Source organism: Martes martes (genome assembly GCF_963455335.1).
Source record: "Martes martes genome assembly, chromosome: 14".
NCBI lineage: Eukaryota > Metazoa > Chordata > Mammalia > Carnivora > Mustelidae > Martes > Martes martes.
The window spans coordinates 57,463,080-57,751,437 of NC_137902.1; the positions used below are offsets into that span (position 1 = coordinate 57,463,080).

The following is a 288,358-nucleotide window of genomic DNA, read 5'->3' on the forward strand; positions in this document are numbered from 1 at the left end:
TGACTAAACAAATTAACAAAAAGAAGAGAAAATATAGAAGGAAAAAAGCAAATGCTTTCAGATACACTACCTGCAATATTTTAGCTGAGAACATGAATTGTTATGTAGAAAGAAGCATTGGGTAGTAATGCTGAAAGACTGGAAGACAGTCTGAATGTTTTGAGAGACCTATTTTTTAAGATTTCTATTTATGATAGTCATTTTGCTGAGACAATTTTAGAGCTTTGCTCCTTGGGAAGTAAATTTAAATGCTCTGGTGTTACTTTTCAGCTCATCAATATGGGTCAATAAATATTTTGCAAGTTAGGGATAGGAAAACAACAGTTGAAATAACTTTCTCTTGATAACGTTAGCACTGAATATCTTAAATGCCAGTATGCCAGGCTCTGGGTGATTCCACTCAGATTCTATTTTTGGGTAGCACCGACATCTCAGAAAGCCAAAAACAAAGTTCAGTATTCTTACCCATGACCCAAATAATTGCATTAACACTAATGATGTGAAGGAAAGGAAATGGGAATTAACATTTCTTCCAAGTGTACTCTAAGCCAGGAGTAGCCTAAGTTACTTCTTATTTAATACTCAGAGCAACTCTACAGGGTATTGCTACTTGCAAGTTACAAGGAGGAAACTAAGTCTTAAAGTTTAGTTTTCCCAAAGTTACCTAACCAGTGAGCTGCACAGCTGGGCAAATTCAAATCTAGGCATTTTCGTTTAAGACAAATTCTCTTTTAAAGACAAATACCATATGATTTCACTCTTGTGTGAAATTTAAAAAACAAAATGGATGAACACAGGGGAAGGGGGAAGAAAAGAGAGGGAAGCAAACCATAAGCAACTTTTTTTTTTTTTTTTTTTAAGAAAGAGAGAAAAAGAGTGCACATGAGTAGGGGCAGGGTAGGGATGAGTGAGAGAGAATCTCAAGCAGATTTCCCCATTGAGTGGGGACCTGACCCAGGGCTCGATATCACAACCCTGAGATCATGACCTGAGCTGGGATCAAGAGTCAGATGCTCAACTAACTGAGCTACTCAAGCGCCCCAACTCTTACCTATAGAGAACAGACTAAGCGTTGATGGAGGGAGGTGGTGGGAGATGGGTTAAATGGGTGATGGATAGTCAGGAGGGCACTTGTTTTGATGAGCACTGGGTGTTATACGTAAGTGTTGAATCACTAAATTCTGCTCCTGAAACTAATATTACACTATATGTTAACTAATTAGAATGTAAATAAAAATTTGAAGAAAAAAAAATTCTCTTTTTATTGGCCCCCACTGCCTTCTCATGAAGAGTAATTGTGCAGATGATTTAAAAAATCAGAAATCGGGGCGCCTGTGTGGCTCAGTGGGTTGAAGCCTCTGCCTTCGGCTCGGGTCGTGGTCTCAGGGTCCTGGTATCGAGCCCCGCATCGGGCTCTCTGCTCAGCAGGGAGCCTGCTCCCCCCCACATCTCTCTGCCTGCCTCTCTGCCTACTTGTGATCTCTGTCTGTCAAATGAATAAAATCTTTAAAAAAAAATCAGAAATCACCCAAAGGAAGAAATTCACATTATTTTTATATGTATCGGTGGGCAAAGGGTTATTAAAGCTATGACTTTGATTTTGGGACTATGACGTTTCTTTAACAGAAGCAAGAGGAGAACAGAAAAATCACATGTGACTATATCCAGGGCTACTTTCTCAAAAAGATTCAGTAAAATTGGTTGACTGAAATAGCAAGGGCTGATACATATTTCTGAGAAGTTATCTTCTTATTACATGAAATTAGCAAATGTTGAATGGAAGCAACTTGTTGGCAAGTAGAAAACAGTACAGCATAAGAGCTTGGAAAATACAAACCATGAAAAACTCAGAAGGAATTTGTATTTTACATACTTAACCAAGTTTACATTTTTATCTGAATATGGATCTATCCATTTGGTGTTTCTTGCTTTAGTAAACTTTCTGTCAAATAAAGGCAGTATACCTGGGAAATCTTTTTTTTGTTTTGCCTTTTTATTCATTTCTGCTCACCACCCAATTGTTCTTCATTCCAAACTGAGAATGGATTGTTAAAACCTAGTCTGTTCATGTCTTAGACATACTTTCCTTTTTATTTCTGGCTTAGACAATAAGCTTTAATTCAAAATATGGGTTATAATGTCAATAAAAAGGATAAGTACACATATAATGTCATAGAGAAATTAAACAAGAAAAATTTACCACTGTGTAAACTGAGCTGGGGATAGATCTATTTGTAGATAGTCTACTTGCCTCACAATTTTGTACAAATTTCAGCCAAGGAAAGTATAAACAGAAATGTGATCATTTTAATCCTATGAAATACATGCCCCTTTTCTACAAGAATCCTGTCTCCAAAAAGTTTCACCAATATTTCCTTGCCTTTTCTTTTCCTCCCTGCCTTTGTTCACTGTTTCTTCACGTTACTATATAATTAACTAGTGGTCCAACATTTCTCATATTGCTGAATTAAACTAATTTTGCATGTATGTATTTATGCTTTTTCTATTTAACTAGGTCAACTCCTTGAGAATTGGAGCCATAAAATTTTTTCTCTATAGGCAAATCGATTTTAATCTCATGGCATGGCACAGAGTAGGTACTTAACAAATATCTGTCCGTAGCCGGATGATGCATTAATTGTTGAGTTGTCCTAAATTACGCACTCAATTCTGCAAATATTTACTGAACGTTTATTGTGTTCCAGGAATGATTAAATGACCTAAACTCTCAGCAGCATTAACTGACTTGTCATTGGTGGTTATGACATTAGTTTAACATAGAAATACTATTAAGAATCAATTCTATATGTTGGCTAATTGAATTTAAAAAATTCAAAAAAATTTAAAATCAAAATTAAAAAATTTTTAAATTTAAAATTAAATTAATTAATTTAAAAAATTTTTTTAAAAAGAATCAATTCAATTGAGGAAGGGAGCTAAAAATGATTGGATGCTCATTGTGCACCAGTCATCAAGTAAGGAGCTACGTGCTTTGGCTCAGCGGATGCTCACAATTCCTGAGTTAGTTGATATGGGGTACTCTTGCTTTCGGAAAAGGCTTGGAGCTTGCCCAATCTTGCCTGAGAGTTTTTCCGTAGGTGCTTCCTGGAGGCACTTTCATACCCTCGCATCTTCTTGAACTGGCTTACTACTATTTTTGCTGCCCCTTCCCCCCTTTTAACCTTTACATAACCTTTGCTTTCTATCAGGTCCTTGCTTTCTGTTCACCCCATAAAATCAAACTCGCTTTTTGCTGGCATAGACTGCTTCTTTGAGTTTGGGTTTTCAGGACCCAACTGCCCATCACTGTCCACCCTCATGCCCTGGTCTTTGGGATTCCAGCTAAAGTCACAGACTGAGCTCCCTATTTTCACAGAAATAAACCATACACTTAAAATACATATAATAATCTCTAATTTAGATTAAGATTTCATCTATTTGTGACTGACTCCAAATTGGACTTCTGAAAGACAGATAAGCCAGAATGAATTATTTAGCTCTCTGAGGGATCTTAGCTGACCCAGCCCAGTGTCCACATCAACCAAACTTTGTTGTTCATATTCAATACATAATTTAATTTAATAGAACAACCCAGGAAGTATGGGTCATTACCCCCACTTTATGGAGGATGAAACTGAAAAAATTATATGGTACTGTGTTTTTGCAAATTCAGGGATCTGAAAAAGTCTCAGGAAGTATACCTTGAGATTGTCTAAGGTGTACTATATTATTATCCTAATTTTATAGAGGAGGAAACTAAAGATCAGAGAAAAAATTTGCATAAGACCACTCAGAGCTGTGATTCACACCCAGGTCTACATGACGCCAAAGCCCAAGCTCTTCTCCATTATATCACACTACCTTTCAGAGGAATCCACGCTGTTACTAATGCCTTTAGGAATCAATCTGGGAAAAAGAAAAAACAACAACAACAACAACTCAGAAGATGCAGAGTAACAAGAAGGAGGCCGCCAGTGATTTGGAGGTTATGGTGATTTACTGATTTGCTCCAAAGTCCTTCCAAGTCGTTAGAAATTTGGATGAATCACTATCTCTAACCAGTCACAGGAAAAACTTAAAGGAATTGAAGCAACAATAAATAAGGACAATCCCCTCTGTGCATCTCGATCTGCCAATTACTAGACATGGTGAAATCAGGCATGAGAGACCATATGTTTACTATATTTTAAGTAGACGTTTACTTAGCATTTCATCTTTTTTGAAGTTATTTGCAATCACATGCTGGTTATTAGGCTTTAATAAAAACAACAACGAAAACAAAACAACAGTACTGTACTTGAAGTCTTTATTATTATTATTTTGTACAGAGGAACATTACACACTGGAAGACCCATACTACATGTAGATATATATTAGCAGTAAAACCCCGATTGCCAAGTTTCCATTATTAATTTAGTTCAATAACAGCTATTTTGGGGGATACCCCAAGCTTTATCTGTTAGCAAAATTGGGACAGTAAGTATGTGCCAAATGAGACAACATGCTTTGAGTAACTGACTGTAGATGACAACTCAAAGAAACATAAAAAGTGATTATAGATTCTTTTTTATTTCTACCTGGTAGTTATAGCAAATAATATTTCATTAAGTCCTAAGAAAACTAGTTGTGAGAACAATGAATTTATTTTGTTCATTAAAGTGATCTAATTGCTTATGAATTTTATTTTAATGGTCATTCATTTCAAGGTACTAAAATCTTTCTCCCTAACTACTTGGAAATCTCATAAAACAGAGACCCAGATTTTCTTTCTTTCTTTTTTTTTTTTTTAAGATTTTATTTACTTATTTATTTGAGAGAGAGAGTGAGTAGGGTGTAGGGGTAGAGGGAGAAGCAGGCTCCCCAGTGAGCAGGGGCCCTGATGCAGGACTCAATCCCAGGACATGGGGATCATGACCTGAGCTGAAAACAGATGCTTAACCGACTGAGCCATCCAGGCACCTGAGATCCAGCTTTTCAAAAAAATTCTTATCTGCCTTCTTATTTTGTGTGAATAGTAAGTGGGAGATTTGGATGATCATTTACTACATTTGCAATTGAGATGGAGTGGTTGGCAGAGTTTTATTTTATTTGATTATCTCTTCGCTATTAATTTAGAAAGATAAGGTGAGAGAATGTTTCCAAGTTCAGGTAATATTTAGCTCAAACAGTGAAAAAATAGATGGGCAGAAAAGCCATTGTAAAATCAAGATTTTCCCCCTTAAACTCTGAATAATGATGCACATGGATTGAATTTAAGAAAGATTCATCACCTCTTTCAGAAATAAACAATAATAATAATAACTAGTTCAGAAAGATGAACAATTTTAAAGTTGAGACATTAATATATGTTGGTTGGTTTAAACACAGAATTTAAAAAAATATATCAGTGGTATAGTAATATGGTAAAAAAATCAAATAAGTGCTATAATTAAGCACTATAATAATTGTATGGAGAGTTGGCTTCCAACTCCACCATTTCCTATGTGAGAAGCCTCAGGCAAGTTATTTAATCTGAGTTTCCTCATCTCTGAAAAATACGGAAAATAGTAGTATCTATCATAGGACTGCTGCGAGAATGAAGGGAATTAATACTCTTAGAATACATTTGATCTTAGCCAAAAGGCCGAGAAGCGATTAATACTCTTAGAATAATGCCTGGCTTCTAGCAACTGGCCCATAAATGTTAGCCATCATTATTACCATCTTTATTATCAAAAGATTATTTTAAGTATTTATCTGTTAATCTAGCTTTGTGAAGTCCTAGGGAGTGAAGGAGACACAGTTGCACTAAGCTGTAAACCCTAAGGAAAGGCCAAGGGCTGAATGGGCCACCTAGACTGATGACTCAGACACAGTGCAGTTCAGGTTTCCAGACTGATTCAGTCCTTGGCTTGTCTCCTGACGCTGACAACAAGAATGCTAATTAGTGCCAAGAGTGATGAGTTTTTGTAACACGGGGTGTTGTTCATTAGAGATTCAAATCAGATCACTTACCTCTTGTGTGGAACACCAATAGTGATCAACCAAGTTCAGATTCAAACCAATGACATAGAGGTAAAAAGCTTCAGATCTAGTTACCACGTTCCTGAGCCATCTGCTTCTGAATTCTAAATTCTCAACTCACCCACTGCCAAGGGGCTAAACATAGCTAAAGGACTTAAATTATAATTTGATCTGACAACCCAGGTATCAAACGAAACTTCTTTAGCCAAATAAGTAGAGTGGTGACAAATATCAGAGCCGTATAGCCACTCTATGGTATGTGCTTTATGACAAGAAAATAGTCATTGAGGGTATCTTATTTCTCATCTGATCTAAAAGAGGAGGTCAGCACAAGACTGGTATTCAACTTAGATAACAAAAGAATTGTTAAGGTTAAGTGATTTAGACAAGAGAAAGCTAGGGAAGTGAGGAATATCTTAATCTTTCCATGATTCTAAATTATCTAATAGACGAATGTTGAATGCATAGAAAGACCATGCAGAATAAGATAAAAGAGATTTAGAGCTATTAAGTAAATGCTGGAATGGAAATGATGATGAACAGGGTCAGCTGTCAAATATAAAGAAAAGTGATGTTTTAAATCTTATTATTTAAATGCTCTATGTATTAACACTGTATTTGAAGTGTGTTTTATTGTTTTTTATTAGTTATTTCTCATCAGAGTCCTGTCAGCAAATGTTTTAATACTCTTGTTTTCCATATGAGGAAACTGATATGCAGAAAGAATAATTACCTTAGTTGCACGACCACCCAATACTGGAAAAAAAATCTGAGTGTTGAGTTATTATTGGTATAGATCACTATTATTTTATTTATCTTCAAGTTTTCATGAACTGTGTCCACATACGTAGGATTTAGGAATTATTAGAAGTCAACATCTTGGGGTGCCTGGGTGGTGCAGTCAGTTGGGCATCTGACTTGGTTTCAGCTCAGGTCCCCATCTCAGGGTCATGAGATTGAGCCCCATGTCAGGGTCTGCGCTTGGCGCAGGGTCTGCTTGAGATTTTCTCCCTCTCCCTCTGCCCCTCCCACTCATGCTCACTCTCTCTCTCTCTCAAATAAAGTTTAAAAAAAGTGTCAGCATCTTTTGCCCATCTCTGAATCAAATTCATACAAAAAGAAATAACATGTCTAATTCTGTTCTGTTTTCGTATTTTGAGAAAAGGTCATCATCAAAAATCTATTTAGAAATCTCATCTCCAGGTAACATATTCTTCTTTTAAAAATGTATTTATTTTAAAAATATAGATTAATTAAATTAAAACTGTATTTTTAATTGTGGTAAAATATACGTCAGATAAAATTGACTGTTTTAATCATTTTTAAGTGTATAGCTTTGTGGCATTAAGTACATTTATATTGCGTGATCATCACCACCTTCCATCTTCAGAACCTTTTTCATCTTGCAAAACTGAAACTCTGGACCCATTAAATAATAAGTACCATTCCCATCTACACCTAGGCCCTGGCAACCTCTTTACTTTCTTTTCTTATAAATTTAACCACTTGGAGTTCCAGGTAATCCATTATGAACATTCAAAAAAAATTTTTGTGTGTTTTTAAAGAAAGCTTAGAGGGGAATTCCTTAAATTGCTCTTTCTGATCAGATTCTGAAATGTAAGGGTTCTCCTTTGAGGGTCTACAGAAGAGAAAGGGTTCTCTTTTGGGGGTCTTCCTTTGAGGATGTTCTAGATACTCAGAGTTTGTAGAGTTGTGAAATGGCTCATATTTCAGAATGGAGGCGGGACCTCCATCTGTGATGTGGTTTATGGTTGGAACTTCTGCCCTGCCAGTGCCCAGGACACTTCTGAGAACAATGGCAAGAATGAGTTACTGGCATGCCTTTCATGTCTCACCTCCTTTCATGTCTTACATCTTTACACGGTTACCAGCCACTTATATTTTTATTTACTTTGAATGTGCTAAAGAACAAGCCCCAGTAAGATTATCTTAGGACAGCACAATTTACATATCACAAGGGAAATTTTATTTGTGATAAAATACTGCTGGCTATATTTTTATAGCATGGTTTTGCCAAGAGTTTAAGCCATTTTATAATACTTGAAAGAAAATACAGTGAACTACAGCAAGGCTGAAAGCAGTTTCCTAATTCTTTAAAGGACAAGGACACATTAAAAAAATGTTGTGGATCTCTTGGGGCATCTGGGTGGCTCCATTGGTTAAGCATCTGCCTTCCACTTGGGTCATGATCTCAGGGTCCTGGGATCGAGCCCTGTATGGGTCTCACTACTCAGCCTGGAGTCTGCTTCTGCCCCTACCTCTCCCTCCACTTTCCCCTCCTTCCCCTGCTCATGCTCTCTCTCTATCATATAAATGAATAAATAATCTTTAAAAAAATGTTGTAGATCTCTTAAGTGATGATAAATATAATTTTTAACCCATTGATTCAAAAATTTTAAGGACAAAAGCAACCATTAATTTAATACTTATTTTTAACAAATTTATATTCTATTACTTATAATACTATACTGTAAATAAAATATTTATTCTGTTTTCAGACAAGGCTTGATGTACACATGGATTTGTGGACCCTTTACAATTGCTTCATGACTGTTCAGGGTTCTTACTCACAAGTTGGAAATCACTGACCTAAGGAAAAAAATCAAGTTCTAGCTCCAGCTCTCTCTCTAGCTATATGACCTTGAGCAAATCATTCTATATGATTCAGCTAACTTATCTTTTCAGTTACTGAAAAATGAGGAAAATGTTTTAAGAGATTATGAATATAATATATAAAGTATTTAAAATCTAAATGTGGGGACGCCTGGGTGGCTCAGCGGCTGCTCGGGTCATGATCCCAGTGTCCTGGGATCGAGTCCCACATCGGGCTCCTTGCTCGGCAGGGAGCCTGCTTCTCCCTCTGCCTCTGCCTACCACTCTGTCTGCCTGTGCTCGCTCGCTCTCTCTCTCTAACAAATAAATAAATTAAAAAAAAATTTTTTTAATCTAAATGTGAGGGGCACCTGGGTGGCTCAGTTGGTTAAGCGACTGCCTTCAGCTGGGGTCATGATCTTGGAGTCCTGGGATTCAGTCCCTCATCGGGTTCTCTGCTTGGCTGGAAGTCTACTTCTCCCGCTGACCTCTCTCCTCTCATGCTCTCTCTCTCTCTAATTCTCTCTCACCCCCCCCAATAAATAAATAAAATCTTTAAAAAAAATCTAAATGTGATAATAAAAAAATCCTTAAAAGTGATATATTGGGCACATGGGTGGCTCAGTCGGTTAAGCATCTGCCTTCCACTGGGGTCATGATCCTGGAGTCCCAGGACTGGGGCCCACATTGGGCTCCCTTCTCAGCAGAGAGTCTGCTTCTCCCTCTGCCCCTCACCCCACTCTTGTGCTCTCTCTCTCAAATAAATAAATAAATAATCTTTAAAAAATAAATAAAAAATAAAAGTGACATATAAATATGATAGAATTTTATATTGGGACACTGGTGTGGCTCATTCGGTTAAGCGGTGACTCTCAGTTTCGACTCAGGTCATGATCTCTGGATTGTGAGATAGAACCTGTGTGGGGCTCCACACTCAGCACGGAGTCTGCTTGTCTTTCTCCCTCCCACTTTCTCCTCTTCCCTCTCTCACTCTCAAATAAATAAGTAAAATCTGTAAAAAAAAAAAAAGGGCTAAAAAAGAATCTTCTATCATAAAAAACACACGGAGGCATCAGCCAAACACCTCTAACACTCTGAAAATTAAAATAGAAAATCAACATACAATGACTAATGTATGTAAATTTAGGCACCTTAAGAAAAGAACTGTCATTCCAATATATTTATGAGGATGTTCATAACCGTTTGTAATAGCAAAAAATTAAAAACAGCATACTTTTTTTTAAAGATTTTTATTTATTTACTTGACAGGCAGAGATCACAAGCAGACAGAGAGTCAGACAGAGAGAGAGAGAGAGAGAGGTGGAAGCAGGCTCCCTGCTGAACAGAGAGCCTGATGCGGGGCTCGATCCCAGGACCCTGGGATCATGACCTGAGCCGAAAGCAGAGGCTTTAACCCACTGAGCCACACAGGCGCCCCAGCATACATTTTTTAACATGGAAAGATAATTGTGATATGTAAAATTAAAAAAAAAAAGCAGTCTCCAAAACAGTGTTTATAATATGCCTCTCTTTTGTTTTTTAAAGTTCTGGAGTAAAATATTCCTAGATGTTAAATGGTTATATCTAGGTAGTGGAATTATGGGGGATTTTTCTCTCACATTTTTTCTTAGCTGTATTTTTAAAATACGTCTGTTAAGCACGTATTTTATTTTATTTTATTTTTTTAAAGATTTTATTTATTTGTCAGAGAGAGCGAGCACAGGCAGACAGAGAGGCAGGCAGAGGCAGAGGGAGAAGCAGGCTCCCTGCTGAGCAAGGAGCCCGATGTGGGACTCGATCCCAGGACCCTGGGATCATGACCCGAGCCGAAAGCAGCCGCTTAACCAACTGAGCCACCCAGGCTCCCTGCACGTATTTTTTATACATATATATATATATATATATATATATGTATAAAAAACACATATAAATATATTTAAGCATATATATAATAAAATACATATAATATAAAATATATTTATAAAGAGTAAAACAATCTAAAATTTCCCCTCAAGGCAAGAAGAAAAAAATGCTCCAAGGACACAAGAAGGGGGAAAAAAAAGAGCAAAATTTTGCTATTGCCTAATTGGTGTTATCTGTCGAATATACGTGTGTTTATAAATATAAATATGTCTCTACATTTTATCTGCATTTACATCTACATCTTTATCTGAGGAAGTAATCAGAATGACAGGTCGGAAAAGGAAATCAAAGAAGAAAGAATCAGCGGTGTTCATCCAAGAGAGCCCTATCTGCTCCTAATGGTGGTGCTGGGAGCCCCCAGGTCAACTTTTCCAAATGCCATGGCCAGTTCCTGCCTTGCTCCAATCCGTGCTCATGCAGCAGCATTCTGATTTCTATTTATTTTTTTATTTATGATTTTATTTATTTATTTGACAGAGAGAGACACAGGAAAAGGGAACACAAGCAGGCAGAGTGGAAGAGGGAGAAGCAGGCTCCCTGCTGAGCAGGGAGCCCGATGTTGCACTTGATCCCAGGACCCTGGGATCATAACCTGAGCTGAAGGCAGACAGATGCTTAATGACTGAGCCACCCAGACGCTGCTTTAGTTTTTGTTGTTTTTTTTAATAGATTTCCTTATAGACGAAAAAAGAAGTCGAGAGGAGAAAATGACATTTGATTTGCTATAAACCCGTTTTTGTCGTTGTAAATTAACAAACTGAAACTGTGGAGTCTGTATTACTTTTGTGGGAATTTGGTTAATATAAGTACTATGCTAAAGGACTGGATCACTATAAGAAATTTTGAAAAACAAATTACATTTCAGAGCTTGGACTGCTAAAGATCAGGTGATATAACCTGGCGATTTTATTAAGGTGATTACAAGCTGCAAGATCTTAGGACAAACATCTGGACTTCCCTAAGAAGCAATCCTATAATTCAGTGTGTGACCTTTAGTGTGAAATAAATATGGGGCAGGAGTGTCTTGGAGACCTTGCCATAAGATATTTCTACAGAATGAACAATGGGGATGGCATTTCAGCTGTGATCCAGCATATCTTTCTCAGTCTGGAGTTACAGATAAATTGAGGATCAGAGAAAGCAAGTCAGCTATCCAAGATTGCAGTTGATGTCAGCCTGAACTCGGAATTACAATTGGTTCCTCCTAGCCCAGCACATGAAATTGTTTTCACAGCCTGTATGAAATAATATTATAGTTGTAAAATGCTCCCTTCCCTATTTTAATAAGCATTTATTGAGTAACAAGTATGCTTAAAGCACTCTGCTAGGGTAAGAGTTTCTTCCAATCTGCTATGTTTAATGAGTAAATGTTCAAGTGGGGGAGAGGAAAATACAGCTATTTTCTAAGAATCTAATACCTGCCAGGCAGTGTTCTAGACATGCTGTATCTCACTCCATTTATTGTTTACTAAGCCTTAAGATATACCATCTAATGATATTGTGAATGGATGTGCTTTATCCCATCAGGTTACATCCAAGATTATTATTAAATAAGAATGATATATTACTGACAAACATTTATTAATCACATAATTATATATAGCACTGAAGTGCCACTATAACTGAATAATCTTAGAGTGATGGATTAGAAAAGCTCAACTAAATGGTGACTGGTGTCAATGACAACTCTCTTTCAGGATGAACTAACGGTTAACACTCCCAGTGAGAGAGGGTTCTTTCCTTTGCAGCTACACATTTAAACATTACTTCCCCCCACCAAAAAAAGAGCTTACAGAAGACTGCATATTGTATGATTGCATAATGAAATCATATGCAATAAATGAAATGTTCAGAACAGGCAGGTCTATAGAAACAGAAAGTAGATCCGTGGTTGCCTAGGGCTGTTGGGGAGGGAAGTGTTGGATGAAAAGAGGAGTGACTGCTTTTGGTTATGGGTTGGGTTTTGTTTTGGTTTTGGTTTTTTGGGGTTTTTTGGTGTGGGGAGGTGACAAAATATTCTAAAATTGATTGTGGCAATGGTTGCAAAACTCTGTAAGTATACTAAAAACCACTGAATTGTACACTTCAAATAAGCTTATTGTGTGGTACATGAGTTATATCTCAATACAGCTGTAACTTTTTAAGTAGTTCTGAATTTCTGCTGTCTGATTGCACAATCCCTTCAGATCAACTCTGTGAGACACCTTTTTTTTTTAAAGATTTTATTTATTTATTTGACAGACAGAGATCTCAAGTAGGCAGAGAGACAGGAGGAAGCAGGCCCCCTGCTGAGCAGAGCGCCAGCCGAGGTGGGGCTTGAACCCAAGACCCTGGGATCATGACCTGAGCTGAAGGCAGAGGCTTTAAACCACTGAGCCACCCAGGCGCCCCTGTGAGACACCTCTTAATAGCACTGGAGGTTTTTTTTTTGTTTTTTTGTTTTTTTTACCATTAATGAGTTGTAACTTCAAAAAGCCATAGATAATAAATCTACAGATAATACGAAATCTACAGAAACCAGGAATTTACAGAAACTGTGAAGAGTGACAGATGAATACCTTTACTGGGAATAACATATGTGCATCATAAAATAAGTCACCGACCTCTCGTTATGAAATAACAACACTGAGAAAATCCTGGCCCCCTCCAGAATTCTGTTGTCTGTCCTCAGCCAGCTCAGCTACTCTGTACTTCATCTGTGAAAATGCACACTGTTGCCCACTGAATCCTATTTGTGTTATCTCTAATCTTTCTTTTTTGGCTCTACAGTATCACACCCATTTTTTTTTTTTTTTATGCCACTCGGAGGTTTCCTCTTCCATGTGGTTTTACAAAATTTTTAGGACAGCCTCCTTCCTTTACTCCAACACTTAAACAACAACAACAACAACAACAACAAACCCGGCATCTACATATGCCAGAGAACCTCAATTCAACAAGGTAAAAAGGGGTAGTTCACTTGTATACCTTATGTGAAGATGGGTATAATGAATACTTTTATTGCTGTCTTAATTATTAGATTCCTAGAGGCACCTCATTACTAAGCAATGGTAAACCTTTCATTTGTCTGGACATCCCCATAGGAAATCTCTTGCCTCACCTCCCAAGGTGAGTTCCAAGGGAGGGCCTTACCTGGCACGAAGTGCAGTGGAGCTCCACAGGCTAAGGAGGGTTCCCCCAGGGCTCGGGGCCCTTCACCTCACTTATTGAGGGCAGGGAAAACTGCTTCGGCTTTCCCTTCCTGGGCTTGCCCATTCTGCTAATTTTAGGCTGCTTCCTCATGCGGCTGCCATGGGTATTGGAGCATGTGGCTCCCCTCGGGGGAGCTATTTTCTCCTTCTGAGTCTCACTTGTTTGTTTCCAACTTCTCTCTCTTCTCCACCTCCCCACCTCTGTGGGGTTGAGCTATTTCATAGTAAGAAATAAAATATCTTTCAGAATTATGGTTATTCTAATCTGAATTTATTCCTGGACCCAAGGGAACAAGGAAAACATTTTTTTAAAAAATTTTTATTTATGTGAGAGAGAGAGAGAGCAGGAGCAGGGGGGAGAGGCGAGGGAGAAGCAGACTCCCCACTGAGCAGGGAGCGGAGAATCCCAGGATCCTAGGATAATGACCTGAGTCAAAGGCAGATGTTTAACCGACTGAGCCACCCAGGAGCCCCGAAAACTTTTTTATGTTAGATTTTAATTGTACCTTCCAATAGCCAGATTCCAAACATATTTATCTAAATAATATTTACTGGGTTTTTACTGTGGATAAGATGTTGCTTTAGGGATGGGTTGAAATAGATGAAGGTGATTAAGAGTACACTTACCTTGATGAGCACAGAGTAATATATAGAATTATTATACACTATATTGTAATAATATGCTGTATGTTGTAATGGAATTAAAATTTTAAAAATAAAATTATTTAGAAAGAGGTGTTGCCTTAGGTCACGGGGATACAATAATCAGCGAAGCAGATGTGTATTTCATTAATGTAATCTTGATAACAGATTTATCAAACTTCTCTTGCATTCTGTGCTCTTGCTTAAGACCGAGGAGCATAGAAATCAATAAAGTAGAGCCCCTGTCTTCAAAGAACTTACAAGGTATTTCAATAGGCACAGAGATTCAAACAGGCAGGGCTTACAAATTTCTGTTGAGATTTAGTTTGATGTAACAAATGGATTCACTCATTTGGTTAACCAGTAAAAACAGATTTCAAATTATTCTATGAACATAGTACTCTGCCAGGCATTGGAAGAAATAATAATAAAAAAGAGCATACTACAGTTTCCTCCCTTAGAAAGACTATAATCTAAACAAAGAACTGCTCAATTAACAAATATTTAATGTATATTAATTATATACATATTCCATTCTCTCCATTGAGGCCTTCTTAATTATTGTTTTCCCCTGGAGACACTGTTTTGAAAGATTTTGTACAATAAATAACATTTTCTAACCATTTATTTCTCATGGTTTATTATTCAAAGATAAAAATTGTGCCACCTAAAGCTTTTAATATGAAACAATGTATATTTTTTTGTTTTTAGGAATACAAGGGTGTAAAGATCCAAGTTCCTCACCTTGAGCCAGCAGTCTAGTGAGGGAGAAGATAGACAATTGATTATATTATAAAGTGTCAAGTTCTACAACAGAGGGTGGGGTTTTCCCAATTGTGACAGAGAGGGAAAGTCTTCACAAGGAGAGTACTGCTTGAGCTGAATCTTGAAAAATGATAATTTTACTAGGTTAAAGAAACAACATGAAATGTTTCTTTCAACATGAAAATGTGGGAAGGTATGAGAGAGAATTTTTCATAGCTCATAAAATAGAGATAAGGTATGATTTGGAGGATGTGGTAGGGATGAGGTTGCAGAAGGGGTAAAGACTTGGTTATAGAGGATACTAAATGTCTAGATGACAAAACATTTTAAGGAGAGGGGCTCCTGGGTGGCTCAGTGGGTTAAGCATCTGCCTTCGTCTCAGGGTTCTGGGATTGAGCCCCGCAATGGGCTCTCTGCTCAGTAGGGAGCCTGCTTCCCCCTCTCTCTCTGTCTGCCTCTCTGCCTACTTGTGATCTCTCTCTGAAATAAATAAATAAAATCTTTAAAAAAATTTAAGGCGATATGATCAAATCTGCATTTTAGAAATACCACCCCAGTGGTTGGGGACCAAAGAGCCAAGATGATAGGTAGTCCACAGGCTATGGCAGAAGTCCAGGCTGGATAATTGGAACAGAGGTTGTGGTAGGAGGGGTAAAGTTTGAATAATTATGGCCACAGAGCAAAGCAACTACATCTTCATATGTTATTGGTATAATCAAACACATTGCTTATCAACTTAAAGGATAGAAATATACAAGTATAGTTGACAGGATGAATATAGGCTAAGTAGCAACTCAAGGCTCTCCTTTATATTCCCATAAACATTTTGCTATTCTATGGAGCCAGAGTAGTTGAAGAACCTGAAGAAGCCAATTCTAGATTGTGAAAACATGGATGGTGACTATCAGTGCAACAAGACACATCTGGATATATTCAAGTTAATAAGATTTTCTTGAGGTAAAGGAGGCATTAATTTTATTGTGGTAAGAATTTCATAATACATATGTATATTAAATCACTACATTGTACACCTTAAACTTACACAATGTTATATGCCAATTCTATTTCAATAACACTGGAAAAAAAGATTTTTTTCAACTTAAACAAAAAAATACTGAACATATCTATTATTTATTTATATCTGTAGATAACCGGCCCTGAAGTTTCATGGTCTGAGAATGTCTTCTACATGAACTTTAAGTCTCTCAACACTTGGAAAAAGGTCCTTAACACCCTATTGAATAAAAAGTAGGCTACAAAGCTCCAAGATCCATGAGGGAAACTTACATTGACCTCTATGTAACTACAGTACACTTTGGAGTAGGGAAAAAATATCAGAATGATGTTCAATAAAATGTTAGCCATGTGTATCTCCTAAGGTGGTATTTCTGATGGTTATTTCTTCATTCTTACTAAATTGTTTGAATTCTTAACAATAAGCATTAATATTTTAAAATGAAACCCATTTTAATTTTTAAATGAGAATTTCCCATAAACAAATTTAAATTTTAAACAGAAGAGTTTTTATATTAAATAAACCATCTTACCCAGTCTATTTGTAACCAAGTTAGAGAAGGATATTTTACCTTACCATAGATTAATTTAGTGTGTAATCAGATTCTCTGATCATGCAGTACCTTAAGTTCTAAAAAGATGTTTTCCACACTAAGAACAAGTTTAACATTCACCATTCCACAGGATTCCTAATTTTATTGTCAACACTATCAGAACTTGCCAATGGGAACAGTTGATTGAAACTGATTGAACAGATGAGGTTATTGTTTGCTGAAAGTGAACAGCACAACACTTCCACTTTTCAAATCCCTATGTTTACAAAGAGTAATTTCTCTCTCCCTTTTTAAAAAGTAAAACAGAGGCTTGAACTGCATGACATTCTTCTTGGACAAACATTTCTGTCATTTTAATGTGGTTAAACTGTATTTAGGCAATGTGGAGGTGGCAACTATAATTTGTCTTCTAAGAACACTCTGTCCTTCCTAGTCACTAGGCTCAACTGTTCCTTCAGGATATAAGATTTTACATTGAGACCATACGAATACATTTTTTAAACTCTATTGAAAATCTGTCCATAAAAATGTGTTTTATTTATTTTTGGATCCCAGTTATTATATCTTTTTTATTTTAAAAAAAATCCATGAGTAGCAGTATACGTTTTTTAAAAATTTGTAGTCAATAAGCATAAAATTTATCTGTATGCTGAAGGCAACTAATAGTTGGTTCTAGATTACATGAGTTGTTATGCGTGTGTTGAGGGGGAGTTTATTTCTATATTTATTTTTGTTTTTTTGAGGGAGAGTTTAAAAAGCTTTTCCATTTCTTTAATTCTGCAGTCCTCTGTGCTGCCTTCATAAGATTTTTTTTTCTTTTTTTACAAAGTAGACCAAAGGGTGTGATTTTTTTTTAAAGATTTTATTTGTTTATTTGACAGAGAGGGATCAAAGTAGGCAGAGAGTCAGGCAGGTGGCGGGGAGAAGCAGGCTCCTCACTGAGCAGAGAGCCTGATGCGGGGCTTGACCCCAGGACCCTGGGATCATGACCTGAGCCAAAGGCAGAGGCTTTAACCCACTGAGCCACCCAGGCGCCCCCGTAAGATTTTTTAATATTTAAGTAAGAATCTGAGATATGTTGTCAGTTCCCCTTGTAAAAAGTGGTAATTGATTAGGATACACAGCAAGGCTGTTTCTTTTATACCATTATTTTGGAAGTTATTAATAAAGGATTCAATAGATGAAGATATTCATGCTGTAGCTAATTTCTGTTCAAAGAAGTAGTACTGTTAATTTGACAAAGACCTGTAGTTATAGTTTTAGTCCTGATCCTGTTTGAGGGCAGTGAGACATGTCACTTAAAAATTTACATTTATTACAAATATATATGTATGTATATATGTTTACATATGTGTGTTTCTGTATACATATATACAATCTCATCATTTGACTTGGTGAATATATTAATGATTTAGCTTGGTGTGGGAGCTGGGACGAGGGACAAAATAAACCAAATTTCCCAGATTTCATATTTCTAACAGCTAAATTGGAAATTTCCAACCTCAAACATCTTTATAAGACTATGAAATCAGTAGCAACAAAATAATTCAATTTGCTACCTAGAAGTTTGATTGTTAAGCTCTAACAGGAGATTCTTCCTCTTTATTGCTATTTTAATAGTTTTTTTAAAAATGAAAACACACACTTAAAAGATTCATAGAAGTACAGATCCTTTACTTCACACTTTATTGCTTTGGTGATGTTCATTATTAACTAGACTCACAGAATCCTCATCTTATGATTGTTGTGGGATAAAATTAATTTTAAAGTATAGTTTATCACACAGTTACGACTTGGTTTAACAATTTTTATTCTTTGCTGCCACAGACACACAAAAAACTCCAGAGTGTTTTGAGAACTTTCTTTGTTTAGACAGTGTAGTGACTAGAGTAATTGCACTATAATTTCAAAGGCATGGACACATCCCCACATACTGGTCAAGGACCACATTACATGTGATTTTTCAGGCTTATGCCTATTTGAATGCCTGTTGAATTCCTGTAATTAGGGGATGAAAAGCAAATACAAAGAAATTATAGAGAGTTATAAAAAGAGAGCATTTAAAAATGTTTCCGGGTATTCATAATAGGAACATTGACTACTGTTTCACACTAGCATACTGAGAAAGAAATTGAAGCCAGAATGTACACTTGGAGCAGTAAAGGAGGTTAGCATAATTGCAAGAATGGCGCTGAGAAAGATTGTATAATAAAGATTCAGAATTACTACTCTTTATGTTGAGATTAAAAGGTATATATCGTAACACATAATATTATTAATAAAATTGTTTTGCTTGCATCTATTAAAAAGAAGGGACAACATTTTCTTCTGTGATTTTTCATTTATGTGGAAAAGAGAGTTTTTCTCCCATTTCACCCACTTTGGGCTAGGTCCATACACCCCTAGAATAAGAGAAGAAAGACTTTTTATAATGCAATTCAAAAGAAAAAAAACTGTTATGGGCTGGTGTCCTCCCAAATTCATATGCTGAAATACTAATCCCTAGTACCTCAGAGTATGACCATATTTGGAGATAGGGCTTTAACGAAGTAATTAAAGTAAACTGAGGGTAAATGGGTAAGCACCAACCCAATATGACCAGTGTCTTTATAAGGAGATTAGGACACAGAGAACACATGGCCCAAGGAATGGCCATGTGATCACCCAGGGAAAAGGAGACCATGTGCAAACCAAGGAGAGGCCTCAGAAGAAACGAAACTTGCCAACACCTTGATGTCTGACTTCTAGCCTCCAGAATTTAGAGAAAATAATTCTCTGTGGTTTATGCCACCTAGTCTGTGAAATTTTGTTATGGCCGCCCCACAAAATGAATACAGAAACACATACTTGATTTTTCAAACTTAAGGTTAAAACAAAACACAATTTCTCCCAGTGAAAATGTGTCATCCCTCTTCCCTCATCGGCCATCTTCAACCTTGTAAATGTCCTCAAGTCAGAAAACTACCAGTGATCACCTAGCATTCCTCCCATTCTCTGATCCCCTGCACACCACCCATCACAACCCTGTTAGTCCTATCCCAAAGTATATTTTGAATCTATCTACTTCATTTTACATCCCATCATAACCAACTTAGTCCCCACCACTATTAATCCACTTGGATTATTGCAAAAGCCTCTTAAATAACTTTCTCCATTTCACCCGCCTTTACTTCAGCATCTTATTTAGTTCAGCAGCGAAAGTAATCTTTTTAATACTTATAATTGTTGCCCCCTCTCTTTGCTTAAACTCCTTGAGGAGTAATTGAAATAAAATCCCTTAATATGACCTATTTGCTCTAGCCTCTGGCTATCTACCACCAAATATATCTAGTGCCCCTGAACTCCATCTACACTAATTTTCTTTCCATTCCTGGAAAATGCCAAGTTCTTTCCTGGATCAAAGGCTTCGCTTTGCTCCCTCCACTTAGAATGTTTTCTCATACCTCTCTTCCTACAGCTTGACCCTTCCCTTTGTGTTCAGTTTTGTTTTGTTTTTTTAAATTTATTTGACAGACAGAGATCACAAGTAGGCAGAAAGACAGGCAGAGAGAGGGGAGAAAGCAGGCTCCCCGCTGAGCTGAGAGCCTGATGTGGGACTCGATCCCAGGACCCTGAGATCATGACCTGAGCCAAAGGCAGAGGCTTAACCCACTGAGCCACCCAGGCGCCCCTTTGTGTTCAGTTTTAATAGCAACTCCTCCATTGAGGCCTTCACTGTCCATCTGTCTACTAAGAACTTACTCTTTTCTCCATTTCCACCTCTTTTTTATTTCCTTAGTATTTATTACAGTATGAAGTACTTTTACTTGGTGCCTACTTGTTATTTATATATAGATATGGAGATATATGTATACATATAGGTATTATTAGAAGTGGGAAGACAGCGTTGAGTGGGTGTTCAGTAAAGATTTATTGAGGAATCTTATAGAAGATCTGCTTGGGGCACCTGGGTGGCTCAGTCCATTAAGGATCTGTCTATGGCTCAGGTCATGATCCCAGGGTCCTGGGATTGAGCCCCACATTGGGTTTCCAGTTCAGCGGGGAGCCTTCTTCTCCCTCTCCCTCTGCTGCTCCTCCTGCTTGTTATCTCTTTCTCTCTCTCACTCTCTCTCTGTCAAATACATAAATAAATAAAATCTTTAAAAAAAAAAAAAAAAGAAGATCTGCCTGCCTTATGTTCATTTCAGGCTAAGGCTGTAATGCTAGGTCAAAGATCAAGGAGATGAGATAACCATTGGGCCTATAAGGCTGGATGAAAAGAGCAGAACTCTCCAGATGGAGGGACTCACTGAGGGACTGAAGTAAATGTGGGCATGTACCTGCTTGACTGAAGACTCTAAACTTGGAAAGCAGGAGTGGGGAAAATAACTAGAGGAGGCTTTTCCAGTTGTCCCCTTGAGGTAGAGTCTATGATTTGGTGGCAGTTGGTGACAAATTCTATCAAAGTTAACAATAAAAAGATTAATCTTGCCATGCATCCCATTTCTCCATTTTTGGAATTTAGGTTGTTTTTAATTTTTGCTATGAGAAATCACAACAATAAAATTCTTTGTTCATGATTTTATTTGCTGCCTCTTTGTTTTTTATCCGTTTCTCCTATTATAATTGGGATCATTGCACATAGTAGGTGCTCAAAATAAAGACTTGTTGACTGCATCTTGTATTTTCTTAGGACAGAGTTCAGGTGTGATATAATACAGGTAAATAGGTTAGTACAATGTCTCATAAGGAGGGGCACCTGGGTGGCTCAGTGGGTTAAGCCTCTGCCTTTGGCTCAGGTCGCGATCTCAGGGTCCTGGGATGGAGCCCCACATCGGGTTCTTTGCTCGTGGGGAGCCCGCTTCCTTCTCTCTCTCTGCCTGCCTCTCTGCCTACTTGTGATCTCTCTCTCTCTCTCTCTCTCTGTCAAATAAATAAATAAATAAATCTTTAAAAAAAGAAATTATAAAAAACAATGTCTCATAAGAAATATTGTTAACTATTGCTGACAAAAATGTATTGGCTCTTGAAACATGACAGCCAAATTTGTTTATAAAAAGGTTGTGATAATTTACAATGCTGCCAGCACTATTAATAAATTAATTCAATAATTTTTTTGAGCACATGCTATAGGCCAAGAACTGTTCAAGATATATGGGATAGAGCACTGAGTAAAACAGATAAAACTTTTTCCTTTATGGAGTTTTCATTGTAGTAGAGAAGACAAAAGTTATGTATCTATCTATATAATACAGCTGACCCTTGAACAATGCAGGGGTTGGGGGCTGATCACCTGCAGAGTTGAAAATCCGTGTATAACTTTTGACCCCCCAAAAACTTAATTACTAATAGTCTACTGTTGACCAGAAGCCTTACCAATAACATCAACAGTTGATTAACACATATTTTGTATGTTATAAGTTTTATATACTGTATTGTTACAGTAAAGTAAGCTAGTGAAAAGAAAATGCTATGTAAAAAGTCATAGGAAAATACATTTACAGTACTTTACTATAAAAAATTCATGTAAGTGGACCCATGGACCTGCGCTGTTCAAGGTCAGCTGTACATATAGATTGTATATAATTGATACTCTATTTTAAAAGTTATCAGTATATGACATGCAATATAATAGTATCCATTTGTGTATTATACAACAAAATATCAGGTAGTGATAATGGATATGAAAGAAAATAAAGCAAGATAAGATTCTAGAGGCAGGGTAGTATTATGGACAGAGTGGTCAAGGAAGACTGGAAGGGTAAGAGATAGAGACACAAAGGAAGGCGGTGAGGTGAGATCCAGCACAAGCAGTATGGCTGGATGGAAAGTAGCAAGGGGTAGAGTGGGACAGGATGAATACCTATTTTAGTGGTCTTTCAACAGTGTGGGCACTATTTTTTCTTTTAGTGAAAATAACCCCATAGGTAAAAGTTATTTTACATATCTTCTAATTTAAAATTATATCATTATTGGTGAGATGAAGTGCTTTCCCATATGTTTTATACTTTGCAGTTCAGGATAATATTAATAATAATAAAAGCTAATATTTTCTAAACACTTGCCAGGTACAAGGTACTCTACGTGTTACCTCATTAAATCCTCACAACCCAGTAAAATAGGGATTATTAACATTCCCCATCTATAGAAATTGTGACTGAGAAGTAATTTTCTGTAAAACAGACCATTAACAAATGTCTGTAGGTGTCTTTGGGAGTATAGGACAGAAGTCTGAGATGGTCTATAGCCTCAGGCTCTGAATCCAGAGAAATGAGCACTAGGGACCACACACATCCATCTAATGCTGCTTTTATACAACAAATTTACATTATCCTAATAGCCTTCTGCACCTATACTTGTCTTAAAGATAATCACAGGTTATTTTCTAAGATCTCGCACCACAGTTTCATAGATTTATAAGGTTAAAACAAACATCTAGAAATGTTCTTTCTACTTTTTAATAAGCCTTAAAAATATTCCAGATAGCGATGCATTCATGTGGCAGAGATAGCTATCCACTAATTCATGCTTTCTCTTCCATAAAGAAGTATCTGGGAACTGAGACAGGTAGTATGTTTCCCAGTCCCCCACACCTAAGTGTGTAGTTCTTGCAAATGTTATTGGTGTCAAAGTGTTATGTGGCACCTCCCTAACAAGGATTTTAAGAGGCTCCCTGTGCCTTCATCACATAAGGTTCCTGGAAATCAGTTTCATCACTTAGTGTGAACACTCAATTGCACTGTTAAAATATAAAAGAAAATATACTTTCATTATGATAAGTAACTCAAATTTTGGTATTTATTTCTTGCAATATCATGTATGTATCTTAAAGATCCCAGATCCCATAACTTTCCCTTTAATGATGCATTGAAACATCAAGTCCTTAAGGTTAAAAGACAACAAAAGTCCAGGGCAAGGAAGCGATCAAAATAAGAATAAAGTCTGTTTTGTTAGTATCCCCACCACTCCCAAAATTGAAATTGTGCTTTCATTGCTTAAGTATCTTGTCATTTTTATGCTTGTTTCTGTAACACACTGCTGTGAGTTGAATTGGATCCCCCAAAGAACTATGCCTAACTCTAAATTCTAGTACCTAAAAATGTGACCTTATTTGGAAAGAGGGTCTTTGCAGATGTAACTCAGTTAAAAAGAGGTCATAATGGATCAGGGTGGGCCTTAATCCAATGAATGGTGTCCTTATAAGAGGCAAATTTGGACACAGACACACCAGGAAGAACACAATATAGAGATGGAGGCAGAGATTACAGTGATGCATCTACAAACCAAGAAATACCAAGGATTGTCAGCAATCCCAGAAGTTAAAAAGGTATGGAGGAGATTCTCTTTTGAGACCTCAAGAGAGAACCAATCCTGCTGCCACACTGATTTCCAATTTCTGGCCTCCATAACTGTGAGACAATAAATTTGTTTTAAGTTATCCAATTAATGATATTTTGTTATGGCAGCCCTAAGAAAATAATACACATACATATTTTAGCACAGGCATTTCCTAATCTGAGATAGATTTTTCAATGAGATAAAGAAACTTGGCTTATTAAGGAATTCTTCCCGAGTTCTCAATATTCACTCTGGAGTCACAGTTTCCAGCAAAGTCTAGCAAAATTTCAAGAGTGCCTCGTTTCAAGTTTTCCTCCTTTTAAAGAGACTGCTATGAAGATTAGTCTAGGAATGCCAGACTTCATTTTTATGAAGCGGGGACTCCAGTCCTATGCACTGCTTAATTTTCCCTGAATGAAGGATGCCCTACACTAAGTTTATCCTTCAGGCAGAGCGCAGTGTGATGGCCGCCATCACGACAGGAGCCTGAACTGGTGGTGCTGATATATTTCATGCCAGTAGATTCAGTCATTGATACGAACGTACATCCTCAGATTAGCTCCAGTTGAGGCTAAGGGTAAAATAAAAGGCTTCACCCGCCTTTATATTCGTATTTGTAATGTTTATCTGCCACTTCAAATTCTCCTCGGGAAAAGGCAGAAGGAAATAATAGAGACTGAAACCTATGAGTAGAAAGACAACCAAACCAGAAAACGAAGGAGTCTTCTTCACTAAAATGCCAATCAGCGCGCTGAAACTTTGTTGCAAGACACGCCAAACACCTCTCCTTGGCTTTCGCAAACTTCTGCTTTTGGCGTTTTCCTCTCAAAGTAACACAGAGCCAACACTGCGCACGCGCGCGAGTCGAGATGCCCTGGGAGGATTCCAGCGCAGGCGCACGGGCCGGGAAGTGGGCGGGCTCGCGCGCGTGCTCTGTGGTTCACTTCCGGCCTGCCCCTCCCCCTCCCCGCGTAGCTACCTTCCACCTTCCCCCTTCTCCCTTCTCCTCCCCAGTCTCTTCCCCAACTCTCCCCACCCCTCGCGCTCTCCGCCCCGCTTGCCTCCTGTCCTTCCCCGCCCGCTCCATCCGGGTCGCTGACGGCTGTCTCTAAACTGGACAGCGGTGGCTGCTGCTTTCCTCTGGGTACCCGGTAAAGTTTCACAGGAGCCGGGATAGGGAGCTGCGGAGCAGCGGCACCGACGCCGGAGGAGCCCTGGTGTTCGCCGCCACTGGCTGGAGAAGGAGGGTCCAGGAGCTGGAGACCTGCCTCAGCTGCCGCGCTGCCTCGCTCTCTGGGGAGGCGCCGCCCCCCGTCGCCCTGGGCTGCTTCTGCCTTGAGGGGCTGGGTGAGTCGTTGCCCCCGGTGGGTTCGGGTGCGTGTGACGGCGTTAGGGAGGGGGCAGGCCGGGCTGGGCGGATTCAGGCCGGCCTGGCGCTGGGTGCTTTCTCAGCGCTTCCTCGGGGTGGGGGGCGGGGGACGAGGACTTTGTCGGTGCTCTCTGGCCGGGGGGCTGAAATGTCGCACCTCCTTGGGGAAGGGCCTCCCTGGGACTGAGGCCCGCCGAAGTGAGGAGTCTTGTCGCCTGGCCTCTTCGGCTGCTGCGAGCGGGCGGCTGCCGTAGTTGACTGATCGGCCCGCGGGGTTGGGTGTGTGCAGACGATTTCACTCCCCTGGTTCCCCTGGGCTGATCTGAGTGCACGTTCAGGGGATGATGGGAATAAAGTGCTTCTCATTCCCCTACCTGTTGCTGGTGAGAGGACGCCTTTCTCATACCTCTGACTTTTTAAAGAAAAGGATGATAAACGATGGTTAAACCTCATGCGCTGAAATCAGAGGTATTTTTCTGTCCTCTGTTCTTTAAAAAAAAAAAAAAAAGTACGGCTAGACAATGCAGAACTCTCGGGAACCACCGAGTTCTGATGTCCCCAAAGAATAAAATCAAACTTCTCTGAGTGGGTAGGTCATGGAATGGACAGCTTTGGTAATTGCTAGCCCGAACGTAGGAAAGTTGGATTTTGAAACTTCTCAGGTTCTGTGTAAGGAATGTGGGTGACTGCAACGGGAATAAGGCTGACTTCCTGTAATTGTTATTTAGTAACGTGATGTATTTAAAAGTCTGTGTGGGTTTACAAGAAGAGAACTCGTTGATACGTGTCTTTACAAGGGAAGAAATACTCAGTCTACTGGAAAGTTCTACAGATTTCGCCACCGAACGATCAATGTCCCATCCCCCATTCCTGTTCTTGAGAAATCGGCAGTGCTAGGGTTGTTTGCAGTTTTTTTCTCATTTTCAAATACTTGTCATAGAGGTAGAGATAGATAGAGATTGCTCAGGGGAACTATTTTTCTGTCACGGTTGCCATTCGTAATAGAAAAATGTTGAATTTGGGGGAACATCTTGATACTGAAACTCCATATTTTGTGAGTATATAATTATGTACATTGAGTTAGTTTTAAAGTTAAGTAAGTGGTGAGGTCGGAGTGTTACTGTTTTGATACATAAAATACATTTTTATAAATAAAAATATTTATAAAAATAAATAATTTTTTATAAATAAAAATGTATTTTATTAAAAAAATTAGCCGATTGTCTTAAGATTTGGCGAGAACTATACTTTTCTCTAGGGCCTATTAGTGTGAATGATTGGAAGATCATTTAAATTGTGGGAAATTTAAAGTTTCCATTATTGGTTTTATTTCTGTTAGAAATAAGAGCTTCAGTTGTTTGCTGATACAGAGGTAGGTATTAAAAGGTTTAATTATGTTGTGACTTGAAGGAGATTGCAAGGTTTTATGTTTGCGTAGTTGGCAAAATTTTTCATTATGTGTATACTTGATTTTGGGGTTAGTGGATGGATGTTTTATTTCTTGCTCAATAAAATGATTTAAAGTGAAGCAAAAATTAATTTCATCAAAGTACTTACTATTTTCATTAGATTAGTCACAAGATAGCAAAAAGTCAAAACTGGTCAATATGTTCTAAATTTTACAAAGAATTATAGAGTGAAATTTTCTGTAAATGTTTCTGTATATTTTTAAAAATTCAACTGCTTGGTTTTTGAAACTGCTATTATAAAATAGATTTCATGTTTACTGTGTAGTAATTATTGTAGCATAGCACTTGAAAGAACAATTATACATCATGTTTCCTTTGAAGTCATATTAACCTTTTTGTATCTCCTCAGACATAGGTATACCTCCAACTTTCCAGTGTTTCAGAAGGAAGTTTTTTAATTGAAACTGGAAGACCAAAAGAATTACAAACATGTTGTGCTGGGGAAATGCATCTTTTGGACAGCTAGGTTTGGGTGGAATTGATGAAGAAATTGTGCTAGAGCCCCGAAAAAGTGACTTTTTTGTAAATAAAAAGGTCCGAGATGTGGGATGTGGACTCAGACATACTGTATTTGTTCTGGATGATGGAACAGTATACACATGTGGATGTAATGATCTAGGACAGCTAGGTCATGAAAAATCCAGAAAGAAACCAGGTAAGTTGAAAATTTTCTTGTCTGCTTTTTCTAATAATTATATCATGTAAGTTTGCAATGTCAAGTAATTTCTCTAGCCCTAAACCCATATTTTTTTTATTCGAGCTTTAAAAGCATACTAGGAGTTAAATATATCCTTTACATTTGCATGTTTCTAAATGCTTCATTATCTTGTGGTTTTATTATTTTAAACTACTGTTGTTGTAAACCCTTATTGTATGAAGCTTTGGTTTCAGAATATAATTATGGGTGATGTAAAGCAATAGAGAAAACCAGCATGCCAAGTGGATACCTTTTCTCTTGGACAGAGTATATAGGTATAGAGCATATAGAATGTAGGTCCTGTGTAATAAGTACTAGTCAGCTACTTTGGCAGATTTTAAATGCATAATTTATTGTGTTGTTTTCCATACATCAGAAAGAAAAGTAAATAAGATGGAAGCTTGCCTAAAATATATTCTAATTTTTCTGTTGTTCTCCCTATGGTGTATGAAATACATAGTTTTATTTGATTTAGTTTGAAATATCTTTTATTCCCCTAATTTCCAACTTTCAGGTAGCAGCACTAGCTATTAAAAGTTTTGTGATTCTGATTATGTACTGATTTTGTAGTAGCGGTATAAGCCAAATGTAAAATAATTTTTATTGTAATGAGAATTTTGAGGAATTTGTTCACGTCATGTTCTCTTTTCCTATATATAGACTTTAAAATAAGATATTATCACACTTAGAAATATTGTTATGTGAATTTTGCTCTCAATTATGATTACTAAAAGTTAATTCTTAAGATGGTAAATTCAGATAAGATCGCAGCCGTACTGATTTATAGTTTCTTCTTTTAACTAACAATAATGGCGCTTAAGTATTTTCTATGGGATTATTTTTCTTTACCACTGTATTATTTAAGTGGTTTCTATTGTTAATCTACTTTTGCGAGAATAATGTAGATATAAAATAGTAAGATATTAAATTAAAACGTGTTATTCATCTTTTATATCATCTCACCACCATGCCAAACCTCACCTTTCTAACTTGTAAAAACTGTGTAGTTTTCATCCTTTCTTTGTTGGTAGGGTCTTAGTCTTTTTCCTTCTGTCTTAATTTGTAATTTAAGTCTTTCGGATGAATGGTAGCAATCCTTAATACAATAGGTTTAATTATTGCAGAACTCAAGGTAAAGGGGCAGCTGTCTTGTACTCTACCTCACTAAGAATATTTTATGGAATCTTATCAGAATTTCATAATCTCAGTGATTGAGGTTGTCATGAGTAGACACGAATCGTAATTTATTGATATGTATTTACTGTCACTGCTTCAGAGACAGATGGATCCTTTACCTTTTTTGCTTAGCTTGGAATGCTGCCTTACGTTGAAATTTTCATGGTTTGGGGCTTTTTTTTTTTTTTTTAAATACTTAACATGCACCACAGCAATAATTGAACAAATCTGTGTATTGCTTTAGTAGTTTCTGAGAGGCTACAGGACAAGTAAAAAGTACGAAGCCAGCATGTATAAATTGCCAGTATAGTTACTGAAATTTACTAAAGTTTAAATCTTTTACATCTTACCAAGTATCTGTTTTGTGTCCAGGACAAGGATAGATATTGTGCATTAATAGTACGTATGTTTAACAGCTTTTAACTCAGCGGGTAAGATTCTGAGAAACATAACTAGCCATGAGGTTTTTTTGTGGTCATATTGACATTGTGATGATTGCACTGTGACATTTATATCACTGTATTGATTCATCTTGGAAGCATTATTTGGTAATATAAAGTTGGAAGGGTGGGTTTACCTAATTTACAACACTTCTTCAGGATTGCCTTATTGTTCAGGGTAAACTTACAGACTAGAAAAATGAAAAAGGCATAAACTTTGTCTTTGAAAAATTTGGAGCATGGGTTGGGAGTTGAGGCATACATAAATGAAATAACTAGAGAGGATTGAAGGTTGACATGACATGATACGTCCCTTGAAACTGGGAAGAAGTGTCATTGTGGGGTAGATTAAAGATTTCTGGGAGAAGATGAAGTCTTAATTTTAATTCAGCCCTTCATCACATAAATAGCCAGAAAATAAATCTGGAGCTGAAATAGTTTAGTTTTAAAGGAGAAGAGCCTGATCTTGAGAAAAGCTTTTTACTGGAAGTCCAGGTTCAATGACACATTGAAGTCTATCTGAGAGGTAGGAGAAAGTAAAAGTTCGAGGGGAGGTAGTTACTCTGATAGGGACTTTTCTTTTAAACTCAGTTTTGATTTAAGGTTTTTGAGTGGAAACTTTTAATGTTTTTAACTAAAATTATTTCCCTTGAGAAGAATTCTTTAATGATTTAAATGTATTCCTTCCTCAACTTTTTTTTTTTTTTTAAATTTGTGAGTTTGAGGACTGAATTAGAAGGTAAGGAGTTCTTATTTAATTGGTTTTAAAGTTTCCTGTTAACTGAATGAGTCTAATTGAATTTCTAGGACTATGTAATAAACATAATTCATTTTATCAGGCTTTAAACTGACAGCATCCAGAAAGGAGGGAGTTAGGAATTATTTCCTTGTTGATAATGGCTTTATAAGCATACTAAATATTCTGTAATGAGGAGTGGAAGAGAAACAGGTGGCTTCATTCATTAAGGATAAGCTATTCTTGAGAGTTATCATAACGTATGGGAGGACTCAGGCTTACTGTGTAGTAAATAGATTCAGCCTATGGCCTATTGGGAGAGGTTTCTATTCTGAAAATTTTAGGAACCACATGGGAAAGATTCACTGATACCCTTTATTGTACACCAAGAGTACAGATTGTGTCCATGTTCATCTCCGTTCTCTGTATATGTATACCCCTTGCTATCACTACTAGCTCTTTCTGATTATTTCTAGAGGAGTGAATATCTGTTTCACTTCCATGTATGTATTTTTCCTTCATAAGAATTTTTCAAAACTTTTTTAGCTAGTGGCTCTTAGTTTCTTTATTCGTAGCTAAAGGTAAATATATTTGATCTTTAATACACTAGACCAGTCCATCTAAATAGTTTTATTTTTGTATTTCCTTCCAAATTCACTTCTGAATATTTTAAGATAATGTATAGGTGGTGTAGGTGGTGTACTTTTTTTTTTTAAAACAAGATCATTTATTCACTGTATATTCAATCATAGGTATTACTTGGTAGCCATGGTCCTAATGTTTTGCACATCTATTTCCACTTATTTCCTGTTAGAAATACTACTAAATATTTTATGGCCATAAATTTGTAAAATAAAATAATGTGATATAGTCCTCTTAAAAATGATTGTTTTGATGGTCTTTTGTGGTTTACAGAGTTCTTTCAATTAGATTATCTCATTTAATCCTCACAAGTTTTATGTGGTAGCTAGGGCAGGTGTTATAGTCCCCATTTTATAAATGAGGAAAACTGAAGTAAAATAAGATTAAAAGACTAACAATTAGTAGGCTAGCAAATGTTAAGGGAACACTGTATATCCTGTGGTTTTACGTTTATCCCATGAAGGTTTTCCCATGCCATATTTAGTAGAGAATAGAATATTTATTCACCTAGGAGGAAACTAGTTTCCGTCAGTATTTTAATGTAATTCCAAGGGTTAAAAAAAACTCTTAAAATTTTACTCTTTTATAACTAATGTTATACAAGGAGGATGTATTTTATTATCTCTTCCCTTTTGATGTATAAATTCAGAAGAAAATCATTTTAGGAACTGTATAAGAAGGTTGAGAGTCCCATTTTCAAGATGTAATATGCCAACATAATCTAAAAATTCAAATATATGTATTTCATTCCTGAACTGAAGACTAACTTGATTAGCAAAGTCAGCAGCAGAACACGTTTTTAATGTATGATAAAATTAGTTGTAGCTTATGCTCAACTCTTCTACAGAAGTTGTAAAAATCATGAGCATTGATTTTTTTTCCTGTATCCCAAAGTGGTGATTTCTGCTGTTGGGTCAATCCAATGAAAGCATTTTGGTCACATAGCAATAATTACTTGCTTGCCTTTTTCTACATCATTTTCTGACTTGCTCTCTCTGTTCATAAAACATAAATCTATAAATGAACTTAAAATAAAGTTGAAATTTAAAAATAACATAGGAAAATAAATGTATAAGTACGTGAAATAAAATTGTTCACGTAGATTAAAATTACCAAATTATCCCACATGTTTTCTTACTGAACCAAAGCATATAATATCAAAGAAGCTTATTATGTTTTATAACTCCCTAGTTTTCTTAATACTTTCTAAGGATGAGAAAGATGTGGATGATATGAAGACTTGAAAAAAGTAATTACTTGGGTCAGGAGTGGAGACTTGCTTTGGACACTTTACTTTGAGGAAAGTTAGTACCCAAGAATCACAGTGTCAAGGGTAGGGAAAAAAAAATCATAATGCAAACAGATGACTACTGTTAGAGAGATGTATAATAATACTTTACTTTGTGTAGGACCCTACATCTGAGGAATTTCAAGAGCATTACACAATAACTCATGGTTCCTTTCAAAATGCTTGTGACACAATTTGCAAGAATTATCCTCATCTTAGGGGATAAATTTACGGAGAAATGGCAGCACAAGTTGGTAAGTAACTTGTCAAAACAGCAGGTGACTGGTGAACATCTATAAATTGAATCTGAAAATATAAGTCTACCAGTCTCCTACCTTATTCACTAAATTGTTCGTATGTTTAGAATTATTTACAGTAATATCTTCTATTTGAGGCAGATCAAATACTAATTTGTTTCTTTGCCATTTTATGTGATGGCCTATTGAAATAAATCATTATTTTACAAAGATGCTTGCTTGTGTTACCACTTTGGTGTACTTCGTTGTAACCTTGTGTGGTATGAGGAATACTTAAACAACTATTGTAACACCCAGTCTTTTCTCTTTCTTCTGTTATATATCATATTCTACTTCCCTTTGTTGTCTAATGCTTTGCAGTGCTTCTATCCAAGATCCATAGTAACTACCAGATGCGATTGATTTGGTGTCAGCATTGGAACTTGGATTAGTTGTATTAAGTGCCATGTAGCTCTTTATAGGATGCATTGGTTTGATTAATGCTTTATAAAACCTTTAATCCACGAAGAAGACAGTGAAAGAAGTAGATGTCTAACCTGAGCAGTCTGACAAATAGAGGCTTCTTTAGGAGATTTAGAACCAATGATTTTTTGGTTTTTGTTTGGTATATTGGTGGTTTTTTGTTTTTGTTTTTGTTTTTTTTATCTGATTCATAGTGAACCACTTTCCTTGAAAGAAAAGGAGTGTGGTAGATTTCAATTTCCCAGCTTGGGGAGTTACAGGGAATCCTTGTTGCGGGTGAAAGTTTAGGTGGTCTGGTTTCCATCATCTCCTTAGTAAGTGTTGTTAGAGTTCTGTGTTCCCAATATGTCATACAAATGTGTAGTACTATTAAAGCTCATTTCTTACAGACCCCATGTACTTTTAAAATTGCTTTGAAGAAATAAGTCTTACTTCATAGATACTTAGTTTTCCTAGGCTTCTAGAAAGCATATCAGGTACTTGGGTATTTATCAGGTACAGGTACATACATATTAAAGAAAACCTAATAGAGGACATGTGTTCATGTATTGTTGCAAGGGCCTTTTGTGCTAGGATTGTGTTAGTGAATAGAAAAGTGGGAAGCATTAATGAAGAAACCATATTAAAGGGCCCATGATTTATCCCCATTCAGCTTCTGTGGATCTTTTTCATGCTGATGGAATTAAGAAGACAGTAATTATAAAGATATATTATTATCTTAATGAATTGTGATGGTTACTTTACATGCAAGAAAAACCTGTGCTGTGTATAAATGTGTTTTTGGAATTACTATTAATAAGGGAAGTTTCTTGAATATTGGTGGCTCAGTCTTCAAACTAATATTTGCATGGAATTAATGCTTTTTTCTTCAGTTCCAGGATGGCAGAAGTTTAGTTGAGCTTTTGTTGGCCTTATAGAAAATGTTCTAGAGTCCTTTAATGTGTTTTTGACATTATTTTAAAATATCCTAATTATTTTTCTATTAATACCTGAATTTAGTTTCATTTTTTTTTCTTTTGTTAGGTGTCCTGCTATTCTGAAATAACACATTTTTATTTTATTTATTTATTTATTTTTAAAATATTTTATTTATTTATTTGACAGAGAGAGATGTCAAGAGAGGGAACACAAGTAGACAGAGAGGCAGGCAGAGAGAGAGGGAGAAGCAGGCTCCCCGCTGAGCAGAGAGCCCGATGCGGGGCTCGATCCCAGGACCCTGGGATCATGACCTGAGCCGAAGGCAGAGGCTTTAACCCACTGAGCCACCCAGGTGCCCCTGAAATAACACATTTTTAGTTGTTCATAGTTTTTTCTAATTATAAAAGTATTTCATGTTCTTGGTAGAGAATTTGAAAAATACAGATAAGAAAAAAATCAACCATAATACCATCATATATAGAGAAATACTATTGTCATTTAACACTTTTTCTGTACTCATACATGTTTGTGATCACAGACTGAGAGTATATTTTTATATTTCAATTTTTTGTTTCAGTAATAATTATTTCCCCATGTTTTAAAATATTGTTTAGGGATATTATTAATGATAGTTTAGCACTTCATTTAAACGTTCCAAAATTTGCCTTCTCCTGTTTTTTGGAATTTATTTCCAGATTTTTGTTATAAATTATACCATGTGTTTATTTCAGTTCAGTCTTTATTTGCTTCTCTCTTAATTTCTTTAGGAAAAAGAATACCTTTAATTTTAGCAAATCTAGAAGAAACAATAACTCAATTTATTTAAACAAAATTAAGCATAGTTGTGCCTCATCCTGCAAAGTTGATAAAGCTAAGAAGATATTTGTAAATGAAAATTTTGAAAATGTATTCATTTGGCAGGCTTTTGAGTATAATGTGATGAATATCATTTAAAGAACCAGAAAGGAAGATGAAACAAGTGCAGAAATAAATAGAAATGCATATAAAATGTGCTAAGTGTTATAAGATGCATGAACAGATTACTGTGTACAGAGGAATATTGTAACCATTTGGAATGGAGTGGGTTGTCTATAGAGAAGATAGTATAGGAACTAGAAGGATACATAGTATTTCAAGGAGGAAAGAATGAAGAGCAATGCTTTATAGGTAAAGCAGCTCAAATGGCAGTTGGCAAATTGGAGGCCTATTAAGGGATGAGTAGTCCAGTTAACTAAAATGTCTGAGAATGTGAGCAAGAAGGTTAGAAAGGTAAAATTGAACTCAGATTATAGAATTAATCAAATTAGGGAGCTTGAGTTTAATTTGGTGGATATCCACTGATGGTTTCCAATAAGAATTAACAGGTTTTATAAAGGAGGGGAGAGAATTTAGAGGTAAAGAAATCAGGCTGTAATGAAATCAGGCTGTAATGATGGCCCTTTAATACATGGGAGCAGCTATATCAAGGAGAGATTAGGGAGGCAGAAAGAACTGACAGGCTTTGATAACCACTTACTTTGGTAACAATAAGGTAAAGGGGGATCCAGGTGTGATCCAAGGTTGAATTAGTAATTAATAGAAATGTGGATTCCAGGGAGAGAAGGAATGTTAGAGACAAGATACGATGAGGTGAATTTTGTTTTGAACTTGGTAACAATATTCAGTGATCAACAAATTCAGTACTGTAAGTTGGGAGAAAGATCAGTGCTGAAGGCATGAGATGTTGTATTTCCAGTTTTTTTTTTCCTTCTCTTCAGTACAAAGTAGGCTAGCATTTCAACTCTAAATTTCTCCCTGATTGCAGCCTATTTACTTGAGTAATTAACAATCTGTCAACAGTACTTAATTTTGTGTTTTGTGGGGACTATTTAAAGTACCTTGTGATGTAACACCTTTGTAAAATTGAAATATTTGTTTGCCAGGTACCATCTGATAGCCCACTCATTTGAATTTTATTGAGAGGTTCATTTGCTTATTTTTGCTTAACTGACATAGACTCGTTAATTAATTATGCGTGACTTGATTCCTTCCAGGTTTTACTGGAAACAAGTTTTTTTTAAATCACAGGATGCAATCACTAGAAGTTATTTTTGATTCCAAGGAGAGCTGAAATAATTGTTAATATATATTGTATAAGCACTGGCATGTAGGCAAGAGCTGCTAGGAAATGTGTCCTCAGATATGCTGTTGCTTCTGTGAAAGGGATAAGGGAATGGGGAAGGAACAGCATAAGGCTATAAGAGGAGCAGAATTAGGAGCATCTGAAAACAAATGCATGAAAGTTTAGCTGCTTTACCTGTTTTGAAGAAGCTTGTGATTTTCTTTTTAAGTATGGTATGATGAAAGTAGAGCTTAGATTGCTTCCCACAGTTGGTCCCAAGTATTTATTAATTAATTAGCACATGTAAACTTTCTGATTTTTGATCGGGGTATTGCTTACCTATAGATTTCATAGCTAGGCATTCTAACAGAAACAGACATAATAGACCTAAACTTATCTTCTGGAGAGCAATTAGGTAAAAGCCTGACAGGTTGGTGTTACGAACACCAACATAGTTTAGTGAACATAGGTCTATTTCTACACTGAGTTGGGGAGTTGAGTAAGCCTCTGCAACTGGAAATATAGAGGAAAGAAGGGAACATATTAGAAGTTGGTATGACAGTGTAAAGGGAGAGGAAAGATAACAAACCTCATTAACTAGAGAGAAATTTAACAAATATTTTTGGAATATATTATTTAGATACTGGAATGCTGATATTTAAAAATAATAATGGCAACCACCATTATGTGCCAGGCACTGAACTAAATCCTTCATACATTATCCCAGAATCATAAAACCACCCTGCAAAGTACATATTAGCTCAATCTTGCTAGTGAGGGAAATAAAACTTCAAGAGGCTAAAAATTTGCCCCAAATCAAAATTTAAATGTAATGAAAACAAGAACCAACTAGATGTTACCAGTGAAAGAAAAGACACCATTTATAATAGTAAGAGAAAGATAAAATGACCCCGGAGTAACCTAAGAAGTGTGCAAGACCTATATGAAGAAGACTTGAAAGCATTTCTGAGGGACACAAAAATCTTAGACAAATGGGAACCATGTTTGTTGAGTAGGAATGCTAATCTAAGTAAATCTGTCGACATTTTCTCTAAAATTAATTTGTCAAATTAAGGTGATCCTAATAAAAATACCAAAGTGGTGGTGGTGTTTTTTTTTTTTTTGAAGGCCCTAGATGAATGGATTCTCAGTTCTTATAGAAAAATAACCAGGAAAACTCTGAAAAATAAGAGCAGAAATATGTAACATACTTTATTTCATTTTTTAAAGATTTTATTTATTTATTTGAGAGAGACAAAGTAAGAGAGAGCATGAGATTATGGTAAAGGGCAGAGGGAGAACCAGACTCCCCACTGAGCAGAGAGCCCAATGCAGGGCTTGATCCTGGGACTCTAGGATCATGACTTGAGCCAAAGACAGGCACTTAACTGACTAAGGCACCCAAGTGCCCCAATATGTAAAATATTTTAAAGTCTTAATAGTTAAAACTGCCTCACAAATAGATGTATTAAACAGAATATAAAGTCCAGTCATAGACCTAAATCACCTCAAATCAGTGGAGAAAAATTCAGTGGGGCTGTTAATAAATGATCTTGGAAAAAGGTAGGAGCATCATCTAGGGAACAAAGAAAATTTGGATTATTCCCTCACGCCATGTATATATTTGGATAAATTCCAGATGAATCAAATATTTAAATGTAAAGACTAATGATAAATCTGCTCAAAGAAAACATGGACAAATTTGTTTATTAACTTGGAGTCGGGAAAGCCTTTCTGACAGTTGTGGAAGAGGCATAGCAAAGCAAATTACATGAAAAAAGTTGGTTAGGTAGAAATCACTATAAACAAGTTAAAAGACAAATGGGAAAATATTTGACCCAATCAAAATGCTAATTTCTTGTATAGAAAGCACTCTTAGAGATTGACAAGATGAAAAGAAAATAGTCTAGGGGTGCCTGGGTGGCTCAGTGGGTTAAGCCTCTGCCTTCCGCTTAGGTCATGGTCTCAGGGTCCTGGAATCGAGCCCCACATTGGGCTCTCTGCTCAGTACGGAGTCTGCTTCCCCCCCTCTCTGCCTGCTGCTCTGCCCACTTGTGATCTCTCTGTCAAATAAATAAAATCTTTAAAGAAAAAAAGAAAAGAAGAAAGAAAGTAGTCCAGTAGCAACATGGTCACAGGATATGAACAGGCAGTTCACAAAAAGGGAAATACAAATGACTCTTAAATGAACACTCTTCAGCTTCATTCATATTAAGAGAAATGCAGAAGACTACACTGAGGTACCTTTTTTTTTTTTTTTTTTTTACTTAACAGGTTAGCAAAAATCTTTAGCTTTGATAATAGAATAGCTCCTTCAGCCCCAAACCAGGGTTTTAGTTTCTGAGGTTTTATTACTCATGGTCATCTGCAGGTCCAGGAGCAGATGGTCCTCCTGATATTGTCAGGAGGTCAGCAGTCATCTAATGTTATGTTACAGTGCCTACATCATTCACCTCACTTCATCTCATTGGTAGGCATTTTATCATCCTACATCCTCACAGAAGGGTGAGTACATTACAATAAGATGTTTTGAGAGAGGATGAGATCCCATAACTTTTATGGCAGTACGTTATAATTGTTCTATTTTATTATTGTTAGTCTCTTACTGTGCCTAATTTATAAATTAAATGTTATATATGTATAGAGAAAACAGTATATACAGTATTGATTACTATCCATGTTTTAAAATGGAACCCACTGGGCCTCAGGATATATCCCTTGGGAATAAGGGGAGGGGACTGCAGTATCCTCTGTGGTGAGGCTGTCAGTGAAGAAATGTTCATAGATTGTTAGTGTAAATTGGTAAACACTAGGAGGGTATTTTGCGAACATATGTTAGAATTGAAATGCACATGTCCTTTCTTCAAGAAGCACAAGAATATAGCTTTTGCTCTGATGGCTCCATTTGTACTTGTACAGGATGGCTCATTGACATATTAAATTGCAGCATTGTTTATAATTGCAAAACAATAAAAACAACCTTGTGATTGTCTGTTGGGAACTGGTGAAATAAATTGTCATTTCTTCAGTCAGTGTGATGTAATGCTATGTAATTGAGAAAAGAATAAAGGAGTTTTTTGTTTACTAATATGTAAAGATCTCTAAGATATTAAAAAGAGCGAGGCATATAACGTTTTATAGAAAACTATGTTTTAAATAAAATATGAAAAAAATATTTTTATTTGCCTATACATACATTTAAAACACCTTGGAGGAATACATATATCTAATAATAGTGGTTACCTTGGTATAGACGTAAGATAAGGGATGAGAACTAGGTTGAGAGAGGATAATGATTGGTAGACCTAGATTTTCACTGCATACTTTTTTTTAATTTTAATAATGTAAATATACTATCATTATTTTTAAATAGGCTCTGGAATTAGAGTGCTTAGATCCAGACTGACTTCTTAGCTGTGTTTTCTTGGGCACATTGTTTAGCCTGTCTGTGCCTAAGTATTTATTTCTGTTAGGATAATCATGCCACATTCTTAGTATGGTTGTAATGATTAAGTAAGATAACACAGTGAAAAGAATAGTGCCTGCCATGTGGTGAGTGTTCTCAGTGTTTCTTAAAAGAAAACTGCCATTACGCCTGGGTGGCTCAGTTGGTTAATGACTGTCTTTGGCTCTGGTCATGATTCTGGAATGCCAGGATCCAGTCCCACATCGGGCTCCCCACTCAGTGGGGAGTCTGCTTCTCCCTCTAACCCTCCACCTTTCCATGCTCTCTCTCTCGCTTTTTCTCTCTCAAATAAATAAAATAAAAAAAAGAAAAGAAAACTGCCAGTAATATTAGAGTGGGAATTTAATTTTAGGTCTGCCTTACACTAAAAGTGGGCTATATGCTGTTTCTGTTTTTGTCTTTAGACAGACAATGCACATCTTTTATTTTAAAACTGAACTTCAGGCATTTATTCCACAAACATGTCTTCCTAGTATGCCCCAGATATTGCATTAAGCATGAAAATACTTCTGTCTTCTGTTACCTTGTTAGAGCTCATATTATGACAAATTTTCAAAAGTATGCCAGAATTTTTTTAAAAATTATGTTTGTGATGTTCAGAAGAAATGTTGTATGGGAACAAGATATAAAATGAATTGGATTCCTTTACCATCAGACTTTAGAGATATAATGGATACAGAAAAATAAAAGAAGTAAAGATCCCTTTTTATTTTCTGTAAGAAGCACATAAATGTTAGAAGTTAGATTTATCATTATCTTCAAAAGTTTATTCAATGATGAATAATTAGAAGATATCTTAGTCCATTCAGACTGCTGTAAATTACTATGGTCTGGGTGGCTTAAATAGCAGATGTACATGTCTCTGGTTCTTCAGGCTGGGGAGTCCAAGATCAGGGTGCTAGCAGATCTGGTGTCTGGTAAAGCCCTGCTTCTTGGTTCATAGAGGGCCACTCTCTCCCTGTATCTTCACGTGGCATGAGTGAGCTCTCTGGGAAAGGGTGCTAATCTCATTTATGAGGGTACCACCTTCATAAATGCCTAATCACCTACCAAAATCCCTGCCTCCTAATACCATGGCATTGTGGGTTAGGATTTCAGTATATGAAGTTTGGGGAGGTGCAAACATTCGGTGTATAACAGAAGGTGTAGTTTGTGTACTTACATTTTGAGGAACATAGACACTTGAATAAATTCTGCTTATTCACACTTTTAAATTCTGCTCCTCCTAGAAGGATAGGCTGTTTAAAATAAATGCATTTGGTTACACCTTTCTATTCTTACTTTGCATTTATAGTTATTTAACACCAGTGTGCCTAAATAGGGTATCCATAGTTTATATGGTGTTTGACTATAGGAAGGAGAAAATCAGGAAAGACAAATATACATATTTATGAAATTATAAAACTCATAAAATGTGGAGAAAAAGGAACATTTTAAATGGAAATGGTTATACTGTAAGTTAGCTATGTCCGTCTCTCCAAAACAAACTACAGAACAACTCTTCCTTGTTTATTAATGTTTCTTGAACTCACTTAGGTTCAAACCTTAGATTCACTTTGGGGTCTGCTTCCTAGCCCATAACACCGACATTGACTGAGTTGTCAAATCTTACTGACTGTTTTTTAAATAACTCTCCCGTCTTTTCATTTTTTTGGTAACTGGCTAAATATTTGATGTTGAGCTAGTTATTTTAAACTCTCAGGCCCTTAGGTTCCTCTTATCTCAAGCTAAAATTCTTCTGTTTTCATTCTAGTTAGACTGTTACCGTCTATGCAGACTGTGGCAACAGCTTTCCTACTGATCTCCCTGCTCTAGTTCATCCTTGTAATTCTGGATTATTCTTTCTACGGCATATTCTGTTTCTGTCTCTTGAATACTGCCCAGCTGAAGGACTATCCTACATCTTTATGATCACTCTTATAAGGACTCAAGTCAAATATTTTGTGTGGTATCAAGCACAGTTACCTAGCATTCAGTAAATTGATAAGTTGCATTTCTGTCTTCCTATTGTATGGAATTATTTGGGTAAAGATCTTCTCTACCATGTCAGTTCCTGAAGGGTAGAAGCCTTTATATATCTTCATTACTATAGTGACAACACTGGTATATACAGAAGGGACCCAGGAGTTTGTTGAATAAACACATGATCAGTGTATTTTATTGGATGTACCATAGGAAGAGAAGAAAACTATAGATTTTTTTTTTTTAAGGAGTTTATTTCTATATTTGACAGAGAAAGCACAAGCAGCGGGGGGGCAGCAGAGGGAGAGAGAGAAGCAGGCTCTCCACTGAGCAGGGAGCCTTATGCAGGCCTTGATTCCAGGACCGTGGGATCATGATCTGAGCTGAAGGCAAATGCTTAACCACCTGAGCCACCCAGGCACCCCGAAAATCATAGACTCTTAATGAACTTGATGGCCATGAGTGATGTTATAAACAAAATTGTAAAATTTTAAATTGTGAGAATGTACATGTTGGGTATAGTATGGTTAAAGTCAATGTGGCCATAAGAGGAAACAAGAATGAAGTTGGAAGAAGTTTATTATATTCAGATCCAAGAGAAGGGGAGTCACATGCTGCACAGCCATAGGGGAAAACACTAGGGTAGTTAAGAGGCAGAAGACAAGAGCACAGGGGAGATCTTAGATCATGGCCTTCATTGGGGTTTCCTTGGTAAAGGTGTCCTGGGCAGAATAAACAGTTTGGATGGGCTTATTTGGTGAATTCCTACAGGTTTGGGCTGTAGGGTTGGTTTTTAGTTTCCCGCTACCTGGTCCTGGGGTGATTTAGGGTAAAGGAAATACTGGCTTGGTGTGTGAGAGTTAGATAAGGAGATAGGGACTGGTTGGTATGCATATAAAAGGCATGCTTGTGGGCCAGTTGTTATCTTCAGGAATTAGCTAGCCTTGGGAAGGGCCATCTCTTCTGGGGTCTCTAAGCCTCCTGCTCCCCAAATGTCAGCCTCAGGAGTACAGAAAACAAGAAAATATAGTTAATGTGATTGGCCTTTTGATGAATGGATGTCAGATATACAAGAATCTAAAAAAATAGTAAAAATTCTGATAGTGTATTCTGAGGATTCATTCTTGCTGGTCTTGAAAGCAAAGCAGCTATTTGACTGAGACTATATTTATATTGGGGTCTTTATATATGAACTTCTTTTCTCCTCAAAGCAGTTAATTTCAGTGGTTGCCAGACATCCAGAAAGGACTTTTAATTTTTTTAAGATTTTATTTATTTATTTTTTTAGTTAGTTAGTTAGTGCAGGTTGGGGAGGGAAGGGCAGAGGGGGAGGGAGAATCTCAAGCACACTCTAAGCTGAGCACCGAGCCCGTCAGGGGGACTTGATCTCAAGACCCTGAAACCATGATCTGAGCCAAAATCAAGAGTTGGACACTCAACTGGCTGATCCACCCAGGTGCCCCCAGAAAGTACTTTTCTAAAGAAAAAAATGTTTAAAAACCCTAGATATAAAATTTTAAGTGTATTTTGAAAATAAGTTCTTGAAACATAACCTTGTTATTTAATATTTAAATATTAACAAAGGGATGGCAGTTCAATAAATAGGGAAATGTTTGTATCTTAGTGCCTTTATCTGTGAAGTAGGGGTGATGATACACCTGTCTTATGGTATTATGAGGATTAAATGAGAGTAAATAAAGTGCTTAACACATTGCCAGGCACATAAACTATGTATGCTATCTGTACACCTGTATGTAATAGAGTGTATAAAAGGGGTACAAATTTGTGAATATCTGTTACAACGAATTTTATAATTTAATTAGTTCTGTCTCATGTGCTCACTTTGGCAGCACATATACTAATTAGTTCTGTCTCCACAAGAACATTATTTTATTGTGAGCTGTCAACTAAGGCATGTAAATTACTTTAGCTTTTATCAGGGAACTCATTAAGATGTTTTGGTGACTGTGGGTTTTATACCATTCCAGATTCCTGTTAGTGGTAGTTTTAGAGAATAAACATTTTCATGTACTTTTTGTTTTCGTTTTTATTTCGTTTAGATGTTTAGTTTTATTAATTTGTCTTATTATCATTATATGCATTGTGTTACAGGTCCTTTAAAAAGTGTCAGTGAATGGTAATTTCACTGTAGGAGTAGAGAAGTACATGCCTTGAGTGAAGTAGCCTTTTGGTTATTATCTCTGTAATAAAATTAGCACTATGGTTATTTAAAGGGGGAAAAAAACACTCTGAATTATTTATCGGTGCCATTCCCTAATTCCAAGTAATTAATGTCTTCATCTTTAAAAAGTCAAATCATAAAATGCATCAACTACACATATGGTTCTTTAAACAATTAAAGAATAAAAGAAGAAAAAGCCACTTGTAGATAACCAGTATTGACAATTTAGTATTTATTTTTTCAGTATTTTCTCTGCATATATATATTGGGGCTGTGTGTGACATATTTTTAAATAAGAATGAGGTTATACAAATTTCATACTAATGGTATTGCATAAACTTTAAATTTTTAGAGATGGATTTTAAGTGTACTTTGCATTGCTCTAGTTAAAAGTTTTGAGAAATTCGGGGAGAAGGGAAAGGAAACCCATATTTATAGCAACTAATGAGGATTAGTAGGACAGGATTTGGAAACTTAAGCTCTGGCAGAACTAAACTTTTAGTAAGAAGTTGAAATGGTGTTTTTTTAAAAATTTGCTGTTTAATAAAGTTTATTCTTTGAGACCTCAGTTTTTAATTGTTATGTATTACTGTGCTTGTTGCTGTCCATAACAGTATTGTTTTTTATTTTTTATTTTATTTCTTTTAAAAGATTTTATTTATTCATTTGAGAGAGAGAGAGAGCACAAGCAGGGGGAGAGGCAGAGTGAGAGGGAGAAGCAGACTCTGAGCTGAGCAGGGAGCCAGACGCAGGGCTTGATGCCAGGACCCTCAGCCTGAGCCAAAGGCAGACACTTAACCATCTGAGCCACCCAGGCACTCCTAACAGTATTGTTTTTTAGACGTTGATAAACCTGAACTACATCGGCAAAGATTTTTATTCTCTGTATGAAACATTGATAGTTGTTCAGCCTTTGTTAGAATCCATTTTTTTTTAAATTAAAAATATGTGTAGAACTTCATTAAAACTTGTTGACGACATTAAGAATTAAGGTTAATTGTGGACTGGGATCTTGGTTGGTAATTGTACTTTCATATCAACTAGTCCCTGATTTATGAATGAATTATGTAGGGCCTTCTCCTAGCTTTTGGTGGTTTGTTGTCAGTCTTAGGATTTCTTCATATGGTATTCTTCCTGTGTGACTGTGACCAAAATTCCCCTTTTGAGGATTAGAGGCCTACCCTACTCCCATATGACCTCATCTTGACTAATTATATCCTCAGTGACCTTGTTTCTGAGTAAGGTTGCATTCTGATGTACTGAGGATTAGGACTTAAACATACACATTTTGGGAGAACACATATCCTATAGCAAGATTTTGAGATCTGTAGGTGAAAGAGGATACAGAGTAACATGATCGTGTTCAAATTTTCTTCAAATCAGCTGTTTTAGAATTTTGAATAAGCAGCTTTTAAGAGATGATAGTTATGAATGTTACTAATGTTGTTTCTGTAGTATGTATTACCTTTAGATCCAGGAGGCAATACATTCCTTTTTGTTTTTTTGAGAAGACAGTGCATTCTTTACTATTAGTATTTTTTGTTTATAAGATTCTCAGAGCATATTATTGATTATATATATATATTTTTAAACATTCATTTATTTGAGAGAGAAAGCTTGCACATGCAAGTGGGGTGGGGGCAGAGGGAGAGAATCTTGAACCTGACTTCCTGCTGAGCATGGAGCTCACCCCTCAGGGCTTGATCTCAAGACCCATGAGATCATGACTTGAGCTGAAACCAAGAGTCAGATACTTAATGGACTGAGCCACCCAGGTGCCCCTTGCTGGTTATATCCTAGTATCAGGTTTAAACCCTGGTTAGCAAAAAGACTACTAATAGACCATCTTGTATATTTTGTGACTGGTTGTCTAAGGTGAAGTGTGTATGTTTACTGTTACTAAATCAGCCTTGGTCAGTCAGTAAATATTCACAGGGATTTTATGGTCATTCCTGGACACATATATATGCTGAGCTGCATAATAATTGAGTCTCCTGATGTCTACACTCCCAGCTGAGGTTCAGCAAAACAGTGCTCTGCTTTCTTGTTTCAGCTCTCATACTGTAAACAAGTATCCTTTTTGCAGTATATTTAGTCCCACATATTTTACATTTTTATACTTTTGTTGGTGATTTCACTGTTTAAAATGACCTCTTGAGTGTAGTACTGAAGCTCTATCTGGCATTCTAAGCACAAGAAGGCTGTGATATGCCCTACTAGATAAATACATTGAAGCATGAGTTACAGTGCTGTTGGCTGTGAATTTAATGTTAGTGAATCAATATGTATTAATTATGTCTTTAAGCAGAAACACACATTAAACAGGTTATGTGTTGATCAGTTCATGAAAATGTGATCAGAGGCTTGCAGGAGCCTAACCCTGTATTTTCCCTGGGGGTAGTGTTTCAGTATTTGGTAAATAACTATCTGTAGTGAGTTTATAAACATAACTTTTGCCCTATAGTGAAAATTGATTATATTCTCAGGTAGACTAAAATAAACAGATTAAAATTGTAAGTGGAACAGTGATGGGGTTTCGTAGAAGGGTGGTGACATGAAATAAATCATCAACATTTAACACTGTTTTCTTCATACATTGTGCAGAGTTTTATACTAGCTTTTAAGAAAATGAAAGAAGTCTCAAGTCACTGTCTTTGTAGCTTTTATTCCTCTTTTTATAGCTTTCATTGAGTACAAATGCAAAATTGAGAATGCAAGATTTTTTATTTCTGTCCATAAGACAAAATTGACAGAGGAAGATGTTTCACAATTACTGGACAAATCACAAGGTGAATGTAGACCATCACTGTATGATAATATGAAATTGATCATTTAAGTGAACTCTTAAACAGTGAGTCTGGAGATAGTATGCTACATGAACTCTTTTCACAAATTCAAGAATTGATGAATATATTTCTTAGGTCCTAAAGGAAATGGGATGTTTTTATCCGATTAGTTATTCAATAGGAAGGATTTTATCATGTAACATTTTGCAACAAGAACCTAGATCTATCCTGTATTGCTAAAGGGATGTGTAGCTGTATTCTTCTTTTACAATATTTGTGCCACAAAATTTATTTGACACAATTTGTTTATGAACAAATGCTGAAGTCATATATATATCCAGAGGTAATTGGGAGGAAATAGAGGATGTTGAAAAACTGTCATTAGGTTGAACATTTTAATTGGTTTTTATAAGTCTAAAAGTGGCTGTATTTACATTTATGTAGTAAAGATGATGGCTTTTTCCTCCTTACTAAAATGATGCACCATTACTTTTCAAAAATACTGCATTTTTACAATGTTAAATATAAGGACAACCAGAAGTAATGATGACCTAGGACTTATTAGAGATGTATTTGGAATATATGTGCTATCAGTATTTACAAGATAGATATGTTACATCTCTCTTGTTCTTTATATTTTCTGTTTTTGCTCCTGTCTCTGAATAACATTTTTTCTTTCTCAAGGTAATCTCCACCACTGGTTTTCTTTGCCCTTTAGTGCCTCCCCAAACTAAATGTTCTTGTGAGCCATAAATACTGATATGAACACAGTGTTACTCTTCTCAAACTTTATATGAACATTTGAAGCATAAAAAAGGTGAAAAGAATAACACAATGACCAACAGTTAACACTTACCACATATTTTATGTTTTATATTTTTTAGAGGGATAACTTCTTTTCTGAACTATAGTTGACTGTAGTAATCATGTGCCATTATTAAAACTTTAGCATGAATTTTAGCATCATACATTCATAATTCCAACATTTTCTTGTAGCCTCTTTTTATCAAGGGAAGCAACTGTTTAATGGGCTTGCTTGGCAAGTTTTTCTTTTGCTTTCTGTCCTCTAACTTATATATTCATACTAATTCTAATTGAAGTGAATTTAATTCCCACTTATTCCTCCTTTTTCTCTATTAATTTTGCTTTGAAAATCAAATGTAGCTTAATGATTAAAATTTGGTAGCATAGTATCTGGTACATAGCAAATAATGTTAGCTATTGGGTTTGGTGTGAATTCTGTTTTCTTTCTCACAGATGGCATCACTGAGTTGGGCTTAGTGAATTTTTTTTTGTTTGTTTTACTGGGTTCATTTATTCTTCCTTTATTCTTGCTTATCATTGACTCTCGTTTCAGGCAGTCTTCTTTTAAGCATTCAACTGTGTAATTTCATTAGGTTCGAAGTGTCTCAGTATACCACTGATCTGACTTTCTAGTATACTAGGAATGGGGATATTGAGGATATTCGTTTTGATGAGCCATTGGGAAAAACAGTAGTTTTAAAGATTTGTACAGGGATGTTTTGAGTTTTGTGTGTTTGTTGTCTGAGAAGCCTATATTAAATGCAATTTCTGGGACATATAACAGTTATTATGTTTCTTTAATCGTGTGTTTCTGAAGTAGCTATCCATTCTCAGAATAGGCATCTCAGTAATTTGATGGGACAAAAATTCTGAAAGAACCAAGATATTTGTCTTGAATTTTTAGTATGTAGAAAAAAATTAGAGTTCATGTTGGTTTCAAAATGAAAACATTTGGTTTTAGTACATGGCTTTAACTATTTTCTCTAATGTTGTATTTAATTAAGTTTTATTTTTTGTTTGGAATAGACACGTATGTACATGGTTCAAAAATCAAGGAAATATAAATGCACATTTGGAAGTTTTGCTTTTACATTTGACTACTGTATTTCCCCCTCTACCTGCATCACCTGTAAATAAGTTTATTAGTTTTTTTGTATATCTTTTCAAAATTTCTTTATGTAGATCTAAGTAAGTATAAAAATACTTATTCTTACCTCTTACACAAAAAGTAGCAAATCATTTAGTATTCCAAATCTTGATATTTTTTTCTCTTTGCTTATATACTCTTGAGGTCTTTCTGTATCCCTATGTAGAGTTTCCTCATTATTATTATTATCTTGTTTGTGGAGCATAGTATTCCAGTGGGTAAATGGAATCTTTTACTAATGGATATTTGGAATATTTCGAGTCTTTTCTTATTATATACAGTGCTGCAAATATAATACACATTTTCACACATACAAACAGAAACACATGCACACATATGTATTTGTACTCTACCTTCCTGGATTCTCTAGCTGGGGCCTGTCTAGACAAAAGGCAGATTAACAAGAGAAAAATAAACAAGTTTATTAACACATGCGTTGAACTTACACATGGGATGCCAACACATGTGTTAATAAACTTGTGACAAGTAACTCAAGTGATAGAGCATGGGCTTACACAGAACAAAAGAACAGGAAATTTTTAGAGAAGTAACAGCAAAAAGGATTGAGTTTCTGGGGTGGCAATTGTGGGAAGGTAAATAGGTGGGGAAACTAAGATAAGCGCTAGTTAAGAAAGTTTGTAACGTAGGTTTTCCTGGTGCCATCTCTGAGCTGATAAGAGTTTGGAGTTGTCTCTGGTGATTAACTTCTGTTCTTTCTAGTAGAGAGGGAAGTGGTGGATACCTTCACATATTTATGTCATGCTTTTAGGCAGTAAGGAGAAGGCAGAGAGCTTTTCTTGTATCTATTTGTATGTAATGTCTTTGAGCTCAGAACGATCCTATGCCAACGTGGCATATTCTGCTACCCTTTAGTATGTAGGTGTATCTGTAGGATATTTTCGTGGAAATGGAATTCATAGGTCCAGAAGGTAAATGGATATGTTTTGTTAGGCATTGCCACATTCCTTTCCATAAAGATTGTTCTGTTTCGTACTTCTGTTATCAGTATATAAGCGTGCTTTTTTCTCCAACAGGTTGTTAACAAGCTTTTGAATTTTTTTGAAAAATAGTATCTTGGTGTGATTTTTATTATAATCATAAACTTTGTAAATTAATGAACTATTTTTAGAGTGGTTTTAGGTTCACAGCAAAATTAAGCAGAAAATAGAGTTCCCATATACCTCATCCCCATATATACACAATCTCCCCCACTGTCCACAGCCTATCCACAGTGGTACATTTACCACCATTAACAGACCTACATTGATGTCATCCGAAGTCCATGGGTTCCTTAGGGTTCACTCTTTGTGTTGTACAATCTATGGGTTTTGACAAATGCATAATAACATGTAGTATTGTACAGAATAGTATTGGTATCATACAGAATAGTTTTATTTACTACCCTAAAAAAGACTCTGTGCTTTGTTCATCCCTCTCTTTCCCCTAACTTCTAGCAAACATTAAACTTTTTACTGTCTTCAAAGTTTTGCTTTTTCCAGAATGTCATGTATTGGAATCATACAGAATGTAGACTTTTCAGATTGGCTTCTTTTACTTAGGAATGTGCATTTAAGCGTTCTCTGTGTCTCTTTTCATGGCTTGATAGCCTATTCCTTCTTATTGCTGAATAATGCTCTATCATCTGGATGTACCACAGTTTATTCACTATTAAAGGATATCTTGGTTGCTTCCAAGTTTGAGCAATTATGAATAAAGTTGCTGCAAACATCTTTGTGTAGATTTTTGTGTTGACATAAATTTTCAGCTCTTTTTGGGTGAATATCAAGGAATGTGATTGCTTGATCATAAGATAAGAGTAAGTTTAGTTTTGTAAGAAACTACCACCCTGTCTTCAAAAGTGGTTGTACCCTTTTGCATGCTCACCAGCAGCGAATAAAGAGTTTCTGTTGCTCTCTATCCTTTCCAGCAATTTGAGCCATTTTAATAAGGTGTGTAGTGGTATCTCATTTTAATTTGAAATTCCCTGATCTATAATGTAGGACATCCTTTCATAGGCTTACTTGCCATCTGTGTATCTTGCCATCTGTGTATCTTCCTTGGTGAGGTGTCTGTTCAGTTCTTTTGCCTATTTTTTCATTGGGCTCTTTATTTTTTTATTGAGTTTTTAGAGTTTTTGTATGTTTTTGAATAATAGTCCTTTATTAGATCTATCTTTTACAGATATTTTCTCCAATTTGGTGGCTTTTCTTCTCATCTCCTGATAAATGTAAAAGTTGATGCTTAAAGGTTAACCCATGTGGAAAAGTATAAAATTATAAGTGTATGGTTTTATAAATTTTCTAAGTCAACATATTGGCTTCTAAATGTATTTTGGATTTGCAGTTTTCTCATCAATGAGGTTGAACATCTTTTCATATGATTAAGGGCCATTTCTGTTTCTTATTCTCTGAACTACCAGTTGACATCTTTTGTCCATTTTTCATTGAATTAATTGTCTTTTTTTTCCAACTGTGTCTGTAAAAATTGGGAAGATTATTTCTTCGAGGTATGACTAACATTTTTTCCCCTGTTTTTCTGTTAGTCTTTTCACTTTGTTTTTAGTTTGTTTTGCTATAAGAATTTTCTCAAATGGCTACATGGAATCTCTTCCTCTTTCCTTAGCTCAGGATTTAGTGTTAAGTGTTACTGTCTTCCAGAATTCTTTTATCTTAAGGTTTTAGTAAGTATCTCATGTTCCCTTGGGGCCTTTTGTGTATCTTTATTTTAGCATTTAATCCCAGTTCTTACCTCACCTGTTTTTCTGTAGACTGGAAACTCTTTGAGGACTAGAAATGTTTTATTCTCATTGTGTCTCCAGTGTTTGGAGTGTAAGGGTATACAGTAAATACTGGTGTTTGGTATGAATGATTATTGTTTCTTTGTTTCTTGGATTTTGGTGCCTTTGATTGTATAGCCATTGCTATCTAATTTAAGTACTCTTCATTTGCTGTTGAACTGAAGTCTTATTCATTTGTCTTGTCATCTTGTCATTTTCTGCTCTTTACTATATTTTCTTTGAAGATAGTCTTGGAGATATATTGACTTAGTTCTGGGGCCTCTGTGAAAGAGAACAGATCTTTTGAGTGTTTTACTTCTTTCTTCATAATTAAGATTTATGGTACTGTTTTGATGTAGATAAGTGATGTTATACTTGTAAATGCTTTTTCTTGATTTTTTTTTTGGGGGGGGAACAATGTGTTATATCTTGTTCTCTTTGCTTGTTTCGTATGTTCCTACAATATAATTTCATTTAAAAACATATGTACAAAATATCTGCAAATAGTAAAAGATTAGCATAATGAACTTCCACCTACTGTTCACCAGCTTCACGAGTTGGTAACTCATAGTACTTTAAGGTGAGTACTTCAAATAATATCATTGAAGTTGTATAGATTCTTAGAGGCTATCTAGGGCTAACCTCCCACCCCAAAAGGCAGGGCAGTAATCCAGATAGAATGGGAGTTTCTCTAACCATAGGGATTTAAACTTTTCTGATGCAGTTGGTTTCTTTACTGAACAGCTGCATTTCTACATTGAGCTTAAGTGTGCTTCAGAAGAAATCCTGATTGATTTCAGTTTAACAACTCTTTAGCATGAGGCTTTCAGTTTATTGAAGACAGAAATTACAGTTTTCTTAGGCTAAAAAAAAAGGTTCATTTTAAATGACATGTTAAAAAAAAACTTAGTAGTAGTAGTACTAAAAAATTGATAGACATTACACATTTTAAGGAGACTAAGGAAACAATTTCACTTTCTTTTCTGGTTTGTCAGTAGCTACTGATAATCTTATGAAGGACTGGTATTTTAAATTATTTTCTGATTTAAAACTTGAATGTATTTTAACTACATATGGGGTTTTTATTTCTTTCATGTTAAAATGGCAGTTCATAAACTAAAACCTGTTTGTTATGGTTACATTGCCTTTCAGTTCCCTCAGCATATCTAGTAGATATATGCTTTATTTATGAGATCTGTAAATAATATGCTTTTCTGTCAGAAGTTGCTAATTCAGATTATTTCATTAATTTCAGAATCATTCCATAGTAGTATATGTCAGTTATTTCATTATTAAATAATTTGGTCCAGAATATTTAAATGATTCCCTTTTCAGCTGGATTCTTCTGTTACTGGTTATGGCTTTGAATGAAGAGCCTTTCTGAGAGCAACTTTATAAACCTTTAACTTCTTCCCCAAAATGTTCAAGTCACTTAATACTTTGAGTTGCTTATGCCCTAGGATGTATATCTGTATTTACCACAATGAGAATTTTATATGGCACATACTTGTTAAATTTTCATAGTAACTACTGTTATAATTATACTTAGTCTGTATTTTATCGTTTTCTTAAACTTTTTTTTTTTGTACAAGATGAAGACTTTTATTCTCATTGGTAGTTCAAAACTAGAATATAATGTCTCTCTTCTTGATTTCTGTAGAGCAGGTTGTTGCCCTGGATGCCCAAAATATCGTAGCTGTTTCATGTGGAGAAGCTCATACATTAGCACTAAATGACAAGGGCCAGGTGTATGCGTGGGGTCTCGATTCTGATGGACAGCTTGGCCTGCTAGGATCAGAGGAATGTATCAGAGTACCCAGGTAACAAAGGTGACCAAAAAGAGGTCTTTAACAATCTTTTATAATAAATTTGTTATCTAAATTATTCTGCTTACTGTGGGCAAGTAAGAGTTGACATCTAATTACTTCTCTCTTTTGAGTCCTTAAAGGAATTACTAGGTAGGTTCTGGCCTTTAATTTGGGCTGAGTGCTATTTTTTATGTATTACATATTTTCCCCTAAATTATTTATGTTTGTAAAGAAATGGGATGGGGAATATATACTTTACTATAACTATTTTATTACTAAAATTTTTAAGCGGTTTAGGCTAATTTAAACTACTGGTTCTATCTTGAGTATCCCAGCTGTTAAAATATTTATTAAATATTGGTTGGTTGCATATTTCTCTATCTCATTTTGTATTGTTTTTATTGAATATAGAAGTCCCACATGCTTAATGTAAAAAGAATTCAGTCACTTTCCAATTTTTTACAAAGCAGTGGCCACAATTTAATTTGTTACTCACTAATTCATCATAGAATTATTTCAAAATTAAATAAATGCCTAGTCAATGTTGCGTAGTCTTAGAGATACACATAGGGCATAGCCATTGTTTTAATACTGAAAATTTTAAGAGCATGAACATGTTTAGGTAAAAATATACAGATTTAAAGAAAAGTATCCAATTTGTTTTAAATACATAAATCATACAGTAACTCACGCTTTGTTTTTTAAATTATACAAATTCTTGCTTCCTTAAACTCTTGTTCTTTCTTTCTAGTAATAGTTATAGGGACAAAAGAAAACTCTCCAGAGAAACAAAGGTATTAAACTAATTTTAGATATAAATCTAGGTAGCATTATTTTTACACACATTTAGATATTTTGTTTTTAACTTAACATTGATTAATGTTTGTTTTGGTTTAAGAAATAGGATGTAACTTACTAGGATAAGGAAACGGAACACAGGAACTAATAATATTTCAGAACAGAAACTCTTATTGTTAGAAATGAGTCTTTTTTATTTTTTATTTATTTATTTTTTTTTTAAGATTTTATTTATTTGACAGAGATCAGAAGCAGGCAGAGAGAGAGAGGAAGGGAAGCAGGCTCCCCACTGAGCAGAGAGCCCGATGCAGGGCTCGATCCCAGGACCCTGCAGTCATGACCTGAGCCAAAGGCAGAGGCTTTAACCCACTGAGCCACTCAGGCGCCCCAGAAATGAGTCTTTTTAAGCTAGGAAGGGTAGCTAGCTAGTTCCTTTAGTAAGCCTATGACCTTTCCTTGTATATGTTTATTGAGAACTTAAATGTATTCATTTAAGTATTTGTTTTAATTTATGAAAAGGTTTTTTTGGTCTTTAACATTTTATATTTGTGTTAGTAAAAATTGTCAGTTGGACTTTTGGATATATCATATTCACATGTTTCCTTGATTGATCTTGTAATTAAATTCCATAGAACTCCCCAAATTTCTTCCCCTTTATTTTTGTTTATAACAATTAAATAACAAACACAACTCCCATTATGCTTTTAGTATCTCCTATTTATTTATTTATTTATTTATTTATTTGACAGAGAGAGAGAGAGAGAGAGATCACAAGTAGGCAGAGAGGCAGGCAGAGAGAGTGAGAGGGAAGCAGGCTCTCTGCCGAGGAGAGAGCCCGATGCGGGACTCAATCCCGGGACCCTGAGATCATGACCCGAGCTGAAGGCAGCATCCTAAACCACTGAGCCACCCAGGTGCCCCGCTTTTAGTATCTCTTAATGATGGTGTTCTTGGGAGAAAATCTTTTTTCCTTAAGCTAAGTAAATTGAATTTTTTAGTCATTTCAATTTTGATTTATTTCCGAAAATGGTAACTTGCAACCATATAGCTATGAGTAGGTAATAATACAAAGCATTCATAGAAACATAGTGACCTCACATTTGTCATATCTTCTACTGCTTTTATTTCCTCCCACAAATAGCTGTTGTAGAATGGGATTTTTTATATAAAATTCTTAAAATTTTGTATTGTAGAATGGGATTTTTTAATATAAAATTCTTAAAATTTTGTGTTTTTACAATTGAAATTGTGAGATTTTTAAATCACCAATTCAGAACCGTGATTTATGTCAAAACTTTCTAATTTCTTTTATATTTATTCCATTGGTTTCTTAAAATCATACTGACATTTTTGTTGTTCTTATACTTCTGACATTTTGTTGCTCCTTATACCTCTAGTATAAGGGATTTCAGTCAGTAACCCATAGATATTTAGTAAATGGAAAGAAAGGTAACTATAAGAGAATTTTATTATATGACAGTTTATTTGAACAGTGCCCTTTAATAAATTACGCATTTGTGACTTTGCTGTTTCATAAACCTGGATGGGGACCTGAAAAGAGATCTTATTTGAGTCATTCGGTTTAAACTTGGAAGGTTTTTATTTGCTAAATGTGTATTAACTTTTAAGCTCTGTGTTAAGGCATTTCTCCTGTTCAACCTACTCAGTTTTCAGTAGACTGATCTGATTTCTTATGACATATACATAGTTTTTACTGATACTTTCATGTGTTAAAGGGCAATTTAGTATTTCAGTATATTTTGTTTGGGGCAAATCATGCTCAGAGACTGAGTTTGTCTTTGCCTGAACTCTATTTAACACAGGTTTTCTGAAGGAATTTCACAAGCCAGTAACATATGGGATAAATAACATACTTCAAACGAGTGATAGATAAATCATACTCTTGTTTCAAGCAAGAGGTGATAGTAATAAAAATCAAATTTAGTTTAGGTATACTTTTATATGACTTGATACTAGGGAGAAATGGCTTAGCCAACTAAGAACTGATTTTCTCCTGTCAGCACAAAAGTAAAAGTCCCCTGTTCTAGAGCACGTTGCTAAGGAAAGATACATCTATCAAGTATTGATGGGCAAGAGGATCTTTTCCCTAGGACTGTTGCTTGGTTTTTACCCCTGAAGGTTAAAGTCTCCTCTCCTGTGGCTGGCACTGATTACCCTGTCTTTGGAGAGCTATTTAGATTAGCTAAGACCTAAGAGTCTGGGATAGTCCTCACAAACTCTCAGTATTTATAATCTAAATGTCCTCTAGCTAGAGTTTTTCTTCATGTGTTTTTATTGGTAAGCCCCCAGTAGAGCCCCACAACAGCTGAGCCACTGAGTACATCCAAAACATGAGATTATGACATCCTGACGCAACTTATATCCAAACAGTTTAACTCCTAAGAACAGTTCCATTTTGTCATAAACAAGTGTGTTTGAAATCAAATTGATATGCGAAACAGAAATATATTTTTATGAAACACTGCCAGTGATTTTTTTTCTTTTTAAATTGTAGTACCAAACTATTTTTATTTTATTTTATTTTAAGATTTTATTTATTTGACAGAGGGAGAGATCACAAGTAGGCAAGAGGCAGGCGGGGTGGGGGGAGCAGGCTCCCTGCTGAGCAGAGAGCCCAATGCGGGGCTCAATCCCAGGACCAAAGGCAAAGGCACCCCCCCCCAAACTATTTTTAGATGCAAGGCTTTTTCTATATGCTTAGAGATGTCAGCCAGCTTTGAAATTTTTTTTTTTTTAAAGATTTTATTTATTTATTTTCCAGACAGAGATCACAAGGAGGCAGAAAAGGCAGGCAAAGAGAGAGGAAGGGAAGCAGGCTCCCTGCCAAGCAGAGAGCCCGATGAGGGGCTCGATCCCAGGACTCTGAGATCATGCCATGAGCCAAAGGCAGAGGCTTTAACCCACTGAGCCACCCAGGCGCCCCAACTTTGAAATTTTTGCATTCATTTTGAATAAACCATGTAGAAGACAGGAGGAAGCTCAACTATATGTAAATAGATATTTAAAAAATTAGTGTTTTTGGGCGTCTGGGTGGCTCAGTTGGTTAAGCAACTGCCTTCGGCTCAGGTCATGACCCCGGAGTCCTGGGATTGAGTCCTGCATCTGGCTTCCAGCTCCATGGGGAGTCTGCTTCTCCCTCTGACCTTCTCCCCTCTCAAGCTCTCTCACTGTCTCTCTCTCTCAAATCTTTTAAAAAAATTAGTGTTTATAATTTTTGTAAGAATGATCAGAAAACTGAAGAGTCACGTTAGGCTGTACTTTCTTGAAAACAAAATTCATTTTTATGCCAGTAGATAAGGCTATTGAAATTAAGTAACACTTGAAAATGAAAGAAGAATGTAAAATTAATAATAGGTTATATTTGAAACTGTTACTACTTTGTTAATCTTTTCCAGTTTCTAATTTTATTATTTTGAAATCACTACCCCCTGGGGAAAGACAGATTATTCAATACCAATGCTAGTCTCTGTAGACATACTGCATTTCTTTCTTTTTTGTTTTAAAACTATTTAAATTCAAGTTCACATATAGTGTAGTATTAGTTTCAGGGGTAGAATTTAGTGATTCATCAGTTGCATATAATACCCAGTGCTTATTACATCAAGTGCCCTCCTTTAATGCCCATCACCCAGTTACCCTATCTCCCCCCACTCCCAATTCCCCTCCAGGAACCCTCAACTTGTTCCTTATATATAAACTTTCTCCTATGGTTTGCCTGTAGACCTGCATTTCTGCCTATTTATTTCTTTTTATGTAGGATATATATTACACCTTTACTTAAAAAAAAGTTAAAGCTAATTCTACTATCTTTTAGTTTGATATAAGTGGAAATACATACTTTCCCATGCAAACTTTAGAAAACCAGTTATTGGTAATAAAATTGTAGTTTTTTTTTTTAGTTCTGTTTCTTGGACCTATGCAATAAAAACTATGAGAGGGTGGTATAACATTATCCTTGTGAGAACAGCTATTTCTCGATTATAGAAACTAATTATGTTTGACTTGTCAGCTTGGTCAAAAGTAAAATTTATTTTCTTGACTTCCTCAATTTTGAACGTATATTAAAATTTTAGATTAAAAAGAAAATGTATTTCTTAATGGTAGTGACTAGATTGTTAGCGTAAATCTTTCAAAATTAAAAGAAGAGTTGGTGCTAAGACTTTTTAGATCACTAAGGAAGTTGTGGCTTCACTGGGAAATAGAAAATTGTTATTTATGTTTAATTGGTAAAATATATTTTTAAAACCACTTTACTGAGGTATAATTGACATACAAAAAGCTGTACTTAATGTAAATGCCTTGTTGAATTTGAATTTGGCAAAATAATGTTTTAGTTCTGAAATTTTTTATTATGTAATGTAAACTTTTTACTAGTCTTTGTTAGCAGCTGTTGGAATTTTACCTTCACAAACAACTGGAAGTGCCTGGTTTATGCCTTTAATGCCCCTGTACATTAAATTGTAGGGGCACCTGGGTGGCTCAGTGGGTTAAGGCCTCTGCCTTCGGCTCAGGTCGTGATCCCAGGGTTCCGGGATCGAGCCCCATGTAGTGCTCTCTGCTCAGCGGGGAGCCTGCTTCTCCCTCTCTCTCTCTGCCTGCCTCTCTTCCTACTTGTGATCTCTGCCTGTCAAAATAATTAAATAAAATTTAAAAAAAAATTGTAAAGTATAACAGTACAGTAACACACATATTCAACAATTAATATATTTTGGCAGACTTCCCAGCAGAGGGGAGTACAAATCTTATTTCCAAGTTTATTAATACTGTTTTCTTACAAATTTCAAACATCTTTCAAAATACAGTAAAGAAGTGATCCAGTTCTTTACAGTGACTCATTTAGTGATATCATAGCCATTTAAAATGTTTGACATACTTTAAACTTTAGCGAGTTGTTTCAAATTTATAAGCATTTAGAAAATGTTGACCCTAGATGTCTGAATTCTGATTTTCTCTTCATAGTTCTGATTAATTAGGAATCCTCATGTTGTGTATATGCATAAGTATATATTTTTATTTACAAAATTTATTCTGGCTTATTTTTACTTCTTGATTTCATTTGAATAATTTAAAAAGTTAGAGAATAATTAAATATTTACTTTTGATGAATTAAAAAAATTCTATTTCATTAAGAATTGTCTAATTTGTTGTCCTTTAAGAAAAATGGAACATGGGGAACTAATATGGTAACTTATTACCGTTCAGTATTTTTCTTTTTTTTATTCCTGAAAGCTAAAAAAAAAAAAAAAAGGAAAGAAGAAAAACATCCTCCTTCATCTCCCCAAACCTTCTGTATATTAATTTACATGGAGATGAAGGGAGATTTTTTTAAAACAGTAATGCCATAGAAGAATACATTTCCTTGTCACTGTAGCAGACATGGCTAAAGAAATCAGTATTTATGTTGTATTCCAAGCCTTATGATAATTTTGGAAATGTGGAAGTCAAGTATTAATTGCTATGCAAATTTAGAAGTTTTAGGGGCAGATTTTATGAACAGTTTAATATTAAAGCTTCAAAGACTTTTTATAAACTCATCCTTTAACAGTGTATTCATCACATAATTTTTTACCAGGCACTGTGGTAAGTGCTGGGGAGCCTATGAATGTAAGACACATAGTCTGCATTTATAGAGCTTATTGTTGAGCAGAGTACAGTAGAAGTTAACAGTGATAAATTCTATGAAGGAAAAACGTAAGGTGCTATGAGAGTTTAGTATTTGAAATGTCTTATTTGGACTTGATACCTGGAACAAGTTTTTAAAAATAGTTAATATAGTTAAAAAATATTTAACATAATTCAGTGGTCAGTGTGTCATGTGCCTAATATGCATAAACAGTAACAGTAAATGTTCAGTAACTTCAGCATAGTTGCACATATCCATGTATTTTTTATTCCTGTTTTTGCATTGCTAGAGTTTGATTTTGCTAATTACAGAAAAAATGGCATTTTGCTACATTTGAAAATCTGAAGGTGCATTGGATCCTGTTAACTTGTTGGATTCTACGAAATTATAACAGTGCAACTCTCAGGTTTTGTAGTTAAGAACATAAATCCACTAAATAAAAATATTTTTAATACGACAATATGGAATTAGAGTAACTCTCCTCTCTCCTACTCAAAATTTGATTTGCTGAAGCTGCCTCCCGAAAATCATGGGTATCGACACTCTGGTCAGAACTTGCTCCGGACTCTCATATGGCAGAATCAGGTCAGGTGGCAGTATCAGGTAAAGGGAAATAAGAAACATATGTTCCCCCCCCCCCACCTTCTTACCTTGAAAACACTCATTCAGGAAAAACAAAATGACCAGGAGAAGGGGAACTGCATAAGAAACACCTGGGATGATTGATGCAGAAAGATACTTGATTTTTGTAATGTTTTAAAAATTAGCCTTCAGAATTGTATTACAGTTAAGGAAAAATCAGAAAGGGGGGAAGAAACTATAAAAATATAAGGAAAAAAATGCAAGGTGGCAGAAATATGACTGACTATATCAGTGATCATAGTACATATGAATTGATTAAATTTTTCTAGCAAAGAATTAAGTTTAATATCACTGATTTAGATGTAAAGGAAAAGGATAGCTCAGAAGGAATAGGTTTCATAATGTGAATTGGTAGCACCACATGATAAGAATCCCTATAGGTTCTAAAGGAACCGGATAGAGAACATGTATTAAACTAGGCCAAACACCAATTTTAGACAAATTAGATAATGTACATTTGTTTTACAAATACATTGCCAGGTTTCACACTTTGAGCTAAAGATTTCTTTCGATAAAAGGAAATATCTGAATTATAAAAGCACTGTGAGGAATACTTGAGGTGTGAACATAGTTTGCTTAAATTCTTTTTTCAAAGTACTTTCTCATTACACCTCTTAATTTTTTTCACATTCAATTTTGTTTACTGATGTTAGCATAAATAGTTGGGTAAAATGGACTTATATAAAAAAGCATGTACTTCTAGGTCAGTAGGAAACTATTTGCACATAATAGGTAGTCAATAAATGGCATTAATAAATATTATTCAGGATCTGTTTATTAAATGGAATTAACTGATTTTGATTTCTTTTCTTATTTTCTAGAAATATTAAAAGTTTGTCAGATATCCAGGTAGTACAGGTTGCTTGCGGTTACTATCATTCACTTGCACTTTCTAAAGGTAAGCATTTTTTATTTTCTTACCCCTTTTCAGTTTTATTACTGGATACTTGAACAGAAAGTCCTCTAACTTTGTTCTTGAAATTCAAGATTGTCCTGGTTCTTTTTGATCCTTTTCTTTTTTGTTTTTGTTTTAAGATTTTATTTATTTATTTGACAGAGAGAGATCACAAGTAGGCAGAGAGGCAGGCAGAGAGAGAGAGAGGGAAGCAGGCTCCCCGCTGAGCAGAGCCCGATGTGGGGCTGGATTTCAGAACCCCAGGATCATGACCCGAGCCAAAGGCAGAGGCTTTAACCCACTGAGCCATCCAGGCACCCGCTTTTGATTGTTATTCAGCTTCACCTGCCTGCTGAGGATTGTAGCATGGGTTACTGTGTTGGTTTTTTACCATATAAAAAATAAGCTCCAGGAGCACCTGGGTGGGTCAGTTAAGCGTCTGCCTTCAGCTCAGGTCATGATCCCAGAGTCCTGGGATCGAGCCCTGAGTTGGGCTTCCCTGCTCAGTGGGAAGCCTGCTTCTCCCTCTCCCACTCTCTCTGCTTGTGTTCCCTCTCTTGCTATCTCTATCAAATAAATAAATACAGTCTTAAATAATAATAATAAAAAATAAGCTCCAGGGGCGCCTGGATGGCTCCGCCAGTTAAGTGTCTGCCTTCGGCTCAAGTCATGGTCTCAGGGTCTTGGGATCGAGCCCTGCATGGGGCTCTCTGCTCAGCGGGGAGCCTGCTTCTCCCTCTCCCTCGACCTGCTGCTCTGCCTACTTGTGATCTCTCTCTCTGTGTCAAATAAATAAAATCTTAAAAAATAAATAAATAAATAAAAAATAAGCTCCAGTGGCTTCATTATTGCTATTATTTAATTCATTCAATGTCTAGGCCTACTGTGAATACAGCACTAGGGTCTAGCTGTAGGGAAATACATGTAAGATAATAGAATAATTTTAGGGCCTATACCATCTAGGTGAGGGGGCAGATACACAAATAACTGGTTTGAGACAAAAATACTGTTTTGGTCAAGGTCAAAGTAAAGTACAATGTGAATGAAGAAATAAGTGTAATTAGCTCAGATCAATAAAGTTATTAGTAATAAAGAGGGACTTGGTATTTGATGCAGTTTTTTTTTTTGATGCAGTTTTAAAAGATGAATAAAGTATATTCAGAGTTAGAGAAATGTTGAGAAGTAGCTAGAGGAAGTGTTGAAGATTGGCTAAGGTGATAGTACTAGTTAAGTCATAGAATTAGGAAAAGTATTTTGTGTATTTGAATGTTAGCATGTAGTTTTATGTAGATATTGTGAGCGTGGGAGACATAGTGATACTTCAGTTGAAGTAATATGTTACAAAGGCTTTAAATGCCTGATTAAGGCATTTGAATTTCTGTAGGCATTGGGGAGGCTGGCATCCCTGTATTCTTTGTTGTTACTTGGTCAGCTCTTCTTTTGATATTTGGTAGGTAGATCCAAGATCAATTTAAACCCAGACGTTTTACTGATGAGGAGGGCAATTTTCTGTCTGGACTTACAGGGATTTTTTTGCCTTGTTTGGCGTCATTCACATAATATATAGTGGTAAGCAGTATGCTGCTAGCCCTTATGTTATAGTCATATTCATTCAAATAACAATATAATTACATACTATGAAAAAGGACTGTAAAGAAAAAATTAGGATATTTGGAATATATAACAGGGAGACTGGACTTAAACTAGACCACCAGGGAAAGCTTGCTGCTGGGAAAGAGTAGAAGTGAACTAGACAAAGATGGGGGGAAGGTCTACACGAAGGGAACTGCAAGTGTGTGAGAAATGGACACTGGAGAATGTAAAGGAGGACAAGTATCACTAGAGTAAGGGAAGAGACGGGTATGAAATGAGCTCGGAAACATAGATTATGTAGAACATTAACAGGCTTTGTTAAAAGTGCTTATCCCAAATGTCAGTGGGAAGGCTCTGATATCTTTTTTTCAGGTGAGCCACATTATCACATCTACATTTTAATAATACCTCTCTCTATATATACAGATGTCTGCTAGTATATGCATAAAATATTTTTGGAAGTACATACCAGTAATTGGTAAGAGTGGTTGTCTCTTGGGAGAGGACCCAACATCTAATTTTAGAGGGAAACTTACTTTATGTGTGTCCTATTTTATAGTATGAATTTTAAAAACAATTATTAGTGTGTCAGTTATTAGTGCCATTTAATAAAATAAAAAAATGTCTAAAGTTGCAAGACGTGGTGATAGTTGGGGGAGCAAAAGTGACAAGCAGAGATGGTGAAGACAGGATCTATTTGCCGTATTTTTCTTTACACTTGATCTTAGCCAAAAGGCCGAGAAGTGATGCCATATTTTTCTTTAGAAGGAAAACTGTATATTATGTGTTGATATATAATAGAGTGATACCAGTCTGTGTATAACGTAAGAGAAGAGAGAAGAGTATGTCTTCTTTAAGCATGTCTCTCTGTGTTTATGGCTCATGCTACTGAATCAGTTATAGAATCATTTATTGAGATGGAGAACACTGAGCATAGGTCCAGATATGGGAGGTAAAGTGGGGGTCATAAATTGTTTGGAACACACTGAGCTGGAGGTGCCTTTGTAATATCCAAGTATAGAGGTCAGGTAAACAATTAGATACATGGGATTATTGCTAATAAGAGAGGTCTGGTCTAGTGATAAAATTTTGAATGTGATCAGTATATAATAACTGAGGTCTTGAGCCTGGTTGAGTGCCTTTTGAGATAAATCACAGAATAAAAGTGAGACTTGAGGAATAGTTCTATCTTAAGAAACATAAGGAAATGAGTTATGTGCCTTACCCATTCATTAATAAAGTGAGTCATACTTAAAGTGTACTAATACAGAATGTTGTTCTTGATGTTTCTTTGAATGTTCTTCCATTATGTTTCCAGATAAGAAATAAACTTAATAAAGGTAAATATGTACTTCCATTTGATGAGAAGGAGAATGTCCCAAAGTAACTGATGATCTTCAAATGAAATTTTTGGGTGTGTGAGGAAAATAGTTAATTTTATAATTTCTGTTTTACAGCAAGTGAAGTCTTCTGTTGGGGACAAAATAAATATGGCCAGTTGGGTTTAGGCATTGACTGTAAAAAGCAAGCTTCACCACAGCTGATTAAGTCTTTGCTTGGAATCCCTTTCATGCAAGTTGCAGCAGGAGGAGCCCATAGTTTTGTACTCACCCTTTCTGGAGCTATTTTTGGATGGGGACGCAACAAATTTGGTCAACTAGGTCTTAATGATGAAAATGGTAGGTTCTCATTATTTATAGATAAATGTACATTAAAAGAAATGATCTTTTGAGATGGATCAGTGATTCTTAATGTCAGAAAGAAATGTACTCAAGTCTTCCCCCATATGGAGAAGGGGATGAGAAGTTTATTTAAAAATTCCATTTAATAATATTTTGAAGGGATGGTGGGAGTGCAAATGAATACCACTTTATCGCAAAATAAACTCTAAGAAGTATATCTGGAAAAATCTTTATTGTTAGATGTTCATTAAAAGAAAGTTGTGAAAAACATTACTTCAATTGGTAATCACATTATTGGCCACCATTGGTGGAAAGAGGTTGTAAAATTACTGTGGAAAGTAACATGAAGTGTTAATGTATTTGAGTTTTTCAAGGAAATATTAAAATAATCTGAGTCATTAAATCTTTATTTTGAAGCTTCACTTTTAACATTGATTTTAGAGTTGAAAATAAACAATTTGAATTTTAAGAATTATAATTACTTGAAACAAGTCAGGATCTTGAACTGATTTTTCATAACTACATTAATTCAGATGCCAGTATCTGAAATACAGGAACTAATTTCATAAAATTCAACATAATTGTCATGACTTTAGACAAAAGTGAGTTGTTGGTCTAGTAACAACTGGTAATGATAAATAAATAATACTCAGAATTTTAAAATATTTTCTTCTGCATAAGAAAAATGTCAGAGTAGGACATACTTCTTTTAAACTGCTACAAAATAGCAGAAAGTATAATTTTCAAGTATTTAAATAGAATCCTGTGAGCTTAATTATCATGAGGTGAATATAAAGAATGATACTAGAAGCAAATAGCTTTGTAATTTCTTGATTTCTAGTTCTGTAAAGATTGGCGTTAAGGGAGTTTAACACTTACATTACTTTTTAAAACCCTCCTTTCTTATAGCAGCATGAATAGAAAGACCTGGGAACCCAATTAAGTAGGCTTGTACTACTAAATCATTGAATCACAGTTAAAATTATTTATCACTGTCTACTGAGCTTGGGAAGCTGTAGAGGAAACACATTTTAGAAGAGTTTTAACTTAAAAAATACCGTTAACATCTCTTGTTGGAATTTTCAGATAGGTATGTTCCTAATTTACTAAAGTCACTAAGAACTCAGAAAATAGTTTATATTTGTTGTGGAGAAGATCATACTGCTGCACTAACCAAGGTATTGTATTCCTATAAAACTTCTTTATTATTACTCATGGTAGTAATTTATAATTAGTGAATGTTTTCATGATATTTACATTAAAATTCGAGTGTTATTGATGTCTAAAAAGTAATTTATCTTGAAGACAAGAACTAGATTATTACTTGTCAAAAACAATTTACCTTTATTTTCAACTGTTTATTGTTATGAAATGTGAGTTATGATCTACTATTAAATGTGATAGTATGTATTAATGAATTTCTCAGCTTTATGTGAAATACTGTTTAATATTTTGAATGAAAAAATTCCTTTTTAGTTTGTCAGACTTGCCATCCTCTGTGTATCAATCCCATTTATATTGCATAACTGCCTAATTTTAACTCCCATTTGGCTTATAAATACTGTACAACAAGTAATGGAAAAGAATGAATCTGCCTGTTAACCATAGACTAAGTATTACGCAAGTAGTTATAATGAACTTTCATCACAGTCTTGTTAATGGTTTTAACTCTGTCCTGTAACTTTCTTGGGTATGTGCCATTTCATTATCAGGACTGTGTAGTCCTCTAGTGATTAGTGGTAGAATGAAAATAAACACATTAAACTAACCTTTGCCAGGAATATTATTTATAGTCATGTTAACTAAAGGAACTGGCACATTTTTTATTAGCTGAATTAGAAGTGAAATTTTTTGCTGCTTTATCTTTCTTCTGCATAGTAGATAATATTAGCAAGAAAAAGTTAACTTCTAGTCAGACTTCTTTCTGCATACACAAAATTGTACACACTCCCACATTGGGAATTTTTTTATAAGAATTATTCTTAGTCATTATCAAGTATAATGTACTCAGAGTACTTTTACAAATATGAATAATTATAAAAGTTGGTTTTTAAAAATTTATATTACTTGCCTTTTAGTAAGGAAGTTTTATTTGCTAATCTTGTATTGATTTTTATCATTCAAATTACAAATTAGTCACTATAGTTTTAATAACTCATGTTGGCAAGTTATAAATCGTCATTCTCTTCTGTCATGGGTGGTTAGAAGAAACAAGGCTATATTGAAATAATAGTAAAAAATATTTTATATATTATTCCTTAGGGTTATAATATATAATATATTATTCCTTTTATATATTATTCCTTAGCTTTGTGGTAGAAAGACTCACAGTGCTAATGCTTATCAAATTCAGCCCTTCAAATAACCACTTAATCTTATTTTCCCAGGATATGTAACTACTTATATCTGTTGTTTTTTTTTTCAATTTTAATATTCTGTATTCCTCTTAAGATAGTAGCTGTTGGTACTTGTTCACTGGAATTTTTGGTATATATTATTTCTAAAAAAATAAGATAGTTTTAAATATCCTAATAGAAAAATATTTTATTTTCCCTTGATTTAAGTTAGAATACAGCTCCATATCCATATATCTTTTGTTTTTCTGGAAGAACTTTTTGCAAATAAATTAGGATTGCTTTATGAAGCAGTTTCCTTGTGCAAAACCTACCTTAGCAATTTAAAAACAGACTTTAAAAAAACAATAAATGTAAAGACATGCATGTTAATGGGTGTGAACACACTATCATAAAGATGTCAGGTTTTTTTCAAGTTCATTTACAAATTCATTATGCATATCACATATACATACATATTTTAACTTAGCAACCCTCCTTTTAAGAATCTGTCCCAAAGATAGGAAATTATATGTGCACAAAGCAGTTTAATTGCAGCATTGTTTTAATAGCAAAAGAATGAAAGAATGCAGATGTCTTTTCCATAGCACTCTAGTTAAATAAACTGTAATAACCACCCAGGACTTGTAAATCAGTATTTACAAGTCTTGTAAAATAGAATGAAGAAGATCTCTATATTATGCTGTGGAATATCTTTAGGATATATTGTTAAGTAAAAAGGTACAGAATAATTGACTTCTGTATAAGCAGGGATAAAAGATGAACATGTTACATGGTATTTGTATTTTTAAAAATTTAATAGCTAGATCAAATGTACTTTGGTTTACAGTTTCGTTTTTAGAACCTAGAACCTGTTACACATAATTAAAAAGCAAACATACATTTTTTTTTTAAGATTTTATTTATTTGACAGATAGAGATCACAAGTAGGCAGAGAGGCAGACAGAGAGAGAGGAGGAAGCAGGCTCCCTGCTGAGCAGAGAGTCCTATGTGGGGCTCAATCCCAGGACCCAGGAAACATAACCCAAGCTGAAGGCAGAGGCTTTAACCCACTGACCCACCCAGGCGCCCCTAACATACATGTTTTTAAGCACTTGTTAAAAAGTTGAAAATAAATACTAGTGGCACAACTACAAAAGGAGAATTCTTTTAATTAAGTCCTTTTAAAATATAGTATTTTGTTGTATATCACTAGTAGGAAGTAGCCTAAAGGTAAATTGAATTCACCCAAAAATTTTAAACTGCCTTCTGTAGTCTTAATTGTTAGTAATAAAATTGATAGTCTTATTCTCAATATATTACATACAGGATAGGATAAAGCAAATAAGTACTTTACTATTATTAGAAACTATGACCTTCAGCTTAAAACAGATATGAAACAATAGGAATTAAGTTAAAATCCTGTGACCTTTGCTCTTAATCACCTCTAAGAGTATCATTACAAACTCCTACTGTTTTCCTTCTAAAAATTTTTTTTGCCGTGATCACTGAATGGTCCTAGAAGTAATTAGCCATGTACAATCTGGAAACAGTGGGCATCCCATGATTGTTGTAGACTCTATATGAAAAATAACCACAGCTTCTTAGAGAAGAGTCTGATTTCATATCTCGAGGTGGGGGTGGGGGAACGTCTAAGAATAGCCTTGGCTATTATGTGTTACAAAAAAGGACTAAGGTCATGTCAGAGGGAGTTTTCACAAAAAGAAATAATAATGGCAATAAATGGAAATACAACAAACATATAAAAATCCATGATTTCATTATGATACTTTTCTTCCTCAAGTCAATACAAAGCAAACTTCATTGCTTATCTTTGAAGTTGCTAGGACAACAACTCATTTTTTAAAAAATTAGTAAATGAGAAAGATGCATTTCCCCTGCCTCCTATTTGCAGATTGTATTTCAGAGTAATTTTAGTAGTTGATGAGTTAAGTTCTTTGTAGAATTCCAACTAATAAATCTAGAAGAAATAATAAGATTAGAAAAATCTCTACTTTATACTCCCTAATAGTGGATAAAGACAAAGATTGAAACATTAAGCTTAACGTGGATAGATTAAGCTATGAAACTTGTTAACCTACTTATTTTTAACATTACCAAGCAGACATGTACTTTGGTGTGATTTAATAAAGTAATCAGGAAAATTTTAAACATGGCCTCAGTATCCGATATTAAGAAATTAAAATTAAAGGGGCCAGTTCATGAAGAGAATATAACAACTACACTTATATATGCACCCAACATGAGAGCATCTAAAATTAAACAAATAATAACAGAGCTGGAGACAGAAACAGACAGCAGTAATTGTAGGAGACTCCAGTACCCCCACTTTAAACAACACATAGGTCATCCATGTGGAAAGTCTATAAGGAAATAAAGGACTTGAACTACACTTTATATCAAATGGACTTAACAGATATACAGAGCACTCCATCCAACAGCAGCACATACACATTCTCCTCAAGGACACAACAGAATATTCTGCAGGAGAGATTATATGTTAGGTCATAAAACAAGTCTTAACAAATTTAAGAAGATTGAAATCATATCAGGTATCTTTTTTCCAATGACAGTGGTATGAATCAATAATAGGAGAGCCAGAAAATTTGCAGATATGTGGATATTTAAAAGCACACTCCTGAACAATCAGTGGGTCAAAAAATAAGTAAAAGAGAAATTAAATATATTGAGACAAGTGAAAATGGAAACACAACATACCAAAACTTACGGGATGCCACAAAAACAACTCTAAGGGGGATAGATAGTGATAATACTGTCACTGCATATCCAGTAAAGTACCTATAGCAATAAATAGCTACATTAAGAAAGAAGAAAAAGAAAGCTCTCAAAGAGACAGACTTTATACTTCCAGGAACTAGGGAAAAAGAAAACCAAACTGAGCCCAGAGTTAGCAGAACGAAGAATATTAAAAAGGTCAGAGTAAAAATAGACAAAAAGTACATTAGAAAAGATAACAAAACCAAGAACTGTTTTCCTGAAAAGAGGAAAAAAAAAATCGACAGATCTTTAGGGAAACTAAGAAAAAAACACTCAAAGTCAAAAATGGAGAAGGGACATTACAACTGATACTGTACAAATAAAAGATTTTAAGAACCTACTGTGAACAATTATATGCCAACAAATTGGATAACAGATGAAATGGATAAATTCCTGGAAACATCCAAGCTACCAAGAGTGAATTATGAAGAAATAGCAAATCTAAACAGAGCTTTAACTAGTAAGGAAATTGGATCTGGGGAGAGAAACCCCAGGACCAGATGGCTTCACTGGTGAATTCTGCCATTTAATAATAATGCCAGTCGATCTCAAACTTTTCAAAAAAAAAAATAGGAAACACTTTTAAATGTATTTTATGAGGCCACAATTATGCTCATATCAAAGCCAAACAAAGACAGTACAAACAAAATAAAATTACAGGCCAATATCCCTGATGGGCATAGATGCAAAACTCCTTAAAAAATACCAGCAAACCAAATTTAATCACATACCATGATCAAGTGAGATTTATCCCTGGGATGTAAGAATGGTTCAACATCTGCAAATCAGTCGACACACATTAGTTGTCATAAAAATCATATGATCATCCTAGTAGATGGAGGAAAAGCATTTGGTGAAATTCAGCATCCTTTCATGATAAAAATTCTCAGTAAAGTAGAGGAGGAATATGTAACATTGGCCATAAATGATAGGCCCACAGCTAATATATTCAATGGTGAAAAGCTGAAAGTTCTTCCTGTAAGATCAAGAATAAGATGAAGATGCCCACCCTCATCACCTCTGTTCAGTGTAGTACTGAATGTCTTAGCCAGAGTTATTTTAGTAGAGAAAAAGAAGTAAAAGGCATCCAAATTAGAAAGGAAAAACTAAAATTGTCTGTTTGCAGATGACATAATATTATATATACAAAACCGTATATATAGGACTCTCCCAAAACTGTTTGAACCAAAAAATGAGTTCAGTAAAGTTGCAGGATACAAAGTCAACATACAAAAATCAGTTGTATCTATACACTAAGCAAACTCTGGAAGAGAAATTAAGAAAGTAGTCCCATCTACAGTATCATCAAAAACAATAAACTACTGAGGAATAAATTTAACCAAGGAGTGAAAGACCTCTACACTGAAAACTATGTAAGGCATCAGTGAGAGAAATTGGAGAAGATACAAATCTAAAGATAGTACATGTTCTTGGATTAGAAGAATTAATTTTGTTAATATGTCCGTATTACTGAAAGTGATCCACAGATTCAGTGTAACCCCTATCAAAATTCCAGTGGCATTTTTCACAGAAATAGAAAATCCTGAAATTCATATGGAACCACAAAAGACCAGGAATAGCCAAGCAATCTTGAGAAAGAACAGCAAAGCTGGAGCATCAAGCTCCTGATTTCAAACTATATTACAAAGCTGTAGTAACCAAAACAGTATAGTACTGGCATAAACAGACACATAGACCAGTCAAACCATGGATAGCCCAGAAATAAACCCACATCTATACAGTTAACTAATCAGTGGTAAGGCACCAACAACACACAGTGGGAAAGTTTGTTCTCTTCAATAACTGGTGTTGGGAAAACTGGATATCCATATGCAAAAGAAAGAAATTGAACCCCTGTTTTTGCCATTAACAAAATATAACTCAAAGTGAACTAAAGACCTACTGTAAGACTTGAAACTAAAACTCCTAGATGAAAACATGGGGTGAAAAACATTGGTCTTGGTCATCATTTTTGGGTATGACTCTAAAAGCACAAGTAACCAGAGCAAAAATAAATGGAACTACAAATGAAGGTTTTGCACCGCAGAGGGCACAGTCAATGAAATGAAAAGGCAGCCCTATGGAATGAGAAAATACTAGCAGACCGTTTATCTGATAAGGGGTTAATATCCAAAATATAAAAGGAACTCCTATAACTCAATGGCTAAACAAATGAAGAATTTAGTTTAAAAATGGGCAAAGGACCTTGAGTAGGTACTTTTCCAAAGAATATAACAAATGGCCAACAGGTTCGTGAAAAGATGCTTAATATTAACCTCACAGTCATCAGGGAAACACAAATCAAAACCACAGTGAGGTAACACCCCGCATCTGTTAGGATGATTATTACAAAAAAAACCAAAGGGTAGATGCTGGTGAGGATGTGAAGAAAAGGGGAACCCTTGTTCCCACTGCTGGTGGGAATGTAAACTGGTGCAAATAGAAAACAATATGGAGGGAGGTTCCTCGAAAAATTACAAATGGAGCTATATGGCCCAGCAAATTCCACTTCTGAGTATATACCTGAAGGAAATAAAAACAGGTTGTTGAAGAGTTAACTGCACTCCCATGTTCACTGTAGCGGTTTTTTTTTTTTTTTTTGAAGATTTTATTCATTTATTTGACAGGGACAGTGAGAGAGGAACACAAGTAGGGGGAGTGGGAGAGGGAGAAGCAGGCTTCCCACCAAGTAGGGAGCCCGATGTGGGGCTGGATCCCAGGGGACGCTGGGATCATGACCTGAGCTGAAGGCAGATGCCCAACGACTGAGCCACCCAGGTGACCCTGTAGCATTTTTCACAATAGCCAAGAAAAAACCTAAGTGTCCATTACCAGATGAATGGATAAAGAAAATCTGTGATGTATATGCACACACACACACACACACACACAGAAGAATAATATTAAACCACAAAAAAGAGAGAAATACTTGTATTTGCAACAACATGGATGAACCTGGAGGACATTATTCTAAGTGAAATAAGCCAGAGAAAGAGAAATACCATTATCATGTCATTTATGTGGGGAATCTTAAAAAAAGAAAAGTCAAATTTGTAGAAATGGAGAATAGAATGTTGTTTTCCCAGGGTCTTGGGTTGGGGTAGTGGAAATGGGGGGAAGTTGGTCAGGGGTACAAACGTTCTGTTATAAGATGTACAGCATAGTGACTAGTTAACAATACTGTATTCTATGCCTGGAATTTGCCAGGAGAGTAGATCTGAAGCATTCTTTAAAAAAAATTAAAAAAAAAAATGTGAGATGATGAGTGTGTTTAACAACTTCTTTGTGGTAGTTATTTAACAATGTATTCGTATGTGAAATCACATTGTATACTTCAAATATATACAGTTTTATTCATGAATTCATCATACCAAAATAAAACTGGGAAAAAAAGATACCAGTTACAAAAACCATAAATAAAAAAATAAACGCTTTGCCGTTTCTGTCAAAAAAAGGAAATTAATATTAATTTTGTAAATATAATACTGTGTTATGTATTTATATATGTGCGAGGTATATGTCATTAAAGATATATACACATTCATAAGTGAAAGGATTTGATGTCCACGGTTTGCTTTAAAGTACTCTAGCACTTCTTCTTCTTCTTTTTTTTTTTTTTTTGGCTTAAAAGTACCCTGAAGAAGAAAAATGGGAGGGGCATTGATGAAACAAGGTTATTTAACTTTTGCTGCTTGTTAAAGCCAAGTGATGGTTATATGATGGTGTGTGTATATATATATTTATTTATATATACATGTCTGAACTTGTGTGTAGTTTGAAATTTTCCATGATAAAAAGTTTTAAAAAGAAAAATCAATTTCCTTACATAGTCATATATACACTTACACTACTAAATGCTAAAAGCAGAATATAAAATTGTGTATACAGCTACAATTCTGAAGAAAAGTAGTTAAATTGAAAAACCAGTTGTGCTTGTGTTAAGCTGTTATGACAAATTACTTTTTTATATACTTAACCTAATCCAGTTGTATATTTTACCATAAATTTTTTAAAGACTATATGTAGTCGACCCTTGAATAACACAGGTTTGAACTGAATGGGTCCACTTATACACAGATCTTTTTGAACAAATATATTGGTAAAGTTTTTGGAGATTACAACAATTTGAAAAAACTCATAGGTAAACTGTGTAGCCTAGAAATACCAAAAAAGTTAAGTTAGGTATTGTTCATGTTATCAGTAAGGTTTTCAGTCAGAAGTGTAGGCTATTAGTAAAGCTTTGTGGAGGCAAAAGTTGTATGTGGATTTTTGACTGCACAAGGGGTTGACGCCCCAACCCCTGCATTGCAGCAACTGTGTGTTAAAAAGAGCTATATTTGTGCACTCTGGTTTAATTGCACTCTTTCTGCAGAGGCTTTGTATAAAAGCATAACTAGTTTGAAAACTGAAGACGATAACCAGTTTTAGGTTTTGTGATATATTATAGGTTATGTACTTGGGATTCAACAAGATCGTGAATGTAATGACCATGAAAGGCAAAGCAAAAAATGATTAGTATCTCTTTAATGATGGCTTCAACTAAATATAATAATAAGAACATAGGTGCTTTTAAAATATGTGAAAATAGCCTGCACTTCTCTTAGGTTTAAGGGATTCTACCCTGAAAAGTCAGCTGTTGTCTGTTAAATTGCAAAGGCAATAGAAGAGAAAAATTGACTGCATGTATTAAAGATTAACCTGTTTTCTTAAAGATTATTCTTTTATCAGGTCTTCTAGTGATAAAGAGTTTTGTCTTTTTTTTCTTTTCTTTTTTTTAGGAAGGTGGAGTGTTTACTTTTGGAGCTGGAGGGTATGGTCAATTGGGTCATAACTCTACCAGTCATGAAATAAACCCAAGGAAAGTTTTTGAACTTATGGGAAGCATTGTCACTCAGATTGCTTGTGGAAGGTAAGCTGTTATATAAGAGAGTATCTTAGCCTCCGTAACACAATTATTTAGGATTTTTTTTTAACAGTCCAGAGGTCTTTTATTTTTTTTACACCTACCTAGTCATAAATTTATAGGGAGCAGGTTCTAGTACCTGAAGCTTCTTTCCATTGGTTCTCACAAAGTGTACTTCTCTGGGTGGAACAGGCTGGTACTTCAGTTGAATTCAGGTACTTTTTTCTTTGGCTTCCTTTTTGTCTGATCGTTTTCCTTTACATGTTTCAGGAAGCTCTGTCTTGGCTCTCAGAGCGTTTAATGTTTTCAGCATGCACAGAAATTTTCTAGACAAAAAGAATCTTGCCCTAGTTAATTTACAGCAATGGCAGCAGCATGCTTGGTAACGTTGTAGACTTCATTTTGCCATGGTAACATTTGCGGGGCATTCCTATTTGAATAGTGCCTGTCCCCTTGATGTCTACAGTATATAGTTCTTGAGGATTTGCATGTATAGGGCCAAAGGAATAATTCCTTGTTTTCTAGAAAGCCTGAAGAACTTAATGGGGTGTCTTTCCTTTTTCCCTTTCTGTCGGTCATTTTGCAGATTACTGGAAGATACCAGTTCCTAGCTGGAAGTAGGGATTTTTTTTTTTTTTATTGTTAAGCAATTTAGGAATCTAAGATATAAACTTTCTTCCCTAAATGCCTAATTTGCTGCTGAGGAATAATAGTTAAGGGGAGAAATACCTTTTCTACTGATTATTTCACCTTTCTCTATTTGAAACAAATTTAACTGGGTGGGACAAGATATGAATAATGAATATGTAATACATTGTAAATAGCATCACACTTGAAGAGAAAGTACAAATCATCTTTTTTTTCTTTTTTCTTTTCCATTTCTTTCTTTTCTTTTTTTTTTTTTAAGATTTTATTTATTGGACAAGAGTGAGAGAGACAGCCAGAGAGGGAGCACAAGCAGGGGGAGTGGGAGATGGAGAAGCAGGCTTCTTGCAGAGCAGGGACCCCAACGGGGCTCGATCCCAGGACACTGGGATCATGACCTGAGCTGAAGGCAGACACTTAATCACTGAGCCACCCAAGTGTTCCATCCACCTATTTTTAGTTTAAAGAATGAGAAAATTGATCAGTTAATTATTTAACACATAAAATTAGTTATTGGTAAAAATTGAATTGGAATACTGGTTCCCAGTTCTTGGGAGTAAATAGAAGAGTCACAACGTTGAACTTGAGCTTCACCTTTGGTGGACTAAATTAGGTAGACTTCTAAAAAACAAAATGTACTTTATTTGACTAAGTTTTGACCACTTAATTTTTTTCTATGTAGTTGATATCCCTATACAATATGGTCCCAAAAAAAATCATATATATATATATATATGGTTCAGTTTTGCCAGCTCTTAACTTCAGATACTTCAGATACTTGAAATCACACTGTAGGTAGTCTTTGGTGACTTCTTTATAACATGTTAACTTGTTTGATTCATTATCTGTATGTTGGAAGCTGGTTTGCCTTCATTAGATCTCATTGCTGTGTTTTATTCAGTTATGTGCGTATATAATTATTTACTCATCCTATTACTGCCAGGTTTTTGGGTACTGATCTTCTGGGTATATAGTGTTACTTAATCATGATTTGAATTTATATTTCCATGATTTGAGACAGATTGAATTGAATCTGTAGATCACTTTGGGAAGTATTGACATCTTAACAATATTAAGTCTTCCAAGCCATGAATAGGAGCTGTCTTTTCATTTATGTCTTTAATTTGTTCCAGTAATTTTTTTGTAGTTTTCATCATATGTCTTTTAAATTTCTTTTTGGATTATTCATTATTAGTATATAGATAACCAACTCCCTTAGCTTTTGTTTATATATAAATCTTAATTATAACTCTTAATTATAATAAAATCTTAATTCCTCCCTCACTTTGAAAGGACAGTTTGCCAGACATTAGATTCTTGGTTGGTAGTTTATTTCTTTAAGCACTTTGATTGTGTTAGCTTAGTCCGTTCTGACCTCCAGTTTCTGGTGAGAAATCTCATAATCTTATTAAGGATCCTTTAGGTGTGACAAGTCACTTCTGTCTTGATGCTGTCAGATTTCTTTCTTTATCTTTGGACAGAGTGTAATATATCTAAGTGCAGGTCTCTTTAGTTCATCCTGTTGAAATTCATTGAGTTTCTTGGATGCTTATGTCTTTCTTCAAATTTGGGAAGTTTTGGGCCATTATATCTTTGATCTTTCCCTTTATTTTTTTTTTACATTTTGGAATTCCCACAGTACCTATATTGGTCCATTTGATATCCCGTAGGTCCCTTAGGTTCTCTTCAACTTTTCTTCAGTCTTTTTTCTTTCTGTTTCGGAGACTTCTTTCTAATTCCCTAATTTCTTTTTCTGCCTGCTCAAATCTGCTTTTAGAATGTCTCTAGTGAGTTTTTCATTTTAATTATTGTACTTTTCATCTCCACAGTTTCTCTTTGTTTTTAGGCTTTCTGTTCCTTTTTATTGATATTTCCATTTTGTTCATATATGGTTTTCTTGACTTTCTTGTGTTCCTTTAGTTATTTGAACATTTTTAAGATAATTATTTTAGTTTTTATCTGTTAAGATTTTCCCTCTGGTCTTTCTTGGGGATAGTTTCTGTTGGTTTTTTGTTTTTGTTTTTCAAAGATTTTATTTATTTGAGAGAGAGAGTGGGAGCAGTGGCAGAGGGAGAGAGAGAATCTCAAGCAGACTCCCAGCCGAGCACAGAGCCCAACATGGCATTGATCTCACGACCCTGAGATCATAACCTGAGCTAAAACTGAGAGTTGGATGCTTAACCGACTGAGCCACCCAGGTGCCCCAGTTTGGGGTTTGTTTTTTTAAAAATAGACTTTATTTTTTATGGAAGTTTTAGGTTCACAACAAAATTAAGTAGAAGGTACAGAGATTTCCATTGTACTTGTACCTACATATGCATAGGCTCTTCCATTATCAACATTCTCCACGAAAGTAGTGTATTTGTTCCAATTAATGAATTTACATTGCCAAATCATTATCAGATAAACATAGTTTACATTAGGGTTCACTCTTGGTGTTGTACATTCTGTGGGTTCAGAGAAATGTATAATGACATGTATCTACCATCATAGTATTACATAGAGTAATTTCACTGCTATAAAATTCCTCTGTGATCCACCTATTCATCCTTTCCACCTACCTAACCTGTGGCCATCACTGATCTTTTTACTCTTAGTTTTGCCTTCTCCAGAATACTATGAAATTGGAATCATGTAGTATGTAGCCTTCTCTGATTGGCTTCTTTGGCTTAGTAATTTGCATTTATGGTCCCTCCATTTTTGATGGCTTGATCACTGATTTCTTTTTAGCACTGAATAGTATTTTATTGTCTGGATGTAAGCATTTCCCTTCTGAAGAACATGTTATTTGTTTCCTAGGTTTGGCAATTATGAATAAAGCAGCTAAAAATGTCTCTGTGCAGATTTTCGTGGGTCACAACTTTTTGACGACTTTGGATAAATAACGAGGAGCATGATTTGTAGATCTTATTGTAATAGTATGTTTAGATTTGTAAGAAACTATCAAACTGCCTTTTAGGTGGCTGTATCATTTTGTTTACCTGTGTTAGTTAATTTTGTTTTCCTTTAAATAAGCCACACATCCCAATTTCTTTGTAAGTCCTATGGTTTGTTTTTTTTTTAAACTGGACATTTGAATCTAATAATGTGTAGCTCTGGACATCAGATCCCTTTTCCAGGGTTGCTGATTTTTTTTTCCTGATTGTCATAGGTTATCTCTGTGGCAGGGACACATAAGCCTTGAGGTGTAAACATAAGGTCTTCTCGGGTCCTTTCTTTTCTTTTCTTCCTTCCTTTCTTTTTAAAGATTATTTATTTGATAAGGAGAAAGAGAGCATACACGAGCAGGGGGAGCAGGAAAGGGAGCCCAATGAGGGGCTTGATTCCAGGACCCTGGGATCATGACCTGAGCCAAAGGCAAGACACTTAAACAGCTGAGCCACACAGGCACCCATCTTTTCTGAGCCCGCACCTCTTCCTGGGTATGCACAGTCACTTTTTAAATTCCTTTGTATATAGAATTACTTTTGAATGTTCTCGATCTTAAATGTCTGACTCTCAGAAGGGGAAAAAAGACATTAAAAGGGGAGAAAGCATCAGCCCTTTAACCTCTAGAGGGGACTTGGGACAGTTCTTAGATTCTACTTAGATTTTCAGTAATATGGCAGACTAGATAACTTTGAATCAAAACCCCTTTTAAATAACAGGTTAGTTTGGAAGGAACTGAAGGGAATGCCACAGGGAAAAGCAAAGAAATCTGAAAACTATTTGTTTTCAAAACTATTTGTATTTGAACTGACTTTGAAGGTGCCCTGAAGGAATTTGCCAGTGTAGGTAATGTATTATCAAACCACCCTAAAACTTAGTGGCTTTAAACAGTTTCTTTAGAAAAAAGGAAACATTGTTTTATTTTATATATGTATGCATTGTTTTATTAGACACACACACACCCCTCAATCTTCTGATTGGTACTGGATTACTTGCCCACTTCTTACTATAAAACTTCTGATTGGTGTCCAGAGGTGGATCCTTATAGATGCTTTAGGCTAGAATTTTATAGGGAAGGAAAGGAGAGAACTTGGACAATATAGTTAGATGCTACCCCTTGTGCTGAATTATCTCTTATTAGGAATTCCACTATAGGTCTGAGGCTTTTTAAATTTGGACAGTTGTAGAAATTTTCGGGGTCATGCTTATGCAGCCTACCTTTGTAGTAGAAAATTTACTCAGTGTAGAGTAAGACTTTTAATAACAAGTTTATACAGAAAATTTTAGAACTGTAAAGGTTTTGTTAATGTATTTTTGAAGAGAAAAATTACATCAGTTAATTATTGTGTGCTTTTCTAAATGTAAATTGTTTGGAAGGTAACATTAAGTCTGAGATTTTCTATCATTTTACTCTAGGCAGCACACTTCTGCTTTTGTTCCTTCATCAGGACGAATTTATTCTTTTGGACTTGGTGGTAATGGGCAGCTAGGAACTGGTTCAACAAGCAACAGGAAAAGTCCTTTCACTGTGAAAGGAAATTGGTTCCCTTATAATGGGCAGTGTCCACCAGATACTGGTAAGTTTTGTTATATTAAAGCTTTGCCATACAAGTTAAAGTTAGTAAAATGTTGCTCTTAAATGATGAAGTTTTCTGTGTTTGACATGAAACAGTTCCAAACTACATTGTTTAATGAAAATACCAAGATACAGAATAGTGTATGCATTTGCTTCATTTGTCTATACTTGCTTTTTTATGCATAAGAAAACTCATGATAAAGTAGTAAAAGTGGTTTCAGAGGGTTGGGCACATGGGAACTGGACTGTGGCTAGATGCCATTGGGCAAGAGTATTTTTGTTTTGTGTAGCATACACATAACATAAAATTTATGAACTTAACCATTTAAGGTGTATAGTTCAGTAGTGTTCAGAACATTCACATTGTTGTACAACCAGTCTCCAGAGCTCTTTTCATCTTACAAAACTAGAACTTTGTATTCATTAAACAGCAACTCTGCATTCACTCCCCCCACTGGCAGGCAAATACCATTCTACATTTGGTGTCTGTGTCTTTGACTTGGCTCTAGGTACCTCATGTAAGTGGAATCATACAGTATTTGTCTTTTTGTGACTGACTTCATAAATTTAGCATAATGTCCTTAAGGTTTATCCCTTCTGTAGAATGTGTCAGGATTTCCTTTCTCTTTAAAAAAGGCTGCATAACATTTTATTGTACATATATACCATATTTTGTTCATCTCCTCACTTGTGGACGTTGGATTGTTTCCACCTTTTTGACTGTTGTGAATCGTGTAAACACGGGTGTACACATATCCCTTGAAGACCCTGCTTTCAATTTATTTGAGTACATACAGGACTTTAAAATACATGACAGTTTCTATTTTTTTTGAAATTTGAATCATGTAAATATATTCCCTACTTAAAGTATTTAATTTTTAAAATTTGTTTTCATATCCCTACTGCTTTAGCCCTATCTGTGATTTATTTATTTTTATTTTCTATTTTTTTCAGTAGATCTGGTTATTTTTTCATTGGTATTAATTTCCTAAAGAGTTTGAAACATTTGAATGCAGTTTTCTCATTTACTTTTTTAACATGCTGCAATATGCTTTTTAGGGGTAAGGGTGCCTGGGCGGTTCGGTCAGTTAAATGTCTGCCTTTGGCTCAGGTCAGGATCCTGGAGTCCCAGGATTGAGCCCTGCAACGGACTCCCTGCTTAGCAGAGAGCCTGCTTCTCCCTCTGCCCCTCACCCCGCTCGTGCTCTCTCTCTCGCTCTCTGTCAAATAAATATTAAAAAAAATAAAATAAAATATGCTTTTAAAAAATATGTATATTTCCAAATACGTATATTTCCTTTATCATCCTAAACTAATCCTCAGAATTTTCTTCCTGTTCATTTTACTATGTCTGATTTCCTTAGGGATTTTTCTTTGAATTGTGTGTTCTGTCAAGATTTTATTCAGTGATGAGCGTACAGTGAAGATTGATATTTGAAAAGGTCCATAACTTTTTATGAATGACCTTGAAGATTTTTTTTTTATTTTTTTGGTAACTAAAAGGCTATTTCACTTATGCTTTTATATAGCAAAGGTCAGCCTGGGATACTATTTTGTCTTGTTTTTGTTTCATTTTGTATTTAGTATATGCCTTCATTTTCTTCCACTCTTAGCTTTAGAACATGCATTTATTTTAGTAATACTGTTCTTGTGTCCTTAGTGGCATGTTGGTGATTTATTATATTAGTTTCTTCCATATAGTTTCTTCCACATAACAGAGATTTTATAGTTCAAAGGAGCATGAATATTGTAGGGAATCATGTATTTCTGTTTGTAAAGTTTGGTCACGTAGGGGTGCATTTTGTTACCCTTGAAACTGTACCTTGAGATTATTTGCATTCAAATGAGAAAGGAAATGGAATTTTTTAATTAACATATAGTGTGTTATTTGTTTCAGGAGTATAGGTCTGTGATTCAAAAGTCTTACACAGTATACAGCGTTCACAACATATACCCTCCCCAGTGTTCATCACCCAGCCGCCCCAGCCCTCCCACCATCCTCCACTCCAGGAACCCTCAGTTTGTTTCCTGACATTATTCCTCTCTTATGGTTTGTCTCCCTCTCTGGTTTCCTCTTGTTTCATTTAGGAAATGGAATTTTAAAATTAGTTGTTTTGCTGAAGTTTAGTTTTACAGTAGCCAAAAAGTGTGAACAACTCAAGTGTCCATCAACAGATGAGTAGATGGAAGAAAAATGTGGTATGTGCATGTAGTTGAAAATTAGCCATAAAAAGGAGTAAAATTTTGATATGTGATACAACATGGATGAACCTTGCAAATAATATGGTAAGGCAAAAGAGCTACTCAGAAAAGGACAGTATATCATATGACTGGTCTTATGTGAGGTACCTGGGACAGTCAAATGTATAGAGACAGAAAGTAGAATAGTGGTTACCAGGGCCTTGGGGGAGGGGACAACAGAGGAGTTGTTTAATGGGTACAGAATTTCTGATTGCATCGTTAGGTCTAAATGAGTCTCTTATAGGGCAGCATATAGATGGGTGTTGGTTTTTTTAATCCATTCTGATACCCTGTGTCTTCTGATTAGAGCATTTAGTTATTTACATTCAGAGTCATTATTGAAAAATACGAATGTTATGCCATTGTGTTACCTGTAATGTTGGTGTTTCTGATGATGTTCTGTGTTCCTTTCTTTTTTTGTTGCTTTTGGTGGTTTTTTCCCCTGAAGAGACCCCCTTAATATTTCTTGCATGGCTGGTTAAGTAGTCATGAATTCCTTTAGTTTTTGTTTGTCTGGGAAGCTCTTCATCTTTCTTTCTTTTCAGAATGATAGCCTTGCAGGGTAAAATATTCTTGGCTGCACTTTTTTTTCCCTTTCAGCACTTTAAATATATCCTGTCGGCTACCTGTGTGGCTCATTGGTTGAGCCTTTGCCTTTGGCTCAGGTCATGATCCCAGGGTCCAAGTATGGAGTCCCACATGGGTCTCCCTGCTCAGCAGGGAGTCTGCTTCTCCCTCTCACCCTCTCCCCTCTCACGTTCTCTCTCACTCACTCTCTCTCTCAAATAAATAAATAAAATTTTAAAAATAAATAAATAAATATATATATATCCTGTCATTCTCTTCTGGCCTACCAAGTTACTGTGACAGATCTGTGATCCTGATCTGTCTTCCCTTGCAGGTTAAGGACTTTTTTTTTCCCTAGCTGCTTTCAGAATTCTTTCCTTGTTTGTGTATTTTGTGAATTTGATTATGGTACCCCTGGCGATGGCTGGCTTTTATTGAATTTAATGGGAGTTCTCCATGCTTCTTGGATTTTGACGTCTGTGTCCTTCACCAGATTACTTAAGGGGAAGTGTTTAGCTATAATTTGCTGAAATAAACTTTCTGCCCCTTCTATCTTTTCATCATTCTGGGACTCCTATGATATGAATGTTACTGTGTTTTAATAAGTCAGAGTTCCCTAAGTCTACCTTTGTGATCCATCATCTTTGTTTCCCTTCTCAGCTTCATTATTTTCTGTAATTTTATCTTCAGCATCACTGATTCATTCCTTTGCTTTATATATCTTCATTGTTATGGCATCCATTTGGGTTGCTGTCAGCTATAGCATTTTTAATTTCAGCTTGACTAGGTTTTAGCTCTTTTATCTCTGTAGTAAGGGATTCTCTAGTGTCTTCTATCCTTTTTTCAAGTCCAGCTAGTATCCTTATAATTGTTTTAAATTCTAGTTCAGACATCTTACTTCTCTCTGTATTGCTTAAATCCCTGGCTATCACTTCTTCCTGTTCTTTCTTTTGGGATAAATAAATAAAATAAATAAAAATAGGGGCTCCTGGGTGGCTCAGTGGGTTGGGCCTCTGCCTTCGGCTCGGGTCATGATCTCGGGGTCCTGGATCAAGCCCCGCATCGGGCTCTCTGCTCGGTGGGGAGCCTGCTTCCCCCTCTCTCTCTGCCTGCCTCTCTGCCTACTTGTGATCTCTCTCTCTCTGTCAAATAGATAAATAAAATCTTTTAAAATAATAATAATAAATAAATAAATATAAATAAATAAAGCAAAATAAAATAAAAATTTTTTAAGTTAAAAAATAAAGGAAGGGGCACCTGGGTGGCTCAGTGGGTTAAAGCCTCTGCCTTCGGCTTGGGTCATGATCCCCCGGGGTCTTGGGATTGAGTCCCGCATCGGGCTCCGCTCGGCGGGGAGCCTGCTTCCTCCTCTCTCTCTGCCTGCTTCTCTGCCTACTTGTGATCTCTGTCTGTCAAATAAATAAATAAAATCTTAAAAAAAAAAAACAAAACACAACAACTGACAGTATTGAAACCCTTTCCTTTTTTCCAGTCAGTGGTTTTGGGGAACAGTTTTCTTATACAGTCCTATGTGTGTGTGTTCACTGATCCCTCCTCCGCCCCCAGCAAACTCCTTCTCTCTCCCCTTTTCTCTCACTACCCACTCCACCACTAGGGCTCCCTCCCCTGTGCAGTGCTGGTGACTTTTTTCTCCCATGAATCAACTCTCCACAGTTCTTACCTTCCATCGGTCATTTTTTCTGTTTATAGATGTGTAGCTTTGTACTCTAAGGCTTCTCATTGATTTCTTGGGTGTTTGGGATGATTTGATACTTATCTAGCTGTATTTGAGGAAGGAGACAAACTTACCATCGCCCTACCCCTCCACCATCTTAACCCCTCCCCAGAGTTTCTGACTGTGTCAGCGAAAACTTTCTGGAGATCAATAATTGGTAGATGGACATTTTGAATGTACTTAATGCCACTGAATTATACAATTTAAATGGTTAAAATGGGAAATTTTGTGTTTATTTCACCACAAATTACATATATGTGTATCATATATATAAGGGTTGATAATTATTTTGCACTATACTAAGGCTGTGTAGGATAAAAACTAGCTAAATGTGAATTTATATTTTTTTAAGATTTATTTCAGAGAGAGAGTGTGAGTGAGTGGGGTGGGAGGCAGAGGGAAAGAGTCTTCAAGCAGACTGCCCACTGAGCACAGAGCCTGACATGGGGCTCAATCTCAGGACTCATGAGATCATGACCTGAGCCGAAACCTAGAGTCAGACGTTCAGCTGACTGAACCACCCAGGCACCCCATTAAATAAGAATTTCCTTGGTCCCTTCGGAGGTGAAGCCCATGGCCCCCACCATAAATCACATTATTAGCATAAACTGTCTGTTGTGGCCTCAAGATCACAGGTGAGCAAAAACATTCTTATTCCAGACTTTGGAATTATGCCCTTTGAGCTTAGCACAGAGCAGACCTTTCTTTAGAAGGTATAATGTTTGGACAACTGTGTTAGTGTTCTAGGGCTGCTGTAACAAAATACCACAGACTTGGTAACTTGAACAACACAAATTTATTGACTCAGTTTGGAGTCTAGAAATCCAAGAAAAAGCAGGGTTTCTTCTTCCTCTTTTTAAAGATTTTATTTACTTATTTGAGATAGAGCATGCAGGAGCAGGGTTGGGAGGGGCGAAGGGCAGAGGGAGAGGGAGAAGCAGAGAGCCTGACATGAGATCATGATCTGAGCCAAAAACACTTAGGCACCTGAGACACCCAGGCACCCCAGGGTTACTTTGTTGTGAGGGCTATAAGGGAGCCTCTGTTCCATGTGTTTCTCCTAGCCTCTGGTGGTTTGCTAGCAGTCTTTGGCATTTCCTGGCAAGTAGATCACTGCCTTCATCTTCACATGGCATTCTCTTTCTGTGTGGATCTGTGTCCAGATGTATACCTTTTGACCCCCTACACCCATCTTGTCCACCCTACCACCTGCCTTACCTCTGGCAACCACTGATTTGTTCCCTATATCTATGAGCTTTTTTCACCCTTAAGATTCCACATAGAAGGAAGTGAGATCATACAGTATTTGCCTTTCTCTGAGTTATTTCACTTAAGCTAATACTCTCGAGGCTCATACATATTGTAACAAGTGGCAAGATATCGTTCTTTTTTATGACTAAATAATATTCCTCTCTCTGTATGTGTATGTATCATATTTTCTTTAACCATTCATCTATCAGTGGATACTTAGGTTGCTTCCATGCCCTGGGTATTGCAAATAATGCTGCAGGAAATGTGGGAGTGCATATAGTCTCAAGTTTGGGTTTTTTTTGTTTTGTTTTTTTTTGTTTGTTTTTTTCATTTTCTTTGGATAAATACACAGAAGTAGAATTGCTGGATCACATGGTAGTTCTATTTTTAACTTTTTAAGGAATCTTCATACCATTTTCTGTTGTTGGCTATACTTATTTACATCCTCACCAACAGTGCACAAAGGTTCCCTTTACTCCACATTTTCACCAGCGCTTGTTATTTCTTGTGTTTTTAATAGTAGCCAGTCTTACGGGTGATATCTCTGTGTGGTTTTGATTTGCTTTTCTCTAATGATGAGTGATGCTGAGCACTTTTTCATATACCTGTTGGTCATCTGTATATCTTCCTTGGAGAAAAGTTTATTCTGATCTTCTGTCCATTTTTAATCAGGTTATTTGCCTTTTGCTATTGTTTTATGCATTCTGTATTTATTTTGGATATTCAACCCCTTATCACATACATCATTTGTAAATACTTTCTTCCATCCCGCAGGTTGCCTTTTAATTTTGTTGATGGTGTCCTTTGCTATGCAGAAGAGTTTTAGTTTTTCTTGTCTTTGCTTTTGGTGTCAAACCCAAAAAATAATCTCTAAGACTGATGTCATCTACTGCCTTTGTTTTCTTCCAGGAGTTTTATGATTCAGGTCTTAATATTCGAGTCTTTAATCCATTTTGAGTTAGTTTGTGTTTCCAGTTTCATTCTTTTGCATGTGGCCTTCCAGTTTTCCAACACCATCTATTAAGAGGTTGTCCTTTTCCCATTATATATTCGTGGCTCCTTTGTTATAAATTGGCCATATATTTGTGGGTTTATTTCTGGTTTCTCTATTCTGTTTCATTGATCTAAGTGTCTGTTTTTATGCCAATACTATACTGTTTTGATTATTATAGCTTTGTAATATAGTTTAACTGCCCTAGGTTTTGGTTGTCTCTCAAACCTTTGTGATTGTCCAAGCAGTCTTTTATTTTTTGTGGCTCCCGGTAATTGAGGGTGTGCCAAGGCCTGTGGGTGTCCCAAATGGGAGGATCTCAGACAGCACTTAGATTCAGGTTGATTGGAAGCCAGACACTCAGGTAGCAGCTTTTAAGGTATGCAAATATATACGGTACTGTAGGACCACAAGTGAAAGTCCCACTAGCCACCAGAGAGACTAGAGGGGTCCCCTGGGCAGTAGTCATGAAAATCAGGACATCAAATAATGGTCCAAGCTCCATTCCAGGAGATAACAGTGACTTGTAGTAATGCAGAGGGACAGGGCAAAGATGTCATCTGTTTGCCTTAGTCCCTAGAGATCACCTTAGTAAGTTGATAGATGTATGCTAAACCAGAATCCTGTCCCTAAGGTTGAAGCTCCAGGACATGCAAGTAGACCTTTTTCACAGAAAGAATGGGGGTGTAATTCAGTCTGCTGTTTGTGCTGTGACTGGGGGGTGGTAGCCAGTCAAGAACTCTCTTTAATTGTTACAACCCATGAGACCCCCGTCCCAGGAATGCAAATCCTGCAGTCCATCAGAACCTGGCACTCAAGGGGTATCCACTGCTTGGCAGCCACAAAAACCAGGACACCAGATGTGTATACAGTTCCTCTGTGGGAGGTAATTGTGCTCTGGATTGTGGCAGAGGGAGAGCACAGAGATAAGGCCCTCCCTCTGAGGTCTCTGGGGAGGATTACAGTAGGCCCTTAGCCCTGTGTTCAATTAGAAGCCTGCTTCTCAGACCAGAGCTACAGAAATAAGCTAATGGGACTTTTACAGAAAGATTGGACATCTTTATCGGTTGTCTCTTGCTATACCCTAGGGGTGGTAGCTGTTTAAGAACTTTTTCTGTTGAATAAAGTCCTGTGAGACCTGTGAGCATAAACCCCACTGGGTCCCAGAGCCAGGTGACCTTAGAGGGTGACCTAGAGGTGTTCCCTGGGCAGCAGCCACAAAAACTGGGATGCCAGACCAGGATACAAGCTCCTCTCCAGGAGATAACTGACAAGCTGAAGTGAGGCAGAGGAAAGTTCCTATATAAAATGTTTCATTTCAGCTTAACAAAGCAGAATTACAAAACTGTTGTGAATTAGATATCTTTAGAAGAAGAACCGATAGCTCCCTTATATATCCGAAAAACAGAACATTAAAACAAAGTTAAACATTATTCTAAAGAAATAACCACAATAAATTTTTCTTCATCAGTTCATCCATTCCAGTGTGAGGTGTTCTTTATCTGAGTTATGTTTCCTCAGAGGCCTGTGCCTGAGTGTCTATTCTGTGAAGCATAAGTGGTTTCATATACACAGTACAGTCCTTTTTGCATGCCTCTGGGATGTCCTTCTTTTTTGAAAATGCAAACTCTGGCTTCTACCAGAGTTTATAGGAGAGATTTCAGATAAGCATTAGTGTAAAATCAATAGATGACAGAGGCTTAAAATGACTGTGACTAGTTTATTGCTGATAATTGTCAAATGGAAAGATCTAAAGAGGAGGGTTCATTATAAGAATAATATGGCTGACAGGGATATTTGGTTATGTCTGTGGCATGCAAAACACATTTCTAAAAATGATGATTAAGCTTGTTTTCATAGAAGACAGTGACTCTTAACATCTGACTCATAAATATAGAGGCCCGTAACTCTTTTTTTTTTTGTAACTCTTTATAGATGAAAAAATGTTAAGATATAACATGATAATCCTGAGACCTAATGTACCAGGAATAACACTAAGAATATCAAGTAAAGAGATTTCACTTGATAAAAAATCAGTATTTTTTATGACTTCATAGTAAGTCTGAAATACATCCCATTTGCAAACCAAGAAGATACTAGATATGAATTAAAGCAGTAAGAATATACCACAAAACATTTAAAATAGTAGTTAAATAACAACTGAAATTAGAACCAATTAGACTTTGATAAATATAGGAAAATAAAAACAATTTCATAAGAGTACTGAATAGTGCTTTACTTCACATTTAAAAATATGTAAAACAAGGATATTGACAAATCTCCGGGGACTTATCTTAAGACAAACAATTTTTGAAATGTTTGTATTAATTACATTGTACCATATACATTTAACTTAGGGAAGATTAAGTGTCTCTTCTGATTTGACAATTCTTCCCGTGCAACTCTTGAAATAGTAACACATCAAACAGAGCTAATTATTTCTAGCATCTCTTACATATTAAAAGAATAACTTTTATAATTACCCAAGCCTTTCTGGAAAATCTCAAAGATATTTTCACAGATGTGTAAAAGGTATTTTAGAAGTTTCGTTTTCCTATATTTAGGATATGATTTTGCGAATCATGTTCATTTGCTAGAGCTGCCATAAAAAAATACCACAGACTGACTGCCTTTATACAACAGAAATTTATTTTCTCACCGTTGTAGAGGCTAGAAGTCCATGATCAAGGTGTCATGTTAGGAGTTTGGGTTTCTTCTGAGGCCTCTCTCTTTGGCTAGCAATGGTTGCCTTTTTCTCTGTTCTCACATAGCCTTTTCTCTGTGTGTTTGCATTGCTGATGTCTTTTCCTCTTACAATAAGGACACCAAGTACCCTAACAACTTCATTCTACCTTCATCTCCTCTTTAAAGCCTGTCTCTAAATACAGTTACATTCTGAGTTACTGGGGGTTAAGACTTCAACATGTGAATTTTGGGGAAACAATTGAACCCATAACAGGAAGGCAAAAATCAAAGAAATCGTGAGAGGAGATTTGAACACTTTATTAAGATAACAACTATTGATGTTAGAAACAATACTTGGTTACTTATTTTATCAAAGTGACAGTAAGAGATTTCAGAATAAATGTGGAGGGTAATAAGATTGAAAATAACTTTTAGTTCTTCCAAAACTGAGGACCATTTGTTTTTTTTCCCTCCTTAAATAATGAAAAACAAAGTCAACATAAAGCATTAAAGATTATTCTAGTAAGACACAGAATTTTCTCTATCAGATTACACAAAAAAGTAAAGAATAATATTTTATATCATAGGTAAAGGCATTAATCATTAAACCATGGGAGCACACCCTTCAAAATTGAATGAACTTTGCTAAGATGTTAACACATTTTATAGCTTCTTTCAGAATAAAATATAAACCAAGGCAAATAAAATTCACTTGCTACATTGTCTTCATTTATATTCTTTCATGTTCTAAAACAAACAGACTTCCATCAGGATAGTGGTATTGTCTCAGAGGGTCCATGAAATCAAAATGACTTTCGTATTATTACTAAGATGTTCTCTTTGTTAACATGTAGTATGTTCATTATTGCTCATCTTTAAATTGAATCAGTATTTAAAATTTTCATAGTTTTAGGGGTCCTGGGTGGCTCAGTTGATCAAGCATCCAACTCTTGATTTTGGCTCAGGTCATGAAGTCATGATCTCAGGGTCCTGGAATTGAGCCCTGCAATGGGCTCCATGATTAGAGGGGAATCTGCTTGAAGATTCACTCCTCTGCTTCTCCCTCAGCTCTGTGTGCTTCCTCTCTCTCTCAAATAAATAAATCTTTTTAAAAAAGGGGGGGGTGTTGGGAGACACCTGGGTGGCTCAGTTGGTTAAGTGTCTGCCTTCAGCTCAGGTCATGATGCCAGGGTCCTGGGATCAAGTCTCACATCAGGCTCCTTGCTCAGCAGAGAACCTGCTTTTTCCTCTGCCTGCTGCTACCCCTGCTTGCATGCCCATAGTCTCTCTTGGCAGATAAAACCTTTAAAAAGAAAAAAAGGAAGCTTTTTTTTTTCCCCTTAACTTTAAATTCTAATACAGTATTGGTGCTTTTTAACCTCTTAAACTCTGTTTAAGAAGCTGTTTGGGGTCCTGAATGTCCTAAAAGTATAAAAGAATTCAGAGACCATCAAAAAGTACTCATTTTTCCTCGTAAATCAAAAGCACATTCACGGGCAACTGGGTGGCTTAGTTGATTAAGTGTCTGCCTTCTAAGCCCAGCATGATCCCAGGGTCCTGGGATTGAATGTGTGTTGGGCTCCCTGCTCAGTGGGGAGCCTCCCTCCCTCTGCCATTCCCCCTGCTTGTATTCACACTTTCTCTCAGATAAGTAAATAAAATCTTAAAAAAAAAAAAAAAAGCACGTACATAGTTGTATCTCTCTGTTAGTACTGCTCCTAAATAGAAGTACAATTTACAGAATAGTAAATAGCTCAGTAATACCTTTCAGGTGGAGAGATTCCGAAAGGGTGCTCTAATCAGGGCTTAGTATTGGTGGGCAGGGAGCCCTGTTTCAAAGTCTTCACAATTTTTTCTGACAATGTAAAAAGTATTTTGTAAAGAGCAAAGAAGAATGTGAAATAGCCCTTCTAGATAGGACAATATGTACTACATAAAACTAACAAATCAGATCATTGGTATATACATAGATATTCAGATCATTCGAATTTAATGGAAAGTCCAGGGAGAGGGGAATTCTATGTAGGTATTGTATGTAAGTTTTATTTCAGGTACAAACTCTAGTTGGTTGGTAATGGTTCTTGGAGATATATATTGAGAAGGACTTTGAGAGAACACGTTGTTGGAGAAGATTGTCAGGATTTTTAGCATTGTGGTTATAGGTGGAAGAAGTAGTGCCTTTTCATAACTTTTTAAAACAAGGCATCACTAATCTGAGAAGGGAGGAGAATTACTCAACACATGAAAATTGGGGAGAAAAAGTCAGTTTAGATCGTAACCTAATAGTGTACACTAAGTTATAAAGGGATTAAAGAATTAAATGTTAAAAAGTTCTGGGGCACCTGGGTGGCTCAGTCGTTAAGCATTTGCCTTGGGCTCACCTCATGATCTCTGGGTCCTGGGATCCAGCCCCACATGAGGCTCCCTGCTTGGCAGGAAGCCTGCCTCTCCTTCTCCTCCTGCTTGCATTCCCTCTCTTGCTGTGTCTCCTCTGTCAAATAAATAAATAAAATCTTTAAAAAAATTTTAGAAAGTTCTTAAGAAAATGATTCTCTGATTCAAACATAGGAAAAGCCTTGGGGTTCCTGGCTACCTCAGTCAAAAGAGCATGTGACTCTTGATATCGGGGCTGTGAATTAGAGCCCCACGTTGGGTGTAGTGGATCAAAATTAAGTAATTATTTAAGAAAAATGGTTGTAGGGGCGCCTGGGTGGCTCAGTGGGTTAAAACCTCCGCCTTTGGCTCAGGTCATGATCCCTGGGTCCTGGAATCAAGCGCCGCATCAGGCTCTCTGCTCGGCAGGGAGCCTGCTTCCCTTCATCTCTCTCTGCCTGCCTCTCTGCCTACTTGTGATCTCTGTCAAATAAATAAATAAAATCTTAAAGAAAAAAGAAAAAAAAAGAAAAATGGTTGTAGCAAATACAGACTAAGATTAATTAGCCTGAATATCCAAAGTGCTCATGCATATTGGTGAGAAAAACAGTGAGACACTTAATAAATAAATAAGACAAACATTAACACACTCAATAGATAAAGGAAATTAATGGAAATGCCCAAAGAGGAAATTCATGTTACTAAAACCCATGCAAAAATTATTACCCTCTTGGAGTACCTGGGTGGCTCAGTCAGTTTAGTCTTGACTTTGGCTCAGGTCATGATCTCAGGGTTGTGAGATCCAGCCCCATGTGGTGCTCCACACTCAGCAGGGAGTCTGCTTGAGATTCCCTCCCCCTCCCCCTGCTCATGCACTCCTCTTCTCTAAAATAAATAAATCGTCAAGAAAAATTACTCTCAGGGTGCCTGGGTGGCTCAGTCGGTTAAGTGTCTGCCTTTGGCTCACGTCACTATCCCAGGGTCCTGCGGCGATTGAGCTCTGCATGGGGCTCCCTGCTCAGCGGAGAGCCTGCTTTTCCCTCTCCCTCTGCCTGCCGCTTTGCCTACTTGTGCTCTCTCTGTCAAATAAATAAATAAAATCCTTTAAAAAGAACGTTATCCTCCTTAGTGTCAAAGAAATACAAGTTTAAAAAGCAAGAGATGAATAAATAAATGGAAAAGATCAAGAGTTAATTTTTTTCTGTTACAGGGTAACAAACTATGTAGGTAAGGAAGCTAATGGGCCAGCTACAAGAGGAGGAAGTAATGTTAGCATATCATCATTTTTCAACACACAGTGAATTAATGGTCTAAGCACGGAGCATCAGTGGTTCCTAACATTGCAGAAAGGAACCCAGCCACACATTGTGTGCTTCCTGATGGAAGAACAGCTCCTGCTACCACCTTGTAATAGTTTTGTTGAAACATTCAGACTTTAATTAAAGCCTTTCTAGGTCCAGCCACCAATTTACAGGAGGTACAGAAGACCAAGAGAAATGTGAGGGGAAACCTTGAGGATACAGTTAGCAAAATTCACTCTGCAAAAGCTGTATAAGACAGATGACTAGATTTTATAAACTTTTTGGAGGAGTGATTACAAGGAAATTAAGAAAAGTAATTTTTGGTACCTCCCTCATATCCCCAAGAAACTTATTCATGTACTGTACTCATCTTTCTTCTTGACAAGAGAGCAGAATCACTATCCCTAAATTATTTTAGGGATAAATGAATAACATCCTGCTAAATCTTTTAAGGAAGCTAACAGTTTCAAGTAGATTTGTGAAAATGATATAGAGAAAAGATTTTAAGTTGAATCATTGGTTTATTTAATATTTTAGATTTACCCTTTTAATCTGTTCTTAGAAGTTATTTTTGCCATAGAGCATTCTTGGTACTTGTGGAAAATTTAGTCATGTTGATGTTTTGAACTCTGAAGTTCTCAGTATGTTCTGAGCTAGGTAAATATTTCTTTGTATTATATATTGATGTTAAATATTTAGTGAGTTCTTTTACAAATCAAACATTGTGCTTGGTAGTAGGGAATAATCAAGGAAATTAAGCTGTGGTCCTTAAGAATTTATAATTCCGTAGCAGCCATGGTTACAAATAATACAAGGTAAAGAACTAGCAAACTAAAGGGTGGTGGGGGTCAGGAGTAGGATGACAGAAATGTATTATATTTGGAAATAATGAGACTTAATTGGCCCAGTATTGGGCTTGATGTTTTGGTATGTGATACCGCTAAGTGCTTAGCCCAGCAGTCCTTTTTTTTCCTCCCCCACAGTACTTTTGATAATAGATGCTCTTTCCATTTTGAGAAGCAAAAAAGAAGAAAGGATGAGGCATTGAATATCTTTTTGAAAAAGAACTTTATTGTCTTAATTTTACTGCTGCTAAATTTGCTTATTATTTTGGACTGCATTTGGTTTGTTGGTTTTTTGTTTTTTTTTTAAGATTTATATATTTTTTTTTGAGAGAGAGAGAAAGACACTGCAGGTGGGGAAGGTGCAGAAGGGGGAGTCATAAGGAGACTCCCACTGAGAGCAGCACACAGCCTAACATAGGGCTGGATCTCACAGCCCTGAGATCTCAACCTGAATGGAAACAAAGAGAGCTTAACCGACTGTGCCACCCAGGTGGTTGATTTGGGTTTTATTGATATAAAGTTGCCAATGAAGAGCTGTGTGTGTCATCTTACTTTTGTACAGCTATAGTAAAAGAAAATTTTGCATTATCAAGTATTTTACTCAAGAAGTTTTAACATTTACTTGTTTGTTGTCATTCTTTTTTAAAAATTAATATTATTTCTTCTGAGCTTTTACACCCTTCGTTCAATTTTTACATCATCTTCAGTTTAAACTAAAATATGTTGAGATAAAAAGCGCATAGACTAGAAACACCGCTTTATTGTGCAAGCTGGAAGAAAGACTTGCAGACTTACCAAGTGCTCGTTATGCTTGTAGAATCATTCAGTGTGTGTCACTCGGTCAGTCTCTTTTCCACAGTAATCAAAATATTCCAAGTCATTTTATACTGTTGAATGCTGAATGGGATGTCTAATTGAGTTAGATTATTAAGAGAAAAATCCAATAGCATATTTGATAGCCTGAAAATGTCATATAAATCTTGAATTTCCTTACATCTTATTTTTATTACAGATTCTGAAGAATATTTCTGTGTGAAAAGAATTTTCTCCGGGGGCGATCAAAGCTTTTCACATTACTCTAATCGCCAGGTAATAGTAGTCATACAAATAATTACTGAGCTCAGATAATTTTGAATAATTTTTAAAGCCCATGTTAATGTTCTTTGTATGTTACAAAGTAATTGCCTTAAACTTTTTTGCCCCCAAGTCTGCAGAATTTTTCTGATCCAGTTGATAAGTACTGTTTCAGGTATTTAGTAGAGATATACTCTGTTAAAAAAAAACGAAATACATAGTGGAAACTTGTCTTGGTTTAAGTTATATATATATATATATCTGCTCTCTGGCTAATCTACTTACTTTAAATTTAGAACTGTGGGCCACCAGATGACTTTAGATGTCCTGATCCTTCAAAACAGATCTGGACTGTGAATGAAGCTCTAATTCAAAAATGGCTGAGCTACCCCTCTGGAAGGTTGCCTGTGGAGATAGCCAAGTAAGAAAAACATTTTGCCTACCCAACACAAACACAACCTCTTACCTCCATGGTAGTGCTATCTTGTACTTAGAAGTTTTTGTTTAAATAAGTATTTTATTAATATCACTCACTAAAAAAAAAAATCACTCACCAAATAGTTTACATAAGTTTAAATGTCTGGAATTTCTATAATGATACTTTAAGAGCTCTCATTTGAATATATTTATATGTTTTAATTCTTTCATATATATAATATTAAATGATAACTTGAAATAGTAAATACAACCACTAGGATTAGATTTGAAATAATGTTACTTCTAGCTTTTTAGTGTTCAATGTCTTTTAACTTTTATGCTTCTTAAAAGATTTAAGTATTAAATCTTTCTTGAATATTCTGCTTATAGATGAACTTGTTTAGTATTTAGAGTTTTCTGTTGTTGCAGGTGGCGTTGGTTTTGGGGATGAGGGACTATATCTGATAAGCTGTTTTTACTTACTTTTTATTTCTTTAAAGATTTTATTTATTTATTCATGAGAGACAGAGAGAAAGAGAGAGGGGCAGAGGGAGAAGTAGGCTTCCCAATGAGCAGGGAGCCCGATGGGGGACTCAATCCCAGGACCCCAGGATCATGACCTGAGCCGAAGGCAGATGCTTAACCATCCGAGCCACCCAGGAGCCCCGATAAGCGGTTTTTTAAAATTATAGATTGTTTTCCTAAATTAAAATTTTTCTTAAAAGCCCCAAAAAGTTGGGATGCCTGGGTGGCTCGGTTGGGCGGCTGCCTTCGGTTCAGGTCATGATCCCAGCGTCCTGGGATCGAGTCCCGCATTGGGCTCCTTGCTCCGCAGGGAGCCTGCTTCTCCCTCTGCCACTCTGCCTGTGCTCGCTCGCTCTCTCTCTGACAAATAAATAAATAAAATGTTTAAAAAAAAAAAAAGCCCCAAAAAGTGGATTTCAGAAAAAATAATAACATCTGATATTAGATTTACCATCCTGTATAATTAAGAGAATTAAATGTATATGTTTATGTAAAAAAAATATTTTTTTTCACAGCATTGGATTTGTGTCTGTGATCATACCACCCTGAATGCACCTAATCTCATTTGATTTTGGAAGCTAAGCAGGGTTGGGCCTGGTTAGTACTTGGATGGTAGACTGCCTTGGGAGTAGTGGGTGCTGCAGGCTTTAAAAAGAAAGAAAGAATGAATGAATATCAGATCAGTTTGATGAATTTTAGAAAGTCTAGGATAAGCGGTATTACTTTAACCTTTAGTAATTTAGTAATTTATAAAATTCTGGTTTATACTAGTTGAATATTGGTTAGAGGAGTGCTCTGTGGCATTAAATAGTATATTAAATATTTTGATTAAAAAATGTGGACACTGGATTTCTCATTTTGTGATTTGGGGATTTTTAACTTTCTTTTTAGTGAAATAGATGGAACATTTTCTTCCTCTGGTTGCCTAAATGGAAGTTTTCTAGCTGTGAGGTAAGTGGTAATTCTTTGGTATGCACAATTTTTAAAATTTATTATATTAAGTAATATATTAAATTAATGAAATAACTTTAAGGGTTTATTATTTTTTTTCTCTTTCTCTTCTTTTTTTTGTTTCTCTTTTATAGCAATGATGATCATTATAGAACAGGCACCAAATTTTCGGGGGTTGATATGAATGCTGCTAGGCTTTTATTCCACAAACTTATACAACCTGATCATCCTCAGATATCTCAGCAGGTTTGTTCTTGAAGTTTAATTTTATATTTTGTTATGTAGCATGTTGAGCTTTATATTATTTTGTATATTTATAGCCTAACCAACTTTATAGTTTTAGATACTTCATTGTGATGTGCTGTTTATGATTCTATTATATAAGCCCAGTATAAGAATTAAATAAGGTTTTATTAAAAAAAAAAAAGAAAAAAATTAAATTTTAAAGCATTTACAGCTTAGCTATCAAATATCTGTAAACCTCTCCAGATGTTTAAGTAGACCTTTAATACTTAACATTACCATGTTGGTTAAGTTTCTATATAGGTATAGCTATAGAGAGTTTAAATTGAAATTTATACACCAGAGTTTTAAAATGCTCTTAGTAATGCTTAGGCATTAATTTTCCCTGTGTTTCAAAGTACATTCAGTGATTCATTGTAAGATAATTTTTTTTTACCATTTTATGTTTGCTGTGTTTATGATTTTTCTCCTTCTTTTTGGAAAGTACATTCATTTTAAATAAAGTAGGTTTTACTTTTTGTCAAAATATAGGTGGCAGCTAGTTTGGAAAAGAATCTTATTCCTAAACTGACTAGCTCCTTACCTGATGTTGAAGCATTGAGGTTTTATCTTACTCTACCAGAATGCCCCCTGATGAGTGATTCCAACAATTTCACAACAATAGCAATTCCCTTTGGTACAGCTCTTGTGAACCTAGAAAAGGCACCACTGAAAGTACTTGGTAAGAATTCTGGTCTTTTTTTTTCTTTTGTAATTTTTTCTCTTTAAATAAAGGTGCTAATAAGTTTTTAATTTTTTTTGCTGTCTGAAATTTTACTACCCTGCTTACTTGACACTGTCTTACAGAAAAATAAACCTGTTTTTCCTTTCACTGCTTTTTTCTAGTCATGCTGGTTCTTAGAGGCAAAGCCTGTTAAATATTAAAATTTTAATCAAACAACAGCAGAGACAGTATCAGGGAAGAGAACCAACTGCTTTCTGTATTTCCCCTCCCTTGTACCCCTTGGTCTTGCCATTAAAGAAGTAAAGGTGGAGGAACAATTAAAACTGAACAAAGATGGGTATTAAATCCTTCTTGGGGGTGCCTGGGTGGCTCAGTGGGTTAAGCCTCTGCCTTCGGCTCAGGTCATGGTCTCAGGGTCCTGGGCTCAAGCCCTGCGTCAGGCTCCCCACTCAGCGGGGAGCCTGCTTCCCGCCCCACTGCCTGCCTCTCTGCCTACTTGTGATCTCTTGTCTCTCTGTCAAATAAATAAATAAATAAATAAATAAATAAATAAATAAATAAATCTTTTTAAAAAAAAATCCTTCTTGAACTCTATTATAAACTCTTTGCCTTATATATCTCTCACCTGCTAATTTCCCCATGTTTTATTTTATTTCTCTGAATGTAGATGAGATTCTACCACTAATCTGATCTTGTTGTTCTGTCTCTATCTACTGTAATTTTTTGGCCTAAACTTTTCTCAGCTTAATTTCTCAATTTGTATAGATTTCATCTCTGTCTCCTGGCCATTATAGTTTGCTTGCTACATTTAACCTAGTACTTTCTTTGCTGATAGAATTTATTGATTTATGAAGCTAAGATATATAGAAGTCATAAAATCAGTACAGAAAGTTTTAGGCTGAGAGTGAGCAGAGGAAGTAGTTAAGCAAAGTGTAGAATCCTCAGTAAGTGAAGCAGGGACTCACAAGAGTATTTCCTTCCATGTTGTCAAAAGTTTTTGTATTTCTGTCTGCCTCATAAGATTATGGTATTTGTAATTAACAACTACAAACAAATATGTGGGGAAGAACAGACATGTTAATACTTTACATAGTTCTCAATATCCAATTTTCAGGATTACCTTGCATTTTAAAGGTGTGGTACTTCACAATATTTCAACTTTATGTTAGATTGAAAGATAAAACTTGAAAATATCCCTAAATATTGGGACTTTAGCATGTTTAAAAATTAACATTCTGATTTTCAAAGCACTTTTTTTTAAAGGTGTGGTGTGGGGTTTTTTTTAAGTTTATTATTTTTAGTGATCTGTACATCCAAAATGGGTCTCAAACTCCTGACCCTGAGATCAAGAGTCCCATGCTCCTCCTGTTGAGCTAGCCAGGTGCCCACCCTGAAAGCACTTTTTAATAACTGATTTTAATATTAGGTATAGTATTGAGTTTTTAATATAATTTAGGAAGCCACGAAATGAATTCAGAAGACCTTTCGTACTTTGTTTTTGCTTCTGAGAGCTTTCAGAACAGTATTCTTTGAGAGTAGGATGATGTCTGTAAACTTTAGAAATGTTACATAAAATACTGTGTTATATGGATCTTCCTGGGATTTTGAGAGGGTTAAGAGTACTGCTTTTAGAAGAAAAGTCTTGTATGATTTTGAAAATTGTGATTCTTTTTTTAAAAATTCATTTTCTTTGTATGTTCACCCTTTAACAACAGAAAACTGGTGGTCAGTACTTGAACCTCCGCTATTCCTCAAGATTGTAGAACTTTTTAAGGAAGTCGTGGTACATCTTTTGAAACTCTACAAGATCGGCATCCCCCCTTCTGAAAGAAGAATTTTCAATAATTTTCTTCATACTGCGTTAAAGGTTTTAGAAATATTGCATAGGGTATGTCCAGTAGTTCTTTTATTTTCCTCTTTCCTCATTGCTGCCTAATAGATTGATGATGTTTATTTTAACATTAATATTATTAGATTTAAGCTTAAGAGATATAGATTATAGATATTTAGAAAAGTTAACTAAGTTTTTCTTTTAAAAAATAATACATACTTTGGAGCTTTGGTCTTACTTGACTTCGTTAGGCATTTGTAGATAACTTGTCTGTAGTTGGGCAGAACAATAGCATACTAATGAATTAGAAATCTCCTTACATTTCTTTGTGAAGAACATAATTAGTTTAAATATGATTTTTGTCATTTATAAGTGGTGATTATATGAGAGATTGCATCCTGGTTGTGATGATGAATATTTAAACTCAAGTTCTTTTGTTAATGGGTACTAATGGTTTCAATCAAAGTAGAATATTCCATTTGAAACAAATGACTAACTTGAAATTGGAACCATATATAATTCATTAATTTGCCTATTGTTCTTTCCTGCCCTTCTTCCCAGTGTAAGAAATAGTACCCTTTACACTTGTAGCAGTTCAAAGTTACATGAAGAAGTAGAGTCTCAGCTGTTTGATTAAAGATGGATTTGAGACATCCCTGACAGCTGGTAGGTATATCTCTGTTATGCCATTTGGTATTCTCGAGAAGCTATTTTGGGAGACATGACCTAAGGGAGAAGCATATGTTTCTTATCTCTAGAATGACTAAAAAACCCACTGGAACCTTTTAATCTTTAGTTTCCTCTCCTTAATAGCTTCTTTAGCATTTTCAGACCCTTCTTGCCTAGTACTAAGGTAAATATTAAGGGATAAAAGAGATAGTCCTTCTTACTCTTTTAGTGAAGTTCCTGGGTATTTCCTCAGTTAAACTTCTTAAATTTACTTTTTCTTTGGTACTGAGTATGTTCAGGATTCCTAGTAATTCTCTTATTATAATTGAAGAGATGATTGCCTCTTCTTTCCATGGGAAAACAAGTCATTCTTTCTTTTGCCTTTCCCAGAATAAGGCTTTCTTGCAGCATTTTAGGGTTAATTGAATTCTGCAGTAAACTTCTATTAAAATCCTCTGTCTTCATAGGATGAGTTTCTGCTTTTCTGTGTGCCTTTTGTCTAGGATTCAAGAGATTAATTAGATTTTTTTTTCTTTCCTTTGGACTCTGTTTTACTGTTACTTCAGTGAATCATCCTTTGTCAGCTGGACCCTATTGCCAAATAATTATTCACTCTCTTCTTTATCTGTTTATCTTTATTACTCCTTTAAAAAAAAAAAAATTGGTTTCCTTAGCTGTGTCTTTACCACAAGTTAAAGGGAAGGTGGGAGAAGGAGGAGAAATTGAACTTTTTTTTAATAAGTGAAGACTGAACTTGAGCAAGTAACTTAAGTTCTTTGCCTAGTTTAGAAGCCTCAACTTGTACTGAGGTAGAACCCTATGGGACTCCATCTCCAGAGACTTTTTTGATGGAGCCATGCTAGAAACTAGGATCCTATGTTCTTGCTGGCTAAGATTAGAACCTCCCTTCTACATTAATTCATGTGAGCACTTTACATATATTCTTCATTTAACTTTTTAAACTCTGTAGTTTATAAAACCCCTTAATCTAAATGTCAAAGGTCATAAACCAATAAATAAGAGAGTCGAAATACAAATACAAATCTGCTTCCAAAGTCCCTGCCGTTTCTAATGTACTTCTCTATTAGCGGGTATGGTAATAGAACATGTTTAGAAAGGGGTCTGCTTTTATTTTATGCCCCTACATCTAGAGGTTCATACTTACATAATTGCAGGTAGCATTTTATTGTTAAAAGACTGTTTTTGCTGCTTCCTATCGGTGTGGTTTTGAACAAGCCTTTTCCTTTATCATATATGTAAATGGAGAATTATCTATAAAATAAGGATTAAAATACTGGCCTTGAAAGTTTCCCACGATTAACGTATTATTCAAATTATATAATATATGTAATTATTCTACTTTCATAAGGCACTGATTTTGTTACACCACCACCATTTGGGAAACAGCTACTTTCTTTTTTTTTTTTTTTTTAAAGATTTTATTTATTTGACAGGCAGAGATCACAAGTAGGCAGAGAGGCAGGCAGAGAGAGAGAGGGAGAAGCAGGCTCCCCGCTGAGCAGAGAGCCCAACTCGGGGCTCCATCCCAGGACCCTGAGATCATGACCCGAGCTGAAGGCAGAGGCTTTAACTCACTGAGCCACCCAGGCGCCCCGAAACGGCTACTTTCAATTTGATTTATTGGGTTATGAGGAAACTGGGTTGTTGTTTGAAGTTGTTACACTCAAAAGCAGAATGATAATGGTATTAGTGTCTGAAGCATTAATGTTTGAAGCATCTCTTACTGGGAGTCCTTAAGGCAGTCACTTACCTTTCTCCTCCTCCTTACTTTGAAGAAAACTTTCCTTGGTCCTAATCTACCACAAATAGATAGTTGTGGATATTATCATCAAGGATGATTCATTTTCATTTTTAGTGAAACCCAAGTTGCTTATCAGAAACTTGTATTTTCAAAAACACCTTCTGTCTGACAACGGTGTTTATATTCCTTCTCTTTGCTCAATGGTTGAAAATTAGAAATTTCCTCAAGTAGTTGCCTTCTTGACCTACTGGTCAAGGATTAAGAACTAGATCAGGAACTAGAGAATTGGACTGTGTTTACTAATCATTTCAGGATATGTGGATGACTGGTTCCTCCCTTATGTCATGTCCTTTCAAAAGCTTTTAAGTTAAAAATCATTCCCAGTGTTCCAAATGGTATTATAAGAAAGATAGCTCTGGTACTTGCTGTCAGGAATGGATATATTACCAGATAAATGAGTTTATTGGCAAGTCGTTCAATTATTTAGTAGTTTTTGAGTTTTGACACAGTACATTGTAGAGATACTGATATACCTAAAGAGAAGACTGACTTGGCATCTCTAGCCTAATTGCTACATATCATGGTAATCTTCTAAATCAGTGATTTTCAAATTTTAATTTTTTTGTTAAGGAACACTTAAATAAACCAAACAGATAAGGCACACATATATACTTAACATATACCACCTCTGAACTGAGGTTAATGAACCAGAATACTAAACAGTAATGAAAAGTGAAATAGAAGTGTTATGATAAACATACATAGATTTTATTTTGTATATTTTAGACCATAATACTACTGTATAGGTTATTTTAAACTTGGGATTTCTTCTTTTTTATTCATTTCACAAATGTTTATTGAGAGCCTACTATGTTATCATTGTATTAGACATTAGGGATGTAGTTATAAAGAAAAGATGTGATTTCTGCCCTTGTCGAGATTATAAATATAGAACAGTATAGACATGTAAATAAATAAACATTTGTTATAAAGCATGGTAAGTGCTAGATTGAGGAATATAAAGGGTGCTATGAAAACACATAAGAGGGCTCATAACTGAAGAATAAAGGAAGGCTTCCTGGAGAAAATAATGTCAGTGTTATCTGCCATACAAATGTGTGTGTGGTGTGTGTATATATTTATGTATGTGTGTGTATGTGTATATATATATACACACACATGTATATACACACACATGTGTATATATATATGTATATACATATATATTTTTTTTAGACTGTTGGTTTTATACGTAAATATATGCAGGTCTTTTAGATCAGTCTTCTTGTTTAATTTCCCTGTTTTTATTAAAAGCAGTATTAACTGGTTTTCTCTTTAGTTAAATCATTGTGACTGAATTAAGTATCAGCCATAATTTCCCCCAGTGTAAATTTGATAATTGTCTGTTTTGAGCCAAAACTGGTTTCTGAATTGTTTTTTATTCTAGCATAGCACTTCTTTTCAAAAACATCTATCTGCAGGATATACAAACTGCAAACATTGGTTGCTATTGGTGAAGGAAACTACAGTTTACCTTCTAAAATCTAAAATATTTAAGATAAAATTATATATTGGTCAGTGAGATGTGAGTCATCTTGTATAGGACACACTAAATTTTAGGGTCCAATGTGATTAAAAGTTGGTGTGTATGTTTATAAACATAAATATTGGAGAGGGAAAAGGCAGAGAGTTTTTTGTGTAATTATTGTGTATGTTTTATTTTTTAGTAGAAAGAGTTTCACTAAATATGCTAGGACGAGGGCCTGCAGATTTTACCTGTAAAGATAGTAGTATTTTATGCCTTGCAAGCCATACGGTTTCTCTTGAAATTACTCAGCTCTCAAAAAAAAAAAAAAGTTCTCAACTCTGCTGCAGATAGTATGTAAATGGAGGGACATGGCTCTTTTCCAGTAAAATTTTATTTACAAAAACAGTCTGAGGGCAGGATTTGGCTCACAGGCAATATATAGTTTGCTGACCCCTGCTCTAGGATGAGGGTTTTGATCGCCATATATAAACTAAGTATCTTTATTTTGTTTGAAAGCCAGAAATAGCAGTTTTACTCTGGTCAGTTTTCCCCAAATGTGTATCCTGACCACAGATATAAATTTAATCAAATAGTGAAAAAAAGACTCAGAGTGCTTTTGTCACCAAATAGAGGGATTAAAAGTATCAACTTTGAAAATGACAGCAGCATTATTTTCTTTTAAAGGTTTATTTATCTGAGAGAGTGCACATGCACGTGCTTACGCATGTCGGGGCATGGGGGGCAAGAAAAAGGAGAGAATCTCAGGCTGACTCCCCACTGAATGTGGAGCCAAATGCAGGACTTGATGATCATGACCTAAGCTGAAATCAAGAGTCAGATGTTATTAACATGTGCTTCTTAAGCTGGGTTATTTGTTCCCTTAAGAGGAGGCCACAGGATCAAGCATTGGTTATACTTGGTGACTATTTATTTATTTAAAAAATTTTTTTAGTTTATTTATTGGGGTGCCTGGGTGGCTCAGTTGGTTAAGTGGCTGCCTTTGTCTCTGGTCATGATCCCGGGTCCTGGGATTGAGCCCCACATTGGGCTGGCTTCCTACTCAGCGGGAGCCTGCTTCTCCCTCTGCCTGACACTCTCCCTCCTTGTGCTTGCTCTCCCCCCTGCCCTTGTCAAATAAATAAATAAAATCTTAAGAAGAAAATAATAAAATAAAGTTTATTTATTTTTAAGTAATCTCTGCAACCAATGTGGGGCTCAGACTCATGACCTCAAGATCAGGAGTCACATGCTCTTCTGACTGGGCCAGTCAGGCACCCCTTGATTACAATTTTAAACATTAATACAAAGTATGTTTTTGTATATATTCTAAATATATGTTGCACACATTTATCTATGCAAAGTCATATATTCATATGTATTCATATGTATATGAACATATATTGAGGAATAAAATTGTCATGTAGTGAGTTAAGAAGGTGTTTCTTTTTTTTAAGATTTTATTAGAGTGTGCACGTGTGCATGGGGAGGGGCAAAGGAAGAGAATTTCAAGCAGACTCCCCACTAACCATGGAGCACCACATGGGCTCCCATCTCACAACCCTGAGATCATGACCTGAGTTGAAATCAACAGTCAGTGCTTAACCGACTGAGCCACCTCGGTGCCCTCAAAATGCATGTGTATTAAAAAAATAAAGAGTGTGGGGAAGTTGGTTAAGTGTATTCCTTTAGCTGAGGTCATGTTTCCAGGGTTCTGGGATCAAGTCCCACATAGGGCTCCTTGCTCAGTGGGAAGCCTGTTTTTCCCACTGCCTGCCACTCCCCTGCTTGTGCTCTCTCTCTTTCTCTCTCTGACAAATAAATAAGTAAAATCTTTAAAAAAAAAAAAAAAGTGCATGTGTGTAACAGAAGTCTGTGTTAGATTTCTGGCTCTTAGCTGTGTGACCTTGGTTAAGATTCTTGAACTCCAAGCCTTAGTATATTCATCTATGTGATAATAATAGTGTCTGTGTCATAGGGTTGTTTTAAAGATTAAATGAGGTAATATACATGGCATCTACTCAGTGGTCCATAATGATAGCTATTATTATTTTATTTGTGGAACATAACATCTGAGGGATTTTAAGGTAAAATTTGCATTTCAGTGAAAGTGTGAAGTGTCATTAGAAGCACAAACTATGTGTGTGTGTGTGTGTGTGTATTTCTAATTTTAATTTGTCCATTCATTCGTCTTGTGGTTATAGGGCACCTGTTTGAACATAAGCACTGTCTCATACCTCTACTTAATGTGTTTGTCTTTGAATGTTGTTTAGTTGGTTTAGTTATTTTTTTTTTAATTGTAAGCACCTACTTTTGTTATATTTTGTAGGATATTTAGCTAGTTTTATTTAGTTTGTGTGTAGATCAGATTGTTTCTTTTGATGTCTTATTTTCTTCTCCTAAATGTGCCATCTTTCCTAGTGGTCTGTATTTGGCCCTTTTTGTTTTACTTTCTACCTCTCATCTCCTGCCACAGTTTTGTCTCCTTTAAGGGAAATGTTCTCAGTTATGTGTTTTAGGCAAACCTTTCTCTTGCCATCATTTTAAAATAAAAAATGACTTAATACCAAATTTCTTGTCCTTCCCAGCTGTCCTCTCCAACCAAAACTGTCTTCTTTTCCTGACTTATATGTGTTTGTGTTGCCAGTTTGTGTTTTCAGTTCCTCATGCTTGAATTTTGAAGTTGGTTTTGACTCTTTTAGATATCAGTTAGCTACCACAGCCTCTGCATTCTTTCTTATTATCTAGAAATCTTGAATCTTTAATATCTTGATTTGTTTCCCTCCACCAGCCTCTGTACTCACTTTTGACTATATTTCACACCATCAACAGAAAATTTTAATAAAATACCATTCTGATTCTATTATTTATTGACTCTAAAACCTAATTTCCCTATGAAATTTTTCTCTTTAAGCTCATGCTCTTCTCTTTGCCTAAAATTTTCTTCCTCAGACTTCGTTTTGAAATCCTTTTCATTCACTTTACTCTTCAATTTTTATTTTGAATATCTTTATTTACATAGAAACATTGAAAGACAAACGAAATAGGTACATACCCTCCATTCTAGATTCAGTAATTATTAACATGCTGTCACATTTGCTTTTCCATATGTGTGTGTGTATATACTTTTTTCTTGTTGTTTGGAAGTACATCCTGATGCCACCTCAGCATTCCTCTTCTTGGGCATTTTCCTATGTAACAGCAGTACTGTTATTTTTTTTATGGAAATTAACTGTAATTCTGTAATATCATCTACCTGACTATCAAGGCATATTCAAGTTTCTTCTGTTGTGCCAAAATTTTTTTTGTATTGCTGCTTTTTAAAAAACTAGAGTCAAATTTCTTTCTTCTTTCTACTACTTATTCTTTTTTTTTTTCCATTTATTGAGTCTTATTAGTCTTACTATTTGTGAACAAAGTATATATCTTTATGTATTTGGGTCTCTGTTTTCTCTCCGCAATGTTTTGAAGTTCTGAGGTCTTAATCTTTTGTTAAATTTATTCCTAAATATTTTGTTGTTATTGTACATGAATTTAATTTTTTTATTTTCCAGTTGTTTATTGGTAGTATGGAGAAATTCAGTTGTGTTTTGTGTATTGGTCTTATTCCCTGTGACCTTGGTAGATTAATTTATTAGTTTCAGTAATTCCCTTACAGATTCATTTGCATTTTTTATGTACACAAAAGCATGTTATTTTCTTCCCTTATTGACTAATAAGACTTACCTACGATATTGACTATTAATGGTTGTAGTTGTAGTAGACATCCTTCCCTAGTTCCTGATCTTAAAAAGAAAGCATTCAGTAGTGTTTTGTGTTTTTTAGGTGGGCTTTATCTGTTTGAAGAAGTCCCCATCTATTCCTGTTTTGCTCTGAGTATTTATAATGAAGAGTTGCTGAATTTTGTTAGATGCTTTTCTGTGCATCTGTTGAGATGAACAAGCCATTTTTTTTCTTTTCTGACTTTTTTTCTGAAACGTAGTGAAATTCATTGATACTTGAATGATACACCAACCTTGCATTCCTGTTATTCCACTTGGGCATTATATGTTATACTTTATATATGTTATTGGGCTCAATTTGCTAATATTTTACTGAAGGTTTTAGGTCTGCATTCATGAAGGATGTTGATCTGATAATTTTTTTTTCTTGTATTGTCATCAACTTCTAGTATCAAGGTTACTCTAACTTCATAAAACGAATTAAGAAATAATCCTTCATTCTCTCTTTTCTGAGTTTAAGATTGGTATTATTTCTTCCTTAAATGTTAGATAGAATTCACCAAACTATCTTAGCCTGGAATTTTCTTTTGGGAAATTTAAAATTTCTGGGATTCTGGTTTTTCTTTGGAAGTATCTGTCAGTCTTTGGGATTCAGACTACTTGATTATCTTATGGCTTTAGCTCTTTAATGGATTCAAGATACATTTTTGGGTAATTTAGAGGTGTTAACAGTATAGTCTACAGTGTGCTAGAATTTTCCAAATATCTTAGTTACTGACTTTTCGTTTAATTCCATTGTGGTCAGAGAACATACTTCATTATACCTTGGATTCTTTTAAATGTATTTATTAAGACTTGCTTTGTGGCCCAGGATATTTTATTTTAGTATTTTAGTGAACATTCTATGTACAGTTGTTGGGTGGAATATTCTATTATGGTGAATTCAAGATGGTTGAAATTGTTCAGATCTTTGGTGCTTGGTGGTTTTTTCTTTTTCTTTCTTTCTTTTTTTTTTTTTTTTCTATCAGTTACCAAGAGAGGGGTGTTAAAATTAGCAACAAATTCTGTCAGTTCTCCCTTTATGTATTTTCGAAGCACTGATAATTTGGAATTGTTATATTTCTTGATAAATCAGTCCTTTTATCATTATGCCTATTTCTCCAGAAATGCTTGTCTTGAAGTCTGCTTTAAGAGTAGCCTCCCAGTTGTTGCTTTCTGCTGGGTTGTATTTCCCCCTGCCCCAAGTCTCACCTTGTGCCCTCAAAGTTTGAGAGGTTAGCCAAAGGAGGGCGCCTGGGTGGCTCAGGCAATTAAGCGACTGCCTTTGGCTGAAGACCTGATCCCAGGGTCTTGGGATCAAGTCCCAAGTGGAGTTCAACTCCCTTTCCCTCTGCCCCTCCCTCTGCTGGCACTTACTTGCTCACTTGCTCAGTCTCTCTCTCTCAAATAAATAAAAATGCATTTAAAAAAAAAAAGTGAAAGATGTGGGGGGTACTTTGCATGCTAGTTTTATGGCTTCACCCTCTGGATTCCTTTCTGGGATTCTTCTTCCTCATTGGCTGCCTCACTTTGTGGCATTTGCCTCTTCTGTCTGGTAAAACTGCTGCTTTGTGCTTGAGGTCTTACCCCTTTACCCCTGATGCTGATTTGGAAGTACTCCCTTGGGCCAAAATGTATATCACCCATGCTTCTTTCAAAGATTGTGTCCTTTCCTGTTTCTGCTTACTTTTGGTTGATCTCCAGTGTTTTCAGATTGTTGGGGTTATATATATTATCCAGAGTTTATCATTGTTGTTGTCAGGAGGTTAGTCTGACATAAAGAGCTCTCCTGTATCCAGCACCAGAACCCCTGTATGTCTCTCTTAATTTACAACAACCCCCACTTTTTTATCGCATTCCCTTAACTGTTTGGAGACTCCTGGCCAGTCTTCTTATGAAAGTCCTACAATCAGAATATTTTATTATTTCCTTATTGTGATGTTTAATTTATTCCTCTATTTCTTGTATTACCTATGAACTGGAATTTAGATTGAGACTTGATTAGATTCAGGTTAAACGTTTTTCGTCTTCATAGATGATGCCTGTACTTCTGTTTTGCATTATATCACCAGGAACATTATATTTGTCTTGGTATCAGTGGTGATTGATTTGATCACTCGGTTAAGATAGTGCTCTTCACTGCAAGGATTTGTTTTTCCCTTTGTAATTAGTAAGTAATTTCTAGGGTGGTAATTTGCCCTCTCTTCATTTTTTTTGTGCCCTACCCAAATATCGCCTCTTAGTTTTATTCAGATGACAGTACAGAGTAACACTTAACAATCATTAGCTATTCTTATTATTACTTAATTCCTATTCCCCAAGCAGAAGTTCTTAGAGATTCTAGTTTTTATATACCATGTATACTTTAATGGTACATATCTCATGTGGTGGTTAACAGAAGTATCTTTCTTTTTTTAGTAGATTTTGAGGTACTAAATGCATATATTCCATCTTAGACTTCTTTATGTTTCACATAGCACTTAATTTACGTTTTGCATATAGTAGATACTCAGTAAAATTTTTTTATAGAAAGGCAAAATTAGCTAAGAAATCTCAAGACTTTTTCTATTTAAACATTTTTTAATCTCTTTATTAGGTACTGGTTAAACTTAATGTTAATTATACTTTTTTTTGTAGGTAAATGAGAAATCGGGACAGATTATACAGTATGATAAATTTTACATACATGAAGTACAAGAATTAATAGACATAAGGAATGATTATATCAACTGGGTCCAACAGCAGGCCTATGGAATGGTATGTTTCCTATTGCATCTTATGATTTCATCTTTATGTATCATTTTTTCTCAGAAAAGAAACAATTGCTTGTTTTTGAAACACCAAAGTTTTTTCAGAGCTTTATTCAAAGCTTATTTTTGAAATAAAAACACATTGGGAGGGAATAGCTACCTACTTACTCTGCAGTATTTATAAGTAGACATTCCACTCTTATACCAAAGCCCAGCCAAACTAAACAAAAGCGCAAATGTGACACAGATTCTTAACTTTCACTTATTTTTCTTGCGGTTGCCTCTAAATTTTCTCATGTTGAGAATATTGGAGTCCCTGATACTGGAACTCTAGGAATGTATTACTGTTGTGAAATTAGTGCCTCAAAATTACCAGAAGAGAGTTGTAGGACCATTGGTTCCAGTTTCCCCACTTTCATAAGTTTTAAATTTTCGGAGTTTTGACCTAAATCCCCATGTGTACATACTCCTTCCCATGTGGCTAAGTCTCTAATAACTAGATACTTCATGTCCCATTAAAATAATAGCAGTCTTATAAAGCTTCATTTAGACACACAGAACTTTAATACAGAAATAGGTAGGCAGTTAGATCTAAAACAGATTTGCTGCTAACCATTATAGTATACTTGAGGCCAACTTTTTTCCCCATGAAGTAGGTAATTTAAGCAATGTGTCTGTAGCAGTTGTAGAAGGCTGAGTAGCCTTTCATTGCTTGCTAGGCACTAGCTGCAAGCTCCTTGTGGATAGGCACTCTATGATTTTATTCACCAGTACTTCTCATAGTGTCTGGAATAAGTATAGTAGGCACCAAACACATATAGTAGTTTTAGAATCTCAGTGTGATTAGTGCATGCTCATTTTGGAATACTTTAATCTGTAGAAATCAGGTCACTTCTAGAATAGCTTTTGCTTCCCTAGGTATATGCATCTTGATTAGAGTAGAGACTTGTTAATCCCCCTCACCCCAAGAATCATTGAGTTTAGGTCAAATTTGTAGCCTTTTGATAGATTTAGGTCTACTCATTTGCTCATTCAACAAATACTGAGAACATTGAGAACCTCCAGTGACAGGCATCAATTTAGGTATTGGAAATACATGAGAAACCAGATGGATAAGGGCCATGTTCTTATGTAGTTCATAATCTGGTGGGAAAGATGGACAGTAATCAAGTAAAGCAAATATATTAGCTAATAATTTGCAGTCTATCGAGAACTAAAATAAAAGAATTAAAGAAAGACTGTGGTTGATTTCTTGCAACTGAGTAATCAGTCTGTCTGATGAAGTCCTGTATGATGAAATATGAGCTATAATCTAAGTGACAAAAAGCAACCATATAAGATCAAACCAAAGAGGATTTCAAGAAAAAATGAATATCCAGTAAAAGACCTTAGGTGAGAACAAGCTTGACATGTTTGAAGGATAAGAAGAGGCCAGTATGTCTAAAATATGGAAGTTGGAAGAGTTCTGGGAAAGGATCAGAGAAATGGACAGGCACCAAATCATGGTTTAGTAAATTAGGATCAAGAACTTGGATTTTATCTGAAGTGTTATGGTAAGCTATGGCGTGGGGTGAGGCGTGGTGTCAGTATCCTGACTTTGCATATAAGCCCTGACAAAGCAATGTAGGGTACCCTAGGTCTTTGAGCAGTGTTTTTGAAACTGGAGTGATATATGGACCCCATTTAAAGTAAAACAATTTCTAAGAAGTACAGCATTCACTTACATTGTTTACGATCATCTTACTTAAATATATACAAACACTACACTAGTTCTAAACTCCGGCTGCTTAGATTTTAAAAGAACTCTGAGACCATAACAAATTTATGTAAGTAAGACTACAGATTTAAAAAATCAAGTTAATATTAGTGTGGAGGATAATTGTTTTGATGATCTGGAATCTCACCTCACAGCCTAAATATGATGAGAAAGTAGTGTATAACATAAGAGCACCTGGATTCAAATCCCAGCTTACAGAGAGTAAAAGCTTAGCATTTACTCTCTCTGTGTCCTTGGAGAAATGATTAATTCTTTTTCTGTAAATTAGGGATAACAGTACCTACCTTTTATAGTTACTGAGAAGATTAATTGGTATGATCCATATAAAGTGCTTAAGGCACTTTATATGGATCATACCAGTGATTGGCATATAGTTCTTGGCACATAGTTAAGTCTTGGTAAAATAATGGCTGTTGCTGGCTGCCTATACACAGGCTTTGTTTGGCAGTCATTTGTATTTTGAGGTGTCTAATGTTATCTTGCTGTCTCTCTTTATTTGATCTACAGCGAAACATTTGCTTTTAGAATGAGATGTCATATTCATTTGGCCCTCACTTACAAAGCACATCATCTCTGTATGAAGTCCTAGACACAGAGATCCTTCCTGTTTGGCACCAGTGGATTACATTTACTACTATTGCAACTCTTGGAGTTTCATTGTAATACTGGGATTATAAATGGATTATCCTAATTTTAGATTTTTTAAATCAATTTTTAAAAATACTGGTATTAAAAACACCAAAATTACAAATTCTCCCAGAGCACTCATAGACCCCTAAAATTATATTCTTCAGGGATCTGCAAGCCTAGTTTGAGAAACATTGTCTTAGAGAGTCATATCCTCTTGTATCACTATCAATTAGATACTTTTGCCATCTGAATTTATATCTAGTATGTAGGTCATAAACTACTTGTATTCTGAGCAAGTAGGACAAATGCCAGTCTAATAACATTTTTTAGTTTGTAGTAATCTTGGTGTTATGTGGAAAAGCTGTGGTTTGAATGTTTACTTTTAAGTTTGGCAGGCCTGTATCCAAGCTTCTTTTGGTATATAGCTGTGGTGATATCAAATTGAATTTCCTTAGGAGCTATTTCAGCTCTACTGTTTTCTGCTAAGGGGGAGGCAGTAGAAGAGTACCTTCCAATTTCCAGGCTTTTCTTCTTTGCTTCTCATTCTCTCCAGATTATATGTTTGCTATACTTGATGATTGTCCTCTGTTAGTCTGCTCTTTCAACAATATGCTTTTCCTTTCTCTTCATTTGTAGACAGAATGAGTGAAAGCTTGTTCTTTATTTAATTTGCATAGTGGGTTTAATATCACATCTTAGAAATCAAAATGTAGAACCTGTGATTTGGGTTCTTCTAATCTACCTCTGGGAATAGAAAGCTGTCATTTACTTTGAAGAAGGTCTTTGTGCAACTCTACATAGTTCATTAATTTATATTATGACATTGGATTTCACAAACTTCTTTCTTTCAGAGAGTTCAGAGCACTTTCACATTTTTTTTTTAAGATTTTATTTATTTCTTTGACAAATAGAGACTACAAGTGGGCAGAGGCGGGGGGGGGGGGAGCAGGCTCCCCGCTGAGCAGAGAGCCCGATGAGGGGCTCGATCCCAGGACTCTGGGATCATGACCTGAGCCGAAGGCAGAGGCTTAACCCACTGAGCCACCCAGGTGACCCACACTTTCACATTTACACATAACTCTAAGGACTTTTTTCCCTTGGGCTTTTTTTTTTTTTTTTTTAAGATTTTATTTATTTGACAGAGATCACAAGTAGGCAGAGAGCAGGCAGAGAGAGAGAGGAAGGGAAGCAGGCTCCCCGCTGAGCAGAGAGCCCGATGAGGGGCTCGATCCCAGGACCCTGAGATCATGACCTGAGCTGAAGGCAGAGGCTTTAACTGGGGAGCCACCCAGGTGCCCCTTCCTGGGGCTTTTTAATAAAATTCATGCTTACATTACTAGTCTTAATGCTAGGCTGAACTATCACATTAACACTCTAAGTTAAAGATTTGAAAGAATCTATCCTAAAGATAATCACATGCTGTTTTGTGATGATATGTATGTGTATATACACATACATACACAGATATATGTATCTGTACATACATATATACCACTATTAAATAAGTTATAGTCTTGAAATAATTCCATTGCTTCAATGTGGAAGCTTAAAATATTCTTTGATAAAATGTAATTACTATGAGTTACAAGGAATATATGTCCTTAAGTATTATTTATTTACCCTGTTTTAAATACTGCAAGGAAATTATTTTATTTGTATTATATTTGTCTTCATGCAATAATCTTTTTAGCTATTTTTTTCCTCCATTTCTTTTCTTTCCCAGTCAAGGATTTTAAGAATCTAGCAGATATACACTTCCTTGATCCCTAAGCATTAAAAACTAGTTCTGTGACGTTCTTTGCTTTTCTTATAGAGTCCTTTTATACTGCTGATACTTCTGACTTTACTTCATCCCCTTTCATTTTCCCTTCCCTTTTTACTTCTTTCTTTTTACTTGTTTTTATAAAATTTTTGCTTGATCCTATGTAAGTTTCTCTGTTTTTTGTTTTTCACGATTCTGATTTTGGTGTATGAAACTTTTGAATTCCTTTTGCTTTTTCTCTATTTTTTTCCCTCTACAGTTAATCTCTTGGCAAAGTAAAATGGCACATGGGTTCTCTTTCTCTTCTGCTGTTTGATTTTTCTCCACTTTCTAGGTACTATTCTTAGTTGTGTATTTCCTTACCCTCTTTTAACTTTGCTTAAGTTGAAAATACTTTAGTAGTTGCTCCTAAACTCTGCTCTTTTTTCTTCCCTTTCTTAAACTTCTAGTTACTATACATACATACCATCAATATTTATTTAGTAAAAATTGACTGGATTAGAATGAAGTATAGAAAGATACATGCTGGGTCTGCTAGTTTGAATTACTATACGTTTCATGTTACGCATTTTTAAAAATACATACTCATTTATTTCAAGAACTGTATAGATATGTAAGGCATGTCAGATATAAGTAGATACTAGTGAAAATACTTGAAGTTTTTAGTCTTTGATGCTACATTACATATATATTAAGTCACAAGTCTTATTTATTTGATATTAGTTGTGCTGTATCTATAAATCATCACTGTATTTGTTCTATGGTGTTAAAGTTGTACTTTACCTATGTTCAGTGCTGAGCTAGCAGTGTGACATGTTCACCAGCAAACTAGAAAGACTGATACGACAGGTGGGGAGAACCAGCTTGGGAAAGATACATCAGTACTTTCTGGGTTTGAGTTTTGTTCTCATTTAATAAAAAGAAAAGTACATTTGTGCTCCCTTGCAACTGTAATACTTCCTACAAAAGGTCATCCTTGCTTTTTAAAGCTCCCTTGTTATTTTTAATGGCATGAATATTTTGCTGACTAAATTCTTCAATTAACTCCTTATGCACTGGATTACCAAATTATGTTTACATATTTCACTTCCTTCATGTTTTAGAAGTTATCCTGTTTCTATCTAGTTACCAAGACCTTTCATTTTTACTGGAATTACTTCATTAACTTCAGTATCCCCTCTCTTTATGCCCTCTTAGAGTAATCCTGTGTTACATCATTATATCAAGATGACACCAGCAGTGGTATAATGTTTTGCCATTAGTAATTTGTCAAAACTAGAATGTGCCAAGGAGCTCCATCTTCTTGTCTATAATGGGAACCATCATTAAACATTGGTATTAAAACCATCCTTAGTGAAGTCTGTTTTAGACCATGAGAACCTGACTTTTGAACATTGTTTTAAGTCTTTTCTCACTCCAGCTTCTAGGACATCGAGTAACTAAAATTAGGCAAGCCTTGACCCATTTTTAGGACTCCCGTCTAAAAACAGCCAACAACTAGTGCTTGAGGATATAGATTTGGAGCTAATAGTAGGTCACACACTGAATGATATGTTGTATTTTTAGCAATAGACTTTTAATTGACCTCACATGTTTTATGATAGCCTGTCTCCAACCCCCACTTGACTTTTTTTTTCCTTTTAAAATTCAAAGTACTTTGACTGAATCAGGTTTGCAACTAATGTAACAACTACCTTGCAGCTCCTATTTCCCAGAAGAGTTCATCCATTGCTCTTTTAAGCATTTACCTTTTTTTCTTTTCTGCATTTACCTTTTTAAAAATGTTTGAGCTTTTGTATAAGATCCTTAACCCTTAAATTGAAATTTCTAATAATGATCTTAATCTGTTTTACCCTTTGATGCTGCTCTCCTAGACAGTCATTCTACTTGATATCTAAAAGCCTTTCTTTTCTCAAGTTTTCCGTATGTCCCATTATTTCCTATATCCTTTTCAGTTTACAGTCAAACTTAGGTTCTGCTTTAGTGTGGTTTAGTAACACCATAAATTCTAACAATCTTACTGACTTCCCCAGTGCATAATGATAGGCATAGCACCTTTATCTGTTTACATGTAGCAATAAAAAAAAGTGCATATATATTGTTTTACTATTTACTTAAGAAAAAAATTAATCTCCCATGATATAAACTGTCTTGGTATCTAGTGTAGTTATCAAGCAGGCTATAGGTAGTCAGAAAATATTGAAAGGTTTTTCTTTGCTTGTGTGGACTTTCATAGTAATAATAACACTGTTAAAATGTCCCGCAGATAAACTATAAAAGAATGTCAGATGTTCCTTTTAAGTTGGTTTCAAATTAAACTGAGTGTAATCTAAAAGGCTTTCTCTGCAGTACAGCTTCTAAATATGTTCTTGTTAATGCTGCCAGTAGGGGCACTTACCTAGTGATACCTTGGTACTCTGAATTTTTTGGAAGAAAATATTAATCAGTAATTACCTTTCTCAGAACAGGATTTGTATGGAGTCATATTTTACTTATGCTCATACTGCTTTGGTTTTATTTAGCACAATATAGTGAGAGAATACTAAGTCTTTGCTCATATCTTAAAGTCTCCTTTGGAGACTTTAAGATACCCCCAAGGCATGTGAGCATTTAGCAAACTGCAAAACTAGAAGGAATAGTCCACACAAGACTGCCCTCACTTCTGGCACCAATTGCAATTTGTGGGCGGAGGGTCCCAAAACCCATCCGTAGGTTCGATAATTGGCTGCAAGTTCTCAACAGAACTCACTGACAACTGTTAAACCAATGTTTACAGTTTATTATAGGGGAAGCACACAAACTAAAATGAATTAGTTGAAATAAGTAATGGCTTAATTTTCTTCACTTTGTTTACAATAGTCCTCTACTGAGGACTATTCAAACATTTTGTCAGAATTAATCAAGTCCTGAGATCTGGGGAGTGTGTTCTCCATTTCCCAGGTGGAGTAACTGAGACATAAAATTACATCTTCAAGACCAAGTTTAGGTTTATTTTCCCTGTTCTACCTAAATTCTACAAATGGGTTTATGACCACAAGATACATGAAACAAAGTTCTTATTTTTATAGATAATAGATACATAAGGTGCACATGCAAAGGGTAAGTTTTGTTGTAGGTGTATTTTGTTCTACTTCGTTAATTCAGTATTCTGCTGTAGCAAAATACATGAAATGCTACTTTGAATAGAAATAGTTAAATTTGGACACTAACATTGCTCTTTCCTCATTACTGTTATATTCTGCACTGCTGTCTTAGGATGTCAACCATGGATTAACTGAGGTAAGTTTGGTGTAATGTAGTCTCATGTTCAGAGTAGGAAATACTCTGTTTTGTCTTAAGTGATAGAACAAAAGGTTCCTGTTTTGTGTGGCTTTTATTTTTTAATAAGTATATAGGAATTGTCCTTATTAAACATTTCAGAGGAATTTCCTGAAGAAAAGTAAAACCTCTGTTTTAGTTAACATTACATCTCTATATGATGCATTTCAACAGTATTTGTGTAAAAATAGTTTCTATCCTCCTAAAGTCTTCCAGTATAAAATTAATATGTGTCCTTTGTAATAAGAAAAGCGGACTTTTAAATTCTGACAAATGCTTACCCAGTAAGGTAGAAAATACTTTATATTACAGAACTAAAATGATTTTCAGTTTTTAAACTATAATTGATACTCAAAATGATAATAAAGTTAAATAAACCCATTATGGTCATCTTCCTCACTTTGTATAACATACCAACTTAATATATAAAGTTCTAGCACTTTAGTTTACATTATCAACAAACCTAAACCACCTTTTTTTTTTTTAACACTTTTATACTTCTATACTTTTTTTATACTTTCTTTTATATACTTTTGTACTTTTATACTCTGTTTTTATGTTTCTTTTATACTTTAATACTTCTGTTTTTGGGGGGGGTTGTTTTGTTTTTTTCCCAGCACTTGAACCAGTGAAACGTTTAGAATTAACTTTATATCATAGGCCTAATGTTTGCTTCCTCATCTTCACATAGAAGTAGCACGTAAGATTATGAAATCATAGACTTGGAACCAGAAGGGACCTTAGAAATCATCTCAGTAGTTTTTGAGTTTCAGAGTAGTGAAATCACTTTCTGCCATCAGTAGGAAGTGACACAAATACAGGATCAAGGTGAAAATGTCATGTGAAAACCAGTGAAGAATGATGATTTAATGTTAATATAACTCAGCCTGCTGTCTTATATGTTGATAACAAAAAGTTGATAGTCTCATCATATTCTGTACTGATTGGGCCCTATTGGATTTTTTTGTTTGTTTTTGTTAAGAGAGACTTAGATAAAATACATTTTTAAAAAGGCAATTAGGAGAAGGGCTGGAAACCGTATTATTTTCGGAATAGGCTGGGAAAACTGGGAATGTTTACTGTGGAAGAAAAACAATTTAGAGAGAGCATGGGGACTTGAAATATGTTAAAGCATATATACTTCTTTGCAATGAAGACTGAAATACAAAAGGAAGTAATGCATAGTAATGTATAGAAATGTGAATTCAGAATAAAGAGAACTTCCTAAGCACTTAAGAAGTGGGTTGTATCATGGTATATTGTCTTCACAGAAACCTTACAGCAGGGGACTTTGTTTCAGGGCTGACACAAAGTCATTGTCTTGTTGGGTACATGGTAGGAATACATCCTTCTCCAACTGTAAGAATCTGTGGCTGGAAATTCATAGCTCTTTGTATTTTTCTGCGTTGTTAAAATACTTAGCAGTCAGTCAATCACTGTATTACTTGCTAGGATGAATAATTGTAAAGTGATTAATGTGTGATAATGGCAATAATAGGTCAGTTTTCTCAACGTTAAAGGTTGAGAGAAAATAATACTTGTGCTTTGTAGGTTGAATGAAAGATTCTTGAACTTGTTGGCACACTAATGACATACAGCAAATATCTGTTAAATGGACAATCAGATTGCTTATTACTGGCCTCAGTTGCTAGAGTAGACCTAAAATATAAGAACTGGGTTAACATAGGAGCCCCTAATTTTATTTTATTTTTATTTTTAAGAGGGTGGAGGAGAGAGCGAGAGGAAAAGAAGGAGAGAGCGAATCTTAAGCAGGCTCCATACCAGCATGGAGCCTGATAGGGGGCTGCATCTCAAAATCCTGAGGTCATGACCTGAGCTGAAACCAAGAGTCGGATGCCTAACCAACTAACCCACCTAGATACCCTAGAAGTCCCCAGTTTTAGAATATATTTGCAACCTAACTCACTGAATCTCGGAGTTAATATATGCTAAACAGGAGATACTTGTAATTTACAATTGTATGGACTTTTAAGTATACAATTCCCTCCTAAAATCAGGGTTATTGGTTGGGAATTGGGGTTATTCCAGTGCCTCATCTGATTATCAGTAAACATTCCATATTTGGAAGTAAGAAGTATGTTTTATTTATAATTCCTGAGCAGCAATTAAGTGAATAAACCAAGAATGTGATCAACTTTAAAAGAAATGACAGTACCTGCAAAAAAATATACCACAAATCAATTCGTACTAATATGTTAATTTTTTATTTCCAGTTGGCAGATATCCCTGTTACAATCTGCACATATCCATTTGTATTTGATGCCCAAGCAAAAACTACTCTGTTACAAACAGATGCAGTGTTACAGATGCAGGTAAAATATAGTTTAATATTAATCTGATTGAGAATGGTTTTTGTATTGTTTCTGTAAGGTTTTTAAAAGTAAATATTTCAAGTTTGCCTACAGTCAGTAATCCTTGGAAACATTCTGTACCTCAGTGGGGTCTGGCTTTTTGCAAAGTACCTTTGGTACCTTCTAAAGAGGACTGTTGCATGTGATATGGATATTCTTATGAGAGCTACTTCTATATATTTAAATGAAAATAGAATAGTTTAGCCTTTAATCATTTTATATCTAAAAAGTATAGGCCTTTTCTGTTATAAAAATATGCAACCTTTGTAAACAGTTTTACTAATTTACTTGATAAACATTGACTTGTTTCAAATCTTGCTTCATTATGTATTCCATATTTATATACTTGGTAAAAAAAAATGGGAGTAACTAGAGGTGAGATTATGTAAAATAAGAGACATTTGATCACTTGTTAAGGGAGGATACAAAGTTTCCTTGAAGAAAGTTTTTAGTAATAAATAAGGCATTTTCCTAAGATTGGTCATCTCCTGCTCCTCCCTCCCCTTTCTCCTCCCACATGCTCTGTTTTATATTGAACATTTTTTCAAATATAATGAGGATTTTTATAACTGATTTATATTATGACTTTGAGGGCTACCGTAGATTTGCTTTATCTTTTGAGCCTATAAATTAAAAAGTTTTTGAGTTCTATTTTCCGGTATAGAGTATGAGACTGTAGAAGCTAAGGACTAAGAGAAGATTGGGAAGAAACCTTGAGCACTTAATATTCTAAAAATGCTTTGAAAAATTATTCCCCTGCCCAATTTTGATAATTATTTTCATTCCTTTAAAATAAATGCATTGAGTATTTTAAATGCCTCCAGATATTTAAATCGTAAATACTGGGGGAATTTTAGAGATGTGCTTGTATCCATTTTCATCAACACAAGAAATAAATATTTTTGTAGGGTTTATACTAACAGCTGGCAAAGCAGTTTTTTGATGGTTATTGTTAAAACAGTAATTGCCTCGTGCTTTTAGTATATAGTATATTCCATGTTAGAACAAGAACACAGGAAAAAACATAGGGAAAAAACCAAAGGTTTTAGATGGTGAAGGCCAAATGCTTGGTTTGTGAGCACATGTGGTGGTCACTCTTCTAGATGAATCTCTGTAATATTACTTAGCCAGGCTATACCTTGTAATCATTGGAGGTTGTTTTAATGCTGTTTTCTTTTTCATCTCACTCTTCATCCCAGTTATTTTTTGAGAAATAGCAGTGTTCAGATTTACCATATTATATTTCCGTGTTTGCTTATTGGTATCATTAGTTACACTTCAGTATAAACACATTCAAAAGGACACTTTATGCTGAGAATACAGTTTTATTAAGCTCTTATGCTCCACTGGGTAATTGTGTTAGGTGGTCTGTGAATTCAGTAGTATAGCTACTATTATAGGAATTATAAATATAGGATTATAATCAGTAGGTATAAGTTAGCTTACCCAGTCACATTAGTTTCTTTGTAGCATCGCTATTAAAATTTTAATCTTTTGTTTTCTAGATGGCTATTGACCAGGCCCACAGACAGAATGTCTCCTCTCTTTTTCTCCCAGTGATTGAATCTGTGAATCCCTGCTTAATTCTAGTCGTGCGTAGAGAAAATATTGTAGGAGATGCAATGGAAGTCCTTAGGAAAACAAAGAATATAGACTACAAAAAGCCACTCAAGGTAATTTGACATTTTCTAATACAGATATATTAACAGCATATGCTCAGCAGTTAATAGTTTCAAAAAATTAAGTTTTGTAAGTATCTTTGAAACTTAATAAAACTTCTAAATTTTTAAAAACTATTAATTGCTGAGCATTTATTGTTAATAAATTACATGTTATGGTCTCTCAGCTCTTCAGAATATACTTCCATTTCTTTACATTCAGTGTTTACATTATGCTGTTTTAGGTTATATTTGTTGGAGAAGATGCTGTTGATGCAGGAGGAGTACGCAAAGAATTTTTCTTGCTCATCATGAGGGAATTGTTGGATCCTAAGTATGGCATGTTTAGGTATTACGAAGATTCCAGGCTCATTTGGTTTTCTGATAAGGTGAGGTCCAACTGTCTAAATTATTTCTGTGTATATTCCTATGTATGTGTATCTACATGTGTCAAGTTGACTCAGTAAATAAAAATTACTAGATTCCTAACATTCAGAGATTTGCTTTATTACAGTTTGAAAAATTACAAACTTTTGGACTCAGAGTCATGAGAACACCTTAATACTTCAGACACATTTCAGATTAGCAAAATAAGTTAAAGGAGTAGTCAGCCTGAGAGTGACAATGAACTTTCCTTCTGCTGATTGAGATTTGAGGATTAAATAATAATTACCAGATAAACTTCTTCTGGGAAAAATTTATTTATTATTAGCAGTCATTGATTTCTCTACCTTATCATTTAGGGCAGAGGTAACTACTCAGCAAATTATAGTCCATAAGATAAGTTCTTCTCCACACATGTTCTTGTAGAGAAAGTCATGTCCACTCATCTACCTGTTGTTCATGGCTGCTTTCTAGCTACAACTGGAAGAGGCAGAGTTGAATAGTTAAGACAAAGACCCTATGATCAACAAAGCCTAAAATATTTACCCTCTGTCCCCTTATAGAGCAAGTTTGCTACCCTTGGGAGATGGTTCAGTTATAGAATGAATTGAAATAAATGTGAAAAGAATATTTACTATTGGTTCTAAAAACCTTGTTGTGTTATTTATTCATTATTTCAGGAGGCTCACTGTCCTTTGTGATGTTAGCAGTCATTGAGGATCAGTGCCTACACTCATTAATTTATTAGGTTGTAAAAATGGTGCTACTCTTTATTTCTTTTTCATTTTTATTGGCTTGGATACTTCTATATAGAGAAATATACCTGCATCTACTACTTGGTTCTTTAGTAGTGTAATTCATATGGGGAAGGAATCTCTTACTTCAGTTGCTAATTTTGCAGAAGAATAAATCTGTTCATTGGCATAATTTCAGTGGTGACCATTTGTTTTCTAGTTTTGTTTTCAAATAATATTTATTCATGGATTTAATATTTTTGATGTTTTTAGTCCATTGTAGTTATTATCTTTATTGATGCTCATATTATCCCATCTTTGTCTAGGGAGAGCTCTATAGGTTGGAGAGTTTGTTTTGTTTTTATAAATTTTATTTATTTATTTGAGAGAGAGAGAGAGAGACAGAGCACAAGCAGGGGTTGGGGGCGCGGCGCAGACGGAGAGGGAGAAGCCGACTTCCCGCTGAGCAGGGAACCTGACATGGGGCTCAATCCCAGGATGCTGGGATCATGTCCTGAGCCAAAGGCAGACACTTAACCAACTAAGCCACCCAGTTGTCCCAGTAGGTGGAAAATCTGATTGAATTACAGTCTCCTTGGCTTGGTCTCTTAGGGTAGTTTGTTAATGATGTGACAGATAGAACTTGAGAGGGTACATAAGATGGAGGCCTGTCCTGGTAGAAACACAAAGAGTTCTGTAGGCCTTTATTCAGTTCTACAGAGAGGTATTGTTTTGAAACCAGGGGAGCAGCAGTCTTAGCAAGCTTTATCACGGATCTTTGTCACACTTTTCAGTTATATCTTGTTTTGGCCAATGGAAGTCCTGTTGAACTGGTTCCTCTCTTGTGTACTTTTGACATGTCCCTATTTTTCCTTAATTAATTCTTTACATTTAGTACAACAAATGTTCCAGGCTCTTCTTGTGTTTACCCCAGCCTTGGTATTAGCCATTTCTCCTTAAAAGCCCTGACTTCTTCGGGTGGAAGTGGTATTTAGAAATCATGCTCTGGATGCTAAGTGTACTCACTACTACCAGGGATTCATTGCTTTCAGATTCTCAGCAGACAGAAAGAACTAGGAGCTGTAAATATGTATACACACATATACACATCTCATGGTGTCCAACATATATATGGTTTCCAGACGCAAGAGCATACTGATAACTCTAATTTTTTTTTGATTTTAATTATTTGAGAGAAAGTGTGCATGAGTGGGGGGAGGAGCAGAGGGGGAGAGAGCTAGAGAAGCGACCCCTTGCTGAGCAGGGAGCCTGATGCAGGGCTCTATCCCAGGACCCTGAGATCATGACCAGAGCTGAAGGCATACGCTTAACTGACTGAGCCACCCACGCTCACCCCTTGATACTTCTAACTCTGTGCAGACGTCATTGAATTTACTCTAGCCTCCTTTTCTATTTTATGTGACTTAAAACAGAAGTTCATAGCTAGCATCTTCAAGATATTTACTCAGTTTACCCTACGTAATAGTCTTCTTCCTATACTGGCTAAAAGCTCAGCTCCAGGGCTCCTGGTGGCTCAGGAGGTTGAGCCTCTGCCTTCAGCTCAGGTCATGACCTCAGGGTCCTGGGATCGAGCCCCGCATCGGGCTCTCTGCTTGACAGAGAGCCTGCTTCCCCCTCTCTCTCTGCCTGCCTCTCTGCCTACTTGTGATCTCTGTCTGTCAAATAAATAAATAAAATCTTAAAAGCTCAGCTCCAGACCTGCTGAGCCATTACTTCAGAGTAGTTGTATTAGCTGAAAGCTCAGTCCTGACTGATAAGGAGAGGGAGAAGGCAGAGGGCCATATGTTCTTACAAATATTTCTTAATGAGGTAAAACTCATATAACAAAAAATGACCATTTTAGGAGTTTTTTTAATGTACAATTCAGTGGCATTTAGTACATTCACACATTATTGTGCAACCATCACCACAGATAGTTCCAGAACATTTCATCACCTCAGCAGGAAACCTGTAAACATTAAGTGGTTACTCTCCATTTCTGTCTCCCTCCAGCCCCTGACAACCACTACTCTACTATCTGTCTTATGGACTTGTCTATTCTTTTTTTTTTTTTTTTTAAGATTTTATTTATTTATATGACAGAGCGGGGGGATGGATCACAAGGCAGGTAGGGTTGCGGGGGAAGCAGGCTCCCTACTGAGCAGAGAGCCCAATGTGGGGCTCAATCCCAGGACCCGGGGATCATGACCTGAGCCGAAGGCAGAGGCTCAAACCCACTGAGCCACCCAGGTGCCCCTGGACTTGACTGTTCTTGATATTTGCTATAAATGGAGTCCTATAAGATGTGGCCTTTGTGGCTAGCTGCTTTTACTTAGCGTGTTTCCAAGGTTCATCCATGCTGTACCATGTATCAGCACTTACTTCATTCCATTTTGTAGCTAAATAATACTCATTTGTATGGATATATACTATATTTTGTTTATCCTTTATTAATCGATAAATATTTCCATTGTTTTAGCTCTTTTGGTAAAATGTTATGACTAATGCTGCTATGAACATCTATATACAAGTTTTTGTTTGCAAACTGTTTGCAGTTAGTTTGGTTGTATACCTAGGAGTGGAATTGCTGGATCATGTTATAATTCAGTTTGACTTTTTAAGAAATCACCAAACTGTTTTCCAATATATTTCCTTTTTTTTTTTTTTAAGATTTTATTTATTTATTTGACAGAGATCACAAGTAGGCAGAGATGCAGGCAGAGAGAGATGCGGGGGTGGGGGGGGGAAGCAGGCTCCTTGCTGAGCAGAGAGCCCCATGTGGGGCTCAATCCCAGGACCCTGGGATCATGACCTGAGCTGAAGGCAGCAGCTTAACCCACTGAGCCACCTAGGCACCCTTCCAATATATTTCAAAAATATATTTATTTATATCTTAATAGTATAGTGAATATGAAGTGGCATCTCATTGTGGTGTTGAATTGCATTTCCCTAATGGCTAGTAATGTGCTTGTTTGGCCATTTGTTATATTCTTTAGCAAAATGTCTTTTTAAGTCCTGCTGATTTTTAAATTAGATTGTCTTTTTGCTGTTCAGTTTTAAGAGTTCTTTATATATTCTGGATACTAAATTCTTAGCAAATGTCTGATTTGCAAATATTCTCCCATTTTATGGGTTGTCTTTTCACTTTCTTGGTAATACCTTTTGACACACAAAGTTTTAAATTTTGTTGAAGTCTAATTTATCTGTTTTTTTCCCTTTTGTTTTGCTTTTGATGTCATAACTAAGAAACCATTGACTATAACCCCTGAATTTTCTTCTAAGAGTCATATAGTTTAGCTGTTACAGGTCTTCGATCTGTTTTGAGTTAATTTTTGTCTATGCTGTGAGGTAAGAATTCAGCTTCATTCTTTGCTGTGAATAACTAGTTTTCCCACCATTGTTTGTTAAAGAGGCTATTCTTGCCTTATTGAATAGTCTTAGTACCCCTGTTGAAAATTAATTGACTGCAGAGGTACGGATTTATTTCTGGACTCTTAAGTGATAAAAATGTCTGTCCTTACGCTAGTACCACACTGTTTTATTTACTGTAGCTTTGTAGTAGGTTTTGAAATTAGAATGTATGAGTCCTTCCACTTTGTTCTTCTCATTCAAGATTGTTTTGATAATTAGGGGTCCTTGCAATTTTGTATGAATTTTATGGTTAGCTTGTCCATTTCTTCAAAAAAGTTCATTAAAGATTTGATGAAGTTGTTCTCGAATAAACATTTTGTTCTTTTTGATGCTGTCATAAATTAAACTTTTCATAAATTATATTTTTCGTTTGTTCATTACTGAGGCATAGAAATACAACTGCTTTTTGTATGTTGATCTTATATCATACAACTTTGCTGAATTCATTTATCAGCTCTAATAGGTGGTTTTGTGGATTCTTTGGGATTTTCTTTCTGTGAGATAATGACATCCACAAATGTAATAGATTTAATTTTACTTCTTTCCCTCTAATTTAGATACCTTTATTTCTTTTTCTTGCCTAATTCTAGAACTTCCAGTATACTGTCAAATACAAGTGGTAAGAGTAGACATGCTTTTCTTGTTCCTGATCTGAGTTGGATATTAGCTCTGGATTTTTCATAAATTCCTTTGGTCATGTTAAGGAAATTCTCTTCCTTATTTATCATTTATCATGAAAGAGAGTGGGATTTTATCAGATGCTTTTTCTGCTTCAAGATGAACGTGTGGTTTCCTTCCTTCATTTCCACTACTGTGATGTATTACATTGGTACATTTTCTTATGTTAACCCACCTTGTATTCTGGAGATAAAGTGCACTTGGTCATGGTATATAATCCATTTAGTTTACTTGTATTCTGTTGATGATTTTTCCATCCTTATTTGTTAAGGATACCGGTTATAGTTTTCTTTTTGGTGTTTGTGATGCCTTTGTCTGTCTTTGGTGTCATGGTAGTTTGACCTCACAGATGAGTTAGAAAATGTTCCCTCATCTTCCATTTCTTGTGTTCCCTCTTCCATTTGTTGGAAGAGGAAAAATTGGTGTTACTTATTCTTTAAATGTTTGGGTAGAATCTGGTCCTAGACTTTTCTTTGTTGGAAGGGTTTTGTTTTGTTTTGTAAGATTTTATTTACTTGAAAGACAGAGAAAGAGAACATGTGCACAGGGGGAGAGGTGGAGGGAGAGGAGAGAATCCCAAACAGACTCCCCACTGAGCATGGAGACCCACGTGGGGCTCAATCCCATGACTGGGATAATGACCTGAGCTGAAACCAAGAGTTGGACTTTTTTAATCAGCTGAGCTATACAGGTGCCCTTTTGGAAGGTTTTTTATTTTGAGGCGTTTTTAAAAGATTTTATTCATTTATTTGAGAGGGAGCATAGGCAGAAGGGACCCCAAGATCATGACCTAAGCTGAAGGCAGATGTTTAACTGACGAAGCCACCCATGTGCCCCTGGAAGTTTTTTGATAAGTGATTCAGTTTCTTGTTACAGGTTTTTTTCCTTGGGGATTTTTTGTTTGTTTTAGATTTTCAGGTGTCAGTGTGGTAGTTTGTATGTTTTTAGGAATTCATCTAATTCATCTAGAATGCCTATTTTGTTGTCATACGGTTGTTCATAGTATTCTCTTACAGTCCTTTTTATTTCTGTAAGGACAATAGGAATGTCCCCAATTTCAATTTTGATTTTAGTAATGTGAGTCTTTTTTCTTGGTCATTCTAGCTAAAGGTTTGTCAGTTTTGTTGATCCTTTAAAAGAATCAACTTTGGTTTTATGCTTCTCTGTATTCATTGTTTTTCTATTCTGTTTTATTTATCTCCACTTTAATCCTCATTAATGATCTCCCTCTATTAGCTTTGGGTTTAGTTTGCTCTTCTTTTTATAGTTCCTTAGGATATAAAGTTCGGTTATTGATTTGAGGTACTTTTTTTTTCAATATATATGTTTATAATGATAAATTTCCCTTTGAATACTGATTTCACTGTGTCTTTTAAGTTTTTCTGTTATGATACCTTCTTTGACCCATTGGTTGTTTAAGAATGTGTTGATTTTCACATCTTTGAATTCTCCATATTTCCTTTTTTTTTTTTTTTTTTTAAGATTTTATTCAACTGGGGCGCCTGGGTGGCTCAGTGGGTTAAAGCCTCTGCCTTCGGCTCAGGTCATGATCCCAGGGTTCTGAGATCGAGCCCCGCATCGGGCTCTCTGCTCAGCAGGGAGCCTGGTTCCTCCTGTCTCTCTCTCTGCCTGCCTCTCTGCCTACTTGTGATCTCTGTCTGTCAAATAAATAAATAAGATTTTATTCAACAGAGAGAGACAGTGAAAGAGGGAACACAAGCAAGGGGAGTGGGAAAGGGAGAAGCAGGCTTCCTGCTGAGCAGGGAGCCTGATGTAGGACTTGATCCCAGGACTGTGGGATCATGACCTGAGCCGAAGGCAGACCTTAACGACTGAGCCACCCAGGCGCCCCTCCTTTTTTTTTTTTTTAAAGCATTTATTTTTAAGTAATCTCTGCACCCTACATGAGGGTCAAACCCACAACCCTGAGATCAAGAATTGCATACTTCTCCAAATGAGCCAGCCAGGTGCCCTGTCTCCATATTTCTGTGTTGTTTCTATTTTTTTTTTTTAATTTATTTACTTGTCAGAGAGAGAGAGAGAGAGAGAGGGAGAGCACGAGCAGGCAGAGTGGCAGGCAGAGGCAGAGAGAGAAGCAGGCTCCTTGCTGAGGAAGGAGCCCGATGCGGAACTCGATCCCAGGATCCTGGGATCATGACCTGAGCCAAAGGCAGCGGCTTAACCGACTGAGCCACCCAGGCGTCCCTGTTTCTATTTTTTTTTAATATTTTATTTATTCATTTGATAGAGCAAGCAAGTGAGAGAGCACAGGCAGGGGGCACAGCAGAAGGAGAGAGAGAAGCAGGCTCTCCACTTGAACGGGGAGCTGGACATGGGGCTGGATCCCAGGATCCTGGGATCATGACCTGAGCCAACGGCAAAAGCTAAACCCACTGAGCCACTGAGCCAGTCAACTTATTGTTGATTTCTAGTTTTATTCTTGGGGTCTGAAAATAAACTTTTTATGATTTTAGTCTCTTTAAATTTATTGAGACTTAGTTTTTGACCTAACATATGTTCTCTCCTGGAAGATGTTCCACATGCACTTAAGAAGCATGTATTCTGTTGTGGAATGGAATGTTCTGTAGCTATTAGGTATGGTTGTTTTATAGTATTTTTCAAGTTCTCTATTTCCTTATTGATCTTCTGTCAGATTGTCATATCTTTTATTGAAAGTGGGATATTGAAGCTTCCACCTATTATTTTGGAACTGTATTTTTCCTTTAATTGTGTCAGTTTTTCTTTCATATATTTTGAAGCTATATTGTTAGGTATGTAAATGTTTGTAAATGTTACATATTCTTGAAAAATTGGCGCTTTTCGATTTAAAGTCTGTTTTTGTCTCATATTAGTATAGCCACTCAGCTCTATTTTGGTTATTATTTACTAGGCATATCATTTCTTCAAACTTTCACTTTCAGTCTAGTGTCTTTGGATTTAGAGTGAGGTTTATAGACAGCATATGCAGATCTTCCTAGACTTAAAATGGGGTTATGTTCCAGTAAACCCATTGTAAGTTGGAAATTTTATAGGTCAGCATGGCATTGAATACACCTAACCTGTTGAACATTATATCTTAGCCCAGCCTACATTAAATATGCTCAGTACAGAGGCACTTGGGTGGCTCAGTTGGTTTAAGTGTCTGCCTTTGGCTCAGGTCATGATCCCAGGGTCTTGGGATTGAGCCCTGCGTTGGGCTCCCTGCTCAGTGGGGAGTCTGCTTCTCCCTCTCCTTCTGCCCCTTTCCTTCTACTCATGCTCTCTCTGTCTCTCAAATAAATAAAATCTTTAAAAAAATGCTTAGAACATTTATTTAGCCTACAGTTGGGTAAACTCATCTAACACTAAGCCTGTTTTATAACCAAGTGCTGAATATCACACCTGATTTATTGAATACTGCACTGAAAGTGAAAAAATAAAATGGTTGTATAAGCACAAGGATTTTAAGTGTATTGTCTGTTTACCCTCATGATTGCATGGCTGACTGGGAGCTGTGGCTTACTGTCCCTGCTCAACATCACAAGATTATCATACTGCATATTGCTAGCCCAGGAGAAGAGCAAAATTTAAAATTTGAAGTACAATTTCTGCTGGTACAGATCACTTTTGCACCACTGTAAAACCAAAAAATCTTGTCAAACATTGTAAATTAGGGACCAGCTATCATTGAACAGGGCTTTGTTTTTTAAAAATCCTTTCTGCCAGTCTCTGCCTTTTGATTACAGAATGTAATTCATTTACATTTCAAGTTGTTTGCTTTTTTGTGTGTTTGTTTTTAAAGATTTTATTTATTTGAGGGGTGCCTGGGTGGCTCAGTTGGTTAAAGCCTCTGCCTTCTGCTCAGGTCATGGTCTCAGGGTCCTGGGATCGAGCCCTGCATTGGGCTCTCTGCTTAGCAGGGAGCCTGCTTCCCTATCTCTCTGCTGCCTCTCTGCCTGTCAAATAAATAAAATATCTTTTTAAAAATTTTATTTACTTGAGAAAGAGCAAGAGAGAGATCTGTTATTTCCTTAGTTCTTGCTCTGAGGGTTACAGTTAACACCTTAAATTTACAACAGTCTAGTTTGAATTAATATCAACTTTAGTAGCGTGCAGAAACTGTTCCTAGAATAGCTCTGTTCCTTTCTCTTTGTTATTGTCACACTTTACATCTTTATACATTGTGTGCCTATTAATGTAGATTTGTAATTATTTTATACATTTGAGTTTTGAACCGTATACAGAAAAAAAGTTATAAATCAAAAATACTGTAATTTTAACTTTTATATTTACCTGTATAGCTACCTTTAGCAGAGTTCTTTATTTCTTTGTATGACTTTGAGTTACTGTGTAGCATCCTTTCCTTTCAGCATGGACTTTAGCATTTCTTGTAAGGAAGGTCTGGTAGGAACAAACTCAGTTTGTGTTTTTTTTAATATGAGAGTTCCTGGATATAAAATTCTTGATTGGCAGTTTTTTCTTTCAGCCCTTTAAATATGTCATCCCACTGCCTTTTGGCATGCATGGTTTCTAATTAGAAATCAGCTTGGGGCGCCTGGGTGGCTCAGTGTGTTAAGCCTCTGCCTTCAGCCCAGGTCATGATCTCAGGGTCCTGGGATCAAGCCCCGCATCAGGCTCTCTGCTCAGCGGGGAGCCTGCTTCCCCCTCTCTCTCTGCCTGCCTCTCTGCCTACTTGTCATCTCTCTCTCTCAAATGAATAAAAAAAAATTAAAAAAAAAAAAAAGAAATCAGCTTTTAGTCGCGTTGAAGAGCCCTACTGTGTGGTGAGTTGCTTCTCTTTTCCTGCTTTCAGTACTTGCCATAATTAACTTTAAACTATTAGATTTAAATGTGTCTTAATGTGGATCTTAAGTTTGTCATAGTTGGAGTTTGTTGAGCTGCTTGGGTGTTAGATGTGTGTCTTTTACCAGAATTAGAAAGTTTTCAACCATTTCTTCAAAGGTTCTTTCTGTCTCTTTTTCCCCTCTCCTTGTGGCCCTTTGCTGCTTGTTTAATGGTACGCTTGATGGTATCCCACAGGTATCATAGGCTTTCTTCATATTTCTTCATTCCTTTTTCTTGCTGTTGTTCTACGAAGTAGATAATCTCAACTGACATATTTTCAAGTTTGTGGATTCTTTTTTCTGCCTGCTCAAATCTCTTATACTCCTCCAGTGAATTGTTTCAGTTATTGTACTTTTCAGCTCCAGAATTTTTGCTTGCTTCTTTTCCATAATTTCTATCTCTTTATTATAGTCTCTATTTGATAAGACATTACTGTTCTGTTCTCTTCCCCCACCCCCTGCCCCCCTGGTCTCCTTTAGCTATTTGAGCATATTTAAAAGAGTTGATTTAGGGGCACCTGGGTGGCTCAGTCAGTTAAGTGTTCTGAACACTGGAAAGGGAGGCTAGGATTCTCATTGTTAACTATACATACCTTCATTTGATCATCTTTGTGTGTGTGTGTGTATTTTACATTTTAATTTTTTAAATTACGTTTTTAATTGAAGTATAGTTGACCTTAGTTTCAGGTATGTAACATAGTGATTTAGCATGTGTACAGTATGGAGTGCTCAGTGTGGTAAGTGTAGTTAATCATCTGTCACTATACAAAGTTATTAAAACATCATTGACTATATTCTGTATGCTGCAGTTTATATCCCTGTGACTTATAACTAGAGGTTTGTACCTCTTTATCCCCATGAACCCTTTGATCCCTTTGTTTTAAATGTATCACTTGTTTGAGAATCCAGAGCCACTTTGGCTCATCCTTTCCAGAAAAGCAAGGGACTTTTTACCACTCGTTCTAGTTTTAAGCCTACCTGAGTACCTCTGACTTTCAGAGTCTTATGTTTTACCAACTGAGCTAGCTTAGCTACTTGACTTTAAAGGTATTTCTTTGGTACTTCCAGTTCTTCAGCCTGAAGTACAAATTAACTTCTCATTGGCTTTTCTCTTAGCAATCTACTGTTTAAGTTTCTTCTGCTTTACTGAATCTCAGGTACCAGCCATCTGTCTTACGTTTCATATTTTAAAATATTAACATCTCTTTAATGATATTAAAACCATCCCCTATTCTTTTTTTCTTGTGGGTATATATCATTTTTATTCCTTTATTCTCATTTATAGGGATTTCAGGAGGAAGAGAGATTAACTAACACATTATTCAACCTGCCCTATTTAAAAAGCACTTTCTAAACTTAAACACAGTATAGGACATCAAGGAGGAAAAAGATTTGATCACTGGGGGAAAATGTGACAATTATGCCTAACAAAAGCAAGATTATTAAAAAGCATATAGCAGTCTGGAATATATTTAACAAATATGACACGGTAATATTAACTCCTGGTATATGAAGAATTCAAATATAAATATATATATAAGAAAATATTAGCGGCAGCAGCTCTTTCTGCCCACGGATCCATGCTGTAATAAAATCGTCTTTTTTGCACCAAAGAAAGATAACACTGGCCCCTGAAAGGTAAATGGGCCAAGAATACAAAGGGGCATTTCACAATTACACACAAATCCCTCATTTTCAGTATCACTAATAGACAAAAATATATACTAAAACAAGTTTTTTTCTTTTTGGAGGGGTTTGAGTGAGAAGGATAGAGTGAGAGAAAGAATCTTAAGCAGTCTCCCCACCCAGTGTGGAGCCTGATGCAGGGGCGACTCACTATCAGAACCCTAAGATCTTGACCTGAACTGAAATCAGGAATTGGGTGCTTAAGTGACTGAGCCACCCAGGTGCCCCAAGTTTTCATTTTTTTAATTCAAGTAGAAATGCGTGTTTGTTTGTATACAGATGAAAATGTGGGAAGATAGACATTTTCCTAGACTACAAATGTCAGAGTAAATTGGAATAGGTGTGAACAAAAAGTTTTGAGGTATGCTTAACTGTCATTTGACTTCTAAAATCTTCTTACAAAGCAGAATTTCTCTTAAGCAAATATTCCAAACTGTGGACAAAAATATGTACGGAAGGAGGCACCTGGGTGGCTTAGTCGGTTAAGCATCTGACTCTCGGTTATGGCTCAGGTCATGATCTCAGGGTTGTGAGATCCAGCCCCACTTGGGGCTCCGTGCTCAGCACTGAGTCCACTCGAGATTCTCTCCCTCTTCCTCTGCCCCTCCCCCCACTCTGCTCACACATGCCACTCCCTTGTGCACACTCACTCTCTCTAAAATAAAGTCTTAAAAATATGTGTGTGTATATGCAGAAATGATACCATCTTACTTTGAATATTATGGAATAACATTTATTATGCCTTTACCATGTGCTGTGGGAACTGAGTTGAAAGTATTTTGCATGCATTAATACCATTTCATCCTCACAACAACCTTATGAGATATAAATACTGTTTTTATCTTTGAAAACACTGAGGCTAGATAGTGAATGAGCTAGGTCGAGCTCCAAATCTGATTAAAAAATGTTTTTCTCTTAAGTATCATGCTCACTGAATAAAGATTGGGGTAAATAATGATTCAATGATTTAAAAATCAAAATATCCAACTATAGTAAAATAGCTGATTTAGCAGACCTTGGTACTTTCGTAGGAGCGATATGCAATCATTAAAAAATCATGTTCTAAAAAAAAAAAGTCATGTTCTATGGAGGCTGCTGGGTGACTCAGTCAGTTGGGCGTCCAACTCTTGATCTCACTCAGGTCATGAGTTCAAGCCCCACTCTGGGCTCCATGGCTGTGGCACCTACTTTAAAAAATAATAAAATAAAAGTACATAAGTAGAAATCATGTTCTAGACGAATATTTAATGATATAAGAAAATACTTGTGATTAGACAAAGGAGAAAATTTCACTATATTTTTTTTTAAGATTTTATTTATTTATTTGACAGACAGAGATCACAAGTAGGCAGAGAGGCAGGCAGAGAGAGAAGGAAGCAGGCTCCCTGCTGAGCAGAAAGCCCGATGTGGGGCTCGATCCCAGGACCCTGGGATCATGACCTGAGCTGAAGGCAGCGGCTTAACCCACTGAGCCACCCAGGTGCCCCTCACTATATTTTTAAACTATTTTTTTAAACTTAAACAATGGATGGAAATACATAAAAATATTGTTTAAATTCTTGTTTCTAAGTGATTACAATTTCTTTATGCTTTTTGTTTCCCAAATTTTAAGTGTATAATTTAAATCAGATTAAATGTTCTAGTATTCATTTCATTTATTAATTTAATGCTTAATGATGTGGAAATGCTTATATTTCTGGGGAAAAGGCCACTTGTGAAGTTATACATGTAGTCTGGTTTTAGCTGGATCTTTATTTTGTGAAAATATATTGGGTGGGGGAGCACCTAGATGGCTCAGATGGTTAAGTGTCTGCCTTTGGCTCAGGTTGCAATTTCAAGGTCCTGAGATCAAGCCCCACGTTGGGCTCCCTGCTCAGCAGAGAATCTGCTTCTCCCTCTGCCTCTGCTGCTCCCCTTGCTCCTGCTCTTTCTCTCTCCCTCTCAAATGAATAAATAAAATATTTTTTAAAAAGGAAATATATTGGATGGAAATGTGCAGAAATGCTAATCGTGATACTATCCCATGGAGATGTGATTGAGAATGAGCTTTTTCCTTTGTTATTATTCAGTACTTATTCCCAGATCTTCAAATTTTTCTACTACAAATATGTGTTTTTGTCATCAGAAGAATTTATTATTTTAAAACTTGGAGAAAACACATCTTTCCTTTTTTTTCTGTTATCTTTAGACATTTGAAGACAGTGATTTGTTCCATTTGATTGGTGTTATCTGTGGATTAGCAATTTATAATTTTACTATTGTGGACCTCCATTTTCCTTTGGCTTTGTATAAGAAACTGCTAAAAAAGAAGCCATCCTTGGATGACTTGAAGGAACTAGTACCTGATGTTGGAAGGTTAGTTACAAAAAATGACAAGGGTATTAATAGGGAACGGGAAATGTACAGAAAGCTTTCCTTTTAGGAACAATTGTATTTTGTTCTTCAATTTCTAAAACAAGCAAAAGCCCTTCTGATATTGGAGAATTCTTTGTGTTACCCAGATCCAGAATTTTCTACTGAAAGACTTGTATATATAAAACCATTTGCTTAATTTTTAGTAATTTAACAGTGCTTTTCAAATATCAGATAATAAACTTAGGAAGGTAATGTTTCCTGAGAGTAGTTAAATGATTTATTTGGACTTTTGATTACCTTCATTCCTAGCTGGAATATGTAAAGTTTCTTTTTATTTATTACATAAAATGGAAAAAAATTGTATATAAGTAAGAACAAATGTTGAAAATGGGTGGATACATGGATAAGAATAGATAAAGACCTTAGAGTGATTCTTTTTCCTTCGTAATTGTTCATTTGGTAGCCATTGTATATCTACCATCTGAACAAATATAAAAGTACAGATTAATAAAAGGATTTTATCAAGAATGAATGAGAAATATGTATTTATTCATAACCAAAATAGTCAAAATACCCAATAATGTTTTACCTCAAAGAAACATGTGTATTATTTTGCAGAAGCATGCAGCAGTTACTGGATTATCCAGAAGATGATGTTGAAGAAACATTTTGTCTTAATTTTACGGTAAGATGGAAAGACAGAATAGCCTGATTATTCATCATCCCTTTTATTTAACAGCTGTGCCTTACAGGTTTTGGGTTGTCTTTTTTTTTTTTTTTTTTTTTGGTGGGTGGAATTCTTAATCCATTTTAGCTAACATTTATTGAGCATTAACTATATGCTAGTCACAGTACGTACATTATTTTATTTAATCCTCATAACAGTCCTATGAGATTAGTATTACTATCCTTACTTTACAGATGAAGAAAACTGAAAACAATCATTACATGTCAGAAATAATATTTATACCCAAACCTGTGACTTCAGAGCCTAGTGCTCTATCATTATGCTAAAGATCCTTTACAAATACAAGAGGACCTCTTTATTCAAGTATTCATTTTTGAGTCTACAATTATAAGTGTGTTTAGAGAAGCAAAGGTTATTATACATAGAATATTCAGTAATAAACTTACCACTTTAAAGATTAATTCCTGCTCAGACATCCGTTTCTGCTTCACACTAGTATTTGTCCTTGACCATTTGTCTTACTTTTGAAATGACATACCACAGTAAAAATGCAAATATGTTGGAATGTTATTTGGAAAATAAAATTGCAAATCAAAGATACAGAATTTTGTTAATTCAGTGAAAGGGATGGTGAATAACTTACCCATCCAAATGCAAAGCCATTGACAAACAAGGATCTGGCGGAAGTAGACAGTTGACAAAGAAGAAAAAATAAGCAAGGATTATGAGAAGGGACTTCAGAGTGAAATGATCTGAATATTAAAATTAAACTCTTGGGAAAATAGTAAAACCTTTGGTTTTCTTTTTCTTTTCATTTTAAAAACTTAGTGTATTTGTTTTCTCCCCCAAATAGTCTTCTTTATGATACTGAGGTCAAATCTGCCAGATACTGGATTCTGCTATCACACAATTTTACCAAAAATACTATGTGCCCCCTCAAAAAAGTTTACCCATTTTTTCATCATTTTAAGAATTGGCACATAGTACAGTTGGAAGAAAATTTGGTAGATTTAAGATGAAATAAATGAATTTATTTTAAGAGTTTTTTTCCCCAAGGAAAAGGGTCCTCCTTGGACTTTTTCTTTTTACTATGAAATTTTTAGTTCCCCATTTCAGTTGAATGGTTGGTTTTCCAGTGGTTTAATTCTTCAACTCAGGTTCACTTATAGCAGTATCAATTATCTTTAAACCTTTATTGATTATTTCAGTGGGCTGATACATTGGGTTCCAAACAATATAATTTCTAATTTATCAGTCACCAAGTTTGTGATTGGTTAGTATATTCAAGAACTATGGTAATTTAAACATTCCTTCCCACTGCCATTTCTTAGAAATTTTTAGTGGCTCTTCATTGCTTGCATAGTAATAGCTCTATAATGGGCTTCAAAAAAATTTGTAAATATGACTTTCTTTCTAACCTACATTGTCCCTCTGTTCATGCTGAGTTTTATCACGTCACACATATTCTCTCACTTACCTTATCCTCCTATTTTTTAGGGCCATACATTTTCAGAACTTGATATTTACTCTCATATGTATCCTATCCAGTCTCTGTGCTCAGTCAGAAATCCTTTCCCATCTCAATCTCTTGAGAGCCGACTCAACTTTCTAGGTTCTTTTCAGATGACGTTTCCTCCTTGAGGTCTTTAATACTTCCTCCACCTAGAAGTGAGTGTTCTTTCTTCTGTGGTCTGATAGCGTTTTGTTCATGTCTCTATCATGGCATTTATTTTATTATGCGAAGTTGTTTACATAACACATTTCTCCTCTTTAACTAGATAATAAACTCCACAGCAGGGATTTGTTCATCTCTTACCATCCCACTACCACCACAGTATTTTCTAGATAGCAGGTACTAAAAAAAAAAAAATGTTCTAATAGAAAAGGGCAATATTCCAAAAAGAGGGACTAGAAAGAAAAAATACAAAGGTGGGAATGGTAATATTAATAGGAAAATTAGCAGACTAGTAAGGGAAATAAGAAGTTTCAAAATAATTGTCTTTATAAATCCAATTAATAGCATACTAGAAAAATCACCTGTGATCAAGAATGCAAACAAGGTAGATATTAGGAATACATACATAGTAGTGGTTGTCATGTGAGAAGAATGCAAAGCTGGTCTGGGCTACATACATTTTGACACTTAGATTCTGTCATGTGTACAAAGAAAACATATAGTGTTTTCTAATATAGTGATTGTTCTAAAAAAAAGTTTTGCATATAATAAATACTCAGTTATCTGTTGTTAACTAACCAAACACTTGGTAATTTGTAATTAATTAGTCACAGTAGGACTTCACACTACTACAGAGGATGAAAATTCTAGTTATGGCTTTATGCAGAATTCACAAATAAGCTTATGGTAGTAGCAGAATTTTACCTCAGCTTTATTCTTATATTTAATGAAAGAAAGGTAGAATATAATAATAGGTTATTAAAATCTAATAAGTTTTGAGTCTGACATTGACTTTTCTTAAAAATTTAAATTAATAGATCACAGTTGAAAACTTTGGTGCAACAGAAGTGAAAGAGCTGGTTCTAAATGGTGCAGACACAGCTGTTAACAAACAAAATCGGTAAGTGCATTATAGCAGCATCAGTGGTAGTAATAAGATTCCATAGGCATTTTTCTTCTGTGTATAGAAACATGTCACAACCTTAAGTCTTTACTCAGAAAAAACTTACTTTTTGAATGGTTAGTAAGGAAGTAATTGCCTTTTGCTTCTGAAATCCCTTTAAGACATTACTAAAGTTTGGGATAAAAAGATCATAAACAGGCAAAACAAAGAGAAGAGAGAGGGGACAACCACAAACTCATTTTGAAATCTAGAAAATAGGGTAACTAACTTTAGCCAACCAGAGAAAGCTGCAACATAAGATGGACTGGGAGGAGCCAAGAAGACAGCCAGTTTATGTTGCCAAAGTCTTGGGCATTGAGAATAAAAAATGTTAGAAGGTATATGAGTTTAGGGGAATGCTGGAGACAGAAGGATTGCTGTTGTAAAAAACAAAAACCCATTTTAATTAGTACAGTAGCATGGCAACTTCACCTTTCCAGTCTGGGCAGGTGGTTGAAAATTTATCTTCTGGAGAGATTGAACTAAAGGGACTTTGGATATGCTGGTGGGTGGGCAGGGAGACGACTTTGGATTTGAGTACAGTTAGGCACAGGGTGGGTGAAAGAACTGAAAACAAGTAGATTGATTTACACAGCCCACCTTGGCACTGTATATTGGAGGATTTTTTAGATAAACTGCCTCACTCTTAAATATGAATGGATAGCCAAAGATTGATAGCCCTTTAAGGAAAAACCAAAACAGTTGAGAAGAATGCCAAGGAAAGAGAAACAATGCAGGATGAAGAACAAAACTTCAAAAGAAACTGAAATCAGTATTCTTATCTATATGGATTAAAAATTATTCACTTTTAAGTATCAAAAATTCAATTAAAAATTGGAAAAAAAGATCACTGGAAGAAATTTGTTGAAGAAATGGTATAAAAAAACTTGCAGAATTGAATGACGTACCTTAAAAGACATGCCTTAAAATTGAAAGCATCAAGGGGTGCCTGGGTGGCTCAGTGGGTTAATAAGCCTCTGCCTTCAGCTCAGGTCATGATTTCAGGGTCCTGGGATTGAGCCCCGCATAGGGCCCTCTGCTCAGCAGGGAGCTTGCTTCCCCCTCTCTCTCTGCCTGCCTGTCTGCCTGCTTGTGATTCTTCTCTCTGTGTCAAATAAATAAAATCTTTAAAAAAAAAAAATTGAAAGCATCAAAAGAGTGGGGGGAAGACATACCAAGGCAAAATAGAATTTCAAAATCCCCAGGGGAAAAAAGGATCCTAAAACCTTCCAGGAAAAAAAAAAGTATGCCATATACAAAGAATTAAGAATCAGAATAACATCAAATGTCTAAAGAATGACACTGGAGCTAGGAGATCAAAATCCTGGGAAAAAATTACTTTTTAACTTTGAATTCTGTATCTGTCAAGTATGTCAGTGTATATTAAAACATCTTCTTGCATCCAGAGTCTCAGATACCTACTTCCAGTGCAGTTTTTATAGGAAGTTACAGGAGAATGTGTTCCACCAAACAAGGAATTAAACCAAAAAAGAGAAAGACACATGATCAAAAAAAAAAAAAACAAACCACATAGGATCCAATATAGAAGAGAGGCAAAGAGGATTCCTTCTGCAGGAACAGCAATGTGTAGGTTTAGGAAGAGCAACCAAAGTGGGTGAAATCAAGAGGATGGAAGGCTCCAGAAGAAAAATACAACTGATGCTCCCTTATGTGATCCTCCCTAGAGTTGAATGAGTCTAAAGGAGGTTAACATTTCTGTTGAAGTTAGAGATGAAGTAGCAAATTAGAGAAGCAGAAGTTCTTTTTAAGAAAAGGCCAGTAACCCTAAAATACTCTAGCTTAATTCTGAATAATATTTATAATCATAAAAATATTAACTTTAGTGAATAGTGAACCGAAATTGTTATAATGGGAGCTTTGGGGGAGACAAAGTGAGAATGGGCCAAGTAAATAAAAGGTAAATCTTCACCTTCCAACAGTAGATAATCAGTTCATTAGATTATATTTTAAATTGAAAATTAAGGAATAACAATAAAATTAGGTTGTTGAAGTTTGAAGGTAAATATCAGAAGGAATAGCAAAAAGTTAAGAATTTGCCTTCAAGTATCTGAAATTTCTAAAGGTGCAAGACAAAATTGGTTCATTCTCTACTGTGGTACAATTCCTTAGACAGAGCTAGCTTATTGGCTTTTGCAAGGGACTTTATCCAAATGGTTATAATCTTGGTTCTGCTACTTCGAAGCTGTGTAACTGTAGGAATGTCTCCATGCCTCAGTCTCCCTTTTCTGTAAAACGTGATGTTAAATTGTACCTATTTCATGAGGCTATTTTGAGGATTAAATGAGGCAATAATTCTGAGATGTTTAGAATAGTGTCTAGCACATGTACGTGCTCAGTAAATGTTGGCTGTTAGGAGTATTACTGTTTGACATTTTAAACTGTGCATATGTCTTACTTTGATTAAAAATAAAGCTGTTTTTAAAATGTGAAAAAATTTAGGTTTTTCTAACTTTTAAAAAAATGGTTTTGAAAAACTTTGTGATTTAGATAGGTTTATTCCTGCTTTTAAAGATCTTGTTTAGTTTTTTTTATCTAGTTTAGAAACAATTTAAAGAATTTTATCTTTGTATTACCATTCCTACTTAGATAATAAAAGTGTTGAAGATAAAAATGTTAGCACATAAAATAATTTAGCCTTTTGTGTTTAAGGCCCTTAACTAGTACAGATAAATTTCGCTTTCCAATTAGATGAATTATAAAATTATGCATTACAAAATTACCTGCTGCTTTTCATCAGAGCCTAATAGTATATGCTATTGATTTTTTCCTTAGGCCTTCCCAATTTTATATTACAATGGCCTCCTTTAACTTTTTTTTCCTCTTTTTAAATTCACTTTGGGGCACCTGGGTGGACTGCCTTCAGCTCAGATCATGATCCTGGAGTCCCGGGATCCAGTCCCGCATTGGGCTCCCTGCTTGGCAGGGAGTCTGCTTCTCCCTTTAACCCTCCCCTTCTCATGCTCTCTCTCTCTCATTCTCTCTCTCTCAAATAAGTTAAAAAAAGTAAATAAATTCACTTTGGAATTATTTTATAATAATTTTATAATTTGCTAAGATAACTGAATTTGCCAGTATTCCCATTTGTAGAATTATCCTTTTTAATTTGGAAGACAGGAGTAAAAAATATTGAAATCATCTGGTACCCCTTCTCATTATTTGTTTGACTAGATAGCTGCATAAAATATTTGTGGCTAACAGAACAAATTGAATAAACTATAGTGCTAATTATTAGGTAAAGAGGACTTTTTTTTTTTTTTAATAGTTTCCTTGCAGGAAAAAGCATCAGAAGTGTTTATGTGTGTGTGGGTACATGTATGTGTATGCACATAATTTTGAAAAGAAAACTGTACTTGTAATCTTTTAATGATTATCCTAAAAGAGTGCTTAATAACCCTTTTGGTATTTAGTTTTTAAAATAAATTTTATTGGGACACCTGGCTTGCCTAATAAGTAGAGCACGTGACTCTTAATCTCTGGCTCATGAGTTTAAGCCCCACGTCAGACACAGAGCCTACTTTAAAAAAAAAAACAAAACAAAATTTTGTATTCAGATTCTTGAACCCTGAGGAAAAGCAGACTGTTGTTTGCTAATAGTCTGAATCCCAAAGCTCTCATTTTTTTATCACCTGATATTTTTAACAGATGAATCTTTTTAGGGATACATGTGGAGTGGTGCATATAAATCTCAACAGTTTGTGAGTATTGAAAAATTATTTTGGGGGCGCCTGGGTGGCTCAGTCATTAAGCGACTGCCTTTGGCTCAGGTCATGATCCCAGAGTCCTGGGATCAAGCCCCACATTGGGTTCCTTGCTCAGTGGGAAGCCTGCTTCTCCCTCTCACACTCCCCTTGCATGTGTTCCCTCTCTCACTGTGTCTCTCTCTGTCAAATAAGTAAATAAAATCTTTTAAAAAATTATTTTGGTAGACATTTGTGTCATCATTCTTCCCACTAGGAAATAACATTTTACCTCAGAATAGCTTCATTTACGTTAGGCTATGAATGATAGATTAAGTCTACATGCATCCTAGATAATACTGGATTTTTGTATAGAAAGAATAATTAACTTCTCTGCAAAGACTTTGGCCACTTAGAATCCTAGTCATACTTTCTCAGTTTAAACATAAGTAATAACTGTACAGGAGCACTCAAACTTTTAATGAGACTACGTATCTATTCTCCATAAAAAAAGATTTTTATATTCTTTGCCATGTGTGCCTTTTCATTTCTAGGCAGGAGTTTGTTGATGCTTATGTGGATTACATATTCAATAAATCAGTGGCTTCCTTGTTTGATGCTTTTCATGCGGGCTTTCATAAGGTCTGTGGAGGAAAAGTTCTTCAACTCTTCCAGCCAAATGAACTACAAGCAATGGTTATTGGAAATACAAATTATGATTGGAAGGAACTGGAAAAGGTAGGGGAAAACAAATCTATGAATTGTTTTAACGGAAAGGCAAAAGGAAAATATGACTTATTGATGGAAAAATTGCCCTCTCACTTACTGTTTTCCATTTTACACTATTACTGTCCTATTTACAGGAAAACACTGTACCCTTCTTCCTCCACAATTAATGAATTTTACTTGTAAATGAATTAGATAGCATTTTTGTATTTGTGGTAGTGATAGTTTTTGTATGGAAAAATGTCATTTATGACAGAGGTCAGATGGAAGTCCAGCTAAACTGAGTTTTCATTCTGCCCAGTCATAGGAAAACCATTATGAAAAGCACTCACATTGCTTAAGATTGTTTTCTTTTTTTCCTGATTATTCTCAATGTTAAATCTTTTAGCAAAGAGTAAATAATATTCATGATCTTCATCACTAGTGCCTTAACCAATAAAGGGATCTTTAAGAAGAAGATTAGGAATTTTTAAACTTTTTTTCTTTTCCTTCTTTGTACAAAGAATTCTCAGATATTTCTTCAGATAAACATCGAATAAAAAGTGCTAGGCTAGATCAGCTTTGAGAAAGATGTATGCAAGTTTGACTTACAAGTTTTTCCATCTTTGTTCTGTACCCCTGAAGCACATAATACATTATATGTGAATTTTAAAAAATTCAACACACACACAAAAATAATTTTTTCTTATTTGTAATCTAGAAAACACCTGATAAATTCTTGCAGTATGAGTTTGATATGGGGCACCTGGGTGACTCAGTCAGTTAGGCTTCCCGCCTTTGGCTTGAGGTCATAATCCTGGGGTCCTGGGATTGATCCCCACATTGGGCTCCCTACTGCTTCTCCCACTCCCTCACCCTCTGCCCCTGCTCCTGTTCTCTTTCTCTCTCACTCACTCTCTCAGATAATTTGTAAAAGTTTGATATATAACAACACCTATTAAGTTAGCTAACATCACAAAATACAGTAAGTCTAACAAAGGATACAGAGCATTGGGAACTTCCATACATTGCTCTGGGAATACAAATGGTATGGCCACTTTGGAAACAGTTTGGCATTTTCTTATAAAGTTAAATATGCGCTTACCACATGAGCTAGCAGTTATACTCTAAGGTATTAAGTTATGTTCATACAAAAATCTATAAGCAAGGGGGTATGGGGCATTATTGTTTAATGGGTATTGAGTTTCAGTTTAGCCAGATGAAGAGTTCTGGAGATGGATGGTGGTGATGGTTGCATAACAGCGTGAATGTACTTAATGCCACCAAACTGTACACTTAAAAAGGGTTAAGATGGTGAACTTCGTTATAGGTATTTTACCACAGTTTTTTTTTTAATTGTGTTTTTAAAAATCTGCAAACATGTCAAAAACTGTAAACAACCCCAGATGTCCTTCAGTGGGTGAATGGATAAACCAGCCTAGGGTATATCCATACAGTAGAATACTGAGCAATAAAAAGGGATACATTCCTGATATATGCGACATTTGGGATGACTCAGAGTCCTTACACAGTGTGAAGAAGGATTATATACTGTATGATTCCATGTACATGACATTTTTGAAGAGACAAAAATATGGTGAAGTGGGCTGGCAGGAGTGGGTATGTGACGGGAGAGGGTAGCACTAAAGAGTTCTTTGGGGCGATGAAGTGTTCCGTGTCCTGATTGTGGTGGTAGGTACACGAGTTGATACATGTGCTTAAAACTCACAGAACTATACACACACCAGAAAAGGCCAATTTTACCCTTTAATAATTCAGGGAATACATTTTTTAAATTAAAAAATAATTAGGACTTCTAGTTAGTTAAACATACTAGAATAAACATGTTCTTTCTCTGCTCCTTTCCAGAATCTCACTAGAATGACAATAATGGAATAAAAATAGGAATACACAGAAAAAAATATAAAAATACCATTAACAAGAGAGAAAAAATAGTTTTTGAAGACAGAAAATGCAGGGATGGATGAGTGACTAGAGCAAAGAAAATTGAATTCTAAGCCTCCTGAGGGACAGGGTTTTTAAGAGGCAACCCATTTCACACCCTAGAATTTCTAAAAGGCTCAGAAATTGGTACATCATGTTACCGTGGTGGCAAGATGAATGGTTAGGCTAAAAGCAGTAGAATTACTTCAGAGCTAATTTAAGGGATTGTTAGACTACTCAGGTTCTTTCTCTCACACAGCAAAAGACAACTGTAGGGAGAGCCACAGAATCTGGGAAACCAGGAAGAACTGAGGAAATCTGATAGGCAAGCTTAAATCCTCCGGGAAGGAGATTGAAGATGTCTTTTTTTGGTCAAATTGATCTGCTCAAGAGAAGAAAGCTGTACTGACCTTAAGGAGATCCTAGTGGAAATGGATTCTACTCCAGTCACCCTAAAATGAAAAATGATACAGTGGCCTCTCATCACACTTTACATCCTACACAATTTGTCCTTTTTGCCTCCTCTCTTACCATTCTTTTTCTCACTTACACTACTTCAGCCTTAACAGCTTCTTTGCTGAGCCAGTCCTGGGACCTTTCTATTTCCCTATGCCCGGAACTCTTTTCACCTTGATAAGTCTGAAAGGGTTCTTGCTTTTTACTTCCTTTTATGTCTTTATACCTTCTGAGAGACCTTTACTGGCTAACATCTAAACTTGAGCGTACACACACACACAGTCTGCCTTCCCTGCTTTATTTTTTCTTAGAATTTGACTTAACATAAATTTTACTTAATTGTCTTCACTGTCTGTTGCTTCTTCCTACCCCCCCGCCCACCGCCAATGTAAGCATTATGAAGGCAGGATTTTTGTCTCTCTGTTCACTGCTATATTCCCAGAGCCTAGAAGAGCACTCAGTAAGTACTTAAAACCTCGCTTGAAGATATAATTGAGAGAAATAGTTTAGTATATTTTAGTGTACTTAGTATACTTCGGTTTCTTTCATTGTGTATGTGATGCATTATAATTTCAGTGATTATGATTTGGGACTTTTAAATGCTCTTTCTTTCATCAGGACTGTGTACACATTTCCCCAGAACTATTTAGAGGTTTTGGAAAAAAAAAAAAAAACTTCAGTCATCCTCCTTTCATTCCCCACTAACATGCTCACAGACTATATAATTCATATTCATTAATTACTTAATTGATAGCTAGAATTTCAGCCGTTTTTCTCCAAAACTGTTCACAAATAGCAAGTATTTTGTAGGTTTCAAGATATCAGTCATTGAGATAATCATGGCTATAAACAGAGCCCAAAATTTTAAGCAGCCCATTAGCAAATACTTATTGAGCCCCTGTGGATAGCGAGTACTGTGCAGGAGATTGGGGGGACATCAGTAAATAAGACTGAAACATGGTCTTTGCCCTGTAATAAGGAAGGTAGACATTAAATAATTTAACTCTGATGAATACAAAGAAAGAGTGTTCACTGAATAGTATGTCAAGAGGAACTTAACGTAGGCTACACAAATCTGGGAAAGCATCTCAGTAGATGGTAGTCTCTACAAGGTAGAGAAGGACTTTGTTGACTGCAATTTACCCAGGGCTCCACATTTAGACTAAAACGCTCTCTGTATCTGTTGAATGAATCAGTGAATGAATTTGGTGACCTTTAGTCTGAGTCTTAAAGTATAAATAGAAATTAGCCTGACAAACAAAGGAAGGAGAAGGATGTGGCTAAGAGGTCTAGGCTCAGAGAACAGTGTGTCCAAAGGCCCTGATGCTGGAAGGTTCTTCTGAGAACTAAAATTTAAGGCCAACTGTACCTAGATTTTAAAGAACACTTTACAGTGTAAGATTTGCTCTCCCTCTTTCCTCTTTCCTCACCTTTTCTTAGTGCTGGCATTTTTTAAAAAAGAGAAGTACACTAGCTCCACTGCTGCAGATTATCCCAAAATTTAGTAGTTTAAAATAAACAGTGAACATTTATTTTCCCACTTTTCTGCGGGCAAGCATTTCAGGAACAGCTTTAGCTGGATGTTTTTAGCTTAGGGGTCTCTCATGAGATTCATGAGATTGCAGTCAAGTTACTGGTTGGTGCTTTAGTCATCTGAAGACTTCATTAAGGATAGATTACCTTTCAAGATGGCTTACTCACAAGACTGTTGGCTAAAAGCCTAGTGTCTCACCAAGATGACCTCCCTATACAGTTCTTTGAATGTCCTCTTGAAATGGCACCAGGTTCTCCCCAGAGTGAATGATCAAAGACGTTGAAGCCACAGAGTTTGTTATGAGTTAGCCTCAGAAGTCATGTATTTCTCATACCTGCTATATCCTAATGATTACAGAGTCAGGCCTATATGCTGTGGGAGGGGCTACATAAGGAAGGGTGTGAGCAATAGGAGGCAGAGATCATTAGGGGCCATTGTGGAAATTGACTACCACAGAAAACTTGTCAGACTCAAGACAAAACTGGGATCACTTAATATTAATAAAAGATTATGTTGTTTTTAGAATACAGAATACAAAGGGGAGTATTGGGCAGAACATCCAACGATAAAAATTTTTTGGGAAGTATTTCATGAATTACCACTGGAAAAGAAAAAACAATTTCTGTGTAAGTATTTCTACCTAGTCCTGTATGTTTTATGGGAAATGGAATTAACTATTAAACTTATTTTCATAGATTAAATGACCACTTTGTTGGATAAGGTGTTTTCCCTATAGTATCATTCCAAGGTACTGTTTCTAATTTTCAGTTAGAGTAAATTTTTGATCTGCATTCTTATTTTGAAAGCTGCATTCAGTTTGCCTCAAATAGAATTGGTTCTTTTGAATGAAAACAAACTCTAACATTGATTATAATCAACTAGGGTTGTAGTTCCTTTTAGAATTTCTTTCTTTTTTTTTTTTTAAATAAACATATAATGTATTTTTTATCCCCAGGGGTACAGGTCTGTGAATCGCCAGGTTTACACATTTCACAGCACTCATCATAGCACATACCCTCCCCAATGTCCATTTCCCTACCACCCTCTCCCATCCCCTCCCCTGCCACCAGCAACCTTCAATCTGTTTTTTGAGATTGAGTCTTTTATGTTTTGTCTCCTTCCAATCCCATCTTTTCATTTTTTCTTTTCCTACCTCCCCCCAACCCCCCTGCATTGCATCTCCACTCACTCATATCAAAGAGATCATATGATAGTTGTCTTTCTCCGATTGACTTATTTCGCTAAGCATAATACCCTCTAGTTCCATCCATGTCGTCACAAATGGCAAGATTTCATGTCTTTTGATGGCTGCATAGTATTCCACTGTGTATATATACCACATCTTTTTTATCCATTCATCTGTTGATGGACATCTAGGCTCTTTCCACAGTTTGGCTATTGTGGACATTGCTGCTATAAACATTCGGGTGCACGTGCCCCTTCGGAGCACCACGTTTGTATCTTTAGGATATATACCCAGTAGTGCAATTGCTGGGTCGTAGGGTAGCTCTATTTTCAGTTTTTTGAGGAACCTCCACACTGTTTTCCAGAGTGGTTGCACCAGCTTGCATTCCCACCAACAGTGTAGGAGGGTTCCCCTCTCTCCGCATCCTCGCCAGCATCTGTCATTTCTTGACTTGTTAATTTTAGCCATTCTGAGTGGTGTGAGGTGGTATCTCATTGTGGTTTTGATTTGTATTTCCCTGATGCCGAGTGATGTGGAGCATTTTTTCATGTGTCTGTTGGCCATCTGTATGTCTTCTTTGCAGAAATGTCTGTTCATGTCCTCTGCCCATTTCTTGATTGGATTATTTGTTCTCTGGGTGTTGAGTTTGATAAGCTATTTATAGATTTTGGATACTAGCCCTTTATCTGATATGTCGATTGCAAATATCTTCTCCCATTCTGTCAGTTGTCTTTTGGTTTTGTTCACTGTTTCCTTTGCTGTGCAAAAGCTTTTGATCTTGATGAAATCCCAATAGTTCATTTTTGCCCTTGCTTCTGTTGCCTTTGGCGATGTTCCTAGGAAGAAGTTGCTGCGGTTGAGGTCAAAGAGGTTGTTGCCTGTGTTCTCCTCAAGGATTTTGATGGATTCCTTTCTCACATTGAGGTCCTTCATCCATTTTGAGTCTGTTTTCGTGTGTGGTGTAAGGAAATAGTCCAATTTCATTTTTCTGCATGTGGCTGTCCAATTTTCCCAGCACCATTTGTTGAAGAGGCTGTCTTTTTTCCATTGGACATTCCTTCCTGCTTTGTCGAAGATTAGTTGACCATAGAGTTGAGGGTCTATTTCTGGGCTCTCTATTCTGTTCCATTGATCTATATGTCTGTTTTGGTGCCAGTACCATACTGACTTGATGATGACAGCTTTGTAATAGAGCTTGAAGTCTGGAATTGTGATGCCACCGACTTTGGCTTTCTTTTTCAATATTCCTTTGGCTATTCGAGGTCTTTTCTGGTTCCATATAAATTTTGGGATTATTTGTTTTATTTCTTTAAAAAAAATGGTTGGGATTTTGATAGGGATTGCATTAAATGTGTACATTGCTTTAGGTAGCATAGACATTTTCACAATATTTGTTCTTCCAATCCATGAGCATGGAATATTTTTCCATTTCTTTGTGTCTTCCTCAGTTTCTTTCATGAGTACTTTATAGTTTTCTGAGTATAGATTCTTTGCCTCTTTGGTTAGATTTATTCCTAGGTATCTTATGGTTTTGGGTGCGATTGTAAATGGGACTGACTCCTCAATTTCTCTTTCTTCTGTCTTGTTAGTGTAGAGAAATGCGACTGATTTCTGTGCATTGACTTTATATCCTGACACTTTACTGAATTCCTGTATAAGTTCTAGCAGTTTTGGAGTGGAGCCTTTGGGTTTTCCACATACAGTATCATGTCATCTGCAAAGAGTGATAGTTTGACGACTTCTTTGCCAATTTGGATGCCTTCAATTTCTTTTTGTTGTCTGATTGCTGAGGCTAGGACTTCTAGTACTATGTTGAACAGCAGTGGTGATAACGGACATCCCTGCCGTGCTCCTGACCTTAGCGGAAAAGCTTTCAGTTTTTCTCCATTGAGAATGATATTTGCAGTGGGTTTTTCATAGATGGCTTTGATAATATTGAGGTATGTGCCTTCTATCCCTACACTTTGAAGAGTTTTAATCAGGAAGGGATGCTGCACTTTGTCAAATGCTTTTTCAGCATCTATTGAGAGTATCATATGGTTCTTACTCTTTCTTTTATTAATGTATTGTATCACATTGATGGATTTGCGGATGTTGAACCAACCTTGCAGCCCTGGAATAAATCCCACTTGGTCGTGGTGAATAATCCTTTTAATGTACTGTTGGATCCTATTGGCCAGTATTTTGGTGAGAATTTTCGCATCTGTGTTCATCAAGGATATTGGTCTGTAATTCTCTTTTTTGGTGGGATCCTTGTCTGGTTTTGGGATCAAGGTGATGCTGGCCTCATAGAATGAGTTTGGAAGTTTTCCTTCCATTTCTATTTTTTGGAACAGTTTCAGGAGAATAGGAATTAATTCTTTAAATGTTTGATAGAATTCCCCTGGGAAGCCGTCTGGTCCTGGGCTTTTGTTTGTTTGGAGATTTTTGATGACTGTTTCAATCTCCTTACTGGTTATGGGTCTGTTCAGGTTATCTGTTTCTTCCTGGTTCAGTTGTGGTAGTTTATATGTCTCTAGAAATGTATCCATTTCTTCCAGATTGTCAAATTTGTTGGCGTAGAGTTGCTCGTAGTATGTTCTTATAATTGTTTGTATTTCTTTGGTGTTGGTTGTGATCTCTCCTCTTTCATTCATGATTTTATTTATTTGCATCCTTTCTCTTTTCTTTTTGATAAGTCTGGCCAGGGGGTTGTCAATCTTATTAATTCTTTCAAAGAACCGGCTCCTAGTTTTGTTGGTTTGTTCTATTGTTTTTTTTAGTTTCTATTTCATTGATTTCTGCTCTGATCTTTATGATTTCTCTTCTCCTGCTGGGTTTAGGCTTTCTTTGTTGTTCTCTCTCCAGCTCCTTTAGGTGTAGGGTTAGGTTGTGTATTTGAGCCCTTGTTTCTTGAGAAAGACTTGCACCGCTATATATTTTCCTCTCAGGACTGCCTTTGTTGTGTCCCACAGATTTTGAACCGCTGTGTCTTCATTATCATTTGTTTCCATGAATTTTTTCAATTCTTCTTTAATTTCCTGGTTGACCTATTCATTTTTTAGAAGGATGCTGTTTAGTCTCCATGTATTTGCGTTCTTTCCAAATTTCCTCTTGTGATTGAGTTCTAGCTTCAGAGCATTGTGGTCTGAAAATATGCGGGGAATGATCTCAATCTTTTGATACCAGTTGAGACCTGATTTATGACCCAGGATGTGGTCTATTCTGGAGAATGTTCCATGTGCAATAGAGAAGAACGTATATTCAGTTGCTTTGGGATGGAATGTTCTGAATATATCGGTGATGTCCATCTGGTCCAGTGTGTCATTTAAGGCCTTTATTTCCTTGTTGATCTTTTGCTTAGATGATCTGTCCATTTCAGTGAGGGGAGTGTTAAAGTCCCCTGCTATTATTGTATTACTGTCGATGTATTTCTTTGATTTTGTTATTAATTGGTTTATATAGTTGGCTGCTCCCACGTTAGGGGCATAGATATTTAAGATTGTTAGGTCTTCTGGTTGGACAGACCCTTTGAGTATGATATAGTGTCCTTCCTCTTCTCTTATTATAGTCTTTGGCTTAAAATCTAATTGATCTGATATAAGGATTGCCACCCCAGCTTTCTTCTGATGTCCATTAGCATGGTACATTGTTTTCCACCCCCTCACTTTAAATCTGGAGGTGTCTTCGGGTCTAAAATGAGTTTCTTGTAGGCAGCATATGGATGGGTTTTGTTTTTTTATCCATTCTGATACCCTGTGTCTTTTGATTGGGGCGTTTAGCCCATTAACATTCAGGGTAACTATTGAGAGATATGAATTTATTGCCATTGTCTTGCCTGTAAGGTGACTGTTACTGTATATTGTCTCTGTTTCTTTCTGATCTACTACTTTTAGGGTCTCTCTTTGCTTAGAGGACCCCTTTCAATATTTCCTGTAGAGCTGGTTTGGTGTTTTCAAATTCTTTCAGCTTTTGTTTGTCCTGGAAGCTCTTTATCTCTCCTTCTATTTTCAATGATAGCCTAGCCGGATATAGTATTCTTGGCTGCATGTTTTTCTCATTTAGTGCTCTGAATATATCATGCTAGTTCTTTCTGGCCTGCCAGGTCTCTGTGGATAGGTCCGCTGCCAATCTAATGTTTTTACCCTTGTATGTTACAGACTTCTTTTCCCGGGCTGCTTTCAGGATTTTCTCTTTGTCGCTAAGACTTATAAATTTTACTATCAGGTGATGAGGTGTGTACCTGTTTTTATTGATTTTGAGGGGCGTTCTTAGCATCTCCTGGATTTTGATGTTTGTTTCCTTTGCCATATTAGGGAAATTCTCTCCAATAATTCTCTCCAATATACCTTCTGCTCCCCTCTCTCTTTCTTCTTCTTCTGGAATCCCAATTATTCTAATGTTGTGTCGTCTTATGGTGTTGCTTATCTCTAGAATTCTCTCCTCATGGTCCAGTATTTGTTTGTCTCTCTTTTGCTCAGCTTCTTTATTCTCTGTCATTTGGTCTTCTATGTCACTAATTCTTTCTTCTGCCTCATTTATCCTAGCAGTGAGAGCTTCCATTTTTTGATTGCACCTCATTAATAGCTTTTTTGATTTCAACTTGGTTAGATATTAGTTCTTTTATTTCTCCAGAAAGGGCTTTTATCTCTCCGGAGAGGGTTTCTCTAATATCTTCTATGCCTTTTTCGAGCCCGGCTAGAACCTTGAGAATTGTCATTCTGAACTCTAGATCTGTCATGTTACCAATGTCCGTATTGATTAGGTCTCCAGCCGTCAGTACGGCCTCTTCTTTTTTTTGAGGTGAGTTTTTCTGCCTTGTCATTTTGTCCAGATAAGATTTGCTTTCTCCTGCTGTGGAATTCTGCTGTTCTTGGTGAGTGAAGTTGGTTTTGGCTGGGTTTCTTGTTGATCTTCTGGGGGAGGGGCCTGTTGTGTTTCTCAAGTGTCTTTGCCACAGGCGGAATTGCACCGCCCTTGCCAGGGGCCGGGCTAAGTAATCCACTCGGGTTTGCTTTCGGGAGCTTTTGTTCCCTGAGCGCTTTCCCTAGAGTTCCGCTTTCCGTAGAGTTCTGGAGGACGGGAATGAAGATGGTGGCCTCCCAATCTCTTGGCCCGGAGGAGCCGAGAGCTTGGGGTTCCGCTCCTCAGTGCGCCCTCAGAGAAAAGTGCCCAACCGCCCCGCCTCCCTGGCCTGTGGTCGCGCCTTGAGGAAAGCAGTCAATTGCTGGAGCTGGAGAAAAGCGCCGGGTCGCTTTCGTCTCCGTGGCCTCTGGCCGCGCTCCGAGCCCACCCAGCCTGCGACCGGCACAAGGTAACCCCGGGCTGAGAGCTCACTCCTTGGCTTTGTTGCTGTAGCCGGCTTCCCCGCTCTTATACCTGTGAGCTCTGCGGCACTCAGACACCCCCAGTCCTTCTGTGACCGCGCGGGACCTGGGGTTATGCTGACCCCGCCTGGGTTTCCCCCCAGTTTAGCCTCTGGAGCAATGTCTCCCAGTGGAGCCGACTTTTAAAAGTCCCGATTTTGTGCTCCGTTGCTCCTCCGCTTGCCGGGAGCTGGCCCCTCCCCCCGCGGTCTATCTTCCCGTCGCTTTGGATTCACTTCTCCGTAGGTCCTGCCTTTCAGAAAGTGATCGATTTTCTGTTTCTAGAATTGTTGCTCCTCTTCTCTTCGATTTCCCGTTGGATTTGTAGGCGTTCGCAATGGTTAGATAAGCTATCTAGCTGATCTCCTGCTACCCGATGTCGTCTCCTCCTTTTAGAATTTCTAAAAAGATTTCTAGAGGATAGCTTTTTTTTTTTTCTTTTGGCTTTTTTTATTTTTCCTTTTTCATCAAAACTTTGGGAATTTCTGTGGAAAATAGAACCTTTGTAGGACTTTGTACTTATTTATAACCTAACTAGTATGTCTTTCATCTGTTAAAGGTATATTCTCATTGAAATGACACTCCCTATGTTTGTGTTTTGTTACTTTTTTAATTTAAATTTTGTTAACATAGAGCACAATATTGGTTTCTGGCATAGAATTCAGTGATGTGTTAGTTAAATACAACAGCCATGCTCATAAGTGCCGTCCTTCATACCCCTCCCCCATCTAGCACATCCCTCACCCACCTCTCTTCCACTTTTAGTTTGTTCTCTGTCATTTAGACTCTCTGTGGCTTATTTCCCTCCTTTTTCTTTTCTTTTCTTTTCCCCCTTCCCATATGTCCATCTGTTTTCTTTCTTAAATCCACGTATGTGTGGGATCGTATGGTGTTTTCTTTCTCTGACTTATTTCACTTAGCCTGATACACTCCAGCTCCATCCATATTTTTTGCAAATGGCAAGATTTCATTCTTTTTGATGGCTGAATAATATTCCATCGTGTGTGTGTGTCTGTCTCACATCTTACTTATCCATTCATCAGGAAATGACACTCCCTTTGATATTCCTGCTATTGCCAAGAATATTTTTGTTAATCTTTTTCTGACAGCTGAAATAAGCTTGGCTGAATTTGTATATTTTAAGGATGACAAGTCTTTCTTAAGTGATTTGAGTTTTAGCTGTCCATTATAAACTTTTATTCAAAAATGTTGGAAACTGGGGCACCTGGGTGGTTCAGTCGTTAAGCATCTGCCTTCGGCTCAGGTCCTGATCCCAGGGTTTTGGGATCAAGCCCCACATTGGGCTGTCTGCTCGGCAGGAAGCCACCTTCTCCCTCTCCCACTCCCCCTGCTTGTGCTCCCTCTCTCTCTGTGTCTTTCTCTGTCAAATAAATAAGTAGAATCTTTAAAAAAATGTTAGAAACATTTTAAAAGGAATCATAATCAAAACTGCAGTTTGAAAAAACTGCATTTTGTATTTGATGTATAGAGTAAATGGATATTCCCAAAAGAATGGCTCTCAAATGTTTTTTCAGGGATAGTAGTCATTTATTCATCAAATATTTATTAAGCATATTCTGTGTGCTAACATTAAGATTATACTTCTAAAGGAAAAATATTGTCTGGATGTATAATTAGTATGTCTCCAAAATCATGCTTCCACATTAGAGTAAACGTTAATAATATAAAGGTTTGCCACGGTGACTGTACTAAATAACTTGGTACTCTGTTTTGATAAAAGTGTTTGGCTGAATTATTTTCTTTATTCTTGTTAGTATTTTTGACAGGTAGTGATCGCATTCCTATTCTTGGTATGAAGAGTCTAAAACTAGTCATCCAGTCAACAGGAGGTGGCGAGGAATATCTCCCAGTTTCTCATACCTGTTTTAATCTTCTGGATCTTCCAAAATACAAAGATAAAGAAACTCTACGCTCTAAACTGATTCAAGCAATCGATCATAATGAAGGCTTCAGTTTAATATAACTTTGGAAATATTAACTAAACAGTTTATTGCAATAGCATTAAACTAATTATTTGTGTTTTTCTTGTGGTGATGAATTCAGCAAGGTGACAGAGGTACTGTTATAATTCTTACTTGCAAAATGTTCAATGCTCTGAGTATTCATGAAAGCCAAAAAATATTAAAGGAAAATGAACAAACTGTGTTAATATTAAGCTTATTGTACAGAACCATGGATTTTTTTTTTGCCATCTTCCAATAAACATACAAGCATTGTGAATACATTGAAGTTTTACTAACATGAATTTTAAGAGTTTGCATATTTCACAAATGATCTGGTGTGTGAGTGCATGGAAATGTTGCTTAATTTTCGATCACTGAGTGAAAAACCTTTATCTTTGGCCTGCAATAGTCATTCGATTATTTTTTCATTTTGTAAATAATGTTAAGTTTTGTAATAAAATAGTTATGTTCTGATACCAGTACAGTTTCTATGGTTGTAATTCAACTGAGCTAAAAGGATTAACAATTATGATTAAATCTTATTCTGAGAATCCTTATAAAAGCAAAAAATTAGCATGATGAAACACAATCTTTGCTTTTTTACTAGAATAAATATCCTTGTGCAAATCTAAATTACAGATAGGAATTACCTAAATAACTTGTGGTTCTTTCCTTTTGTGAACCTGGATATGCTACTGATAAGTGGGAGGCTATCAGAAAGCTTAATACTCAGTACTGGAAGAACTTTGTCCTACAGTTGCCAGGAATAGAAACTGGCTGCTATGAGAACCAACCACTGGCTTATAGCTTCCAAAACTACTGATGCTGCTGGTTGGTATTTAGTCAGAATTTTCAGTGCTTTAGACTATTTCCTTGGATTTTTAGAAACAAATCTTAACAGTTTTTATGGTGCTGATGCTTAGTTATCTCCTGTGATTAACTGTAACAGTGAGTTGATGCAACACATGTGACTTTCTGCTATAATGCAAATATTTATTTTTTAAATTTATTTTTTAAAATGCCGTGAAAATTGTTTAAGTAATAAAGATTTATTGGTTTAATATTTACCCTTTCAGTGGTTCTCATATAAGATTCTAAATTCCTCAGTGTCTCAGGGAAGGTCTTTTAGATTTTGGATTATTACCTTTGCCATACAAAACTGTTTTACAGAGGTCTCAAATTTTCTTAGCTATTATAATTCCCAAATCCAAAACAACTCTGAAAAAATTTGTGTTACCTCATTTTGCAGCAGAACTTGATTTGAATTGTTGAGGCTATTATTTATGGTATTAAATGGGACTATTTGTACATTTTACTGTGGTGATGTTAATAGGTTTACTTTAGTGTGTTTGATCTTAAGTGCTGCCTCAGACCCCTTGGGGTGCTTTAAAAAATCTGTTAACATTCATAATTCAAAAATGCAAATGAGCCCAAGGGTTTTGGAGAAGGGATTGTGGACCTCTATTTTCCAGTTTAACTGAAAACTACCACTGGTAAGGCATTGGTGTCTTTTTATATAGATGGAAGCCCTTAAGCAGTATCCTCACATACAGTAATTAAGCTCTCAAAGTAGCACTCTCCCTCTGAAAATTCATTTTGTATTGTTTCCCTGTGCATCCATTTCTTGAGGGTAGTGATTGTTCACATCAAAAACTCACATGTATGTATCAGATGATTTTTTTTTCTTTAGTAACCTTTATGCTATATGTAGCTGATCTGTGAAATAGCAGTCACTTTGGATTAATACAGATGGATTTCATTGAACAAATATTTTAATAAGGACCTGGCACATCTTATCTAGGAGCACAACAGTACAAGGCTTAATTTGGGTGAGTCTTATACTCTTCTGCCCCTGTTGCTGCAGACATACAGTCAGTAGCATTCACAGAAAGATTAATAGTAGAAAATTAAAATGCCATTGAAGATTTTTCAAACTGCTGTTTTGTTTGTTTTTTTTAAATAGCGCCTGGGTGGCTCAGTCGGTGGTTAAGCATCTGACTCTTGATCTCAGCTCAGGTCTTGTTCTCAGGGTCATGAGTTCAAGCTCTGCATTGGGCTATACACTGAGTATGCAGCCTATATTTTTTTTTAAAGGCGAGAAAAATATCTTGAGCTTTGTATATTAGTGTAGAAAGTAAGCAAATACTGAGTTGACTAAATTATAGATTGTGATTATGGAGTGGACTAAACTTGAAAATATTTGGCTTCTGTACAGATCTACTAATAAGAGCAATTAGCTGTTTGTAGCTCCTGTCTGGTTCAATAGTGATTTTAATCAATAGCCATAGTTCAAACTGACCGAAATGGTAGAACCAAGACATACGTTGCATGCAACAAAACCAGAATGCAGTTTTTTAAATTAGAGAATTACAATAAAAAGCCCTAGCCTTTCTTATATTTGGTTTTTACATTTAGTTTTTTGTTTAACAAAAAGTCCTCAAAGTGTAACAGGGCAGTCTTCCCCTGAAGGAGCAGCATATGGTGAGCTGAGAGCAAGGGCATGTATTCCTGTTAGCCACTTCCTTACTCCCCAACCTTTTTTGCACTTTGGCCATCCATACTCTTTATGGTAGTTTCCTTTACCAAGGAATTCTTCCTGGTTTAATAGCTCCCTATTTTTTTTTCTTCACGATTTTATTTGACAACACAAGCACGGTGAGCTGCAGAGAGACGGAGAAACCCCACTGAGCAGAGCTCAACTTGATCCCAGGACCTTGAGGTCATGACCTGAGCCAAAGGCAGTCTCTTAACCGACTGAGCCACCCAGGTGCCCCAATAGCCCCCTATCCTTGCCAGTGTTTGCTAATTGCTGAACCACTCCTAGAGATAATTGAGACTAGTCCCCTTGTTTCACGGAAGTCTGCCTTCCCTGTGAGGCCAACCCCCTCTGGAATCGGGAGTCAAATGCAGAAGGGAACCTCCCCTGTTTTTGTCCTTTCTCAAACCTCTGGAGGTACCTTCTTTAATACTATGGACAGGTCTCCTTATGCCAATTAAATGTTAACTCTAAAGAGTGATGCCCAGGTTATACTTTGTTTTAAAAAAAGTTTCCCAGACAATTAATAGAGTTGAGAGGCACTCAAGAAGTGGGGAGGAGAGGTCATTAGACCATTTCTCCGTATTTCTGGTAACATCCTAGCTTAAGGCTTTAGACTTTGTTATGGTATGCATACACACACTGCCTTTCTAGGTTACAAGTCTAGGAGTTGAGACTTCTTTCGAACGAAACTTACCAAATAATTGCTTCATAGGTGGATGATGTAAACCCACCACTGATTGAAAGCACACTATTATTTCCGATACCACGAAGAGCAGTGCTAACTAAACCATAATGTGTTGTTAATTAGGGTATTACAACCAGTGAAATATATAGTACATTAACCAAGGAGACTCAATACAAGGCTTAAAATTAGCTGTTGTCAAAGCATGTATTTAGCTTAAATACTTAAACTGACCACCACCTTTTAAAGTATGAACCTTCCCATTTTGTGCATATAGTGAATGCAGTCTGTTATTTTTTTAATAATACCTGAAGATGAAATTTTTACAGGTAATTTCTCTAGTGAAAACAGGACATACCAGGGCAGAGTACTGTCTTATTTTGTTTTTACATTTTATAAATAACCTAGGCGAATAAGAGTACTGTTTTAAAATTCACTTCAAAAATTTGCTGGTGAGGAAGGCAAGGGGCATGTTCCTGGCTTCTTGAACAGTAGTATGTCACTCAAGAACTAAAGGTTTACTAAAGGACTAAAGGTTTACAGGGCAGCCTTGAAAAGTTCATGCCAAATGTGGTCTGGAGTCATTTTTTGTCCTGTGTGTTAAGACTTGTGTTATCTGTGAGGCTCCATGCTTTTATAGCACATATACTATTGAGTTCACTGTATTTCCACTACTCTTTTGTCTTCTTACTATCAAAGTCCTGAACTTACGTCAGGTCTTCTGTGTATCAAGTTCTTGGGCCCTGCCTTGCCTCTCCCCACTTTTCACCTACAAAGGTTTCTGGGCCTAGAATGAACTATTAGTTTTGAAACTTTTAGTGAAGCACCAACTGCTAAAACCAGTGTTTGCTTACTATTCTGTTTAGACTCTTAAGTTGAATGAAGAAATGTCAGAAGAAAGCATCTTACTATGGCCCTCAAAGCTGTAAAAGTTATCTTTAAGATTAAAATTTTATACCTTGAACAATGTAATTTAACAGAAAAAAGTCAAATGACAATTTTAATAGACTTTAAAACAGTGTACAAGTATAAAACACTGGTTTTGTATTTCAAAAGTTGGAGGAAGATATCCAGTCATTAAACAGTCTACAAAACATATGCCAGTAGATTACATAAAAGACTATGTACAATATAAAAAGAGCTGAAAACAGTCTTCACTGTAAAAATAATTTAAAACAAATTTTTCAATTTAAAATATCATCTATAGCACAAACACACATCATGCAAATGGAAAACTAAATAAACTGCATTCTTTAGTGTAGCCAAATAATTCAGATTGAAACATCTTTTAGGTAGGGAAGTGGCCATTCAACAAAATTTTTCTCTCTGGCAGTAACGGTCCTAGCTGGGTATTTAAAGAACAGCTACGTTTCAAACCCTTTTTTAAAACTGTAATAAATACTAAAGCAACATAGGAATACTTTATAATTTGGGAGTAATGTGGGGTAAAGGTCCAGAAAATAAATTGCTCAGTGCAATTTTATAAAGTATGAACTTTTTTTGGAAAGGCTAAGAAGCTTCTGCAGCCGGAAAAGTTTGATCTCTAGTTTTAAGGCAGGCTAAGCTTTTAAATAAAGGTGTTACAGAAACTAATTTCACTAACTATTCTGCTATTGCAAGTTACATCATGTTGATCTCTCCAATACTAGGCTAGCAGTTTGGTGTCTATTACACCAAATCCTCCCAACAGGAGACATGTACTTACTGGCTGTTATAATTAACATCTTAGTACTTTGGAACCGTAAGCAGGGGCCTGTTGCTCCCCTCATTAAAGGAAAAGAAAAGCAGCGGTCCAAAATATTACACTCTCCCCAGATGAAGTACCATTATTATAGATTCATAAAGGCTTTGCATATTCACATCTTGGCAGTTTAATACTTGTGGGAAAGAACTGATGCAGGTTTTACCACAGTGACAGGTATTTAAACAAGGGCAAATATTCTTGAAACGAAGGGTACCCAGGCAGGCACTATTGTTTCTAAAGCAATTGAAAACATTTCCAAAGCATTTATTTTTTTCAGGTTAGTTTAGGAGCCAATATAGACATTTCTACATGTCCACAGGAAGTACAAAAGCCATCTTCATTTCAACAATACAATATTCCTGAAACTCTTAGCACCAAGTCTTACTTTAAAAAGCAAAGACAACAGAGTGCTCTCCCACATATTGTTGACTTCCTTCTCCATACTGCATGTCATGAGATTTTTAAAAAGTTAGCTGCCACAAGTTTTGGAAAATGCCAGTGTTTAAAAATAGGTAATTGTGCTAATAAAGAATCAAAAGTTTAGCAGAACAGACATTTAAGGAGTTCAAACCATTCAATGTTATAAAGAAAAGTGTGAAAATACCATTCTTTGGTCTAGATAAGCTGTTCCCTTTAATTTAACATTCCAATGGCTTTTGAAAACTTTAAAATGTTGAAACTCACTAGGCAAGAACAAAATTATATATACATATGGATGTATCATACAAATGAACCTTTAAAAGAAAGTTCTGACCAACAGGTGATTAAAGATACTTAGTACCCTTCTTTTAAAAAAAAGTTAGTGTTGAGTGTACAAGTACAGAAATAAGAAGTTAAAAATTACCCATGAAAAAAACAATCCATTTTACCAGTCTATAAATATTACACCTTTCTGGTTTCCTTGCTCTGTTGAATTCACAAGTAAACATTCATTTTGACATGCTAAAGTTCCTAATGCTGGTGGAACAATTCCTGTACCTGGACAATTATTACATTATGATTTGTTTGATGGATAGTTAATATCTGTTGCTTCCTGTTTCATGGATATAGCTTCACTGACTGCCTCTTGATCACCTCCACCAATTCCAAATGCAGTTCCTCCAGCTCTGTCATTAACATCAGCTTCATCTTCCAAACCATTGTAAAATTCTTCAATCTCACTTTCATCCTCCAAGTGTTCTTCTAAACTTGGACTCTGGCATGTTCCACTATCACTGTTACTGCCACAAGAACTAGAGGATAAGATGTCATCTTCAGAGTCCGAATATACCTCAGCGCCATGAAAAATGTAACGATTTGGTGGTAAGAACAGGTATTGGTTACCTGAAATACAGTAATAAGAGAGAAATAAGTTATTCCCAGTTTTCTAAGACTAATTTGGTCTGATTGTAGATTCCAGCTCTGCCTTTTACCTGAGTAGAGGCTATTACTATAGTGTTCTGCAAAAACTAAGCACTCACTCCCGGCTGCAAATCTTAGTTCTGTTTTGCATATTTGGGCAATCTCTCTGCCTCCATTTCCTCATCTGGAAAATTAATTTTCACAACTCTATCAACTAAGTATGAGTAACTATACAGAACCATGCTCAAAAAAGGTTATTTAACCAACTCCTCTGAACAGAATTCATGACATGAAATACCCTGGCCTGCCTACATTACTCAGTTTGTGTTCACTGAACAGAACTTCTCTAAAGCACATAGTATGCCTTCAAAGCACCTTCATTATTTTCAAATACCTTCAATTTCATAATGGCCTCACCACCTATTCAAAAGTGTAGTTTGCAGGCAATGGCATCACCTGAGAGTTTATGAGAAGTTTAGATTCTCAAGCCCCACCACCCACATACTGAATCAATCTATTTTTACCTAAGTCCTAGACAAAGTATGAGAAACAGTGATCTAGCACTGGACGTTAACCTTTCTTTTCTAACCTCCTCCCAAATTTGCACTCATAGTTTAAGATGTGACCTGTGATGGTGAGGACAATTCCTCTCTCCCCTAAGTTATGGGTTCCAGGTTAAAAGCACCCCTTGGTGTGAACTTGACATTTTTAAGATTTTATTTGGGGTGCCTGGAGGTGGGGCTCAGTGGACTGGGCCTTTGCGTTTGGCCCAGGTTGTGATCTCAGGGTCCTGGGATCAAGCCCTGCATCAGGCTTTCTGCTCGACGGGGAGCCTGCTTCCCCATCTCTCTCTGCCTGCCTCTCTGCCTACTTGTAATCTGTCAAATAAATTTTTTAAAAAATCTTTTTAAAATAAAGATTTAATTTATTTGACAGAGAGATCACAAGTAGGCAGAGAGGGGGAAGCAGGCTCCCCGCCCAGCAGAGAACCCGATGCAGTACTCAATCCCAGGACCCTGAGATCACGACCTGAGCCGAGGACAGAGGCTTAATCCACTCAGCCACCCAGGTGCCCTGGGAACTTGAAATTTCATTGAAATTTCAATGAAATAAATTTTCTGCCTTTGAATTCATAAAAACAAGTAACTTTTAACTTAAGCCTGTTTATACACATAATAAATTTATTATATATATAATAAATTTATTATATATTTAATTATATATCATATATAATATTATATATTATATTATACATAATATGTATATTATATATAATAAATTTATTATATATATATAATAAATTTATTGCACCATAACCCAGACTTTCACAAAAGCCTGGCTACGAACATAGTTGCTCTGAAGTGACACACCATCTGCGAAGCGTATCTAGGTTTCTCTTCAAAATGGCTTTCAAACTTTATACCCCATCATGATGAGGTTCTCACTTTGAAACAACCTAATTTGTGTATAACAATTCTGATCTGAACCCACAAAACTGATTTCACATTCCACTAGTAGATCACAAATTGCAGCGTGAAAACCATGTTATTTCCTTCTATTTTGGGAGAATACATAGTATTCTTCAGTTTTCTAAGCTACTCATATCAATTTCCATGACTGCAAGAGGGAGTACCTGCATTCTGGCTGCTAACAGAAAAGCCCATCTGCTACTTCTTAGTATCTCTTGTAAGGAGCCCCAGCACATGGCTGTTGTTCATTTTACTAAAATAGTTTTTGTCCGTGCTTCTAAAAAATGCTTCATTCTGTGTTAGCCCCCCAATGAACAGAATAATCTACTATTTCTCAGCCCAAGAATCCTGTACCTGTTTGGTTTTTGGCTCTTCTTGGGAACCATCAAGACAGACTTAAAGTTTGCCTCATATATGCTCCTATATTCATTCTCCTTTACAGCCCTGATCTCACCAACAGAAATCATGATAAACATAAATTAAGACTAGTGTGGTAATTTGTTTTTAACAGATCCAATTTTACACTCTACATCAGTTATCTTTTAAAATTTATCTCACAATGCTGAAATATAGACTATTTTATCCCATCTTTCAGATTAAGAAACAGCTTAAATAACTCTGCCCAGGTAGGTCTGAGACAACTCAGGTCTAATACCAAAGCCTGTTCCTTTAAGGCCTAAATTAGTAGAGAAAAGTCTAAAGACTGCTCTAGGTTTAATCTTTGCTTCCTGGGGCCAGCAGAGAGTTTTCTGTTTGACCCAACTGTCAAAAAGATACTCAAATGTACAGCGCAGAAGTCTTCCAGTAAGTAGGCAGGCGCTGTGTATAACAGACACCAGTATTTACCTAACTAAATAGTTTTAAGTTGACTCAATGCCCAATTTGGGGCTTGAACTCACCACCCTAAGACCAAGAGTCACACGCTCTACCAACTGAGTTAGCCAGGTGTCCCTGAACAGCAATTTTTCTACTTCTGGCTCTTGCCACATTTGCAAACATAAGCATTCTTCTATGCTTTTTCCTAGTTTCTCCTGGGAAGATGTTCCCTCTTTTAACTCCCTACGTACTGTTCTAGACCAAAGTCAGAAGTTAGGTTTTTGGAAAGCCTTCTATAACCTAATCCCCTCCAAGTAGCATCTACATTTCTTATAACTATATACAAACATCAACAAACCAATCACTATTATCCAGAACTTACTACACAGTGTGCCTGGTATGGAAAATACAAAGTCTTACTCAAATGAACTAAAATTCATTTATGGTAATGATTAGAACAAGTAATATACTGTAAATGAAATGGGACTTTAATGTTTTAAAGTTATACAAGATTGGGGTGCCTGGGTGGCTCAGTCGTTAAGCGTCTGCCTTTGGTTCGGGTCATGATCCCAGCATCCTGGATCAAGCCCTGCATTGGGCTTCCTGCTCCCTCCTCTCCCACTACCCCTGCTTGTGTGTTCCTGCTCTGGTTGTCTCTCTCTCGCTGTCAAATGAACAAATAAAATCTTTAAAAAAAAAGTTATACAAGATTGTTACATTTAAGTTAGAATATATATATATTTTTTTACTTTAATTAGGATTTTTCACCCTACTACTTGATAAAGAGTTCTTATGTGTCAAAACAGGATAGATGTGTTACATTTCTATGCACTAATAACAAAGTAGCAGAAAGGGAAATTAAGCAATCCTACTTAACACTGCATCAAAGACTTAAAAGATCTAGAAGTAAGTTTAACCAAGGAGGTGAAAGACCTACTATGTTCATGGATTGGAATTAGTATTATTAAAATGTCCACATTATCCAAAACAATCTATGGTTTCAATCCAATTCCTATCAAAACACCAACAGCATTTTTCAGAACTGGAACAAATAATCCTAAAAGTGTTTATGGAACCACAAAGACCCCAAATAGCCAAAGCAACCTTGACAAAGAACAAAACTGGAGGGGATCATGCTCCCTGATTTCAAACTGTACTATGAAGGTATACAGTCATCAAAACAGCACAAATTTAGCACAAAAATAAGACACAAATCTATCGAACAGAACAGTGTCCAGAAATAAACCCAGACTTATATGGTCAATTAATCTGTGACAAAGAAGGCAAAAATATACCATGGGGAAAAGATAGTCTATCCCATCAATGGTATTAGGAAAACTAAACAGCTAGCTACACACAGAAATAAACTCAACCACTTTCCCACCCCACATACAAAAATAAACACAAAATGGATTAAAGACCTAAAAGTAACTGGGACTATATCAAACTAAAATTTTACATGTGAAGGAAACCAACAGAATAAAAGGACAACCTACGGACTGGGAGAAGATACTTAGCAAATGATGTATCCCATAAAGGGTTAACATCCAGATTATACAAAGAACTCCTTTAACAGCAGCAGAAACACTGGATGAAAAAACCAGCAGAGATGCTAAATAGGGGCACCTGGCTAGCTCAGTCCATGGAGAATAGGACTCTTAATCTTGGAGTTATTAGTCTGAGCCCCACACTGGGTGAAGGGATTACTTAAAAATAAAATTAAAAAAAAATAATAAAAAAAATAAAAAATAAAAAAAAATAAATAAAAAAGGGGGGGGGTAGAAGCCCCAAACAGACATTTTCCCAAAGACAATATATAGATGGCCAACAGACACATGAAGATGCTAAACACATCACTAACCATCAGGGAAATATGAACTGAAACCTCAATGAGGTCACCTAACACCTGTCAAAATGGCTATTATCAAAAAGACAAGAAAACTGCTGGCACAAATATGAAGAAAAAGGAACCCTCACAAACTGCTAGTGGGAATGTAAATTGGTGCAGCCACTACAGAACACAGTACAGAGGATCCTTAAAAAGAAATAGAGAACTAGATATAAAAATTTCTACTTCTGAGTATTTTCCTTTAAAAAAGAAAGGATTTCTACTTCTGGATATTTTCCTTTAAAAAAGCAAAAACACTAATTTGAAAAGATATATGTACCCCTATACTCACTGTAATACTTAAAATAGTCAAGATATAGAAGCAACCTAAATATCCATCAACAGGTAAGTGGATAAAGAAAATGTGTTGTATATATACAATGAAATATTACTCAGCCATAAAGAATAAAATCCTGCCATTTGCGACACAGATGGACCTAGAAGACCTAGAGGGTATCGTGCAAAGTAAAGTATGTCAGAGGAAAGACAAATACCATACAGTTTCACTTACATGTAGAATCTAAAAAACAAGACTCATAAAAACAGAATTGGTGGTTGCCAGAGGAGAAGGGAGGGTGGAGTGTTGTACTAACTTTGTATGGTGGCAGTACTACACTTAATCATGGTAAGCATTTCCCAAGGTATATAATCACTATGTGAAACACCTGAAACTATTTCATGTCACCTATATTTCAATTAAAACAAAAAACTGGGTAGATGCTATTCCTAATATTCTGTGGAGAAGGATCAGATGTTTTCTAGATCTGAGACAATACAGCATAGTGATTCAGAGGACAGGCTCTGAGGACAGACCTAGAATCCAAACTGGCTCTTCCATGTCCTAACTGTTACCTTGCATAGGGCCCTTACACCTCTATAGTCCTCAGTTTCCCCACCAACAGCAGAGAAATTGTAATAGTTCCTGCCTCATGATATTAAAATCAAATAATGTATATAAATAAAGTAGCTGCCCTATGGTAACCACCCAAATCTGAGTCATCTGTTCTACCAGCTAAAGCTCACCAGACAATGGCAGAGTACAATTTATTTTTCAATTTTCTTCTCAATTCAATGCTTACCTTCTCATTCCCTGGAGGAACACAAGATACAGAGAACACTTTAATTAACACACTGTCTTCCCCTACTATAAGATACCACTGTTTAAATCTTTTTCTAGGTTAAATTCTCAACTTTCCAGTTTCTCTAAACACAACTGTTACATCTGGCTGCATAAAGCTACCCTCTATCAACTAACCTGCCAATTGCTTATTTCTTGCAAATATTTTGTTAAAATAATTACACCTTCAAAATGGTAAAGTAAATTATACCTCCAACAGCATTTCCTTACCATCAAGCCGTTTGCTAATCTGCTCCTTTGCAAGTCTAGCTGGCCAGCACTTCCTCACTGAGTCAGCAACTAAAGTTCTTTCATTTTTCTCCCCAGTATTAGAGCCGACATTCCTCAAATCTGGACTTTCCACCTGTTCAGTAACGCTTTCAATGTTCTTAGTAGAATTCTGTCCTTCCTGTGATTTTTCTTCCACACAATCATTTGACTCCGACACACCAGGATCATCAACATTACTCTTAGATGCTTGGTCTAAAAGTTTAACAATCACTGAAGAATGTGGTGGTGAAGTTCTTTCTGGTGAACTTGAGTCTTCTGAAATATTAAGAGGTGTGGGTGGCATGTCTGACAAATGAGCCAACTCTTTCTGTGTTCGTGGAGGTTTTTCAGTAATTTCTGAAAGCTTTACAGGGTTGCAGCAAAGTTTGGCATATTCACCACCTAACCTATGACATAATTCATTTATTATGACATCACAGTCTCCAAGAAGCTCTACATCAAAATGCAGATGAGGCAAAGGTTCTCTATTTATTAATATCTGAGGCACTTCATGGGGTATGGAACCTAAAAATAAGATGAAAAATGCATTAGAAAAAGGGAAGGGAGCTAATAAAATCACAATAAAAACACTATGCAAAATCTAACATGCTCCCAATACCAAAAAAAAAACCAGCCACTACTATTTAGCCAAGCCATCACATTTCCTATCAAGCCATCAAATAAAGAGATGAGCAGTTAAGCATCTTCGTAAAATTTCAGGTCCTGTTTCCCATCACCTGATCACCTCTGAGCAATCTCCTCAGGCTTTTCTACTGTGTACCTCAATTTCCTTGACTGTATAATGGGGTAACAGTACTTTCTCACAAGGTTGTCAGAATTTGTCAAGTGCACAGAAGAGCTCCCGGCACATAGTGATGGTTACTCTATCAAAACAGCTCCTGATACAATGTGTGGAAATTCATTCAAGTCCATTTTCCACCATTATATACCTGTGTTTTACATCGTTTAAAAATAACTTCTGGGTATCAGCAACACACTATTAATACTGCCCCACAGAAAGCTTTTAAGAATGTCTCTGCTTACCTTTAAAGAGAAAAAATAACTAAAAAATAAAGTAAGGTATTCATTAAAGTTTATCCTATATTCTGTCAAAGAATTTCATCACAGCTATTTTGGGAAGACTGAAACTGATAAAGCCATCACATGCAGGTAGGGAAAAAAATGCAGAATTGTAGAGCTGAACTCCTGTTTCTTCCAACTGTTTGCTCTGGGTTGCCTATATGATTGCTCATGTAGAGTTCTAATTTAATTCTCTGATTAAGAGTCTGATATTCTTGGGGCGGCCGGGTTGCTCAGTCTGTTAAACATCCTCTTGGTTTCAGGTCAGGTCATGATCTCAGGGTCCTGAGATCAGCCCATGTCGGGCTCCCCATTCAGTGCGGGAGTCCAGTAGGATTCTTTTCCTCCTCCATCTCCCTTCCCCTCTGCTCCTCCTCCTGCATGCATGTATTCTAAAATAAATAAATAAAATGCTCTAAAAAAAAAAAGTTTGGGGGCTTCTAGGAGGCTCAGTTGGTTAAACATCTGCCTTCGGCTAAGGTCATGATTCCAGGGTCCTGGGATTGAGGCCTGTGTCAGGCACCCCTGAGGAGACATCTGTGCATTCGCTCTCTCTCAAATAAATAATTTTTAAAAATCTTAAAAAAGTTTGATATTCTTTTTCCTTCACCTTTTAGGGCACACCCCATGCTACTGAATTTAGTCACTCTATCTTCCTCTCCCCTTGCTTCCTCATTAGAGGGAGAAAAGAGTTAATATGAGAGCACATGTTAAATATTCCTGAGAGTAAAAGGGACTTAAATTATATTTGAGCTTTCTCAGACACACAAAATCCCTTATGGGTAAAGTTGATCCACATACAGTGATTATGACAAGGCATGACTGTTACTTTTTATTTTTATTTTTTGAGAGAGAGGGAATCCCCAGCAGGCACCATGTCCAGCATAGGACCACATGACCCTGACATTATGACCCGAGTTCGGACACCCAACTGACTGAGCCACTCCCATGCCCCAAGGCATGACTGTTACTCTCAAAGAAACAGACCAATAATATTGAGCCCCCAAATTCTCTTACATGAGTATATTACACTTCTAGATTACATTTATATCTAACTAAACATATGAACTTATTGGAACTAAAAATCAACTACATTTGAATGATCAACAACTATAATCAAATTAAGACTAGAAATACATAGATTAAGGACTGTTTCCTAAGTGTACGTAAATTAGCTGAAGCTAACTCCTGTCCTAATAGAAACACACTCCACTGAAAAAGCTATTTCCCCTTGTTTTAGTTTTTCCCTTTCCCAAACGCTGCACCAAAAAGATTAACCAATCTCCACAAATATGAACATCACCAAGAAATAAAGTTTGGCTCTTCACCACTCTTTAACCCAGAGAGAATAAGATCATTGGGGTCCACTGTACAGACCCACAACCTATGGAATCTGTATAGAAATATGCTGTAAAAAATCATCACCAACTTACTTGGAATTAGTGCTACTGGTCTTACTTTCAGGGAAGACCCAATAACAATGAGGAGATCAACTTCATCTTTGTCATACTTCATGGCTCTATGAAACTGCTCTGGTAAATTTTCACCAAAAAAGACAATCTCTGGTTTCATGATAGCAAGTGGCTCATCAGCTGGGCATCTAGGACAACGAGGAACCACCTACAGGTTCCAGGTTTTGGTTGAGACAGGAAAAGGGAAAGCACTCAAGTTAGAAATAATTAACACTTACACACTTCCCAAGAATGCATTTCCAAATTATCAAAGCTCAATCACTATACTGTAGTGAAACTAATATAAATACTATTATTTTAATTATACCAGAATTAAAATTAAAAACTTAAAGAATAGAATTCCCACATAAAAAAAGTGTTTTCAAACTGAAGTGTAGAAGCATATGAAATAAATAAGCCATGTGTTTAAGTCCTGGGTGCGGGGGTGGATTATCAAAGAGGAAAAGCTATGGATAAATAGTAGGGAAAACTGAATACAACGCTCAATGGCAATGTCAACTATCAATGACTTTACCAACATACAATGAAATACAATGGTGTTATTGTCTAAGTATGTAGCTATTGTAATATCCTTCAAGACCTACATTTGGTATTTAAGAGTCCACCACAGATTAAGAAAAACCAGCACCTGTATATATATACACCGATTTAATCCTCTCAAAAAATTTAAGACAAAGATTCCATTTTAATGTGCTTTTCTCCACTCATAATTATGTATGATTAACTATATATGCGGCTAAGCACATAAAATTTCTGTCTGGATGGTTCTTATTCTCTGCCATTATTTTCCCGTATTTCTTTTCTGGAGGACAGCGATCATACATGAAATACCTTTTAGAGTAACTTTTTAAATGTTTTAAAGGATTACCAAGAACTAATAACTAATTTAAAATTCAAAATACAACAGGCACTAAAAAGGGAAAGTAAGAGAAACTCTAATATAGCAACACCTCACGTATGATTTGGGTTTTTATTTTAACTTGGATAATTAACCAATTTCATCATTTTAGAGATATTATAGAGCAGTGTTTTCAACTTAAGGGATTAAAAGGTTCTTATATATTTATTTCGTCAGCATTTCCAATGGTAATATTATCTTCCTGGTATCTTTCTGTACCACACACTTTCAGAAAAAAAAGAAAAAAAAATAATGTGGAGGCAAAAAAAGAGACCTAAGATATGCACAATTCCTAAAATATGGGTGATCAATTACCTGATTAAAAATATCTCCTCGTACAGCTTCACAGTCTACTTTGTATTTACAAATCAGGCAAGATGCTGTTGCAAAGGATCCTAAAAACCAATACACACGTGCATTAGTAAATTACGTTTCTATTTATTTAAACAAACCACAAATATGAAGTTTGACCCCAGAAAAGAGAATTAAGATTCCACAGGGGAAATCTCAGGGATAATTAAAATACTTATACATAATAAATACAGACAGAATCCAGTCCTCAATTGAGATGCTGACATAGTAACACTTTCCAAAGCTATTCTTTTCAATAAAATAAACCAATTCCTCCAGAGCTAAAACTCTAGAGTTGGAAGGCTATAACTGTGTGACCTTAGCTTAATTAACAGTTATATATTAAAAACAAGTTTTTTTGTTTTTGTTTTTTAAAGATTTTATTCATCCATTTGACAGAAAGAGGGAGAGTGCACAAGCAGGGGGAGAAACAGACTCCCCGCTGAGCAGGGAGCCCCATGCAGGCTCCATCCTAGCACCTTGCGATCACAACCTGAGCTGAAAGCAGACACTTAACCGACTGAGCTACCCACGCACCCCAAAAACAGTTTAGATACATAAGAAAAAGGCCTGTGCCTACTTTAATTATCCTGGAATTAAGTGAAAGTCTTCTACATTTTTAAATTCTATACATCTGAACTATCCATTTGTTTAGTTTCATAAACTAAAGAGGTCATGTTTTTCTTATATGTCAATATCACTTTTGTAATCAAAGGAGGATATTTAGAAGAATTTAATGGAATACAACTGCTACACCTTTTGAAACACAATAGGACATTAACCTGTACAATTAATTTGTACAATTAAGTATCAAGGCCAATAGTTCTGGTTAAATTTTTTTGTATTCTACTTTGTAAAATTTATCTAAACTGATAACATGACTAAATAAAAAAGCTTAATCTATTTCTGGATGGCAACCTACTTTCTAATTCTATTTTTTCCTATGAAACTAATTAAATAACAGAAAGCATTCTGAAGTTTACTAACCATGACACTGAATTATCCTTTGGATTCCTGCAACCTGTTCCAGTGTATCTATGTTCTGAGTATAGTTCCGAAGTAGTTTTCCTTCTTTATCTGACAAGGCTATGAATTTGTGACAGAGAGATGGTTGGAACTGTCCAGGATATATTTCCTATATAATGCAAAAGGCAAAAAATGATTACAGTAAAGAAATAAGTATAACACATGTCATGTTTAGGTTTAACCAAAAAACTACCAACGATAGTCCCCATGTATAAATAAATTAAAAAATATATGAGCATCTCAGAGCATCTAGATGGTTGCAACACACACCTACAAAAGGATTGCTGCTGTAATATGTATAAAACTCAGCTATTAGTGAACTTGCCCCTTGAAGAAAAAAGTCAACCCATAAGCATCTCTAATAAATGTTAACAGATATCTTAATAAAGTCAGAAGAAATACACACCTGAGAATTTATCTAATTTTTTGTTGGCTGCAAATTCAGGGTTTTTTTTTTTTTTTTAAGGAAAAAGAAAAGTTTAAGTTGAAATTAAAGATATCAAAGATATGGTGACTTCTTTTAAAAACTAAAAGGCACTGTCAACACAATATTAAAAGTTGTTTATTCATCATTCATTATAAATATCAACCTGTTGGAAGTTTAAAGCTAAAGTTTTAATTCCTTACCAAAATTGTTTTCCTTCCACTGCACAGGCACATACTGGTATAGTATAGAGTTGCTCATGAATGCTGAGTTGCTGGATTTTGTGTGTGTGTTTTTCCCCCCAAATAATGCTTCAATGCTGTTTCTTCTTTAAAAACAAAGAATTCAGATATACACATGGCAAAAAGATCAGAGAAAAAGTATCAATTTTGGTCCTCTCAACTTTTGACAGTGTTTTTATTAAATTTCATTTAGTAAGTGACTATGGCAAAGGAAGTTTCTTCTCTACTTTCTTCTTTAAAGTAGTAATGCTACCTACTTCCTTACCATTCATTACAGCTTCTAACCTATTACAATGCTAGCAAAAAATCAGACACAACCGTAGGTCTGTCAATAGGGGACCGGTTGTAGAAATATATTACATCCATAATAGTGGAGTATGCAGCCATTAAAATGAATGTGAGAGGTCTAGATGTACTGACCTGGAAAATGGTCCAATGACATGTGAAAAAAAGCAAGTTAGTCACCAGTGTGTAGAGTTTTGTTTTTGTTGTTTTGTTATTAAGCAAAAATAGAAATTAATATGCACATGTCTAGAGATACATTCACACAAACACCAAGTCAAGGATACAAAGAAGCTATTAATAGAGGTGAGGAAACGTTCAACTGACGTTATACAAAAAACTTTAGTAAGATTATAGATGACTTTACTTTTCACCCACTTAGTATTTCAAATTTTAAGACTCTCTACAGGGATACCTTTTAGGCAAAAATAATAAGCAAATCTCCTAACCACCACCATATACATATTCCTATGTTACTGAAAATATTACACCAAAACCCCAAAATTCTGCCTCACATTCAAATTTTTATCATGAATTTCACTGACAACTTTGCAATTTAAGAAACAGACAATGATTATAGAAAGTAACAAGTGAAGGGCTTATTAAAGCTATGTTTATAGAAAACTGAAAGCTAACATTATGTTTTGAACCACTACAACACGCTATACTAACTACTGTTTTCTCCCCAGAATGCTTTGTTCTAGTACATTTAAAGGATTAATCATCATAATTATTTACTAAGCTCTCTGGAAATGGCTATTAAAAGTATTTTTAAAAAGTATATTTTTAGGGGGGGGTGCCTGGGTGACTCAGTGGGTTAAAGCCTCTGCCTTCAGCTCAGGTCATAATCCCAGGGTCCTGGGATGGAGCCCTGCATCAGGCTCTCTGCTCAGCAGGGGGCCTGCTTCCCCACTCTCTCTCTGCCTGACTCTCTGCCTGCTTGTGATCTCAGTCTGTCAAATAAATAAATAAAATCTTAAAAAAATATATACATGTATATATTTTCTAGGGGTGCCTGGGTGGCTCAGTCATTAAGCATCTGCCTTCGGCTCGGGTCATGATCCCAGAGTCCTGGGCTCGAGCCCCACATCAGGCTCCTTGTTTGGTGAGAAAACTGCTTTCCCTCTCCCACTCCCCCTGCTCGTGTTCCTGGTCTCGCTGTCTCTCGGTGTCAGATAAATAAATAAAATCTTAAAAATTTATTTATATATATATTTATAAATATATATAAAATACATATAAATATATATTAATATACATAATATATACTTTTTTTACAACAAATATTATGATATGCAAGGCTACAGACAAATGGATTCTAATAAGGAACATGAGAACAACATGCCAAACTCATAACATGAACAAATGACTACCCAGAGAGCAGGTTTGGGGAGCAAGAGTACCACCAAGACTCTACCCTCCTGGAATGAACTCTTCTGTGTCTTATCATCCCCTATTCCTCTATTTATATATATGTATGTATATGAGTGTGTGTGTGTGTGTTTTTTAAAGTAGGCTCCATGCCCAACATGTGACTTGAACTCATCATGCTCTACTGACTAAGCCAACCAGGTGCCCCCACCATTCCCTTTTTAAAAAGGAAGGTAAGAAGCACAAAGATGTGCGGGACATCAGATTCAGTTCTACACTCCACAGTTTCCCTTCATGTCCAATCCATGAGAGTTCAGGGTAGTTTAGCCCTTAAAGTTACAAATCAATTTCTGTATTTGGGGATAACTTATGAATATTATAAGCCTATATTTTATTATGTGAGAACCTAAATGACTTGAATCTTAACTCTATTTTCTTTCGAATATACAGTAGACCATGTATGAACCATTAGATTTAAATACTGTGTTCAGGGGCACCTGGGTGGCTCAGTGGGTTAAGCCTCTGCCTTCGGCTCAGCTCATGATCTCAGGGTCCTGGGATTGAGTCCCGCATCAGGTGCTCTGCTCAGCAGGGAGCCTGCTTCCCTTTCTCTCTCTCTGCCTGCCTCTGCCTACTTGTGATCTCTGTCAAATAAATAAATAAAATCTTAAAAAAATAATTTTAAATACTGTGTTCAAACTAAAGGATATAATCTGAAATAATGAAAAAAAAATTACCATGGGAGGGCTTTTAATGGACACTACTCCTAGGACAGGCTCTTAACATGAAGTCTGCTAAAAACCAAATGGCTGAGGCTAAAACTTTCAGATAAAAGTACGGACTGGGAGGCCTTGGTGGCTAAATCGGTTAGGCATTTGACTTCAGCTCAGGTCATTATCTTAGGGTCCTGGGCTCCCTGATCAGTGGAGAGTCTGCTTTTCCCTCTCCCTCTGCCCATCCCTATGCTCTCCCTCTCTCTCAAATATACAAATCTTAAAAAAAAAAAAAAAAAAAGGTCACAAAAGTCTGGATTGATCTTCTTTGTTGGAACTGTGAACTTTGTTGGAACTGTCTGTTCTCAGACAGACCATCCCAAATCTCAACATCCTGAAGCATTATTAGGAAAACAATCATGTGAGCTAGGCCATTCTGTTACTGCCACAGGGGTACTTATAGATTAGAATGGAAGAACGGGGACCAAATGCTGAAATGCTGTTAAAAAGATGCATTGCTCCCATGCAGATGTACCCAGAAACAAGAACAAGAGAATTTCAATCAGTTAAGCTATTAGTTACCACTTAATGAACTTTTAGCATGTACCAGGCGTAACAGGAGTCCTTTATTTATTATAATGCTGTAGAAGAGGTAAAAACCCACTGGAAAGGTGGGATGCCTAGGTGGCTCAGTCAGTTAAGCATCTGCCTTTGGCTCAGATCATGATCCCAGGACATGGAACTGAGTCTGCAGCAGGCTTCCTGCTCAGCAGGGAGCCTGCTTCTCCCTCCGCCTGCCACTCCCCCTACTTGTGAGCGTGCCCCCCTCTTTCTCTCTCCGACAAATAAATAAATAAAATCCTCAAAAAAAAATTTAACAGTTGGAAAAGCAAACAAAATATGGCAGAGTTCCTATATGGTCCACAAAGAAAATCACATTTACTATCTGGCCCTATACTGAAAAGGTTTGCTGACTCTATTATAGACATATATATCCCCATTTTGCAGATGAACAAACTAAAGCACAGAAGTAACTTGCCAAAAGTCACAAGAACAAGTAGCAGAGCTGTCATTCAAATCCAGTTCTGAAAACAAAGTGTGGTTCTTAATCACTACGCATGCTGCCTTTTCAATTTTTGATCCCTCAACATCAAGCTTCCTATTTCTCTTTTAGGCTAATAAGCACCACTATTAGGTACTGTATTTTGCATCTCTTCAAGGGACTGCTGCAAGCTTGAATTCCAACCACTATCTAACTTAAAAACACTCTTCAAGAATGCAAGATGTCTCCACAAGTCAGTATGAGAAAGAAAAGCATCCCAATGGAAAAAAACAGCTAAGAACAAATAGGCAATTCAAAGTTATACACATGGCCAAGAGTAAAAAGCAGTCATCCAAACTAATAAACAAAACCAAAACACTAGTATGAGAAGATGCTAATTTTTATCTACTGAGATTTTTAATTGCCTTAAAAACAACTCTAGATATCCATTAATGGGAGACTGATTAAATATATTATGGTACAATTATAATACTATGTAGCCTTTTCTTAAAAATGATGTGTATCTGTTAAGTGCCATCATGAAACTATTTCCAAGAATATTAAGTAGGAAAAAAAGCAAGGTAGAGATGAGTATGTGTGACTCTGTTTGTAATTATTTTTAAAATACTGAAAACTTATAATAATATCCCTCTTCTATATACACATCCAAATGTACTCTTTTTTTTCCTGGAAGGATACCCAAGAAAACATCTTACCATGGTAACTTTGAAGAGACTGGAGGTAGAGAAGACTGACTGGGGAAGCCAACTAATATGTCTTATACAGTTATAATTTTTTAAGCCACATATAAAACACGCACACACAAACACACGTGTGCATGTAATTTTTTTAAAGTAAATACCAATAGTGCACTGTGGAGGGTGTCTTAGGTATGTAGGGGGCAGGGGCACGCTAAATCAGCCTTTTAATACACTTCTGATAGGAGTATATTTTATTCCATCTTTTCAGGTAGCAGTGAGAAAAAACATACCATGACTTTCAGCAATTGCAATTTCAGGAATTTATCCTAGAAACACTGGAAACATACCAAGAAGGACAATCACAGCAACACTATTTACAATAAAAGAAAACTAGTAAACACCCGAAATGTACACTTGTGGAATTATAGTATACCAGTGGATGAACATTATGACCATTACAAAGTATTCAAATATCTGAAAGAAAAAAATTATTAAATGCAAAGGCTACAAATCCAAAGCAGTAGACAAAACAGCTCATTTTTATAACAAAAATATGCATTCAATAAATAAATTTTAAAAAATACATTCGAGTATAAAACTATAGGTGCGTTTATACATTAAGTGACTTACATATACATAGGTACTAACATTATCTTCTGATTAACGGGACTCCGGCTTTTTTTTTTTTGGCTTGCATTTTTTGATGCTAGGTGATGAGCTGGTTTTAAGAGTTTAAGTTTCTAACTACAGAATCTGGTATGTTTGCACATTAACAAAGTGATCATTTTTTGAATATATACCAAGATGTTTGGAATTAAGTTCCTAAAAATTCAGTTCATATTTCCCCCTCTACTATTTGACTTTTAATCACTTTAGGGTAAAGGATTATTCACTGAATTCAATATGGGATAGCATCTACACCCTCTGAACAGTCTTTTCTGGCAACAGAAAGTTATTTATAGATCCTCAGTTTCACCATGACTCTTAATATAACCCCTCATTTTTAACAATTATCAGTAAATTATTTTAGACCCCTGAAAACCATGACCACAACTCATTATCAATCCAAACCTTTACTATGCACAAGGATAATGGTTCAGAACACTGCTGCACAGTTTTAATGTTGTGCTTAATTGTTCTTATATACAAGAATTCAAAGAGATACCCACAGGTAGGCACACTGTAATACAATGGTGCGCAAACAGGGAGCAATTTTACAAGGGAACATTTGGCAATGTCTGCAGGCATTGACTGTCATGACTGGGAGTGAGAGTGTTGTTAATAGCATTTAGTGGGAGAAAGCCATGGATGCTGCTAGACAGCCTACAATCCATAGGACAGTTCCTGACAGCAAATAATTATCCACCCCAAAATGTCAACAGATTGAGAAACTTCTCTATTGAGCCAGTTGGAATTTCCCATCTAAATGAAATCTGCTTCTTCTCAATAATTATATATAATCACTGCCTCAATACATGTGTAGAAATTCCTTCCTTCCAAAATGTCTAAATTTCACCAGTAATATTTTTTCATGGTATCATATTAAATTTACTTTCTCATAACAAACTAAAATCATCAGCCATCTTCATGAACTTTCTGGCCAGTTAGAGAAACTGATAAAAAATTTTAGGTTATGAGTATTTTATTTATGTAATATTTTGAGAATCTAGTAAAATACTGTGTAAGATTTACATATCCTCCCCACCCTCCATTTCTGTATATGATCTTTCATTCTTTGTCCTTATTTCCCGCTTAAGCTTTTTCCTATTCATTTTTTAGACCAAAATTAACTCAGTCTATTACCATTACTATCAATTTTAAGTGCTACTTCAGCAACTAAAAGCATTCATTTAGGCAGTGTGAGAATTAAAGTATAACAATCCTATATGAGTGGCAGTTACAAAGATTAATGTATTTGGCTCTTACCATAACTTAAATGAAAACTCAAAGCAATCATGCAGAATTAAATTTATATAAGCAAAACTGAGAAAGGATGCACTTTATAAATGACTAAACTTAATTTTTTTCACTTTATTAACTAAAAAAATACACATAAAATCTTAAAACTTTTATAGAAGAAAAAAATGCTGCCCCTCAAAACTTTTCTTCTCCCAGGGGTATGAAAGATGTACACAAGTGATTAAAAACATTATAACACATTAACAGCTGCCATTTTTACCATAACTCACTTATTTTCTCTTATGCATGGTCTAGATTTGTTAAGTTCATTTTTTTTAAATTCCTATAATTTGTCCTTAGCAGAGTGATTCTGAATTGCTTCTACAGATTCTTAGCTATCAAAGCTAGTTTAAGCTCAAACTGAGTATCCAGTCTGTACATCAGACAACTAAAGTTTCTTACCCTTGCTATTTCAATTCTCAGTTACCACATTTTTCCAAGTGTCAGGTTACTACTTTACTAGGCAATTTAATATATACTTAAGTTAGTTTGGGCAATGTGTTTCTTCTCAGAACACAGAATTTACAGCAAAAATCTAGTGAGCATTATATAAATGTACCAGTCAATCAACTTTTATCATCAAATATAAAATAATTTCTATTTACTTGCTGGCCCTCTAAGTGTTGATCTCTGTTAACTAGAACTATTAATGTGAGTGTCTAAGTCCAACTCAAGAAACCTATAATTGATACTTCACTTCTTCAAAAATCATATAGTACCTACCACTAGCAGTGGAATATTAGAGCTTTTCTGAGTTATATAAATAGTACTTGAAAGTCTGAAAGTAGTGCTCTTTAATTAAAAATCAGGTTCATTTAATTTCTAGATTTATGAAAAACTAGTCAATAATAAAGACCTAGTCAATAAGAGACCCTTATCAAATATACTGAAGTTTAGCAATAACAATTTTACAATTTCTTCCCATAAAACCACTATACAATAAAAAAATAAAAGTTTTCTAATGACTAAAATCTCCTGGACATGGTATAATTTAATCTTAAACTTTATAGGAGAGCTGCCCAATAGAAATATGTGAGCCACGTATAAAATTTTAAATGTCCGAGTAACCACATTAAAAACATGAAATTGTAATGTTTGACCCAATATCAAAAGCATTATTATTTCTACATATAACCAGTGTATGTAAAATATATATTATTTTCTACTTTTTCCATATATTTCCAAAATCTGGTACATCTTCCACACTTATATCACATCTCAGTACACTTAAGTACTCAACAGCCCCATGCGGATGAAGGATTCTGAGTCAGTGCAGCTCTAGAGACTCTAGAGCAAAATAAAGCAAACCTGACTAAAATGCAACCTAAGAATCTTCATCCCTAAAAACAGACTTTTGAGGCACATCCTCACGTGTTAAACTCTGGCTACTATAAAAAACACAAGAGATTACAACCTTTATGACCCTTAAAAAATATTAAAAATCAAAGCAGTGATTTTACTTTCATATAGTCTACTGACCTCTAAAATAGCCTGAACAATGTAAAGGCCATTACTAAAACACAAACTTGAAAAATATGAAATAGTCTCTTTAAAAATTAGCTCAATCCTAAAATGAAAAGTAAACGATAGTCCCCCCTTCTGGGAAGAAGAAAATTCTGACTGAAATGATTTTATTTCGGTGATCTTACTCTACACCACAGTCCTAGGACCCAATTTACTAGACAATGAATGGTAAACTTAAGAAGCCTAAATGTGAATAAAATACATTTTCAGGAAAGAAGGTCAAAGAACTAGAAAACTTCATAGTACCTTTGCAAACTTGAAGAATGGTCTTGGATCTTTTCTGAAATATTCAATATCAAACATTGCTTGAGGATCTGGAAGGTCTGGGAAGTCTATTGCAAGGCGAGCATAAATACCATCTCTTGACCTGAAGTCAGGTATTCCACAAGAAACAGAAACCTGAAATATGCATGGCATAATTTGTACAATTAAATCTTCTATCTCTACGTTTATAATTACTAGTTCATCATATAATTAGGGAAGAGCTGAAAAATATTTTACTTTAAAATTTATTTTGGGGAGCAAAAATACTGTCCTACTCTAATTTCAAATTCAAATAAAACAAACACAAAAAAAACAGTATAATGAAATCCATCACATTTTCTATTCATAATGGGGTAAGGAATTTTAAGTCAGGCTAATTTTTTTTTTCCAGGCTAAATTTTAAACTTAAAGGTTTATGTTTAAAGACATAAAGCAACTGCAATTTGAGGACAGAGTAAACCATTTCAAATTATTTTAACTACAAAGCAGGCATGATTTTCTATCACAGTCAGGTATTTGAAAAAATAAAAATTGTCATCCGGTCAGGGTTCTACTATTTCAAGAATATTAAATTCCTGTATTTTCTTTAAAAATTCTATCATACGATATTTTAAATTTTAACTGACATTTCAAATCGGAATTTCAGAAGTTAACTTTTTGTTTCACAATTTTATCAACTGACTCCACTCTAACCTCAGAGTAAAATAAGCTTGTCTAAATCATATCTGGGAACAAAGTAGAACCATTCTTGACAATTATTTATGATTAAATAGCACTCTGCCTTAACTCAAAATGGCAAAAAGCAAGACTGAATTTTACTCCAACAGTTGCCCTAGGTCATGTAACATATTCTGTTCTCAACACACAATAGCCTTAGGTAGCTAGTTAAGTGTGAACCCAAAGTGGGGCTAATGCCACCACAATCATATCTCCTTAAATTAAAATGAAGGGGAGGTAGAAACCTGTTGCCTTCCCAACACTAAGTTATTTACTTATAAATACCAATTAGGTTCCTGATTTCCCCATAAAGATGGAACAAAGACCCAATTTTTCCATCAGACAGACGCTAACACACTTCAATGCAAAAGTATTCCCTGCCTCTCCTTTAGGAGCTGTAGCGTAATAATAAGCAAAAACCTTGCCTTAACTCCACTTACTGTGTTAACAAACCTAAGTCTTTTCTATGGTTGTTGGAGGTTTTTAAAGAAATGAACCAGTTTAACAATTTCGCTATAGCATTTTTTTATATAGTAGTTTCCAAATACAAATTCCCATTATCATGTTAAGATAATTCTTCTATACAAAAGAATGTTTCTTATAATTGAAAAAGGCCTAAGAAGAATCACACATCCCTCTTTTACTAGTGTTTTTTATATATCTTACATACCCCAGCTCCAGTCAGAACTATTATTTTTTTGCACTCTTGCAGTAATTTCACAGCATCTTCAATTGTATTAATATCTTTTCTTTTTTTTCTTTTTGGTGGTTCTGAAAGGATATTAATAACAATCTGCCACAGTGTCATATCATCCAATTCAGGTGGAGGAATTGTTTCTGGTAGCAAATCTTTAAGAATTGTTCGAGGATCTGTGCCAATCATGAGATGTTGCTGAACAAAAGTATATGGACCTACATCAAGAAGGAAAAGAATGAGATCTAATCCACCTCCAAGTAATTCAAAATCTCATTTTCTAAAATAATGAATTAGCAACCTTCAAAGTTTTTTTTCAAAATAAAAAAAAAAAGGCAACATAAAGGTATTCATTCTTTAGAGCTAGTGCTCTCTCCCAATGAGATTTAAGGAGATCAAATTAAAAGATGTGCCAGCTCTTACAGTTCTTAAATCCAGACTCTTTTCTCCTGTTTCTAAGAATAAAACCAAAATTCACTCTTCAGATCATTTATTATTTTCTTTCAAAAAAGTATCTGTTGGGGCACCTGGGTGGCTCAGTGGGTTAAGCCCCTGCCTTCGGCTCAGGTCATGATCTCAGGGGTCCTGGGATCCAGTTCCGCATTGGGCTCTCTGCTCGGCAGGGAGCCTGCTTCCCTTTCTGTCTCTCTCTCTGTCTGCCTCTCTGCCTACTTGTGATCTCTCTCTCTGTCAAATAAATAAATAAAATCTTAAAAAAAAAAAAATCTGTCATGTAAGACTTAAAAATTTAGTATGTTAAGCTGATTTGGGTCAAAAAACTTTTAGAATTATTCAAATGCTGATAGTAATTACCTTCATTTACTGAGTAGTTATTTAATGTCAGGAACTGTCAGTTACTAAATCACGTAAGTCTTCCTTAAAATATGTTTAATAGATAAGAAAACTGACACTGGGGCGCCTGGTTGGCTCAGTGGGTTAAAGCCTCTGCCTTTGGCTCCAGTCATGATCCCAAGGTCCTGGGACTGAGCCCCGCATGGGGCTCTCTGCTCAGCAGGGAGCCTGCTTCCTCCTCTCTCTCTGCCTGCCTCTCTGCCTACTTGTGATCTTTGTCTGTCAAATAAGTAAAATCTTTAAAAAAATAAAAAAAAGAAAGAAAGAAAACTGACACTGAGAGAGGTAAAATAGCTTGCCCAAGACTACCCAGTTAGTAAGTGGCAAAGCCAGAATGTACACCCAGAGTTGCACGCCAAATTCCACGCTCTAATTTTGTTTCCAAAGCAATTGCTTCTTCCACCATTTCTTTCATGTTGTTTTGTTTGTTTTTATCATGAGTACCATCATTTGAAGCCAAAGAAAGATATTAAATTACAAATTACAAATAAAGCTGAAGTATTTCGATCTATAAAATACTAAGTATGTATTTTAAGAATCAAATTAATTTTAAAAATGTCAGAGTTGACCTTTTTTTTATTTTTTTTACGACCAAACCAAACCAAACCTATGTTTTTATTGGTGCTGTTAAGTCCACCCTGAGGACCCTCCCTTGATAGATGGGGGTGTGTCTCATTCCTAGAGGCGACAAAATGAAATACTGCCACTTACACTTTTTAAAAATCTTTTGAAAGACGTACTATAAAATTATCTTAACACAAATATCAAGGTTATACATCTATGATAAATCTTGATCAAAGCACTATCTTCATTTGATAAAAATCTTAGATTCTCTAATAGCTTTTGGTGTTACTCTACAAACTCAGTTACATCTCCTCTTTGTCAAGGATACACTCTTCTTTAACCCAAGAAAACTTTCTAAATTAAGAAGACATTAAAAATCACAGATCAATAAGATATAAAAAGAGATGACTGGCATTTACAATAAATTTGCCAATTTTACCTCAAAATTTAATTTTAAAACAACTTTTTCTCTATTTCTTTATTACTATCATCCTGGTTTAACCTAAAATCATGTCTTATACCGTGAATACTATAATCATCTCCAATGCACCTTTGCCCCTTTGAAGTCAACCTATATACAGTACAGATTTTTTTTAAATGATCTTTTAAGAGAAAAAGTGATTTTAAGAGAAAAAGAAGGTCATTATATGATAAAAGGGTCAATGATATCAACTTTTAAATTTCAAATTCTGATTGTTGCTAATATAAAGAAATACAGTTGAGTTTTAAATGATCACGTACCCTGTAACTTCAGTCTAATCATTTAATTCTTGTAGCTTTTTTTTGACATTTCCATCAAACTTCTACTTAGATGATCTTTTCTACTGCAAATAGTAACAGCTTTTATCTGTCTTTCTAATACAGACTCCTTTATTTTTCTTATCTATTATACTGGCTAGAACCTCTAGGACAATATTGAATAAAATAAAAACAAAAAAGAAAAACCTACCAGGATTAAATGTCTATGGCTAAGATCTAGAAGAATACACAGTAATTAATAACAGAAGTATGTACAAAAGAGTTCTACAAATCAATAAAGGAAAGGTACCAGTCCCGTAAGCCCACAGGAAATCCATAGGTAATTACAATCTCTTTAAAATTTTCCAGTAATAATCTTCAATTTGATCTTAACCAATCTCCCAAAATGACACAATATTGATGCTTTGGATAGTAATAATTTTTACCCTGAAATTTCTTAGATCAGTTTTCTAGTTTGAGAAAACCAAAAATAGAGGGAATATTACAGATACTAAAGATGAACTAAGTACCACTGTTTAAAGAGTCAAGGCACTTTTTCAAAGACTGAGAGCACATTAAGATGGTCATGTTATATTTTGGTATAAAAATCTGATAGTGTAGGGGCGCCTGGGTGGCTCAGTGGATTAGGCCTCTGCCTTCAGCCCAGGTCAAGATCTCGGGGTCCCAGGACTGAGCCCTGCATCCGGGCTCTCTGCTCAGCAGGGAGCCTGCTTCCCCCTCTCTAGCTCTGCCTGCCTCTCTGCCTACTTGTGATCTCTGTCTATCAAATAAATAAGTAAATAAATAAAATCTTTTAAAAAAGAAAGATAAAAAAAAATCTGATTAATGTTCTCTACGTCAAAATACCTTCCCATTTTATCCATCCTTAACATTTACTGAGCACAAACTAATCCTTAACATTTACTGAGCACAAACTATGTGCCAGGTACTTTTCTAGACACCAACAAAATGCTATACCATACAGTCAAAAATCCCTGCTCCCACGGAGTTTATATTCTATATACAAGAACTAAAACAAAAAAGTTAGATACAGAGCTTATTAAGAAGCGGTAAGTATTGGGGCGCCTGGGTGGCTCAGTGGGTTAAAGCCTCTGCCTTCGGCTCAGGTCATGATCCCAGGGTCCTGGGATCGAGCCCCGCATCGGGCTCTCTGCTCAGCAGGGAGCCTGCTTCTCTCCCGGCCTCTCTGCCTGCTTGTGATCTCTGTCTGTCAAATAAATAAATAAAATCTTAAAAAAAAAAAAAAAAAAAAAAGAAGCGGTAAGTATTAAGGAAAAAAAGAAAAAACAGATTTGAATTGAGAAGAGCAAGATACTCTAACTGGAGAAAAAGCACTCCACACAGAGGGGGTACAAGTGAAGAACTGGAGGAGTGCGAAGGACCTGAGAAATACCAGATGCCAGCTTTCATGGGCTTATTTAGCTGTTTAAAAACAAAAACAGAACAAAGCACTAGACGTTCCCCCAGAAACATAAGCGGACACTAAATCTCAAGAAACACCTAAAAACCTAATCACCAGGTTTTACCTTCTTTTTTTTTTTTAAGACTTTATTTATTTGACAGGCAGAGATCACAAGTAGGCAGAGAGGCAGGCAGAGAGAGAGGAGGAAGCAGGCTCCTCGCTGAACAGAGAGCCCGATGTGGGGCTCGATCCCAGGACCCCGAGACCATGACCTGAGCCTAAGGCAGAGGCTTAACCCACTGGGCCACCCAGGCGCCCTCATCACCAGATTTTAAGGGTACAGAAAACTTTATTTTTAGTTGACTTTAAAAAATACACAAAGAGTACATTCTCTAAAGCTCTGAAACCATACCTATCCGTGGCCTTGGAGTCCAGTCACTAGAGCTTGCATGTGAGGCTCTATCATCCTCATCACTTTCACAGGAATGAAAACCGTTGGTGATTATTTCATCATCAAACAGAAGGTCATCTGCAAAAGAACCCAAAGTAACTTGAGATTGCTGAAAAAAGCTGCATCTAAAATGTATGAAGATCTGTAACAGTTATGATGCAGTGATTGAATAAACCACTGAACATTCATTCATAGTGCCTAGGTTAAAAAAATGCCTCCTGGGTCAGCCTGCACCATTCAAAGGAGCAGTATATACACATCTTTACAGAGTCTGTGCACAATCTTAAAACTTTAAGTTCATCAAAATCTAGAAATAATTGTACTTAATCAAAACACAAAAGTACTAGTTACACTGAATTTACTGATCAAAACAGGAATTCATGAAACTTGTCAAAAACTTCACAAGTCATTCAAACCTATGACTATGCCCTTCTCATATAATACTACATATACAAAGATATATTTGTGTGGTTTCCCATATTAAACTGTTCATTGAAATCAAGGGTCGATTTACTAATCTAGACCTTAATGCAAACGTATAGTCAAATGGTCTGCTGACTGGATTTATTGATAAAGACGAACATCCATCCAGGACAGAAACTCCTCAGATTGAAAATATGAAAACCCTCAAAGATGACAGGACATGACATATGCAACTAACACATGTTTTAGCATACCAGAAAAATGTCAACTCGTGTTTCAGGGTTACAGATATACGTGAACATACAAAATTACACCTAATCTAAAAAATTCTTAAGTATATAATCAGGGAAAAAAGTACTACTTATATTAAATAGTTTTAAAGTACTATCATGCTCATACCCAGCATTAACTGCACCAAAGAACGGTAATGTCTTTTAGAAAACTATGCTTTTCAAATTTTGCAGACTATGACTTTAGAAACAGCTCTACTCCCTAAAATTTAAAACAAGTTTAAAAATAAAGCTCCTTAAAAAAAACAACAACAACAACAAAAAAAAACGAACTGCACAGGTGTGTCAGTTTGCAAAGACAACTAAGGTTGATGCAAAGGACCAGCAAAAATTGCAGATTTAACAGTGCAGGTAAGGGGTATGGAAAAGCAAAAGATGTTAAACAAAGGCAATATGCTAAAGAGAGTAGGAGGAGAGGGAAACTTACTTTAAAACCAACTGCGGGAGCTCAGCCGTCCGGCGGCTGCGCAAAGCGCGAGGCCGCCCAGGCGGGCCGCGGAGGGAGGGAAAGAAGGAGCTGAGGAAGGGAGTACTCGGGCCGCTCCAGCAGCCCGGCTATCAGCCGGAGAGGTGCACAGTCGAGGCCAGTGGTGGAGACAGGGACGCCACAGAACCAGACCTGAGCCCCGAGCCCGCCTCAGAAAACCCCCCCAACCTCATACCAGAAGGGGCCCCAAGAGAGGGAGGAGGGGATGCGCAGTCCCTGCCGCCCGCGCCCTGCGCACCTCGGTACCCAATCGCCGCCGCCGCCGCCTCTTCCTCCTCTTCGCCTTCGTCGTCGTCGTCGTCGTCGTATAAGTCGTCGGCCGGCGGCGGCTCCCGGGATAGGCCCTGTAGGCCCGGCCCATTGTCTCCTTCTCCGGCCGTCGCCGCCTGGGCCTCCCGCTCCCCGCCCGCCGCAGCCGACGCCGCCGCCTCCCGCCACAGCGCCGCGGCCGCCGCGGGGCAGCCCCCGGTCGCCGCCGGCGCCTCACGTTCAGGGGCCGCCCCACCGGGCTCGCCCGGGCTCCGCCCCAGGCCGGGACAGTCTTTCCGCGGCCTCTTGCGAAGTGGCTCCCCGATGGGCGGCGACGCGGCCTCCCTCTCGGCCGCCGCCGCCGAGGGGGAGCCGCCGGGCTGAAGGGCGAGCGCCGCCTCGTCCGCCATCTTCCAACTGCCTCTCTGGCCCTCCTCCCTCGCCTCCTCTGCTCCCGCTCGACTCGCGGCAGTGGCGCCCCCGCGGCTCTGGCTGCGGGAGATTTAAACCCCGTCACGTGACCCGGCCCTCGTCGCCCCCGCCCTCCCGCCGCTCCCGCCACCCACGCGGGCCGGACCACAACACGGCGGGTCACGTGGCGGGCGGAGGCGGCGTGGGCTGGGAGGAAACGCGGCCCCACCCCTCTGCGGCAGGCGCGTCTGGCAGCCAAACCCGCCCATTTCCCCAACTTCTTTTCAAAACTGGCCTCTAATCGCTGTCGCCCGGATGGCTCAAGTTTTGGTTCACGCTGTGAGTCTCCACTTAAGTCGGAAGTGCACACCTTGCTTGCTTTAGTCTTTTCCAGATCTAAACTAAGAGGTTAAAACAGTTCCTGAGAGGCGATGAGGACTGAAGCTGGCCAAGGATTAGCTTCGTGAAATAACGCTGGATAGTCTTGTTAACAGCGTAAGTAGAGGGTAAAAGACACAGTTCACTACGGTTCTGACAGCTCCTCTTTGCTCCTTTTTCTTCTCGCTCCAATTCTTAGCTAACTGCTCCCCACCCCCATCACTTGCAGGGTGGTGTAAATTGCCGAAGCCTTAAAGGCCTGTATCCGCCTTGAAAAACCTCTGACCGGGGTTGGAGATCAGCCTATCGGCTTTCTGGCCCCACCTTGGCTCCAAAGGTGTGTGAATTACCTTCTCTGAGTGTATTGGGTCAAGAGGGCGATATGCAAAGAAGCAGAATGAATCTGACTTCGCCCATATGCGCTTCTTCTGACTTTGGGCTGGGATTTGAGATTCTTGCCTGCAAGCTTGAGCAATTTCGCCTTTCTGAATGCAATATTCTCATCTCTAAAATGGTCATGTTTTTAGGGTTGTAAGAATTGAATGAGATACATGTAAAGTGAGGAGTACCTAGTAGCTCAAAATAGCAGCCCCATAAATAAATGAATAAAAAAAATAGAGTAGTTCCTTGCATACTAGAAACCCCTCTGCTTTACACTTTACCTGAAATTCCAGGACACCGTCACTCCGTATCTAGCCGTAACTTAGGACTCCTGCAACACATGACTGATCTAGGGCCTCTGTTTGGTAGAGCTGCCTCTGCAGTGCAGCATGAGAATGGCTTCAAGGACTTCTACAAGTTTATAGTAAACCATACCTTAACCATGGGGGCCTGCCTATACTGAGCCAACTGTTTAAGTTTAGGCAAGCAACCTGTTTATTCTTTATTTTATTTTATTTTATTTATTTATTTGAGAGAGAGAGAGAGTATGAGCAGGGGGAGCTGTGAAGAGAGAAGGGGAAGCATGGGGCTCAATCCCAGAACCCTGGGATCATGACATGAGCTGAGGGCAGATGCTTAAGGACTGAGCCCCCCAAGACCCCTGTTTCTTCATTCCTTTAAAAAAAAAAAAAAAGGTTGAAAATGTATCTCTAAGGTTGCATCCAGACCAAAAAGTTGGGGGTGCCTGGGTGGCTAAGTTGGTTAAGCCTCTGGCTCTTGGTTTCTGCTCAGTCATGATCTCAGGGTCATGAGACAGAGCCCTGCCTGGGGTCCCCCACTAAACTGGAGTCTGCCTGAGAGTCTCTTCCTCTGTCCCTCCGTAGCTCACTGGCACTGGTTCTCACAACCCCCCTGGCACAATCTCTCTTCCCATTCCCCTCCCTCCCTGTCTCCCTCTCTCTACTCCCTCTCCCTCCCTTCCCCAAATTAAATAAATCCTTAAAAAATAAATAAATAAAAATAAAAATAAGTCTTTAGATCCAAAGGTTGTTGCATTTCAGATTAAACTGAGAAACTTTCCCTCCTAGTCACTTTTCATATCTGAAAGCGATCTCTTTTGTTCTTGAAGCCTTGGAATCATATTTGAGATGTTCCTTCAGACTGAGGCCTTCTAACCAATTGGTACCTGAATCCCGGTCATTCCTTCCCTCCTACACGCTCCCCAATTCCTAATTACATAGGCACCCCACCTTTCCTAGAGGACAGTCTTGCCCCTATTCTCTCCCCCACTTTCTCTTCCTTAACCAACAGAATATTTCATATATTGATTCTCAACCACATTGGTGGGATGTAATATATGAAATGTTGAGAGTCACTATCCCATCAAAATTGAGAAAAAATTTTCGGTACCAGGGTGGTTCAGTCAACAAAACATGTGACTTTTTTTTTTTTTAATATTTTTATTATTTATTTGTTAGAGAGAGAGACAGAGAGCACAAGCATGAGGAAGCAGCAGGCAGAGGGAGAAACAGGCTCCCCACTGAGCAAGGAGTCCAATATGGGACTGGATCCCAGGACTCTGGGATCATGACCTGAGCTGAAGGCAGCAGCTTAACGGAGGGAGCCACCGAGCCCCACCTTGGGTGTAGAGATTACTTAACAATGACAACAACAACAAAACCCTACAAAATAAAGAGAACAGTTTACGTTTAAACAAAATAGAGAAAAAATTCCTAGCTTTTTTTGAGAAAGCTTTTTTTGTAAGCTTATGGGCTGTCTGTTACTTATTGATTCATTTACATATATTGTTCATCAGGGACATTTTCTGGTATTTATGAGATGCTGTGTGATCAATATGATCACTGGTGTGTTGAAAAATCAGAGAGGCGGGACGCCTGGGTGGCTCAGCAGGTTAAGCCATCGCCTTGGGCTCAGGTCATGATCTCAGGGTCCTGGGATCGAGAACCGCATCAGGCTCTCTGCTCAGCGGGGAGCCTGTTTCCCCCTCCCCTTTCTCTGCCTGCCTCTCTGCCTACTTGTGATCTCTGTCTATCAAATAAATAAATAAAAATCTTAATAAAAAAAAAGAAAAATCAGAGAAGGGTATACATGACAGGATAAATGAGACACAAATGGTATTAAAAAACAACAAAACAAAACAAAACTGTCTCAACCAGACTTCTGACCTATCAGTTATTGAGAACTACTTGCCTAAAATTCAGGTCATTTTGAGTCTTTAAAATTTGCAAGTTCACATTCAGTTTTCAAATCTCCCTGAATCTGGCCTTGACCTTCTTGTAAATATTCTTAGCATTAATATACTCTAACTTGAGTATATACTCTGAGTGTATTTATCACTTTTAGGAAGCCGTTTTTTAAAAATGAGGAAGCTCTTTAAGTTCTCATATGGGATGAACTCCAAGCTGCACGGTGCAAGATATAGACCAGTGTTTTTAGTATAATGCTATTCGTGAAAAAATAGCTAGGGGAGTGTAGAAGGGAGACCATATATATATATATTTCCTTATATATGTAGAAAATAACTCTGAGGGGTGCCTGAGTGGCTCCGTGGGTTAAGCTGCTGCCTTCGGCTCAGGTCATGATCTCAGGGTCCTGGGATTGAGCCCCACGTTGGACTCTCTGCTTAGCAGGGAGCCTGCTTCCCCCTCTCTCTCTGCCTGCCTCTCTGCCTACTTGTGATCTCGGTCTGTCAAATAAATAAATAAACTCTTAAAAGAAAAGAACTCTGAAAGCACTTAAGTGCATAAATGTCTGCCACATATCTGTCATACATTTTTGTCTGTGCCTCCTTCCCTAGAACAAGTCCTCTCTACTCCTTATTTAATACATTATAAAGCACTTTCCCCTATTTCTTTGTTAACTTATTTTTTCTCTATGTTTTATTGATGGTCTCCCCCAGCTAGAGCAGGAATTTTATTCATCCAGTTCACCTCTGTATCATCAGCTTTCTATGAGAGTAACTAGCACACATATTTATTGAATGAAAGAATAAACTAAGAATGTAAATAAATATTATTTCCATATAGGCAAAAAAAGAAAAAAAAAAGGCAAAGAAACAAGGCAAAGAAATTCAGTTTGTCCCCAGCATAGTTCAGGTGAGAAAGTTTGTGGAACATGACATGAGGTTGATGGCACCTGGTTTGACAGGATGGACACAACACAAGATGCACTGGCCTGTGGGGTGTTTTCCAGCACCAACAACCAGTTCTCTGATTCCTCAGACACCACATAGGTGTTCAGTAATTTAACTCAATCCTGACACTAACTATCTAGAGTTAGTAAAGACCTCACAGCTTCAGGAGTCAGTCTCACAGGACTGCCCCCCAGTCAGATGCCAAACACAAGTCTTAGAACTCCTGTACTTCTGACTGACTGACTGTAAGTGGGGAGTTCATATGGTACCCTCCTAAAGTTCAAGAATTTGCTAGAATGGCTCACAGGACTCGGGAAGACACATTGCTTACATTTACAAAGTAAACATTTCCTCTGTATCCTTACAAAGAATATCAGTGAACAGCCAGATGAAGAGATACTTAGGGTAGGGTGCAGAAAGGTCCTGAGCACCAGAGGTCCTGTCCTTATGGAGCTGAAGGGCACCACCTTCTCAGGATGAGAATCTGGTCACCAATTCAGCAGTCTCCCAATTGTTCAAGAGGGGGTTTTTTTGTTGTTGGTTTTTTTTAAAGATTTATTTATTTGACAGAGAGAGATCACAAGTAGACAGAGAGGCAGGCAGAGAGAGAGAGGGAAGCAGGCTCCCCGCTGAGCAGAGAGCCTGATGTGGGACTCTATCCCAGGACCCAGAGCTCATTACCCGAGCCAAAGGCAGCAGCTTAACCCACTGAGCCACCCAGGTGCCTTGTTCAAGAGTTTTTATAGAGCTCAATCCCCAGCACACCCAGATCCAGTCTTTGGAGGCCTAAAGTGGGGCTGAAAGTTCCCACAGGCTAATCACTCATCTCTGTGGCACAAGCCCCATCTTGAGGCTATCTGCCCCGCCCCCCCCCCAGCTACCTCATTAGCATGAACTCAGAAGTGACAGAGAGGGGCTTATTATGAATAACAAAAGAAGCTCATATCCCTCAGGCAATTACAAGGATGTTCTGTGTCAGGAATAGGGGACAAAGACAAAACATTTTTTTATTTTACGAAAGGCTGTCATAGACTTCTGGCACTAGTCACTAAGATTTTTTACTTGCTTTCTAGGGCTAAGCCCCCTAAGCAGCCTTCAACAGTAACTTCATTTCCCATATAGGATTTTCCACTGGGGAAAAAAATGTTTGAAGAGTTCAGTTCTATTTATATAAACAAATAAATTGGCTTTATAGCTTTAATATCAATCTTATATGACTACAATTTGTTAGGGGAGTTCGTACCAACTCTGTGTCTTCCAAAAAGATGGTATTGACAGGGGTGCATGAGTGGCTCAGTTGTTAAGTGTCTACCTTCCGCTCATGTCATGATCCCAGGGTCCTGGGATCAAGCCCCCCATCGGGCTCCCTCCTCAGCAGGAAACCTGTTTCTCCCTCTCCCACTCCCCCTGCTTGTGTTCCCTCTCTCTCTCTCTCTCTGCCAAATAAATAAATAAAATCTTTTTTTTTTTTAAGGGAGCCTTTTAAAAATCTTTTTGAAAAAAGATTTTATTTATTTATTTGACAGAGATCACAAGCAGGCAGAGAGGCAGGCAGAGAAAGCGGGTGGTGGGGGAAGCAGACTCCCTGCTGAGCAGAGAGCCCAACGTGGGGCTCGATCCCAGAACCCTGGGATCATGACCCAAGCCGAAGGCAGAGGCTCAACCCACTTGTGCAACTGGCATCCCCCAAAAATAGTATTGACAAAACTATTTATTAATGTGGAAAAATACAGAATCTTGCCTCACAGTGAATTAAAAAATAAATTCTAGGTGGACTGAGGATCCAAATTAAAAATACAATAAGAGGGGCACCTGGGTGGTTCAGTTGGTTAAGCATCTAACTCTTGATTTTGGCTTAGATCATGATCTTAGGGCCCTGAGATTGAGCCCTGAGTCAGGCTCCTTACTCAGTGAGGACTCCGCTTAGAGTTTCTCTATCCCTAGCCCTCTGCCCCTCCTCCCACTCACGCTTCCTCTCTCTAAAATAAATAAATAGATCTTTAAAAAATAATAATAAAATAAAGTATATATTTCCCTGAATGGGTCACCAAAAAAAATTAAGTAAAAAAACAAAATTGGGGCGCCTGTGTGGCTCAGTCGGTTAAGCGTCTGCCTTCGACTTAGGTCATGATCTGGCATCTTAGGGTTAAGCCCCATTTCAGGCTCCCTGCTCAGCAGTGAGCCTGCTTCTCCCTCTCCAGCTTCCCCCTGCTTGTGTTCCCTCTCTCACTGCCTCTCTCTGTCAAATAAATAAATAAAATCTTTTTTAAAAATTTTTAAATAAAATTAAATTAAAAAAGAAAAAATAGGGGTGCCTGGGTAGCTCAGTGGGTTAAAGCCTCTGCCTTTGGCTTGGATCCTGATCCCAGGGTCCTGGGATCGAGCACCACGTTGGACTTCTGCTCAGCAGGGAGCCTGCTTCCCCTCCTCTCTCTCTGCCTGCCTCTCTGCCTACTTGTGATCTCAGTCAAATAAACAAATAAAATCTTTAAAAATATAAATATACATTTGACTACCTAAAAATTTTAAATATATTCAAATTTATTAGTTGTCAGAGATATGCATGTAAAACAATGAGGTACCATTTTCCACCTCTTAGTAGGTAAACACAGAATAAATTTTATTGTTTCCATCTATTGCTTATCACGCTATGGGGAAACTGATAAACTCTCATACATAGGCATTGCTATCATAGTTTTGGAAAGTAATCTGGAATATTTATTAAAATTATAAATACACACATACATTTTTTAAAAGATTTTATTTATTTATTTGAGACAGAGAGAGAGAGAGCTGGAGGGAGACAGAGAAAGAATCTGAAGTAGATGAGCACAGAGCCAGATGCGGGACTTGATCTCATGACCTGAGCAGAAACCAAGAGTCAGATGCTCAACTGGCTGAGCCATCCAGGTCCTCCCACCTATACATTTCAATCCAAAATCCCATTTATCTTAATGAAATAAAAGTATAAGACTACGAATGCTAGAATGTTTATTATGGTACTGATGTTGCAGGAAAAAAAGTAAAAAACGGTCCAGATGTCTTCATTAGGAAAACTGTTGATCAAATTATGGTGTATACCTAGTATGGCATATTATGCAATCATTGAAGAGATCTATAACTGATCTTGAGAAATGTTTATGATACACTGTGACAAAACCAGCTGCACAAAAATGTGTACATTATGATCTTTTTATTGTTTAGTAAAGATCCTTTATTTATTAGTTTTAAAACCCCTATATTTCTATATACAAATTATAGATAAATAGGGCTATAGAGGCTTGGAAAAGGTATAGAAAGTTACATGTCAAAATGTTAACAATTTAACATCCCTGATAGAGGGGGTAGGCATAGATGGAAGGGTTGAGGACACATCAATAAATATCTCTTGCTAAAATTTCATGTATTAAAATGAGCATTTTGGGCTCCTGGGTGGCTCAGTCAGTTAAGCATCTGCCTTCGGCTCAGGTCATGATCTCGGGGTGCCTGAGTTGGGCTCCCTGTTCAGCAGGGAATCTGCTTCTCTCTCCGACCCTCCCCCTTCTTGTGCTCTTGCTCTCAAATAAATAAATAAAATCTTTTTTAAAAAAGATGAGCATTGGGGCACCTGGGTGGCTCAGTGGGTTAAAGCCTCTGCCTTTGGTTTAGGTCATGAGCCCAGGGTCCTGGGATCCAGCCCTGCATCTCATCCTGATCTCTGCTCAGCAGGGAGCCTGCTTCCCTTCCTCTCTCTCTCTGCCTGACTCTCTGCCTACTTGTAATCTCTGTCTGTCAAATAAATAAATAAAATCTTTTAAAAAATAAAAAATAAAAAGATGAGCATTTATATGTATTAATTAATTAAAAGGAAATAATAATTTAATTTAATAAGGATAATATATAAAACAGTAATATATAGTAATAAACATATAACATATAATGATATATGTAATATATAATAATAATTATAGAATATATATACTAATAAATGTAATGATGATTTAAAATTAATAATAATAATAATTTTAAGAGGTAAGAGGAACCATTTTTTGAATGCTACACTCTGGGTTCTGGAAATCTCATCAAGCTCCTCCCACCCTGTGAGGCCTAAGTGGTGGCTATCTTTCCTGCCATACATTGCTTCTTTTTTGAAAAATTTCCTAGGTATAACCACAACTTTAGCAGATGTTATTCTTCATGGTTTCATGTATATTTCTTTGTCTTTTTGATTAGTTTATCACACAAGTGTTGTATTTCCATACAGAACATAGTATTCTATACATTATCAAACACCATGGGGATAGATGTGTGGGATGTCCAGACTAAAGCGAATAGTAATGGCAGTTAAGACTGCCTTCCACCAGCAATATAAAGACCTAGACCAGAGGATCTCAACTGGGGCAATTTTGCTGCCTATCCTCCACAGGGTTTTTGACAATCTGAATACATTTTTTGGTTGTCATAACCCAGTGGAGGCGGGACGGATGGACCACTGACACTCAGCAGATAGAGGCCAGTGATGCTACTAAACATTCTATAATATAGAGGGCAGCCCCCAAGAACAAAGAATTTTCCAGCCAAACTGTCAGCAGTGCCACAGTTGAGAAACTCTGTCCTAGAGTTTCAACCACAAGTACTGGTTGGGACTCTAAGTGACAAAGATTCCCAAGGGGATGAGGGGGCAAGGTTTTATTAGCAAAGCCAGGTTAAAAAGTGGGTGCCTGGCTGGTACAGTTGGTACAACATATAACTCTTGATCTTGGGGTTGTGAGTTCAAAGCTCCATGTTGGGTGTAGAGATTTAAAAATAAAATCTTAAAAAAAAAAAAAAGTAGCATAGTGATTTTCAAACTTTGGTTTCTAGCAGCAGAATTTATCTATTGAATGATCTTAACTCTATTATATAATGTAGATACATTTCCTTTAATATTTAAAGGATTCCCACTAATCAACAAAAAAAGATTGATAGTTCAGTTGAAAATGAAGAGTTCAGTTCACTGAAAAAGGAAAGCAAATAGCTTTTAAACATGTGAAAGAAAAAGGAAGAAAGAAAAAAAAACGTGAAAGATGTAAAACCTCACTCATGAATTTACAATGAAATGCCATTTTTCACATATCAAGGTAGTAAGGAACTAAAATTTTACCATATGTTACATTGGAAAGGATCCAAACATCCAGGCCCATTTGTATAGTAACAGTAAGAATGTAAGTTGGTACAACTCCATGGAAGGTGGTTGGGCCCTATTTATCAAAATGTAAAATGCGTATGCCTTCTAATTTGGCAATTCCAGTTCTAGAAATCCATTTTATAGATACACTTGCTTATTATAAATTGACAAAAGGTTGGAAATACACCAATTTTCCATTAATGAGGAATTGGTTAAACATTTTACCAGTACATATGTTTTTATGTATATAAATGATCACTTACACCCAGGAAATAGATAACAGAAATTGCTCCTAGGGAGGGCAAATGGGAGACTGAAAGACAAGGGTATAAAGGATTTTTTTTAAACTATAAAATCTCTTGTGCCTTTTGAAATCTTCATCATGTGTGTTACATACCATATCGTGTGTGTGTTAGTGTGTCATACATTACATATCTTAAATATATAAAAGGAAGGCTGTTCTCATTGAAGTAGATTCCCCAAGTTTCCACAACAGCATCCCCCAAGACAACACTAAGAAGATTTAAGATCCTAAGAGAACACAGTGAAAAAGTCACTGTCAGAGTTGTGTTAGGGTAGACTAATTACTGTAATAGTAATCTGTAGATCTCAACAGCTAAATGCAACAAAACTTACTTTTCATCCTGAAAAAGTCACTGTCAGAGTTGTGTTAGGGTAGACTAATTACTGTAATAGTAATCTGTAGATCTCAACAGCTAAATGCAACAAAACTTACTTTTCATCCTATGTGGCTGCTCTTCATCAGATGGCTTTTGGGATCAGCTTTCCTTCTGTCCCTCATTCCTTCTGTCTTTTAGCTCTGCCTTTGGACACCAAAGGAAATTAGGTAACATTTGTTGAAAAGTTTTAGGGGCCAGTCCTGGAATTGACACTACTATTTCTCCCATTCAACTGTCTAGAAACAGACAAGTGGCTACACACCTGGAAGCCTGGGAAATTTTATCATTCAAGGTGACAGAATGGAGTGGAAGGCAAACAGAAGACAACAACCAGCATCCAGTCATAGTAATCCCCCCCCCCCATTTAAAAAAGGAAATACTTTATTCAAACCCACCAGAGAAATGGACAGCTTGGGTCTGTAACAAAGCATTATGTTTTAAAGCACAGGTCAGTATTTGTATCAGAGTGTACACTACTACATACAAATTAACTTATCAGAGCACAACTTCTCTCTCTCTCTCTTTTTTTTTAAAGATTTTATTTATTTATTTGACAGAGAGAGGGAGAGCACAAGCAGGGGGAGTAGCAGAGGGAGAGGGAGAAGCAGGTTTGCCCCCGAGGAGGGAGCCCCATATGGGGCTTGAGCCAGGACCCCAGGATCATGACCTGAGCTGAAGGCACCCGCTCAACCGACTGAGCTACCTTAGGTTGACACAGTCAGCTGACACAGCCACCTGTGCCCCTAAGTGTCTGACTCGATTTCAGCTCAGGTCGTGATCTTGGTTGGGAGATGAAGCCCTGCACGAAGCCCTGCACTGGGCTCCACGCTCAGCAGGAAGTCTGTTCAAGTTTCTGCCTCTCTCTCTCCTTCTGCCCAACCACCCCCCCACCACCAACTCTCTCTTTCAAAATGAATAAATAAATCTTAAAAGAAAAAAAAAGAGTTTCCAACTAGTCTTTCACAGAATGTGTCCACCTCTTTTACAGTGTCTTTTGATAAACCATTAATGAAGCATTAATTTTAATGTAGACTAATTTATCAGTCTTATTCTTTGTATTGGGTTGTTTTCTTCCCCTTTTTTTCTACTGAGCTATAATTGACATATAACATTGTATCAGTTTTAGGTGTAGAACATAAGGATTTGATATATGCATATATTGCAAAATGATTACCAGAATAAGTTAACATTTTACCACATACAGTTATAAAATTTTGCATGATGTGTGATGAGCTTTTAGATTTACTTTCCTAGCAATTTTCAAATATATAATAGTTTTGTTTTATTTTTATAATACAGTTTTTTTTAACTATAGTCAGCATGCTGTATATTACATCCCCAGAAATCATAACTTACAGCTGAAAGTTTATGCCTTTTGATAACCTACCCCCTGCTTCTGGCAACCATGAATCTTTTCCCTGTTTTTATGGGTTTCATTGGATTTTAGATTCCACATATAAGTGAAATCATACAATATTAATCTTTTTTATGTGACTTATTTCATTTAGCACAATGGCCTCAAAGTCCAGCCATGTTGTTGCAAATGGCAGAATTTCTTTCCTTTTTATGGCAGTCCACATATATGATATATTTACATTTCATTTATCCATTCACCCCTTGATGGACACTTGGACATGTTTCCATGTCTTGGCTGCTATAAAAAATGTTGCAATGAATACAGGTGTGCAGATATCTTTCAAAAAAGTGATTTCATTTTCTGGGATAAATATCCAGAAGTAGAATTGCTGGATAGTTCTATTTTTACTTTTTTGAGGAACATCCATTATTTGTTCCATTATAGCTGCATTTCCACAATGTACACAAAGGTTCCTTTTCTCCACATTCTTTTTTTTTTTTTATTTTAAGAATTTATTTATTTATTTGTCAGAGAGAGTACAAGCAGGGGGAGCACCAGGCAAAAGGAGGAGCAGTCTGAGCAAGGAGCCCAATGCAGAACTGATCTCAGGACCTTGAGATCATGACCAGAGTAGAAGGCAGACCCTTAACTGACTGAGCCAACCAGGCATTCCTTTTCTCCACATTCTTGTCAACAATTATTATGGCTTATCTTTTTGATGACGGTCATTCTAACAGGTATGAGGTAATATTTCATTACAGTTTTGATTTGCATTTCCCTGATGATTAGTGATGTTGAACACCTTTTCATGTACCTCTTGGCCATCTGTTGTCTTCTTTGGAAAAATGTCTATTCAGATCCTCTGCCCAGTTTTTAATTGGGTTGTTTGTTTTCTTTTGAATTGTATGAGTTTTTTATTTTTTTAAATACATATTTCAGATATTAAACTCTTATCAGATATGTGATTTGCAAATATTTTTTCCTATTCCATAGATTACCTTTTCATCTCATTGATGGTTTTCTTTGCTATACAGAAGGTTTTCAGCTTGATATGGCCCAACTTGCTTATTTTTGCTTTTCTTGCCTTTGCTTTTGGTGTCAAATCTAAAAAAATCGTCTCTAAGACTGATGTCTAGGAGCTTACTCCCTATATTTTCTTCTAGGAAGTTTATGGTTTTATGTTTTATGTTCAAGTCTTTAATCCATTTTGAATTGATAATTGTGTATGGTAAAAGATAGTGGTCCACTTTTATTCTTTTGCATGTGGCTGTCCAGTTTTTCCAACACCATTTATTGAAGAGACTATCTTTTCCCTACTATATATTCTTGTTTTTTTGGTCACAGTGTTTTGCTGTGTCTTATAAGTTCCCTATATATTTTGGATTAAAGGCGTTTGTTGGATATGTGATTTGCAAATATTTCTCCCAGTCTGCAGCTTGTCTTTCATTCTCTTAACTGGATCCCTTTATGGAGCAAAACTTTTTAATGTTACTAAAGATCAATTTATCATTTTTTTCTTTTATGGATTTTGTTGTTGGTATTATATCTAAGAACTCTTTGCTTAACCCAAGGTCACAAATATTTTCTTACATTTTTTTTCCAGAAGTTTTTTAGTTGTACACTTTAAATTTAAGTGTACACTTAAATCCACTTCATTTGCACTAGCTTTTGTATAAAGTATACAAAGTATGGGTCAAGGTGCTTTTTGTTTTTCTTTTGCTATTTTTTTGCCTATGGATATCAATTTGTTCCATCACCACTTTTTTTTTTTAAGATTTTATTTATTTATTTGACAGACAGAGATCACAAGTAGGCAGAGAGGCAGGCAGAGAGAGACAGAGAAGCAGGCTCCCTGCTGAGCAGAGAGCCCAATGTGGGGCTCGATCCCAGGACTCTGGGATCATGGCCTGAGCCAAAGTCAGAGGCCCAATCCACTGAGCCACCCAGGTGCCCCTACATCACCACTTTAAAAAAAAAAAAAAAGATTTTATTTATTTATTTGAGAAAGAGAACATGTGCATGGGGTGGGGGCACAGGCAGAGGGAGAAGCAGACTCTCTGCTGAGTAGGAAGCCTGATGTGGGGCTTAATCCTGGGCTTCATCGCTGGCTTCATCGCCAGCTCAATCCCAGGACCCTGAGGTCATGACCTGAGTCGAAGGCAGACACTTTACCAACTGCGCCACCCAGGTGCCCCCATCACCACTTCTTGAAAATACTATCTTGGGGCGCCTGGGTGACTCAGTCTTTAAGCATCTGCCTTCAGCTCAGGTCATGATCCCAGGGTCCTGGGATGGAGCCCCACATCAGGCTCCGTGCTGGCAGGAAGCCTGCTTCTCCTTCTCTCACTGCCCCTGCTTGTGTTCCCTCTCTCGCTGTCTCTCTCTCTCTCTCTCTGTCAAATAAATAAATAAAATTCTTTTTTTTTATAAATAAAATCTTTTAAAAAATATTATCTTTCTCTGTTGAATTAACTCTTCACTTTTGTCAAAAATCAATTGTGGGTTTTGAGTGGGTCACTTTCAGGACTCTATTCTGTTCCATGGATGTATATGTCTTTCACCAATACTATGGTATTTTACTGTGTAACTTTATAGTAAATCTTAAAATCTGGGGTAGCAGTCCTCCAGCTTTGTTCTTATTCAAAACTGCTTGGGCTATTTTCTTTTAAGATTTTTAAATTTATTTATTTGACAGAGTTACAGAGAGAAGGAACAGGGGGAATGAGAGAGGGAGAAGCAGGCTGCAGAGCATGGAGCCAGATGTGGGACTCGATCCTGGGACCCTGGGATCATGACCTGATCTGGAGGCAGATCCTTAACTGAGCTATCCAGGTGCCCTTGGGCTATTTTTTTTTAAATGAACCATACAGTTCATAATCATTAATACTATATAACTTCATATAGCCAAGTAAGTCATGGTACTAGTGCCTCAAAGGAAGAGGCAGAAACGCAACAGGGGAAACTAAGATGAGTAATATTCTCTTCTGTTATTCCCGATTCCTAATGATGGGAAGCCTCTTGACTGGTATTTATTCACTCAACTATTACCCCATACTTGAGAGATAATGGTATAGATCAGAATGATCTGCTTTTGTCTAATGATCTGTCCTGGGCTTCATGTGGAAGAAAGTTCTTTGGGGTTAGGTGGTAAATAAAACAAGCTAACTTCAGACTAGTAAGTGAGTTTCTATGCTAATAGCATAAACCCTTTGAGGAAGAACTGGTGAAGGAGTTTTGTACTTGCCTTATAGGTTTCCAAAGAGGGCACAGGCTCACCTCAAAGACATAGCAAACTTCTCCAGGTAAAATCAAGGGATGCCATAATTATTAGGCCAGCTCCTGAAGAATTGAGAAATGGACAGAAATCCAGGTGATCTTTTCTTGGAAACATCTTTACCACTTACACCTCTTGTATGGAGCCCTCTGATATTTCTACCTAATTTTATCAGTTCATGTGATATCAAATATGTCTGATGTGAAACTTTGTTGATCCCTATTTTTAAAATCTACTTTGCCACTAATATTAATTCATTTTGTTATTATTATTATATTCAGTTAGCCACCATATAGTATATCATTAGTTTGTTAAATTTTTAAATTTATTTTTACTATTAATTATTAACATATAATGTATTATTTGTTTCAGGGGTACAGGTCTGTGATTCATCAGTCTTATATAATTCACAGTGCTCACCACAACACATACCCTTCCCATTGTCCATCACCCAGTCACACCAATCCTCCACACTCCTCCACTCCAGCAACCCTGTTTGTTTCCTGAGATTAAGAGTCTCTTATGGTTTGTCTCCCTCTCTGGTTTCATCTTATTTCATTTTTTCCTCTCTTCCTCTATGATCCTCTGCCTGTTTCTCAAATTCCACATATTAGTGAGATCATATGATAACTGTCTTTTTCTGATTGACTTATTTCGCTTAGCTTAATACCCTCTAGTTCTTTCCACATCATTGCAAATGGCAAGATTTCAATTTTTGATGGCTACATAATATTCATATATATATATATACACGTATGTATGTGTATGTATATATATATATATATATATATACACACACACCACACCTTCTTTATCCATTCATCTGTCAGTGGACATCTGGGCTCTTTCCAATAGTTAGAGTATTGTGGTCATTGCTGCTATAAACATTGGGGTGCAGGTGTCCCTTTGGATTACTATATTTGTATCTTTGGGGTAAATACCCAGTAGTGCAATTGCTAAGTTGTAGGGTACGTCTATTTTCAACTTTCTGAGGAACCTCCATACTGTTTTCTGGAGTGGCTGCACCAGCTTGCATTCCCACCAACAGTGTAGGAGCGTTCCCCTATCATTTTTTGATGTAGTGTTCAATGATTCATTAGTTGCATATAACACCTAGGGCTCAGCACAAAAACGTGCTCTCCCTATTACCCATCACCTGGCTACTCCATCCCCTCTGAAACCACTAATTCTACCTTGAAATATTCTCTTAGGGATTTTCAATTAAGTGTCTGACTTCAGCTCAGGTCATGATCCCAATGCCCTGGGATCAAGTCCTGCATCGGACTCCTTGCTCAGTAGGGAGCTTGCCACTCGCCCTGCTTGTGCTCTCTCTCTCTCTCTGACAAATAAATAAATTAAAATCTTTTTAAAAATCTCATTTATTTTCATTTTTGAATATTTCTCTCTCTTTCTATAGAAACTGGTGCGATATTTTTAAATTTACACATCCAGCATTGAAATAGTTATTCGTGCATTTGTATTTTCTCACGTATTTGGTGATAAGCTTTTTAAGGATATTAAGGTTATTTTTGTATTAGGTCTTCAGTTAATCATTTCATTAAGATTACAAAGTATCCACTATATACATAATGTGACACAGAGTGTCTGGCTGTCTCAGTTGGTAGAGCATGTGACTTTTGATCTTGCGGTCCTGAGTTCAGGCCTCACATTGGGCATAGAACTTACTTTAAAAAAGATGGGGTGGGCGCCTGGATGACTCAGTTGGTTAAGTGTTTGACTCTTGATCTCAGCTCAGGTCTTGATTTCAGGGTCATGAGTTCAAACCCTGGGTTGGGCTCCATTCTGGGCGTGGAGCCTTCCTTAAAATAAATAAATAAATAAATAAATAAAAATAAAAGCAACCAAGTACATAATGATACATAATAGGATGTGAACATGGACAAGAAATACTTAATTCCTGATCACAAAGAACATGGGGAATATATCATTTACCCTTCAAATAGAAGGCATTCAATAAATATTTGTGGAACGTATGAGAAAGCTTTTTGTGGTAGGTGGGATTTTGAAATCTAACATTGTTGCAGGATTTCTCTGCCTTTAATGCTCATGGTTCTCGGTCAGGCAGCTTCGGAGTTTGAAGAGATAGACCAGGTGAAGGATGGTGGGCAGCAAAGCAAAGTTTATTGAGCAACAGTATAAAACTCCCAGAGAGGGAGGGGGGCCTGAGACAGTTGCCCCTGAAGTTTCTAAGTTTAGGGTTTTTAATGAGCTCTTTTGCAGAACTATCTTAAGCAATCGGGGTGTGCAGAGACCTGTCAATCAGGGCTTTGGTCACATATCTGCCTACCTATTAGGTTAATGTCAACAGGCTGATGGTCTTTTTTTTGGCTGACATTTGGGTTTTAGGGGGCAAGGGGGCAAGTGCCCCTTTCTCATGATATTGAAATGCTTTGTGATTAATTGCCTTATTTTAGGACATTTTGCAGAAGTCATTTCTGCAAAGCCTACAAAGCAGAATGCTCGAGTGGTCCTGTCTAAGCTGCAAAACAGGATATTAGTGCTGTTTTATATTCTCTGTCCTGACTCCATATTTTCTCGTTGGGGACCCTGGCCCTGACTACCTAATCATCTGACTAACTCTTAACAGCATCTGTTGGAATTATAATTAAAATATATATAAGCTAGTTTGGGGCACCTGGCTAGCTCAGTCACAAGAGCACGAGACTCTTGATCTCTTGGTCTGAGTTCAAGCTTCACATTGGGTGTAGTGATTACTTAAAAATATGTGTGTATATATATAGGGGCACCTGGGAGGCTCAGTGAGTTAAGCTTCTGGCTCTTGGTTTTGGCCCAGGTTGAGTTCTTAAGGTCCTGGGATCAAACCCCACACTGGGCTCCCTACTCAGCCATGAGTCTTGTTGAGGATTCTCTTCCTTTCCCTCCCTCCCCTAACATAAATAAATAAATCTTAAAATAGATATATAAACTAGTTGGACTGCAAGTTCACTAAATAATTAAATTATTAATCACTTAAATTTCGATGATAGCGGTAAAGGAAAGAAATAAGGTAGATAATTAAAATTGCAGTTGATCTACCATATTCTAACAAAAGGAAAATTACCATGAAGATATATCATCTGCAGGTAACTGGCAAAATTCCTAGGTGGCCAAAATCCTGTTGTAGGACGCACATCACTCTCTGAAAGAGGATATTCTCCCTTGAACTTTGTGGGTTTAAGTCAGATGTTGAGTCAGAAATGATAAATTTGATCAAGAAAAAAATTTTCTAAGGATGTATCATTTAAATAGGTTATTAAAAGCAAGCAAATAAGACTAAATCAACTTCGATGTAGTAGAAATTAATCTATTTTTATTATAATGATAAAACATGATCTTAATTTAAGGATTTTATTACTTAATTTACAATAATGCAATATGTACAGCTGAATTATGTTATTTATAAGATTTTATTTTTATTTGTCAGAGAGAGAGAGCAGGAGCAGGGGGCGCATCAGGCAGAGGGAGAAGCAGGCTAACCTGCTAAGCAAGGAGCTCAGTGAGGGACTTGATCTTAGGGCCCAGGGATCGTGGACCTAAGCCAAAGGCAGACACTTAACTAATTGAGCCACCCAGGCATCCCCTAAAATTTTATTATTTATCAAGATGTGGCATTCCTCAGCAAATTTAGTGTACATCTTGATTTCTGATATTGTTTTTAAGGAATAGTTAAGTAAGGATTGTGAAACAATTCCATTAATTACAGATGGGTGGATACATCATTTCTGGACACATTGTCACGTTTTCCCTGTGTATTTTAGCAAAAAGAGGAAGTGATATAATACTAGAAATTAATCAGCTGCTCTAGCCACTAAAACATAATTTTGTTTTTTGGTAAGAGAAGGCAGAAAATTTAAACATTTCAAAAATAGTGACGAGATGAAGATGGTGGGGTGGGCAGAACATTCTAAGATGTCCCCTAATATTCCTGCCCTGCTGTATCTGTCATCCCTACCCCCACCCACCTGTGAACACAATGCAACAATTGCTCATTTGATTAAGTCACCTTCTATAACCTGGTGTAGCCCACTGGAGAGATTCTCATGTGGTGAGGGAGTTTGTGAGCTTGTCCCCTGACGGGGAACTGCAGGGGTCTTTAGGAGCAGCTGACATCAGCAAGAAAGCTAGGACCTCTGTCCTACAATGGCCAAACTCAATTCTGCCAACAATCAGCGAGCTTGCAATAGGACCCCAAATGAGATCAACGCCCCCTAATTACACCTTGACTGCAGCTGTGAGACCATGACTAGTGTTGTACCCGAGTTTTCGAGTCCAAGAGACCACCAAGGAGCCAAGCACCGATGCAATCACATGAGGGTTTATTTGACAAGCTTAAGCTTGGGCCCAAGCATACCCGACACAGCAGAGTAGGGACTTGGACCCCGAACTTAGTTAAGGCAAGGGTATTTATGGATTCCTGTTACTAAAGCAGGGTGGGGACCTCTGGAACTAAAGTAGGGTGGGCCTTCCTAAAGTAGGGTGGGGGTCCTTAGAACTAAAGTAGGGTGGGGCTTTCTGAAACTAAAGTAAAGTAGGGGAAAGTTTAGCCCTTGGGCACAGGGGTCTGAGATGGCTGTACTTATGCTAAGGCTAAACCTGAGGTGGGATGGCCTTGATTTTTCTCGGCCTCCACATTTCCCCCTGAACAATTTTGACCCTTAAATCTTTAAGGTTGTTGAAGGTGGAAGGTCTCATCTTCTGTAAATTCTTCCTGCTGAGTAGGGGCGTAGAGTTGTCCCCACCTACTTGGGTCAACATTGATCAGTTGGGGAATGTATAGGGGAGTTATGAAAGACAGAGGCAGCTGAGTCCAGGGGTTTAAATCAATCATTAAAGGAGAGAGGGACTGTTTAAAGTACTAACCTGGGTAGGTCAGAACCCAAGAAATACTTTGTGATAATCTGGAACATCAAGATGGCTGCACTTATGTCAGGGCTAGACTCGAGATGGGTACAGCCTTGTTTTTCTTGGCCTCCACATTTCCCCCTCTCAGAGGAACCTAAGGTAGGACCCAATCATGGGTCCACGCTGGCTTCAGTAATAAGGTAGGGAGTCTTGGAGGTGGGAGTGGTCAGGATCACAATGTAGGGTCCCTTCCAGCGAGGCTCCAAGTTTTCCACTTGGCAGCAGTGCATCCAAACCAAGTCCCTGGGTTGGTAAGGATGTGGTTCCAGCTCTGTCTCCATCTCAGTGTGGGCAGTTAGGATCCCTACGTGGGCTAGACAGACTGTAATGCCTGCAGTGACTGGAGTACAGACTGATCAGTCATTGTTAAGGAGGAGGGCCTGATACCCCATCACTCTGGTGTTTGTCATCCACCAGTCTGGTGGATTCCGGAGAAGGCCCTCCATAGCGTGAGTGGCGGTCAAGGTGAGATTTTGACCCAAAGTCAATTTACTTGCATCCTTGACCAGGAAGGCCGTGGCAGCAATTATGCGGAGGCAAGGGGGAACCCAGCCACTACTGGATCTAGTTTCTTGCTAAGATAGGCTACTGGCCTTTGCCAAGGCCTCAGAGTCTGAGTCACAATTCCTTTGGCCACCCCTGCCTCTTTATCCACATACAAGTGGGAAGGCTTGGTAACATCTGGGATGGCCAATGCTGGGGCACTCAGTAAGGCTGTTTGTAATTCCCGAAATGTTCCTTATATCTGGGGCTGACTGACTGGCAAAAGCAAGATTGTCTAAACGAGCTATCGTGCAACTTCTCTGAAGTTTACCTCAAGTTGTCTAGTTTAGCTATCAAGCATTTAAAAACAATTAAATCTAGAATTTAATATCCATAAAGGTGTTATTAAAACACAATTTTTCTCTCTAAAATAACCCTCATTTCCAGAGATAGCCAAATCAGGACTAATTCATTTGAAAAACAAGTCCAGTTTTAACAAACTTGGCCTAATTATTTACATAAGCTCAGCAAGAACAGTGAATAATTATATAGATCTTTTAGAATCTGCTTTGCTGGAACTTCTTATAAGGAATCTCTTAGGTTGAAATTTTAGTAGCCTCTCCAGGCCAGAAGCCAAGCCACGTAGTTGCCATCAGACATGCCTGCAATACCTGTCAATTTGGGCAAATGCCTCTTCCTGAGGTTCCCAAAGTATCCTACCAGGAAGTGACATTCTTTACTCACCTGATGAGGCTGCTGGGAACTCTGTAAGCAAGGTATCAGGCCAACAGTTCCAAAGGGCTTTATGGCTTCAGGTTTTACAAAGTCAACCTTAGTTCCTTTAAACTGTCTGGTCATATCTGAGTCTTTTCAAATATGACATTCCAGTCAAAGCCTTGGTAAAATAACCAGTTTTTCCAATGGTGTCCTGTTACAAGGAGAACAGATTCTTATCGAACTTATGCAAATGACTGATTGCCATGAAAGAAAGAATACTTACTAAGACCTTCTGGTTTCAGAGGGTTCAGATAGAAAAGTTGAATGCCTTGATTCGTTTACAAATGAGTACTTTTACATCTTTAAGTTACAGATAACTTAAGAAAAAGTTTCCCTAGTCTAGAGGAGCAAACATTATAGAACCAGTAATGTTTAAAACATTAAGAGACACAACATTACAACCTTTCAGTTCATCTAGTCCCATGTTACTAATTCTGGTTAAGACCGAATGTAGCCCTTACTTCTGTAAATTTTTACCCATTTCAGTTCCCAGGATTTTAACATATCAAAGACCTGCATTTGTCCTGAAAGTCTTCCCATATGAATTTCCTTTAAGGCGGAATTCATCTTATAAGAGAAAACAATTACAAATGACAAAAACTCAGAATAGATATGGTTAAATATCAAGTGATAACCCTTATCAAAACATTAAAACTTTAGGAAATGTATAGAACCTCTAGAATAGTTGCAGCATTTACCCAAATGTAACCCAAGGTTTATAATTGGTTTAGCAGTACTCCCTGAGTAATTTAGCATATCAAGGAAAAGCCTTATGAGTCAAAGAGATCTCATTTACAATTTTGGGCAGGCAAAGAGAAAACCATTTACATTTTCTTTTTTTTTTTTTAAGATTTTATTTATTTATTTGTCAGAGAGAAAGAGCACAGGCAGAGGCAGAGGGAGAAGCAGGCTCCCTGGTGAGCAAGGAGCCCGATGTGGGACTTGATCCCAGGACGCTGGGATCATGACCTGAGCCGAAGGCAGCTGCTTAACCAACTGAGCCACCCAGGCATCCCCCATTTACATTTTCTTAACAGCAGATCAATTAATCTAAGAAAACTTTGTCATTTTAAACAGAGAATTTCAGTCTTATACCAATGTACCTTTAAAACCCATTCATTTCAATCTTAGTCCATCCTGACCATCCTGAATTCGATTCCAAAGATTTCCCTTCACAAACCTTCTACAACTTTCCTTTCCATTCAACTTTGTCCCAAGTCATTTCCTTCCAAACAACCATCTCATTTAGAACAAAATTACCTTCCCTTACCTTCAACAAAATGTATTCCCATTCCTTAAATCTTTCTTACATATCTCCTACTTTCCTACATAGAGAGTTGCTTCCTTTATTTCCATCAGTCTTACAGTTAGCAGAATTTTGTACTTTTAGAAACACCTTAACCTCTAGTCAGTTATTAATCAATTATGAACGGTTACAACAGAATTCTTTAGATGCCAATTTATGAATCAGTTAAGCACAAAACATGTTTACCAACAGATTTAAATATTCTTATTTTCTTTGCTGTAAGAAGTCAAAAGCACAAACCTACGTTCAGTCCTCAATGCTTTAGCACTTTATCCTTTCTGGCAGACATGGCAGGGGTATTTATGGGTTCCTGTTACTAAAGCAGGGTGAGGGTCCTCAGAACTAAAGTAGGGTGGGGCTTCCTAAAACTAAAGTAAAGTAGGGGAAAGTTCAGCCCTTGGGCACAGGGGTCTGAGATAGCTGTACTTATGCTAAGGCTAAACCTGAGGTGGGATGGCCTTGATTTTTCTTGGCCTCCACACTGGCAGACTCAGTTAACCCCTTCCAGGACTCCTGACCCATAGAAACTGCAATAATGAATGTGTGCTGTTTAGAGCTATGAAGTTCATGGTTCACAGTGACTTTTTATGCAACACAGGAAACTTACACAGATGATCTGTAGTAAGGGAAGAAATATTTTTAATTTGATTTAATAAAACATGTGATAACTATGGCATTTAATAATCCACATGGAATCACAAATAAATTACGTGAAATGTTCGTCTATGGATTTCACCCAGTGTCAAAAACTTGAAAAATTTGGCACTCCAGGGGCACCTGGCTGGTTCAGTCAGTAAAACACATGACTCTTGATCTCTGGATTATGGGTTTGAGCCCCATACTGGGTGGAGTATTTACATAAAAAAGAAAATCAGTACTTCAAAGAAACTTCCTAGTTATATTTAAAAGAATCAGCCCACCCTGTGCTTCCTTCCCCCCCCCCCCAAAAAAAATAAAAATAAAAATAAAAGAATCAGCCTGGGGCACCTGGGTGGCTCAGCTGGTTAAGCGTCTACTTTGGTTCAGGTCAAGATCGCCAGGTCATGGGATCAAGCCCTACAGGTGGGCTCCTAGTCCAGTGAGGAGTCTGCTTCTCCCTCTTCCTCTTCCCCTGCTTGTGCTCTCTCTCTCTCTTGCTCTTATGCTCTCTCAAATGAGTAAATAAAATCTTAATAAATAAATAAATAAAAGAATCGGCCTTACTAATCTGTACTACTCAGTTGTTTTTTCTTTCCAGGTAATGACTCATCCTGGGGATTAATGCTGTAATAGGCGAAGAGAATTTTTAAAACTTAAATTCAGGTGCACTTGGGTGGGTCAGTTGGTTAAGCCTCTGATTCTAGATTTCCCCTTAGGTCCTAATCTCAGGCTTGTGAGATCAAGCCCCACCTCTCAGGCTCTGCTTGAGATTCTCGCTCTCTGCCCCTTCCCCCACCTCTCTCTCCCTCTTTAAAAAAAAACCCAAACAAAACAAAACAAAACTTAAATTCATAATAAAAGCTATTTTAAGCCTTCCAATAGTTCCAGAGTATTCTAGAACTGAAGTTCTCTTTGCTTTTCCCAGACTTTCCTTCATGAACAGTGTATTCTTGGACAACAGTTGAAGGATGAGAGAAATTAGGTTAAACAAGAATTGCCACTGCTCCCAGTGTCCACGCTGAATTCAGAACATCCCAAGGCCAGGACAACCCACTTATAAATCAGTGTTCCACCCTTCATGGTAATATGTTTAAGTCTGGGAAAGGCAGGAAGCTAAGAAGGGCTTATGGCATCCTGGTTAAACATTAAATTGGGCCATTTCTCATTGTCCATCTCTGTGTTGTTTTCAGAAGTTGTACACAGGGAACATTGTTACAGGGCAGTAGTACTCAGGACAGAGGTGGGCAGTGACTTCTTTGTAAGGTAGGAGAAACGCCATCATGAAAGGGAAATGGGTAAGGATAGCCTGAATCAGGCTACCGAAGTCTATAGTTGAGGGTATGGGAATACAATTTCCTTACATCATATGGACCTACCTGTCCCCTGGCAAATCTTCCAGTCCTCCAGTTTGAAGACCTTGGCCCTAGAATATTAATATTACAGAATATTATATTGTAGAATATTAATAATATATAATATAATTCTTTTAATTATAATAATTATAATATACAAATATATTATATATAACACAATATATAATTATATAGTTATATTAAATATAAATTATTATATAATATTAAATATAAATATATAAATAAAATAGAATAATTATTCTATAATATAATATTATAGAATATTAATCCTGGTCAGTGACTGTATCTTATGATCTTTATTCCCTCCAGGCCTCCCCTCCCTTAGCACTGGGTGAGGCAAGTAATAGAAAAAGGGACAATTGGGGCACCTGGGTGGCTCAGTGTGTTAAACCTCTGCCTTTGGCTCAGGTCATGGTCTCAGGGTCTTGGGATTGAGCCCCGCATGGGGCTCTCTGCTCAGCGGGGAGCCTGTTTCCTTCTCTCTCTGCCTGCCTCTCTGCCTACTTGGGATCTCTCTCTCTCACTCTCTCTGTGAAATAAATAAATAAAGTGTTTAAAAAAAGAAAGAAAGAAAGAAAAGGGGACAGTGGCCTCTCATTGGGCACAGGAGACTCTGGTCTGCCAGAAATAGTGTCCCTCCGCCTGGAGAAGGCAGCATAACTAGTTTGATTCTCACTTCATAATTCTCCCTTACATTTATTTCCCAGAGGCCATCTTTTTACCACCTCATTACTTAATAAATTTCCACGTGAAGTGAACCAATCTCCTCTAAGCACTATAAATCCAACACAGATTTGTTGAACACTGACCTCGCCGAAGTTCTGTGCTGCGGTGGGGGAAGGGGATGCTGAAATGAGAGGCAGGTTCCTGAGTTTCAGGTACGCACTGTTCAGTTGGGGAAATGGACGCATGTACAGAAAATTCAAACGTAGGATCATTTTGTTTTAAACAGTATCTATGCTCCTGAATATCTCACATCAATTCAAACATCACGTTTTTCAAGACTAATTAGAACGAAGGTCTGTGGCGAAGTGACTTTTTTTTCTTTCTTTCAAAGATTGTATTTATTTATTTATTTGACTGAGAGAAATCACAAGTAGGCAGAGAGGCAGGCGGGGAGAGAGAGAGGAGGAAGCAGGCTCCCCGCTGAGCAGAGAGCCCGATGTGGGGCTCGATCCCAGGATACTGGGATCATGACCTGAGCCCAAGGCAGAGGCCCAACCCACTGAGCCACCCAGGCACCCCGGTGAAGTGATTTTTGTTTAGCAGCTGAAGTATCAACTATATTTGCAATTGACTCAGCTCCCCAGCTCTGAAATCATGTAATTATTGAATTTTTTAATTTAGAAAGTTTGCATTATCTCCATATTTACATATTCAAAAGAACATTTAATATTCTTTTGTCGCAAGATCTCATCGTTTTTTTGTTTTTGTTTTTGTTTTTTTTTTTTAAGATTTTGAGAGATGGGGCGCCTGGGTGGCTCAGTGGGTTGAGCCTCTGCCTTTGGCTCGGGTCATGATCTCAGGGTCCTGCGATTGAGCCCCACATCGGGCTCTCTGCTCAGTGGGGAGCCTGCTTCCTCCTCTCTCTTTGCCTGCCTCTCTGCCTACTTGTGATCTCTGTCAAATAAATGAATAAAATTTTAAAAAGTAAAAAAATAAAAAATAAATAAAAAGATTTTGAGAGAGAGAACAATCAGGGAAGGGACAAGGGAGAGGAAGAAGCAGACCCCCGCTGAGCAGGGAACCCGACTTCTGGCTGCATGCCAGGACCCCAAGATCATGACTTGAGGTGAAGGCAGATGCTTAATAGACTGAGCCACCCAGGCGCCCCAGGATCTCACCATTTTATAATACAAATTCTCAAACTGTCCAATGAAGAAAAGTACTGTTGCACAGTTGAATGTGTTTTACAGAGAGCACTTTACTCTAAATTAAACATCGGGACTTGGAGATGTTTCACCTGGCACTTGGTAGGTGATCAAAAAATGAGTTTTGCAATGACACTGTACGTACACGGTGGAAATGAGGCAATTTCAGAAATCCTGAACAAGTTGAGGGAGATTTTGGGGGGGGGGGGTGGAACATAGGGGCAAACATTAATATACCTTAAAACACCACACACACACACACACACACACACACACACACACACCCCAGGAAGGAAGGAGGTGATTTTGCTTTGCCTGAGGCTAGAATGTGATTGGTTTATACTGCCCCCATTGGGATTTGCAGTTCCCCTACCCTGCCATCCAGCTTTCCAGGTCAGGAGGAGGGAGGAGGGTTTGTTCTTCCCTCATTAATTCCTTCCCTCTTAGACCTAAGAAAGCTGGAAAAGGGAGACAAAAAACTTTAACCTAGCAAGCTGGAAGAGGGTCAATCAGAAAACACACTCAAAAGCAAACTCAATGCATTGCCAAGGGGAATAGGGTCCGGAACCATAGAGAATTGTATCCAGAGATGGTAGATGTAATCTCGGCCTCCAAGAGTGGGGGTGGATGGCTGGAGAGCTGGCCCCGCCTCGGTCAGCACTGAAACAGTTTGAGACTTAGGGATTGGGAAGGTACCAAAATCTAAATCTTAATGTTAGTCTTAAAGTTTTCTTTACATAATCCAATAGAAGGCAATGGCAGTTTCTAGAGCCCTTATTATGCAAAAACGCTCAGTCGATTTTTGATGGGAGTCATTTTAAAGATAGAAGGTTGGAACTGGGAAGGCACTGGTTTCCAACCTTGGCTACCTTCCAGCCTTGCAGTGGTTACAAATCTGAATGCTGAGGCTGAACCCCAGACTAATTACATTGGAATCTCTGGGGGTGGGGGTGGGGTGGGATCCCGGCGTTAATATTTGTAAAGCTACCCAGCTGATTCCAATATGCTGTGAAGCCCCACTGATGGGCACTTTTGTAGAGAGCTGGGAAGCCCAGCTCTTACCTTCCAGTCAGGCACTCATTGAATTTACCTTAACATATTCTGTTTAGAAGCCAAAACGTTGATTTAGTCTGCAATAAAATCTCAAGAGTACGTATGATACTAGGGCATAACTGATATTTAGAGCAAATATTCCACAGGAACCATGTAGAAGGCATTTCTTTATATTTATTAGTTGACTTATCCCTCTTCCTTTTTGCTTTTCAAGCACAGTAGTGTTAAGTGAACTAAATGGTACTTTGAGGCCTCGGAGACTAATTTATTAATCTTTCTGGGCCTCAGGTTTTATTTTTATTTATTTTTTTTTGAAAGATTTTTTTTAAAATTTTTTTTATTTATTCATTTGACAGAGAGAGAGATCACAAGTAGGCAGAGAGGCAGGCAGAGAGAGAGGAGGAAGCAGGCTCCCTGCTGAGCAGAGAGCCCGATGTGGGACTCAATCCCAGGACCCTGAGATCATGACCTGAGCCGAAGGCAGAGGCTTTAACCCACTGAGCCACCCAGGCGCCCCCCTCAGGTTTTATTTTTTTATTTTTATTTTTTAAAAGATTTTATTTATTTATTCGACACAGAGAGAGGTCACAAGGAGGCAGAGATGCAGGCAGAGAAAGACAGGGAAGCAGGCTCCCCACTGAGCAGAGAGCCCAACGCGGGGCTCAATCCTAGGACCCCGGGATCAGGACCCGAGCGAAGGCAGAGGATTAACCCACTGAGCCACCCAGGCGCCCCAGGTTTTATTTTTTTAAGGATTTATTTATTTGACAGAGGAGATGGTGAGAGAGACAGCACATAAGCAGGGGAGAGGGGCAGAGCGAGAGGGAGAAGCAGGGTCCTCCATGAGCAGGGAGCTCCACGTGGGACTCAGGCCCAGGACCCTGGGATCAGAACCTGAGCTGAAGGCAGATGCTTAAGGACTGAGCCACCAAGGCGCCCCAGGGCCTCAGGTTTTTAAAAAAAAAAAAAGTCTGTAACCTCAATTTTATGTAGTTTGGACCCTGACAGTGACACAGTAGGCAATTAGATATAAGCAGGGAACAAGTGCTATCCCACTGATAAAAGGACAGAAACCAAGTTCCAAACAGCTGGGACAGACCCCAGGGGATACGCATGCAGTCTTCCCTAGGACCACTGCCCTGACAGTAACCTATAGCTTCATTATAATATGTTTACACTGTTGTTTTGACTCCTTCACAGTGAGGTGGAGGGGAAGGCTTCTGACGAGGATCATACAAGGGCCCAAAACTACCACTTCCAACTGGTAGGAGGAGTCCCTTAGATGATTGGCTGCAACCTTGGTCAGGAATTGCCCTAGCTATGACACATAACACATAACCTATTTAAACATAAAAAGAAGTGTGCCTGGCTGGCTGAGTCTGTAGAGTATGACACTCTTGATATCAGAGATTGTGAGGTCGAGGCCAGGTTGGGCATAGAGATTGCTTTAAAAAGAGGAAAGACAATCCTGACCCCCCACTTAGTGAACCCCTCCCAGCCCACCTGCCACTCCTCTGGGCCTGCCGCTCTTCCATCTCCGGAGTGCACCTTTCTTTAAACTGCTGTTAAACGCTTGCTTAAGAGTTTGCTCTGAATTATTTCTTGGCTGAATTCAAGAACCGAGGCCAGGGGAGGGACTTGCCCTTGAGCCAACTGCTTCACTTAAGCAACTGCAACCAGAATGATCTTTATTTTTTTAATCAAGGTAAAATGTACATGCAGTGAAATACACAAATACTAACATTCTGATGAGTTTTTTTTTAAGATTTTATTTATTTATTTGACAGAGAGAGAGATCACAAGTAGGCAGAGAGGCGGGGGGGGGTGGTGGTGGGGGGAAGCAGGCTCCCTGCTGAGCAGAGAGCCCGATGCAGGGCTCCATCCCAGGACCCTGAGATCATGATCTGAGCCAAAGGCGGAGGCTTAACCCGCTGAGCCACCCAGGTGCCCCTGATGAGTTTTGATAAATGAATACACCTGTGTAGCCATGACCCCAGAAGTTTCTTTATGTCCCTCACAGTCTTACTGCTCTCCCCATAAGGAACTGCCCTTCTGACCTTTATTATCCTAGATCAGTTTCACCTGTTCTTGAACTTCACTGAAATGAAATCTCACATCATGTACCCTTTCATAGTGATCTTTTAAATTTTATTTATTTTTAAAGTTTATTTAAGTAATCACTACAGCCAATGTGGGGTTCGAACACATGACCCTGAGATCAAGAGCTGCATGCTCTTCTAACTGAGCCATCTAGGCACCCTTGATCTTGAAAAATTTAAAAATTGATTGATTGATGAGAGAGAGCGTGCGCGCGTGCATGTCACACACACACACATACACGCAAGCAGGGGGAGGGACAGCAGGAGAGGGAGAGAATTCTCAAGCAGACTCCCCCTTGATCTCTGAGCTAGAGCGGGGCTCATCTCAGGACTCTGAGATCATGACCTGAACTGAAACCAGGAGTCGGCTGCTTAACTGACAGAACCACTCAGGTGCCCCTGATCTTTAAAAATTTAAAACACAAATTAGACCATGTTAATTCTCTACTCAAAATCTTTTGTGACTCCCTATTACTTTTGGAATAAAATCCAGACTCCTTCCTGTGGCCAGCAAGACCCTGTATCCCTCTCAGTCGTCAAGCATTGTCTTTAAACTCTACTCTGTGCTCGTTAGTATGTGATGGTATTCTTTCCACACAGGTCTTTACCAATGCCTTCCTACTTCAGGTCTTTGTCCAGCTGTATTCCTCTTCACTCCTATTGGCCTTTAGGCACCATCTTAAATGTTACTTCCTCTCAGAGGTATTCCCTGGTGCCCCAATTCTAAATTACGTTCTCCTTTGTTCTTTTCATTTCCGCCACTGTCGCAGTTAATAATTACCTGTATGTGTGTATTCTACTTTAAAACTGTTCATCTCCCTCATTTTACCCATGAGGGTGGCGGCCGTGCCTATTTTGTTCACCACTGTGCTGCTAGACCCTAGCCCAGACCCTAGGAGTCCAATGAACACGTGTTAAAATAAATGGATGAAATTGTTTAATTGGACTCTTGAGCTTCTTGTTTTGCAAAATGAGAAAAAAAGGGGTAGAAAAGAAAGGCAAGAAAGATGTGGGCAAGTAAGGGTAGGATTCCAAGGGAGACCAGCTCCTCTTTTAACCCTGACTAGTGAGAGTGAGGAGCAACAATGGAAAGAACACTTGGGAAGAAGTCAGATCACCTGGCTCAGTGACTTTTCTGTACCTGTTTCCTCATTTATAAATAATAGAAGATTTCATCAGTACTACCTTACCCCATGCAGCATTTGGAAATATAGGAGGAATTTTTCCATAGTCACAATAACTTGAGACCCCTTTGGCGTTTAATTTGGAGCACCACGAGGTTTAGTGTCCTACAGTGTATGCGACAGTCTTCCTTGGGTCATCCGAACTACCAGTGCTGAGAAATACTGTAGTGGTAGGCAGGGCCGTGGTTCCCCATTTTGTGGTACTTCATAGGTTAGCTTCCAGGAGAATGCTGATTGCATTCAAATCATCTTATTTAGTAAATTATCTATTTGTAAGCTGAACTGCTTAATTTAGTCTGTCATAAGAACTCAAGGGTAGACATATGAGGGCATGACTGATACTTGAGGTGGTATAAACGCCACAGGAATATAGAGAAGATATCATATTTCTGTATTAGCTTCCTCCACTTCTTTTTTGGTAAGCGTTTCTCCAAGAAATTTAAAGAGCTTGATGCTGTTTCACTCTTTAGTCGATGCGTAGGTAGCAGTGAGTTCACACTTGGGAAACCGTTCTGGACTAAATGGTCGTGCCCCACCCCCTTTATGCAGTGAAACCCCCCTGCCCAGTGTGATGTTATTTGGAGGTGGGGCCTTTGGGAAGTAATTAGATTTAGATGAGGTCTTAAGGGCGAAGCCCACATGGTGGAAGTAGTATCTTCAGAGGAAGCCTTCTAAGAGACAGAGAGGCCAGAGCTCCCTCTCACCACCATGTGAGGACCATGAGTAGGTGGCCATCTGCAAGGCAAAGAGCAGCTCTTCACCAAGGAACCAGATTGGCCATCGCTTTGATCTGAGACTAATTTTAGCCTCCAGAACCGAGAAATAAATTCCTGTTGTTTAAACCACTCAATGTATGGTAGTTTGCTGGGTAGCCTGAGCTAAGACACAAACTAAGGCTCGAAGAAGAGAAACATTAAAATTACACAGAGAACTCTCCTGTGGCAAAGTTGCTATTTTTAGTGTTGTGTTTCCTAGAGTAGCATTTTACCCACCAGAAATGACTCTTCAGTTATAGTAATTAAGGAGACTATTTGCTAAATGTAGTCTCATCTTCACAATTCTAAGGTCCTTGACTGCTCTAAAATTCTATGTTGCTAAAAAAAAAAAATATCCAGTGGAAACAACACAAATGTCCATCAATGACAACTGGATTAAAAAAAATGTATATCCATACACGGGAATATTGTTTGACCACAAAAAGGAATGAAACACTATACATGCCACAACGTGGAGGAGTCTTAAAAACATTATGCTAGGTGGAAGAAGCCAGTCACAAAAAAGCAAATATGCTTTCATTTATATGCAATATCCAGAAAAGGCAAATGTATAGAGACAGAAAAGAGATTAGTGGTTTCTTAGGACTGGGGGGAACAGGAAGAAAAGGAAGGGATAGCTAAAGGGTACAGGTTTTGGGGCTGGCTTAGTCAGTGGAGCATGCGACTCTTGATCTCAGGGTCATGAATTCGAGTCCCACGGTGGGCGTAGAGCTTACTTAAAAAAAAAATATATATATATATATATATACACAAATATATATATAGGTTTCTAGTTGAGGTGATGTAAATGTTCTAAAATTGACTATGGTGATGGTTGTGAATATGCTAAATACATACTTTTTTAAAAAGATTTTATTTATTTGAGATATAAATAGTGAGAGACAGAGAGTGCATGCACACAAACGGGGGTGGGGAGGTAGGGGCAGGGGGAGAGAGAGAAACAGGCTCCCCACCGAGCAGGGAACCTAATGTGAATATGCTAAATATACTTTAAATAGGTGAAGTATATGATATGTGAAACGTATATCAATAAAGCTCTTTTTAAAACATGAAAAGGTATTCAACTTCATTCATAATTAAAGAAATGAGAATCAAAACAATGGTGAGTAACTATTTTTCATTCATCAGACTGGCAAACATTTTTAAGTCAATATGTATCATGGGCGAGAGTGGGAAGTTAGTGCTCCTGCACATTGTTGGTGGGAGTATAAATTGAGGCAATCTTCCTAGAAGGAGGTTTGATAAGATCATTCATGATTCAGTACACACACACCTTTTGATTCAGTCATCCCACTTCCAGGGATTTATTCTGTAATACACTTATTGAGCATTAAAATAATTATTACAACACTGATTACAACTGAAAAAATTATTAAAAATTGAAAGCCCATCGATAGAGTATTAAGTAAAATAAATTATAAATTCATATAAATTATGGGTTTGTGCATGACTGAATGAAGGTATAGAATATACTATTTTGTGTGAAAAGGGAAGAAAATAAGAATAAGAATATATATGTATTTGCATAAAGAAGGATCCACAGTAAACAAATATAAATTATTATCTGGTTAAACGGGAGCTAAGTAGATGGTAGCTGGATTACCATCTACTTAGTGAGACTAACTAGTCTCACTAAGATGATGGTAGTGAGACTACCATCTACATGTGAGACTTTTCATAGAATACCTTTTTATATTGTTCTATTTTTGAGCCATATGAATATCTAACCTAAAAAATAATTAAAATTAATAATATAACTGAAAGAATAAAACATATCCACAAAAAGTAAAATACAATTTATACAAGATACACTAAGTGAAAAAACAAGTTGCAGAATAGTACGTATAACACTTTCTTTTTTTTTTTTTAAGATTTTTATTTATTTATTGAGAGAGAGGCAGTGAGAGAGAGCATGAGCGAGGAGAAGGTCAGAGGGAGAAGCAGACTCCCCGTGGAGCTGGGAGTCCGATGCACTCCGGGATCATGACCTGAGCCAAAGGCAGTCGTCCAACCAACTGAGCCACCAAGGCGTCCCTGTATAACGCTTTCTTATTTATTCAGCTAACAAAAACTTTTAAGTCCCTAATGTATGTCCTAGAATCTAGGGATATAGAAGTAAACAGGCAGCCAAGGCTCTGGCTATCATAAAGTTTACATTTCAGTATGAAGTAGGTATGCAAGCACATAAATAAACAAAAGTAACAAATACTGATGGGGGTTGGGATATAGTTGCTTTTTGGATGACACAAAAAGCCTGAGGAAGTGACAAATGAGCTGACACCTGAATGAGGAGGATGTGGGAAAAGAGTGGTGTAGGAAAATAATGTAGTGAGTGCAAAGATCCTAAGGCTGGAACAATTCAGTGAGTTTGAAGATCTGGAATACAGGCTGCATAACAGGGAAAGTGGTAGGAGATGAAATCAGAGTAGTAGTCAGGGGACAAATAATGGGCTTAAATAAAAGAATAATACATGTATTTATACATAAACTGCAAATATTTGAAGAACACACAAGAACCTTAACATTATTAAGTGGCTGTTTTATAGGTGGGTATTGGGGACTTTTTAAACTTTCTTTTCTTTTTCTTTTTTTTTAAAGATTTTTATTTATTTATTTGTCAGAGAGAGAGGGGAGCGAGAGTGAGCACAAGCAGACAGAGCGGCAGGCAGAGGCAGAGGGAGAAGCAGGCTCCCTACCGAGCAAGGAGCCCGATGTGGGACTAGATCCCAGGACGCTGGAATCATGACTGGAGCTGAAGGCAGCCGCTTAACCAACTGAGCCACCCAGGCATCCCTCTTTAAACTTTCTATCTTCAAGAGAAGTCTGGATTTCTTAAAGTATTTAAAAATGCATAAAATAAGAAAATATGCTTCACACACAAAAGAGGGTTGTTGTTTTTTAACGTTGAATATTGGGTAGGAATCTAGGAAAGTGAATATGGTCCCTAGAAGCTCGATGATTCCTTTGGTTCTGGTCCCTCTAGTGGCCACTATGGGGTAGTGCTGGCGGCTGTGTTCAAGCATAGGCAACCCATGGTAAGAGCTACAAAAAAATCTTTTTATTCCTTCATTTTTTAAAGGAACTTTAAAAAAAAAAAAGATTTTATTTATTTACTTGACAGAGACACAGAAAGAGCAGCAAGAAAAGCAGAGGGAGTGAGAGAGGGAGAAGCAGGCTTCCCACTGAGCACGGAGCCTGATGTGGGCCTCGATCCCGGGACTCTGGGATCATGACCTGAACCGAAGGGAGACCCTTAATGACTGAGCCACCCAGGTGCCCAAGAGAGCTAAAAAAATCTTTAATGGAACTCTGACACGCTCAAAAGTTTAAATTCTTGGAATTGTTTAATCCTTGCCAAATGATGGGTGAAGAAAACCCTCAAATTGCTACAGTGAGCAGGGGCCGGCAAAAGCTTCAGATTTTAAAATTAAAACATTAGGAAAATGTTGCAGTTCAGGAAGTTTCCTTGCAATCGTAGGACTTAACTACCCAGGCCCTGGTCACTATCTCTTCTGAACCTTTGCTCAGGCCTATACTGCCTTGTCTTCTCTCCATCGGGATAAGTTACGTCACTCTCCCATCTTGGGCAGCTCACCCCTTCTGCACAACTTCCCCAACAACTCTCTTTGTCCATTTCTTATCCCAGCCCTAAGTTCTTCCTGACCAGGATAAAAATAGCTGACATTTAGGGAGCTGTCACCGGGTACCAGATACCATGTTAAATCATGTTACCTTATTCAGTCCTCAAATCAACCCAGTGAGGTACTTGCTATTATCACTACCCTTATACAGATGGAGAAGGGCAACCTAAGGCATAGGCCCCTACAGTAGGATCATGGCTGGTAAATGGTACCTTGGAATTGAATCCCTAACTAGACCACACACAGTTAACCAGTTACCTATACTTGAATATATGGCTTCTTTTTAAAAAAAATCTTTTTATTATTTGTTTATTTTTTGAATATATGGCTTCTTATCTAGATAGATATTGCATATATATTTTAATCAGTGTAGATCATGGATCATAAATTCAGGTGTGTATAGGGACTAGGATGTGAGTGCAGAGAACTTGATATTACATTCTGTATTTTCTTAAAGGAGTATGTCCTCTTGTTTTTCTTGAAACACAGGGCCTTCTTGCTCTGTCTTTGGATAAAAATAGGGATCAAGAAATATTTCACTTTTAACTCTACGATAAAAATGTAAGTGATAATGCCTGGCAACTGACACTTGGCCTCAGTGTCAGAGAACAACAGGGAATCAGGAGACCGTGACATGACTGTGACATGACAGCACACACCCCATCTAAAGGGGATAGTTCCACTTTGGTTCCAGGCAAATGTTGCCACTGGGAATGGCAAGTGAACCCCAAATTGTCAGATATTCCAAAGTTTCAAAAGGAAATAGAAGCCTGGAATTTTATGTAAGTTTTCCCAACTTTAAATTGTTGGCAACTAATTCATATCTAGGAACACAGTTGGTAGGCCTGATTTGATCTGTGCATCACAAGTTCAATCTTATCTCTTTAACTGCCGTGCAAGTTACTTGTGAGGAACCATTAAACAGATTCCTTTATAAGATTTCATTTATTTATTTGACAGACAGATCACAAGTAGGCAGAGAGGCAGTCAGAGAGAGAGAGTGGAGGAAGCAGGCTCCCTGCTAAGCAGAGAGCCCGATGTGGGGCTCGATCCCAGGACCCTGGGATCATGACCTGAGCCGAAGGCAGAGGCTTTAACCTACTGAGCCACCCAGGCGCCCCTAAACAGATTCCTTTAGATCTCTCACAGTGCTGGGTACATACCATGTACTCAGAGAATTTGTGCTGAGCCACGAAGCTGCTCATGAGTATTTCTCTATATTTAGATTTCAGTTCCTTTGGCAAATGTTCATTTGGCAGCTTGGGCTTTCACAGAACCATATGGTATCTGTCAAATTACCACAAAATCAAATGGATTCCCTGAATTTACCAAAGAGGACGGGGACCAAGACATAGAAAATATTAATGAAAATTTCTTGTTTGGGGGGGACGCCTGGGGGGCTCAGTCGGTGAAGTGTCTGCCTTTGGCTCGTATCATCCCACATTGGGTTCCCTGCTCAGAGTGGAGTCAGCTTCTCCCTCCCCCCGCCCCTCCCCAGTCATACCCTCTCTCACTTTCTCACTCTCAAGTAAATAAAATCTTAAAAATAAATAAATAAATAAAATTTCTTGTTTTTGAGATACTGGTCTGGCTCAGTCAGTAGAACATGCAACTCTTAAACTTGAAGTTGTGAGTTCAACCCCACTTTGGGTTAGAGATTACTTAAGAAAATAAAAAAAATTAAGAAAACAATAAGTTTCTTGTTTTTATTCCACTAATTTGCCTGAGTGATAATAATCAGATCAATGTCCTCAGTCTCAGTTATACCTTGATGCACATTAGAATCTCTGGGAGAAACTTTTTTACAAAATACTCATGCCTTATCCATAGAGACTCCTCTTTTTTTTTTTTTTTAAGATTTTATTTATTTGACAGAGAGACAGCCAGAGAGGGAACACAAGCAGGGAGAGTGGGAGAGGAAGAAGCAGGCTTCCTGCTAAGCAGAGAGCCCTACACAGGACTTGATCCCAGGACCCCAGGATCATGACCTGAACGAAAGGCGAACACTTAACTGACTGAGCCACCCAGGCGCCCTGAGACTCCTTTTTAATTAGTCTACAGGATGGTCCTTGCATTGGTATGTGTGTGTGGTGTGTGTGTGTGTGTGTGTGTGTGTGTGTGTGTATGTGTATTCGCCAAGTGATTTTAATATGTAGCTGCACTAGAGATCACTTGTCTAGGTTCTGGGAATCAGGACTCACAGGACCAGAGAATCACAGATCTTACTCCCAGGAGTTATCTCATGAATGATTTGGTTCAGTTTCACACCCTTAAGTCACTATTTTCTTAAAATTACCATCATATTTGATTTGATTACCGTATTACTGATATACTCCACTGCAATTCTATTTGAGAAGGGGGTGGAAAGCTGAAATGTCAGGGACTTATTTATTTAAAAGTTTTATTTGTTTTTTAACTTTTAAAGATTTTTATTTGACAGAGAGAGCACAAGCAGGGGGAACAACAGGCAGAGGGAGAGGGAGAAAGCAGACTTCCTACTAAGCAGGGAGCCCAATGTTGGGTCCAATCCCAGGACCCTGGGATCATGACCTGAGCTGGGCAGACACTTAACTGAGCCACCCAGGTGCCCCAAAAGATTTTTTATTTTTAAGTAATCCCTATACCAAATGCAGGGCTAAAATTCACAACCCCGAGATCAAAAGTTGCATGCTCCACTAACTGCGCCAGCCAGGCACCCCCTGTCAGGGACATTTTTAATATTTGCTTTAATGTTTGCTTCCCAAACATAATCAAGTGCCTATTTAAGGAATTTTGTTGTGTAAAATAAATGTTATAGTAATAGACACAAACCAGTAAGTTGGTGGCTTCTTTGTTTACCAACAAATGGCATATTAACCATTTTTTAATGATCATTAAAATGAGTAATTTTTTTCAAATTAAAAATACACACACACTTAGTAAAAATTCCAAAGGTATAAAAGTATAAAGTTTACCTACCATTCCTATACTTGGGCCTTCTAGTCCCTTCTCTGAAGGCAGGTACTCATGGGTTTCTTGTGTATCTTGCCAGAGGCATTATTATCACAGTTTAAATAGCTATTTTTTATTTTTCGCCCTGAGATAGGAATTTTTAGTCACTGTCCTTTTTGACAAATCCTTTAATTAAATTGCTTGAGAGTAAAGGTGCTAAGGTATCAACAGCCTTTAAAGAGTCTTTCACAAATTCTACTCTATGTCTGACTTAGCAGCAAGACTCCTTTTTAATACCCTGTGCTGGTCTCAAAATGCTTTTTGCTCTTGCAGCCAGGGAGGGATTTTATTAGTTTGTTTCACAAACTGGTGACACTGACACACGTGGAGGCTAAGGTCCTGGCAGGCTCCGTTTTCTTTGCATGGATCTCATGCTGGACCAGAGCAGTAGCGTCTGAGGAGCAGGCGTTGGGAGCTAGGAGCTAGGTCAGAGATGGAGGCCTTTTCATCACAGCGCGCCAGTGGTGTCCAGGATCCCAGTCTGAGCAGGGGGCGGGGGCCCGTGTTGTGGGAAATCAGGACGAACGGTTGAAGGCAGTTTCTGCAACTATTGGGTATAGCGCCTTGAAAGCTCGGTATGCGAAAAGCTGCAAGGGAAAAGTGCCGATTTTGTCTATTACGACAGAAATTTAGCGCGAGACTGGAAGGAAAAGAGAGGGGAGCACAGAGCCAGTCTGAGAGCGACCCTGGGGGCTGCGCAGAGCCCACGTGTAGGCGGCCTAATTTTTTTTCTCCTCGGCGCTTCTGAGGCTTGTTAGTCTTTAACTTCTAGCTTTTCTCCTTTTCGTTTCCACCGACCTTGAGCTGTTTTTTTCCTTCCCACTTAAAGACTACCGCACTTGATGAGAAGGGGGAAAAAAATTTTAAAAAGCCAAACCCCAAAAAACCTAAACCAAAACCACTTCCGGAGGGTGGGTCCTGGAGGCGCGACCTAATTGGGACTTCCCGCCATGCCCCTTTCATGCTAATCTCGCGATGCCTGGTGGGAGTTGTAGTCCCGGGGTGGGAACCGGCTCCCAGGCCAGGGGGGACCGGGCCTTTTTTTCTGATCTGGATTGGCCTGGGCTTGGGCATCTGACTCCGCGACTCTTGAGGTGCAGAGAATTTTAACTCTTAAAAAGTTCTACATGATTCCTATTATATATTTTTTGCAGTATGTATTTTTTCAAAGGTTTTTTTTTTTTTTTTCCAACGGCCATATGTAAATAAAACGAATGGTAGTTGCTCCTTGACTTGATGCGAACAGTTCAGAAAGGCATAGACTGAAACTAAAAGCCTCTCTTCTGTGCCTGCCCAGCTCCCCCCCCAAGAAGAAAAATGCCAGCCTTTTAAAGAAATAATTTTAGGCGCAAATGTACATATTGTTTAAAAAGTACACAAAAGTGATAGTGCTAGGGCATCTGGGTGGCTCAGTGGGTTAAGTCTCTGCCTTTGGCTTAGGTCATGACCTCAGGGTCCTGGGATTGAGCCCCACATCAGGCTCTCTGATCAGCGAGGAGCCTGCTTCCTCCATGCGCACCCCCCGCCCCGCCTCCTTGTGATGTCTGTCTGTCAAATAAATAAATAAAATCTTTTAAAAAGTGATAGTGCTATAATACTCTTTTTTTTTTTTTTTAAGATTTTATTTATTTGTTTAACAGGGATCACATGTAGGCAGAGAGGCAGGCAGAGAGAGAGGAGGAAGCAGGCTCCCTGCTGAGCAGAGATTCCCTATGCGGGGCTCTATCCGAGGACCCTGGAATCATGACCTGAGTCAAAGGCAGAGGCTTAACCCACTGAGCCACCCAGGTGCCCCAGTGCTAGAATACTCTTATCAAACTACCTTTTTCATTTGATAATCCATCTTAGAGATCTTTTCATACTTGCAGAGAAAGAGCTATCTTACTCTCTTTTTAATGGCTGTATAGTAGTTTTTCCCACAAAAATCATAATTTAGTCATCTGCTATCTTCTCTGTTCCAGTGAGGGACATTTTAGTTATTTCTAATTTTTTTTTCTGTTGCAACGAATGTTGAAATGATCGTCTTGAACATATTTTGGTGTAAATCCACAGGGTAAACTCACAGAGACAAAACGGTCCAGTTAAGGAGATAATAGCTTTATAAAAATTAACGAATACTACCAAATTGTGCCAATTTACACTCTTATCAAAAAATGTATAAAGGTGTTTATTTCCCCACTTCTGCTCTGGTGTTGGTATTATCAAACTTAAGAGATTCCACTTCTCTGAAAGATGAACAATTTGTTTCCTTTTGATTAGCAGTTTCATAGTCATAAGTGAGGCTGCATGCCTATGTGTATTGACCATCTATATCTCTGAAAGTAGCCATGTTGTCTGCCCAATTTTCTACAGGGTTGTTAATTTTTTTCTTACTGGTTTGTCTGCACTTTTTGTAAATTAAAGAAGTTAGTCTTTTGTCTATTATGGGAATTGTGAAAATGTTCTCTTTGTACATTATTAACCTTCTGATTTTGATTTTTTTTTTTTTTTTGGCCACACAAATGCACTTAATATTGATATACTCACGGGGGGCTTGGGTGGCTCAGTCGGTGAAAGTCCTCTGACTCTTGATCTCAGCTTGGGTCTTGATCTCATGGTCTAAGGACAAGCCCCACATTGGGCTCCATGCTGGTTGTGGAGCCTATTTAAAAAGAAAATTATATACTCATGATTATTAATTTTTTTCTATGGCTTCTGAGTTATTTGGTTATATGTAATTTATTTTGGCACAAGGAGGAATGGTTCTAGCTTTATCATTTATCATTTCTTATAAATAGTAGCCAGAGGTCCCAACGTGATTTTTGTTACATTTATTGGGGAAAAAAGCCCCAATGAACATTAAAAACATACCCTTCAATGAGATGCCATGGCAGGTTTGGAAGTTTATTTTGGGGAAAGAATAGAAATAAATAAGTGTCACACCAACTTTTCTCAAAGCATCTGTTTGTCTTGTATTATTGCCTTTTCTGAACAATACTCCATAAAGGCCGCGTCTATTTATTAAAATACGTAATGAGGGGTGCCTGGGTGGTTCAGTGGGTTAAAGCCTCTGCCTTCAGCTCAGGTCATGATCTCATTGTCCTGGAATGGAGCCCCACATCGGACTCTCTGCTCGGCGGGAAGCCTGCTTCCCCCTCTTTCTCTGCCTGCCTCTCTGTCTACTTGTGATCTCTGTCTGTCAAATAAATAAATAAAATCTTTAAAAAAAATACGTAATGAAAACTTTTCTTTTTTTTTTTTTTTAAAGATTGTATTTATTTATTTGACAGACAGAGATCACAAGTAGGCAGAGAGACAGGCAGAGAGAGAAAGAGGAAGAAGCAGGCTCCCCGCCGAGCAGAGAGCCCGACACGGGACGCGATCCCAGGACCCTGAGATCATGACCTGAGCCGAAGGCAGAGGCTTAACCCACTGAGCCTCCCAGGTGCCCCATAAAACTTTTCTAAATAATAAACAAAAAAGAGAAAAGATTTATGAAAATGATTTTAAAAGTGAAAATTATTGAAGTAGAATCCCCAAATTGAAAAAGGATTATGTATGTTTAGATATAAGGCAACGTTTTTCCCAAAATCACACTTTAGAATAAAAGGTAGATGCCTTATTCTTATAAACTCACAATACATTTTTCATAATATATGATTTGAAACATGTAGGTTAAAGTAAATCTTAAAAGTTAAATATTGTGAAGTCATTTGATCATTTTGTATATTAGTAAATAATGAAAGTGTTACATTTAGGCATTTGATTAATTTATATATAATATATACACTCTAATTGCATGTTATATATACATATATGGACCCAAACTTATTTTATCATTTTGGATTGTCTTTTGGTGAAACTTAGAGTTGGTTTTTGTTCAGGCCTATGGTATATGATATATTCTATACAGTACATGGCATATTCTTGCCATTTTTCTATTTTTGATCACAACTTTAGTGTAGATAAAGCAATACAATACTTTACCCTTAAAAGACGTTCTGAAGTACTGGGGCACCTGGGTGGCTCAGTGGGTTAAGCTTCTGCCTTCGGCTCAGGTCCTGGTCTCAGGGTCCTGGGATCGAGCCCTGCATTGGGCTCTCTGCTCAGCGGGGAACCTGCTTCCTCCTCTTTCTCTCTCTGCCTGCCTCTCTGCCTACTTGTGATCTCTCTCTGTCAAAAAAAATTAAAAAAAATTAAAAAAAAGAAGTTCTGAAGTATAAACATCATTTAGGAACAAGGAACAGGGTTTGGCGTTGTTTACCTTGCATTATGATTCTTGTAACTTAACCAATCAGAAAAGATAGTAGCTGAGACACCTGTGAGAGGGGAAGCCCTGTGATGGGTGCATTCATTGTATTCTTCTTTGTCAACTGTACAGCACAATGTTAGCTTCCCAGGATGAATAAACTGGTTAATTACACAGCCACAGTAGGATGTACAACAAACCAAACTAAACCAAACAAAGAATAAACCCTCCAAGTTATCATCTCTATTAAGGCAGTAAATAGCTGTGTGCTGTTTATTTTGCAGTTTTTACTGACTTGTTTTTTATTGCTCCTTTTTTTTATTACAAGAATAATATATGTTTATCTTAGCAAATGTAGATGAGTAAAAAGAATAAAATGTAAACCACTTGTAACCCTATTATCTAGTGATAACTGGTCTGTTTTGGTATATATGCTTTTTCATATTTTGTAAATATACATAACATATATTTATAAAACTGGCATTGTACCATATATATTTTAAAAATTTTACATGTTTTTAGTTTCTAAATTGAGATATAACTTTGACCCAGTGACATGTACAGTCTTCATGCTCAGTGAATTTTGATATAGTACATACTGGCTTCTAACCATTTTTTCACGAAAAATTAGATGATGAACATCACTCAGGCATTATGTATGTTTCTACATCATTTTGTTTTTTAAAGAATTTTATTTATTTATTTGACAGAGAGAGGGAGGGAGAGAGAGAGAGCGTGCCCACATGCTTGCACAAGCAGGGCGGGGGGAGGGAGAAGCAAACTCACTGCTGAGTAGGGATCCTAATGCGGGGCTGGATGCCAGGACCCCAGGATCATGATCTGTGTTGAAGGCAGACACGTAACTGACTGAGCCACCCAGGTGCTGCTATACTGCATTTTATTTTTTCCTGTGTCAAACACTCGGGCTGCTTCTACCTTTTGGCTGTTGTGAATAACGATGCTATGAACATGGGTGTACAAATACCTGTTCAAGTCCTTGCTTTCTGTTCTTTTGGGTCTATCCCTAGAAGTGGAATTGTTGGATCATATGGTAATCCTATATTTAATTTTTTGAGGACTTGCCACCTTATTTTCCATAGCAGCAACTTCCCATCATTTTAAGGCCATTTGTCAGTTCTTCTGGTCAGTATTTTGTGACACCCAAGTAGGCCTCCGAATACCCCAAGGGATGTAAATTCCCCAGAACAAAAATAGCTATACTTTTTTAAAAAAAAATTCCATACAGAAACGTAGTAAGAGAGGATATATAATGAAGACTTTGTAAAAATGGTGCTTCGGTGTTTTATTTATTTTCCGAAATAAACCTTAAAGAAGATGTATATAGGTGAGCTCAAAGAAACCATTTCTTTTTTCAAGGTGATAATGTTTAAAGGGTTAAGGTGGTTAAAATGTTGCATCTGTGACCACTCACCTTCTTCTCTAAATCCTAGACCTGACCTGCAAATCATCCTAGGGCCACATCGAGCTAAAATATGTTCCCTAAACCCACCCTGGGCCGGATGCACAAGCCTGGAGAAAGTTAGCTCAGGAGGAAGGCTACAGTGAAACAAACCTGGCCATCATACAGTTCTCCTCTCCCTGTCCTGTTTTATTTCCTGCAGAGTATAAGTTACTATTTTAATTGATCTTGTTTGTTTGCATGTTTCTTGTCTGTCTCCCTCCATCAGAATGTAAGCTCCTGAAGAAGTGACTGGTGCGTCTGAGTGGCTCAGTTGGTTAAGTGTTTGCCTTCAGCTCAGGTCATGATGCCAGGGTCCTGGGATCGAGACTCTCAGTGAGGAAACTGCTTCTCCCTCTCCCTCTGCCTGACGCTCCCCCTGTTTGTGCTCTCTCTCTGTCAAATAAATAAAATCTTTAAAAAAAGTAAAAGAACTGACTGACTGACCTTTTCCTATAGTCACACTGGGCACAAATCAGGTTCTCAATAAATACTTGTTGAATGAATAAATTACCAAATGATTGAAAATTTGCTCTCCTAGTCTATTTCCTTTTACTCCCAAACTATTTAAAAGGTTATGAAATATTTTAAACACTCAAAAAATGCCCCCTACTCAGATTTAACAATTCTAGGAATTTGATTATATTGCTTCAAATTTTCTTCTATCTCTTAAAAAAAAAAGGAAAAAAGATAAAAATACATAGGAAATGGAGAAATGGGTAATTTGGGGAGTATGTAAAAATAGTCAGCCTTTGTCAACCCATAAAATGAATGGTTCAAGTGCATTACTTACTGTAAACTCAAACTACAGATCCCAGGCAGCTTTGCAACAGCTCGGCATGTGGCCTATTCTTTTCTCTTCCACAAACAGCCAATGAAAGGTAGAGTTTACAAAGGTCTAGGGTGACATCTGGTGTACTGACTGTGACCAGCCTCAAATCTCATTATTGCCATTTGGAACGTGGTGCTGAAAACAAGATCTAAAAAGGCTTTTCTGATTAATTCACAGCTTATTCTGTCTCTTGTTTCAGAGGGAAAAGAAGCTGATTTAGTAATTGAAATGGATGCAATACTAAATTACAGTTCAGAAGACACTGAAGATTTCTACATGCTGCTGGGATGTGATGAACTGTCTTCGGTAAGACCGTGGATAATGCTCTTCTTTTGCAAGTTTTTATTTAGGTGGTAACTTTGAACTTTTAGTCACATTGCCTAAAAACCTAATCTTATATTCTTTTAAAGCACGTTTGGCTTAGAGAAAGTTGAGGATTTAAATCTTGGGTCTTTACTGGGGTAATGTTCTTTTGTGATTTTTAGATGTTTCTGACCGAATTTGTGTATTCTGGCACATGGCCATAGACTCTATTTCAAATACACTAAAAATATGTATTTGAAATTTTATTGTAATGCTCTTGGCAATGTTTCACAGAATACCTAAGCTGTATCTTCATTATGGTAATTTATACTAAAATTTAGATGAAATGTAATTTTCTAGTAATTAGTGTTTTTAAAATGTTTTATTAAAACATGTACTTTTACACGAGCAGTTAAATTATATAAACCAAGAAGCATCCTTTTATGTTAACATTTTAAATCTTGTGCGAGAAATTACTTAAAAGGGTGGCTTCTGAAACAAAGTATGTGAAAAGCTCTGTAGTTGTTCACTGGATCTACAATAAAATAATATTTTTAAAGGACCACATAGACAATGATGAAGGCAGTAAAAGTTTTCTAAATTATGGAAAACTCATTTGTAATTCTACTTCCCAGGGGTAATGCTATTAATATGTGATTTATTAATCTTTAGTCTTTTTCCAAATATATTTTTTGGAGACATGTTTGGGAATATATTATATATTTACTTGTTGATTCCGGCTTTTTATCCACTCAGGGATTTCTCCATGTTATTAAATACTCTTCATACATATTTTAATGTTGCACATTTCATTTTATTGTTGTATCACAACTGATTGTTCACTTATTGTTAAATATTTCATTTATTCCTAGTTTTTCAATGTTTTAAATACCATTGAGATGAATAGGAAGTACATTTCAATTATATTATCAAATATATTATATTTTATATAATAATTATTAAATGTTTTATTTTTTTGCTAAAATATAGCTATTAATATCAAAATTTTTTAAAGCAAAATTCTTTTCTATTTATCTTTGTTTTATAAGGCTGGAGTTTAGTAATAAAATATGCTTAATTTTGTTTGGAAAATAAAATGTGACGTTGGATTAAAATCTCTATCTTCATCACACTGAGGGAGTTACCTTATGTATCTTGTAGTTAAACACACACACAGAGACACACACTCACACACACACGCGCGCGCACGCACACACACCAGGTTATAATACTCCTTTAGCTGTATATTTCTCCTTTAGGGTAATATGTCACTCTTATTTGCTTTAGTGGTGGTTTACTTATAGCAACTGAGAAAGCTTATTGACATTTTTACCACCTGTGTTATGAATTATGCTATTGCCAAATAGTTTTTGAAGGAGATTTTTAAAATCAAAGGAACATAATTTAACTTGATAAGCTTCACAATTTGGATTTAAAGAAATATTGTTATTCTAAGTTATGAAGTAAAGGTCATTATATCCACATAATAAATGTCTAGACCCTTTCAGTCAGTCTTTTGTAGTTATGTTATTATGTTATTGTTTCCTCAGTCTACAAAGAAGAAGGAGGATAAGTTTTGGAAGGACTGGAAAAAATGATCCTATTGTTTACTTATAATGTTTATGACAGTCTCTTTCATTATAGCTATCAATTTTGTTACCAGTTACAGTCAAACTTCCGTGTATGTACTGTAGCATATATTAAAAGGAGAATAAAAGCATGGTCTTGCCAATCCTTCTTTACTGATTCTGCCAATAACATACCATGTTTAGATTACAATCATTTATTTAAAATGATCTGTCACAATTTTGTCAATTCTTTTATATGTATCTTTCCCCTGTTTTCATATATATCTTTCCCATTAAAAAATTTTTTTTTAAAAGATTTTATTTATTTATTTGACAGAGAGAGAGATCACAAGTAGGCAGAGGCAGGCAGAGAGAGTGAGAGGGAAGCAGGCTCCCTGCCGAGCAGAGAGCCTGATGCGGGACTTGATCCCAGGACCCTGAGATCATGACCTGAGCAGAAGGCAGCGGCTTAAACCACTGAGCCACCCAGGCGCCCCCCCATTTAAAAATATTTAATTAAAAAAATATTTAATTTTTTTTTATTTGTAAGTAATCTCCACACCCAGTGTGGGGCTTGATCTCACAACCCCAAGATCAAGAATCACATGCTCTACTGACTGAGCCAGCCAGGAACCTCTGAAAATATTTTAATTCCATTTTTTGAGTACTAAGTGTGACGTTTCCTTTAGTTGATTTATAGTGGATGGATTTCTTTTACTTTAAATATTCTTTGATATGATGCTTTAAAAAGTTGACCAGAACTATTCATACTCAAAAGCAATTTAGCAATTATAATTTCAAAGCAACTTATGCAACTTATATTTTGATTCTATTTATAACAACTGTGTTGACACACACACATATAATTCTTTTGCTTTAGTATATAGTTCTTAAAATTTAAAGCTTCCATTGAAAGTTAACGAAATGACATATATAAACCCCGGGATGATTTCTACAGTGTTGAGTGGAAAACAACATACCCTCATTTCAAAAACATTTACTGAAGGTTGATGCCAAGTTAGTCAGCTTTTTTGCCTTGAATCAGATTTTACACAAAAGACACATGTTATGAAATCTTCTGAAGTCCGTATTAATATACACACCACTAGGGGCGCCTGGGTGGCTCAGTGGGTTAAAGCCTCTGCCTTTGGCTCAGGTCGTGATCCTGGGGTCGTGGGATCGAGCCCCGCATCGGGCTCTCTGCTCAGCAAGGAGCCTGCTTCCTCCTCTCTCTCTCTCTGCCTGCCTCTCTGCTTACTTGTGATCTCTGTCAAATAAGTAAATAAAATCTTAAAAAAATATATATATATACACCACTAGTGTGTAAGGCATCCTCTGTGGTTTATACCTTACTTGATTTTTTGATATTTGGTTACCATTTCAGTAGTATTGATAAGAAGACATCCTGATTTCAAGATTTCACAGACTTGAAAATTGAGCATAAACTTGATAGATAAATGGAGAAACCTAATTTTTTCTTACCATTTACTAGCTATGTGATCTTGGGAAATGGTTTAGCTTTTCCCTGCCTTTGTTTCCTAATCTGCAAATGGGGATAATAATAGTACCCACCTCATAGAGTTGTTGTGGGGATTAAATGAGACAAAGTCCTTAGAATAGTGCCTGGCACATTGTGGGTGTGGGTGTGGGCATGAGCATTGCTTTGGCCTCATAGTAATACTATACACCTGGAACTTTCTAAGTTTAGACTACTCCATAATTGACATTTTTTTTAATGTTTTATTTTGAAAAAGTTTTTTTTTTTAATTTTTTTTGAGTAAGTTCTATGCCCAATCTGGGGCTTGAATTTATGACCCCAAGATCGAGAGTCATATGCTCTACGGACTGAGCTAGTCAGGTGCCCCAAAATGATCTCTTTCTAAAAAAATTTTTATTTTTAAGTAATATTTACACACAATGTGGGAGAGTCCCACATTACACTGACTGAATCAGCCAGGCACCCTCCAAAATGATTTTTTCTTTTTAAAAATTTAAAAAAAAAAAGATTTTATTTATTTATTTGTCAGGGAGAGAGAGAGAGCACAAGCAGGGAGAGCAGCAGAGGGAGAAGCAGGCTTTCTGCTGAGCAGGGAAGCAAAGTGGGCTTCCATCCCAGGGTGTGGGGTTTGATCCCAGGACTGTGGGATCACAACCAGAGTCAAAAGTAGATGCTTAACTGACTGAGCCACCCAGTCATGCCCTAAAGATATTATTTATTTATTTGAGAGAGAGGGAGAGAGAGAGAGAGACAGAAGGAGAGAACACAAGGGGGAGTAGGGGAAAGGCAGTGGGAGAGGGAGAAGCAGACTCCCCACTGAGCAGGGAGCTGGACATGGGGCTCCCTCCCAGGACCCCAAGATCACCACCTGAGCTGAAGGCACTTAAACAACTGAGCCACCCAGGCACCCCCCGTCCCCCAAATGATTTTTAATACTTTTTAAGAACAGTTTTAGATTCATAGCAAAATTGAGCAGAAGGTATAGAGCTTTCCCCTGTACTTCCTTCCCTCCCTTCATGCTTAGGCACCCCCCCTCCCCGTTATCAATATCTCCACTAGAATAGTTCACTTGTTACAACGATGAACCTACATTGACACGTTACTATCATCCAAAGTCCATAGTTTGTATTATGTTTCACCCTTGGGTTTGTACATTCTATAGGTTTGGACAACGTATAATACCATTTATCATACAGAGTAGTTTCACTGCTCTAACAGTCCTCTGTGCTTCATGTATTTGAATAATTTTTGACTTACAGAAAAGTTGCAAAAATAACACAGAGTTCCTATATACACTGCATCTGGCTTCCCTTAGTGTAAACATTATATTTACAATTATTGTGCACAGTAAAATTATGCAAATCAGAAAATTAACATTGGTACAAAAGTATTAACTTAACCAGGGACCAACAGGCTTTTTTTTTTTTTTTTTTTTGGGTAAAAGAACGGATAGACAGGACTGGAGTGAGGCAAGAAGGGTACTTAGGACACAAACTTTTTTTTCAAGTTCTTTTTTCAAGTTTTTTCTAAAGATTTTATTTATTTATTTGCTGGAGAAAGAGAAAGAGAGAGAGAGAGAGAGCAAAAGCAGGGGGAGTGGCAGGCAGAGCAGGCAGAGGGAGAAACAGGCTACCTGCTGAGCAGGAACCTGGGATCAGGAACCGGAGCTGAAGGCAACTCTTAACCAGCTGAGCCACCCAAGATACAAAATTTAGGGATGCACTCTCACGGTCGTGCAAGTGCAGAAACCTAAGAGAGAGAGAGAGTACCTCCTTAAACCTAGGCATCCTGCTTGTCTCACCCTGGTGCTGTTCCTGATATAGCAAACATTTTATTTTATTTTATTTTATTTTATTATTTTTGAAAAGTAGGCTCCATGCCCAGTGTGGAGCCCAATGTAGGGCTTGAACTCATGACCCAGAAATCAAGACTTGAGCAGAGATCAAGAGAATGATACTCAACTGACTGAGCCACCCAGACACCCTCCCCCCCCCCCACCTTTTTGAGCTAGCAAACATTTTAGATTTTGGAGGACTTATGGTCTCTGTCACAGCTACTCAGCTCTGCCAGTGCAAGAAAGTAGCCATAGGTAATATGTGAAATGAATGACGATGGCTATCTTCCAATAAAACTTTATTTAAATAACAGGTGACGGGCCAGATTTGGCCTTTGGGCCGGATTTAGTCAACCTCTAATCTAAAGGATAGTTCCCATTCTAATTTCATCAGTTTTTCTACTAATGTCTTTTTTTCTTCCAAGATCCAAGCCAAAATTTTTTATTACAGTCAGTTGTCTTATTCCCTTAGTTTCCTCCACAGTGACAGTTTCTCATACCTTCCTTATCTTTCATGACCTCGACACTTTGAAAAGTAATGTCTCTCAATTTTGGTTTGTTTCAGATTTTCTCTTGATTAGACTGATGTTATGTGTTTTTGGAAAGAACATTGCTGAAGCCATATTATACTTTTTTCAGTGTATCACATCAGGGCTACATGATGTTGGTATGTCTTATTGACCTTATTGGTTGGTATGTCTTATTGAACACATGGTTAAGGTGGTATCTGTTAGTTTTTCTCTACCAGGATCTTGCATTGTAGAGGTACTAGTTCCCCTTTTGTAATTAACAAATATTTTTGGTGATGATTCTTTGAGACTATACTGTGTCTCCTCAGGCTTTTAGCATTGTTTGCTGGATTTTTTTTTTAAAGATTTTATTTATTTATTTGAGAAAGAGAGAGCAAGAGAGCACAAGCAGGGGGAACAGCAGACAGAGAGGGAGCAGGAAGCCCGATGTGGGATTCGATCCCAGAACCCCAGGATTATGACCCAAGTGGGAGGCAGACGCCCAACTATGTGAGCCACCCAGGTGCCCCTTGTGGATCTTCCCTGTAACGATAACTTACTACTATGGTGTTTGCCTAATGGTGACTTTCTATTTTCCTCATTCATTTTACATTTATTACTAAGAATTCTTCCATAAAGAAAAGTTATCCTTTCTCCCATATTTATTTATTCAACTATTTTTGTCCCTATGAATTAATAGTTATTGAATTTTTCTGGATTATAACACAATACTACCATTATATATTTTGTGGCTCAAATTGTTTCTCTGGCTCATGTTTTGATTATCATTTGATTAGAATGATGTAGGATCATCTCGTAGGATTTATTTCAGGGATATCGTTAATATTTGGAGTTTTATGGGAAAAATCCAGTGTTACTTAAGTGAACTGAAATGATGGATACTAATTAACTCACTTATTAAAATGAGTCTTTTCTTTTCTACAGCATATCAATTCCCATCACTAGAATCAGTTCATTCTTTTAATAACAAAATCACAATTTCCAGAAGCTCCTCTTATGCTATAATCATGTTATTTAAAGAACTTCTGTCAGTCAATAATTATTTATTTATAAATATTTATTCAACACTTGGCATCTTGCCAGTACTGGAAGTGATGGGGGTAAAACAAAACAAAATGAAAAGGTGAGAAATAATGCAAGTGTGTAAGACACTTGGCAGCCAGCTGAGGAGTCAAAGCTAATACAAAGGAAACAATTTGAGAAAAAAATAAATACTGTGCTATGTGGTACTATTTATAAGTGCAATAGGAATTAAAGGAAGACTACCTGAAAAAATTTCGGAGAAGAGATGAGGGTTGAAGTGATCTTACTAGGTCAAAACTTAGACACATGGAGGGAGAGACAGAGGGCATTTGTGTGGCCAGGGAAATGTGGAGAAGATCCATCCAAGTGGGAATCAGATTAGTGCCTATTGCACAATAGAGTATTTCCTGACACAGATCTAAAGATTGTGCTAATACGCTATGGAAAAGGTACATTTTTTAAGTTTTGAAACTTAATTTCTAAAACTAATCTATTTTCAATAAAGAAATGTGGAGTAGGAAGACACAATGGAGAAAAATGTTCACCTAATGCTTAAAATCTGGGAGTATGCCATATGCATGTGTGCACATGTGCTATATTTATGGTTTTTTAAAAGATCTATTTATTTTAGAGAGAGAGGAAGGGAGGAGGGGCAGAGAGAGAAGGAGAGAGAAAAACTCAAGCAGACTACATTGCTGCACATGGACATCAAGCCCGAGGTGGGGCTTGATCTCATCTACCAGAGATCATGACCCGAGCAGAAACCAAGAGTCATACGCTTAACTGACTGAACCACCCAGGTGCCCCTATTTATGTGTTATGTAAGTTCATGCACATACGTGTAAATATATTTTAGAAGATTTATTTACTTGAGAGAGAGAGAGGAAGAGGGAGAGAGAGGGAGAGAACATGCACATGAGTTGGGGGAGGAGCACAGGGAGAGAGGGAGAGAAGTGAACTTCTTGCTGAGCATGGGGTCAAGACAATGACCCTGAGATCTGGACCTGAGCTGAATTCAAGAATTGTATGCTTAACTGACCCAACCGCCTAGGCTTCCCATGTGTACATATTTGTAAGTGCATTTCCATACATATTTAGTGTCAGACTACCTTCATTCAAATACTGGCTGTGCCACTAGGTGTGTGGCCTTGGGACAGTTACTTAACGTTTCTATTTCTTGGTTTTCTAATCTGTAAAATGGGAAAAATAACAGTACCCACTTCATAGAGTGGTTGTGGGAATTAAATGAGATACTATATAGCACTATATAGTGCTTAGAGTAGTGCCTGGCATATAGTAAGTCTCAATAAATCTTAGCTTGGGGTACTTGGGTGGTTCAGTCAGTTAAGCTTCTGCCTTCAGCTTAGGTCACAATCCCAGCCTCCTGGAATCAAGCCCTGTGTTGGGCCCCTTGCTCAGCAGGGAGCTGCTTCTTCCTCCGTCTGCTGCTCCCCCTGCTTGTGCTCTCTCTCTCGCTATCTCTTTCTGTCATATAAATGTATCTACATGCGTGCACACACACACACACACACACATAACATAATCCCTTTTAAGGTAAAACACTATGGTTTTATGCTGCATATGATGCTTTGTAGTTTACATTTCCTCATAGAAATACGTTACATAATTTTTCTCAGATTATTGAAAGTCTTCTACTACAAGATGATTTTTTAATGACTGCAACATATTTCAGCCTATAGCAATATTTTAATTAATTTTAATCTTTTATTACTGGACACATAAGTTTTTGTTTGAAATTTATTATATTTTATTCATTGAACCTTCTTATAACTAAATAATTTTCCCACCGCTATCTCCTTAGACAAATTCCTAGAATTGGAATTGTTATATCAAAGAGTGAAAAAATTATAGGCTTTTCATATATAGATATACATATATATGTATATATATTTATTATATATATTAAAATATATATATATATTTATTTATTTCTAGGAAATTTGCATCCTTACTGGGAGAGCAGGAAAATGTTCATTTCTTTGCAACCTGAGTGACACAGGTCATTATCATGCCCTGGATGTTTTGATTTATTTGATTTTGAGTAAAGTTGAACATTTGTTTGTATGTTTATTGGCCAGCATAATCGGCAGTTTTCCAGACCATTGAGCATTGGGTCAGAAGGCAGGACTCAGTGGACCTTGAAATGAGAGCCTCACTGGTCCAGGGGCTGTGGTTGACACATGGGGTGGAGATGCCAGGAGATAAACAGAACATTCTCAAGACAAATTGGCCCGCTTTACTCGTTAGTTTACCCAGAACCAGCCCTACATAAATTTTGTGATACTAAAACTATAAAGAGTAATGAAAGACAGATATAGAGTATTCTTAATTTTTTAAAATATAAAATTGGCAAAGTAAAGAAAATATGAAGAAAAGACTAATAATCATGTACATTAGCACTTTTGAGAATTAACCATTTTTATTCATTTGCTTCCATGGGCTGTTACTAGAATGTTTTCTAATGGGATAGGAGGGAAAAAATAAAACAATAACAACACCACCCCCCCCCCAAATTTTCTACCTTTGATACATAGGTATAATTTTATCTACTTAGCTTATTAAAATCCTCCAATATATATACATAAATATGTGTATAAGTGTGTAAAAAATGTCTTGAGGGGGGATGTTATCGGGGGGGATGAGGAGTAAAGGGACTTTTACTTTTTGTTCTGTATTGATATAAACTTTTTCAAAGAGAGATTGTGAATATTCACAAGTAACCTAATTAAAAATGCTTACTATATTAGAATCTTTAGAATTTTTAATATTTTAAAATTTAAAAACAAGCTTCATTCTCACTTTTCTTTGTTATATGAGCAGTTTATGGTAACTGCTTTATGGTTAAAGGGAGTACCCAAGGAGAGGAAACACAATTAATTAATTAAGAGATAATTTGCTTTCATTGATTAGTGGATAGTAAATGTGGAACTTATAATAGGTCCCTAAGTCTGAAGAATTCGACTATATAAAACAGTAGTTAAGATTATTGGATTTGAATCCAATAAGATCAACTAAGTCCAGCTGCTTAGTTAACAAAAAATTCAGCTTTTTTAGTAACTAGCTAAATGATTTCAGGCTAGTTACCTAGCCACCGACCTTTGGTTTTAGGTACCATTGAACTCTTACTATGATCAAGCTTTGTGTTAAAGGCCCTAATTCTATCCACATGCAATGTAAAGATGAGGAAACTGAGGCACATGGAAGTTACAAACGTGCCTCAAGTCTGGGCAGAAATGAGATTTAAAAGAAAGCGATCAGGGGCGCCCGGGTGGCTCAGTCAGTTAAGCTTCTGTCTTCCACTGGGGTCATGATCAGAGGGTCCTGGGATGGAGCCTGCATCAAGCCCCACATGAAAACCCCTCATGGAGCCCTTCAATGAGCCCCTCACCTGGTCCTGCATTGGACTCCCTGCTCAGTGGGGGGTCTACTTCTCCCTTTCCCTCTGCCCCTCTCCATCTCTTGTGTTCTTTCTCTCGTTCTCTCTCAAATAAATAAATAAAATCTTTTAAAAAGAATAAAATGAAGCAATCGGATTGCTGAGCCATATAACCACTGTTGTCTCCTGCCGCTGTCATTGGAATTACAATGAACAAAGACAAGTCTTGCTGATTCGTGGTAACAAGGATTAGAGGGCTGACTGAAAGCAAATCAAATAAAAATGCCTCTCCAGCCTCATGTTAGTTTGGGATGAAGTTTCTCTTTTCCCAAGGCCTCTAGCCACACTGTTAATTGGTAACAAAATTAACAGGTTTGAATTCTGTCCTTTTTTAAAAATTGCAAAATCCTCTCTCTCTCTCTCTCTCTTTTTTTTTTTTTTTTTTGCAAAATTCTTAATAAAGAAAAAAGAGGGGCAAAGGCAGAAAGAGGGAACTTTATAATGGATAATTTATAAACTAGACAGTCATCCTTGAATAATGAATGATGGCTAAGCATATTCTAAAGAGCTCAGATGATGAAAAAAAAAGAACTCAGATGAGTGAACACATCTAAATTTATGTATTCCTAGGATAAACCTATCTGACCATTTTTGACATTTAAGTATATATTAGGGTCACAGGTGTCTTGGGCCATCATCTAAATGCAGTAGAAAGTTCAATTGTTATCACAGACTACTATTTGGATAGAAGTTTTCATTGGATGCTTTCTGAGTTTCATTATAGAAGAAATTACTTCTTAGAGTAAAAAGTCAGAATACAAATATAAAGATCAAAATAAGAATTTGGGTTGAATATGGCTGTTTTGAGAAGGAATGATGCCCAGCTTCTTCCTTTATGCCATTTAAGTTGGATTCCTATTTTAAACATCGATTTTTATTTTAGGTTGAACAAATCATGGCAGAATTTAAAGTCAGAGCCTTGGAATGTCACCCTGACAAGCATCCTGAAAACTCCAAAGCTGGTAAGTATTTATTAATGCCTATTTCCCATGAAAATGAATAGCATCTAGAACTAAAAAGCTATTGAATAATAACTTAATTTCTTCTTGATTGTTATGCTCACACTTATTCTTTCATTCAATGCCCAAGAATGTTTTTGCACCATTGGATGGTAGGAGTGGAGCAACCATGTAGGGTTTTTTTCCCCCAATAATATTGAACTTCCCTCTTTCTTTAGCTGTAATGTGCTGCTTCCTGGTTTAAATTTGCCTATTTTATGCTTTATTTACTAGCTCTTGAGTGTTAACATGTTTTAAATATGTTTGTAACCAGCTGATTGCCTTGATGAGAACTTGGCTGTATTTCCTTCATTTGGGGGAACTGAATATGTCTCTATACAGGATATGATAATACATTCATACTTTTGTTTTTTCTTTATCATAATTTAAATTCCATCATCATAAATTTTGACATAAATGCTTATGTGTATTTCAGCTTGAAAAAATACAAACCAATTATCTTTCCTTGACCCATCTCTCTCTTGTTCCTCTTCTGTTTCTCTCCTTCCTTTTAGAGCCAAACTTCCTGAAAAAGTTCACAGTTGATACTTCCCTTCACCAATTTTCAATTTATCCCAGTCTGACTTTCCCCTCACCTTTCTTGGAAATGACTCTTGGAATAGCCGCCAAGGCTTCCTGGCTGCCAATTCAACAGTTACTTTTTAGCTCTTATCTTCCCTGTGTTTGCATCAGAAATTGACACTGTTGACCATGCCTTCTTGAAACATTCTTCTTCTCTTAGATACCAAAGTACACTTTGGTATCTTTTCCTGCTTTTCCTCCAACCTCTTGGGCTGATCTTTCTGTCTCTGTTGTGACTCCTTCTCTTCTGCCCTAAGGTTCCCTCTAAACTCTATTCTGGGCTTACTCCCCACTTTCTCTCTGGAGTCTTGTCCTGTTGGGTCCGTAATCAAAGGAGCGAGACTGATACAAAGCGAAGGTCAAGCAAAGCTTTATTTCGAGCCAAGCATCGAGAATCAAACCAACCAGTTGGGGCCGCCTCTTACAGAGAGGGCGACCCCTCCCTGCCTTGCTGATTAACTTTTATTTTTATTTTATTTTATTGTCGCGGCCGGCGCGAAAACACGACCAGGGTCAAGAGGGTAAGAGGATGGTGAAATGAAGACGAGACACAAAGAGATGGGGACAGGAGGGGCAAAGTGGATGATGTCCAAGCAATGCCAGTTTATTCAGAAGAGTGCTCTGGTATAAGAATCGTACAGAGACAATCACAAGGAAGCATTGATCCATTACATTATTAAAATAGTTTCCACTGGTTCCCCTTAGAAGGTTTCTTAAGGCTCATGTGCAAACATCATGGCGCCAAGAGGGCTACTTAAAGATGAGTTCCCTATAGATAAGTAGACAGAGAAGGGCCAAAAGGGCATCAGGTGCAGTTTATGGCCCCTGCAGGGACAGCAAGTCAAGTTACCGATTCACGGCTTTAGGCCTGCATGTCCTGTTCCAGATAAGCCCCAGAGGGTGGTCGCGCAGGAGAGCGTGAGACCCATGGCACAGGCCCATTCTCAAGCACCTCAACTTATTAACCACAGGATTGCTTTAACCCTTAGGTTTCAAGGAGGCGCGATTCAGGGGCTGGTTTGGTTCTCTCTCAAGCTACTGCGTTGCCTCCCACATTTTATTTTATTTTATTTTTAAGATTTTATTTATTTATTTGACAGAGAGATCACAAGTAGGCAGAGAAGCAGGCAGGGAGAGAGAGAGGAGGAAGCAGGCTCCCCGCTGAGCAGAGATCCCGATGCGGGGCTCGATCCCAGGACCCTGAGATCATGACCTGAGCAGAAGGCAGAGGCTTAACCCACTGAGCCACCCAGGTGCCCCGCCGACTAATTTTTAAAGGGCAAGGGCCATGTGGTTGAGCCTGGCCACGCACAGGTGGCCAATGAGATTGCAACACACAGAGAAAGCTGCATAGTCATGCTAGGTCACACACAAGTGACCAACTGAATCACAATTTACCCTATAGTAGATATTTGAACTAGCCTATCACCTTGGTCAGAATTGGCGCCCAAAAGACGGGGCTCACACTCCTTGGTAGCTAGGGAAACAGTATGCACACCCCACTGATTGGATGTCTTCACCTGGCCTGACCCGCCCTTGTATCTGGGCTTTGTTACCTGGGACTGGTTTCCCTGACTTGCTTTTAAGTAAGTCTCTGGTGGGGGGGGCAGGGTTAGTTTAAGTTTTACTGCATAAACAACAAAATCACTGTTTAACCAGATGGAATCGCTCTGGCTAAATAGGCCCTTACAGTCCAAATCTGTGATTTCAATCATCAGCTCTTTGTTGATGGCTCCCAAGTCAATCCTTAACTCGCTTCTCAGTCCTATATTGGGACTCTAGTTTTGACTGCTTCTTAGAATCCATTTGGAGATATTTCAGTCACCCTGTCAGAAACTGAACTCGTTTTCCTCTCACCCTCTCTAAAATCTTGCTCATTTTTCTGTGTTTCCCCATCTCAATAAATGGCACCACCATCCATTTAGTTGGTCAAGCAGAAACCTATCACCCTCCTCTTCCCTATGTCTACCACTGGTTAATTACCCAATGCTTGTGATTTACCTTCCACATTTCTCTCCTGGAGGTCCTCTTCCCTCTGCCTTCACAGATCTTAGAGTAATAAGTCACCACTATTTCATGCCTGGATCCCCATAGCACTCCTTTAATTGCTTCACACCACAGGTAGTGGATTTCTTTTTAATTACGAAAAAAATATATAATATGTACAAAAAGTTCTAAGAATACTATAGCAAATACCCATATATGTATACCTAGCTTAAAACCTTACCAAAAAGCAGGGGTGCCTGGGTGGCTCAGTTGCTTAAGTATCTGACTCTTGGCTTCAGGTCATGATCTCAGGGCCATGATCTCAGTGTCATGGGGCTGAACCTTGTGTTGGGCTCTGTGCTGAGTGTGGAGCCTACTTGGGATTCTACTTCTCCCTCTGCTCCTCCCCACTTGCGTGCCCTCACTTTCGTTCTCTCTCTAAAAAAACAAAGAAACAAAAACTTTACCAATGCAGTTGAAGTCTTTTGTGTTTTTCTACCCTGATTTTATCCTCAGGGTAGGTAACACTATCTTAAATTAGATGATTATATTTACTATATGTGCATACTACAGGTTTGTGTGTAGTATGCATATGTATATGACTTTTCTATAAGGAAAATATTATGATTAATCCACATACATGTCTTAATCCACATTACACAATGATAAAACTCAAACCTCTCTCCATTAAAAACATTTTCCCTTATATTATAGCTCTTTATTAATTTTCTCTAGAAATTGTTGATCTGTATAACCAGGTCATTTTCTAATATATGAAGTCATTTCTTTGTTAGATTTAACTATTGCTTTCGGTCATTTGATTCTTACCCTTTTTATTAAGGCATAATTTGCTTCAGGTAATGTGAATAAATCATAAGTATAAACTTGATAAATTCGTCTATGCATAACCAGTTTAACCACTGCTCAAAGGAAGATGTAGAACATTTCTGTTACCCCAGAAGTCCCTTTTCATGTCCTGTTTAAAGTCAGTATCCTCTCCCATTTTTAGTTCTCTATTATCATTGATTAGTTCTTCGTGGCTTTGAATTTCACATAAATGGAATCAGACAGTCCTCTTTTGTGTGTGGTTTCTTTGCTTTGCATTAAGTCTGATATTTGCCCATTTTGTACAGGTAGCAATAGTTTGTTTTTTGTGATTGCTAGGCCTTCATGTACAAGCCCCTTCAACCCCTTCATGTGCCCCCATCTCTCCATTTTCATCTTCTCTCCACCACCATGCCCTCTATTTCATGTTTCTGCCACACAGAACTACCTTGACTCCTTAATATGCCCTGTTTTCAGCTCTTCAGACCTCAGACCTTTTTTTTTTTTAAGAGCGAGAGCAGGCAGGGGGGAGGGGCAGAGGGGGAGAGCAGGGCTCGATCCCACTACTCTGAGATCATGACTTAAGCTGAAATCAAGAGTTGGATGCTTAACGAACCAACTGAACCACCCAGTTGCCCCTCCACTTCAGACCTTTATGCCTGCCGCTTCCTCTGTCTGGCTCCCTCTGATATCTGTACACTTCTCTGCTTTGCTTTGATTGGTTAGGTCACTCCTGTGTCAGGTTTCAGCTTAGCCATCACTCCCTCTGTAAAGTCATGTGTGCCCTACCTACTCAGAGCACCCTATATATCATGCAGAAAACTGTGTATCACACTGTCTCCTTGTTGCCTATTTGCTTGTCAGTCTACTGAAAGCTCAGTGAGGCAGGTTTCCTGCCATCTTGTTCACAGTACTGTGTCCCACACCTCACATTGTACCCACCATGGAAGACACTTACTTTGTGCAAATCATTTATTGAATGACGGAATGAATAAATTCATGAGCATTTCTTTAGGAGACATATTAATTACCTCTTGAACTGGAGTTACTATTAAAATAGATGTCCTGGGACTCCTGGGTGGCTCAACTCTTGATTTTGGCTCAGGTCATGATCTCAGAGTCCTGGGATTGAGTCCGCATGGGGTTCAGAGCTCAGGTGGGGAATCTGCTTGAAGATTCTCTCTCTCCCTCAGCCTCAGTCTCCCCCACCCCCAGCTCACACTTGATCTCCCAGATAAATAAATAAATCTTTAAAAAAAAAGTAAGATCTCCTATCATAAAAGTATAAAAATTTAATAAACGCTTAAAAATAACCACCACCCCAAGTTATTTTTTAACTGGGTTCTTTTCCAATAAAGCGTGGCTTCCAATAAAGCGTGGCTTTGAGTTCTTTCTTTGTCCCTGGCAAGCAATTTCTATTTGGGATACATGATGAATCACTGTGCAATCATTGCCATTTTTGGTTGCCATAGTGATGGGTGTTTTCACGTATGGGCTACCTCAAGGCTTCTTGTTCAGAGAAACACTGAACTGTAAATATTGTTTAAAATGAAAGGTACACAAACATCAATATCTTCCCCTGTCAGGCTTGCACTTGATAGATGAGTCAACCTATGGGTAGAAATTTTTTTCAAATCTGTTTAAGCATCCATTTACTCAATTTGGATTGATACTACTTTCTGAAAATTTTTTAAGTGGATCTTTATACACTTGGAGAAGGATTAAGGGTACTGATAAAAGTATTTTAAAATATTAAATGGGACACTTGGTTGGCTCAGTTGGTTAAGTGTCCAACTCTTGGTTTTAGCTCAGGTCGTGATCTCAGGGTTAAGAGATTAAGCCCCACATTGGGCTCTGCTCAGTGGGGCGTCCGCTTGAAATTCTCTCCCTCTCTCTTTCCCTCTGCCCCACCCCTATTCCCACGCATGCATATACTGTCTCTTTAATAAATAAATAAATCTTAAAAAAATAAATAAAATATTGGGGCACCTGGGTGGCTCAGTCTTTGAGCATCTGCCTTCGGCTCAGGTCACGATCCCAGGGTCCTGGGATTGAGCCCCAGATCGGGCTCCCTGTTCAGCAGGAAGCCTGCTTCTCCCTCTCCCACTCCCCTGCTTGTGTTCCCTCTCTCGCTGTGTCTCTCTGTCAAATAAATAAATAAAATCTTTTAATAAATAAATAAATAAAATACTAAAAATATTTATATATTTTTTAAAAAATTCACCCAGATGCTGAATTTTAGTTTGGCAGAAATCCAGAATACATTAGGTAGATTTTGAAATCTATTTCTTCAAGGTGAAAGCTTATAGATCAACTGCCATAGGAGAAATTAAACTTGTATATATACCTTTTTGGTTCATTAAGTGTAGTCTCAACCATTTCCACTGAAATTACTAATCTGTTAGCATGATGGAATAGTAGATATGGAGAACAATCTTGTCTGTCTGGATTGCGCCTCGATCCCACTGATGAGCTAGTTGACCTTGGGCAATCTCTTGAGCATCAGCACTCTCATAGGAAACCTGGGTAGACTAGTAGTATATTGCTTCATGCATCTCATGTGAAGACTAAATGAGGTAGCTTGTATGCGGGAATAGCTCAATGAATGTTGGCAATTATGATTCAGTGGACTTTCTTTTCTTGTTTTTATGCAGCATTCCAAGATAATTTTTTTTTTTTAATTTTAGAAAGAAAGTGTGCATGCATTTGTGCATGAGAGTGGGTTAGGAGGTGAGTCAGAGAGAGAATCTTTTTTTTTTTTTTTTTTTCAGAGAGAGAATCTTAAGCAGGTTCCACACCCAGTGTGCTGCAGAAATTGTGTCACAGAGCACAAGAGCTCCTGGCTGGTTCTCATGCCAGTCCTGTGTATCTGCATGACAGTAACTATTTCAGACCAATGCTTTGTATGTTTCTCTCTGACCCTGAAGAAAGGGATTTCAGACTAAATATAAGATCTGTGAAATGGCATTTTTTTATTTATTTATTTATTTTTTTTTTTAAAGATTTTATTTATCTATTTGACAGACAGATCACAAGTAAGCAGAGAGGCAGGCAGAGAGAGAAGGGAGGAAGCAGGCTCCCTGCTGAGCAGAGAGCCCGATGCGGGGCTCGATCCCAGGACACTGGGATCATGACCTGAGCCGAAGGCAGCGGCTTTAACCCACTGAGCCACCCAGGCGCCCCTGAAATGGCATTTTTGTTATTGATTTGTAGGCTGCAAAAACATATAGATATTTGAAGGAGAGCTCCTTGTCCTTGCTAACTGATATCTTTCCAAGTCTCCATGCTTTCTCACTTTAAAAAACCCTTTATTGCTTTTTCCCCTTTGAATAAAAATAACATACAGTAATAAATAATGTTGAAAGTGAAAGTCTGCTCTTATCGCTTCCTGCCAGGGAACCACTATTAACAGTGGTATATTTTCCTCCAGATTTTTTTCAAAGTATGGTCTGACATCATATTTTTATTATTATTTTTCAAGTAAGTGTAAGTGGCCTACATTAAAAAGGTGGCTATAAAAATACAAATTCAATTGTGAAATATGAATTTAAAAGAACCTCTGTATTTTCAGAGTAGATCTAGGAGTTACAACGGAATGTCTCTCAAAGGTCCCGGCATCATTTGCTCTTATAAGCTTGTGAAATGAGATCTCTTTTCCCAGAACGGGTAAATGTTTATCTTGTTGTGACTCATTTGATTAGCTGATATATTAAAGGACAAATATAAACCCAAACTCATTTTTAATAAATGTGGTGGAGAGGATGGAACAAGGAAAGGCCAGCTTCAGGAAAGATAAAGTATCTTTAGCTTTCTGCTTATCAGTTGTTGTTGAGGGATTGACAGCAGAATAGTCCCAGGCAGGCTTCTTTCATTCTGCAGACTCTGGAAACAGGCTAACAGTAAAGTGCAAAGAGCAGGTGACGCATAGATAAATATGTAAATCTTTATAAACACTGCTGTAGTAGTAACTGGAATGTGCATCTGTGGTGATAATTTAATGAGCTTTTTATTCCCCTTGGAAAAAGTGACATCTTATTTGTACAGTGGGATATTTAAGTTGTCGTCAGCAGTAGGAAGGATTACTCACACAGCGAGCTGCTATGGCAAGATGCTTTTTTATTAGCTTGTTTATTCTCCTGTAATTTTCAATAGCCCCAACTTTAGGGTCTTCCCTTTAACCCACTAATTGCTATACCTCCAGCAGCGATATTAGTTAATGGCTTATTAGGTATTGTGCTGTCCAGCTTTGGGACATGTCTTGCAGGGAGCATCTCTGATTGTTGGGGGAGCACTTAAAGTGGTGGTGTTTGGAGGAGGGGGGCTCAGGAATAGCAATTCTTTACCACCTGAGTACAGAAGCGTTTCAGTATTTTCAATACTGTCAGTATTATTTTTTTAAGATTTTATTTATTTATTTGACAGAGAGAGCGATCACAAGTAGTGAGAGAGGCAGGCAGAGAGGGGGGAAGCAGGCTCCCTGCCAAGCAGAGAGCTTGATGCGGGGCTTGATCCCAGGACCCTGAGAACTTGACCTGAGCCAAAGGCGGAGGCTTAACCCACTGAGCCACCCAGGCGGCCCAATACTGTCAGTATTGACTGTACATTTGCCTGAATGCCTCTTTGAGAGACTCTTGATTACTTTTCATGGTTTTTTTTTAGAAAAAGATTTTATTTATTTACTTATTTTTAGAGAGAGAGAGAGAGAGTGCATGTGAGCAGGGGGAGGGATGAAGGGAGAGGGCGAGAGAGAATCTCAAGCAGATTTGCACTGAACATGCAGCCCGGTGCAGGGCTAGACTCCATGACCATGCGATCATGACCTGAGTGGAAATCAAGAGTCAAAAGTTTAACTGACTGAGTCACCCAGGCAACCCCCCACCATGAGATATTTTTAAACACTATCAGGGCAATTTAAATTAGTTTCCCCACTGATAGTATTAAAATATTCCTAATTCACAAAATGTTTTAATGATATGTGTCATTTCTTTGGTGGTTGGAGCTCAAGGAATAGCACTATATATTATCTTTCTCACACTCAAAATAAGAAGCATTCACTCATTGGTTCATTGAACAGACACCTCTTGACCACCTGCTATGCTGTTTCAGTGCAAAGAATATAGCAGAGACCAAAAAAAGAGATAAAGTCTCTGTTTCCACAGAGTTTGTATTGTGGTAAAGGAGACAGATCATAAACAAAAAACTACATAATGGCTGGGGGGCAAGTACTATAAAGAAAAGTAAAGTAGGGCAAGGGAGATAAAGGCGTGGTGCTGGTGGGCAGTCATTTTTTATAGCATAGTCAGGGAAGACCCCCTCTACAAGACAGGATCTGAGATGACATATGAGTGCCTGGTGTAAAAGTATTCTTTTTAGAAAGGATAGTAAGTGCCAAGGTCCTGGGGCTGGAGTGTGCTTGGTGTACTCAAGATGCATCACGGAGCTCCTATGACTGTAGCAAGGGGAGATGGGGAGAATAGAAGAAAATGAGGTCAGAGGAGGAAGAGATGGTAAAAGGCAGGCAGAATATATCAGACCTACTAGCCATGCCACTGGTGGTAAGAAATTGCAATTTTACTGTAAGACAACTGGGAAGTCATTAAAAGTCATTTTGAGCAGAGGCGTGATACTATGTCACTTATTTTTAAAAAGATCTCTCTGACTGTTTTGTAGAAAACAGACTGAGACAAAGGCAGGGAGACCAGCTGAGAACCTAGTATAATACTCCAACCAAGAGAAGACAGTGGCTTGAACCAGAGTGGGGGTAGTGGAAGTGGCAACAAGGGGTCAGATCTTAGATATATTTTAAAAGTAGAGCCAGTAGGGTTTGCTAAGGGATTAGGAGTGAGACATAAGAGACATAAGAGAAAAAGGATGATCCAAGTATAGAGAAAACTAATGAAATATTTTGAGTCCCCAAGTGGAGAAGTCTTGCCTCTATATTTCTATCACATTAAATTTGAAATGATTTGCTTATATGTCTGCTTCCTTACTAGACTCTGAGCTTCTCAAGGGCACAATTAGGATCTTATTGGTGAATGATGACATTTTATTATCTCTGGAGGTGGAGGAGAAGCTGTGGATTGGAGGGTAACATCCATTGCAAGAAAATGGAAGAAACAGAAAGGCAGTCAGTGGAGAGCGGCAGCTGGGAGGCCTGGCAGGCTTGGGTTTGATTTGTGGCTCCATCGCTTGAAGTTTTGGGACTTTGGATAAGTTACATTGACTCCTTTAGGTTTAGGTTCTGTAAAATGGGTATAATAATAATGATAATGATAATAATATCCACATCATAAGGTTGTTGTGAAAAAGAAAGAAACCCTGTACTCATTAGCAATCATTTCCCATTTCCCCCTGCCCAGCCCCTGGTAACCATGAATCTACTTACTCTTGCTACAGATTTTTCTATTTTTTAAAAAAGATTTTATTTAAAAAAAATTTTTTTTTTTTTTAGATTTTATTTATTTATTTGACAGACAAGTAGGCAGAGAGGCAGGCAGAGACAGAGAGAGGAGGAAGCAGGCTCCTCGCTGAGCAGAGAGCCCGATGCGGGGCTCGATCTCAGAACCCTGGGATCATGACCTGAGCCGAAGGCAGAGGCTTTAACCCACTGAGCCACCCAGGTGCCTCTTAAAAAGAATTTTTTAAAAATTTACTTATTTGCGAGAGAGAGGCAGAGATAGTGAGAGCGGACAGGAGCAGGGAAGAGAGGGAGAAGCAGACTACCCACTTATGAGGAAGGCTGATGTGGGGTCGATCCCAGGACCCTGAGATCATGACCTGAGCCGAAGGCAGATGGCTAATTGACTGAGCCACCCAGGCACCCCTCATCCACTTTTTTTTTTTTTTAATATTTTATTTATTTATCCGGCAGACCGAGATCACAAGTAGGCAGAGAGGCAGGCAGAGAGAGAGAGGAAGAGAAGCAGGCTCCCTGCTGAGCAGAGAGCCCGACGCAGGGCTTGATCCCAGGACCCTGAGATCATGACCTGAACCAAAAGCAGAGGCTTTAACCTACTGAGCCACCCAGGCGCCCCGACCCCTCATCCACTTTTTAAAAAGATTTTATTTATTTCCTTGACAGAGAGAGACAGTGAAAGAGGGAAGGAACACAAGCCGGGGGAGTGGGAGAAGGAGAAACTGGCTTTCCGTTGAGCAGGGAGCCCAGTGTGGGGCTCGATTCCAGGACCCTGGAATCATGACCTGAGCCGAAGGCAGACATTTAACGCCTGAGGCACCAACGCGCCCCTAAAAGAAAGAAAACCAATTGACTGCAAATTTTGAGGGTTTATTTTTGGACTCATAATATCCCATTTATTTATGTTTACTCTAATGCTAGTACCACACTGTTTCATTACTGTAGCTTTGTAGAAAGTTTTAAATTGGAAAGTGTGAGTTCTTCCAACTTTGTTTTTGTTTTTCAAGATTGTTTTGGCTATTCTGAGTCCCTTACATGTACATACAGATTTTTAGGATCAACTTGTCAATTTCTGCTAAAAAAGGCACCTGGGATTTTGATAGAGATCGCATTAAATCTAAAGAGCGGTTTGGAGAATATTGCCATTTTAGCAATGTTAGGTCTTCTGATCCATGAACATGGATAGTTATTTATTTAGGTATTTAATTTCTTCCAACAGTGTTTTATAGTTTTCAATATATAAATCTTGCACTTCTTTTTGTTCAACATTTTTTTCTAAGTATTTTATTCTTTTTGATGCTATTGTAAATGGGATTCCTTCCCGGATTTCATTTTCAGGTTGCTCATTGCTACCGTATAAAAACACAATTGATTTTTGTGTATTGTTCTATAGAAAGTTTGAACTTCATTGAGGAGCAGAAGGGACATTGGAAGTGTTTACAAAAGGGACACGGATGGTTTCTATTGTATGCCATCTGGTCAAATAGATCAGTGACAAAGTTACCATTTATCAACTGCCCACCATGTTACTTCCTGTGCTTAAACCCTCCCAATAGCTTCTTAATGTTTTCTTTTTTTTTTTTTAAAGATATATTTATTTATTTGACAGACAGAGATCACAAGTAGGCAGAGAGAGAGAGGAGGAAGCAGGCTCCCCGCTGAGCAGAAAGCCTGATGTGGGACTGGATCCCAGGACCCTGGGATCATGACCTGAGCCGAAGGTAGAGGCTTTAACCCACTGAGCCACCCAGGTGCCCAGCTTCTTAATGTTCTTATAACAAAAAACAGACCGGAATCCTTAGGCCTCTGAGTTCCTGGATGACTGGGCCCTGGGCCCTTGTCTACTCGACAGCCCCATTCCTCATTTCCTTTCCCAGCCCTGTGTCCTCCAGCTACCTGGGCCTTTTTTTTTTTTTTAAAGAAATATTCTTTTTTTTTTTTTTAAGATTTATTTATTTACTTGACAGAGATCACAAGTAGGCAGAGAGGCAGGCAGAGAGAGAGGAAGGGAAGCAGGCTCCCCACTGAGCAGAGAGCCCGATGATGCGGGGCTGGATCCCAGGATCCTGGGCTCATGCCCTGAGCCGAAGGCAGAGGCTTTAACCCACTGAGCCACTCAGGCACTCCCACATGGGCCTTTTCTATTTTCTCTAAATCACTGTGCTCCTTCCTGCCTTAGGGTCTTCCTTTCCACTGTTCCTCTAGCCCGATCCTCACAACTACCAGTAGCAAAGGTAGTTATCTTCCGAGTAGACAAAACTGTAATTTTTTTTTTGATGTTTCTAAGTGTCAATCCCACTAACTAGTTCGTGTCTATTGTTCACACCTGTGTCATCAACACCCGGAACAGCACTGGCACTGGAGCTCAATAAAGAGAGTGGATAAACTGTGAGCCAGGCACTGTACATACATGACCTCACTTGTCCTTGTGATTCATTCTACACATGAGGAAATTAAAGCTTGAAGAGGTGAACTGGCCCAAGGTCACATAGCCGGTAAATAACAGACCTGTTCCAGGGAGATCCCTTTGCTTGGGAGTTTAAAATAACTCCTTCAAGAGAGAAGTGCTCATCTTTGGATCTGTTTTCCAGTGGAGACTTTTCAGAAACTGCAGAAGGCAAAGGATGTTCTGACGAATACTGAGAGTCGTGCCCGTTATGACCAGTGGCGCAGGAGCCAGATGTCGATGCCATTCCAGCAGTGGGAAGCTTTGAGTGACTCGGTGAAAACGGTGGGTTTCTCTCTGAGCCTGAAGCTCAGGCTGCCCATGGATTAGACTCACGTAGTAGCTTAAAAAGTCAACAGGCAGTAGGAGGGAGAAGACCAAGAAGCTGATAGAATACGGATATGAGTCAGTGTCCACAAACCCTACGGAGGGGAATTCAGTGGATCAGTGCCAGAAGAGCTGATGACTGTGATTGTCACTCTGCTTGGCTGTTTGATTCCATATCTACACTCCTCACTGGCATTTATTGTTTTATACATTCTTTTTTTTTTTAAGATTTTATTTATTTGACAGAGAGAGAGAGAGATCACAAGTAGGCAGAGAGGCAGGCAAAGAGAGAGGGGGAAGCAGACTCCTCACCAAGCCTAACGAGGGGCTCGATCCCAGGATCCAGAGATCATGACCTGGGCCGAAGGCAGAGGCTTAACGCACTGAGCGACCCAGGTGCCCTGTTTTATACATTCTGATAACTGTGCTTCTGAAGTTGCTCATATAATACTGCTGAATTTTGAACCAGTGCAAATTCATCTCTTCCATCCTTTTAGTTCTCTTTGTAAGGCTTATAAATTCTATAAAAAACAGAGCCTGATTAATTAAAGAAAGCTGTAAATTATTTTAAATTTATTCTTGTTACAAATTCTGGTGAAAGAGTCATTGTATTGATGCAGAGAGACTTTTTAAATCATTGTGTTCTCTTTCTTCACGCTATTAAAAAAACTAAATATGAGAGTAATCACCATAATTACTGTTAGACACTTACTTTGTTCTTACATTGACCTTTATATATGTATATTTCAATATATAAAAATTATATTTATTTATATATGTATTTCGGAGGGGAGGGGCAGAGGGAGAGAGAGAGAATCTTAAACAGGCTACATGCTGGGCGTGGAGCCAAAGTGGGGCTTGATCTCACAACCATGAGATCATGATCTGAGCTGAAATCAAGTCAGACACTGACTGAGCCACCCAGGCACCCCAACAGAGGAACTATAACTTGGGCTTACTTCATGATCTCAGAGTCCTGATGTTGAGCCTGGCCATGAACCCTGAGCCCCGGGTGGAGCCCTGTGTGGAGGCCCCACATCAGACTCAGCACTCAGTGGGGAGTCTGCTTCTCCCTTTCTTTCTGCTCCTCCTCCTGCTCATGCTCTCTCTCTCTCTCAAATAAACAAATAAAACCTTTAGAAAAAAGAGTTAATAGGCACACATTTTTGGTGAATTGATTGTTTGGCAAATTGATCCCTTCTGGGAGGGCTCTTTGGGACTGCCAGTTACCCTCATGTGGCTCTGTTTGTCCACTGATTGTTCCTGGGTTCCTGAGCTCAGAGAGGTGTCCTTGGGGTGAGTCCAGTTGGCTACAAACGACAGGGGAAGCTTCCTACTATGCCCGTTTGGTTACTCTTTCTCCAGGAAACTGCGTAATTCAGTACCTTCTGGGTCTGTTCAGAAGACAGTCTGTCCTAAATGAATGTTATCCAAGAGCTTGTCAAAGATCACCCAGGCAAGTAAAAAATTCACTCATGTTGATCCAGAATAAAAACAGCTAGTCAGTTTGGAATAGTTATTTAGCTTATCCATGGCTCACATAAATCAATTGATTTTTTTCTATTTGTCTATTTCTTTTCTTTCTTTCTTTTTTTTTTTTTTTAAAGATTTTATTTATTTATTTGTCAGAGAGAGAGAGAGGGAGAGAGAGCGGGCGAGCCCAGGCAGACAGAGTGGCAGGCAGAGGCAGAGCGAGAAGCAGGCTCCCTGCCGAGCAAGAAGCCGGATGTGGGACCCGATCCCAAGACACTGGGATCATGACCTGAGCCAAAGGCAGCTGCTTAGCCAACTGAGCCACCCAGGTGTCCCTCTATTTGTCTATTTAATATTTACTGGCATGTAGGCACAATTTTTTATTATTAAACAAGGTCTAGAATTAAATGAAATTACTTTATTTATTTTAAAGATTTTATCTATTTATGTGAGAGAGAGAGAGAGAGAGAGAGAGAGAGAGAGCGCACGAGCCAGGGGGAGGGGCAGAGGAAGAGGAAGAAGCAGGCTCCCTGCGAAGCAGGGAGCTGGATTTGGGACTGGATAACAGGACCCTGGGATCAAGACCGGAGCTGAAGGCAGATGTTTAACTGACTAAGCCACCCAGGTGCCCGAAGGTCCAGAATTTTAAAAATGACTTCCTAGGGGGAAAAACATATTAAAGAAAGCTGACAAGTTAATGGAGAAGGTAGAATAAACAACATACCAATTTCATAGACTGTAGGACAGTGGCCTTTGCACCAGGCTTGGTGTCTGTTTAGTGTTGGTTCACCCACTGCACACAGTGAGTTTTTTGGTCTGGTGCAGTTCATTATTTTGCTGCACAGACTGTTCTTTTCCTAATGTCCCTCTTAGTCTCTATCAACTGCTATCATTTGATATTTATACTGATGATCCTTCTATTGAGCTGAGTCATTCCACACTAGTTTCCTTGATGTTAAATGTTGTTCTGCCCAGTTAATATCTTAGGGAAGCTGAGAAATACGCTCTGTGAGCACAGAAATGAGGCCTAATTGTGTCCCAGCAAACCAGGCTGCCTACCACCACTCTTACATTAGTCCTTTGATTGAAGTGCAAAGTATGAGAGGCACCCGAATTTGAGGTTAGATACCATTTGGATTTTTCCCCTGTGTATTTCTTTAATTGGGATCAGCAGATACAGGGGCCTGATGTTAAAATATTTAATTCTTATAAAGTGGATGGATGAATAAAACTATTATCTCAGGATATCTTTGGCATCTATCAAAGCATTTACTGTAGGTAAGTCATTAATCCTCAACACCATCTAAGGGAAACAGGAGACACTTTTATTCTGAGAAAGAAGTACTGAGACCTGGAGTAAATTCACTGTACAGGACACTTAACAGACTTGTGATGTTGAAGGACCACATTTTCAGCTCTCTGGGCCCTGAATTCTTGAATTTCTTATTTTCTATTTTTCACTGACCTTCCCAATACCCCTTCCCTGATGGATAAAACCACTGGACAGCCTCTTCCACTCTGTGTACCTGCAGAAAAAGGAAGAAACCAAACTAAACAACAGACCCAGAACAACCAAACCAAAAGCAGATTTTTTACACCAGCTAAGGCCGCTGTCCCTTTTAAAAATTAACATTGAAAAAAAAGATTTTATTTATTTATTTGAGAGAAAGAACATGAGCTGGTGTGGGGAGGGACAGAAGAAGAGGGATAAGCAGGCTCCCCACTGAGCAGAGCCGACTCAAGCGACTCAAGGCTCGATCCCAGGACCCCGAGATCATGATCTGAGCTGAAGCCAGATGCTTAGTGGACTGAGCCACCCAGGTGCCCCTAAAATTAACATTTTAAGAAAAGATTTCTTTTTTTTCAAAATTTATTTATTTATTTTATTTTATTTATTTACTTGACAGAGAAAGAGATCACAAGTAGGCAGAGAGGTAGGCAGAGAGAGAGGGGGGGAAGCAGGCTCTGTGCTGAGCAGAGAGCCCCATGTGGGGCTTGATCCCAGGACCCTGAGATCATGACCTGAGCCGAAGGCAGAGGCTTAACCCACTGAGCCACCCAGGCGTCCCTATTTATTTTAGAGAGAGAGATGGGGTAGGGTCAGAGAGAGAGAGAATCCTAAGCAGACTTCCACCAAGTGCAGAGCCCTATGCAGGATGCAATCTCACGACCCTGAGATCTGAGATCATGACTTGAGCTGAAACCAGGAGTCAGACACCCAACCTACTGAGCCATCCAGGTGCCCCTTAAAGATTTTATTTTTAGGTAATCTCCTCACCAGAGTGGGGCTCAAACTTACAACCCCTAGGTCAAGAGTTGCATGCTCTACTGTCCGAGCCAGCCAAGTGTCCCATCTTTTTCCCTTCCTCCCTTCTTTCCTTCCTTCCTTCCCTCCTTCCTTCCACCTTCCTCCCTTTCTCCCCCCCCCCTCTCTTTCTCTTTAAGTAAGCTCTAGGCCAACCTGGGGATCAAATCCACCACCCTGAGATAGTCACCTGTTCCACTGACTGACTGAACCAGTCAGGCACCCCAAAATTTACATTTTTATTTTGAAATAAAACCTACAGAAAAATTCTTAATAGTAGGTCAGGTTTTACCACACATTGAACTTTAAATACAGAATACTATACAATATTGATTTTATATTTTGTGTCTACTTTTAATTCATGTAGTCAATGCACTGGGCTGTCAGAGGTAAAAAAGATCTGATGCTGGAAGAATCTGACCAGCCTCATACCGACAAGATTGAAAATGAGGAATGGAACAAGCAAAGAGAAATAAAGAAAGAGGAATTGGGTTCAACCACAGAGAAAATGGAGCAAAAAGAATCCAAGTCCTTGGAGAAGTCATTCTCGCCACGAAATCCCGATTCTCCAAGTAAGTCAAGTCATGTAGCTTTGCCGAACAAAGAAGGTCTGAAATTAAAGGGCTTGGTTTGGGACACCTGGCTGGCTCAGTGGGTTAAAGCCTCTGCCTTTGGCTCAGGTCCTGATCTCAGGGTCCTGGGATCGAGCCCCGCATCGGGCTCCCTGCTTCACCCTCTCTTTCTGCATGCCTGTCTGCCTACTTGTGATCTCTGTCTGCCAAATAAGTAAATAAGATCTTTAAAGGGCTTGGTTTATACTGCGTTTATTCTTAACCTCTTCCAACGAAACAGTAGTGCCAAATTTAAGGATTACTTTATCATCTTAAAAGATACTTACTTAGCACTGACACGGACACTGGAAGACACATTCCCCAGTACATTCCTTGCAAGAGAAATTTGGGGCATTTCTGAGAGTGTCTTGTGCTGGACTGAAATAACACTGCCATTTATTGGGTGTTTACTGTGTATAGAAATGTTCTTTATGTGCATTACTTTACATGTATTATCTTGTCTTATGTTTAATTTATAGACAATTTATTTACTCCTCACTACAAGCTTGTGAGGTTGGCACCATATTGCTCATTTTACAGATGAAAAAACCTGAAGCCCAGGGAGGCTGAGTGATTTTCCCAAAGCTCTCCAGCTTGTCTGCAGCAGGGGAGGGGGCTGAACTAAGGCAACTTGGCTTCAGTCTGTGTGTAAGGCAAGGCATTGCACTACCTTGAGAAGATACATCTGGAAGTAGCTCTGGAGACATTCTGGATGATAGACAGCTCCACTGAAGCAGGGCATTATAGAGATTAAGTTCTGACGCTATACTACCTAGCTCTACCACTTGTGATCTGTATTACTTGGTAAAAGTTACTTAACCACTCTAGATTTCAGTTTCCTCCTCTATAAAAGCAAGATTGTGACAGTACCTTCTCATAGAATTATCATGAGGATTAAATGAGATCCATGCAAAATGCTTATCACAGTGATTAGCCTACCCAGCCGGTCTTGGGTTAATGTCAGCTATTGTGATCATTTCTTTGTGTTTCCAGCCATCCCACTGTGTCGATCTTGTATAGGTGTGTTTTGTACACAAACTGTCATTGTCCTTCAGAGTCTTGCTAGGCTCTCAGGTTGTGATTCAGTATCTCTTTAGAATTTAACCTTTAAACCAAAGGCTCCTGAAAGTCCTTGAATCCTTGAATATTTACTGAAGAAAGGAAGACAGTTTGTGGTGAATTATAGTCTTTCTAGAAATAGTCACTCGAAATCTCCCTTTGGGGAGAACTTCTACATGCTCATTACCTGAAAGAATAAGGATTTTTAGGGTGCAATTCGGGTGTCTGTGCTGGTTACTCAAGATATCCTCTTGTGGAGTCCACACATGGATTGCATCAGCCTCATATCTGGGCATGGTTATAATGTAACAAGCTGATCAAAGCAGAAGACCGAATTTCAGAAAAAAACAGTGTTTTAGGCACGTACACACGTACAAATGGAGACCTACGCACAGGCACACACAGGCAAACATTCGAATGTTTCTTTACTCAGCCCAGAATGTTCAGATCTGTGCTTCCTGAACCCCTGGGACCTCCCTGTGCCTCTCTGTTTCAGATTCAGACCTAGTCTGAGTTCTCTGGGGCGTGTTAGGGGGGCGAAGAATGGGGGGGGGGGACATCTGATCACTTCAGAGCCTCAGGCATGAGGCTGGAATCCCTTGGATCAGATTCTAGGAAATTTTCTCTACCTTTAAAAAACTACTTATTTATGGGGCACCTGGGTGGCTCAGAGGGTTAAGCCTCTGCCTTCAGCTCAGGTCATGATCTGGGGAGCCTGCTTCCCCCTCTTTCTCTGCCTGCTGCTCTGCCTTCTTGTTCTCTCTCTCTGTCAAATAAATAAATCTTTGAAAAAAAATCACTTATTTAGATATTTTTAAATACCCCAAATTAATAGGAGCTTGTTATTAGAAAATTCAAAGAAGCACATGTAGATAGTGACTTAGTGTCTTACCCCAGGTTCCCATCATTCTCTGCTTCTGTTTCCTGAAGTAACCAATGCAGATGCCCAGGTGCGTCTCCTTCCGCATTGTCCTCTATGCTAACACAAGCCTGTAGAAATATATGTTCACTTGCGAGGGCTTTAAAAATAATGGTGTTATATTGCTACACAGTGCCTGGAGCACAAAGTCTGGAATCAGATCCCTGCATTTCCACAGATGAGTTGCATGACCTTGTTCAAGCAAGTTAACCCCTCTGTATCTGTGTTTTCTTATTATATGGCCAGAACGTTAGTGTCTACGTGATATGGTTTTCTTGAGTAATAAATAAATTATGTAAAATATTTAGACCAGGTACCTGGTAGGTGCTTTTTTTGGTGTTAGCTTTTATTATTATGGGGCTTCTCCTTAGACTCTTACATTTAGAATTAACTCATCCTTTTACTTTTATTTTTTTTTATTATGTCCTTTTATTTATTTATTTATTTATTTATTTTTTAAGATTTTTTTTTTAAATGTATTTATTTGACAGACAGAGATCACAAGTAGGCAGAGAGGCAGGCAGGAGAGAGGAGGAAGCAGGCTCCCTGCTGAGCAGAGAGCCCGACGTGGGGCTCTATCCCAGGACTCTGAGATCATGACCCAAGCCGAAGGCAGAGGCTTTAACCCACTGAGCCACCCAGGCGCCCCTATTATGTCCTTTTAAACAGCAGATAAGGATTCCACATGATAGTATATTGTAATTTACTCAGAATAAATTGTGATGTCAGGGTTTTTTTTTTTGTAATCCTATTTTATTATTGTTAATTTTCAAATTCCAGTGTAATTAACATACAGTGTTATGTTAGTCCCGGGTGTGTAATACAGTCTGATGTCAGTTTTGATGCCCTCACATGGTGAAGTATATTCTCTTACTGTTACTGAGGGATGAAAGGTGGGGGGAGCAGTGAGAGGAGGGTCACTGTTCTGAGAAGCTGTCGTTGGAGAATAAGAATTACGAAATTTTACTAAAGGCCACATTTACCATTTCTTAATGCTGTTTAAGAGATTATTGACTGTAGGGGCACCTGGGTGGCTCAGTGGGTTAAGCCTCTGCCTTCGGCTCAGGTCATGAGGCTCAGGTCATGATCTCAGGGTCCTGGGATCCAGCTCCACATCGGGCTCTCTGCTCAGCAGGGAGCCTGCTTCTGCCTCTCTTTCTGCCTGCCTCTCTGCCTACTTGTGATCTCCCTGTCAAATAAATAAATAAAATTTAAAAAAAGAGAGAGAGATTATTGGCTGTAAAGAGTAGCACCGTAAAGCTGGAGTTTGATATACCAAAGTGCAGTTGTATGATTATTTGTACCTTTATTTTACTGCAGCGTAAATTTCTGTTAACACCCACATTTAAGAAATATTATTCGTGTCTGCTTTACCGAGTCCAGAGTTGCTTCTCACCTACTTTTTCAGCATATTCATTAATTTCTTCAAGCAGTGGTTCATATTTACTTTGGAGTTTGCCTTTTGATGCCTCTTCTGTGATGGCCATCTGTCAAATAGTCCCCATCCTGTTCTGACTCTTCACTGCAACCAGGAAAATATGGAGCACAGCCCCCGAAAACCGGTGTGTGAGACAATCTCACTTTTCCTTTCTTCCACTTAAAAATGCACTAAATATGGCTTCTGACCAATGCCATTCTAGAATAAAATAGTTTATGTAATGTTCTGGAATTTAAAAAAAAAGATCATATGTAGCTGATGTGTGCAGCTCTGGACATCTCTGGACATCTGCCTTCCCGTTGCTCACTCTATGGTTTCTACCAGAGGGTTTTCTCTGGCAGTTGAGCCAGCATGGCAATAAGCGTCAGGGAATAAACACCTTTGGGTTAGCCATTGGATATTGATGAATGTGAGTGGGAGGCTCCTTTACTTCTCAAACTGAGAGAACTCTGTGGGGGTTTTTATACTGTCTTCCAGGGCTCTCTAGTGCAATCAAGCCCTGGTTGCCCAGGGTAGCAATCTGCCTGATAATGTACCTTTTATAAACTTGGTTCCTTTCCCTATTTTCTTACCAGGACATCCCTGAAGCAGCTTTCAGATTAACCACTTATTGACCCTGGCTCAATCAGGGGAGCAGGCAACTCTTTTTTTAAAGATTTTATTTATTTATTTGAGAGAGAGCGAGCGAGAGCTAAAGCATGTGAATGTGAGCAGGGGGGAAGGGCAGACAGAGAGAGAGAAGCAGACTCCCCAGTGAGCAGGGAGCCTGACTTGATCTCAGGACCCTAGGATCATGACCTGAGCCAAAGGCAGATGCTTAACCAACTGAGCCACCCAGGTGGCCCAGCATGCAACTCTTAATGTTGGGGTCATGAGTTCAGACCCCACGTAGAGTGTGGAGTCTACTCAAAAACAAACAACAAATTAGCTACTTACATTGGAATTCTTATTTGGGGGTCTATTTCTATTGGAACCCAAGCTAGAAAACACCTTTTTCAAACTGTAAAATAACAAGTATATTTATAGTAGAAATGTGAGAAATATGGTCAAGCAAAAGGTGGAAAACACAACTTGTAATCTTAGCACCTAGAAACATATCTATCATTGATCTTTTGGTGTATTTTTATATATGTTAGTATACCTAAAATTAAGAGGACCATACTGTACATATTGTGTGTGTGTGTGTGTGTGTGTGTGTGTGTGTATTTCAATCACAGATTGTCAGAAATTTCCTTTTGCTTTTTCCTGAAAAGAAAATTCTTAAATTTGTTTTCTCTGATAATTCTAAAGAGAGTACAAACAGATCGTTTTCTTAAACAACCACTGTCAACTGTTCTGTGCATATTTTTCTGATTAGATATTTAGATAATATTTTAAGATATCAATGGAAGCATATTTTGTATATTATTCTGTAAGCTTTTTTTTTTTTTTTTTAAAGATTTTATTTGTCAGAGAGAGAGAGAGGGAGCAGCAGGCGGAGGGAGAAGCAGACTCCCCACTGAACAAGGACCCCTGTGTGGGACTCCATCCCAGGGCCTGAGCTGAAGGCAGACACTTACTGATTGAGCCACCCAGGCATCCCTATAAACTGTTTTTTTTTTTATTGTTTTTAATTTATTTGACAGAGAGAGATCACAAGTAGGCAGAGAGGCAGGCAGAAAGTAAGAGGGGGAAGCAGGCTCCCTGATGAGCAAAGAGCTCGATGTGGGTCTCGATCCTAGGACCCTGAGACCATGACCTGAGCTGAAGGCAGGGGCTTAACCCAGTGAGCCACCCAGGCGCCCCTATAAACTGTTTTCTAACTATCTGTCAGTGATATGAGAATTTATCTATGACCATAAGTATTAAAAAATTGTTAATGACTATATCAAACACTTTTTTAAAGATTTTATTTATTTATTTGATAGACAGGGATCACAAGTAGGTGGAGAGGCAGGCAGAGAGAGAGAGGGAAACAGGCTACCCACTGAGCAGAGAACCTGATGCAGGGCTCAATCCCAGGACCCTGGGATCATGACCAGAGCCAAAGGCAGAGGCTTTAACCCACTGAGCCACCCAGGCGCCCCAACATATCAAACACTTTTAACCAACTTTCCATTGCTGAAGATTTAGATTGTTTCTTGATTTTTAAAAACATTTATAAATCATGATAAATATCCTTATGGTTAAATCCTTGAGAACATCTTTTATTATTTCCTTAGGATAAATTTCTAGAAGTAGAATTATTGGGTTAAAATTTACACATTTTAGCGAGTTTGATAAATTTTGCCAAATTGCCTGCAGCAGATTTTTTGCCAATTTACCCTCCCTCTAGTAGAGAAGGAAAATGACCTTTTCTTTAATTTTTAACAAAGTCGTTTAGAATTAAAGAAATCTTACTGTTGTGGAATAAATAATTTGTTTTTCCAGAGATCCTTTACCATTGACCTTTTACTTTGGCAGCTGTTTGAAAGTTGTTTCCAATTTCTTTGCAAATGAACTCCCAAATTCCCACCACTGGAGGTATCTGTAAATATCCTTTTATTGTTAATCATTTAAGCACAGAACGTTCTTTCATCCATGTAAACTAATTCTTGCCGATAAGAAGTCAAAAGTTGGCTCTACAAATCAAGAAGAGAAAGATCAATATTCCAAAAGTAAAAGGGCGGGAAACTTTATAAATAGGCAGTTTAAGACAGAAAATACAGCAGCTTGTAAACATATAAAAATATTTAATCTCATTGTAATTAGTGAAATGATAACTTTTCTTAATGTATGCTTCTGTGAATCAGTGAGACATAGGATCAACCATCCGGTTAAAAAAAAATGAGCAGATAATTCATAGAACTGAAAATACACAAATAGCCTTGGAACATATGAAGAGATGCTTTAACTCACTCATACCAAGAGAAAGGCAAGTTAAAACTGCACCATTTGGTACTCATCTGCCTGGCAAAGGTTGCTAAGTTCGTTAACATGGTGTTAATGACGGTGTAGGAAAATCAGCTGCTGCTGGGTCAAGCTTTATGGAGAACTGTCTGGCAGTGTCTGTTAAAACTGCAAATGCACAATGACTTTGACCCAGCCATCCCACTTCCACAAATTTTATCCTACAGATCACCCATGTGCAAAATGACATGTGTGCCATGTTATTCATTGCAGAATAGCAAATAAATGCCCCTCAGTAGAGTTGTGTTTTTGTATATCGTACAATAAAATTCTCATCCACTGTAAGAGAGAATAGGAAAGCTCTTCATATATAAAGAGAAACCATCAGGGATGCCTGGGTGGCTCAGTGGGTTAAGCCGCTGCCTTCGGCTCAGGTCATGATCCCAGGGTCCTGGGATTGAGGAAGGAAGGGTTCCTTGCTCAGCGGGGAGCCTGCTTCTCTCTCTGCCTCTGCCTGCCACTCCCCTTGCTTGTGCTCTCTTTCTCTCTGACAAATTAAAAAGAAAAAAAAAAAAGAGCAACCATCAAGGTATATTAGAAACAAAAAGTCAGAAAGAGACTAGTGGACCATCTGTTAGCATTTAGGATAAAGAAGGGGTGGGAAGGTGGTGTTGGAGAATGTATGCATGTATTTGCTTGTATATACCTGGACTATCTCTGGAAGGATAGACAGGCAGCTGGTAACAAATTTGTCTACTGGGAACATCAGAGGAGAGGAAGGCAGAAGACTTTTGGAGTAAATCTTTGTGCCTTTTGAATGTTAGCCATGTGAATATACTGCCTACTTGAAAAATAAATAAAAATTTTAAATAGACAAAAATCAAAAAACAAAAAATAGATAAATCAAAGAGAAAAAGAAATCTGGGATCTATAGCTCATTTTATTGTTATGTTTTGTGACCCCACAGAAGTCCCCCCTTTTCTTTTGGAGTAGGGTCTTCCTGTATATAATATATAAATAAATGAATATTTAATATCAAATATTCACAAGGGCTTTATAGAAAAATTAGCAGGGTAAGGGGACAGGGAGGGATGGAGGTTGGGGCTGGGTACTATTTGCATCAAGTGGTCAGGAAAGGAGCTGCTTAGAAATCCAGAATCAGGGGGCACCTGGGTGGCTCAGTGGGTTAAGCCTCTGCCTTCGGCTCAGGTCATGATCTCAGGGTTCTGGGATCGAGTCCCGCATGGAGCTCTTTGCTCAGCATGGAGCCTGCTTCCCCCTCTCTGTCTGCCTACCTCTCTGCCTACTTGTGATCTCTCTCTCTCTCTGTCAATAAATAAATAAAATCTTAAAAAAAAAAAAAGAAATCCAGAATCGGGGCGCCTAGATTGCTCAGTCGTTAAGTCTCTGCCTTCAGCTCAGGTCATGATCCCAGGATCCTGGGATCCAGTCCTGCATCAGGCTCTCTGCTCAGTGGGAAGCCTGCTTTTCCCTCTCCCACTACCCCTGCTTGTGTTCTCTTTCTCACTGTGTCTTTCTCTGTCAAATAAATAAATAAAATCTTAAAAAAAAAAAAAATCCAGAATCTCAGGCTCCACTCCAGACATCCAGAATCAGAATCTCCAGTATAACAAGATCTCTAGATAGTGACTATGCATATGGAAGTTTGAGACACCCTGGTCTAGCTAATTCCTACTCATAGTCACTTTGAATGTGACTTCCTTCCAAAAGTCTTTTCTCACTTTACCTTTACTCTACCAAGTCCACACTGAATGACTTTCTCTGGTCTCCCATTCTCCTATGTGTTTCCCTCCATATATATATATATATGTGCTGAGTACCATGAGACAGCAGTGCATATATATAGATATATAGGACTGGACTATCTGGACTATCTCTGGAAGGATAGGCAGGCAGCTGGTAACAAATTTGCCTACTGGGAACATCAGAGGAGAGGAAGGCAGAAGACTTTTGGAGTAAATCTTGTGCCTTTTGAATTTATATATATATATATATATATATATATATATATATAGGCACTGCTGTCTCATGGTACTCAGCACAGAGGCTGGCAATATGTAATAGGTGCTCAAAATAAGTTTCTTTACAAATGAATAAATGAATGGGTGCACCAGGCCAAATCAAAGTGTGTGTGTGTGTGTGTGTGTGTGTGTGTAAAAAAGAACTCGAACGTCTACTTAAGGTAATCAGTTTCTATAAGATATTGGTAATCCATATTAAAGACTTACTTGCATTTCATTTATTGCAGTGAAATCTTATCAGCAAGCTATTTTGCCATGACACTGTGAGTTTTCTTTTACTACCTCTCTGATTTTAAAATCTCTTCTGTGCTTTAAAGGTTTTTCAGATGGGAACTCTTGGCACCTTCGTTTCCGCTGGTCTGGGGATGCTCCGTCAGAACTCCTGAGGAAATTCAGAAACTATGAAATATGAAAAGTTCCTGCTCGATTGGAGAGAGAGAAAGCAAGACCACCTCCTGTGCTGCCAACAAGGCTTTGTTTAAATCTTAAAAATGTTATGTTTCTCTGTCTTGTTTGTGAATCGCTCAGTACTGATTGATTCCTCCATCCTTAAACCCATTTGATCACAATGTGTTTTTTAAATGAGAAAAGTTTCAGATTAGTTTCTTTCAATATTTGAATACATTAAAGCTCTTAGATCCAAAGTTAGCTTGTATGGTGTGTATTTTCCTGTTAATGTTACTTGTAGAACTCCATTTTAAAAAGCTATCTCTGTATTTAAATAATTTATTGATATACCATAATCACTCTTAGTGCTGGTTGTACAAGAAATGTTTTCTGACTCTTGACTTAAAATGAAATGTGAAATTACTTGTCTAAACTCCATAGAGTGAAATAAATCTCTTCCCAAAATTCACAATGAATTTGTAATTTAACTGTATTTTGAAAATAATTTGATTAGCTATTTCTTTTATTTTTTTTGAAGATTTTGTTTATTTATTTGAAAGAGAGAGAAATCATAAATAGGCAGAGAGGCAGGCAGAGAGAGAGGCTCCCTGTTGAGCAGAGAGCCCGATGCAGGGCTCGATCCCAGGACCCTGAGGCTTGACCCACTGAGCCACCCAGGCGCCCCTGATTAGCTATTTCTATTTTAATTTTAGTATTTATAAAATTAAAAGGTTATTTATTTGAGAAGACATGTTTTGGGAGGAGAGGCAAGATGGCAGAGAAGTAGGAGACCCTGTTTCAACCGGTCCCCTAAAGGGAGCTAATTAGCTACCAGAACACTCTGAATACTCATGAAACCAGCCTGAGATGTAGGATTATACACTTCTGGATCCCTATGGGGGCAGAAGACGCCAGTGGAGAGGTAAAGCAGATTGGGAACAATTGGACTGATATCAGAGGATAAACAGAAGGGGGAGGGAGCCACCAGAAGCAACCCATTGGAAAGTAATACCCCAACACGAAAGTGCCCTGTGGTTGGGAACCGGCATTAAAATGGAGTCTGGGGACGCCTGGGTGGCTCAGTTGGTTAAGCGGCTGCCTTCGGCTCAGGTCATGATCCCAGTCTCCTGGGATCGAGTCCCACATCGGGCTCCTTGCTCGGCAGGGAGCCTGCTTCTCCCTCTGCCTCTGTCTACCACTCTGTCTGCCTGTGCTAGCGCGCACTCTCTCTCTCTAACAAATAAATAAATGAAATCTTAAAAAAAAAATGGAGTCTGGTTAAAAGCACTCAAAAAGAGCAAAAGATCTTCACGGGCAACTGGTGGAATGAGGCAGTCACAGGCACGGGCCTAAGCCCACAGACCCAGATCGCCACAATAGGCGACCACCCAGGCCAGAGAGAGTGCGGCGGCGGAGCCTCCAGTTCCTGGTCCCAGACCCCTCAGCATTGTGCGGCTTGCACCACCACTCGGCTGGGGTGCACTCCTGCCCCTGTGAGGGAGTCTGGTGGGTGCTCTCTAGAACCACAGCCTTTTGCACTTTGTGCTCGCTGCGCAACCGGGGTCTGAACTGTGCTCCCCACCCGCACCTGAGAGTGCTCTGGGTGCTAGCCGCTGGTCTCTAGGATCTGCGGAGAGTCTGAACACTCCTAGCCCAGACTCGAAGGAACTACCCCAGACAGCAGTCCTGGCAAAGGCAGCCACCTGAAGCGGGCACCCTGGACCAATATCGCTAGGGGTTTTAGTGGCATGAGGGTCCGGAGACAAGCGGGTGCTTTGAGCAAACCCTGAGACGGTGGCTGGGGACGGGCCCTGCCTGTGGGAGATTGCACAGCTCCGCAGAGTTTGCAGAGGGGGAGTCCGTGTGTTCTGGACCACCCAGAGGGGAGCAGACTGAGGCTTCTTTCTGAGGCGGAGGTCTAGGTGCAGTTCGCTTTCCACTAAAACTCCGATAAGCTACAAAAAGTCACCAAAGAACAAAAACCTCCAGAGAACAAAAGCCTAAAAAACTGGTTTCCACAGAGCCCAGCCCCTTGGTAGGGAGCAGAAGGACTCAACCCAAGCAAGACTGACTGAAAAACAACGCGGCAGGCCCCTCCCCCAGAAAGCCAGTCCTTTCTTTTTTCTTTTCTTTTCTTTTTTTTAAATATACATATAGATACAAGTTTCAAGGTAAGTTTCCTTACCTAAAAAATACTACCCCTATATATATAAACCAGTTTTAATCTCTCTTTATCTCTGGAAATTTGAGTCCTTTAACAAAGATACCAAGATACACCTAGGAAGAATCAAATGTCCTCACCCACATCGAGGATTTATAACCACCCTCCCATCATTTTCTTCTTTCCGTGTTTCTGTGTATTTGTTTTTATTCTGGTATTATATAAATCTCATCCTTGGGGTCCATTTTGGCTGGGTTCTTTTTTTTTCTTTTCGTTTACTTTTGTCAGTCTTTTTGTTTGCCCGTTTCTGTTTGTATACCTTATAAATCTTACCTTTGGGGCCCATTCTGGCTGGGTCTTCTCTTTTTTTTCCTGTCTCTGTCTTTCTCTCTCTCTCTTTTTCTTTCTTTTTGGTGGTGACTTCCGATTACTCAGAAGTGTTTCAGGGTGCACCTTTCCTGGATCGCAGTTGATATATTCAGCTACACATCCCCTCAATGACCTCTCACCAAAATGATTAGGAGGAGGAACACCCAACAGAGGAAAAATTCAGAGACTGTGCCGTCTCCATCAGAGCTATTGGGTATGGACATAAACAGTATGTCAGAAAGGGAATTCAGGGGCACCTGGGTAGCTCAGTGGGTTAAGCCTCTGCTTTCGGCTCAGGTCATGGTCTCAGGGTCCCGGGATCGAGCCCCACATCGGGCTGTCTGCTCAGCAGGGAGCTTGCTTCCTCCTCTCTCTCTCTGCCTACTGTGCTCTCTCTGTCAAATAATTAAATAAAATCTTATTTAAAAAAAAAAAAAGGGAATTCAGGGTAACAATTATCCAGGCAATGACTAGGTTGGAGAAAACCATTAGTGACAACATGGAATTGATTAGGGTAGAAGTGAAAGCTGCCTGGGGAGAAGTTAAAAATGCTATCAATGAGATTGAGTCTAATCTAAATACTCTAACATCTAGGATAACCAAGGCAGAAGATAGAATTAGTGATCTAGAGGACAAACTGATGGAGAAAAAGGATCAGGAGGGGGCCTGGAACAAACAGCTTAGAAGCCATAAAAACAGAATTAGGGAAATAAATGACGCCATGAAATGTTCCAACACCAGAATTATTGGGATCCCTGAGGAGGAGAAAGAAAGAAGACTAGAAGATATAGTTGAACAAATTCTCCATGAAAATTTTCCCAATCTGGGGAATGGAACCAGCGTTCGTGTCCTAGAGGTAGAAAGAACACCCCCTAAGATGAACGAATCTAGAAAGACATCAAGGCACTTGATTGCAAGACTGACGAATCATAATTTTAGACAAGAGCTTTTGAGAGCAGCTGGGGGAAGAGATTCCTTACGTACAGTGGAAAGTCCATCAGAATAATGTCAGACCTGTCCACAGAAACCTGGCAGGCCAGAAAGGGCTGGCAAGACATATTCAGGGCACTAAATGAGAAGAACATGCAGCCAAGAATACTTTATCCAGCAAGGTTGACATTCAAAATAGATGGAGAGATAAAGAGCTTCCAAGACTGGCAAGGTTTAAAAGAGTATGTGACCACCAAGTCGGCACTACAAAAAATATTAAGGGGCGTTCTATAAAAGAAAGAACCCAAAAGTGTCATAGAACAGAAATTTACAGAGACAATATATAGAGACAGGGACTTCACAGGCAATATGATGTCAATAAAAACGTATCTTCCAATAATCACTCTCAACATGAATGGCCTAAGCACTCCCATAAAATGGCACAGGGTCGCAGATTGGATAAAACGACAGGACCTGACCATATATTGTCTACAAGAGACCCATTTGGAGCCTAAGGATACATCCAGACTGAAAGTGAAGGGATGGAGAAGCATCTTTCATGCCAATGAGCCTCAAAAGAAAGCTGGGGTAGCAATTCACATATCAGATAAATTAGATTTTAAACTAAAGATTGTAGTCAGAGATAAAGAAGGACACTACATCGCTCTTAAAGGGTCTATCCACCAAGAAGATCTAACAATTGTAAATATTTATGCCCTCAATACAGGAGCAGCCAACTACATAAGACAACTGATAATCAAGATAAAGAGTCATACTGATATGAATACATTAATAGTAGGGAATCTTAACATGCCCTCTCAGTAATAGACAGATCATCCAAGAAGAAAATCAATAAAGAAACAAGAGCATTGAATGACACATTGGACCAGATGGACTTCATATGTATAGAACATTCCACCCTAAAACAACAGAATACTCATTCTTCTTGAGCACACATGGAACTTTCTCCAGAATAAACAACATATTGGGTCACAAATCAGGGCTCAACTGATAGGAAAAGATTGAGATTATTCCCTGTATATTCTCAGACCACAATGCTTTGAAACTGGAACTCAACCACAAGAAAAAGTTTGGAAAGAATTCAAACACTTGGAATCTTAAGACCACCTTGCTTAAGAATGTTTGGATTAACCAGAAAATCAAAGAAGACCTTAAACAATTCATGGAAACCAATGATAATGAAGACACTTTGGTCCAAAACTTATGGGATACAGCAAAGGCGGTCCTAAGGGGGAAATACGTAGCCATCCAAGCCTCACTCAAAAAAACTGAAAAGTCCAGAATACACCAGCTCTCTTTACACCTTAAAGAACTGGAGAACCAACAACAAATTAAGCCAACCCCAGACACAAGTAGGGAAATAATCAAGATTAGAGCAGAGATCAATGAGATAGAAACTAGGGATACAGTAGAACACATCAACGAAACTAGAAGCTGGTTTTTTGAAAGAACCAATAAGACTGATAAACTATTGGCCAAACTAATCCAAAATAAAAGAGAGAGGACCCAAATTAATAAAATTATGAGTGAAAGGGGAGAGATCATGACTATCACCAAGGAAATAGAAACAATCATCAGAAATTATTATCAACAGCTATATGCCAATAAGTTAAGCAACCTAGATAAAATGGATGCATTCCTGGAAAGCTGTAAACTTCCAAAACTGAATCAGGAAGAAATTGACAACCTGAATGGACAAGTATCTGGTAATGAGATTGAACCAGTGATCAAAAACCTCCCAAAAAACAAGAGCCCAGAACCTGATGGATTCCCTGGAGAATTCTACCAAACATTCAAAGAAGAAATAATACCTATTCTCCTGAAGTATTCTCCTGTTTCAAAAAATAGAAACAGAAGGAAAACTTCCAGACTCTTTTTATGAAGCCAGCATCACCCTGATCCTCAAATTGGGCAAAGACCCCACCAAAAAGGAGAACTTCAGACCAATATCCCTGAGGAATATGGATGCCAAGATTCTCAACAAGATCCTAGCTAATAGGATCCAACAGTACATTAAAAAGATTACCCACCATGACCAGGTGGGATTTATCCATGGGATGCAAGGGTGGTTCAACATTCACAAATCAATCAATGTGATAGAACAAATCAATAAGAGAAGAGAGAAGAAGCATATCCTCCTCCCAATAGTTGCAGAAAAAGCATTTGACAAGATACAGCATCTGTTCCTGATTAAAACCCTTCAAAGTATAGGGATAGAGGGAATATTCCTCAACTTCATAAAATCTATCTATGAAAAAACCCGCAGCGAATATCATTCTCAATGGGGAAAAGCTGACAGCCTTCCCTTTGAGATCAAGAACACGACAAGAATGTCCACTCTCGCCACCGTTATTCAACACAGTACTAGAAGTTCTAGCAACAGCAATCAGACAACAAGAAGATATAAAAGGAATTCAAATTGGCAGTGAAGAAGTCAAGCTCTCTCTCTTCACAGATGACATGATACTTTATATGGAAAACCCAAAAGACTCCACGCCCAAACTACTAGAACTCATACAGCAATTCAGTAATGTGGCAGGATACAAAATCAATGTACAGAAATCAGTTGCTTTCTTATACACTAACAATGAAAATATAGAAAGGGAAATGAGAGAATTGATTCCATTTACTATAGCACAAAGAACCATAAGATACCTGGGAATAAACCTAACCAAAGAGGTAAAGGATATGTACTCAAAGAACTACAGAACACTCGTGAAAGAAATTGAAGAAGACACAAAAAGATGGAAGAGCATTCCATGCTCATGGATGGGAAGAATAAACATTGTTAAAATGTCTATAGTGCCTAGGGCCATCAATACTTTCAATGCCATCCCAATCAAAATTCCACTGGCATTTTTTAAAGAGCTGGAACAAATAATCCTAAAATTTATATGGAACCAAAAGAGATCCTGAATTGCTAAGGAAATGTTGAAAAAGAAAAACAAAACTGGGAGCATCATGTTGCTTGATTTCAAGCTTTACTACAAACAGTGATCACCAAGACAACATGGTACTGGTATGAAAACAGACATACAGACTAGTGGAACAGAGTAGAGAGCCCAGATATGGACCCTCAACTCTATGGTCAAATAATCTTTGACAAAGCAGGAAAAAACATACAGTGGAAAAAGAAATTTCCTTCAATAAATGGTGATGGGAAAATTGAACAGCTATGTGTAGAAGAATGAAACTCGACTATTCTCCTACACCACATACAAAGATAAACTCAAAATGAATAAAAGACCTCAATGTGAGGCAGGAATCTATCAAAATCCTAAAGGAGAACATAGGCAGTAACCACTTCGACATCAGCCACAGCAACTTCTTTCAAGATATGTCTCCAAAGGCAAAGGAAACAAAAGCGAAAATGAACTTTTGGGACTTCATCAAGATCAAAAGCTTCTGCACAGCAAAGGAAAGAGTCAACAAAACAAAGAGGCAACCCACGGAATGTGAGAAGATATTTGCAAATGACACTATAGACAAAGGGCTGATATCCAAGATCTATAAAGAACTCCTCAAACTCAACACACACAAAACAGATAATCATGTCAAAAAATGGGCAGAAGACATAAACAGACACTTCCCCAAAGAAGACATACAAATGGCTAACAAAGACCTGGAAAAATGTTCATCATCATTAGCCACCGGGGAGATTCAAACCCAAACCACATTGAGATACCACCTTACACCAGTTAGAATGGCTAAAATTAACAAGACAGTAAACAACAAGTGTTGGAGAGGATGTGGAGAAAGGGGAACCCTCTTACACTATTGGTGGGAATCCAAGTTGGTGCAGGCACTTTGGAAAACAGTGTGGAGATTCCTTAAGAAATTAAAAATAGAGCTCCCCTATGACCCTGCAATTGCACTACTGGGTATTTACCCCAAAGATACAGATATAGTAAAAAGAAGGGCCATCTGTACCCCAATGTTCATAGCAACAATGGCCACAGTTGCCAAACTGTGGAAAGAACCAAGATGCCCTTCAACAGATGAATGGATAAAGAAGATATGGTCCATACCTCCATCAGAAAGGATGAATACCCAACTTTTGTATCCACATGGACAGGACTGGAAGAGATTATGCTGAGTGAAATAAGTCAAGCAGAGAGAGTCAATTATTATATAGTTTCACTTACTTGTGGAGCATAAGGAATAACAGGGAGGACATTGGGAGATGGAGAGGAAAAGTGAGTTGGGGGAAATCAGAGGGGGAGACAAACTATGAGAGACTGTGGACTCTGAGAAACAAACTGAGGGTTTTGGAGGGGGATGGTGGGGTGAGCCTGGTGGTGGGTATTATGGAGGGCATGTATTGCATGGAGCACTGGGTGTGGTGCATAAACAATGAATTTTGGAACACTGAAAAAAATAAAATTAAATTAAAAAAAAGAATGAAAAGAAAAAAAGAAGACATGTTTTTACAAGATTTCTTTTGTTATATATAGTAAGTGATATATTTATAAACTATGTTCACACAATGAGAATAGGCCTGTTAGGTTGGAATTATTGATGATCATGTGTAGTCTGTGATTATTTTTTAGTTTGCAAACTAAATTGAAAAATTTAGTTTTTCAATTAAGTGAATGAAAAATTAAGAAGAAAAACATTCTATTTTATTTATTTTTAAAGATTTTATTTATTTATTTGAGAGAGCGAGAGAGAGAGAGAGAATGCACACACAACAGGGGGAGGGGCAGGGGAAGAGAAAGAAGCAAGCTCTGCGAGGCAGGGCTTATCCCAAGACTCTGGGATCACAACCTGAATCAAAGGCAGACAACAAATTGAGCCACCCAGGAGCCCCAAAGAAAAACAATTTTAGAGCAGGGATTCCTTAGTCAATGACAAAGTTTTCACTAATCAGTTACAGAGTTTTCACTGGTGTTCATAGCAAAATGAAAGAAAAAAGAACATAGAAAGTTTTAAAATTTTAATTTATTTATTTTTAAAGATTTCATTTATTTATTTGAGAGAGAGAGAGAGATAGCAAGAGAGAGCACGAGGGGGAGGTGGAGAGAGGGAGAGAGAGAAGCAGACTCCCCACCGAGCAAGGAGCCCAAAGCGGGCATAATCCCAGGACCCTGGGATCATGACCTGAGCCAAAGGTAGACACTTAACTGACTGAGCCACGCAGGCACTCTAGGTTTTTTTTTTTTTAAGCTACATTATTTAGAAATTATGTCCTATGTGGTTTAAAATGTGCTTCCTTTTATGAAATAGTATCATAGTAGATAGTGTTAGTTTGCAAGGGCTGCTATAACAAAATACTACAGATTGGGTGGTTTAAATAATGTTTCTCACAGTTCTGGAGGCTAAAAATCCAAGACCAAGGTATCTGCAGGTTTTTATTTTATTTTATTTTATTTAAGATTTTATTTATTTATTTGAAAGACAGAGATCACAAATAGGCAGAAAGGCAGACAGAGAGAGAGGAGGAAGCAGGCTCCCTGCTGAGCAGAGAGCCCAATTCGGGGCTCTATCCCAGGACCCTGGGATCATGACCCTAGCCAAAGGCAGAGGCTTTAACCCACTGAGCCACCCAGGTGCCCCGGTATCTGCAGGCTTTTTTTTTTTTTTTTTTTTTAAGATTTTATTTATTTATTTGACAGAGAGAGATCACAAGTAGACAGAGAGGCAGGAGGAGAGAGAGAGGGAAGCAGGCTCCCTGCTGAGCAGAGAGCCCGATGCGGGACTCGATCCCAGAACCCTGAGATCATGACCTGAGCCGAAGGCAGCAGCTTAACCCACTGAGCCACCCAGGTGCCCTATCTGCAGGTTTTTAAAAAATTTGTTTGTTTGCTTGTTTTTTGAGATTTTATTGTGAGAGAGCACAATTAGGGGAGTGGCATGCGGAGGGAGAGGGAGAAGCAGGCTACCTGCTCAGCAGAGAGCCTGATGCTGGACTCCATCCCAGGACCCTGGGATCATGACCTGAGCTGAAGGCAGATGTTTAACCGACTGAGCCACCCAAAGGTCCCTGCAGGCTTGTTCTTTTTTCTGAGCCCTCTCTTCCTGGCTTGCTGCCTTCTCAGTGTGTCCTCACATGACCTTTCTGTGTGCACAAACACCCCTGGTATTTCTGCCTCCTCTTATGAGGATGGCAGTCATATTGGATTAGGGTCCCACTCTAACAGCTTCCTTTGAACACATTCACCTCTTTAAAGATCTTATTTCCAAATAAGGTTACATTCTAAGGTGAGGAGGATTAGGACTTCAACATACGAGTTTTGGGGGTATACAATTTAGTCCATAACATGGATGAAAACTTTTTCCTTTTTCTTGGATGAAACTTTCTTTTTTAAACAAATACAATTTTGTTTTTGTTCCCTTAATTTTATTTGAATTTTTACCTTTTTGTCAAATAAAAAAATCAAAGCCAGCTGTTTAGATAATTATTTCTATTAAAATTTTATCACTTCAGTAAAATGTGATTTGGCATTGTTACCATATCTGCAAATTTTTGCTTCAAAATTGAAACAAAGTAATTTTTTAAGGCGTGTTTTAAATTTTATTGGAAAATAAAATGTTTATTCAAAGAACATTAAAAGACTAAGGACCGGGGGTGCCTGGGTTGGCTCAGTTGTTTAAGCAACTGACTCTTGATTTTGGCTCAGGTCATGATCTCAGGGTTGTAGGATTGAGGCCTGCACTGGACTCTTTGCTGGGGGCTGGAGACTGCTTACAATTTTCCCTCTTCCTCTGCCCTTCCCCTCTCGCTTAAAAAAAAAAAAAAAAAAAAAAAGACAAGGGACCTGTGTGGGAGTTGGTGTGAGGAGAAATAAATCTCAAGCTCAACCGGGCTGGACATGGGGCTCTTCTCCTGAGAGTGGGGGGTCTCAGGGGAGGCCTGGTTGGGGGACCATTGGGTCTGGTGGAAGGTCAGGAAACAGTCAGAGAGCACCAGGCCACAGTGCGCAACTGGGGCCAGCGGTGGAGGTCAGCCTCTGCAGCCTCAGCAGCTCACCAGATACATCCTTGGGGTGAAGAAATAAAAATAGACCACGTTAAGTTAATAAAATGAACTTTTGGGCTACAGTTGCCCGTCATAGGGCTTGTGTGGCCCAGGTGAGCCCTCAAACAAATACTAGACTGAATAAGGGAATTTTTGAATCTAAGAATCAGGGTTTTAATTTTTCCCCCCTGTTTTCCACCAGACTGATTTACAGCACAGATGACTTTGAGCACTTGTCGAGGGGGCAAACCGCTCCCACTCCTGCAGTCCACTTCGTTTTTATTAAGGATGCACTTCCCAATTGTTGACAAGATTGAGACCAGCTCTTGTTTACTCTTCTCTCCCATGATGGCCTGAAACCTCCAAGTAAGAAATGAGAAATAGCTCCACTAGAATGTGGGTTTATGATGGGTCACGCTCGATATAGCACTTCCTGTACTTGCTCCCTTGTAAGTTAGCAGGACACCTTTTATTCTTAAACACTTACATACTTTCCTGAAACCAAAGTTTATAAAGGGAGGGAACTGTGCTTTCATAATATAGTTTTTCTCGTTGAATGAAAAGTAAGGCGAAACCTGGTCAAGTTTTCTTCAATAATTTGTTTGAATTCTCCAGTGTGTCTAGAAACTATGGTCACGTGTATGTACAACAGCACATTTTCAAAGCCATTTATTTTTGGGTTATGGCTTAACTTCATGACATAGCAAACTGATGATGAAAAGATAATTTTATTATTGAGTTTTTTTTTAAAAGATTTTATGTATTTATTTGAAAGAGAGAGCATGAGCAGGGAGAATGTCAGAGGGAGAAACAGACTCCCCGTGGAGCTGGGAGCCCAATGCGGGACTCGATTCTCGGACTCCGGGATCATGACCTGAGCCAAAGGCAGTTGCTCAACCAACTGAGCCACCCAGGTGCCCTATTATTGAGTTTTTTTTAAAAATATTTTATTTATTTATTTGACAGACAGAGATCACAAGTAGGCAGAGAGGCAGGCAGAGAGAGAGGAGGAAGCAGGCTCCCTGCTGAGCAGAGAGCCTGATGTGGGGCTCGATCACAGGACCCTGGGATCATGACCTGAGCCGAAAGCAGAGGCTTTAACCCACTGAGCCACCCAGGCACCCCTATTATTGAGTTCTTAAGTCAGATCTAAATGATGAAGATAATTTGATTCTCTCATATTTGATATTGAATGATACTGAATGAATGAGTGAATGATAATGAACAAGACACATTTCTTTAAAACATTATTATGTGATATCGTGCTAGCATTTGTATAAGATATAAAAATGCTTAAGTCATGTTTGTGTTCTCAAGTAGCTAATAATCTAGTGAAATAAGACAGGCACATGAATGTCTTATAGTTAACAGAAGCATATCAAATTAGCTTAAAGAATGTAATGTGTTTAGAATATTCCTGGCACATAGTAAGCCCTGTGTGTTAGTTACTATTCCTACTATATTATTAAGTAGGTATGCTCTAAGGACTGAGCCAGTCAGGCACCCTGTTACTGTAACAAATAATAACAGAAGTGTGGCCTCTGTTCCCTGGACCACTCCTCTATCTCAGAAGCATCATTTCTTGCATGTCTCTTCTTGGATATCTTGTGCATTTACACACATACATGTATTTCTTTTATTTTTTATTTTTTTTAGATTTTATTTATTTGACTCAGAAACAAACTAAGGGTTTTGGAGGGGGTGTGGGGGTGAGGTGAACCTGGTGGTGGTTATTAAGGAGGGCACGTATTATGTGAAGCACTGGGTATGGTGCATAAACAATGAATTTTGGAACACTGAAAAAAATTTAAAAAATTTTTATTTATTTGAGAGAGAGAGAGCGAGAGAGCACACAAGCAGTGGGGAGGGGCAGAGGGAGAGAGAGAGGCGGACTCCCTTTTGAAGGGGGAGCCTGACTCAGCGCTCGATCCCAGGACGCCGGGGTCATGACTTGAGCCGAAGGCAGACGCTTAACCGACTGAGGCACCCAGCACGCCTGTATTTCTCTTCTTTACACACATGGTAGCGTACTATTTACAGTGCTGCGCACCTTCCATTTTTTCAGTTGCTGTATCTTGGAGCTTTTTCCTTTTTAGTGCATTAGTGTTAACTTGTTCTTTGTAGGTGCTTTATAACATTCCATGGTGTGGATGAACCACACAGTTTATTTTACTTGTCCTCTATTCTATTTGATGCCTTTCAAGGTTATTTACTTTTTTTTTAAATCACAAATAACACTACAATGAATAGCTTTGCACATAATATTTCTTGCATGTGAAGTACACTTGTAGGGTAAAAAGCTAGCACCGGAATGGATCAAAGAGTACTTATGTCCATTTAGGATTTGATTACCATTAAACAAACAGCTGATGCAATTTGGCAAGTTTTAAAGATCTTAGGGTCATTGGATTGGAAAACCCAGAAAATAGTGTTTGTTCATTGGGATTGTTGCCTGCAGGGGTTTTTTTTTGTTTGTTTGTTTTTTGTTTTTTTGCTTTTTAAATCTAGGCAGTATTTGTTGAGTAACTCAGCTTGAAGCACTGTGTTTATGGAACAATTTACCCATCACCTTCCCAGACCCCTGATACCAGGGGGTGACCAAGATATAAAACAATAATAAAACCAGAGTCCACTTTTCTTCCAGTAACTTCTCACGGAGCCAGGAGGAGAACAGAATGTTTTATCAGTGTTAAAGCTTCCTGCTTTCTGGGTGTCCTGAGATGCTGAAATGTAATTCTGAAATATTGCTGCTCCTTTAAGCAATAGGCAACTCAACAGAGCAACTCTGAAAAACCCAGACAGAATCCACAATTTCCTGGGATCCTGAACAGTTTCCAGTCCTGAGTGAATAAAGCCCTGCCTGTCAAAAATATGTCCCTGGATGAGCAAATTAGAAATGCAAAAAGACTTGTAGCTATTTCTTGTAAAAAGCGAGCTGGATAAGGGGAAGATAACATTGTTTTCCTGCTTATGAATTTTCATATCCTTTCTGGGCCCAGATCTGATGGTGGTTACGAGATCAATCACAGCAGCAAGTGCCAACGACTAATGCAGTTACGAGAGGGGTCTTTAATTTCCTGGAGGCAAACACCGTTACCCACCACCTCCACAGTGAGGACAAGGAGATGCCAGGACCACTGGGGAGTCAGTGATGGAAGAAATTATAAAACTGATGCAATTACTGAGAAAATGATGAAATGTGTCACAATGAAAGGCTTCAGTTCCCTTCAATTTCAGGTTTTGTGATATGCATCAGTGTGGCTGTGTCTGCAGCATTATTACTTCTCAGTTGCCTATGTCATCTCACCCTCATTGAGAGAGAAAATTCTGCAGCAGGCAGCTCATTCTCATCCTTTCTCCTCCCATCCAGGGTCTTTCATTTCTTTGTTTTCGCTTGGAGAGTTTCTTGTATTAATTAGCTGCCCCACGTGAATGTTTTCATAGTGGAAGCTAGTTTAGGTTTATGGAGATCAAGGTCTTTCTCTTGTTCTAACGTGTGGGATTTAGGGAAAATCACTTGAGCTCTCAGATCCAGTTTCTTCTACCTGTGGCTGGAATCTCTCCTTTTCTCTGCCCATGACCAGGTCTAGAGCTGGCCTGCTTCGGGCCTCCACTGGCGCCATAGGTGTGGGCCCGAGAGGGAGTGTGTGGTTTAGAAGTCGAGGACTAGTGAGGACAGGGAAAGCAGAGATAGAGGATGTATCTTCTCCATCCTTCTGATAACTCGTTCTTCCTTGCTTTTTTTTTTTTTTTAAGATTTTATTTTTTATTTGTGAGAGAGCATGAGCAGTGGGGAGGGGTGGAGAGGGGGAGAGATTGAGAGAGAGAAGCAGACTCCTGCTGAGCAGGGATCACCTGGGCAGATGAGGACAAGAGAGTCCGTCAGGGTGGGGGATGTGTAGAGGGAAGAGTGATGTGTCTCCACCAGCAGCAGCCAGCTAAAAATTCTGGTTTAGAAATTCCATTACTGCTTAAACAATAAAAATGTGACACTCAAAAATTTAGAAATAAGGACATCTAGGTGGCTCAGTCAGTTGGGCATCTGCCTTCACTCAGGTCATGATCCCAGAGTCCCAAATCGGGCTCCTCGCTCAGCGGGGAGTCTGCTTCTCCGCTCCCCATTTGTGCTCTCTTTCTCTCTCTCTGACAAATTAATAAGTACAATATTTTAAAAAAAATTTTAGAAATAAAACCTGATGTGGGAGAAAAAAATGCAGATGTGAAGGTTGTTCATCAGATAATACTTAAAGAGAAGTGATTGGCTATATGGCCTGAGGCAAGTTCTTTACTTTTATTTCTTTGAGCCCATTTCCTCTCTTATAAAATGAGAAGACATAAAACTCATTGTACCAGGAAGTGAAATGAACCCAGGAAAATTGTGAACCCAAACCAGACTGTTCTGGTTTTAATTTTCCTCTTCTGGTCTAAAGTCAAGGAATCAGGGATCTATGCATCAAGGCAAGGACACGACACTGGCAGACATCCACAGTGATTTCATCCTTGGTGAAAATATGTGGTTAAGAGGTATCTCTGCAGAGAGGACTTAACCATCAGTATCACCTTGGGCAAGTTCACTAACGTCCTTGTGCCTCAGTTTCCTTATCAGTAAAATGGGATAGTAAATACCTTGATGTAGGACACAAATATTAACTATTAAAAATATTAACTATTAATAGTAGCCATTGGGAAAGAAAATCAGAGAGTGACTAAAACTTTTTTTTCCAGCACCTTCCCAAACTCCAGCATCACTCAGGAACTTCATACAAAGGCAAATTGCGGGAGACCTACTTAGTTCTACTGAATTAGAATCCATGAGGGATAAGGCCCAGGACTCTGAAACCTCTCTGGAATCTCTATGGGATCCTTATGGATGCTGAAGTTTGAACAATACTATTTTAGAATTTTGCTCCCCAAAGTGTGGTCTAAAGCCCAGAATCATCAGCATCACCTGGGAACTTATTAGACATGAATCCAGAGCCCCAGTCTGATATGTTAAATTGCAATCTGCGTTTTAACAAGATCCCCAGGTATTTCTATGCATGTTAAATCTTGAGAAGCACTGCCCTAGAACTGTATCTCTGATACAGTAGCCACTATCCTTAGGTGGCTCTTACAATGAAAATTAAATTAGTTAAAATGAAATAATATTAGAGATGCAGTTCATTAGTCACACTAGCCATGTTTCACATGGTCAGCTGCTACATGTGGCTAGTGGTTATTATTGGGCAGTATAGATCACAGAACTTTTCTATCATCTTAGGAAGTTCTATTGGACCGTGCAGCTCTAGAATAATTATTACAGGTTTTTTGTTTGTTTGTTTGTTTTTTTGTTTTTTGTTTTTTGTAGGCACAGAGCATCTAGATGGAGCAAATTGCCTGGGATAAGGATAAGGATGACAAACTAATGTTTGAAAAAGCCAGGCAGGTGAAGTAAATGAGTGAAGTATGTCAATTATAAGAGAACAATGAACATAAGCACAGTGGTCAGTGGCCAGTGATACTCAACCTCTGTGCTGGGATTACTGTCAGGAGTACTGGGGACTCTGTAAACTGGGAAAGCAGGTTCCAGCCAACAGTTACCATGGAAGAGGTTAGGCTCCGGCTACCCTAGACAGTTTTATTTTTGTTTAAGGAGTTCGAAATCTGGATTTTTATGTGGATCTTAAATTTTGATTACTAAACAAACACCTGATTCAGTATTACCAAACACCTGATTTGACCTTGGTGTTGTGGCCTGAAAATCAAGCTGTGTGGTTCTGCCTTGCCAAGATCAATTGTTTGCCTTATGTATATCTTCCTTTATTGTCTCTATTATTTCTTCTCTTCTTTTGATTCCATCTTTGCTTTCTCTTTCCTTTTGTTCTTTTCTCTCTCATCCTCTAATTGTCCTTTCCTTTGGTAAGCATTTGTTGAATGCTCTGTGCTGGGAACTGAGGATACAAAGATGAACCAACACTGTCTCTCTGCCTCAGACAGCCCCATGCTTAGTGGGATACTCAGACATGAGTTGAGCAAAAGATAGTGTAATTTGTGGGATGCCATAGTAGTGGTGTGTCCAAAGCCCTGCAGAGTGGTAAATAAAGGAATAAATCAACTTTGACATGGGAGAGGTCAGAGAGGTCTTCACATGTGTGTAGACATATGAGTTGGGTTTTGAAGGATGTGCAGGAGTTCTACACGGTGAGGAGCTGAGATAGGAGTGGGAGAGAGTATTTTTTAGTGGGAGGAGCACCTTGGAGACTTGACAATGCATGGTGTGTTTGGAAAGAGAAAACTTCTGGGTAGCTGATGTATAAGGTATAAAAAGTTATTTACCAGACTTCCCTGTTCTCACAGTCTGTCGGGTAGCCCCTTCCTACCACCATTTGGGCCACTTGCCCCTACCCTCATGCTCTTCTTACCACAATCTTGTGTACCCTGGATCTAAATCTTCCTTTTGAATCTCCTCCCACTCCCTACTATCTTTTCATTCCTTCTACACCCCTGCCTAGATCTCCCTCCATCCATTTAAAATTCAGAGTTCCCTTTATATATTCAAAATCATCCAGTGCTCAACTAATCAGAGGGAGAATAAAGATGCTGAGATTGTTAACCCACCTCTTAGGAAGGTAGTTTAAATGTCAATGACTCTGAGAAACTTATTTGAATCCTGATTCAAACTTAGTGTTGAAAAACACTGAGAAAATTTGTGAGATGATTGGAAATTTGAACACTAACTGGATATTAATAATTGATATTTTTAGGTATGATAATGATATTATGGTTGTGCTAAAATAAGTCCTTATTTTTAGAGATGCATCAGATATTTATGGATGAAATGATAAGAAGTCTGAAGTTTGCTTGAAAATAATATAGGAGGAGAGAGAGTGGATGAGGTTCAGATGAGACAAGACTGGCTGTGTATTTATAATTGTTGAACCCAGGAAATAGCTACATAGGGTTCATTACACTAAACTCTATTTCTGCATATGTTTGCATATATATTATGTTTGAAATACTGCATGTTGTTGGTTGAATTGAGTCCTTCAAAAAGATGTGTTAGGGGCGCCTGTGTGGCTCAGTCGTTAATCGTCTGCCTTCAGCTCAGGTCATGATCCCAGGGTCCTGGGATGGAGCCCTGCCTCCAGCTCCCTGCTCAGTGGGAAGCCTGTTTCTCCCTCTCCCATTAATCTGTTTGTGTTCCCTCTCTCGCTGTGTCTCTTTCCGTCAAATAAATAAAATCTGTAAAAACAAAACCCCAAAAAACCCACAAAAAGATGTGTGAAAGTCTTAACTCTTAGAACATCTGAATGTAACCTTATTTGGAAAATAGGGACTTTCCACATGATATCAAGCTAAAATGATAGGGTTGGTCCTAATCCAATATGATTGGTGTATTTTTATAAGGAGAGGAAAACTTACATGGTCAATATTTGACAAGGAAGCCATGAGTACTCAATGGGGAAAGGAGTAATTCTTAATAATCGGTGTTGGGAAAACTGGATGACTGCATGCAGAAGAATGAAATGATATCTCTGTCTTACACACTCACAAAAATGAACTCGAAATAAATTAAAGATTTAAACATAAGATATTTAAATTTTTTTTAAAAATTTATTTATTTGTTAGAGAGAGAGGGAGCAAGCACAGGCAGACAGAGTGGTAGGCAGAGGCAGAGGGAGAAGCAGGCTCCCCGCGGAGCAAGGAGCCCGATGTGGGACTCGATCCCAGGACGCCGGAATCATGACCTGAGCCGAAGGCAGCTGCTTAACCAACCGAGCCACCCAGGCGTCCCATAAACATAAGATCTTTAAATTAAAGATTTAAACATAAGATCTTTAAACAAAAGAGAATATAGGAAGAAAACTCCTTAACATTGGTCTTGGCAATGATTTTTTTGGATAGGACACCAAACATAGGCAACAGAGCCAAAAATAATAACTGGAACTATATCAAACTAAAAAGGTTCTGCTCAGCAAAAGAATCAATAAAATGAAAATATGACCTACAGAATGGGAGAAAATACTTGCAAGTTAATTCCTAATCGTGAGTTAATATTCGAAATATATAAAGAACTCATACAACTCAATAGCAAAAACTCAAATAATCCCTTTTTAAAATAAAGATTTTATTTATTTATTTATTTGTCAGAGGGAGAGAGAGAACACATAGCAAAAACTCAAATAATCCTTTTTTAAAATAAAGATTTTACTTATTTATTTATTTGTCAGAGAGAGAGAGAGAACACGAGGGGCGGGGGTGAGCTGCAGATAGAGGAAGAAGAGAAGTAGGCTCCTTGCTGAGCAACGAGCCCGATTAGTGACTTGATCCCAGGACTCTGGGATCATGACCTGAGCCAAGGGCATACGCTTAACTGACTAAGCCACCCAGGTGTCCCAACACAAATAATCCTATGAAAAATGGGCAGGGGAACTGAATAGACAGTTTTTCAAATAAGACATATAAATGGCCAATAGGTAACATGAAAAATTGTGCAACATCACTAACCATTAGGGAAATGCAAATTAAAAACCACAATGAAATACCACCTCACACCCATGATAAAAGGGTTATCATCAAAAAGATAATATAGTAACAAGTGGTGAGGCTGTGGATAAAAGGGAACTCATGTATTGTTGGTGGGAAGCTAAATTGGTACAGCACTATGGAAAACAGTACAGGGCTTCCTCAAGAAATTAAGAATAAAACTACCAGGGCATTTGGGTGGCTCAGTCAGGTAAGTGTCTGCTCTTGATTTCGGCTCAGGTCATGATCTCAGGGTCATGAGATTGAGCCCCAAGTCAGGGTCTGCCCTGGGCACAGAGCCTGCTTGAGATTCTCCATGTGCACTTCCTACACCCCACCCTGCTCACATGCACACTCTCTTTCTTGCTCAGAAAATAAATAAACAAACAAATAAATAAATACAATAAAATAACACAAAACTACCATATGATCCAGCAACCCCCTCCTTCTGAATATATATCCAAAGGAAATGGAAACAACATCTCAAAGAGATATCTGCACTCCTATGTTTATTTATTTTTTTATTTAATTATTTTTATTAACATATAATGTATTATTATTAATATATAATGTATTATTATTAACATAAAATGTATTATTTGCCCCAGGGTAGAGGTCTGTGAATCATCAGGCTTACACATTTCACAGTACTCACCATAGCATATACCCTCCCCAATGTCCATAACCCAACCACCCTCTCCCTACCCCTCTTCCCCCAGCAACCCTCAGTTTGTTTTGTGAGATTAAGAGTCTCTTATGGTTTGTCTCCCTCCAGATCCCATCTTGTTTCATTTTTTCCTTCCCTACCTCCTGCCCTGCCTCACAAGTTCCTCATATCAGAGAGATCATATGATAATTGTCTTTCTCTGTTTGACTTATTTTGCTCAGCATAATACCCTCTAGTTCCATCCACGTTGTTGCAAATGGCAAGATATCGTTTCTTTTGATGGCTGCATAGTATTCCATTATGTGTGTATATATTTTATATATATATATATATATTTACACACATAATGGAATACTATGCATATATATACACATATGTATATATACACGTGTATATATACACATATATGTGTATATATACACATATGTACATACATATATG

The 288,358-nt window shown here is 37.5% G+C and overlaps 3 protein-coding genes across 5 annotated transcripts; 2 read left to right on the plus strand and 1 right to left on the minus strand.

The window, feature by feature from the left end:
- Nucleotides 1-25,116: 25,116 nt before the first annotated feature.
- Nucleotides 25,117-155,367, plus strand: HERC4 (HECT and RLD domain containing E3 ubiquitin protein ligase 4). 2 transcript variants are annotated; one of them, XM_080823324.1, is made up of 25 exons: nt 25,230-25,369; nt 27,210-27,515; nt 52,361-52,520; nt 60,414-60,490; nt 63,538-63,759; nt 64,849-64,940; nt 73,673-73,803; nt 78,787-78,947; nt 93,948-94,024; nt 94,306-94,430; nt 95,843-95,902; nt 96,037-96,148; nt 96,677-96,866; nt 98,585-98,757; nt 109,055-109,174; nt 116,592-116,615; nt 118,889-118,987; nt 120,532-120,699; nt 120,930-121,073; nt 134,589-134,755; nt 135,374-135,440; nt 137,937-138,019; nt 142,314-142,497; nt 146,922-147,024; nt 154,705-155,367. In XM_080823324.1, exons 2-25 carry the CDS (start codon nt 27,290-27,292, stop codon nt 154,911-154,913), a joined length of 3,174 nt encoding a protein of 1,057 aa, XP_080679450.1. In that variant the 5' UTR covers nt 25,230-25,369; nt 27,210-27,289; the 3' UTR covers nt 154,914-155,367. The 2 variants fall into 2 exon arrangements, with proteins under 2 accessions (XP_080679451.1, XP_080679450.1); XM_080823325.1 differs by lacking the exon at nt 116,592-116,615 and having other exon boundaries at nt 25,117-25,369.
- Nucleotides 155,368-159,054: 3,687 nt separating this feature from the next.
- SIRT1 (sirtuin 1) lies at nt 159,055-188,372 on the minus strand. Of its 2 annotated transcripts, XM_080823326.1 has the most exons (9): nt 186,986-188,372; nt 185,509-185,625; nt 181,496-181,737; nt 180,091-180,243; nt 171,548-171,695; nt 170,525-170,604; nt 169,273-169,459; nt 166,721-167,284; nt 159,055-161,181 (listed from the first exon to the last, which is right to left on the minus strand). In XM_080823326.1, exons 1-9 carry the CDS (start codon nt 187,404-187,406, stop codon nt 160,853-160,855), a joined length of 2,241 nt encoding a protein of 746 aa, XP_080679452.1. In that variant the 5' UTR covers nt 187,407-188,372; the 3' UTR covers nt 159,055-160,852. The 2 variants fall into 2 exon arrangements, with proteins under 2 accessions (XP_080679452.1, XP_080679453.1); XM_080823327.1 differs by lacking the exons at nt 180,091-180,243; nt 181,496-181,737; nt 185,509-185,625; nt 186,986-188,372 and adding an exon at nt 172,214-173,049.
- A 43,109-nt stretch (nt 188,373-231,481) lies between these two features.
- DNAJC12 (DnaJ heat shock protein family (Hsp40) member C12) lies at nt 231,482-268,563 on the plus strand. Its single transcript, XM_080823328.1, has 5 exons — nt 231,482-231,718; nt 242,509-242,587; nt 255,023-255,162; nt 259,350-259,554; nt 268,237-268,563. The coding sequence occupies exons 1-5, from the start codon at nt 231,641-231,643 to the stop codon at nt 268,329-268,331; spliced, it is 597 nt and encodes a 198-aa protein (XP_080679454.1). The 5' UTR covers nt 231,482-231,640; the 3' UTR covers nt 268,332-268,563.
- The last annotated feature ends 19,795 nt before the right edge of the window (nt 268,564-288,358 follow it).

Excerpts from the sequence above, each read along its gene's own strand:
- HERC4 (XM_080823324.1), top strand. The coding sequence starts at position 27,290 with ATGTTGTGCTGGGGAAATGCATCTTTTGGACAGCTAGGTTTGGGTGGA. Across the intron at positions 73,804-78,786 it reads ACTCAGATTGCTTGTGGAAG|GCAGCACACTTCTGCTTTTG; the intron begins GTAAGCTGTTAT and ends ATTTTACTCTAG. Across the intron at positions 147,025-154,704 it reads AAAGAAAAAACAATTTCTGT|TATTTTTGACAGGTAGTGAT; the intron begins GTAAGTATTTCT and ends TATTCTTGTTAG.
- DNAJC12 (XM_080823328.1), top strand. The coding sequence starts at position 231,641 with ATGGATGCAATACTAAATTACAGTTCAGAAGACACTGAAGATTTCTAC. Across the intron at positions 231,719-242,508 it reads GATGTGATGAACTGTCTTCG|GTTGAACAAATCATGGCAGA; the intron begins GTAAGACCGTGG and ends TTTTTATTTTAG. Across the intron at positions 259,555-268,236 it reads ACGAAATCCCGATTCTCCAA|GTTTTTCAGATGGGAACTCT; the intron begins GTAAGTCAAGTC and ends TGTGCTTTAAAG.
- SIRT1 (XM_080823326.1), bottom strand. The coding sequence starts at position 187,406 with ATGGCGGACGAGGCGGCGCTCGCCCTTCAGCCCGGCGGCTCCCCCTCG. Across the intron at positions 170,605-171,547 it reads AAGGATAATTCAGTGTCATG|GATCCTTTGCAACAGCATCT; the intron begins GTTAGTAAACTT and ends ATTGGTTTTTAG. Across the intron at positions 167,285-169,272 it reads ACCAGTAGCACTAATTCCAA|GTTCCATACCCCATGAAGTG; the intron begins GTAAGTTGGTGA and ends TCTTATTTTTAG.